The sequence below is a fragment of the Leptinotarsa decemlineata genome, unplaced genomic scaffold (assembly GCF_025532065.1).
Source record: "Leptinotarsa decemlineata unplaced genomic scaffold, Ldec_3_MD MMD2_tig00000232_RagTag_RagTag, whole genome shotgun sequence".
Taxonomy (NCBI): domain Eukaryota; kingdom Metazoa; phylum Arthropoda; class Insecta; order Coleoptera; family Chrysomelidae; genus Leptinotarsa; species Leptinotarsa decemlineata.
In genome coordinates, this window is record NW_027412546.1 from 398,525 (window position 1) to 614,951 (window position 216,427).

The following is a 216,427-nucleotide window of genomic DNA, read 5'->3' on the forward strand; positions in this document are numbered from 1 at the left end:
TCGTGCAATTCCTTTCACGACAGGTAAATGAAGGACGATGTTTTCAGATCTAGTTCTAACGTTTCTCCTGTTCGGAAACTTTGCCCATTTCGACTTGTTTTTATTCAAAAAATACCTGTTACCATCTCTATTTGAATCTGCACCATTTCGTGAATCATCTGTAGATGACTCCCTTTCTCTTTCTCCATATTCCGTATCCGAATCAGAAATAGCATTTTCCAATTCTTCTTCTGCATGTACTGTTCCTTCTTCAGCATATTCTGTTTCTTCTATTGGGTATTCTTCACCTCTTCCAGCGATTCCGACTTCTTCTTGCATTTCATCCTCACCTTCAAAATTACTGCCAATGAATAAATCATCATCATCATCAGAATTGGCGCCAAACTCTTCCATAAATGTTTGAGTCGTTTTTGTTCCTCTTCGTAAGACATTTTACAATAATTGATACTTCTGAAAAACTATTTACGAAAATTACCAATTATACTGTGCACACAACTATGGAATTTACTTCAAAGCCCGATGACACAAATAGTTACACCAAAAGTGTTCCGGGGTATAACGTACCCGAAATGCACTTGAAGAAGTCTCACGTATAACTGAGAATTCGGGGAGAGCTGGAAATGTGTCATTCCTGGAAGAATATGTTTCAACTACAGCTACTGAGGACTAGAGGTCTGTAGTTTGGTTAGTTTTTGCTGAGGAGCTATGATTTGTGGTTCTGGGGTATTACATACCCCTGAACACTAATGGAGGGTTAAAGTTGTTCTCTGGCTTGGGCACGTCCGCTGTGTATACGGAGAAGAGGAGTGACGAAAGTACTGCTCCTTGCGGGACTCCTGCTTCCAGTAGTCGAACTGTTGATAATTCGTCTCCTACTCTGCAACGGCATCGCCTGCCAGCTAGAAAAGACTGAATTAATCTTACCATTGATTTTGAGTATCCAAAATCGCTCATTTTGGCCAGTAGTCCGTCATGCCAAACTCTGTCGAACGCCTTGGAGACGTCTAAGCAGATAGCTCCGGTGTTGTGTCCTTTTCTGCCGAGGTTGAAGCCCTCGGTCGCAAAGTCTACTACCCTCAGGACTTGTAGCTCTGTCGAGTGTTCCGATCTAAAACCGAATTGCTCATCCGGGAGGATTCCTAGTTCTCTGGTTAGGTCTTCAAGTCTCAAGATGACACGCTCCGCCACTTTGCTTATGGAAGGAAGTAAGCTAACTGGCATGTGATTGTCTGGGAACAGGTGGTTCTTCTTGGGCTTCGGGATGTTGATAAGCGTTGCCTCTTTGAACGGGTACGGGAAGTGCTGCAATCCGAGTATATCATTTATGATGTTAGTTATGGCTGCTATACCCTTGCGCGGTAGTACTTTCAGTGCCCCGTTTGTTATGTTGTTCGGGCCTGGTACTTTCCGAGTGAATAGACGTCTTAGTATTTCTTTCACTTCCTCGGGAGATGTCAGGGCCAGGGGTTGCGCGTTGTCCGTTCGTGAACTCAGTCTTCGTACCGTTCTTTCCACCTGTCTCTCTATTTCGACTACCTCGTCCGTGAACGGCACTGCCTTTCGAAGTTGTCCGCAAATGCCTCCGCCTTCTCATGGTCAGTGTAGACCATTCCTTTTTCACCGTGTATTGGCGGGCATGACTGTCGAGGTCCGTTCCTGAGTACTGTCTGCATTCTCCATGCAGACTGGTCTTCAGTGTTTAGTTCTTCCAGATGGGTAGTCCATTGTCTTTCTCGGATAGCTTTCAATTCTTCTTTCAGTATCCTGTTGGCTCTCTGCATGCACCTTTTGTTCATAGGTGCACGTGTCCTTTCTGGCGTCTTCTTATTCTTATCAGTTCCATCGTTTCTGATGGAAGGTGCTCTTGGAAGTTATAGCGCAGGACTGGGACTTCTCGTGCGCTTCTTTCCATCGTTTGGGTGATCGCCTTTGTTATATCAAATCATACAACATTGAATATTTGAAATGAATACCACATTTTTCATCCGACTCATTCATGTATGCTAGTGAAACAGCAGCTTGAAAATGATTTATTATTCCGCTGCTCAACGAAGTAGACAATTGTGTTAAATAAAACACGTTTTGATTTCATATTATATTTACGGAATGTGCAAATATTTCCAATATATAGAAAGATTATAATAAATAGGCTTACAACAGCAATAATACTGATAATATATAAGTAGTCTGTGAGCGGAAATGATAATAAAAATCTATTTAATTTTCCTTCAAACTCACTAGTGTTGCGACCATAATTTTTCCAATGAAAAAAAACGTGGAATCTTTTATCTGCATGTGTTTCATATATCAATTTAAACTTCTTATTGCTTCGAATATTGAAGCCGTTGACTATGAAAAAAATTAATGAATTGGATTTCGCTCCCTCTTAGACGCAGAAAATGTTCAATTATGGGGCTTAAGCCGGTCCTACATTCAGCCCATTCACGAAATAAACAGAATATATTACGTTAAGTACAGTAGTTGGTTTCACTTGAAACCCTTACCAGGTTCATTGAACATCTTGATTTCTATTTATTTATAGTGAAAAATGTATCTCAAGTACGCCCCCTCCCTCAATAAATTTCTAGATCCGCTCCTGCCCAGGTCAAACTTTTCCTCCATCGAATCCATAACTAATTCCATTCACATCATCTGTACCTCCCATATTACCCGCCATTTCATCTTCCTCATTGGAATCATACCATCCACATTTTTCCACGTCATGATTTGCAAAAGTGGAATCATCGATATCATCAGAATTACATAATAAATATTCAACTTCCTCTTGTGTAAAAAAACGCTGAAATTTACGTTTCTCAACAGTCCCCGAGATGTTTTCCCTGGACCACCCTGGAATAGCGTTATCCGCTTTTCCAAAACAGCACTCGCCTGATAAATACAATTTACAATATTACACCAAGGTGCTCAGCGCTGTAGTAGTTGTATGATGCCTTCAGTCGTCATGAGCAGCGAATAGGGCGAGTATGCAGAGCAAGTTTTTTTCCCAGATACCAGAACTGCATTACTCGACGCCCGTTTCACCAACCAAGCTGGTATCTTCAGGAGATGAAGTAAGCCTGACTTCATCTACAGTTCATTTCAGTAAACAATAGAAAAATTTTAAGTTAGTCGGTAATTCGGCACATGCGCACATCGTCACACCGTTTCATGATTCATTTGGGACTTCCTTCGATCGCGACAGAAGACGGCTATGCCGATAACGACCGCCATCTTTGAGGGCGGTTCATCTTCAGTTCAATCAGTAAAGAATAGAAAAATTTTAGGTTAGTAGGTAATTCGGCACATGCGCGTATCGTCACACCATTTCATGGTTATTTTCGGACTTCCTTCGACCGCGACAGAAGACGGCTATGCCGATAACGACCGCCCTCAAAGATGGCACATGGAGATCGTGTTCTGAAGGGAGTCCAAAAGTGAGGCGTATATTAAATAAGTACCACTGAAAACATGTATTGATATGACTGACGGCCATTTACGCCGGTAACCAGGCTAGACGTCGACGGATTCGACGAGGTCGTTAGTCCTGTAATAGTTCTAAACAGGTAGAATGGCAGCCCCTTACGCCGGTAACCAGGCTGGATGTCGTCGGATTCGATGAGGTCGCCAGTTCGATAAAGATATGAACATGTGTATTTGTGCTATTTTTATCCAAAGACTTCCCGAATAGTGTTTTTTTTTAAGTAAATGAAAACACTTAGGGTGGCAGCATTGCCCCGAGTAAGACAGCTGCGCCCCCGGACAGAGCTTCTGTTGACTATGAACCGGATGAGCCTGGTCAATTGCCCTTGAATGAGAAGCAACAGCCGTAGAAATTAGAGAGGGAGAGAGACAGAGACATGATTCACTTGTTACAAAGTAGTTATCTTCAAGTTGGCAGAATTTTTGAGGTTTTTTTTTTTTGGAAAAATTATGGCAGCAAACTATCGACTTTTTTGAATGGCAGAGATTCTTCATCATTTCAAGGTTTAATTTCACAATGCAGTTATAGTAGTTTCAGACATAGAAAACTATTTGAAATGAGGATACCGAAGAAAAAGAAGAAGCTCTACATTTCATTCAAGACATGTTGCTCTGTGAGTTACTTTTTATCAAAGATACTAAAAGTTTCGTGGAAGTCCAATCTTTTCAATCTACAGACAACTGATTTCAGAACCTCCACCATTCAACGCAAGACATCATTAACAAGCTTCAAAAACACACAAACTTCCTAACCTAACATTTGAGTTTTTGCGAGAAAATCATCTCTGCAGCGAGATCAAACAATAAACAAAATGAGATTGCGTATATCAACAAACGAAGCCAAATCATAAACAACAATTATTATTACTTGGTCATGCAATCTAAATGTGTCTAGTTTATTTATCGAATTATTTGGCGCTTAGACCAATAACGAGCAAGTCATCTTCGAACTATCTTGCTCGCCATTGGGTTTGGTGGAGCGATAAGCGAAGGGAAGTTTTCAGCGATAGAATTTAACTTCCGTTTCTACACAATCTTTGAAGAGTTCATCCAGTTCGGAAAGATCTTGGTCGTCTTTTTCTATGACGGTTTCCAGTTCTTTGACGCACTCAGACTCCATGTTTCGCAGAAGTTCTTGGACATAGCTGCCCTTTTTCGATGCTTCTGCGTGCAGAGAGTATAGAGTGTGGGGATCCTGCAAATAAATTGTTGATGATACTTATGATGCACTATTTGGAACCTTTGGTGTAGTAATGAATATTACTGGAGTTTTTTCCCAACACCAAATCGTTATTTTTAACACCTCGACACGTGTTTCGATCACCAAGTGATCATCTTCAAAGAGGAAGATCAAACTAGAAACTAACGCGAAGCTAACGCTATTTATGCTATATAGATATACCATACAGGTAAACCATACAGGTGTACCACCCACACAGGTATACCAACCTAAATTCATTTTACAATTTTGCCAGCTATATAAAAATCAATTTCACAATATTGCCTATCCAAATTTATTTTTGCAATGTGTCCTTATGTAGTAATCAGTAAACCCAACAACATTATTTTATTTTAACAAGCTATACAGTATGCTCTTTGGTATAGGTCCGTCATCATTATTCATAATATTATTGTGTTTACTTATTTCTACACTCTCATAGGCATCTAGTTGCCTGTTGTTGTTAACTTGTCTAACTAATCTTGATGAACTGAAGTCTATGGAATTGTTTTGTTGCAAAATATGATGGGCGACTGCTGATTTTTCAGGTCTTTGTCTTTTTAGGGCATTGCTATGCCCTAAGAGTCATCCAAACAAACTGATAGCTGTAAACCTTTATTCATAGAAAAGAAAGTACTGACCCTATACAGTCAGTATATTCTTGACAGCATAATGTTTATTAAAAGCAATCCAAAGCTTTTTAACGACTTTGATAAAGCACACATCTACCCAACAAGAAATAAAGCAGATTTGGTTACTAATATTCCTAATTTTACTTATATTCAGAAAAATATACCGTATACTCTAATAAAAATCTATAACAAACTTCCAAATGCACTAAAAAGCCTCTCTAAAACAACACTCAAAAAAAACTTAAAAACTTTCTTCTAAATAAAGCATACCACTCAACTGATGAATATTTTAAAGATACCATCCCTTCAGATTTTACCTGCTAAAATGTCTCACATTTAATTGATTTCAATTTTTAAATGTTTTTAACTGTATATTTATTACACTGACATGTTCTACGCTCATCTGGGCATTTTACTTCATTGTAATTGAACAAATAATAAATAATAAATAAATAATAAATAAATTTTAAGTGTACTATGTGTTCCTTATATCTTACTTTAATAGATCTTTTTGTCTGTCCAAACATATACAGTGTGTAACAACGAAAACTTAACAGAGCCGTTTTTTAATATAAAAAGTAAGATTTTCAAAAAAGCTCGGACACGTCGATTTCTAATTAAAGGGGGACACCTTTCAGACTAATCAGATTTTTTGTAGTACGCACCCCCTCGGAGGGGTGCGTCCGACGACCCTTATTTAGATAAGGAAAGTAGGTCGAGTGGCACCTTATTTTAAAGGTCTTTCTAATACCTTTACAACTCTGTTAAAAGAAAATTTTTGTAAGGATTAGTTTTCGAGATAATTTGAAGTTAAAATCGCCATGTTAAGAATACATTAGACAGACCACTCGGTAACTTGTATGCCTAAATAAAAAAATTTTCAAGTAGTCTTCTCATCAATTTTTTGTTAAATAAAATCCCTTTTTTCAAATCAATACCCACTCCTCTTCTTCCACTTTTCATTAGTACATCGTTCGATTGTTTTGTTTAAACGGGTCGTGTATTGTTATTTGTTTAAAAATGCCTTACACTACCGCTGAAAGGGTTTCAGTTATTGCTTTATTTTTTGGCAACGACCGAAATGCTAATAGAACATCAATTTTATTTAACGAGCAAAACCCTGGTAAACACCTAAGCAGGAATCACGTTCTGGATTTGGTCACAAAATTCAGGGAGACAGGTTCGGTTTTAAATAAGAAAAGAAATGTTCAGAGAAGGGTAGTGAATGACGATAATGCGATTGGAGTGATTGGTCAAGTCATCGCCAATCCCAGGTTAAGTACCAGAGGTTTATCAGCAATGACCGGATTAAGCCATATGAGCGCATGGAGAATCCTTGAAAACCACAAATTCCAACCTTACAAAATTCAACTTGTTCATGAACTCAATGAGGATGATTTTGACCGAAGACAGGAGATTTGTGAGGGCATGAGTGAGAGATTAATGCAAAATCCCGAGCTGCTTTATAACATCTGTTTTTCGGACGAAAGCTCATTTTATTCAAATGGTTGCGTGAACCATCACAATTGCCGTTATTGGTCGGATGAAAACCCAAGACAGTACGCAGAAATAACCAACCGATGTTTCGCCTTAAGACACTTGCCACAAGGCTCTTCAGTACCAAATTGGATAACATTATAGAAAATATAATCGGTGTATACCAGTGAGGGTGACAGTGTTCCATGTAAGTGCAATTTGTTACCATTCATTTAAAGTAGAACTCATGTGAATGATATCTGATTTTTATTCCACAAGGAATGTTTGAAATACAAACTGAGTAGAGAAAAGTATCTTCTGTATTCTTTCGTGTAATTCAATGTTTATATGAAAGTAGCTGTTTCAGGAGGACTATCTTTCAGTTTGTGCCTGAAAGTTACTTCTTTGCATGATCTACACATCCATGTATAGAATTACTTATTTTCAAATTGATTACTTCCTTCCTTTCCTTGGAAGATTCTCTCATCCTTGTTTTTTGTATCAAGATGGAGTAGTAGAAAGCCAAAAACTTTCTTTCCCAAAAATATATTAGGATGTCCTGAAGAAATCAATAAATATTATTAATTAATATCACAACTGGGTATCGTCTGTATACAAATTTTATATTACAAAATTTTAAACATTTTGCAAGTTAAGATGTGTAGATAGCAAACAAAAGGGGTCCCAAAATAGAGCCCTGTGGCACTCCACATTTCAGCTTTAAATATTGTGAGCTGTTTCCTTTTGTTGACGGTGAGATACGATCTGATTAGTGATATGGCATTTTTAGAGAGTCTTATATAGTCCTCGGAAAGAACAGTATCACCTCAATTTAAAGACCCAAAAAGTGCCGCGTCTCTATAGCAGAATGTCCATGACTTTACAAACAGAAGGCCATGAACTTCCAAGTTTTAAGTGACTGTACAACAGACTGGTACAGGATGGAGCAGAAACCTGAGTGACTAATGGGCTCAGCTTGTTTTTTGGCACTTGATGGCACTTACCCATGGCCCAATAGATGTCAGCATGTTACACTTCTCTCAAACTTATAAGAAATTCAACTGTTAAACAAAATATAACCTTAAATCTTGAAGACTTCCTTCTATTACATTGTATTATTAGGCGGAGTTCTAACAAAGAGCCTCAAGGTATACCGACACATACATTTTTATCAAACACCAGCCAAGTTGCCAACTTCAGGCCTTGAAGAAGAATAATAATTCAACTGTGATTCATTCTAGACCAGAGATAACAGTTTTACATTTCATTATATCTCAACAGCAATGGACCCATGACTACCCTGTTATATCAGCTAATTTCACTGAATTCTCGCCTTTAACAATTAATGAACTAAGAAATATTATATTCTCGCTTGACAAAACTAACAAAGCAGAAATTTTAAATGATAATTTCTTAAAAAAAAGCTTTGATGTGGCTGGGTACGCAATATTAAATTTAATTAACACATCACTTAGAACCGGTGTGTTTCCAGATCAATTTAAGATTTCCACTGTTGTTCCTGTACCGAAAATTAACTCAATTAAAGCTGAACATTTTAGACCATTAAATATACTACCAACTCTTGAAAAAGTGTTAGAAATGTCTGTATATAACCAATTAATTCAGTACTTTAATACCAATAAATTGTTTATAGGCAACCAATCAGGTTTTAGAGCTAGACACTCATGTGAAACGTCTCTACAATTTTTAATAACTGAATGGAAAAATACAATTGATAGAAATCAGTACATTGTTGCGACATTTCTCGACCTTAAAAGGGCATTTGAAACAATTGATCGAAATATTCTACTTGAAAAATTAAAATATTATGGGATATCAGGGATTGTTTTCGATTGGATTCAAAGTTACTTATTCAACAGAAGACAAAAAACTAAATTTGGAAAAGAATTGTCAGATGAACTTATAATTGAGAGTGGCATACCCCAGGGTAGTGTGTTAGGTCCATTGCTTTTTATTATTTACCTAAATGATATTAATCACATATCTGGATCACACTGTATAAATCTTTTTGCAGATGATACATTGGTTTATTGTATACATGAAAATTTGGATCAGGCAATTGTTGAAATGAATAGGTCTTTAAATAGCATTGAAACATATTTATTTATTAATAAACTGAAACTAAATGTCAATAAAACAAAAAGTATGATTTTGACATCATCTTATAAGTATGATCAAATTGTTTGGGCAAATGCTGTTATAAATATTAATAATGTTAGCATTGAAATTGTGACTGAAATAAAATATTTGGGTTTCATAATTGATAAAATTTAAAAACTAAATAGTCATGCTGATTTTATTTGTAAAAAAATATCTAAGAAACTTTTTTTTCTCTCTCGTATATGTAAAAAAGTGTCTATGTATGCTAGGTTGACTATTTTTAAAAGCCTAATACAACCTCATTTTGATTATTGTACTACATTACTTTTTCTACTTGGTAAAAATAAAATAGCGCAATTGCAAAAGCTTCAAAATCGGGGCATGCGATTAATATTGGGATGTAGCCGTTACTCAGCAATTAAATCGATGTTACAGTGTCTAAACTGGTTTTCAGTTGAAGAACGTATATTATATATGACTATGATCTTTATATTTAAGCTGCATAAAGGATTGCTACCCAATTACTTTCAAAAATTCTTATTGAGAAATAATGAAGTTCATGATTACAATACGAGAAGAAATAACAATTTTTACATTAATAAAACTAACACTAAATTTGGAATGAATAGTATATTTCATAAAGGCTTAAACGAATTTAATAAACTACCACAATTTGTAAAAGAATCTAATTCAATAAACCAATTTAAGTCATCATTAAAGAAGTATATTAGTGACAGCTCATTATGATATTTGTAATTTTTTTTTTTTAATGTGAACTAACCTAATAACCTAATAATCTATAGATATGTATGTATATTTGGTTTTCCTTGAAAGGTACTTTAAAATGTTACTATATTTAAATAGTTAAGGTCGTGAGATATTTTTGAATTTGTAATTTTTCTTTTTTTTTTGTATATTAGGCTTGCCTACTTAATATAAAAAAAAAAAAAAAAAATAAATAAAAAATACTTACCTCAGAGCTAGAGCATTGCGTGTGCTTTGAAGGAACAACATTTTTAGTGAACACGAATGGTTTGAACACCGACTTGGATGGGTCAGGTGTAGCAGTGAACCAATGAATGCTGGGTTTCTTGCGGGATAGAACTGAAACCTGAAAATGTAAGCGTATTGTAGAATTCCTAGACATGTTGGGTTGGTAGGCTGTGGTATGTGCATTGACTTCGAGATGTAACCTTGGTGCTCACAGTAAACGCACATACCACTGAGGCTTTTTACTGCAATAGCAGACGAAAGGTTCGGTACTTCGGGTTCAATTTGATAAGTCTAGCAGCCTGGTTTTTGTTCTCTTCAATCAGGCTCTGGCCGTGAAAGCCTATGTTCTTATATTGATTCCTAATCATTCTAACCAAAAAAACTTCTGAAGGAATCTGAAATAATAAACTCCTAAAATTTTTGTGGAAAATGAATTCCTTTTACCCCTGCTAGAGAACAGAGAAACCTTTACATACAAGGGTGGTCTAAAACGTTTCCGACCGCAACATAAAGATAGCAGCACTCCTAAATAAAAGCTAGTGAATTTCGTTGTTCATCTGTTGAGAGTTACTCACCAAAGTTTCAGCCAGACGCGCAGATGTTATGATATATTATCCAAAAAACTGTCCACTCAGCTTTTTCTGTTGAGACGTCTTAAAAATTCTTTGAATTCTTCTACATCCTATCTCCATATCACGCTCTTTTCCACTCTTATTTCCACCAAAAACTTTTACCGAAATTGGTGTACCTCAAGGGTCCATTCTGGGCCCAATCCTTTTTATCCTATATGTTAACAATATAGACTCTGTTGTTTCTGAAGTTCCTGATACAGCTTATGATGACGACATTTCTATGATCATCTCAGCACCAGATGACGAAATATTGAAAGACAAATGTGATTCTGCAGTTGAACAGATATCAGATTTTTTCAAATATCATGATTTACTTTTTAATTCGGATAAAACAAATATTATTCGTTTTCATAATGAACAAAATAGGATAAAAGACTTCAGTTTCAGTGCTGATAATGCGACATACTCAAAATCGAATAAAAGTGTTAAATTCCTGGGTATTCTTCTTGACGAAAACTTGAACTGGAATGCTCATTGCCAACATCTAATTTCTAAGCTTAACTCAATAAAATTTCTATTCATGAATCTGAGGACTGTTTTAACTACCACTCAACTAATGAGCATCTATTATGCTCAAGTTGATTCAAGACTGCGGTATGGTGCCTGCTTCTGGGGTGTGTCATCCATGACTCATAATGTATTCATTGCTCAAAAACGGATTATACGGTGTATTGCAAATGTCTCAAGGAAAGAATCTTGCAGACAAATTTAGCTTTCAGAACGAATAATAATCTAAGTAAATTTATTGAAAACAATAAAGACAAAACTTCGTTGTTGGATTGATCAGGAGTATATAAGTTGACTTGTGGCTCTTGTCCAAAACTGTATATTGGCCAAACAGGAAGAATATTTTCCCAAAGAATTAAAGAGCATAGAAGTAGCTTTGTGAATAGAAAGACCAATTTTGTCAACAATTATTTTGCAGGGAAAACGCCGAGCACTATTTGGACGGAGAGATGGAAACATCGCTGGTTCAAGTGTGTCGAGTGAAATGAAGAGAAAAAATTAATTCTGAAAAAGGCTTGTATCTTTGTTAGGTCGGGAACTTTCCAGACAACCCTTGTAGTTACATAAATTTCGTAAATTCACATAATCATTTTCCAACAAAATTATAAACGCCAAACCTTTCACTCACCTGACTACCTTGAGTTACACTTCCTATGCCGTCGCAAGTCATACAAATACCGGACTCCTTATCTCGTAAAATAGCAAACATGTCCGTTTCCTTGAAACTTTTCGTGGAAGTGGATTTCTCCAGAAGTTTTTCCCCGGCCAAAAATCTGGATCCATATGGTTCTTTTTCACCACTGAACGCCTCTCGGAAATTGAACTCTCCCTAGGCATACAAATAACGTTCGCTGGTTAGGCATTCATTATCAGTATGAAGCATGGCGAGTTTCAAGAGCCCAAAAAAAATGTTCAATGAAGATATCTCACCTGGCCATCCCAAAGCCCTTTTGATTTTGCATATTCCAGTAACCCCTTGGAGTGTCTGTCGATTTTTGTGGTTATAGTCAACGCGTTGGATATATTTCTATATCCAGCTGAAATTTTTTCCAATATATTAGATTCATAATGTCTCTCTACAAACTGGTTATTCCCAAACAAATTAGAATTAACGACAGTAACACCTATATTTATTTATTTATTTCAAGGGACAAGCCAATTTTTACAAATATCTTTTTATAAATTGTACATGTGCTTACAAACTAAAGATACATCAGATGTTTTTAATCGATTTTTTCAAGGATACTAATGATGAATTAAACAATTCCAGGTTAAGATGGTAATGATTTGCTGATTTCAATATCCTACATATTGTTTCATTCTGACCATAATTGGTTCTACAAAAAGGAATTTTAAAAATATCACTATTTCTGGTTCTTCTATCATTCACAGAGAGAATAGTACAAAGCTCAACTATTTCTGGAGAATCAATATAGCCGTTTAATACTTTGTGGACAAACACAAGATCTGTTTCAAGTCTTCTATGAGTTAAGGTGTTCATGTTCAATATGTTCAATATCTGTGAATAGTTATACTCTCCTCTATTTAATCCTAACTGAAAAGCAACATATCTCAAGAATTTGTTTTGACACCCCTCTAACAACTCAACATCAACATTATAATAGGGCGACCATACAATGGAGTTATACTCAAGAATGGATCTCACTTGTGCACAATAAATCAGTTTTATAGATTCGACACTAAGGTCTCTAGCAGAACGAGGTGTAAAACCTAACATCTTACGGGCTCGAGATGAGGCTTCCGTTATTTGGTACTTAAATGACATTTTTGAGTCAAAAACGACACCTAAATCTTTTATTTTACCCGTTACTGCTAAATCATTCCCATTAATTTTATACGAGTACTCATATACATTACTGATCCTTGAGAAAGTAATTTTTTGACACTTATCTGGATTCAAATGCAAAAGGTTGACGTCACACCAGCTAGAAAACTGTACCAAATCACATTGAAGTGCCTGAGCATCTGATATATTTTGTATTGATTTGAACACCTTTAAATCATCTGCAAACATTAGAAATGAGCTGGAGGTAAAAACAGTGGAGACATCATTGATTAATAAATTGAACAGTAATGGGCCTATGTGGGATCCCTGAGGAACACCTGATGGAACATTTATCGGTTCAGATATAGAGTTGCCATATTTAACGTATTGAACTCTATTGTAAAGGTACCTATACCAAAAATTACGAGCACAATAGTAGCGATAAATTTTCGTCGTGTTAATAAATTGTCCGGGCTGGGAAAGCTTTTAGAAATAGCAGTGTATAGACAAGTATCCACTGGAACTTGAGGGTTTCTTGGATCAGGATATAAATTTGCTAATCTTGGAATGACATCATTTTGAAGTAGTGCCAAACAGTTGTCGCCATTCAAGTTACCCTCAATGAAAAAGGGACCAATGACCGTTGAGAGATAAAGTACACTCATCAGAAAACATAACGTCTTCTAATTGGATGATATTGTTATCCAACATGTCCATCATTTGCTTACAAAAAGAGTTCTATCAAAACCGTCTTCCATGAGCTCCTGAGTAGGTATCATTTTATAGGGATGCATTTTATTTTCTTTTAATATGTTTACTATCGATGTATGACTAACATTGAATGTAGTGGATGCTTGTCTACTCAAGCAGCTCAAACTCAAGCATCACATCTAGTTTGAGTTCATCACTCATTGCATTGGCAGCTGCTTTTTTTATCTGCCACACATGACCAAGCTCGCGAAACTGCTTCTCTATTTTGCTTATTGTTCCTTGAGATATGGGCGATAAATTAGGAAATGTTTCATGGAATAGGCGAGCTACTTCCTGTTGTGTTTGGGTTTTATCTCCGGAACCAATCATTTGTAAAACTGTTATTTTATGCATTTCCGTTGACATAACCATTTGTCAGACTTGAAGTTAATGAACCTTAAACTTGAATTGAAATACTGACAACTAATGTTGCAACATACAAAACAAGTTGACAAGGCGTTCTGAACTAACGTTGCCACGGAAATTATTTACAGTTTTTTAAAGGATACAGTGTCACAAGAAAGGTGATTCACAATGTTTCATGATGCATTTCACTAGTTCGGACTTCCATTGTCTACTATATAAAATGATTTGAAATCCGTGAAACAACTAAAAAAGAAGGAATGAAAATGAATAGCTGAAAAATAACAATTATATTAACCAAAATAACCCTGAAATGAAATAATAGTGAAATAAAATACAAGTATAAATAGAACAACTGGATAAATAAAAATGAAGAAATGAAAACAGAAAATAAAAATAAAAAGTGGAGAGATTCCAAGTCACGTTAGTTCACGACGTTTCGATTGTTAGTATCTACAATCGTCTCCGGGTGATGACTGGACTGATTCCTCCGAGAGATGACTATTTATAGGTAGTTCGAGCGCTTTCACTTAACCCCGCTTTCCATTTTCCGCTTCACTGTTTCTGTGGGAGATGACCGTTTTGCGGGAGTTGGCCATTTTTCGCTTGATGATGGGTTTCCATATGTTGCGTATTTCTACGCTGGCTTGGCTGAATACGTTGTTGGACAACATGTACGCGGCTTCCTTGAATTTTCTCCTAAACCAATGTTCCTCTCTGTGTAAGATCTCAGCTTGGGGCCACTCGATGTTGTATTGATGGGTCCAAACATGGTCTGCTATTCCTGATTTGCTGGATTCCCCTCGCTGTGTGTGTTTCTTGTGCTCGGCAATGCGAACATTCAATGGCCTCTTAGTTCACCAATATAGGATTTTCCGCACTCAGAGGGTATCCGGTGGATGCAATTCTTGGAATCGCAGTCCGCGTTTGGTGGCCTGGTTTTCGTGAGGCTGCTACGGATAGTGTTACCGGATCTGAAGCAGGTTCTGATGTTGTACTTGGAAAAAATTCTTCTTATCCTCTCCGATAATCCTCTGATGTAGGGAAGTGCAAGCACTGGTTGTGACGGCTTCTCTTCCTTGCGAGGCTCCTGCTGTCTTCTAGCCAAAGTCTTTTGTACCATCGCTTTGGAGTAGCCATTCCGTTGAAGATCATTTTCGATGATGTCTAGTTCCTTCTCGAGACCTTCCTTTGTATTAGAAAGCCCAAAAGCACGGTCTTATAGAGTCTTGATGATTCCTCTTTTACTCGATTGATGGTGGTTGGATTCGTGGTTCAGATGCTGTTCCGTATGAGTGGGTTTTCGGTATACAGATGTTTCCCACTTAGTGTCGGTCCTCTTCACCAAAACGTCTAAGAATGGCAATTCGTTGTGGATTTCCTTCTCCATTGTGAAATTGATGGAAGGTCTCACGCTGTTGATGTGTTTCAGGAAGGCGTCTAGTTCAGTATTCCCATGGTTCCATATTATGAAAGTGTCGTTAACATATCTCAACCAGACTCGAGGTTTCTTGTGGCCTTCTTTAATGGCTAGAGTATCAAACCACTCCATATATATGTTGGCTTTGACTGGTGAAAGTGGCGATCCCATTGGCAGTCCCTCATCTTGTCTAAAGAATTCGTCCTTCAGTTGGAAATAACAGTTTCATACATAGCATCCTAGTAATTCCATGATTATTTCTATAGGTAAATTCGTTCTCTCTTTCAGGTTCCCGTCTCCGGATAGCTTTCTCTGTATGATTTGGAGTGCTGATGGGTTTCCATATGGAAACCCATCATCAAGCGAAAAATGGCCAACTCCCGCATTTAACGTGTTTCGGGATTTTGTTAAAATATGTACAGTAACCGAAATAATGAATTTATTCCATTTGGCTTTTACACACTGTATAAATAAATAAAAATAAATAAGTAAAAATATATAAAAAAAAATTTCATCTTTCGATGAAATCACACATAAATATAGAATACAGATAATTTAATCTTATAGATAACATGCAAAAAGCTACAGCTAGCCCAAGATACTGTCGCTATAATACTCCTGCAGGCTGTAGTATCCTTTAGTTAAAAATATGCCTTTGACGGTTTTCCGAAAGATTCTCGGGCATGACATATTTTTTACTTGGCTTGGCAGATGATTGAAGAGTTTTTTACTCTCGAATATGAGAGAGTGTTTGGTTAATGTCGTTTTTGGTAGCGGTAGGGGTAAGTCGTCTTTTTGACGAGTATTATATGGTCTTACAATTGTCATATTGGATTTTTTCTTATGCATCAAGCACACTGTCTCAAGGATAAAAATAGTGTATAGGGTCAGAATTCCATGTTTTATAAAAAGTGGTTTACAGTGATCCCTGGACTTACCTTTTGATAAATATCTGAGAGCTCTTTTTTGTAAGACAAATACTGAGCTCATTAGCTGATAACAGCAAAAACCCCAGAACGAAATGCCATACATTAAATGTGATTCAATGAGAGAAAAGTAAGCCATTCTGCCTGCCTTTGTGAGTTCCGTAGTGATAACTCTGATTGCATAACAGCATAACATAACTGGTATTGTTTTTTATGATTTGTTCATTCAAGGTCAGATTTTCATAATTGAACTTGAAGGTCAGGATTTTGGTTTTATTTCCGTTGAAGCAAAGATAGTTTGAGTCACACCAGGTTTTAACTTTCTGTAAGTCTAGAAAGATACGCTCTTTCAGAATTTCTATATCACTTCCATGCCATAGTATGGTGGTATCGTCTGCAAACATGGTAAAGGTTCCATGTATATCAATCTTACTAAGATCATTAATGTAAATAAGGAAAATAATTGGACCAAGAACGGATCCTTGAGGAACTCCCCAGTTTATTTTTGAGATATCAGAAGAACAATTCGGCAATTTGACAATCTGATTTCGGTTCGAAAGATAGCTTGCAAACCAGTCGAGTGTCACGCCTCTGAATCCATAGCAATATAATTTTTTGAGTAGTACTCTGTGATTAACACAGTCGAATGCTTTTGAAAAATCGCAGAATACTGCTCCAATAGCTCTTCCATCTTTTAGGCCAACATACAGTTCATTTAAAAAGTTGAAAATTGCATCACTTGTGCGTTTAGAAGTTTGAAAACCGAATTGTACTGTGAATAATATGTTATGTTGGTTCAAGAATGCCAATAATCTCTCTTTTACAATTTTTTCTATAACTTTTAAAATGGTAGATAGCAAAGCTATTGCTCTGAAATTTGAAGGAGTCTCCAGCTCTCCTCCTTTATGGATTGGAACTATAACGGCTGTTTTCAAACATGACGGACAGTGAATCACAGTCAGAAAGGCAAAGGAAGGTTCGTCAACCAACAGACCAGTGCTTACACCCGGACCATCCAAGGCAGTGGGAAGTGGCTCAAACACAATTTGTGGTGATTATCTGACTATGCATATGTGCAAGTACCTTTGGCATTGAGAAGTCCGCCACAATAAGTTGGATCTGTTCTTAGAGCTAATCAAATGGAATAAAAGTCAATTCAAACCAAAGTATATGTAAGTCCTGCCCTATTTCTTTAACTGGTTCATTCAGTTGTCCACCTTTGACAATTTAGTTTAGCTATGAAAAGCTATATCAATTAGATTTTTTCTTCGACAATAAAGTATATTTTGAACGATTGGTTAATAGTTTCTATGACCCTCAGTATACAATTGTGTGTCAATTATATTCTGATCAACAACACTGATTTACTTCAATGTCAATTATGTCAGTTCAGTCAAGATATTTGATTGCAAAAATTTCTGTTTCAAATGTTGAAAAATTATCGTTGCTCTGGGGTGAGTTTGCTTAAAACTATAAGCCGATACACAATACATTCCCAAATTGATTAGGAAAACAATCAAACCGCAATTCATGACTGGTTTTTGATCTATTTAAATTTCGACATTACTTACCAGTGACTTGTTCTGCGGCCCAATGTTTTCCGCAGGTTTCCAACACCCAAGCTGTCTCCGAATCACAAATTATGAAGGAATTGTGGTATACCAAGCTCGAGTCAGACTCAGAGCAAGGTCCACCTTGTCCGTATTCTTCTAGCAATTGGATCATAACTTCTAAAGCTTTGGTTGCTGTGCAACCTATTTCCAGTCCAAGCCTGTCGAAGAGAATTGTTAGCCAGAGGAAAAAAGGTCATGAACTTCAAGTATTTATAATATATGCAATTTGAACAATGTTTGAACTGCTGCAGGTTTGCGCCCAGCTCAATACTTCTGAATATGTATTAACAAAATTTTATTACAGAAAAAATTGTTACTGTAACCCCCCTAAACTCCTTAAATCTTAGGATGCGACTGTCTATGATTTTAATTGAAACAAAATCTGACTTTGAGGTAGATACATTTCGGTAGCTGAGAAACTTTAAAATGCTCTCACATTTTTTACATGGACAGATCATATTATTTTCAGGTGTCTGTACTTGTGAATCTCTTCCGAAATTCTGATGTTTTCATATGAATATTTTTTGTAAAACTAATCTGAGATTGTAAATCCACCGATAGTTTCACAACGGTTTATAATGATTATTGTATATGATATATAGCATTAAGTAACCTGACTAAATCCATTCCAAGAAGTCTCTTCACACTCGGATCTTGATCTCCGTCATTGTCTTTTGTCCAGATAGCTTCGTTCCCTATCGCTACTCCCCACTCGTTCGCTCCCATCTCAGCCCCCCACATCCAAGAGGGTTTACTCAATATAACAGCGTTCTTGAATCCCGCAGATTTCACCGTTATGTAAGTACACTGAAAAATTGACAAAATTGCTTATAGATATATCATAAATCAGTAAAATGTTCAATCATCGCACCTTTACTGGTTTATAGGAAATGATTGAGGGAAAATAAACCACTTCTTGAACCTCATTTGAAGGTCTGTCTGAATTTTTTCCGAAGACTACCCCGTATTTCGTCAATGGGGGTAAAACCACAAATGTATCACAGGAGTTTGGTTCCATCTGGACAGTGAGAAATGGTGATATGCGCTGCAAAAAATAGTATAAATGAGGAAAATATCACGGAGATGTAAAACTAACCGAATAGAATTTTATAAAACTTACGAATGTAAAATTATCACGAATTTCCACCAATACACTTCAATTCTATGGACAATTTTTTATGTGGCTAATTGTATAGTTAAACGTGACTGTCAACCATTTTCTGTGTCTACTATATCGGTTCCGGAATTTTAATTTTGTCTGAAATGGCGACTTTTCTGTGATCAATAGTAAGAACTTGTAAGAATACAGTTTGATTCTGCATCTTTCTCATATGGAATTTTAATCATTAATTTTATCTATAACTAATATCTCAATTTTGTACAAAATGCAATTTAGTAGTGTGAATTTTGAAATATAATAAAAGTATGCATTAAAAACATCGTGCAACAGCCTACAAATAAATTTATATGTAATATTAGATACTAATGTAATATATAGAACGTTATTTGACGGATATTTCTTTATTAATTGTGTCATACAAAATACTAAACATTTGCTAGAAGCTACACGTTATATAATACGCCAAAAATATAAAGTAAAGCTATCAATACATATAATAAAATACAGTATATCTAATCGTTGTCGAAAGATATTTGAGAAAAATATTTTTGCGGATCTTTATCGATACAATAAAATCCAAAACAAATATATTCAGAACTTCTTTCTGTTTGTGAGGACATTTATGTGCGCTAATCTCAAACACAGTTTCAATGATTTAGGGGCGGTTCTGCTGTTTTCACTAATATCATGTCTTGTGGTGAAGCCTCAGAACAATAACATACAAATATATATTGTTGCTCTGAGGGTGAAGCTTTACTTTTGACTTTTGACATTTGACGCGATCGAAGTTATTTTTAATCATTTATGAAGAGTTTATTTTCTTATTGCAACTGTATAAGTTTATAATTTAATTTTTGTAGAAGTTTATATAAAATCCGAATGAACGTGCCTTCCTTAATTTATCGAAATAGTTTGCTCATTTGGATATATTTAAAGATATTTTATACGGGTGGAATTTGTGAGATTTAAGAATTCTTTGAATACCCGCACGACTTATGCCAAAAAATATAGACAATAGTCTGGGTACGTAACGTAAATTCATTGCTGAAGTAGCCCAACACAACAACCTCCACAACTTCGTTTTTCCATTATTTTATTTAGTGGGTTACGTCTTCGATTTGTCATCGATCCTGTCTCTAAATTTTGCTAGAGTTAAAATACGTACTCTCGGTTAAGATGCTCATTTGGATTTTGATCTTCGAACAACTGTGCTCTAGTATTACGGCACCTACTATTCATAATGAAGTTCAATTATCGACACCCTTTCTGCAGTGTAATAAAAATTTTGAGCAAACAAATAACCTGAATTAGTCACGGTCAAAATCTGTGAGATACCAAATCTAGATAAATGAAATTCAAAATATTTTCGAAGATTAACAAAAACTGCGTTTACAGTTTTTCATTGGGAACCATGCATTCCAGAATAGATAATAAAAAACTGTAACTAGGCCAGTATACTATTTCTTCAAATAAAATCTGGCTATGTGCTCGCAGAAAAATTAGTTTTAAAAATGAATGCGGATTTCGTTTTCATTGTCACATTTGTAGGTTGAATTTTCGAGATCAACTAATCTCTGAATGTTTTAAACTTCCTCAACTCCAAAACCTTTGAATTGGTTTTCAGGCACACGTACCGCTTACCGTTTTGGCGTCAACAGAAGATGATGATAATAATAATAATGGCCTTTGTTACCCAACAGTTAAAAACCATTTACAGGGTTAACTGAGTATGTTAAAAAAGTAGGTATATAGGTGCTTATAACTACAAATTTACAATTTGAGAAAATGAATAACAAATATATAGTATAATAAAATAAAATAAAACAAAAAAAAACTAAACCAGAAAATTGAAAATTCCTCATGAAAAACAGATTCAGTTCAAAGAAAATAATATTCTAGGGAATCAAAATTGTCATCACACAAATTTGAAATTGAATTGAAATTATTGCAAATGCTGAAAAAAGGTAATTCGAGGTACAAATTGGTTCTGGCCAGTCGGCTGTAAAAAGTTTTTGATAACATGATAACAACATAACATGATAACAACTTATGACTTTTTCCACATCTGGTCCAATGTTTGACGTTAAAAAGCATACCAAAGTTTTGGTGTAGAAAAAAGTAGTACTAAGTATAATTAATTCGAGTTTCTGTTGCAATCAAAAAGTATCTGGTTGGTTCAATTCAGCAAGTAAAAACTCAAAATCTGTATCAGTCAACAGCGCTAAACATTTGTTGAAAAAACATGAAAATCATGTATGGAACCGGCTTATCTATACCTGTTATTATAAATGTGAGAGTTTCTGAGGATGGATGTATGTATATTTGTGGCTCTTTAACGCCTAAACGACTGAACGGATTCAGATAAAACTTCACATAAATATAGTTTATACATCAGAATAACATATAGGCAACAATTTACAAAGGTTTTGTGTAATTTTGGTCCCTGAGAGCTATTTTGCATATGCATAGTTTGTAAAATTGATGATAGGCAAATACATGAGATCATTTTGCTGTTAGAGCAACTAAAGTCTAGGCGAAGGAAATCGCAGGAAACAGTTAGTATACAATGAAAGAACGATTTTTTTGCACAAGATCCTTGTGGCAGTGAAAGTGGAAGGGATCAGATAATTTAAATGAGTATTAGGGCAATGAAATGTTTTAAAATCCTTTGTCAGTTTCGAGTTCAATATTTGTCCATTAATTATCAAAAAAACCTAAAAAATTTGTAATTAGATTAAAACTCTAGGAATTATTATGAATCTTCTGTTAATAATTGTTCTTCACAGATAACAGGAACAATAATGCATTGGCCAGTATTGTGTTTGTATAACAATTATAAAACTTTGGCAAACTTTAAGTAGGGCTAAAATTTATTTACCTCTATTATATTAGCGATTGGTGGTGGTCTTATGTGACTCCATTGTCTCTGTGTTTATCTGGATTTGTTCAAGCAAAGTAGCAGTATTTGTAAGCTAATCTTCTATATTTTACTCAAATGTGTGTCTTGTCAACAATATGTGAATTTTTGTATTTGCGAGAGTTTTGTTATCATTTGATTTTTCGAAACGTAATGTAACTATCAGCATAACAGAGCATCAAACAGGATTATTAAAAAAACTAGGATTTAACTGATGAATTCCGAGGTCAACAGTAAAGTCAGCTGGAATATGAAAAATGCAGATCCGGTTGTTTAGAAATAAAAGATGTTTGTTTCGTGTCTTGTCATAGGGATGTACAAGGGTGTGCAAAAGTCCAGAATAAAATTAAAATCTTTTTAACCAGTATTTTAGGAAAAAAAACGCTGAAACACGTCAGTTGATTTCACGTTGTACGCATTTTTTGGCAATAAAATGAAATAATTTTTTTCAACCCCTTAGCTGTAACCCTCCTCAACTTTTTTTTTCAAATACAAACCTATGTCGTGCATGGGTTCATTGAAAAGCTCGTAAAAATGGAATCTGACCATACCCTTTATTCTTTTTTACTCATGCGGTTACCACAAAATGAGCAAAAACTCTTTTGAAACCAAAAATGTTAGAAATACCTACTTAGTGCTATCTACGGGTGAATTAACATTGCAAAAAACAAATAAGTGGTGATGATGTACATTGCTCAACAATTGCTTAGGATCGCCAGTACCTACTTTCTAAAAGTTTACAAATTTTAAGAACAGACCAACCGGGCCAGGCACCACAACAAATTTTATTGATTTATATGTAAAACTGATAACGTAATGTATCATCAACATTCTGTGGATTTTATTTTTTCACCAAAAACTTACACATAAAATTAGTTCCATCCCAAGCAATTGTTGACCAGTGTACCTCAAAAAGAAAGAAAGGTTGCTGCATCTTTTGTTCCAAAATGAATGCCCTGATAAGAACTATTGTCTTGACCCAGTTTTAAAATTGTGGCATTTCTGGGTGAATTTGAAATTGTATGTATATGTTTAGTTTATTAATTGGGTACCTTCAAAGTGTTGTTTTTTAATTTGCTAAACAAAAATGGTATTGTCAGAGAGGCAGTGTATCGAAAGTCTTGATACCTATTGTTGGAATGTGGGGATAGAATGCAGAGTCAAACTGAGGTGTGTACTTTATTTAATGCAAAATATCCGGAAAATAACATTTCCCAGGCTACTGTGAGTAAGATCTTACACAAATTTGAAGAACACGGTACAGTAAAGGACTTGCCCAGAAGTGGCCGGCCACATGTTTTAGACGAAGATCAAAAATTGGACATTGGCGTATCTCTGCAGGAAGATCCACATTTGTCAACGGTTTCATTAGCCCAAAAAAATTCTGCGTCTAGACGTACGATTGGGAGGTTTTTGAAAACAACAATGTCTCTATTATTAATCTCTGTAGCAAATAAAACCTCTTTCGAACATTTAAAGCCCCTTAATCCCATCAAGTGAGCGCCCATGTGTTTGGAATAAACCTACTGCGCATGCTACTACCACGCGTCTCACAATCACCGCTTTCTTTTTGCTGATCTATTCATTTCTTTTTCAGTTGTGATTCCACCGTAGTTGGTGGTGGGTTGTTTTGAGAGAGTGGTTCCAAATCGACTGTTTGCGAAAATGGCATTGTTTCGTCGCCTCACACCAACAAGACTAGCTGACACACAGGTAAAGTCCTACGGTAGTTATTAACCTCACTTTATGTTTACTGCATGTTTTATTTTTTCGAGTTTTGAAACCATCCCCTAATGGAATGGTTGGGGGTATGTAGGTACCTGATGCCTTGTTGGGAGTTTGCCCTTTTCCACGGGTTTTTAAGGTGGCAGAAGTGAATATTTATGTGCCAGGGTTGTAGAGTTACGATGGAATATTGTAGAGTATTATATTACGTAAGCGGCCAAGGTGTAAATAAGCCAGAATTCATGTAGACTGAAAGTATCCAGAAACCACAGAAATAGATTGATAAGTGGAGTGTATTACAATTATTTTGAAGGTTGAAACAACTTTGCATTATATAACTAAGTAGGTAAAAATATGGACCAAAAACTCAAAATTGTTACATTTTCACTAATTCCAAACCATTTGTAGAGATATAATCTTGTCAATATAATATTCTCTTCATATTCACTTGTATATTGCTAAATATAGAGCACTATGTGCTTTTGACATTGGCAAATGATAAATTCCCTCTACAATATCGCATGATTACATGAAAACAAAATTATTTAAAGGTCAAATAGTGGGAAAGGGAACCTTCCTGTCATTCAAAGCTGGTTACTTATATAATGAGTTGGTTTTGTGCGTCACTGTCATGTGAATAGAAAAACGCGATAAGATATGATACCTTGTCCTAGCCCACGATTATTGTTAACCTGAATGAAAATATCCAGATCTTGAGTAATTTATTGTTTGTAGGGGTAACTAACGGTTTCAGTTTTGGTTTTACAGCAACGTTTGAAACAACCGGCATAAAATCAATGACACAGACAAGGTCTTGAACATTATTTATCCCTCCGACATATTTAGGGAGGATCATAAATAAAACCTTCAGCTCTTTTTCCGCTTACCTACTCTTTTTATGGTTATCCTCACTTTGACATTAATATTAGGCGCTTTCAATGTTTTTACTAGGGCGAAACCCGACTGACACACAAATTTCCTGCAAAGAAGTAGGTTTTCTAAGAATCCCGTCGACAAAAGAGAATCTCACTGGCTTCTGACCAAAGGCGTAGTCAAAATGATTTATTGAGGGGTTTGGAATTCTATCAGATAAAACCAGACCCAAAGAAAATAGTCTTGCAGCGAGTTCCATTTAAACGATTTTCCGTTGACCCTCACCGAAAATTATAATTGAGATGTTATCTAGAAACTTTTTGAAAAATTTGAAGTTGCAAAATTTATGAACAAACGAGTAAAACACATAAAGCCGGGTTTCGCCTTTTTGCAAATATCTAGAGAAGTTCATTTTTTTTAAATGTACATAAATGAACACCAGAACAAAAAATGTTTTCAATAGATTTATTTCATGTCACAGGGCCCAATTTCACATTCTAAATAAGATAAAAACACGTTTTTCCCAATTTATTCATCAATTATGCTCTTATTCAGTAAGAAATGTAACGATTTGAAAATTTACATATAAACCGTGACTTTTTTTTTTAACTAAAGATCTCGAATTTTTTTCACGACTGAAGTCTATTGTCGAGAGGTTTTAGAACAGATCCCCCTTCGAAAAATCAGAATATATATGTAGCTTTCAAAAAATGTTCTTTCAATATTCTCCCTGAATATATATATATATATATATATATATATATATATATATATATATATATATATATATATATATATATATATATATAAATAGATAAGTACTTTTTAATCATTCCCATATTGATTTCAATTTAAGAGCCACCGGTAGACAGCTGTTTCAGCCTATTGGGCATCGTCAGTACCGGGCAGGCGGTCCTCGATTGAAAACAAAATGAGAAAAACCAAGAAAGTACTTGATAAAAATAGCTGCGTAAACGCAAGCGAAACATAAGTGAAACCACCTATTGGTGTGACACCCAAGTTAATTTGCCAAGTTTTTATGTACTTTCTTGGTTTTTCTCATTTTGTTTTCAATCGAGGACCGCCTGCCCGGTACTGACGATGCCCAATAGGCTGAAATAGCTGTCTACCGGTGGCTCTTAAATTGAAATCGATATGGGAATGATTGAAAAGTACTTATCTACTTATTTTTTGATTATCATGGAATTATTTTCTAGCAGATTGACTGCATTAACCGCGGACACGTGTTTCTGGCTATTGGCCTCATCAGCGCGGTGCAGCCAAGGTGGGCAACACTTGTTTGCCGAAAGCAGGAAACAACACGTATGCACGGAGTCAACAACAGTTCATTCATAAACTATTTAACAACTGATTTTTTCAATAGTAAAAAAATTTATAAAAACAACCATGTATATGTGTAATTTTTTTTTTATAAAAAGGGCCAACCACAGTTGACAACTAAGTTATCTATTTTGATAATATAATCTTATTTTTGTAGTTAGATTTCTCAATTTATTAAAATGAGTGGGGCTTTGATGAAGAACAAAACAACTCAAAATATATGACACTCATCAAACAATTTTTTCGTCTACTTTTTAACTAATTTGATGTCAACTTTTGACAACTGAAACATTAAGTAGAATTTAATGTGCCCCCTATTTGGTATGTTAATCCAAAGTTCTACTATCATCTAGTCTAGTCAAATAACGTTGTTATTAAAGACTAAATCATTGATTACAGAAAGAATACAGGAAGTCACTGATTCATGTGAAAATCAAGAAATGCATATTATTTCCTGCGTTAATTACATTTTCGTAATGATAAGTGCTTTTGGGGTGAAATCTGTTGAAACTTAGTCAATTTTGTTATTATTCTTTTGAATAGGACACTGAGTTAAGTATGTTTGGACCCCAAAGGTTCGTGACACCTGTAAAATGCAAATTTCTCACTCATCGAATCTCACCTTTAGCTTGTCTATGGGGTTGATAGAAAACTCAAATTTAGTTTTTGGAATCCCCATTTGGTGGTCGATGTTGAAGCTAAACAGACCGCATACCACCGCAACAGACAAAGAAACTACCAATGGGAGCAGTACTAATAGAATAGAATTAGGTGTAGAAGAAACGGCAAGCAGCCTCTACAAAGGAGGTTGTATCGCTCACAACTGCGGTGGCATTCCCACTGGCATTCCCAGTTACTCCAGACAAGTAAGACACCTATTTGGATACTACTTTTCCCGGTCGTTGGATTGGCCGGGTCCTACAGAATAGCCAGCACACTCACCAGATTTGATACCTTTGGACTTTTTTATGTTCGCCATCTTGAAAGTTTCATCTGTCAATTTAACTTCAAAGTAAAGTATTCATGCATTAATTTCATTATCCCAAATTTCAATTTTTTGAGTTTGACCCTTTCAAAAAATAAAAGGGGGGGTTGAAGAAATGCACTGTATAATGAATGAATCTTGTGTCAACCTCGACCAAGGGAACCGAGTCAGCGTTAAACAGTCACGGTCATTGATATACAAATAATCCAATACACTACATAGTCAATATCGTTATTTCTTTGTAATGTTCGTCACTAAATTGCTATGTTGTTTTTTAGAAACTCGCTCCCCAAATTTCGCTTGTCTTGAGACAACTTAGCGATGCATCCACAGATCTCAAAGCCGTTTTGGCAGCCAAAATTCCCAAGGAACAAGAACGCGTCAAGAATTTTCGAAAAAGTCATGGATCCACAAAGGTCGGAGAAATTACAGTTGACATGGTGAGTGGTTTTGAAATATTTTCCTTTTAGAATATTTTTTGTTATTTTTGAAATATAGGCAACTCTCAGATAATTTGCAGTCGTTTTCAATACAAGTTTGTAACTGAATGTATAGGATCTCATTTAAACCATGCGGTTAGAAAATTTAATAGCATCTTTTATGCACTATTGCAACTACGTCAGATTTTGGATGGTTCAATCTACACTCTCATACAATGTCATCTTGTGGGGAGATTGTAGAGGAGCGGATCGTGTTTTAATAGCGCAGAAAAGAATTCTTTACTTAATTTTCAATCTAAATAGAACCAAATCATGTAGGCCCTCATTTAAACAAAATAAAATTTTGATTTTCCCAGCAATTTATATCTATGGTTGTTTGGTCTATACTTGGAAAAATATGAATGACTACGAGTCCAATTCTCAGTGTCATCGATAATAATAATAATGATAATAATATATATATATATATATATATATATAAATATTTTAGTTACATCATTACATTAAGCAAGGATATGTCAACAATACAAATTTACATATACATGTATACACAGGGTGTTCCTTAAACACATGCTAATATTTAAGGAGGTAATTCTTAGACCCATTTTAAGAAAAAAACTTTCTATGGACGTATGTCCTAAACGTCTTAACTTTTGAGATACAGGGTGGGAAAGTTTTCAAAAATAATCAGTTTTTTAATAATAACTGAGATAATTTTGTAGACATCTTTGGTATATTTGGTACATATGTTCCATGCCTTTCTGATGTACACAAATTTGTATTTTTTCAAACAGTGGCATCCCTACGGGTTTCGCATTGAATATTTTTGGGGAAAAAGTACTACGCCAATGCTTTCTTTTCAAAATAAAATCATTTTTAAAATCCTCATTTATTTTTGAGAAAATTTGATCTCCTGGTATTTCTTTGTCCGACGTATGATTTTTCACTTAAAAAAATGAAAATCGACAGAAAGCAAATTAAGAAATTAGATCAATTCTAAAATGAATGAGAATCTGAAAATTGCTTCATAATGCATTACCAATTCCTTAATAATATTTGAAAACATAATCTGCAAAAAAATAGATTTTTCACAAAAACGAGTTTTATTTTATTTTGTGACAGTAAGTCTGAACGAATAGCACAAATTTGTTAATTAGTAATAATACCAAAACTGATTATAAAAATTGTTGGAAGTGGCCACCTGCACTCAGTATGCAAGCTTTCGCCCTTCTACGCATGGAATTACGCACCCGTTCAAATATTCCCGGCGTATTTCGTATAGTTTCACACGACGTAACTATTCGCTCTCTTAAATATTCTAAAGTATTAACGGGAGTTTTATACACAAGAGTTTTAAGGTGACCCCATAAAAAAATCTAAACTGTTGAGATCGGGGGATCTTGCTGGCCATTGCTGAGGTCCTCCGCGACCTATCCAACGATTAGGATAAACTGTATTTAAATGGTTTCGGACAATTACACTGAAATGAGCAGTGCAACATCGTGCATGTACCATATTCGATTCCTTAACGCAAGTGGCACATCTTCCAATAACCCAGGTAAGTCTTCTTCGAGAAAGTGTAAATAAGAACGACCATCAAGGCGTCCTGGTAGAAAAAATGGGCCTATTAGATGATCACCTAAAATTCCTGCCCATACATTAACCGAAACTTGGTGTTGGAAATGGGTTTCGGTTATTGCATGGGGATTTTCTTCAGCCCACACATGATTATGGAAATTTTGAATGGCATTCCGAGAAAAATTTGCTTCGTCTGTGAACAAAATTTGTGTCTCGAACTGCGGATTTAGTGCAATACATTGTAGATACCACTGACTGAAGTTCACACGCTGTGGAAAATCTCTGGGGAGTAATGCCTGCACTCTTGAAATATGGTATGGGTATAACAAAAAATCAACAAAAATACGCCAAACAATTTGATGACAAATATCCAGAGTTCTAGAATCTTCCTCGTACTCGTCTCAGGATGTTCCTCAATTTCTTGCAGCACCGCTTCCTCAATTTCAGGAGTTCTTACTACACGAGGTCTACCTTCCGGAGTCCCTTTCTTAAAACTACCAGTTTCCCCAAGTCGACGATGAATATTTGAAAAGGTTCGGCTATCTGGTAAGGCACGATTAGGATATCTTTCCTGATAAATGCGCCTGGCTTCTGTTGCATTACCATCGGCAAGGCCATATACGTAATGCATTTGCGCCATTTCCGCATTCGTATAATTTACCATATTTACTGATATTCAGAAAAACAGCGGACTACCAAAATAACTTCAATAACACTTCAAAATCAATCAAAACGCGCTGTGACAGTTTTTAACACCGACACCTTACTTTAAACCAACATCAATATTAGCTACTGACGTTTGTACATACAGAGAATTCGTTTTTTATTGCTATGGTGGATACGCTGTTTTTTCTGCTTTTAATCTTTGAAAGAAATCACATATCGACAAACTCCATATTTCCAAGAGGTGCAGTAAATAAATTCTGCTAAACGTCATTTATTGCAGGATAACTAAATTTATGTTTTCAAAAATTATTAAGCGGTGCTGCGTTATGACGTAATTTTAATTGAGAACAGTGCATCTGACAACAAACAAATACCTTTTAGATCCTCAATTATTTTGCAACAAATCTGATCTCTTAGTTTGCTTTCAGTCGATGCACGATACCGCATCAGATTTTTAAGGAATTTATCCTTAAGTAAAGCGACTTTTAATTTTTTGAGCGAAAACCATGCGTCGGACAAAGAAAACCCAACAAATCAAATTTGCTCAAAAATGTATGGAGATTTTAAAAATAATTTTTAATTCAAGATAAAGCAGTGGCGTAGTATTTTTTTCGGCAAAAATATACATTTCAAAACTCATACGTACGCCACTGGCAGAGAAAATTAAGAAAATTGTACATCAGAAAATGCGCCTTGAGGCATGGAACATATGTACCAAATATGCCAAATATGTCTACAAAATTATCTCAGTTATTATTAAAAAACTGATTATTTTTGAAAACTTTGCCACCCTGTATCTCAAAAGTTAAGGCGTTTAGGACATACGTACATAGGACGTTTTTTTCTTAAAAATGGGTCTAAGAATTACCTCCTTAAATATTAGCATGTGTTTAAGGGACACCCTGTATAAAAAAAATCAATTATATAGTTTGAAAATAAAAAATTATTATCATAAAAAGAAATCGTCTATGGAATAACAACACTTACTAAGTAGGATCTTTTTCAGTTTTGATTTAAAAATGTGAACATTGGGGGATGATTTTATATGATCATCAAAAATATTATAGAGCTTACAACCAATACAATAAAAATTTCTTTGATACAGAGATGTGCGATGAAAATCAGGCTGCAAGAGATTTCTATGACGGGTCATATTGCAATTATTGTTATCTATTGCAAACTTATTTTCATTCTTATACATATAAGTGCAAGCTTCCAGTATATATAAACTGTAACTCTAGGCCCTACTCTATCTGAACGTGTCATTCTGTTGTGTGTCCTTTTATACGGTCTTAATGACTCAAAACAGGTACTCCAGGTACTTGAGGTGAATTTGCCTATTCTTTGAATAGTACCCGTTGTAGTCCAAATACAGGCAGATTTACCTAAAATAACTGAAGTACCTGTATTGAGGCGTTCGGAACGTATAAAAGGACACATTTCCGAATTGGATCACAAATTTTTCCAGGTTTTGTGTGCAGCTGGAATCAATGAAGTCAATTAATTTTTATTGTTGTTTTTATTTTTATTGTTAAAAAAATAAAGTAAACAAAATTTATTATTCGCTTTATTCGTCCATGGGCCGGGCGGTTCGACGTGGGTGCTTTGTTCACGCAGTCAATGGGCCAATGTGTGAGGCGATGGTTCAAGCCGCAAGCGGAACGCTCGATTCTCACTTGCTATCGTCTAACACGTGTTAGGAATCACACGTTAAAAGGTTTCGACTTCTGAGGGTTGTCGTTCGTAGGAGTACGATAGCTGGTTAACTGAAAAAACATATTTTGAACACATTTTTGAAACAGACTCAATAAATGACAACTGATTTAACTGATGTAGCTTCAATTGTCAAAGTTCGGAAGTAACTGTTGAAAAACCCTATACAGTGTGTAACAACGAAAACTTAACAGAGCCGTTTTTGAATATAAAAAGTAAGATTTTTAAAAAAAGCTCGAACACGTCGATTTCTAATTAAAGAGGAACACCTTTCAGACTAATCAGATTTTTTGTAGTACGCACCCCCTCGGAGGGGTGCGTCCGACGACCCTTATTTAGATAGGGAAAGTAGGTCGAGTGGCACCTTGTTTTAAAGGTCTTTCAAATACCTTTACAACTCTGTTAAAATAAAATTTTTGTAATGATTAGTTTTCGAGATAATTTGAAGTTGAAATTGCCATGTTAATAATACATTAGACAGACCACTCGGTAACTTCTATGCCTAAATGAAAAAATTTGTTCGGATGAAAACCCAAGACAATACGCAGAAATACATAACCAACATTCCCAAAAGTTGAATGTCTGGGACGGAATATTAGGCAATCATATTATAGATCCATTTTTCATTGATGGAAATTTAACCGGTGATTCTTATATACAACTTCTTGAAGAGGCAATACAACCTCGTATAGTTGAAATAATTCAACAAGATCCAAGATGTCAAGATAAATTTATCCATTTTCAACAAGACGGTGCACCACCTCATTATGCCCAGCAGGTTCGAAATTTTTTGAATAATCATTTTGAAGGACAATGGATTGGCAGAAGAGGTCCAATTTAATGGCCAGCACGATCACCAGATTTAACACCACTACTACTTTTTGTGGGGATATTTAAAGTCTAAAAATTATGCTAAACAGCCAGCCAATTTGGATGAATTACGTCGTAGAATTATTGATGAATGACGAGCTATAACTCCTGAGATGTTGAATAATGTAAGAGCAAAATTCGAACAAAATCTTTATTGTTGCATGGAGCAAAATAACGCATATTTTGAACATTTACTCTGAATTTCCTATGTGATTTACCCTTATTAGGTGTTACTTTTTTTGTGTGTGCTTTAAAAACAATATTTGGGATTTATTAATTATTATTTACTATTATTATTAAACAGTTTTAGTATGATTGACTTTTTTATCAAAAGCATAAAATATCCAGGTCAAAAGGCAACCTTCATAAGGAGTTTCCACTCAATTTACCTAAAATGTAAGGGTGGTAACCAACCCCATCCCCCGAAAAAATATCCTCGTAATAAACAAATAATTTTAACTTTTTTATGAACTCAAATGGACACGTATTAGCAGGTTGTCATAAAAAGCAAACATTTATATTTTTTATGAAAGTTCTGAACGTAAATTGTACCTTAAAAACAATTTGATTCATTTTAAAAAGAGTTGAACTTAAATTATCTCGAAAACTAATCGTTACAAAAATCTTCTTTTAACAGAGTTGTAAAGGTATTCGAAAGACTTTTAAAACAAGGTGCCACTCGACCTACTTTCCCTATCTAAATAAGGGTCGTCGGACGGACCCCTCCGAGGGGGTGCGCACTACAAAAAATCTGATTAGTGTGAAAGGTGTCCCCCTTTAATTAGAAATCCACGTGTCCGAGCTTTTTAAAAAAATCTTACTTTTTATATTCAAAAACGGCTGTGTTAAGTTTTCGTTGTTACACACTGTATATTATGTAGAGTAGAGATAAAGAAATCTAGATGTTACTAGTTTTATTTTTGCAGACAAAAATATAGAAAAGTTTGTTCATATTGGTCTTCCATTAAATGTTTCCTTTTACACCGATGACAGACAGACAACATGATGGGCGTCAAATGCGTGACTTGCTTGAAGCGCCTGGATGGCTAAGGCCGGGCCTGTTCTTGAGTAGCCGTGCAGTGACATACAGGTTATAATAAAACAAAAATTGGATGTGATAACGATGACGTAGTAGTTTCCTGAACACTCTTAAATAATAATTTCGAAATTGGTCATCTACGCCCACGAATATTATTATGAAATTCCAGGAACACAGCTTGAATTTTCATTAAAAAGTGGGTCAATAAAATAGTTTACTTATTTATATCTAACAGATGGATGATTTATGCATTTTAACTATTACTATGGGATTTTATGCTAGCAAAATTATATATTTCTTGATTTTGAGGTTTGAGGTTATCCGCGTCTTTTCCAAGCAACCAGGGTTCTGAAATATGCGAGTTCTTGGGAAATTGAACTCGTGGACGATCGAAAGTATTCATTCAAAAATCCAGCACTCTCGATAAGGTAAATTTCAAACGAGTTCTATGACCTACAAATTCCTTTCCAATGTCGCTGACCTTGTAGGTTGTAGTAGAAATGTGACTTGTATACATATCCTTGTTTTACTCCATAATTGAGTAAATTATGGTACGTTTTCTTGAGCAAATATTCACAGTTGTTTACAATTAAGATATACTGGGTGCTCTAGTATTGTCAAATATGGAAATAGTCATGAAATAATTCAAATTCATTCATGCAAATATATGAATCAAAATTGATACTATTACAGGATATGTTAGTTCATTTCCGAGCGTATTTTTTTCATTTTTTTCATAATAAATATTTTATCAAGTTTTTAAATGAATTCTTTCATTATTTGGATGAATGCGGGTTGGGTGATACAGCGATAAATCCTCTCGTAATAAGCAAAGCGAGTTGCTACAGTATTTCGGTAAATAGTCGATTTATTTGTTATCAGAAGAAACCAAAATGTTGAACAGAAATGCTACATATTTTCCTCGGAGAAATGTCTTTTTACTTGCTTCTGTGTCAGTAAGAAGATCCTTTCAATGATACAAAAACCCAGCCATCAGTTTCCTCCAAAAAAAATGTCAGGACAGACAATTCCGCTTTCTGCTTCGATAAATTTGTTAAGAGTTCTTCTTCTTCTTCTTCTCTTTTTTATGGTCTTTGCTTTCCTTCGGGACAGTAGACCAGTCTCCTCCTATTGCATAACGAATGTTATGCAATAGTCGCTTCGTTCGGGGACGTGTGTCTTAACGCAAACTACGTCTACGTGAATAATTGAAGTTTTGTTGCGTAATTGGAACTTTTGGCTTGAGCATCTGCGTTCTATCTTCCTTGCTGGTAGTGGTAGGTATCTTATGGAGCTACGAACATATCTGATTTTTGTCGACTGGACAGGATTATAATACCAGGATGTAACAACTTGTTTTTCTTATTTTCTGGACCAGATTTCATGGTGCTTCAATGTCTCGTGTCCTATCAAAAATATAAAACCCAAAAAAAAATTCCAAGCCATGGATAACAAAAGATACGAGAAGGAAAATCGTTAAAAGACATGTTCTGGATTATTTCTTCTAGTAACACCGTAGACCCTGATATGATGCATAGTTATAGGGCAAAACTAAAACATCACAGATTCAAAATTAAACAAGGAAAGACCAACTATTATAATGCAAAAATATATAACTCCAACAATAAAACTAAACAAGTATGTACTATCATAAATAATGAACTTGGGGAAAAAAAACTAAAAGTAAAAATCCAGCATGTATAGATTTGAAATATAACAATCAAGAAATTGAAGATCAACATACTGTTGCAGATTTGTTTGCTAGGCATTTCTCTTCAGCGGCTGCAACAGCAATTTCGGATCATTTTGGATGTAAATTAATTCTACCAAGTACTTTTGCCAAGAATATTGTCGTTCAAAATGAATTTGATCTCTCAGAAATTTCACCGCTTGAAGTTTTGAAAACTTTAGATAATATGAGGAACAAAAATTCAGCTGGTATTGATGATATGTCTGTTGTTACTGTAAAGCAAACTATTGATATAATTATTGAACCATTAGTTTTTTTGCTTAACCAGTCCTTTTATGGGGGTTTCTTCCCAGATGAATTGAAGAGGGCTCTTGTTTTTGCACGTCACAGAAAAGGTCGGATAACAGAAATTGACAATTATAGGCAGATTTCGTTGATTTCCTCCTTTTCAAAACTCTTTGAGAAAATAATAGGTAATAGAATTTTGATGTATATTGAACAAAATGACCTATTCTGCAATAATCAACATGGTTTTAGGAAGAGTAAATCAATTGAATCTGCATCTTACCAACTATTGAAGTATATTTATGCATAAGTGGATAATAATAACCTGGTTTTTTCACTTTTTTTAGATCTATCAAAAGCATTCGATACTGTTTCTTCTAAATTTCTATTTAAAAATTACTAATAATGGGCTTTCCCAATAATTCGTTGTGTTGGATAGAATCGTACATGGAAAACCGTAGTTTGGTGGTTAAATGTAATGGAATTACATCAGTTCCTTATGATGTGAAACTAGGTGTTCCACAAGGATCTGTTCTGGGTCCATTGTTATTCTTGACTTTTATCAGTGACTTGCCAGATTGTAACATAACTATGAACGCTGACGATACTACTATCACTATTTCTGGAAAGAACGAGAATGAATTATCAATGAAAATTAATTTAGTTATTGACGAATTCAGTAGTTGGTGTCAACGTAACAAACTGATTTTAAATAGATCTAAGTCAGTGCTGATGTAAACATTTGTCAGGAGGGATTTCTGTTGTAATTTAGTCAAAGTGAATGACATAAAATTATCAAAAGAAGTTGATTTTCCTTCTTGAACAATATCGTTAGTTATCCATGAGTTTTTAGGCTTCTCCAGTGGTTGTGTTTTGTTCTTGAGAAAAAAGATAAGTTAGCATCAGGTCCAAATACAAGTTTTGGTCTCACCATTTAAAGTACAATTTCTACCATGGAGCTAAAGCAAATTCAAATCCAAGATAGAGTGGATGTAAACATTGACATGCCCTACGCACTTGATATTGAAAATCCCAAGAATTGGCCAGGGTTGTATTCAGAACCAACATCTTGACCGCAAATACTATATCATACTTAGGAAAACTTTTTTATAATAACGAGTGAAATGCACAAGTTTTGCAGTTTAACGGGAAAATGCAGATAATATATGTAATGTAAAAAGATTTCCATTGGATTTTTCATAGCGCGCTCAAGCATTATATGTTTTCATATGCGTAATTATTTCTTCATTGATAATTTTTATTTTATGTGAAATCAAAAGGAATATTAATCAAAATTATTCAACTGGATGAATTTGTCTCTTCATCAGTAGTGTCATCCTCACCAATCTGAATTATCATTGGCTCGATTTGTGCCTCTTTTATGTTATCAAGCTTCCACATCTTTGTCTCGACTTCCGATGTTACATGCCGAACGCACTTCTCCCATTTCTCCGCTGTGACTCTTTTCAAAGCCTCATCAAAAAGTACTTTGAGATCTGCAAATTTGAACGTGGTGTTATGCTGAGCTACAAAATTCTTCACATCCGCCCATATTAACTCGATGGGATTGAGCTCGCAGTGGTATGGGGGCAGGCGAAGGACAATTTTGTTTTGGCCTGCTGCCATCTCATCGACTATATATTTTTGGTATTCAAGCTTGTGCTCATTGACAATTTTTGGTAGCTGTACTCTTAGCATTGAGTCTTCAAAGCTAATATTCTTTCGATCGCAGCTAATTTTGGATTTCAACCTTCTTTGAAGACGTTGTCGGAATCTTCTCTAACCGTTGCGAATGATAAGGTGCATTGTCCATTACAGTCACAGCATTATCCTCCAGATGGGGTAGAACTTTGGAAAACCATTGTTCGAAAGATTCACCGTTCATTTCTCCGTGATAATCTCCAGTTTTCTTCGACTCGAAACACCACAGCCCTTCAGCAACAAACCCATTCTCATTGTCGATGTGACAAATAATAAGCCGTTTTCCTTTACCTGAAATTATGAAGAGGTATGTAAGGAAATAAAACAAATACGAGGATTACTTTTTATATATTGAGATTGAGGCAGGTCTTAATATAAATATAAGTTTACCTGATGGATTTGTTAATCCGGTGGATAGTCCATCTAGAAAGGCCCTCCTAGATGAGGTCACAGTTTCATCGACCCATACTTTAGGGGTAGTATGACCAGCATTAACCCAGGTTTCATCCATATAATAAATTGTTCTCTGTTGTTTCCTATAATATTAAATTTTGGTCAAATTCTCTCTTCTCCATAACACAATTTCCTCTCTATCCAATAATAAACTATTGCGCCCTCGTTTTTTCCATAAAAAATTCGAATGTTTCAATACTTTATGGAATGTTGACCGCTTAAAACTTGGCAATAAAACATCTTTATTTATTTCTGTGAGTACTTTGTCTATCGTGGGTATTTCATTTCTGAAAAAGTACTCATTCACTTTCCTCCTGGTTGTTTATCAGCATCGTCTATTGATTTTATAATGGTTTGACAATTCTGTCGGAAACTTTCGATACGACTTCGTCGACAGTCGATGTCTCAATTTCTTCCAACTCTTTCTTGAACACATTTAAAATCACTTCTTTCATCTCAACACTCGAATGTCTTTTTTTGTATCGTTTCCTGGCTGGACTCAGAGGATAGCTCACAGTGTCATCAGCAGTGTCTGTACTGGACATCTTTGAAAACAATTTTAAACAATATACTATAACGCACGCCACACAAACACGCAAACGACTGATTACAACCCTGTGCTGGTACCGAATTCACCAATGAACGCTGCCCTTTCCATCTGACACTGGGCGATCACGTGAACATCACGCTTCGGTTTTGTTTTGTTTTACTCTATCTTGGATTTGGATAGACTTTAGATATTGATGAGATCTTACCTTCTAACCTGTGATTCCCAGGAATCACTTGTCCTAACTTCCGTGGTGTATCTGTATATGCTACTGAAACCCATGTTACCTAAGAACTTGGTAAACTTGCCATTGCTACAATTCCAAATAAAATAATGACGCATGAAGTGAGCCAATTTAACAACGGGAAATTCCAACGAGACAGAAATTACCCACCTCGCCTCCTGTCACTTCATTATAACCCAAAGATGTTTTTCTCCATCGCCATTGATGGTTTAGTATCAGTAAAAACGCAGAAATAAGGTTTTAATAGCATATTGATTACACTAATCGTATTCCTCAGACATTATTATCGAGCGATAGTCCACATTTTGTTTGTTATTAAAACGTGTTTTCCTCGGTTACATTCTTTTCTGCATTTCTTGTATTACGTTTCGTTCGTATTTTGAATGTTAAGTTAGTAGTAGCAAAGGTCAACCTAATCAAAATTTCTGCCTGAGTTTATAGATCACTGATAGCGATCAATGACAAATAAGAAAGCACGTTTGTTGCATTCGTAGTTGGGAACGATTTGTGCAATAATTTTGCCAATATCGTTCGGTTGATAAGCGTGAGGGAGACAATTGAGAATTATGTCACTGATACACATATTTCACAGTGTGATTAATTAATTTGTGTCGTGTGTCGGATGAAAATATTCCGCAATTACAGAAAATGAACGGTTCAAAATGAAAGTGTATATTGAGCGACAATCAATCACACGCATTTTTTCTAAACTATGTATTCTCAACTTTGTTATAGTCCCTAGTTTATTGGCCATGGTTAAAAATATTTCAAATCAAGTTACTTCTCGACGTTTCGATTGTTGGTACCCACAATCGTCTTCGGGTGACGACTGGACTATTCCTCCGAGGGATGACTATTTATAGTCACCTATATCCTCTTTCCTTTCTCCACTTCACCGGTATAGCGGGGGTTGACTGTTTTTCTGCTTGAATCTAGGTTTCCATATGTTGCGTATCTCTACGCTAGCTTGTCTGAATGCGTCGTGGGACAATATTTATGCGGCTTCTTTGAACTTCCTCTTGAACCAGTGTTCCTCTCTGTGGTTGATCCTAGCTAGGGTCCACTTGATGTTTTGTTGATGAGTCCAAACATGTTCTTCTATTCTCGATTTGCTGGTTTCTCCTCGCTGTGTTTCTCTTGTGTTCGGCAATGTGGACTTTCAATGGCCTTTTAGTTTCACCGATACCGGATATACCGGACTTTCTTCTCAGTTGTGAGGGCGATTGAAGGTTTTAGGCTGTTGATGTTTTTCAGAAAGATGTCTAGTTCTGTATTCTCATCGCAATCCATACTATGAAGGTTTTGTCAACATAACTCAACTAGACTGTGGGCTTCTTGTGGACTTCTTCAATGGCCAGAGTTTCAAACTGCCCCATATACAGGGGTGCGCAAAAGTCCGGAATAAAATTAGTATCTTCTTAACCAGCATTTTAGGAAAAGAACGCTGAAACACGTCAGTTGATTTCACGTTGTACGCATTTTTTGGCAATAAAATGAAATTTTGAAAATGAGAAAAAAACTCTTTTGAAAAGTTACAAATACCTAACCCTAACGGGTGAATTAACGTAACAGATGCTGAAATTGGCCCCCACCCTCTACTTGGCAGGCTCCTAGGCGATGTAAAACCCGTCTACGGAATTCCAAATGGCCTCAGCCGGTATGTTATGTGATTCCACTCTAATTCTGCTTTTTAGATCTTCAATATTAGCCGGCCTATTTTGATAAACCTTGTCTTTCATATATCCCCAATAAAAATAATCTAATGACGTTAAGTCTGGGGATCTTGGCGGCCATTCAATTGTACCACGTCGTCCAATCCAGCGTCCTGCAAATATGTCATCGAGATATTCTCTGACATCAATACCAAAATGTGGGGGAGCGCCGTCCTGTTGGAACCAAACTGTTTCAGTGGGGATATCTGGATCTGCTTCATTGGGAAACATAACAGCTTAAGCAGGGACTAATTCAAAGTAGCGTGCAGCTGTAAGGTTTCCCTCAAAAAAGTATAACCCTAATATTCCGTTGTTGATGATGCCTGCCCATACATTTATTTTCTGAGGACGCTGCGTACGAGCTTCGCATATCCAGTGTGGGTTTTCCTGACTCCAGAATCGATAGTTTTGCCTGTTCACTACTCTATGTAAATAAAAAGTTGCTTTGTCCGAAAACAGTATGTTGAGTGGAAACCCATTATTCTTCGTCACATCGCCTCATTATTTCCTCACAAAATTGCAAACGCCTGTCATAGTCATCTTCCAAGAGCTCTTGGACATGACATACCTTATATGGGTGGTATTTTTCTGTTTTCAAAAACCTCCCAATCGTATGTCTAGACGCAGGATTGTTTTGGGCTAATGAAACCGTTGACAAATGTGGATCTTCCTGCAGAGATATGGCAATGTCCAATTTTTGATCTTCGTCTAAAACATGTGGCCGGCCACTTCTGGACAAGTCCTTCACTGTACCATGTTCTTCAAATTTGTGTAAGATCTTACACACAGTAGCCTGAGAAATGTGATTTTCCGGATATTTTGCATTGAATAAAGTACACACCTCACTTTGACTCCGCATTCTATCCTCACATTCCAACAATATCAAGACTTCGATACGCTGCCTCTCTGGCAATACCATTTTTGTTTAGCAAATTGAAAAAGAACACTTTGAAGGTACCCAATTAATAAACTAACCATACATATTTTCAATTTCACCCACAATTTTAAAACTTTTTGAGGTACACTGGTCAACAATTGCTTGGGATGGAACTAATTTTATGTGTGAATTTTTGTTGAGAAAACAAAATACACAGAATGTTGATGCTACATTACGTTATCAGTTTTACACATAAATCAATAAAATTTGTTGTGGTGCCTGGCCCGGTTAGTCTGTTCTTAAAATTCGTAAACTTTAGAAAGTAGGTACTGGTGATCCTTAGCAATTGTTGAGCAATGTACATCATCACCAATTTTTTGTTTTTTGCAACGTTAATTCACCCGTAGATAGCACTAAGTACGTATTTCTAACTTTTTTGGTTTTAAAACAGTTTTTTTCTCATTTCGTGGTGACCACATGAGTAAAAAAAATAGAGGGTATGATCAGATTCCATTTTTTACGAGCTTTTCAATGAACCCATACACGACATAGGTTTGCATTTGAAAAAAAAAAGTTGGGGAGGGTTGCAGCTAAGGGGTTGAAAAAAATATTTCATTTTATTGAAAAAAAATGCGTACAACGTAAAATCAACTGACGTGTTTCAGCGTTTTTTTTTCTAAAATACTGGTTGAAAAGATATTAATTTTATTCCGGACTTTTGCGCACCCCTGTATATGTTGGCTATAACTAATGAAAGTGGCGCTGCCATATCAAACAAGTGCTGATGTCTTTGGGAATCCCATAACTCGAGTACTTTCTGGCTGCTGATTTGTGGGTATGCCGAGGCGACAATTTTTCTTGTATGTCGAGAGCCAGGTTCTAACATTTCTTTTTGTGGTTCCAATGTAGATCGATGTTTGCCGATTATAATTTAATGTTCAGCAGTATTTTGGGACCTAAAAAAGGCTTTTGACTGTGTAGACCACAAAATACTTTTGCGGAAACTACATTGCTACGGCTGTGAGGGAGTTACTTTGGATTGGTTCGAATCCTACCTAACTGGGCGCAGTCAAGTCGTAAAAAGTGATATAACTTCAAAATATATTAATATAGATTATGGAGTGCCACAAGGATCGGTTTTGGGACCCACTCTTTTTATTGTATATATCAATGATTTACTGTGTATAAACACTCCTGGAAAAATTACCTTATTTGCAGACGACACCACCATTTTATGGCATAGTAAAACTGTTGGAAATCTGAATAATAAGATAATCAGAGATATTAATGAAATCAAGTCTTGTTGCGACTCGAATCTTCTCTCTTTTAATATAAAAAAAACAAATATAATGACTTTCAAATGTACTTTGGAAGATATGCCTCTAGAAAATGAGAAGATTGAAAATAAAGATTGCACAAAATTTTTGGGCCTTTATATTGACAGTAAATTGAAGTTTGAAGCACACGTCAACCAATTAAAGAATAAAATCCCCTCAGGGTGCTATGCAATGAGAATTATTTGAAGGAAACTTGGTACTGCCACGGCTATGAACGCATATTATGCATTAATTGAATCTCAACTGAGATATGCCATTCCTTTCTGGGGGGTATGTAACTCTAGTCTGCTAGACTTAGTACTTAGACTGCAAAAGAGAGCCATTAAATATGTGTTCAAACTAGGACCGCGCAATTCATGTAGGCAGTTATTGCAGAAAAAAAAATATTGACAGTTGTGGCTCTCTTTGTAATGGAAACTGCGTGTCTTATACACAAACATAGGTCAAAATTTGAATATATTTCTTCGTGTCATAGCACTCACCTAAAATCTAAAAATAATTTAAAATTAGCATCGTCTTCTTCATCCCTAGTAAAGGACTCCATTTTCTATAACGGTGTTAAAATGTATAAGCACTTACCGTCTCTTTTTAGAAATAGCCACGATAGTATTGACAGCTTTAGAAAATACACAAAAAAAATTATCGCGAGCGTACCCTATTATAGTTTGCAAGAATTTTACAATGACAACTTCCAGTGAAATTGTGAACTGTCATCTGTAATTTATTGTATATCATACTCGATTAGACTGTTGAATTATAAGTCGTAAAATTGACAAAATGTTCAAATAACATTTTATGATTGATATTTTATTTATTCATGTATATGTATATATATATATATATATATATATATATATATATATATATATATATATATATATATATATATATATATAATGTATATGTTTATATACTGCTTGTTATTAAAACAACGATAAAAATAAAATAAAAACAACAATAAAAATTAATTGGCGCTCCGGGGCGACTTCATTGATTCCAGTGGCGCGTTTGCTTTTTCAGCTGCAGGAAAACCCGGAAAAACCTGCAGCACCACATCATCTGAAGATCTTGACCTGCCAATGTCCTCTCTCTTATAAAACAAAATGTAGGGTGTCTCCAGAGGCTCCAATAAATTCAATGCATCACCAGAACACTTCGTGACACGACTATCGTCAAACTTAAACCAGTCCGTTTCTTCTTTGACCAAGGCGTAATAATGACCAAATTCAACGCCAGAACCACAGTGAACAATGACTGCATGGATATATAACAATATGCTTGTTTATATAACAATTCTATTTTTATATTTATTTTATTTTATTTATATTTTACATAATTGTGTGTATTTTGCCTAAATTTTATTTCTGTACGTGTATATTCTACTTTGTCAACAAAACAGAAGTTTTTTCGACAATAAAGTATATTTTGATTGATTGATTAGGCTTGGTATCAGCCGGGGAAGTAGTTGTTATTGACAGGCATTCACCAGAACTAACTGTATAAGTACATCGAGAGAGATGAATGCCTGATTCTCTTCTTGTGGTCCATTACTGCTATTCTGCTAGTTCTGTGACCTGTAAAACAAAGATTTGTTCCTATTTTATTATATTGTTTCCTTTCAATATAACTGTAGACACTTTTGTAGCTATTTCACATGATAACCCCTGTATAGTCGTTTTGGTGAAGGTCGGCTTTGAGATCGTATAGTTCCTTGGATCTGTTGTGGTTGTCAGTGAATCTTATAGATAGGCTTTTTTAAGAAAAACTATTCAACCTAGCCATAGGGAATACTTAATGAAATTTGTAGAGGTTTCGTTGGCGCTCCTTATGGATCAATAATTGACAGGGTGTTCCTTTTAAAATAAGGAAGATTCTGCAAATTTTTATTCACAATATGTGGCAAGCGGTTTTTCATACCCTGTATATCACAGGTCGACTTCAGATATATTGTTTGAGAGAGTTACCACTGTAGAATATTTGACAAAAAATAAATACAATTGGACTTGGCACAACTTTATAATTTCAAATATTCTGAGTGACGAATATTGTAAAAAAAACCTGTCATGCTAGATAACTCGAAAACCGTCAAAATTTTCGAAGTGAAGATATACATAAAGTGTCTTTTATTTTTTATGTAGAAACCGAAAAAGCGATAAAAAATTTAGGTTGCCATTTAAAAAAACACAGTTGGGATCCGCCCAGAAAAAATTGAACACCCTGTGGGACCGCCAATATTTTTATTTTGTCAGGCTCGTGCAATAAGGCAATATTATAGAAATTTAGATTCCTATCTGTTTCCTAAATTGAGATATGGCAACACCGCGCCACTGTAGCAGGACCCTGTATAATGATTATTCGAAATGAATAGTGAATAATTATTTTTTACATGAGAGTATGCCCAAGTTCTGCGCTCACACATGGTTAGTTTCAGAAATCTTGATTTATTTTCCGACTTCTCAACGCTAATAACCTAATCGTTTTCAGATATACGGTGGCATGCGCGGCATCAAAGGCCTCGTCTGCGAGACCTCCGTCCTGGACCCCGACGAAGGTATCCGCTTCCGCGGCCTCTCCATTCCGGAGTGCCAGAAGGTGCTGCCTAAGGCCGAAGGTGGCCAGGAGCCGCTCCCTGAAGGCCTCTTCTGGCTGCTCATCACCGGCGACGTGCCCACAGATGCGCAGGTCAAGGCCCTTTCGAAGGAGTGGGCGGAGCGAGCTGAGCTGCCGCCCCACGTGGTGCAGCTGCTGAACTGCCTGCCCTCGTCGGTGCACCCCATGACGCAGCTTTCGGCCGCCGTTACAGTGCTCAACAGCGAGAGCAAGTTTGCCAACGCCTACTCTTGCGGAGTGCACAAGTCCAAATATTGGGAGGTGAGTGTTTTTTTTATTCATTTTTTATTAATTCACTTTCAGGTAAATGATATCTAAAAAAGAGTTTGTGTGTACTTACAGCTTGTCATATCTAGAAGAGATTTGAGAATTCTCTCTCTCTCTCTCGCTCTCATAGTCTTCTAAGAATGGTTTATCATTCCCTTTTTAAACCACACCTCCGTTATGGTATTTGCTTTTGGGGTGTGTGTTCTACCACATGCCTTCAATCAGTATTACTAATACAAAAACGTGCAATACGATGCATATGCAAAGCCAAGCCTAGGGACTCTTGTCGACCTCTTTTTGCCTCTAACAAAATCCTAACTGTGGTCTCCCTATTTATATACGAGACAATCTGCCTTGTCTTCAAAAATAGGGTATTGTTTAACAACTTGGACGCGCCAATGTATCAAACCAGGCAAAGATTCAGCTTTAAATTACCGCTGCCTTCTTCGTCGCTAGTTAAAGATTCCATTATTTACAACGGTCTTAAAATGTTCAATCACCTTCCTCAAGCTATAAGAACCATAAATGACCTTAGAGCTCTTAAGAAAGAGTTGAGAGACTTGCTCTCTGGGAGACCTTATTATAGCTTAGCAGAATTCTATGATGATATTGATTTCATTTCATTCAATTTAGTTTAAATTGATTCATTTACATTTTGTTGACCATGTTCTTATATCCTGAACGTTTGTTATTATTTACATGTCTCTTTTCAGTTCATGTTATAACCTACTTTTAGTGATTTTACTTTGGTGATTTCATGTATATGTTATTTATATTTCGCACAAGGCTTTGTCAATAAGAATTTATTCTTCAGACAATAAAGTATATTAAATAAAAATAAAAATAACGAACGCACATCTAGTAGGCGAGACTATAACGGAATTCAGAAAGTTCTTCCTACATTTGACAAGCTGTGTGTACGCACGTAAGAAGTTATACTTTTTTGGCGTAACAAGAAATCTTTCTAAAAATTTTAACTTTCGTGTTATCCTACATTTGGGGGTACCAAAATAATTGGTACGAAACCAGATTAGGACATGGACCAATAAGAAGCATACAGAGTACTGCACAAAAGTACCTGGCAACAAACACAGTAGAACCTTCAATAGGGAACCGTCCGAGAAAAGAACTGAAGAACTACTTCAATATAAAGGGTTTTTCAATAAGGGCGGGTAGATGTTGAAATGGAATAAAACAAGCTGTGTGTGAGGTATTAACAAAATTATTTTTTTATTTGAAAGGCGCACGTATGCCATTAACTGTGGAATATGACATCATTCAAATGCCCGCCTCGGCTTCTTAGGGTGGCACGGATCCGAGTGGTCCAATTTTCAAGAAACCCCGCAGGAAAAAGTCTAGTGGGGTCAAATACCATGACCTTGGTGGCCAATTCACATCACCCCTGCGAGAAATAACCTTACCCTCAAATCGTTCATGCAAAATGTCAATCGTGGCGTTTGCTGTGTGGCACGTAGCGCCGTCCTGCTGGAACCACATGTCGTCTAGGTCTATATGGTTCAATTTGGGCCATAAGAAATTAGTTATCATCGTTCTGTAGCGGTCGCTGTTGACGGTGACCGCCTCATTAACGTCGTTTTCAAAAAAGTACGGACCAATTACGCCGCCGGCCCAAAATCCACACCAAACGGTAACTTTTTGAGGATGCATTATCACCTGGTGAACCTCGCGTGGGTTGGTGTCGGCCCATATACGGCAATTTTGCTTGTTAACACAGCCATTCATCCAAAAATGCGCCTCGTCACTAAAGATGATTTTTCGGGCAAAATTGGGGTCCTCTTCCAAACGATTCGAGTCAGCGAACAAACGGCGTTGTCCATGGTCACGAACTTTGAGCTCCTGGGTCAGTTGGATCTTGTACGGGTGTAGTCCCGACGCAAAATTCGCCAAGTTGAAGTCTGCGAAAGGCCGAGTTCTTGTGCACGGCTAGATAGACTGCCTCGGGTTCTGCTGTACACTTTCACGGACCGCGGCGATGTTCTCGGCCGATCTTGGGTTCCTTGAACGTACGGGTGTTGGCTGATTGTTTACTGAACAGGTCGTCTCAAATTTGGCCACCAAACGTTGAAGAGTCGACTGTGAAGGGCCACAACGTCTACCGTAAAATGGACGCAATGCGCGCACCGTTTGCGTTAACGAACACTCATTTTGATAATACAGTTTTATCATTTGAACGTGCTGTTCAATCGTGTAACTTGCCATGATGATTTGGCATAAGCAACTGAATAATAAACAAAAGATTTGACAGATGTCACCAAAACAAAATGGCCGCCACGGGGCGCCAAAATCTACCCGCGCCAATTGAAAAACCCTTTAGTAGGGATCGGCTCAGAATAATTACAGGGTTACTAACCGGTCAGTGTCCGCTTAGAGGACACCTGAATAAAATGGAGTCGTACAGCGGAGAGCTCAGCTGCAGATTATGCAACGACGGGATAGAAACAGCTATACACATCTTATGCGAATGTGAGGCACTGAATCACAGGAAGCAGGCAATATATGGACGTACAAAATTACGCCCAGAAGAATGTGACGAACATAACACGGAACCTGTACAAACTAGTACAGAGAACGAGACTTATGGAATGAGTGTCATGAGAAGATGGGAGAATAAACGCAATAAGCCCAAAAGGCTGCAGTGTTTGGACAAATCAGACAGCTCCCAAGGTACAAAAAAAACCTTTCCAGTTACGGTACATATTATAGCAACTCTGGGGACGTCTACCCAGGTCTACCCCTGATGAATTCTGCAACTCTTTAAAGTCGCCACATCGCAGGTGGAAGATTGTTGTTTCGGACAAGTACTAGTTGTCCTAACTGAATTTTGCCCTGGTCCCATTTCCATCGAGTTCTTTATGGAGTTCGCATACATACTCACTGCTCCAGCGGGTCCAAAACTGTTGGAGCAATCTTTGCATATGTTGGTACTGAGTGAGGCGGTTTTCGTTAACACGTTGGGTCAAGGGTGGTTCGGGTAACATCATTGTTCTTCCAATTAAAAAATGTGCCGGTGATAGACAGGTTAAGTCATCGGGAGAGGCACGCATAGGAAATAAAGGAGTGAAAAAGGGACAAACTCACCGGCAGGTACCACGATGTGAAAGTTCAGTCATCCAGCTTGCGGTTCTCGACTGGCACGTTTCTTCCGCCTCATAAGGTGTTTGGCCACTTGTAATTTTCAATTTTTAGTTGAATTTTCTTCTAATAATCCGGCTCGAAGGACCATATGTTCGTGTAGTGAAACTGTGATACTGGTTTTCTAACTTTATAATGATATAAAAATGTCGTATAGCAAAAATAATATTCATAATTGTGAAACAACGCCTGAGCTATTGCCTGCTAGAGAGTCGATTTTGAAGTGTTGATGGTCGATGATCTCGCAAGGGTTTCTGCAGCCCTCGCTGAACAGATGAGTTTGAACAGAATGCATTATCTAGTTAAATAAAGTTTATTCATCATAAAATTATAGCAACTGAACAATTTCGATTTTGTTTGAGACTCGTCCACTTGGGCTGGAGATATAGTGTTTTTGTAAAGACACTCCAAGTAAGGAATTCAATCAAGACCAATGGTGCACTTCGGAAAGTTTGAAGGTGTTTTTTGACGTGCTGACTTGACCTCGAGCCTAAATATATCAGAAGGCACGGCAACCCAACTCACCTACAGCTGTGTTCACTTGAGTACAGCTATAAAGCGGCGTTCCCACGAGGCGTTAATCACGACATTGAACCACGCTTTCGTGAAATACACTTCTGTGTGAACGCATAGTCGTTAAACTTGCTTTCGTGAGGAACGGCGCACGACTCAAGCGAGGATAGATCAAACCTGTTTGATTTTCAGTCGTGATATACCGTTCGTGAAGCCAAGATGTCGTCACAGCAACGTGGCATTATTAAGTTTAACGACAGTGAAACTACGCGTTTTTTGGAGTTATATTCGATGGAAAAGGTGTTATATGATCCAAGTTTGGAGGAATACCGTGATAGAGATTTACGAGCCGCCGCAGCTAAGAGAATAAGTCATGAATTAAATATTCCTGGATTTGGACCAAAAGAAGTTGTAGCAGAATTCAAAAATTTAAGAAGCTCTTTCTGTCAGGAGTTAAAAAAAATATCAGACAGTGCAAGGTCTGGAAAAGGTACAGATGACATATACAAGCCAAAAGTATTTTGGTTTGATCTGATGAACAGTTTCATTCGTCCGTTTTTTCAACAGCGACCCACACAATCTTTGTCTAACGTTTCTAATTTTAATGAAATTGGTTTTTCAAACAATCTAAATTTACTCGCGAGTATTCCAAAGGCATTTTCCACTACACGTCTTGCTCTTGACAATCGATAATTGTAAATCCTTCCTGCAGGGGTTAAATTGCGTCGACTGTAGGGTTTCATTATATACTTTTTTAACGGAAATGCATCATCAGCCAAAATAACGAAATTGTTTGGTATGGCTAGTGAGTTTGTTTCTAAAGCGTTGTACAAAGAGCTATTTTGAAAAATTCCTCCATCTGATCCTCTTCCTTTCGCTCCAACATCAACATATAAAAAACAATAATCAGAACGTGAACGGCACGAACCCCCCAACCGTGTGAACGTTTTATAAATTCACACTTTCGTGAGTGTCACGAACGAAAGTTGACTAGCGTGGTTAACTGTCGTGATTAACGCCTCGTGGGAACGCCGCTTAACAATAGTGGTTAGCGGCTACAAATGCCTGTGTGCCTCTGGATCACAGGACATCCCAGGAATATCCCTGGGATATTTATCATCGAAACACGATACATACCTGGGATATCCTCAGGATGTACTGATTCTGCTAAAAAAGACAACCCAGGAATTTCGGTACGTCCCAGGAGCGTACCATGTCATATGTGGTACATCCCAGGGATATCCCTAGTACCTACGTGTGTAGTACTTCTTTGGTCACCAAGAAAATTCACTTCTGTACCAAAATATTGTTTTTCCGTTTTTAGTCTCCTTTTGTCTTTCTAAATTATTTGGCAACCTAACTATGAATCCGTATATCTTATTACAAACAAAATATTCAGTTTCTATATTTAATTTTTATTAGTAACCAGATCTGCATGTTTCATGGCGACTTCATTATTGATCAGCTTACAGATTTCGGTATGTATCAGTTATACACGAGTTTTTTTACTCTTGATATCCTGTTGTGCTGATAGCGATATCATGGTTCGCAAAATCAGATAACAACTAGAATTTTGCAAAGAGATACAAAATTAAAATCTTGTTGACAGGACACATTTGATTAAAATATTGATACCGGAGATTAGTTCATGAATACGTGCTACTTTACTTGAACAAACAAAGATAAAGAGACACAATGGAGTCATAAGACATAATTGGTTTCACCGGTGATGGGTGGTATAATGGAGGTAAATAAGTCGTAGTCCCACTTGAAGATTGCAAAAGTTTGATAATTGCTATATAAATACTATATTGTCCTATCAAGTTTTGTTTCTCTTATCTGTGGGAAACAATTATAAACCGAGGATTTCCAATCATTCACAGACTTTTGATTCAATTCTAAATTTTTAGGCTTTGGGTTCAGACCGTATAGCCCTCAAAATGATCAATCTCTTTAACCCTTTTTTTGATAAATCATTTCACCTCGATCATAACAAACATTTTGGAAGGTTGGAATGGTTATCCTCTACCTAAGTGTAACTCGCCTGCAGTCCTTTCTGACCTTAGACCACTTACAATTCTCCCTTGTCTCTCTAAAGTAGTGGAATTGATACTGAAAGATCAGTCAATGAAAATCATATTTCTAATCTGTTCAGTAAGATTACACGGAACAGTTTACACGGAACAGTTCAGTTTGTCATTCCCAAACACAAATCTTCCTTCTGAATTCACTACAATGAACTACCCTGCAAGTTTCTATCTTATACAATGGAACGTTCGCTATTGATGGCTGTCAAACAAATACTAAACAATGCGGCGTCTTAAAACTTGAAACATGTTGCATTGATTGCGTAGTTTCTGATACAGTGATATTTTTCAAACAACTACCGCCATCTTTGGGTCAGGCCGGGTACTTCTGGGACCACCCACTGTTTACCGAAGTCGTAGACGAAACGTCAGACACAAAAACATGCGGACCACGACCAATAAACCCAGAAAATAGTTTTGATATTGTAAATTCTTGTTGATGACCACTATGTACTTCTTTGCAGTACGCCTACGAAGACGCCATGGACTTGATCGCCAAGCTGCCAGTGATAGCGGCCACCATTTACCGCAACTCGTTCAAAGACGGGTCGGGCATCGGAGCGATCGACACTTCCAAAGACTGGAGCTACAACTTCACCACCATGCTGGGCTACGACGACCCGCAGTTCATCGAACTGATGAGGATGTACTTGACCATCCACAGCGACCACGAGGGTGGTAACGTTTCGGCGCATACAGTGCACCTCGTCGGATCCGCTCTCAGCGATCCCTACTTGGCTTTCGCCGCTGGAATGAACGGGTTGGCCGGTCCTCTGCACGGACTCGCTAACCAAGAGGTAAGATGGTAGAAGGTATGAGGCCATCAAATTAGAGGTGGCAGGGTTGTTAAGAACAGAGTGCTAGGTGAGAAATAACACAAGTGAAGAGTGCAGACTTGAACAGTGTGAAGTTGGAGAGTACATTGATAGAGTGCAGAGTTAGAGATAATAGAGGTTAAAAATGTAGAGTTAGAGATAATAGAGGGTAAGAATGCAGAGGTAGAGATAATAGAGGGTAAGAATGCAGAGGTAGAGATAATAGAGGTTAGGAATACAGAGTTAGGGATAATAGAGATTAAGAATGCAGAGTTACAGATAATAGAGGTTAAGAATGCAGAGTTAGAGATAATAGAGGTTAGGAATGCAGAGTTACAGATAATAGAGGTTGAGAATGCAGAGTTAGAGACAATAGAGGTTAAGAATGCAGAGTTAGAGATAATAGAGGGTAAGAATGCAGAGGTAGAGATAATAGAGGTTAGGAATACAGAGTTAGGGATAATAGAGATCAAGAATGCAGAGTTAGAGATAATAGAGGTTAGGAATGCAGAGTTAGAGATAATAGATGGTAAGAATGCAGAGGTAGAGATAATAGAGGTTAGGAATACAGAGTTAGGGATAATAGAGATCAAGAATGCAGAGTTAGAGATAATAGAGGTTGGGAATGCAGAGTTAGAGATAATAGAGGTTAGGAATGCAGAGTTACAGATAATAGAGGTTGAGAATGCAGAGTTAGAGACAATAGAGGTTAAGAATGCAGAGTTAGAGATAATAGAGGGTAAGAATGCAGAGGTACAGATAATAGAGGTTAGGAATACAGAGTTAGGGATAATAGAGATTAAGAATGCAGAGTTAGAGATAATAGAGGTTTAGAATGCAGAGTTAGAGAGAACAATGTTGGAGAGTGCAAGGTTGAGGAGTGTGCAGCTAAAGGTTATAGAATAGAGTGCAGAATTAGTGAGGAGAGAGTTAGGAAATGTACAGTTGGGGACTACAGAGTTGAAGACTGTAGAGGTAGATAGTACAGCTTTATAGAGAGTAGAATTGAAGAACTTTAAAGAAATAACTGAGGAATGAAATGAATAGTTGAAGAATATTGTGTTAGAGAGGATAGTCATTAGTGAGGAGTGAGTTACAGTAAACAGTAAACATGCACAGTTGGAGAGGAAAGAGTTAAAGGTAGTACATGTAGAAAATGCAGAATTAGAGATAACAGAGATAGAGCATTTATAGTTGAAGAGTGAAGAACGTGAAGTTGGAGAGTGCAGAGAGGGAAAGTGTAGAGATAGATAGTTAGAGATGACGGTTAGAGATAACACAGATGTAAGGCATTGTTAATGAGGATAGCAATGCACATTTAGAGAAAACAGAGTAGAAATGAAGAACGTAGGGTACTGTAGAGTTGGAGAGTACAGAGTAAAAGCGGTTATAGAGATACTCCTTGAAAGATTGAGGGGAATACTTGAAAAGAAATGTGAAAACTTGAAAGTGAAAGAGTTGATGACAGAAAAAGGGACAAAGGGAATGAGAGGAATTAGAAATATAATGAAGTTAGGGAAAAAGACTTTAGATTAAATACCACAAGACTTTTATTGAATGCAAAAAAGGGCATTTTGAGATTTATGAAATTCAACTCGAAGGACCCAACCAAATGTGAATTTTGAGAGTCATTTCCACAATCACCTTTTCTATAGGTACTTGTATGGCTGCAAAAGCTTCGTCAACAAGTCGGCGACAAAGCCACCGAGGAGCAATTGAAAGACTTCATTTGGAAAACACTCAAATCTGGCCAAGTCGTACCCGGTTACGGTCACGCCGTCTTGAGGAAAACCGATCCCCGTTACACGTGCCAGCGAGAATTTGCTTTGAAACATTTGCCAGAAGACCCTGTCTTCCAGGTAATCGAGTTTTTTGTTTTATAAAATGAGGTTATGAAACTGAAGTTCTGTTCTTTGTTCTGCAGCTGGTATCCAAACTTTATAAGATTGTACCTCCAATTCTCACGGAGCTCGGCAAAGTGAAGAACCCCTGGCCAAATGTAGATGCCCACTCCGGCGTTCTGTTACAGGTAAGCAGTTAAGTTTGAACAATTTTAATTGGTGACGGAAAATATTATCTTGGAAAAACAATTGGTTTTTTGCCAACGTTTCGAGTTTAAAAATCATCAGACGTTTAAGGTGCATATTAAAAATAAAAAAACACTGCAGCAAACAAAGTAATCATAGCCAACACAATACAATGACATGAAACAAACAAGTGGTTTTGTCTATAACTTTAACCAGGTGGTACCTGGTTTTATTGGTGTAAAAAAATTGAACTTTTGAACAGAAAGAAGAAATTATTTTGGTATTTCACTGATTTGATTGAAATTGCAGTACTCAGTACTACATATATCTTTTCGACGTCCCTTCTAGTGTCTATACTGTTGTGTTTGAGGATATGAATTATTTCGCTCGAAAGTCTTTGAGATGAATCTGATCGGGCCTTTAGAATTGTGCATATGCTCTATTTCACGATCCAAAATGGCTGTGGAGTTCTTGATCATGTGTTCATGTGTTCTGAAATTCTTGTTTTGAGATGCGTCCGGTTTGGCCAACGTTTAGACATCTTTTTAATATATTTATTCTGTATCAGATTGTTTCACTGAGCTTTGCAATCTGTACATTTCAAGAAAAGTGAGTTTTGAATTTAAATAATTTTATGATACTTGTACATTCATAACTCCTTTTCCAGGAAAACAAATTAGGCAAGTTGAATGCTATCTAGTAAATGTACACATTGGCATAATGATTTGAGATGAATTTGCAAATATTCGTAGTCTTTGCAAATATTATTACAAAAACGTGTGTCGAATGATGAACAATGTGGCATAATGTAGACTTTTATCAGATTGTTCAAACATACCACTGTCAGCTTAATCAGTTTGACACACCTCAGTAATTCATGTTATCATATTAGGAGGAGTCAATTAATGATTTGCAACAAAAGCTTCATTTTAATCAAATAGTAAAATATTGTTGGAAGTGAGCGTTTGATCTTGCTAACAAATAAATCATAAATGAGATGAAAAAGTTGAATTTTGTAACACTTATGTGGTTTCTTCAACAAGTGGTTCACTTCACAACAGCTTTTACTACATATAAAAAACACTATTTCTTCATCATTTATTTTACTTGTTACTTACTGTTGCTTGCTAACGCTTGCTAAATGAGTTGTAAACTGAACTACCTGCAAGCTGGTGAACATTCTTCGAAATGTTCCTTTACTTTCAGGTTAACCGGTTGTTGACTTTTGCACATTTTCTCTTTCGAGAATTGGAATGAAATTTAGCACAATCTGTCGTTGAATATGCTAAAATGAAAATTTGAGGACAAATAGGTCGAATTGAATTGAAAAGTTATAAAAACTGTTTGTGGAAATTGCAAAAGAAACTACAAGTTTTGAATTGTTCTTTGATTCAGTGACAGCTTAGAAATTGGCAGCGTAATTTATTGACAGATAAAAATTTATAGAACCACTTAATACAACAATTTATGAACTGTTGTGACATGTAAACCAAAATGAAATTTAACGAAGGTCGTTCTACATATTAATTTTTACTTCTTGTTTATTACTGTCTCTGTATAGTATATAAGAAGTCGGTGGCATAAGAACTAAATAGTTACCGAACGTCGGCAGTTTTTTTGTATGGCATGGGTAGCGTGGTATAATTTTTTTTTGTCAAGTAAAGAGTAATGCATTTAGTCTTTTATTTAGCTGTTTGGATTGACTTCATATAAACTATATATTACAGACATTTCTGATAAACACTTCTTCCATTTGTTTTTCAATGAAACAATTATAATACATACACGTGGATGTGCGATAGCTTTCATTATACATGTCCCAAACATTAAAAAAAAAGGGCGAGAGCTACCATCTGATCTCCTTTTATGTATACTATAAATATTCCTCGTTATTTTCATAAATCTAAAGCTATCTGTACATTACTAGAAATTAAGGGGTTTCAAAATTATTCTAGTTTATTCTTAACAATGACAGCACGCATTTCATGCAAATCTAAATTTTATCAGGAGCGTATGTAGAAGAGGATCGAGGATAGATCCCTGAGGAACATCACATTTAACACACTCAAGATAACTAGTTATATCACCAATGCTAACATAGAATGTAAACTTTCACGGCCGTAGATAATTGCGTCAAATTCATTTCCCGGCTTTTTTGGCCGTGGTCTACAGATCTTATGCCTGAAGTTTCGTCTACTACTGCGGTATACATTATCAAAGGGAATGAGGTAACGATCGAAGAGTTCGGGTTGTTCCCATCGTAGAGTTTTTGGGTTTCCAACACAGAAACTCTGTGTTGAGAACAACTTGGACACTTCAACTGTTACCGCAGTAGTTGACGAAACGTCAGGCATAAAAACCTGCAGACCACGACAAAAATAGCTTTGACACAAAATCTCACATAGGTTTAAATTTGAAAATTAGAGCCCAAACACAACATATTTGTGATTCAACACCAGACAGTGCTGTTTCGGCACGTCATAGGTCTCGTCATAGGTCTGAACCACGAATGCATTGGTAAAGTCCTTAAAGAACAAGCCTTAGTAAATGAAGGCAAATCTCGCTCTAGGAAAACGCCATCTTTGGGACCGACAGAGAACTCGATCTCCGAATATCAAAAGAGAACTGCAGTATCGAATCACAAATTCGTTGGTTTAATGCTCTAATTTTCAACTTGTTGCTTCGCAGTGAAAGCTGCAGTGGAAGACAGAGGACTAATCTCATCAGCGGTCGATGTCGAAGCTGGCTTTGCTACTCGTTAATCTTTCATATTTCAGGATTGAATTCTTTGTCGGTCGTATAAATGGCGCCTTTGTAAGAAGAGAGTTTTCTATCTTACAAATAATGGGGAATGTTCCTCAAATTGGGTTATTACAGCAAATGCAAGTTTGAACAAAATAAAGTTGAGTTTAATTCATGAGTTTTTCAAATTCACTTCAAAAAGTATTCAAATGTTGGGTTCAGTTTTTAAAGGGATTTGTTTCTAATTCACATATTGGCAACAGCGCCTATATCAAGTTGAAATAATTTATACATACTTAGATATTCTACTTTAAAAAAAGAAAATTATCTTTATAAATCAACAATTAAGGCAAAATATAAGTAATAGTTCAAAACCACCTCCACAAGCCACATAAACAACAGTTGTTTTGTTATTTATTTATATAGAGGAAGATAGATTAGGTGTACAAAATGTCATATGTTACAGAATGTATCGGAACTCGGAACATAAGTAAACAGAACAGCATACCTCTGAAATATGTCATCTTTGTTTGTCTCATACAGGAAACAGATTCATTGTCCTTTATTAGCTATAACCGATGTTGCCAAATGGTGAAATAGAAACGAATCCCTTTAAATGTTGAATACATTATTCCATTCCTCTTTTTTAAGTATTTAAATAATTTTTCAAAGAAAAAGTTTGAAATGATAAGTTTGAAATGCGTTGTTTTAGAGCTCTTTTATGAAAACTACTCGATTTTCGTCAGAGGAACATTCCCCATTATGAAACCAAATGTTCCTAATTTCTATTTGATGTATTTCACTCGAAAAAAATTTGTGATTAACATGATCAAAATGCTTTTTTGTTTCAGTATTACGGACTAAAAGAAATGAACTACTACACCGTCCTCTTTGGCGTGTCGAGAGCCCTAGGAGTGTTGGCATCGCTAGTGTGGGACCGCGCCTTCGGCCTGCCCATCGAGAGACCCAAATCCATGTCGACTGACGGTCTGATGAAGGCGCTGAAGGCCAAGTAAATCCGTTGGCGAACCCTAGTTAAGTACCTTCTCCCGAGAGTTGGTTAGTTTGTAGAAACGGCTACTCGAGAGCTACGAACTACCTCGGTCTACAAAATTGCTCACATCGGTGTATGTCTATTGTTTTTTTTTAGTGTGGGGGTGGTTTTCCGTTTCAAAATTCAAACGCAACAATATCATTTCCGGGTTCGTTCCTCTTCTGTAGCTGTTTTTGTTTCTCTGAAGCAGAACCGACGGATTTATTTATTTTGTTTTGTACAAAGGCTATGAGGTGTACATTTTGTTTGAGAATATTTATTTAGCATTTTTTAACTTGTTACATTGTCACCGCCTATTCAGCAGTTTTTTTTCTCAGTCCACTCATACAAATACATTGTGCAGGTTAGTTGTACTTAGTTGCAAATAGTGGAAACGTCAACCCGATAGTGAGTTTTTCAAACTGGTCAATAATTAACTTAGACAATATACGTTTTTAATTTCACAATGTTTTTTTATTTGTTCCTCCACACTTTATCATGAGGGTGTACAAATTTATGCAATACAGCGGGAGATTATCCAAGAATTTTTTTGACATATCAGGGAAGGTGAATAAAAATGAAGGTGTTCAAGAAATATCAATAAAAATGTGGCAATACGTAGATTTTTGAATATGATGTGCTTGTCATGTTTATCATCTCATCCTAAAGGCACCAGATAACAACATAACATACAGAGAGTTCAATAATGATTAAGGAATCATTCAAAGCTTAGTAAACTAAAAAACATTTGTCATAAAGATACTGTAAATTTTATGGCACACCAGTATGTTTTTGTGACAACCTGTTGACTTGAATTCGACAGAGTACGTCACATTGGTGCAGTATTTTGAAGGTAGTACGTCAGTATGGTGCTGTGACAACCTGGTGACTTGAATTTGACATAGTAGGTCACATTGTGACATTGCTGCAATATTTTGTAGAACGACAGCATGCTGATGTGACAACCTGGTGACTTGCATTTGACAGAGTACGTCACATTGTGACATTGCTGCAGTATTTTGGAGGTAGTACGTCAGTATGCTGCTGTGACAACCTGGTGACTTGAATTTTACATAGTAGGTCACATTGTGACATTGTTGCAATATTCTGTAGAACGACAGCATGCTATTGTGACAACCTGGTGACTTGCATTTGACAGAGTACGTCACATTGTGACATTGGTGCAGTATTTTGGAGGTAGTACGTCAGTATGTTGCTGTGACAACCTGGTGACTTGAATTTGACATAGTAGGTCACATTGTGACATTGCTGCAATCTTTCGTAGAACGACAGCATGCTCCTGTGACAACCTGATGACTTGCATTTGACAGAGTACGTCACATTGTGACATTGGTGCAGTATTTTGAAGGTAGTACGTCAGTATGCTGCTGTGACAACCTGGTGTCTTGAGTTCCATGGTGGCCGTGGTAGTGGACGGACGTGCTGATAACGTCCGTCCACAAAGAAGGTACTCCGCGTACCTTGCCATGTGCTATCGTGGGGCTCCGTTTTGTGTTGTGTTGTATTAAAATTGAAATGTGGAGTGTCTGAAAAAGTGATGAATAAGTGGCCCCCCTTATTCACGCCGGTATCCAGGCCGGGGTGGTTCGGATAACCAGGTAAAGGGGGCTATATATGTGAAAAATTACCAAAAGGTCTCTCAAGTAGGAGGCGACTTCAAAAAATGAAATTGTTTTTATGTTAAAAAAAACTAGTGTTTTTTATATATAAAGTTAGAAAAAAATGGGTGGCAGCATTGCTTTGTGCAAGACCGCTGCGCCCCCCGACGAAGCTCCTGTTAACCAACAGGAGGAGCATTGGTCATATGCGCCTGAAGATAGGAAGCAACGACCATCTAAAATAGAGAGAGAGAGAGAGAACCTGGTGACTTGAATTTGACATAGTAGGTCACATTGTGACATTGCTGCAATATTTTGTAGAACGACAGCATGCTGCTGTGACAACCCGGTGACTTGAATTTGACATAGTGGGTCACATTGTGACATTGTTGCAATCTTTTGTAGAACGACAGCATGCTCCTGTGACAACCTGATGACTTGCATTTGACAGAGTACGTCACATTGTGACATTGGTGCAGTATTTTGGAGGTAGTGAAATCAAAAATTGTATCGCACGCCAGTATGCTATCCGAGAAGAGAAACGAAGAATTGCTTCAACAAAGTAGGGATCATTTGTTTGAAGGTGATTGACAATGTTTCGTGATGAATTTCACTAGTTCGGACTTCCATTGTCTATTATATAAAATGATTTGAAATCCCTGAAACAAGTAAAAAAGAATAATTAAAAAAAGAATAGTTGAAAATAACAATTATATTAAGCAACAATAAACCTGAAATGAAATGATAGTAAAATAACCTACAAGTAAAAATATAATAATTGAATAAATAAAAAATTAAAAAATTAAAGGAATGCAAAAAGAAAATAATAAAAAGTGTAGAGATTCCAAGTCACGTTAGTTCACGACGTTTCGATTGTTGGTATCTACAATCGTCTTCGGGTGATGACTGGACTGATTCCTCCGAGAGATGACTATTTTATAGGTCGTTGAAATACTTTCACTTTCTCTACTTTCCATTTTCCGCTTCACTGATTCCGTGAGAGATGACCGATTTGGCGGGAGTTGGTCATTTCTCGTTTGATGATGGGTTTCCATATGTTTCGTATATCTACGCTGGCCTGGCTGAATACGTTGTTGGACAACATGTATGCGGCTTCCTTGAATTTTCTCCTGAACCAATGTTCCTCTCTGTCCAAGATCTCAGCTTGGGACCACTCGATGTTGTGTTGATGGGTCCAAACATGGTCTGCTATTCCTGATTTGCTGGTTTCTCCTCGCTGTGTGTGCTTCTTGTGCTCGGCAATGCGAATATTCAATGGCCTCTTAGTTTCACCAATATAGGATTTTCCGCACTCACAGGGTATCCGGTAAATGCAATTCTTGGAATCGCAGTCCGCGTTTGGGGGCCTGGTTTTCGTGAGGCTGCTACGGATAGTGTTACCGGATCTAAAACAGGTTCTAATGTTGTACTTGGAACCAATTCTTCTTATCCTCTCCGATAATCCTCTGATGTAGGGAAGTGAAAGCACTGGTTGTGACGGCTTCTCTTCCTTGCGAGGCTCCTGCTGTCTTTTGGCCAAAGTCTTTTCTACCATCGCTTTGGAGTATCCATTCCGCTGAAGATCACTTTTGATGATGTCTAGTTCCTTCTCGAGACCTTCCTTTGTATTACAAAGCCCAAAAGCACGGTCTAATAGAGTCTTGATGATTCCTCTTTTTGTCGATTGATGGTGGTTGGATTCGTGGTTCAGATACTGTCCCGTATGAGTGGGTTTTCGGTATACAGATGTTTCCCACTTAGTGTCGGTCCTCTTCACCAAAACGTCTAAGAATGGCAATTCATTGTGGATTTCCTTCTCCATTGTGAAAGTGATGGAAGGTCTCACGCTGTTGATGTGTTTCAGAAAGGCGTCTAGTTCAGTATTCCCATGGTTCCATATTATGAAGGTGTCGTCAACATATCTCAACCAGACTCGAGGTTTCTTGTGGGCTTCTTCAATGGCCAGAGTTTCAAACCACTCCATATATATGTTGGCTATGACTGGTGAAAGTGGCGATCCCATTGGCAGTCCCTCATCTTGTGTAAAGAATTCGTCCTTCAGTTGGAAATAACAGTTTCGTACACAGCATCCTAGTAATTCCATAATTACTTCTATAGGTAGATTCGTTCTCTCTTTCAGGTTCCCGTCTTCGGATAGCTTTCTCTGTATGATTTGGAGTGCTTCTTCGACCGGAACGTTGGTGTAAAGGCTTTCCACGTCGAAACTAATTAGTTGATCTTCCTGTGTGACTTCAATTGACCCTAGTAGTTCGACAAAATGTCATGTTTGGACCCATCAACACAACATCGAGTGGTCCCAAGCTGAGATCTTGGACAGAGAGGAACATTGGTTCAGGAGAAAATTCAAGGAAGCCGCATACATGTTGTCCAACAACGTATTCAGCCAGGCCAGCGTAGATATACGAAACATATGGAAACCCATCATCAAACGAGAAATGACCAACTCCCGCCAAATCGGTCATCTCTCACGGAATCAGTGAAGCGGAAAATGGAAAGTAGAGAAAGTGAAAGTATTTCAACGACCTATAAAATAGTCATCTCTCGGAGGAATCAGTCCAGTCATCACCCGAAGACGATTGTAGATACCAACAATCGAAACGTCGTGAACTAACGTGACTTGGAATCTCTACACTTTTTATTATTTTCTTTTTGCATTCCTTTAATTTTTTAATTTTTTTTATTTATTCAATTATTATATTTTTACTTGTAGGTTATTTTACTATCATTTCATTTCAGGTTTATTGTTGCTTAATATAATTGTTATTTTCAACTATTCTTTTTTTAATTATTCTTTTTTACTTGTTTCAGGGATTTCAAATCATTTTATATAATAGACAATGGAAGTCCGAACTAGTGAAATTCAAAGTAGGGATCAGCTCAGAACAGTAACCGGGCTACTCATTGTTCACTCTTTTGAGAGGACATCTGACCAAAATAGGACTGCAGCCCATGATGTTGTAGTGTTTCCTGGAGACTTGAGAGAAATACATAAGTCAGACGGCTCCCAGACGAGAAAAAGGAGAAAGAAATGAGCAAGTCAGGTAGCTTCTTAGTAGTAAGAAAAAGAAAAAATAAAAAATTTTCATCACAGATATTCTAAATTATGTCGCACGTCTTTATGCTCCTGCGACTTAGATTTGACGTAGTAAGTCACATTGTGACACATTTTTCACATTGAAGTGTGAACTATTTTTCATGATTTTCTTGATATAAGATTGAAGTCTTCACTGCTTTAAAAAAATATTTATTTTAAATTTCGAACATAAGAATCAATTGAAAACAGAGGGACTCAAAGAAACGGTAGTCACAACCATTGAAAAGTTAGTCGTTCAAATTATTTAATGCTATAATCGTTTATATAAATGCGGAAGCCAGTTTTTCATAATGATGCCTGAGTTAATAGTGCACTGCTTATGACACGGAAATAAAGGATTAAATCGCTACACCGATAAACAAATTCATGTGTTTTTGTTGTGGACACTCCAACTGCGTAATTTTCAGTTGTAAGTACACAAAATATTTCAATTGATATAAGTGCATAGGTTTTTCCCAATCCTGATTTTCAAAAGCGCCATCTTGCGACAATAGTTCCTTGGACAAAGTAGAATTCTACCTAAGTTTTCTGGTGTTTCATCATTAAATCCTAGATGGCGCAATCTGTTACTACTTGTGAAATATAATAATAGAACAAATACAGGGAGGTGCAATAGGATGTTATATTTTCTTAAGAGGAATGTGAGTTTCTTACAATTTTTTCAAATATGATTAGCCTTTCAATTTTGCAAAAGTTTTGTCAGATTGCACTGAAATGGACACACGAACCATAGAAGCAAACATTTTCTTTAACTAAATATATTTTCGTCGATGGGTGGAACTGGGAATTGATGTAAATTGTAGAAATTGTAAAAGCACAATTTTCGATGCTTTTTCGCTGACTGACACTATCAATAAATGGTTGTACTGTTATTACTTCTCAAACATTCTTTGGCGGTGTCAATTTGTTGGTGAAAATTGCATTGGATGATTCTATTTTTTACAATTGTGGTGTGTGGATTTTTATAAGGTTTATTCTAACTTCCAGGACGCAGCAAAATACCCTTGAATAAAAAGAATAGTCGTTATTTATGAATTTCTCGCTGGACTCCCTGAATTTTCATTTTGAAAAAGAAAAAATTTGTGGGCCTTTAAAATCAGGAAGAGTAGCACTAGACACTAAATCTACCTATTTGATTGGCTGTTCCATTTTCAAAAGAATCAAAACTGCAACTTTAACGGTTCAATTTATCATCTGACAATGGCTCAAAATTTATCGTTCTTGCATACGAACTAAAATACACCTACGGGTTGGTTGAAAATTTTAAAAATTAAATATGAAAGCAGATCTGTAATGTCAAACTTTGCGCGGCTTGATTGTTCCCCAACATTTATCGGTAAGTCACTCAACTCTGAAATGAATTTGTGGTCAGAAGATCCCAATGGAAACATTAAGATGACTGTATATTTCTGGATCGGTTGTTAAGTATAGATCCAGAAAACAACCCTAGATCCGGTCCTGCTACTGGTACTTCCATTTTCAATCAGGCACCACCGTATTCCGATCTCATATTCAAAGTTTCTCTTTCAAGCGGTATCCAGAAAAGTTAATTTTTCAAGGTCTAGCACTGTTTCCATTCCTATATGTCTTCCTGACATTGACAGTAATCAAATTGTGTCACGAGTATTAGTTACACATTAGTTATATTTATTCGCATCGTCTAAAAGTTGCTGGTAAGAACGTTTCTGGATTGTCCACTGCATGCGAAATGCAGGAACAAGAACCTTTGGAGAAGAAACGTCCCAGATGTCCAAAGCCACTTCACCGTGACAATAGACACAGATATGTCAAAAATTGACCGGCAGCGATTAGTTTAAATCCAACAATAACCTTTCGGATGTTTACCGATCCCAAACAATAAAGCTGTTACGGCGGCACAATACGAGCAGAGTGTGTGGTGGAAATTAGGACCAGCGGAGCCCATGATTGACAGTGGCGGGGGTCGACGCAGTGAGAAGAAAAGTTTGGCGCGTTCACCATGGACTTCGAGACGCTGGCTGCAGGTAAATAGCCGCCCCTCGGGGCTTTCCACCCTTAGCGTGCGTGTGCATCCCTTGTCGGAAAAGGGACGGAATGTGCGAAGTTATAAGTATTCGCTGCGTGCGGCGGTAATTCGGATCTCGTTAAGTTCGCGTATTAAGTGAATGATTGTTCTCTATTCTGTAACAATAGTCTGCCATAAAAAATCTAGGTTTGATGGCTCGAATTCGTTCAAGTTGTACGGGAACGCACGTAAGATATGCCATTTCATTTAGGTTTAGATATCCAGGAACAGAATAAAATCAAGTCCAACTCTTTGGGGCTAGACTATCTTGGAGTACTTCTGGTGAATCTCTTGTTATTGACACCACTTATTTTGGATAGGGATTTCATGAAAAAATAGTCGTCCCCATTAACTAATACATGGTACATACTATTTGTGATTGTGAATAGGTTCTGTCTATTTATTTTATTTCTTGCAAGCATCCAAAGTACCCTCACTCCTATTAAATAATAATAATTTTATTCCAGTCAGATCAATGTCGCGTTACGTATATTTATTTTCGGGACCATACTATTGTTTTTCAAACAGTATTGCATGAGAATGGTTTTGTTGTGGTTGAGTATTAATCGATTAGAGACACACCAGTTACTGAATTTGTTATGAAGTTCATTAACTTCATCATCAAATTCACAATAATTTTCTCTGTGAAATGCAACAGATACATCATCGGCATATAATACTAAACAATCGGCATTTATATACTCTGGCAAATCATTGATGAACATAAGGAAAATCAATGTACCCAGTATAGATCCTTGTGGTACTCCCAGATTGATGTTATGCAATTCAGATCGTGCTCCATTGAGTTTCACAATAATTTTTCTGTGCCTCAAAAATGACATGAACCACTTCAGTATATTTCCACGAATTCCTAGTGAGTATAGTTTGGTTTCAGTATGATCCAGGTCTAGGCACTCAAAAGCTTTCGTGAGATCGAAGAAAAGGGCGCCTACAGGTTTTTTCCTGTCGAGTCTTTCATTCAGCGCTTCCTATCTTCAAATTTGAATAAAACAAACTGTGTGTGAGATATCATCAAAGTTTTTCATTCGTTTGAAAGACCTATTTTTGCCATTATGTTTGCGATACGCTCCTCAAATAGGTCGTGCAGAATATACAATTTGGCATGAGATGTAGTGCCGTCCTGTTGAAAGCACATGTCGTTGGTATCCAGATCATCCAATTCAGATCAAAAAAAGTTGATAAGCATCGACCTTTAGTGCTCGCCGTTGACTGCGATGGCCTGGCCAACGTCGTTCTGAAAGAAATATGGAAAGATGACGCCGCCAGTGACTTTTTCAGGATACATCGGACGCTCTTGGATCTCACCTGCATTCCAAATTCGACCATTTTTATTTGTTTACGTTCCCATTCATCCAGAAAAGGGACCTCATCGCTGAAGATGATTTTTAGATGGAAATTCGGATCAGTTGCTAACTGTTCCAGAGTCTATTCAGCGAACAAACGTCGTTTTCTATGGTCGTTTACTTTCAGTTTCTGGGTCAGCTGAATTTGTACGGGTCAGGCCCAAGTATGACCCATTTTGTAAAGATTGGTTCATCATGAGTTTTGGAATCAACTTCTCCTAAATCTTTTTTTGGAGAATGAATACCTCACTTGCATGTGAGGAAGCATCCCATATCAGTATTGCATAGTTTATGTAGCAGTGAGCCATACCAAAATATGCAATTATCAGCACATCATTCGAAAGTAAACTCCTTAGTCCTCTCAATGCGTAGCGACACCTTGAGAGCTTTTTACAGAACGCTGTCGCATGTCCATACCAATTTAATTTGTTGTCTAGGTGGAAACTTAGTAGACACACCTCTTGGTCATCCTCATTCATTTAGGATAGTTATTTCCTGAGTTTCATTTGCGTTCAAGCATGAAACGTTAGCGCTAAAGTATGTTTCGCTTTTTGTAAGTGTTTTTACATGACAACTGATCTAGCTCCTCCACTTGTGACAAAAGTTGCATCATCGGCTTTTAAAAAAACATCTGCTGTATCAATATATATAGGAAGATCATTTATATACATAATAAATGAAAGGGGACCAAGTACGGATCCTTGAGGTACTCAGTGCTTGACGATTTTGGTCTCGCTTGAATTTCCGTCAGCCAAGCCGTATGGAAAAACCATATCAACCATTTCAGAATTCATAAAGTCGGACATGGTACCAAAAAATCACTTTATAAACTCCGAATTGTGAATTTGTCAATTCATAGTTAAAAATGTGACAGCGAACTTCTATTTCTATGAACAAACTGTCACAGCCTACTCGATTTAATTAACTTAATTTGCAAGCGGAGAGTGACAAAAATAATTGAAATCAAATTTGGCTATAAAGTAATATGCATCGATATAGAAAATTGTAAATATCTCGAAAACGATCACCTCCAGCGTTGTTGAGGACGTGTACCTTTTTTACTTGGAAAAGGTGTGGGAATTAGGTTTTTTCATGAAAAGTATCAAAAGGTTACTGTCAAAAAAGTTAGGGCAATTTGAAATAAATAACAGCGTACGCAGCGCCGTCTAGATCTTACATGAAAATTATTACGAAATTATGATTTCCCACGTCAAAAAACCCCGGGTACCGAATTTCGAGCAAATAACTTATTTTTTGCAAGAGGTATTTTCAAAAAGCGAACAAACAAATTCAATTTCAACACCCCGTATCTCACAAACGAAGCATTTTCGGACACAAGTTCATATAGATTTTTTTTTTAATTGTCTCAGGAATACGTCACTTGAATATTTAACGTACTTATGTTACACCCTGTATATTGCAGCCTGTCTGTTAAAAAAACAATGTATTAGGTCATACTTTATGCTTCTAATACCATTTTTTTCGAATTTTCTCAATAAGATGTCATGTGAAACACTGTCAGATGCTTTAGATAGATCGCAAAGAAGTAAGCGAGTGGAGGGAGATACCCAAATTTTTATCATGGGCAACGGTGTGAACAATTTCCGTCATTGCTTGTGATGTAGACCTCATCGATCTGAAACCATATTGGGAAACGCCATTTTCAATGACAAATGACCGTGTTTTTATTAGCATATAAATATAAATAGTGCCCCTGCTAGTTAACGCAAAATTTCAGTCTTAAACGATCTTTTAAAAAATTGATATTTCATGCAGCACTATCACATGAAGAAAAAATCATTATATAATCTGCTACATGACTGTATCCATTATTCAAAAACGACTGTAAATCGTGAAATTTGTTGAAAAACCAATTCGAGTTGTTTACACTTAAAAATTGATTATTTTGTCGTTAATACAATATTACCCATAATTACCAGAAATGAAAGTGGTGGAATATCATATGAATCAGGATTTACAATCTTTCAATCCTCTTTTATCTGCCTCAAATTCCTATTTGATGTTGAAAAAAATCTTCCGAATCCAAAATGTTTACTGAAATATACAGTGATAGAAGCAGACATACGAGTCGATATAAAATGATGAAGTATTGACTCAAGAATCAATTCGTCTAGATTTGTTGTCGTTTTAGTTACTTAATTGTGGTCTGCGAAAGGCCGAGTTTTTGTGAGCGACGCGAAATCGATTGCCTCGGATTCTCTTGCACACTCTCACAGACAACGGTGATGTTCTCCGCAGGTCTTGCGTTTCCTCGACGTACAGGTGTTGGCTGGTTGATGAAAGACAACTGATTTGGCAGATGTAGTTTCAACAAGATGGGCGTTATCAATTGAGGAAGTTCTGAAGTCCCTGCTGGAAGACCCTATATTTCATCAGTTTTACCATCTGAGATGGTATTCCTCATTTCTTCCGTTCCCGAATCTTTTCTTTGCACCCATTTCTAACGAGCCCCAACACAATATTCGTTGTTTTTCTTCAAATTGTAATTTTGACCCCATTTGTAGGTTTTCTTGTATTTCAGGATTATTTATTTCGCCACTTTTTGTTACTCCTCTCACTTTTCGAATGCTCAATTTTTTAACTAACCTCATATATCAGAAACGCCAATTTTCATTCTATTGATAGTTTCTCTGGTAGAATTTCACGATTTTGTGGAAGAAATTGATTGCTCACGAAATTAGAATAGATTTTTCATCGAAACCTATTATTTTTCATATCTTAATCAATTTCTGAAATCAACCCTAACATATTTCAGGTGGTAGAACTCCGAGACGATGGCTGTATATATAGTCTTAATTCAAATGACAGAGAATGAACTGATAAAACTGTCTGATTGATTTGATTGACGAAAATAGAACTCAATTGGTTTCAAATATTGGACTGCATTATAGATATGTATTTTGAACGGTAGACAACAAAAAATCTGACGATTTTGAGTGCACTATTTTGACTTCATCATCTGATAGGATTAGATGTGCGAATTTAATCTAAGAGAGCATAATTGAATTAAAAAGATTTATTGTTGAGTTAATAATCCAAAGTTGGGCCATCGATTCTTGGATTAGTGCTAGCTTGAGTTTGTAAACATTCATTACTGATAATTGAAGTGATAAAGATGGGTAAGTAAACCTCAATCAGAATGGAAAAGTTAAGGTACTAGGCTGCTTCGGGGACAAATTCCTAGTGGAGGTTCATTCTGGTCAGTTTCTGACCTCCGAGCGTAACCTTGTGAAACACCCAACTCGTCAGCGAGTGGTGCCACCATATTACGTTTTTTCTTTGTCGATACAATATCCTTGCTTTTTTCATTTGATCTGCTTCACGTCACGATCCGATTCACAACACAACAAAGTTTTTGTTTCGGGGTTGAAATTAGATGATTTTAATGTATTTCCACGTGTTAAAACCGAAAGTGACCATAAAAATTATATATTAGCTCTTGTTTTCAAGATATAGTATCATTATATTATATATATGTATATTGAGTTTTCAACAAATGAAATATTTCATCACCAACAGTTGGTACACATGTTTGTTTACATAACACCCCTCTCATCAGCTGTTCTTAAGTAGTAAACATAATCTATGTGAGTTTGTCAATTGTACGCACGTGGTTGCTATTGAAATTATCGTGTGAAGTTGATTTTTAAATTAATTTAAGTGCTGATCTGAAATGCCTCGAAAGTGTGTGAATTCTGTCGATAGCTTTTGCTATATATGTGGTGAAATAACATTTAAGGCTCAGAAACGTAAAATGACACCTATCGTTAAGACAGCCTATGAACATTATTTTGGTGTGAAAGTTGGGGACCAAGATAAATCATGGGCTTCTCATATATGTTGTAATTCTTGTTCCGTCATATTGCGAGAGTGGCTGAAAAATAAAAACCGGGCAATGGCTTTTGCAGTACCTATGGTTTGGCGTGAGCCTACCAATCATACAGACGACTGTTATTTCTGCTTAACTCCTCCCATTAAGCAAGGTTTATCTATGAAGAAAAGAGGAACGGTTAAATACCCTAATCTCCCATCTGCTCTTCGGCCTGTACCACACTCAGACAATTTGCCAGTCCCTTCTCCACCTCAAAACTATGAAATTTTAAAGGAAGGTGATGAAGACTGTTTAGAAGGAGCAACCCATCCTTCTACATCCTATGACCCTGATTTTGAGGGAAGCGATAGGTCTAGTGATCCGCACAGAATTAGTCAAGCAGAGTTGAGTGACCTTATAAGAGATCTTCGCTTGTCTAAGGAAAAGGCTGAGCTGTTAGGGTCAAGACTACAACAGTGGAATCTTCTAAAACATGATGTGAAAATATCTCAGTACAGACAGCGTCAAAAAGATTTGCTTCCTTTTTTTGAGAAAAAAGAAAACCTCGTAGTTTGTTCTGATGTTAATGGTTTGAATTTGGATCACACTCCATCTGAATGGAGACTGTTTATAGACTCTTCAAAACTAAGCTTAAAAGCTGTACTTCTGCATAATGGAAATCAGCTACCCTCTATTCCTATAGGTCATGCAGTTCACATGAAGGAAACGTATATAAATATGAAAACACTTCTCCAATCAATCAAATATGAACAACACAAGTGGCACATCTGTGGTGATCTGAAAGTCATTGCTATACTCCTAGGAATGCAATTAGGGTTCACCAAGTACTGTTGTTTTTTGTGTCTGTGGGACAGTCGGGATAGAAAATCTCACTATAAAAAAATGAACTGGCCCACACGAGACCTAAACCCTAATGAGAAAAATGTAGTTTACGAGCCGCTTGTAGATCCTAAGGATGTTCTCCTTCCCCCATTACATATTAAGTTGGGACTAATGAAAAACTTTGTGAAGGCCATGGACCAGGAAGGACAAGCTTTTAAGTACTTGAGAGCAAAGTTTCCCAGGTTGAGTGATGCTAAAGTCAAGGAAGGCATCTTTATTGGGCCTCAAATTCGTGAAATCGTAAATGATCCTGCTTTTGACATGATTTTAACAGGAAATGAAAAAAGAGCCTGGGAAGCCTTTAAGGGGGTTGTACATGGGTTTTTAGGTAACAAAAGAGATGATAACTTCACAGCATTGGTTAAAGAGCTTCTTCAAGCTTACCACCAACTTGGATGCAACATGCCCTTAAAAATGGAACAGAGATATCAGGGCCGTTGGAATGAAGCAATGCTTGCAGACTACTGCTGGTCTGTGTGTAGGGATGCTCCAGAAGTGTTTTATAAAAGACAAGCTGAACGACAGCGATCTTACAATGAATCGGATGGACTTAATTGAAATTTGGTGGTATTAACGCTGATATGACTCAGTGCCCTTCTGGCATGCCACAATTTTTTTTCTCCTCCACACAGACGCCTTCTCCCTCATATACACATACATATTGCATCGTCTTACTCTTACACACGTCACACCTACCTCCAGTTGAGTGTTCCACGAGGTTCTGCTTGATGGTTCAAAAATGACTAGAATGAACCCCCATAAGAAAAAACAAGCGACCTAGGACGTTCACTTAGAAATCTCTATGATTATAATTTATTAATAAATTATTCTAGCCTCATTATGTACATCATTATGCAATGGTGTCTTCAAGATATATTTTTACAAAAGATTTTTATGTATCCAGTCTAAAAATAAGCAAACTCCAGTTTGATTTTTTTGAATGAAATAACGTTTCTACTTAGATACATATTTCAGTTGAATCGTGTTTTTTATTTTATATCGTATTAGCCGAATGTTTGTTTCTATCATATTATTACGCATTATTGCCTGTTTCTAAAATGAATTATTGAACAGAAGTCTGATAAATCATAAAAAAATATAATCATTTATCGCACAATATCGAGTGTTAGTTATTTGAGTCGATAATACTTTTGGTGATTTTGATTCAAATTTTTTCTCAAATAATTAGTTGAGGAATTATTCTTTTAAATAAAGCAAATAAATTTCAAACGTTCAAGCCAGTCTCGATATACCTACACAGTAGGTTTAATGGACTGACGCCTATCAGAAAACAACTACTCCCCTGGCTAATACCACGAAGGGCGTTGAATTATACCCGACAGGCGTCAGTGCAGGAATCTTCACAGAAAATTTCCTGCATATGCAATTGGCAATACAACTGAAAGAGTCGACCTTCAATTTTGGAACGGGCACACTTGCAGACCGGTTTCGGGCTTATTAGCCACTCATCAGCACTGATGCTGTGTATGTTGGAGTATAAAATAGTTGTAATTCAGAAGTTACTAATTATTAAAGATTTAGAAAGCTATTGTATAGCGGAACACGTGTCGCGGTTTTTGAAAACCCCTTTATAATGAAAATCGTACAATAAACTGTATTAATGAGTTTTAATTTTTTATTCATTTGGAAATCATGATTCGTATTCCTCCCTTGAACAACAAAAATTGATTGTGTGGGTTAAAATTTGGTAAAACAAAATTCTTACAGTCGTATAATATATTTTTCAAAAAAAATTCTCATTTTTCAAATGATCAGTTGAGGAATTATTTCACATTTGTGAAAAAAGTCATCATTTTATAAATTTTCAAATAATTTTCAACATTGAAACATTATAAGCCACTTTAATGCCACAATCTTCTCAATTATCCAAGAAGGAAAATTTTTTAGGCCATTTATTCAAACTTTCATGTCGAAATTTGTAAAAACAGAAGTCGGAAAATTTTCAGTGAATAGTGATATAACTTTTACAAAAATCAAAATAAAAAATTTCTCCAATTGACTGTATTCTTTGAAGAGTTCAAATAATACAGTAGTTGTTTTCATCGTAAAAATTGTCTATATTTCATATAATCTGATAATTATCAGGTCAAATTTTTGAGTTAATATTCAATATTATAGAAAATATTTTATGTGGGACACCCCCTATTTTTGACGGAAGATTAAAATTATGAATGATGATAATTTTCCTTTAATTATAAAATAAATACAACAATAAAAATTAATTGGCGCTCCGGGGCGACTTCATTGATTCCAGTGGCGCATTTGCTTTTTCAGCTGCAGGAAAACCCGGAAAAACCTGCAGCACCACATCATCTGAAGATCTTGATCCAACAATGTCCTCTCTCTCATAAAACAAAATGTAGGGTGTCTCCAGAGGCTCCAATAAATTCAATGCATCACCAGAACACTTCGTGACACGACTATCGTCAAACTTATACCAGGCCGTTTCTTCTTTGACCAAGGCGTAATAATGACCACATTCAACGCCAGAACCACAGTGAACAATGACTGCATGAATTTTTTTTTTCAAAATTCATCAAGTAATGATAGTTTTTGAGTTATTATCGAATAACAAAGTGCCTTCTTTTTAACACGCTTTTATTAGCTTCACCTCTATGTATGTATATTTGTTCGTGACTTTCCTTGCTTGATCTATTCGCGGGCAGATGGCTCTGTACGCAACTTCCTTGAAATATAGACATTATTGCTTGATCTATTCGCGAGAAGATGGCGCTGTACGCGACCTCCTTGATATAATTCAAATCATGTATTTCTTCATTTGAAAAAAGTATTTTTTTTAATAACACGCGCGCCTGCTGCCTTATTTGTAACTTTTTAGTTCGATGTTCTTTGAAACCGTGGTTTTTAGTTTTTTAAACTATATTTTATCTTAAAATGATTGTAACAACTTAAATTTTTTGTGTGCTGTAAAATCATTGAAATGCATTTTTCTACGATGAACAATCTCTCATATTTTAGGAACTTTGTCTATCGAACACGAGTTTTCACTTGTAAATTAGACTGTTAGCTATACATCCAAAGAATTGACGAATCCTCTAGAATTTAGAGTCTAGAACATACACATACCATCAGCTGTGGCACAAATCCGTACAACAACCCTCAGAAGTAGAAACTTTTGCGAGCTAAGGATTAACGAAGTCTCAACTCGCAACGTGCGATCCCCAGCACATTCATATCACCAAAAGACCTTGAATAATCAATGTGCCTCAATTTAAATGCCCGCCCGGTATCTGTGTCCGAGTAATTCGACCAAAGCTTCTCCTACAGTGGCAAGCACGTCTATTTACCTAGTCGAATTAGCTTTGGATCGTAATTGAATGAAAGAGGACAACGTTTCTTGGAGATTACTTTTGTGTTGGACGTTCCGCTTTGACCTCTCAATGGAGTTGAACTTGCACTCAATGAGGCAAACACAGCGACTCCAATTATGTCAGAGCGTTTGAGAAATTCCGCGGAACAAACTAGCTCGAGAGTTGATTTGGTATTAATCACCTCGTTAGTTATAAATTTGATTGGATTTAATAAGTGGTCTTTTGGAACGCAGAAGTTCATCGTTTTGAAATTCGAAATGTCAGTTTCAGTTTGAATGGGAAAGTTTTGGCCATTTTGAGTTGAGGTCTACCTGTGGAATGCCGTGGAATATTTGAATATACCGAATATTTGGCTGTATGTCATTTGATATTTCCTAGCCTAGATGTATAAAATGGGTTCCAGCCTTATGACGTCACGGCACGTAATTAGGTATCGTGCGTTTGAAAATTCTGTTTAAAATCTGTTTTTCCGTTGATCAGTTGTCGCCCTCATACGAACGAAAACTCTCAGAAGTTGAGAAACTTGTGCGAGCTAAGGACTAACGAGGTCTCATATGTATGTTTGATGATAGTAAACTATGATGGTTACTATAGTAAAAATAACAAAAAGATAAGGCAAAACTTGAGAGTACTTAATGGATTCAAGCTGCATTACGACTGAAACATTATAAAGTTTGTTTTTTTTATTTGTGATTTCGAAGACCTAAAACAGCTAAGGCGCCATCTATTGGATTAACAGAGAACCTACTCCTGAACTTCGGTTATCTTAAGCAGATCATGCATATTATAATTGCAATGTATACTATACATTTAAAATTAATATCTTAGGAGTTATTGAAAAATCAAAATGATCGCGTGAGAAAAAGAGTTCAAGCTGCCTGACAGACTGGTTGCAATTGCGTTGGTTTTATTGCATTGCCTTTAGGTAGGTAGGTGAAAAATGAGAACATACTTCTTATCCGTGTTGTGCTTTCACTTTATTTTGCACCTCGTTAATTTTTTTGACAAGTTCTCTTCTTCGTCTCTTTTTCAAATGTTGGCTCATTCTGAATCTTGTTGTTTTTGGAACTGGCCAATACTTGATGAAAATCCATGTAACACCAACTGGTACGATTCACTGAAAGGAAGAAAGAAATTTTATTGACCTCAAATTACAATTTCTGTTACATTAGAAAATATCTGCAATAACAAAATTTGCTTAGGTACGCCATACTGAAAATATAAAAAATATACATAGAGCACACAAAAAAATCTCACAATAGTTATGACTTACAATATAAATACACATATATACACACATACACACACATATAGGTACATATATTAGGTCCACTGACAATTGAATACGTCATCAATCTTATAGAAGTCTTGGTTGACAAGTGATTTTTTTACTTTGAACTTCAATTCTTTGATATGAAGGTCTTTCCACTCACTAGGCAAAGTGTTATATATTTTTATAGGAAGAAACTTCGTTTGTTTGGCTGTGTTTTGATAATGCATCTTTGGTAGCCTGATGATATCTTTGTGTTTTGTATCATAATTGTGAATGCTGGAGCCACTATTATATTTATTATTTTTATTTTTATGTACTTCTGTGCACAGCACAGAAGCAGTGTAAAATTAAAACACGAAACTGTTTTTGATCCATTGTTTTGAAAATAACAAAAGTAGTGCCACTCTTAGCACAATAACTCACAGTTTTCTTTTGAAGGTTAGTATTGACTAAAAAAGCGGTGAATGCAATTAGACTAGGGCCATCTATATGTTAGGCCCATGTAGTATCTTCCTGGGATCCCCCAATACCAACGTTTGGCCTCACGGATCGTCCAATTCTCGAAATAGGGCAAGGTCAGTGTTTTCTTGCGCTGTTATTCCTTTCGCGATCTTACTTTCATAACACCAAAAAACAACAAACACGGTTTCCTCCTACGTCAATTAGCCTGAAAGATCATCTAATGGCTCGAGACATGCCACCGAAATTAAAAGCGATGTGTATGTATGTTGAATGCCGCCGCATCTTCAAAGTTGAGATTCTCACTCGAATTATTTTAATTGGACATCCGCTATTGACTACTTAGATAACAGAGAAGTTAAGCTCAAAAGGAAATTCGACGTGAGCCTTCAAGCGAAGGCGAATTTGTACAAGGTGGACAAAATTGGAGATGCTCGAACTTGGTGGACATTGAACGTTGATGGTTGGAATCTTCACTTCTTATTTAATGATCAATCATTATACAAATGGCGCTTGAGGATGATTCACTAAATAGGTACCTACTTTGAGAATCATAATATCATCCGACGCCAGTTTTTCCTTGTATGTCACAGTTTCCGAACAGAAATCAGATAGAAATAACTGAAAAGTTCTTCGTAGCCTAACATAGAAAAAAATGGGTAAAATTTGGTTTTATTACTTGATACAGGGTGTAACTAAATAAGTGTAAAACATTTAAGGGGGTGATTCCTCATCGAAAAAAAGATAGGATCTTTCATATAAAAAAATTTCATTGGAGCATCTCTTGTTAAGATACAGCTCCTTAAAGGGGGTATATGAAATTTGTATAACAATTTTTTTTCACCAGCACTGAAAAAGTTACAATATTGAAATTAATCTGACGTTTTGTACTACCAAAAAGACACTTAGACAGAAATTTATTTGATTTATCCCATAGTTGTAAGAGGTGGAAAACGCAATTCCTAAAATTTATTTCCAATGTAACTTTTTATCTTATCATTTGTTTACCATTTAAAAATTTATTTCCGATAACCTGTTTCATTCTAAACAAAAAATGTCTCCTGGGTTTTTTGCCCAAAATAAACCAGTTCGCAGCAAAAAATTATTTTAGGAACAACTACAGAGAAACATCGTCATAAATGCGAAAATACGAAACTGATTTATCTAGTAGGTCGCTATTAGGGATAGTGACAATTGAATTTGTATGACGCTGTCACGTCTTCTTGATAATGCTGAAACCTTGATGACTAAAGCGGAAGCTTGGTTCTCTGCCAATAACCTTCGACTGAATAAAGGGAAGACACAAAAACTCATAATTTCCTGTAATAATCAGATCATGTTAGGTAAGCATTGTAAATTGCTTGGGGTTGTTTTAGATGATCGTTTGAACTGGACCCCTCATATAGATATATTGAGTAAGAGACTATCCAGTCTCTTATTTTTGCTTAGACAGCTCAGGTACTGCCTCAATTCGAACATGTTAAAAACTGTTTATTTTGGATTATTTCATTCTGTGATCAGCTATGGTGCGATTCTGTGGGGTAATGCTGTTGATTCCTCAAAAATATTCACGTTACAAAAACGCCCAATAAGACTATTAGCTGGGGCTAGGTATAGAGACCACTGTCAACCACTGTTCAAAACAATGAGGATTCTACCACTCCCTTGTGTGTATATATACCAAAATTTACTAGAAATCCATTCAGAAAGGCAGAATATACAAAAAGTTTCTGGCCAGCATCATTACACTACCCGGGCTGCTACGGCTGATGATTTAGTATTGCCACGTTACAGGTTGTCCAAATCTGAGAGAAATTCATTAGATTTTAAACTATATAATAAATTTCCCTGCGAATTTAGATCCATGAACGAGAAATTGTTCAAAATTAATGTAAAAAATTATCTTCTCGAACATTGTTTTTATTCTAGAGACGTATTCAGACAAAAATTCAATTTTGACGTGTATTACCCAATTTATGTGATTGTGATATATTTTATATTGTATATCTGAAGGCTTTCAGATGATGTTATTATATATTCATTCAATATGACATATTAATTGTGATTGACTTGCTATAAACCATATCATGTATGAGTTACAAAGTTAAATAAATATCTATCTATCTGTGAATTTTCGAAATTGAATTAATACTAATTGTGTGTTGTTGTTCTGTTCTTAATTAGTTACTTTAATAATACACTTGTTATTAAAATGGCATACACAAATGAGAAAATGGCTGATATGCATTACGTTTACGGTCTGTCGCTTCTAGAAGATATGCTGAAATGTATCCTCAACGACAGCATCCTTCACATAGAATATTTGCTCGACTTCATCAACAATTACGAGAATATGGTTCATTCGACAAAAGAACGCAGGATTGTGGTCGCCATCGAGAGGTACGAACACCACAGCTTGAGGAACCAGTACTTAATTTGATTGAAGAACAACCTACTACCAGTACTAGAAAGATTGCTTTCCAGCTAAATGTTGATCATATGACTGTATTTCGAATTTTAAAGGAACAACTCTTATACCCTTACCATCTGCAACGAGTACAGGCACTGTTACCGCGAGACTTTCCGAACCGTCTTGAATTTTGCAATTGAATGCTGGAAATGATTAGAAGAAATTGTGACTTTCTGAAGACGATAGACGATAGTTTTTCTCGGAACAAGATTATTAATTTTCATAATCACTATATATGGCCTGATGAAAACCCTCGCGCTATTGTCGAAACTAACCATCAAGAACAGTTTTCTCTTAACGTGTGGCTCGGAGTTATTGGGGATGATTTAATTGGGCCTCATTTTCTACCTCCTGGATTGAATGGTGAGGCATACGTTCAATTTTTAAGAGAAGTGCATCCAGTACTGCTGGAGGAAGTTTCTTTGGGCGTCAGAAGGGATATGTTTTTATGCATGATGGGGCTCTCGCCCATTTTAGTCAAGTGCACGTCAGCATTTAACTGAAACATATGCAAATCAGTGGATAGGTCGAGGCCGAAATTTTGATATGTTGTAGTTCTTGATGTGCTGATTGATAGTGTCCACAGCCAAATCTCAGAATTGTACAGTTTTCGAGATGTGAACCTTTGAATATAGATTTTTTCCATTTTTTGCAGTTTTTGCTCATCAATCGAGAGCTCTCACTTCCGGTTGGGATATAATTTGGATGTTCAGCAACCATAATTAGTTTTACGAATAATCTTCTTCAGTTATAATAGATGCCGCCATCGATAATTTTTCATACACTGCTTCACACTATCTCGATAATCTGAGAATGTGGTGCTGTGACATTTTCCTCAGATAGGCTCAAAATGGATGATAGCATCTCACAGCATCTGTATCTTTCATACCTGGGAGTACTCTACAGATAGAATGAAGGGGTTCAGTTATTGGAAGCGAACTACCCACATCGGAAAAGTCTAGGGATATTTTCATAACATATTAAAAATCATAAAAATAAATGCATGTGGTCGTTTAATTTCGATTAAATTGGTACACTCGACCACCCTGTAGATTTCTATGGGTTGAACAAAGCCTGCAAAAACGGTAAGTAACTAATTTTTTCAAGTTTTTTACAAACTGTAGGTTTTCGGCTAAAATGAGTAATCTGAAAGTGTCGAGTTTGTACATTCTATGCAGTTCTTGCTCAGCAATTAAACTGGAAATATTGTCCTTTTACATGGAACGCCATCACTTACCATTGGCTGAGATGAATAGAGCTGTAGGGCTTCTTCAAGGTGGCATGCGACAAAATGATGTAGCTCTTCATTTGGGGGTCTCTCAAAGTGTAATCAATCGATTGTGGCGGCGTTTCCTTGAAACTGGCAGTCCAGCCGAACAACATCCAGGGCGAGGACGCGCTACAACTGCAGTTCAAGACCGATTTTTGGTCTTAACCGCAAGAAGACAACCGACAATCACAGCACCTAAGTTGGTTAACGTGTTGCAGCAGACGCACCAGGTAACCATTGGTAGTGATACTGTCAGAAATCGAGTGCATGAAGCAGATCTCCACAACAGAAAGCCACTTAGATGTCCACCTTTGTCGAGAAGCAATCGCGGTAGAAGATTAGAGTGGTGTCAAGAACATCAAAACTGGGATGCAAATGATTGGGCCACAGTTTTGTTTACAGACGAATCCAGATTTGGATTTCATCCAGATTCTCGTCGAGTAAGACTGTGGAGACTACCTGGAAATAATGAACGTTTGAGACACGTCCAGGAAGTCCACACATACAGAGGTGGTACAGTAATGCTATGGGGCGGAATCATGATCGGCGGCAGAACCGATCTCGTTTTTCCAAATCGCTCCCTCACAGCTCGACAGTACCTCGACACCATTCTTCTACCTATCGTCCATCCGTTTGCTGGTGCTGTTGGTGAAAACTTCCACCTGATGCACGATAATGCTCGTTCACATATCGCGCGTCTAGTGACTGACTGGCTCACCAACGAAGGAGTTGATGTATTGCCATGACCAGCACAATCACCGGACTTGAATCTCATCGAGCATGTGTGGGACATGCTTCAACGAAGAATTACTCCGCATATGGGGAACATTCACACAACGTTTTAATTGAGAGAGCTTTTAATCGCTGAATGGCAAATGTACCTCAACAAGACATTGACAATCTCATGTTGTCGATGCACGATAGATGTAGGGCCGTGATAAACCAGCGTGGAGGCCATACTTTGTACTGATTCCAATTTTTTTTGTATTATGATTTTTTTTCGGGGTGCCAAAGAGCCATATTTTTTTTTAGTTTTGCTTATATGCGCACTCAGTATTTTTGACCATTCAATACATTTTGTTGTAAGTTCCATTCGTTTAATAATCACCCGTCAACTTTTTTTCCCTAAAGCGAACTGAAAAAAAATTATTGCCATTTTTAAAAATATCCCTAGACTTTTCCGATATGTGTATTTTGCCCCCTAATATGTTTTACCGTAAAAATAGGGTGTTCCATCTCGAGTGACGGGCAGTCTATATCACTTTGGCCAACCCCATCCAGGTGGTAGGTTCATTTTGAGCATTTCCATCAGTCCTGAGAGTTTCATCGTTCCACCTCGAATATTACGGAAGATACGGGGGTGTTTCCATAAGAAGTGAAACAAATTCGGATTTTTCAGGACTGAAATTTTTTCAGGAAAAAAGTGTATTCGTAGTAAGTTGGTAGTGCTGATCACGAATCTGAAGGAATTTTGAGCCTATTTTGCCCCCTAATATGTTTTACCGTAAAAATGGAAGTTCCATCGCGAGTGGCGGACAGTGTATATCACTTTGGCCAACCCCATTCGGGTGGTAGGTGCATTTTGAGCATTTCCCTCAGTCCTGAGAGTTTCATCGTTCCACCTCGAATATTACGGAAGATACGGGGGTGTTTCCATGAGAAGTGAGACACACTGTATTTCTTTACGAATGTTGTAGCATCAATAGCATGTACTCCACGTTCTCCAAAAAGGATTGAGTAACTGCTGTAGTGAAACCATTCATCATCTTGATTACTTTAGCTCGTGGACGCTGTATTCCGACAAAAGTTCGCCACAATGAAAAACATCGTAAATTTCAACGCACAACCCAACGTCTCTTAAACAAAAGAGCCCCGCCTAATTTTTGTCGACCTGCCTGGATGTTCATTACGTTTATTCATTGTTGTTGCGTGGCATATGACGTCGAGTTGATTGAGGCTATTCGTCGACAAAGTCGGCTCTAACTTTTTCAGAATGCGCAAGTTGTTTCGATGGTTTGGATTATACATTTTTTTTTAGAATTACTCCGGATTTATTCGAACTATTTTCGTAACATTTTCGCAGAAACACTTCGTCTACAATATTCAGCAACTTGAAAAATTCGTAGCAAAATTCGTGGCACTTCGATAACTTTCTTTCCACCAATCAGGGTGGGCAAAAACGACCTTCGTCGACTTCATCGAATCCCGAGCAAGAAATTTGTATGCTAAAGGAATTGATCGACTTGTGTTGTGCTGGCAGAAGTGCACTAATTCAAATGACAGTCATTTCAATCGAATTGAATGAATATTTACTGAACTATTAGAGTTTAAAGCAATGTAATGGTCGATCAGTGACCGGTATGGTTCGTTTTACTCATTCAAATCGACAGTTTCATGAAGGTTTATTCGAGTCCAACTGTAGGATTTTGGATTCCTACTGCTTACCATAGATCCGTGATGAAAATCACACGTCGAAACGTGAGACCCAGTTAATCCTCAACTCGCATAATTTGTCTTGCTGTGGGATATTCGAAGGGCGCGTCTCCTGGTCAACGGAAAACCATTCTCCGCACATATTTTCAATAGACTTATTTCCACAAGCAACGGAGTAATGAATAAGTTTCAAGTTGCTGTTCCATAGGCGTACATAATTGAGTCGATTGAAAAGTGAAAAAAAATATTTCAGTGTTGCTGTATGCATCAGTTATCACTGCTTCGAAGTTCAAGTCAACAACACTTTTAATAATAATAATAATGATAACTTGGAATGGAATGATGTCCTCTCTACTCTCGAATCTCAAAATCATACCGGCTTGCCGCACTAAGGCAGAAATCTTAGCCGCACAAAGGCAGAAGGCTGTCATTCTTGGCTCACTGCGCTTGCTCAGGGCACATGATTCTCGGACCCAATGATCACTCACCCCACGGTGTGGAGAGTGGTCACTGGTTGATAATGCTGGCGCGCCTTCCCGAATGTATCGGGACTTCGGGGGATAGGGCCTGACCAGCGCACACTACGGTGCAAAACAAAAAAATAACTTTATTCGTCTTTTCGATCATATGCATGATATAAGACATGTCATAAATAAAAATATGAACATTATATAAAACGATAATAACGGTCCACAGTATAACATAGATCGGACACTTGAAACAGGTACTTAACTATATACATATATTAAAAAAAACACAAACACACATACAACACATATATGTATACACATACATATATACACAGTGCTCGATTTCTAGAAATTGAGGTACCGGAACTACAACCTGCCGAGACTTACCACCCACCCCCTTCTATTATATATCATTCCATCACCACAAAACAGTGTTTGCCTGTGTAAAGAAAGGAAATAAGAAGACTTTATAGAACTCAAACTTCTTTTATTAACATAAATAGAAGTAGGGCAATACAGCGTTACTTTTTGTATTCGGATTCTTTTTAAAATACAGTCCAAAACTTTAACTTGTTTTCATCGTATTTCTTTTCTCTTGATCTCTCCTTACTTTTGACAGCTAGCGCTGAGTGGTGTCCAGAAACAAGCCAAGTGTCAACGTACGTTTCTGAAACAGCCGGAGAGGAGGTCTATTTATTTTTACAAACAACAGGCCAGACACCACCGTTGTAATTTTGAGTGACGATTTCAGAAGTGTTATTAAATTCATTTGAGAAAACCCTCTTTCACATTCACTTGATGAAATGGCAACCGAGTTGATCGCATTTTAAAAACTGTAGGCACTTCGAGATAGCTTCGTGATACATTTGAATTTGAATGTTTTATTATTTATTGCGAGGTTAACTATAGTAAATCATATATTTTAAGAATTTGATGTTCATAATAAATTTGGTAATTAACTCACCAACCAAAAATTTAGTTTTGGTTTCTGTGGCTTTTTGGTACAGATTATTATTATTATTTTTTTTGAAGGATAGAGGTCCCGGAACGCCGTTCCGCCGCGTTCCGTCTCAAATCGAGCCCTGTATATACATACATAAAGTAAATTCATCTTTAACTAGGATGAAAAAAATGCAGTGAAAGCAATAATCATGATAACAGTGTATCCCGTTCTAAGAATTCTTCTACGCTATAATATCCCTTATTAGTTAATAGCTCCTTTATTTGTTGGTATAATATGCAAATCTTTAATATTTCCAGGCAACGTATTGAATAATGTTATGCCATTATATGCAAGTGATTCCTTGAATGTCGATGTTTTATGTTTTGGGATAGTTAATAAATGTCTATTTCGTGTTGCATAGTTATGAACTATTGATTCATCTCTCAGATTGGGTACATTATTTTTCACATGGAGCAGAGCTTTATATATATAGATACGTTAACGTCAGCATCTTGCTCTTGGAAAAAGTAGGTCTACACCTATCCCTTGGTGCAATATTAAAGATAGTTCTAATTATTCTTTTTTAAACGATAAAAACACGTTTTGCCCCCACAGAAGAACCCCACATCAATACATTTTGAGCCATATGTGAGTACGCCAATGAATAGTAAACAGTCCTGATACCATCTAAACTAAGCACGTCTTTGATCTGTCGTATTGCAAATAACGCTTGATTCAATTTTTTGCAGACATAATCGATTTGGGGCTTCCAAGACAAGGTTTTATCTATAAACATACCAAGGAGTTTGGCTGTTTCCGAGAGTTGGATGCTCTTGAGTTTCACTGTTTTCCTTAACGCGAAGCTTAAATGTACTGTTTTACTTTCGTTCAGTTTTAGTTGATTTCTATCACACCAAGAAATCATGTCATCCATGACTGAATTAATGTTGTTTTCTAGCTCCTTCGCAGTATTTCCGGAAACTATTATGGTAGTGTCATCATAATATCTTGAATATCAGATACTGAATTAATCACAGTCACTACCATTTTCCTATCTTCCATAAAAGATTTTATCCATTCCAGAAGGAACCCTCTAATGCCAATGTTATATAACTTACTAACCATTATGTCACTATTTACTGAATCAAACGCCTTAGCCAAGTCAAATAGTATTGAAACTACGTACTACCCCTTATCGATTTTATTGTAAATAAACTCGAATGTTCTAGCAATAGCAGCCTCAACTGACCTAGCTTTCCTAAAACCATGTTGATGATCGGTTAGAATCTTGTATTTTTCGAGAAACGCAATAATTCTATTTGCTACTATTTTTTCAATAACTTTAGATGGAATACTCAGTAATGATATTTGGCGATAGTTATCTATATCTTCATGTGAACCCTTTTTATGAATAGGAATAACTTTGGTTGTTTTGAAGACACTCCGAAACACGCCTTCCATTATAGGGTGATTGATAAGATTCAATAGAATTTCAGATATAGATGGAATGACATATTTCAGAACTTTTATTGTTATATCGTCTAGGCCACTCGATTTTTTATTTTTTAGTTCGGTTATTGTTGAAACTAGTTCAGGTTCTAGTACTTCTTCAAAAAACATTGAGTTTTCGTTAAATTCCGAGACCGTATGTGGTCTCGGAGGAACTATCCCATTTAGAGAATGGCCCCTTCGTGGAATAAACTTTCCGACACGGATTTTCAACAGAAATTCAATTGCGATTCGAATCTAACGCTAGACTTCTGTTGAATCGACATGTTTTTTTCTTAAATTATGTATTTTGAAACGCCCTGTATACACATTAATATCATATTTCAAATCGACACGTTTTTTTCCTTAAATGATATATTTGTTTTTCAATGATGTATTTTGAGATACCTTGTAACATTGAGGGATCACATTTTGAAACGATACAGCCTCATTAATCTGTAATGTTTTTTCTGAAATCTGATTCATTATTATAAAATATATCACTTTCGCGCTTCCAATTTTCGTCGAGTAGTTCACGATTAATTCCAAAACCGGCAACGCTACATTACTCCATAAACAATGATTTATTGTACAACTGGCAACGCCGAACCTGCCATGCTGGCATGTATTGACATTTGACAGATGCAGTCTTATGAGTCTAGTGTTTACAGTCTAGTTTAGTAGAAGTACTAACTTCCCTATCCCCGAAGGTGAGAACGGCCTCCGGAGGCACATGGGCGGTTTTAAGCCCCCAGACAGCAGTGCAATGGAGCAACTCACGTGAGCTACTCCGTAGTTGTACTGGGTCGGCGTACCTCCAGATGTATTCGGGCCTGGGTAGGTCGAATACGTCGAAGGAGGCCGGCTAGTTGGTCCCTCGATGACGAAGCGTTGGAATCGAATTCGTTTTATCAAAAAGTCCTGAAAAGGACAGGTTTGAACTGAAAAGTTCAGGTTTTATTACTCTCTGCAACTCCTGGTATACTTTATCTCCTGAACGGGACGATCCACAGAACTCCGTCTTTCATTTACAGTACCACCGCAGTTTCCACGTAGAAATAGTATGTACACATCCAATAACTCGGAGATGTTCTCCTTTGTAATTTTTATTAATCGCCTTTGTCTTGAAAGAGACAATTTTTCTGGCTTTGATTGATAAGCGAATCCACTTAGGGAAGTATCTTGGGGATTTGTTTTGTACTTCCCTAATCTCTGACAAAGAAATTTGCAGCTGTAGACTTCTTTTACAATATTTCTACTATTTAACCAACTTCCAATATTATAGTCTTTTGCTAATAATATTCTCTCGCGAAGATCACTCTATTAAGTCAGAGCCCGAGTCTCAGACTGAAGCTCTCTAGCCTGCGAAACGCGCTATATTTATCTATCCGCGGAGCGCGCGCATAGGCTCCGCCCACCTATTGTTCATCATTCGTCCTAACCTGATTAGTCGATCGTTGTACTATATAGTGGAGTCGGTAACACTGTTCTCACATCCTGCATAGAGGTATATTCACTAGCCCCATATTATGGAGGTGTTTTCTTAGTTCACAGTGACCAGTCAGAAATCCTATTGTTGAGCGTAGATTTTTCCTGGTCATCGCCAGATATTTCTTCGGCGCCAGCTTCCCAGGGTCGCCCAAGGTGATCCTGGCAAGATTACATCCTTTGATTTCATCCCATCTCTTTAAAGATTGAGCATGGGTGTAACATTTGACTAGTTCCGCAATTGTCGAAGTCATCAGGCCGTGGGTGCCACTGGGTCCTAAAATTCTCAGTCCAGCCGCTTCCTTGGCGAAGAGTCGGCAATGCGATTACCTTCACTCCTGTCGTGCCCTTCAACCCACCTCAGGATAATGTTATTATCTACCGAGGCTTTGGCTCAATCTTGGTGGCACTCTATTACTAGCCCTGAGCATTCTAAATATTTTCCTGTAGAACTTCTGCATCTCAAAATGCCTTGCGATGAATCTTTAACGAAACTCGCTATTGGGACACATCAGAAGCAAATGTGAATGAGATCATACTAATTTCCATTCAATTTCTAGGACTTAACTGTACTCCACCAGCCATAGATGACTTCCCCAGAGATGTGTTCACCGAGAAACAACGTCAAGATGGCGCTGTCATCGTGCATATCGTCATAACTCTATACCTTTTCGTGGCTTTGGCCGTAGTCTGTGATAAATACTTTGTTCCAGCTGTCGAAAAAATATGTCACGGTGAGTAAATTAAAAAGGAAAGAAACAACTCATGATCAATTTGAATGATCACTTTGTGTGAAGAAGACAGAATGGATTGGAGTGTATTTTTTCAGCGCTGAACATGTCAGCAGACGTTGCAGGAGCTACTTTTATGGCAGCGGCCACATCAGCTCCTGAACTTTTTGTGAACGTCATCGGCACGTTCATTACTGAAGGAGATATTGGTGTGGGGACCATCGTCGGTTCAGCTGTCTTCAATATCTTGGCGGTGGCAGCTTTTTGTGGAATTGGAGCGGGAATGGTAAGTACACTTATCAAATGGAGCTCAGCTGATACCTATACTCCTTTTAGATATATCCAGTAGGTACTGAACCCCACTCCTCTACATCTATATCCATTCCACTTTCACAGCAGGCCTCAAAGTAACCACGTCCATATCGACGTTCAAAACACATACATTTTTCTCTTTGTCACTCCACAGTTGATCGGAACCACTGAAGTTGGTATTCTGACTCATGAGACAATGGATCTTAGTTCATAGCAGAAGCGGTTCAAAAATCCGCATCTACTTTCTTGAACCATGCACCCTGTAGCTATTTTCAGTAGGTAGTGGACCGAATCTGACATCCTCACTCTTCCACATCTGTATCCATTCCACTGTCACAGCAGGTCTCAAAGTAACCACTTCCATATTAACGGTCGAAACACATACATTTCTCTCTTTGTCACTCTACAGCAAATCAGAACCTGTGAAGTTGGTACTCTGACTCATGAGACAATGGATCTTAGTTCATAGCAGATGCGGTTCAAAAACCGCACCTGCTTTCTTCAACCATGCTATTTTCCATATACTTTACCATTTAATTTTTTCTTAAGCTTTTCTTTTCACAATCAAGGTACCTTTCCATTCGCAATCATCAATATTCAAAATTTTAGGTCTAGGTACTTTCCTGATACGCTGTGATATTTGTTCGTTATATTAATTGTTTCTTTGACAAAAAGTAATTGACATAATGTTTTTGTAGAATACAGAAGATTTCGGTTTTCATTATCTGAATGTTCTCGTATGTTTCAATTTTTGAAATAAAATATATCTTAGAAGAGTACCACAAACCTGTCTCACCAAAATCAACTGCAGGTGTTACAAGATCCACCAAAACGTAAATATGATACCCAATCAAAAGATTGGAGGGCTGAGACAAACAAATTCCTTCTTGAGAAGGGTCTGAACTTGATCACTGTGATGACGAATATGCCATAATATGAATTCTACCAGAACACACGCAGAAGCCTTCAAATGGAAAATCAGACGACAACTGGAACTTGAACTACTTGTAATATACAAATCAGCGGTAAAGAACGAAGGCAACGCCAGTGTTATTATGAACACAGATCTTTATATGTATACCAGAACATAATAGAAAAGCTTCGCTAAGAAAGGAAATACACTGAGTTAGGCTGCCTCGATAAAGAAGATGTACCACCACATCCAAATAAGGAGAGATGAACATACACCACAGCAAGCCATTTCATCTCTATGAACTATGGATGATTCAAAAGAAGGGTATTTCCAGAAATTTTGTTACCAACAATTCGAAAAGGCCTTTACACACCAATGTCTTGATCAAAAGAAACACTTTGGCTTATCGAAAAGGAGCGATTGGAGTACTCCAGGAAGGACCCCTACCAATGGTATAACTCCTGGAGTCCTACGTTTGGAACTGCTACTTTCAACTGAAACACTATCTCTATACACAGAACAATCATAATCAGAACTAACATCACCCTAACTACAACATGCAATAGTCCTCTGCTGATTGTTTACCCACTCTAGTAGTACGGTTCTTATTGTCACAAACCGTTTCGTGAATCACATTTTTCGTAATTCCACATGTTTATTTTTTTAAGGCTTTAATGATTTGGTAGTTATTACAAGCAAGGAGGACCCAGAGTAGAATCCAGTTCAGCTTCTACGTTGGTTGGGCTGAGGCATTTCAAGGCAAAGTATTGGCAGCCAAACAAATAGCGTAGCGTCTTCAAACTTGAAACATATGCTTTATAGGTTGTGTTCTTTTCAACACAAACAACTACTGCCATCTCTAGGCCAGGCTGGGTACTTCTGGGACCATCCTAGTATTGCGGTTTTGTAGTGTTTTATACTTTTATCATAGTTTTTCATCAAATACCACCGAATTTCATCACACATTTCTTCGTTGTTTTCCAGTGTGGGGTCAAAGTGATTCCGTTAGATTGGTGGCCACTAACAAGAGACTGCCTGGCTTATGGAATCACTGTATCAATACTCATCGGCATTATCCACGATGAGAGAGTCGAATGGTATGAAGCGTTGACTTTGGTGCTGTTGTACACTGTCTACATCCTGATTATGTATTTTGATAAAACCATTCAGAAGTTCATCAGAGGTAAAGTCTGAAACAATTCTTTATTGAAATTTAGCTACGCTTTTCAGGTGTGGGTGACAGATATTTGAAAAGAGAATTAATTTGATAATGCTGCTTCGATAGAATAGAATATAACTTTATTGGCTACGTTACATATCCATTCAATAGAAGTGTTCCACCTTTCAGAACAAGAATTGAAGTGATGTACAACTTTGAAAAAATACCGATGCTTCCACTGTAAATAGGAACATCACAGAATTTCACAAGTTCAGACTTCTATTGTCTACTATATGAAATGATTTGAAATCCCTGAAACAACTAAAGAAGAAGAATTAAAAATGAATAGATGAAAATAACTATTATATTAACCAAAATAAACCTGAAATGAAATAATAGTGAAAAAAAATACAAGTAAAGATGGAATAAATAAAAATAAAGTAATGAAAAAAGAAAATAAAAATAAAAAGTGGAGAGATTCCAAGTCACGTTAGTTCACGACGTTTCGATTGTTAGACTGGATGTTGACTACATATATATGGAGTGGCTTGAAACTCTGGCCATTGAAGAAGCCCACAAGAAATCTCGTGTCTGGTTGAGATATGTTGACGACACCTTCATAATATGGAACCATGGGAATACTGAACTAGACGCCTTCCTGAAACACATCAACAGCGTGAGACCTTCCATCAATTTCACAATGGAGAAGGAAATCCACAACGAATTGCCATTCTTAGACGTTTTGGTGAAGAGGACCGACACTAAGTGGGAAACATCTGTATACCGAAAACCCACTTATAAGGGACAGTATCTGAACCACGAATCCAACTACCATCAATCGACTAAAAGAGGAATCATCAAGACTCTATTAGACCGTGCTTTTGGGCTCTGTAATATGAAGGAAGGTCTCGAGAAGGAACTAGACATCATCAAAAATGATCTTCAACGGAATGGATACTCCAGAGCGATGGTAGAAAAGACTTTGGCTAGAAAACAGCAGGAGCCTCGCAAGAAAGAGAAGCCGTCACAACCAGTGCTTGCACTTCCCTACATCAGAGGATTATCGGAGAGGATAAGAAGAATTGGTTCCAAGTACAACATCAGAACCTGCTTCAGATCCGGTAACACTATCCGTAGCAGCCTCACGAAAACCAGGCCACCAAACGCGGACAGCCATTCCAAGAATTGCATTTACCGGATACCCTATGAGTGCGGAAAATCCTATATTGGTGAATTTAAGAGGCCATTGAATGTTCGCATTGCCGAGCACAAGAAACATACACAGCGAGGGGAAACCAGCAAATCAGGAATAGCAGACTATGTTTGGACCCATCAACACAACATCGAGTGGTCCCAAATTGAGATCTTGCACAGAGAGGAACATTGGTTCAGGAGAAAATTCAAGGAAGCCACATACATGTTGTCCAACAACGTATTCAGCCAGGCCAGCGTAGAAATACGCAACATATGGAAACCCATCATCAAGCAAAAAATGGCCAACTCCCACCAAAACGGTCATCTCCCACGGAACCAGTGAAGCGGAAAATGGAAAGCGGGGATGAGTGAAAGTACTCGAACGACCTATAAATAGTCATCTCTCGGAGGAATCAGTCCAGTCATCACCCGAAGACGATTGTAGATACTAACAATCGAAACGTCGTGAACTAACGTGACTTGGAATCTCTCCACTTTTCATTTTGATTTTCTTTTTTCTTTTTCTTTTCTTCATTTTTATTTACTCAATTGTTCTATTTTTACTTGTATTTTATTTCAGGTTTATTTTGCTCAATATAATTGTTATTTTTCAGCTATTCATTTTCAATCCTTCTTTTTTAGTTGTTTCATGGATTTCAAATCATTTTATATAGTAGATAATGGAAGTCTGAACTAGTGAAATTCATCATGAAACATTGTCAATCACCTTCAAACAAACGAGGAACATCACATATACACATGAATATACATATACCTCCATAGGCTCATCCTACATGACTAATAGTAAAAATACCTTCAATACAAGTATAAAAAAAGTATAAATTGTCTAAAATTGTCTAAGATCACACTGAACCTCAATATCATATGTAGTTGTCGGTCTGAGGAGCTTTGAGAGATCCATTGATGGAATAAAAACATAATTTTAATAATAGTACTTTGCATTTTCTCTTGAATAATCCTAGAGGAAGTTGTTGAAACTAGCTGGTAACTTGCTGTATATTTGCAGTTTAGGTGAGTTATTCCTGGACACTTCAAGTCGATAAAAAGGTATTTTAAACAGATTTACTGATCTAGTATTATGGTTATGAAATTCGGATACTTTCGAAGAACAATGTTTGTGTATAACGGCATAATAGACAAACAGGCAAGGCAGAGGCAAGATGCCATATTTTTCGTAAATTGACTTGCAGCGAGCATTGAGGTCCTCACCAATGATTATCCTCATTTTTTTCTATAGAGCGAATATTTTTAGAGCGTAGCGTGAGTTCCCCCACGGAAGAATCCCATACAGTAGTAAGCAGAGAGTAGAGTGTTAATGTTAACAACCTTTTTTAGTTGTCGCATTAACATAGCTCAATACTTTCTAAGTTGTTCGATGTGCCTGGACCAGTTTAGTTCATCATCCAAAACAACCCCAAGCAATGTGATCTCATTACCTGCCGCAATGTTATGATTTGTTGAAATAACAAAATTTTGAGTGTTTTCTCTATTCAATTTTAAATTATTGGCGTTATACCACACCTCCGCTTGATACAGCTGCCTGTTCAATAATAACCTTCAAGTTTAACGAATATTTATCCGGGTTTATGAGTGTTGCACCATTAGCAAACATAACTATATTATATGGAAATAAATGAAAGAACAGATCATTGATGTAGGTGATGAACAAAAGTTGTCCAATAACTGACCACCAAAGCTTCAGATTCTTTCGCGGAATTATTTTTTTTCTGACATTTTTTCCGATGACTCGGGATGGTAGCATTTTCTCTTCAGCTGTTGAACGATGTGCCATTTAAAGAGTGGCGCCTTGGATTAGGTTAGGTCAGGTTAGGCCTAAAGTGATTGGGTCTATTCGACCCTCCACAGCAACCCGCAAAGGTTTATTGTGACTCACAACTATTCAAACTCGACTAAATTAACTCGGCTTGTTAACGAAGCTGATTAGTTTGTATGGTGAGTAGTCTTTCAGGTCAGATGGTAAAAGTGTGGCTCTGCCAAACACTGAAAACCTGATTTGGTCCGCAGCGGGGCAGACACAAAGTATGTGCTCTGCTGTTCCATCATTTTCCAAACAGAGACGACACACACTGTCTTCCGACAGTCCAAGTCTCTGCAAATGATGATTCAGACGACAGTGACCACTGTAGGTAGGTAGATCTAAAGTGAGTGGGTCTATTCGACCCTCCACCGCAACCCATAAGGGTTTATTGTGGCACACACCTATTCACAGTCGGCCAAATAAACCCAGCTTCTCAACGGATCCGATTAGTTTGTATGGTGAGTGGTCTTTCAGGTCAGATGGTGAAAGTACGGATCTGCCGAACTCAAAGAACCTGATTCGGTCCCCAGCGGGGCAGGCACAAAGTATATGCTCTGCAGTTTCATCATTTTCCAAACAGAGAAGACATACACTGTCTTCCGACAGTCCAAGTCTCGGCATGTGATGATTCAAATGACAGTGACCTGTAAGAAGGCCTGTTAGACATCGTAGTTCATCCCTACTGTAGTCCAACTGTTTGGACTCAAGCTTCGAAGGGTGAAGAAACGCTTTGGAATGAGCCAATCCTGGAAGATTCTGCCGAAGTCCATAACTCTTCTTGCCATCCAGGTGTTCAGTGTTTGTTTGGCAAAGCCCAAAGCGATGCCAATGACAGGTTCTGGTCCAATGAAGCTGCTTGCAGCACCCTCCTTTGCAAGAGTCAGCAGCTTCATTGCCTCCCAGGCCAGTATGGCCAGGAATCCAGACCATAGACAATCTGTTTAGTCTTCCTATTGAGGAGAGTCTTTTTTGGCAGTTTGCTACCAATTTAGACGTTGCTTGGTGGGTGCCAAGAGCTTCCACACCGCATGACTGTCCGAGAATATTTTTATTGACTTGTGATTGAGGTTGTATTTATCCAATATCTCCGCACACAATTCAATAGCGTAAACTTCCGCTTGAAATGCAGTCGCATAAGTTCCTAGGCAGGTAGATAACTCTATCCTGGGTCTGCGACTGAAAACACCTACACCAGAAGCGGAAGGTGTTTTTGATCCATCTGTGAACCAACATCTATCTGCTTTTAATATTTCCTTCTCCCGCAGCATCCAGTCCTCTCTACTCGGGAATAGAACTTTATAAGGCAGATCGTAGTAGACAGTTGGAAGCATAAAGTCAGAGGTCATTTCCAGAATGCTGTGACTTCCAATGTCAACCAACAGTCTGTTGCACTCTGCATTGAATTGATTTGTGCAATTGGCAAAGTGCACAAGTCTGTATGCAGTCCATCTAGCTTCTCTTTCCAGAAAAATGTGGAGAGGAGGTAGATTTAGAAGGATCTCCATGGCCGCTGACGGTGTGGTATTGATGGCACCACTGATAGCCAGACAAGCCTGTCTCTGTAAGCCAGAGAGCTTCGCTTGGGCCGTTTTCTGTAAAGCCTTCGGCCACCAAGCAATTGCACCATACGTGATCACATAAATCCAATGGATTTGTTTGGGACCTAAACCCCAAGTTTTACCACAAATCCTTCGGCATGTCCATAGAGACAGTCTGGCTTTGTGTAAAACTTTTTCCAAGTGAGCGTTCCAGATGAGTCCTTTATCAAGGACAATGCCAAGATAGTTCACCTCCGTTCCAAATGGAATGACCACACCATTGAGGGAAAGTGACGTTAGATCGTCCAATTTCCTTCTCTTGGTGAAGGGGATTACCACAGTTTTGCTGGGGTTGACAGACATCTGCTCCCTTAGGCACCAACTGTCAACAACGTCCAACGCGCTTTGAAGGATATTACAAGCTACCCTTTCCGATGTGGACCTTGCCAGGATGACAAGGCCATCTGCATAAGCTTGCAGATCAACTTTTCTTCTGTCGAGGGCATCAAGCAGACTATTCACGAGGAGCAACCACAGAAGAGGAGATAGTACCCCACCTTGAGGGCAGCCCCTGGTGATCCTGAACCTGATGGCCTCGCCTTGAAGAGTCGTAGTTGCAGTTCTGTTTACTAGCATGGCATAGATTTAGCCAGTTATGGTCGATTCTATACCCTTTCTAGCCAGAGACACTCCTATAGCTTTAGGTAGTGCATTGTCAAATGCTCCTTCAATATCAAGAAGCGAGAAATACAGCAACCGCAATCTCCTTGTTGTCAAGGGGTTGAGAGATTTTCTCATCGAGGTTGTTCAATGCTGAATCAGTCGATTTGCCGGTTTGATAAGCATACTGGTGGTTATTCAGTAGGGATGCATACAATGCTACCCTCCTGATATGTCCGTCCAGTATTCTATCAAGTCCTTTTAGCAGGAAGGATGTAAGGCTGATTGGTCGTACGGATTTGGGGTGTGGGTCTCTCCGGCCCACTTTAGGTATATATACAACCCCTGCTGCCAACCAACTGTGTGGTATATAGTTCCACGCCAGACTAGCTCTATTCAATTTTGTGAGAATAGGTAAAATTATTTCCAGTCCGTTTTGAAGAAGAGCTGGAAATGTACCATCCTCTCCGGGAGATTTGAAGGGCTGAAAAGATTTGATAGCCCATTCAACTGCCGGTGCTGTGATAACCTTCCTTGCGACGTCCCAGTCGTTCTTTTTTGGGGTTTGGCGCCCTCGAAGATGGGCGGTCTTTTGTTATCAAGAGTCAGATTTCCAGGAAAGTGATTTTCTATCGAAAGCTCTGACGTTTCTTTACTAGAGGTCGTGAATGTTCCATCGGGTCGATTAAGCGACCACTGTAGTCCAACAACTGCTTGATTCCCAGCTTCGAAGGGTGAATGAACGCCTTGGATTGAGCCAATACTGGAAGATTTTAAGGGAGTCAGCAGCCTCATCGCCTTCCAGGAGTCCAGACCAGAGACAATTTGTTAAATCTACCTACTGAGGAGGGTCCTGTTTGGCGATTTGCTACCAATTCAGAGCCAAGAGCTTCCAACGCCGCTTTGGATAACTTCAATTGCTCTTTCCTATTTGAATGCTGTTTTTTCCAAATTAAATTTCAACAACTTTTCAGCTTGTTGAGTTGCATGATTCATGTTTTTTTTATAATCACGAGTAGTGTTATTGTTATTGAAACTTTCCCGAAATCACAATTATCTAGTTGCACTTTCACAGGTGGTTTGAGGCACGCACACAAAAGCAAAGCACGTAGTAGTGTCAAGTCCACGAATCAAGTCACAGGTATGTTAGACTAGGTTAAGTTAGGTTAGGTTTAAGTTTTTGTTTTTTCCATATCTAGATCATCTGATCATGCTCTTATTTTTTCCCCTCCTTATTATTACTTTTTGCTGTATTAGTTTCTACCAATCTTTTGTTGGTTGTTTGAAAAATTCTTTTGAAATAATTTGGGTCCTCTATAAATTGTTACCAGAATGTTTTGTGTTCTCTAAATGAACAGTTTCCAGTATTTTCTTGGTACCCTTTCCAAAATAAGTATTTTTCCAATCACCGGAACTGTAACAACTAAGCTGTCGTCTTCGGGTGATGAAGAAAACTTAGGACAATAATCTTTGAATATATGTCTTTGTGAAAAGTCGAAGATTCACGAAGATTCTCCATAAATTTGAGTTTCCTTGTCAACTTACGTACTATATTTGAGAGTTTTTGTTGAGAGTTGAAAGAAAGTCCTTTACCTTTAATTTATTTGTATCAAAAATGACAAACACATTTGCCTACGGATTGAATCCACGCACGTGGAAAGTAATCTACGTCATCTTTCTCTTGAAATTCTTTGGGGGAGGGCTATGAAGCGAGACAGTGGGTTTTCCAATGTCGCGCCTTCTTGTTAGTTGAGTGCTTCAGTAAGAGAAGGGGCCATGCCAAAAAATCAGCTTTTTCAGAAAATTAAGTTTTCATTATAATAAGTCAAACATAAAGTAAAATAACTTATTACTCACTTTGAAGATGAATATCGGGTTCGTATTTTGATTCACAGGTAGCAACACAATCCAGAACCAGTGAAATTACAAAAAAAAAAATGTATGGTAAAGCCCTTTCTCTTACTCTCACAATCGTTGATGTGGTATTCGATTACTTCTCTGCTGAAGACTCTCAGAAGATACCACAAGTATTCAATAGTTTTTGGTATAGGAACCTTTGGAGACAACAATGATGCTAAAATCTCTCTATCTCGCAACCTTACATATTCATTTTTATCCATGAAGTCAAATGAATGAACAACACTGTGATGTCTGTCATCCATCTAAATGAAACACCTTCAAGGTTCATTTAATAACTATACAGGGTGTTCCTTAAACATATGCTAATATTTAAGGAGGTAATTCTTAGACCCATTTTAAGAAAAAACTTCCTATGGACGTATGTCCTAAACGCCTTAACTTTTGAGATACAGGGTGGCAAAGTTTTCAAAAATAATCAGTTTTTTAATAATAACTGAGATAATTTTGTAGACATTTTCGGCATATTTGGTACATATGTTTCATGCCTCAAGGCGCATTTTCTGATGTACAATTTTCTTAATTTTCTCTGCCAGTGGCGTACGTACGAGTTTTGAAATGTATATTTTTGGAGAAAAAAATACTACGCCACTGCTTTATCTTGAATTAAAAATAATTTTTAAAATCTCCATACATTTTTGAGCACATTTGATTTGTTGATTTTTCTTTGTCCGACGCATGGTTTTCGCTCAAAAAATTAAAAATCGCTTTACTTAAGGATACATTCCTTAAAAATCTAATGCGGTATCGTGCATCGACTGAAAGCAACATATTTGTTGCAAAATAATTGAGGATCTAAAAGGTATTTGTTTGTTGTCAGATGCACTGTTCTCAATTAAAATTACGTCATAACGCAGCACCGCTTAATATTTTTTAAAAACATAAATTTAGTAATCCTGCAATAAATGACGTGTAGCAGAATTTATTTACTGCACCTCTTGGAAATATGGAGTTTGTCGATATGTGATTTTTTTTAAAGATTAAAAGCAGAAAAAACAGCGTACCCACCATAGCAATAAAAAACGAATTATCTGTATGTACAAACGTCAGCAGCTAATATTGATGTTGGTTTAAAGTAAGGTGTTGGTGTTAAAAACTGTCACAGCGCGTTTTGATTGATTTAGAAGTGTTATTGAAGTTATTTTGGTAGTCCGCTGTTCTTCTGAATATCAGTAAATATGGTAAATTATACGAATACGGAAATGGCGCAAATGCATTACGTATATGGCCTTGCCGATGGTAATGCAACAGAAGCCAGGCGCATTTATCAGGAAAGATATCCTAATCGTGCCTTACCAGATAGCCGAACCTTTTTAAATATTCATCGTCGACTTGGGGAAACTGGTAGTTTCAAGAAAGGGACTCCGGAAGGTAGACCTCGTGTAGTAAGAACTCCTGAAATTGAGGAAGCGGTGCTGCAAGAAATTGAGGAACATCCTGAGACGAGTACAAGGAAGATCGCTAGAACTCTGGATATTTGTCATCAAATTGTTTGGCGTATTTTGGTTGATTTTTTGTTATACCCATACCATATTTCAAGAGTGCAGGCATTACTCCCCAGAGATTTTCCACAGCGTGTGAAGTTCAGTCAGTGGTACTACAAAGTATTGCACTAAATCCGCAGTTTGAGACACAAATTTTGTTCACAGACGAAGCAAATTTTTCTCGGAATGCCATTCAAAATTTCCATAACAATCATGTGTGGGCTGAAGAAAATCCCCATGCAATAACCGAAACCCATTTCCAACACCAATTTTCGGTTAATGTATGGGCAGGAATTATAGGTGATCATCTAATAGGCCAATTTTTTCTACCAGGACGCCTTGATGGTCGTTCTTATTTACACTTTTTCGAAGAAGACTTACCTGGGTTATTGGAAGATGTGCCACTTGCGTTAAGGAATCGAATATGGTACATGCACGATGGCGCCCCTGCTCATTTCAGTGTAATTGTCCGAAATCATTTAAATACAGTTTATCCTAATCGTTGGATAGGTCACGGAGGACCTCAGCAATGGCCAGCAAGATCTCCCGATCTCAACAGTTTCTTTTTTTTTTTACGGGGTCACCTTAAAACTCTTGTGTATAAAACTCCTGTTAATACTTTAGAAGATTTAAGAGAGCGAATAGTTGCCTCGTGTGAAACTATACGAAATACGGCGGGAATATTTGAACGGGTGCGTAATTCCATGCGTAGAAGGGCGGAAGCATGCATACTAATTGCAGGTGGCCACTTCCAACAATTTTTAAAATCAGTTTTGGTATTATTACTAATTAACAAATTTGTGCTATTCGTTTAGACTTACTGTCACAAAATAAAATAAAACTCGTTTTTGTGAAAAATTTATTTTTTTGCAGATTATGTTTTCAAATATTATTAGGGAATTGGTAATGCGTTATGAAGCAATTTTCAGATTCTCATTCATTTTAGAATTGATCTAATTTATTAATTTGCTTTCTGTCGATTTTTATTTTTTAGAGTGAAAATCATGCGTCGGACAAAGAAATACCAAGAGATCAAATTTTCTCGAAAATAAATGAGGATTTTAAAAATGATTTTATTTTGAAAAGAAAGCATTGGCGTAGTACTTTTTCCCCAAAAATATTCAATGCCAAACCCGTAGGGATGCCACTGTTTGAAAAAATACAAATTTGTGTACATCAGAAAATGCGCCTTGAGGCATGGAACATATGTACCAAATATGCCAAAGATGTGTACAAAATTATCTCAGTTATTATTAAAAAACTGATTATTTTTGAAAACTTTGCCACCCTGTATCTCAAAAGTTAAGGCGTTTAGGACATACGTCCATAGGAAGTTGTTTTCTTAAAATGGGTCTAAGAATTACCTCCTTGAATATTAGCATGTGTTTAAGGAACACCCTGTATTTTTCAATTTTAAAATACCAAATCACAGAGCCCTGTCCAATGACGTCACAGATAACTTTTTATACAAGTATCATAGTCCAGGCACATTCCTACTGACATTACAAACACTTCAACGCAAATGTGAGATTTGGTTATAAGTAGGCTAACTTATGACGGAGACATTTGGTCACAGGCTTGTGTAGACTGTAGACTCGTGTTCAAAGCCGGTCTGATTGAATTTATAACTTTGTTGGATGTGTTTTTCATTTCTGAAGCCGTCTCAGGCATTTGGTTCCTTGGTAATTTGTAATAGGATCTATTCCTGATTGAATAACCACTCCTCTCGAAGCAATCTGACAAAATCAGTTCCTCATGTATGGTTTGGTTGTCTGTAGGAATATTGATCCGCGTATTCTGTTGGGGTTTCAATTTGATACTCCTTGCACACTATAATATCTTACAATGTTTTCCTGGTAAGCTGAATATATATATATATATATATATATATATATATATATATATATATATATATATATATATATAATCTTCTAATATAATCTTCTAATATAATCTTCTGCTTGTACAAGTTATTCCAGCTCCTGTCCCATGTACGGTTTATGACCCGTTTTTGTATTAATCTGTTGATGTGGGGCTCTTAATTTTCTTGAACACTCTACCTACAGATACTCTGGAAACACACCTCCATATCCAACTTCCCGACGACCAGGATGTCAAGACGGACCTGGATCAACAAAAACCCGAGAAGAACGATACCACCGACCACGAAAACAACCTGGCTGGTGTCGAACAACCTCCTCATATATCTGTCGCTCCTGCTCATGTGAACGGCTCGCTGAAGATTCCTTCGCCGCCTCCAGAGACACAATCCGGCGACGGTGACGGCAAGGGCGAGGAGGAGCCGCATTCTTTGTGGAAGTTTCCTTCTGACAGTGGGAAGTTTACCCAAGTGAGTGAATGCATTTTCCTTATGTGATGACGTGAAGTGTTTAGACTAGAAACATCCCCTGTTGGAATGTAAAAGTATTCTACCTTTCAGTTCTTCACAGATACTGGTTAGCTTTGGTGTATTTTTTTCAAATATTTAATTTTTTAAAGGTAACTAAAACCATTACTTTTAGGACTACTCAAAAATTTACCGTTTTAATCAAGTAAATACACAAATCACCAACACTCTTGAGCCCCCTCATGTTTGTCTAAATGAGACACTATTTAAAGGACAAAACGCTACAGGAGAATCCTTGAGGCGCTTTCAGAGCGGTGCCTGTGCTAAGGTAGCGATTCACAATGGATTTGAATCGCTGGTTCTGATATGTACCCTTCTTGGTGGAATCAAATGTCCAAGTCACTTGAACACTTTCCGTAAAAGTATCTATAGAAGAGTTGTTCTTGATGTTCGCATCTCCAATCAGGAGAATGGCTTTTTTCTGGATGGAATCCAGAAACTTCGGGGTATGTTTGGAGGCAAAGCTCCATACATGAGAACAATGCTCCAAAGAAAGTTTGATCTAAGTTTGATGAAGCATCAAAAGTTGCTAAGGTGGTTCGGAACAGTGTTCCAAGCTTCTGAGAAGCGGCTTTTGCAATCCCAGCGACATGATTGTGCCAAGACATATTGTTGTCCATTTTAACCCCCCTACAAACTTATCGAAGCAGAAAGCCGAATCGTCTAAACTGACATTATTATATCCGGAGAAATGTATCCTCTTGGAGAAAACCGAGGCCTGGGTTTTTATGGCATTGAATGGAACCTGGTTACTTTTACCCTAATTCAAAACCACTTCTAGATCCCCATTAAGATATGCAACCTCCTGCTGTCGATGAAGATGTGCCTCCGAAGCCGATGTCCTGGAATCCAAATGGAACGATGAGACAAGTGTGCTGTCGTCAGCAAAGCAATATATTGGATTCTTGGTTTTTTCCAATAAGTCGCTGATATACAATAAAAATAGGGTTGGAGACAATATGGATCCCTGGGGAACACCAGCGTTGATGTCGAAAGTATTCGAGAGATATCCATCGACGGCTACTTGCCGTCGTCATACATAAAAATGATCCGAGCCATAGCATTGGTATCCATTGGGATGTTCCATTCTTCTTGGAGCATCACTGTCAGTTCCTGAAGAGTGATAGGAGGGATGGTAGAAGGATTAATCCTAATTGAGATTACTCGTTTAACGAAACTTCACATGTGCCCATTGAGATTCATGTCTGGAGAATTTGCTGGCCACCGCAATCTTTGAATATTCTCATTCTCTAAAGCATTTTGAACACTCATGCAATGGGCCTAGCATTGTCATCCATGAATATGAAATTGGCTTCAATTTTCCAATTTCATTGGTCAATTGGCTCCTATTTCATTTCGAGGAGAATAAATAATGGGTTCAATAATGTTTCGAACATATCTATCCCCTGTCATAGTATCTGGGATGGGAATAAGCTTCGTACGACGATCACGCATTATGGCTCCCCTAAATAGTACTGATTCCCCGTGGTATGGAACGACTTCTCAGGCGAATGATAGTCTATCTTGTCGCCCTGCTTCTCTACAAAGTTTGTAACGCCGACTATCACTAACGAAACCCAAATCTGGTTTCGTCAGAAAAAAGAAAATTTCGCCACTGAGCTAAAACCAGTCTGTGTTCCTGTGCCCATTGTAGACGAGAGGCTCTGTCTGGGAAGTAACCTGGGTTCTTTTTATGGCTTCGTGGAAAGCAATCCTAGGACGCCCAGTTCAGGCTATCAACCAAGTATACCCTCACATAAAATATAATACTGGAACCTTCAAAACACTCTCATATCCGAAAAAATCAGATAAAATAAAAACACTACTGAATGAACAAGGTACTAACATAGTATATGGGACTGGAAGCTCCATAGGTAGACATATAAAGAACAAGTAGCACATAGGCAAGGATAACAGATCAGGTGTCTACAAACTAACATGCGTATCATGCCCAAAAGTGTATGTAGGAAAGACTTCCAAGAACTTTCAAAACGAGAATCTACGAACATAAAAGTAGTTCTGAACTGAAGCAGACCAATTCCACCTATGCTTGCTACCTTTTGGAGAATGATCACGATGTTAACATCATGTACGATATACTCCATGTAGAAGCCAAGGGACAGAAGTTGAACCTGCTGGAGTCGCTGGAAATAAATAAGGGTAAACGTTCGTATTCCCTGATGAATAACCAACAGGAGGTTGAGCACTCACCTTTGTGTTACACCTTTTTTTCATGATACCAAGAAGTTTATGCATATTCAAAAATTTACCTGATGTCCAAAAACTGAGAGTGTAATTGGTTTACAAATTCTACCTGTGATCGCTTTCACTATTAACCACTTATGTTAGGCACCTACTATTGTTGTATACAGGCTGATTCACGGTGGATGGCACATTAGACGTTTCTGGTGAACCAGACAACGGATCACTTTGAAAATTTAATGGAGGGCATATTCGGACATTCTCTAGCCAACTAAAATATTTTCGACAATGCGGTGTTGCCGCTTCTATTAGAAAGCAGTAGCAACTTTGATTTTTCAAATGGAACACTCTGTATATAATATTATTTTTGGAATCTCCAACAATTGCCCGACAACTTTTCTTGATATTTTCCTATACCTATCTGTTACCGTTTTCGAAATAAAAATTAATTTCAATTTTTTTCTTCGAAAATCATGACTTCTAAAAATGCCGATATCTTTTAGTTAAGAAGTACTATGATATCGAAATTTGGTTTGGAGTTAGGTGATACTTGGACACTTCCCACACGTCAGCCTAATCTCCGTTACTTCAATACAGGGTGGTAAAAAAATACAGTTTTTTCGTTTACTTGAAAAATTTGCTGAAATTTGATTATTTTAAATGGAACACCCTGTATATTATTGAAAATTCGGAAAGCTGCTGAAATTTGCTTGCTTTCTATGTATATCATACCTATACCTAACTAGTCAAGTTTCGGACTTATGAACATTTATTTGTGAAAATGTCCCTTCAGAATGGTATTTCCATTCGGTATTTGGTAAGCAGGCCATGATTACTATTTGACAGTAGCGTTGTGACATTCTCCTAATAATATCGACATTTTCGTCACTTCAGAAGTTGCAAATACCTTCAAAACGATGGAACAAAACTATTCAAACGAAGTTCTTATGAATTTGTTTATTATTTTTGGACAGTGTGACAAAATTATCAGCAGAACATGTAGAAAGTTCAATGAAATGTATCCGAATCTACCGCCAATGAACCTCAAGAAATTTATACGAATTCAGAACAATTTCAATGCATTTGGATCAACTTTAAAAGCACCAAGAAAATTGCCTCGACCCGTAACTTTCGAAGACAACCAGATTAATGTCTTAGCATATTTTCACGCATTTCCCGAGTCATCGATAAGAAGTACTGAAGAAGATTTGGGTATAAAATATTCATCGGTTCAAAGAATCTTGCGAAGACATAAAATGCATGATTATAAATTCACCAAAATTCGAACAATGAAGCCTCAAGATCCTCAACAGAGAGTAGAATTTTGTGAAATGTTGTTGACACTCATTCAAGAAGATCCACTTTTTTAAATAAAATTATTTGGACTGATGAATCGAAATTTTCGAGAGAAGGGATTTTCAATAGAAAAAATCGTCATTATTGGTCCAGTGAAAATCCTCACGTCACAAAAGAAGCCGGATTTCAAGAAAAATTTAGTTTTAATGTCTTCTGCATGTTGATCGACAACAAATTGAGGTACGTGATATACGAGGAGTCATTAACATCCAGAAGCTACCTGAATATTTTGGAGAATACTGTAGACAGTTTCGTGGATAATCTGCCACTCGAAGATTATCGAAACTGTTGGTACCAACTAGACGGAGCTCCTGCACATTGCACAAGAGAAGTGAGCGCAGAACTGGATAGACTATTTGACGATCGGTGGATGAGGCGCTTGGGACCATGGAATTGGCCAGCGAGATCACCCGATCTTAATCCATTAGATTTTTATTTGTGGGGAATGTTTAAAGAAAAAGTTTACAAAATACCCGTGCTTTCGAGAGATGAATTGTTAGAAAGGATTGCCCAAACATTTGAAGATTTGGATCCCAATGAAATCAGATCTGCCACCACGAAAGCAGTCAACACCCGCATTTTAAAGTGCTTGGAAGTGAACGGCCAGCGATTCGAACATATTTTGAAATATTCCACATGATTGTTTTACTTTTTTATAATTATTCATATCAATATTTCCAATTTCAAGTTTCTTGGTGCTTTTTTAAAGTTTATCCAAACATATTGAAATTGTTCTGAATTCGTATAAATTTCTTGAGGTTCATTGGCGGTAGATTCGGATACATTTCATTGAACTTTCTACATGTTCTGCTGATAATTTTGTCACACTGTCCAAAAATAATAAACAAATTCATAAGAACTTCGTTTGAATAGTTTTGTTCCATCGTTTTGAAGGTATTTGCAACTTCTGAAGTGACGAAAATGTCGATATTATTAGGAGAATGTCACAACGCTACTGTCAAATAGTAATCATGGCCTGCTTACCAAATACCGAATGGAAATACCATTCTGAAGGGACATTTTCACAAATAAATGTTCATAAGTCCGAAACTTGACTAGTTAGGTATAGGTATGATATACATAGAAAGAAAGCAAATTTCAGCAGCTTTCCGAATTTTCAATAATATACAGGAAGTTCCATTTAAAATAATCAAATTTCAGCAACTTTTTCAAGCAAACGAAAAAACTGTATTTTTTTACAACCCTGTATTGAAGTAACGGAGATTAGGCTGACGTGTGGGAAGTGTCCAAGTATCACCTAACTCCAAACCAAATTTCGATATCATAGTACTTCTTAACTAAAAGATATCGGCATTTTTAGAAGTCATGATTTTCGAAGAAAAAAATTGAAATTAATTTTTATTTCGAAAACGGTAACAGATAGGTATAGGGAAATATCAAGAAAAGTTGTCGGGCAATTGTTGGAGATTCCAAAAATAATATTATATACAGAGTATTCCATTTGAAAAATCAAAGTTGCTACTGCTTTCTAATAGAAGCGGCAATACCGCATTGTCGAAAATATTTTAGTTGGCTAGAGAATGTCCGAATATGCCCTCCATTAAATTTTCAAAGTGATCCGTTGTCTGGTTCACCAGAAACGTCTAATGTGCCATCCACCGTGAATCAGCCTGTATATAAGCCTGTCCTTTCCAAGAAGATGGGCAGGCCACTAGGAGACATCTCCTTTGAATCGGCAGGTGTAGGCCACCGAAAACACACTCTCTTATTGACGATAACTCCAGACCCTTGCAAATCTTGGTGGCATTCTAGTACTTGCCCTGAGGTAACACATTGTCTGTTCAAGGCTAATAAGGCTTGTCTACTACCAGTGCATATTGTTATGTTTTTGCCAGAAATTCCTTTCCTGGTTATTTCTGTCGTGGCGATTGGGATACCAGCCAGTTCTGTTTGAACCATTCCTCACTCAATCCTTAGACTTAGTGATTTGGAGTAAACTCCATATCCTGAGCCTTCTTTGGTTTTGGATAGTGTTATTAATTTCCATCAAGTAACAGATCAGTCCATTCATAATAATTTATGCATACATATTTTCAAGGCGACATGGATAATCACCTGGCCGATATACCTGATATTCCTGTTCACCATTCCTGATTGCGAGAGGCCCAAATTCAAGAAGTGGTTCCCTCTGACCTTCATCATGTGCATCATCTGGATCGGTTCCCTGTCTTACTTTGTTGCCTGGATCATAACCATTATAGGTGAGATATAGGATCTTTTGTTGTCCCGAAGAAAACGAGTCAAAATTTTCAGGTGACACGCTGAAAATACCTGATTCGGTGATGGGAATCACGTTCCTGGCTGCAGGCACTAGCGTTCCCGAAGCTGTTTCTAGTGTAATTGTAGCAAAACAAGGTGGGTACTTGGAATACAAGGTGTATGCACCGGTGTGATAACATTTTATGAGAAAGGAGTTGAATAACCTGATACCACATTAAATGCACTAGCGTTCGTTATACACTCATTTCCTTCTAGGTCATGGTTCTATGGGTATCAGTAACTCTATTGGGTCTAATACGTTCGATATCCTTCTCTGTTTGGGGCTACCATGGTTCATCAAAGCCACATTCATGCCCACAATTGCTGGTAAACATTGGGTGAGTTTTTATAGTATCATCACACACCAAACTTCAGTTTAAAAGATTTTTTTATTGCCATTTCATATATAGGTCGTTTTTTTAGCTGATCCCACTGTTGCTATCTCGAAAACGGTAAGACCTATAAGCTAGGTTGAATTGGAGAAAAGTTGGGGAACTAGAATAACCTCTTTTCAGATCGAGAACAGTAGCGAATAAAAAAAACTCAGCAATACAGTTTATTGTATGAATTTCACTATGAAGGGTTTATGAAGCGTTAACCGCGACACATGTTTCGCTATACTAAGCTTACTCAAGCGTTAATAGTGCTTGAGAAAGCTATCGTATAACGACACAAGTGTCGCGGTTTTTGTACAACCCTCCATGGTGAAAATCATACAATAAAATGTATTAATTAGTTCTAATATGGATTTAATAAAGTATCGGCCAGTTCTATTCAACATGCAAGAAAGTTTACGAATGAGTAACTTATTGCTGATCCTATCGAATGCTTTAGTAAAGTCTGTGTACACCACATCGACTTGCCCTCTTCGGTCTAACGATTCACACGAATATTGACCAACAAACAGCTAGATTCGTAGTTGTGGATCTAGAGTTCATAAAACCTTGTTGATGATCAGATATAATATGTTGAGAGGACCGATACATACGGCTAAACAAGATTGTTCCTAGAAGTTTGGCAAAGTTGTTGAGGATTGAGATAGGTTTGTGATTACTGATTTCATTTATTTCGATATTGAGCTATGTGTACTGGACAAACTTTAGTAGTTTTTCAGACTGCAGGAAAAACAAAAGTTCCTGAAATCAGCTTAAAACATTTTGTAGGGGATAAACTAATACTTTCAAGCAGTATTTCACTAGAAACGAATGAATTTCATGTGGTCCTGAGGTCATCTTGTTTTTTGACTTTTTTCCAGCTCGAAATTGAAAAGAACGTTAACTTCTTCGATACCAGGTAATAAATAAGCGTTTTAAAAAAAACCTACTAAGAGCTTTAACGATTAATGGTAGTTTGTTATAGGATTCCCCTCATAAACCGTTTTGCTCGGAATTCGAGTAGTATTATTCTCATTATGAACGAACGTCCAGAAATTTTTGGGATCAATTATCAATTCTTTCTCTATAACGTGTATATACAATAAATGAACAAAGAGACTTCTTGCGCAAAATCCTATGTGTCAAGGCTAAGGACAAAGCCTACCACGCCGACGTCTTGGGTTCGATTCTCATACCGATGAACTTTTTTCAATAAGGACCACGTGACTGGTACGTGACAAGGGGCCCGAGGGGTGAGGCGCAGTCCCAAGGGGGCCCACGCTCTTTGAATCTCTCGGATACTCATTCCAACTTTCGATTACGTCACACGTTTCTCTCCCCCCACTCTCGTTTGTCATAAAAATTGCAAAAAGTTTAGCTCCATTAGAAACTGCATGGAATTTTGCGCCAGAATCCTCTTTGTTCATCTACTATACACTTGTAGTTTTGTCATTATCTTTTACCAGGTAAATATATTGATTTTTGAGTCTCAGTAGCTTTCAGATTCATTCATTGAACTTTGCTAAAAATATCAAGTTACAGACTGTTCGTATTTATTGATTGTATTAATACATAATTTATTTGTAAAGAGAATGATATACATAGAAAACACGACAAAGTTTCGGGGTCACTTTCTAGATCCATCAAGTTTTCATAATCAATTTTCTCAAGGACTCTTTACACGAAATATAATACATATATATTTCTACAGGTGGGCATCAACTCTGCTGGGATCGAATACAGCGCCATCTCTCTACTTTCCACACTCCTACTGCTCTACGTGGCTTTCGCCTTCAACAAATTCCAATTGGACAAGAAAGTTGGAAGAGCGTGCTTGATGATGTATGCAGTTTTTCTAATTTTGGCCAGCCTGATCGAGATGAACGTCTTCTTCAGAGTGAATCTGCCGACATGCGGCCGGTGAAGGACTGAAAAAACTGCACGAGTGCCGGTGTGAAATTCTGATGTACAGGGCGTCCCAAAAGCGACACGTGAATTCAATAGCATTTTTTTATTCTTTTTTTCAGTCTGTTAGCGGAAGTTGTTCTCCTGAGAAACAATTTCGTTTCCAACTTCTGGGAACCCTTAGAAAAAGATATCATAAGGTTTTTAAAGAGACATTTTTTGATCGAACACAGATCCAAAACTACAGTAAACATTGTTCATCAAGCAAAACCTCATACTTTGAAATTTACTTTCAATATATATAACGATAATTTTTTTTTCTACTACTGGGGGATACATTATCAAAAGCGATGAGCACCAATTCAGTCAAAGTGCCCGATTCGGTGCTGAGTTGTTGTTCCCAATGCAGAAACTACGAATATGGTATTTGACTCCGGTTTTATATTATCATATGTGGCTTGGCTTCTCTTAATTGAACTCCTTGGCCTTGATTGTCCAAAATTGAGGACAAGTAGCCAGATTTTATTGCCTAATATTCATTGCCTCTTCTTATCTGTTGAAATTATCTGTGCAATTAAGAACAGGCAGCCATATGTTGATAATGTTCATTGCCTCTTCTCCTGTATTATCCCTGACTTGTTGGTTTGTCCAATGCGACAATTTCTCTTGTGTTCGTAGAGACGGTTACCTATATTTCTTTTCGTGGTTCCAATGTAGACCGACCCGCAGCTATGAGAAATCCGGTATTCCCGGGCGTTGATGAATGTTCTCTGGGGTCTTTAGTGGACCGCTGACTTAGTGATTCTCTGAGATTCTACCATTCTGGTCCCTATAGAAAATTGCTGTTGTAACATAGTCAAACGCCTACTGGAATTGTGGATAGAGCTTGACTCACTCAGACTCGTTTATTTCCTACACATAAGTGCATGAGTGACAAAAACTGTCGCCTATCTTTGTTTAGTTCGTTAACTAGGCCCCTGATGATGCATGCTGGCCATATATGAGTGCATATTTGGATTTTCAAAGTTTTAAATCGTGATAACTCGAAAACAGTGCTTCTAAGGAAAACAATTGTATTAATTCATTTCATTTCATTATCTAAAAGCTTTCGCTGGACCATTTTCTGGTAGCTCTCACCATTCAGAGGTTTGACCTGGAATAAAAAACAACTCACAAGCGGAAATGATAGGGACTTTTGACATTCCATTCATATGGAGATTTTGCGTTCAAAATTCTACGGGACGTTATCGGACTACCAAATAAACTGATTTCAAACCACTGTAAATTGAAAAAACGTGTACAAACTCATACTACATATTAACAATAACAGAATGGAAAAAGCCTACGAAAATATGCAATTGTATGTATTTTCAGATATATAACGATATCTGGTTTGGAATTCTACAAAGAACTCATCAGGGTTTCGGTTAGTTCTTATAGAACCTGCTAGAAATTTGAATTATTGAATAAAAATGTATGACGCGATTTTTTAAAATACTTCTAAAGAAATAAGGTAGACATTTTGAAATTGAGGTAAGAATCCAATGACTCGAAGAGGTGAAATTGTGATGAACTAGATTAGTAGCCAGGTGGAAATGAAATGAATTATGAGGCCAAGGAAGAAATATTTCTACATTGCTTCGATTTTGAAAATTTTCAAGCTCATTTTTGGGTTCTAAATGTGACTTTGCGAGGAATCATGAATGAACATCGTGCAAAATGAATATATAAATCAATGGTACACGATTCTCAGACCCAGTGATCACTCTTTCAGTTTTGGAAGGGATGCACATTTTACTCGAAATAAACTGAAAAAACTTCAACTGTCTGTGAATTCACTGTCATTTTTGGGACTACTAGTGTGTCTTAACGTGTCCATATGTCATTTCCATTTCGAAAATTACCCCACGTTCACTGTAGTTATAGTTATAGAAGTACAACCTGATAAACAATATGTTTATACAAAGTGAATATACGGAAGATTGTTTTTTTTATTATAATCAAATTGCGTTAGTATTAGAAAGTTTCTATGGACCCTCAAGTGTGTATTCGTGAGATAGAGCAATATTTGCTTGGTCAAATAATTAATATTAGTCATAATATCTCACCATTTCACTGTTTTATCTGTCAAACTAATACATTTGAGTCTGTTATGGTTCTGCACTTGCGGTTTCGTAGACACTCCTCCAGTTTCAAAAGATTATATATGTGTATGTTACAGTGTACATAAAATCGTTATTTAAGTAAACATATGTATCAGTAATGAATCTATTTAGGTTAGATCTGAATAGAAAATTTGAAACGGGTATGTATTTTTCAGTGTCTGTAAATGATGATGCATATCCTGCAGAATTATTATCATTATTACAAAAGTTATTGAGTAAATGTTGACTTTTCTTTCACACTGTGTCCAATTCCATGAAGTTATCACAAAATTTCAAAATGACTCAAGATCCTGGTTTTAATTATACCCCAGGAAGTTATTTATTGCGACAGGCCATAAAATTAGGTTAGATGATTATTTCTGTATTATTCCACAAGGATCTATTCTTGGGCCACTTTTTTTGTAATTTATCAGTTCAATAGCTGACCAGAATCTAGAACCAAAAAAATAACGTTTTTTTATTATATAAGGTTGTTTCAGAATTTGTTTGAAGGAGATTGACAATGTTTCATGATGAATTTCACCAGTTCGGACTTGTCTAATATATAAAATGATTTGAAATCCCTGAAACAACTAAAAAAGGAAGAATTGAAAATGAATAGCTGAAAATAACAATTATATTGAGCAAAATAAACCTGAAATGAAATAATAGTGAAATAAAATACAAGTGAAAATAGAACAATTGAATAAATAAAAATAAAGAAATGAAAAAATAAAATAAAAATAAAAAGTGGGAAAGATTCCAAGTCACGTTAGTTCACGACGTTTCGATTGTTAGTATCTACAATCGTCTTCGGGTGATGACTGGACTGATTCTTCCGAGAGATGACTATTTATAGGTCGTTCGAGTACTTTCACTTATCCCCGCTCTCCATTTTCCGCTTCACCGGTTCCGTGGGAGATGACCGTTTGGCGGGAGTTGGCTTTGCATTTTTCGCTTGATGATGGGTTTCCATATGTTGCGTATTTCTACGCTGGCTTGGCTGAATACGTTGTTGGACAACATGTATGCGACTTCCTTGAATTTTCTCCTGAACCAATGTTCCTCTCTGTGCAAGATCTCAGCTTGGGACCACTCGATGTTGTGTTGATGGGTTCAAACATGGTCTGCTATTCCTGATTTGCTGGTTTCCCCTCGCTGTGTGTGTTTCTTGTGCTCGGCAATGCGAACATTCAATGGCCTCTTAGTTTCATCAATATAGGATTTTCCGCACTCACAGGGTATCCGGTAAATGCAATTCTTGGAATCGCAGTCCGTGGTTGGTGGCCTGGTTTTCGTGAGGCTGCTACGGATAGTGTTACCGGATCTGAAGCAGGTTCTGATGTAGTACTTGGAACCAATTCTTCTTATCCTCTCCGATAATCCTCTGATGTAGGGAAGTGCAAGCACTGGTTGTGACGGCTTCTCTTCCTTGCGAGGCTCCTGCTGTCTTTTAGCCAAGGTCTTTTCTACCATCGCTTTGGAGTAGCCATTCCGTTGAATAATTTTTGATGATGTCTAGTTCCTTCTCGAGTCCTCCCTTCGTATTACAGAGCCCAAAAGCACGGTCTAATAGAGTCTTGATGATTCCTCTTTCAGTCGATTGATGGTGGTTGGATTTATGGTTCAGATACTGTCCCGTATGGGTGGGTTTTCGGTATACAGATGTTTCCCACTTAGTGTCGGTCCTCTTCACCAAAACGTCTAAGAATGACAATTCGTTGTGGATTTCCTTCTCCATTGTGAAATTGATGGAAGGTCTCACGCTGTTGATCTGTTTCAGGAAGGCGTCTAGTTCAGTATTCCCATGGTTCCATATTATGAAGGTGTCGTCAACATATCTCAACCAGACTCGAGGTTTCTTGTGGGCTTCTTCAATGGCCAGAGTTTCAAATCATTTTATATGGTAGACAATGGAAGTCCGAACTAGTGAAATTCATCACGAAACATTGTCAATCACCTTCAAACAAGCTCTACACATCTTATGCGAATGTGAGGCACTGAATCTCAACCAGACTCGAGGTTTCTTGTGGGCTTCTTCAATGACCAGAGTTTCAAACCACTCCATATATATGTTGGCTATGACTGGTGAAAGTGGCGATCCCATTGACAGTCCCTCATCTTGTGTAAAGAATTCGTCCTTCAGTTGGAAATAACAGTTTCGTACACAGCATCCTAGTAATTCCATGATTACTTCTATAGGTAGATTCGTTCTCTCTTTCAGGTTCTCGTCGTCGGATAGCTTTCTCTGTATGATTTGGAGTGCTTCTTCGACCGGAACGTTGGTTTAAAGGCTTTCCACGTCGAAACTAATTAGTTGATCTTCCTGTGTAACCTCAATTGACCCAAGTAGTTCGACAAAATGCCTTGAATTCTTCATAAAAGACGATGTTTTTCCTTGTTATGGTTGTATTAAGGAAAGTAAAAATCTAGACAAGTTTTGAGTAGCTGAATCTTTGGAGCTGATGATCGATCTAAGCGGAACGTCCTTCTTGTGGATTTTGGGTAGTCTATACAAGTGAGGGGTCTTACTGTGGTGCGGTGTTATCGATGATTTTTCCTTGTCCGAAAAATAGCCTTGGTTATTCAATTGTTCTATTTTTACTTGTATTTTATTTCACTATTATTTCATTTCAGGTTTATTTTGCTCAATATAATTGTTATTTTCAGCTATTCATTTTTAATACTTCTTTTTTAGTTGTTTCAAGCATTTCAAATCATTTTATATAGTAGACAATGGAAGTCTGAACTAGTGAAATTGTTTCAGAAGTTTTGTCCGTTTTCAGAAGTCTAATTAAAACTGGTTAGTGTCAATTCAATCAAAATAAGCATCATTTGAAAGTAGTTGTTTACAGCTGATTCTCGGCCTCCCCCCACCACTATGACGTATTAATTGCTTTTTTTATTGGTTGTTGTTTGGTGAAGTTTTTTTTGTTGTGCAGTGAAGTCAAGGCGTTGTGACCTTGAAGTGTCTGGTGCATGGATCGTTCAGATTTTTTTTTCATATGAGATTTTGTGTGTTTATGTGTGTGTGTAGGAGAATGCACGGTACAGGGTTTCATCATGTGCTTGTTTGTCTATGTACAAACATACGTCTGCATACTTCGAAGATCCTCCAAGTAATAAATGCTCCATCGGTGTTAGGGCACCAAGTTAGTAGTGGAGTGACGTCACAGCAATAACCGTTCAACGGCTAGAGAGCGACATGTTCACTCCACGACGTGTGGCAGAGTAATGCGTATTCATCGGTCTGCCCTCACCTCTCCTGAAGCGATGAAGGTTCGCTCTAGCCCCGCTATCGATGGTGACACAACGGCAGCCGAGGACTGTTTGCCTAGCGTCTACCCTCTCCGAGACCGCAACGACCACTGCTTGCTCGTACCGGCAACTGTTATCGCATCAAGTTGGGAGATGGGCTTGGCTGTGACGTCAGGCATCTCTAGTGGATAGCAACTAGCAATGTGAATCTTTCACGGTTTCATGGTGGGGGTGACTCACACTGTTTAATATAAAAGAAATGCCTGGCACACTATGAAATCAGTAGACGAATATATCTGCAGCAGTTAGCAATTGGTAGAGTGTTATTCAGTTCGTAATAGAAGGAAGACGGTGAGTGTATTTGTCTGTTGGAAATTGTTTATATTTTCATATATATTTTCATCATGTCCGTTTCAAAAGTAGACTTGAATAAAATTAATAATTTGATTGTACAGGAGGTTGAAATACTAGAGCAAAAGGCCTTATCATCATTGCCAATTGATGAAGTGTACATAATTAAAAATATGTCAACTTATTCTACACGATTTGGTAAATCAATTTTATTAACTTTGCAAGATGTGAGCAATGATAAATTATTTAAAACATGGCTACCAAAACGTATTTCGTTGCAATTCAGTGATGACGATATATCTTGTATCAACTCATCAGGTGGTAAATATACGATGATGTATTTAGGACAGAGCCAACAAAGTTTTGCTGGCATGAAAACGCGATCTCTAGTCAAATTCAATATGATTGAATAATAGTAATAATTTATAGTGAATTTCTTTAGGTCATAGCTTACAAAGTTTTTTTTGGTGTGAAAACGATAACTCTAGTCAAATTCAATATGATTGAATAATAATAGTAATTATAATGAATTTCTTATTGTTTTATTAATATTCATATATTAGATGATAATTATATGGAAATATAAACATTACTAACTTAGTTGAATACACTCACTTTGTAACTACAAGTAAAATGGGAATGTGAGTATTATATCACTGAAAAATTGGAGGTTGCTTATTGTTTTTTTTTTTGTTCGATTTCAGTTCCACCATTTAAAGATGTGGATGCAGTACGCAAGTCAAGATTGGGTCGATATTGTAGATCTCAAATCATCGGTTCAACATTTGTCGTCTAAATTGAAGGTGTTGGGTGATGGAGCCGAACATGCAAGCGTTTATGATATGAGTGTATGCTATGATGAAAAACAAATCGAATTATGCCTTCGTGATGCTGAGAACTATTGGAGTGGTGCAGAAGTTTGCAACAAATTTTTGGATAATGAATTGGAATTGTGGCAACTTTGTGAGGTTATGATTGAACTGAACCTAAGAAGATTCCTGTATAGCCTCCAACCATACTTGCCAGAATGGATTATTCATCACTTTGAATTGAATGATGAAAATCGAGAGGAAATTGAAGATGGTCGCGAAAATGATGATTATGAGGAAGAAGTTATTTTAGATAGTCTGTATGTTCCTGTGAATCATAAATAATGTCAAATAAAAAACTTTGTATTATTTTCATGTTTTATTTATTTAAATCTGATGAAATACAATAGAAAATGATTACAAAACAATAAATATGATATAAAATACAATACATGATATAAGTCAGTTACAAATAAAAAAAAAAAAAGATCATAAAACAGTACATGATAGAGTGAAAAAAAAGTGTCAATATCTGCTATGAACTGAACCATCCAATGCATTGTATGTTAAAACTGTATCATGCAAAATTAATGCATATACTTTAGTGTTGTCTGGAAACTTGGTCTTCCTCGTCTCAAACTCAATCTTTATATCAATAGTTGATGATTTTGTTGCATTCGGTTGATGGGAACAATCGATGACGAATAGTGGATTCTCTCTAAATTGTCCAATGTCCATCAGAGGTTCACTCATATCTTTATCATAATAACTTCGCTGGAAACTCTCAAAAGCATAATAAGCAGGAGCATCAAGTTTTTTATCGAAATTCAAATTCCAACGCTCATATGGATAAACTTCAGAATTCAAGTATACTCGAATACTATTGATATCAGCAGTTGTGAATTTTGTAATATCTTGTGTTCTATCTTCAGATGTGGTAGTACTTTGGAATGCGATGATGACAAAACGAGGAGTTTCCAATGCGTTAGTTGTTTTGATGGCCCATATGTCTGAAGAAGTCCCACGTAATGATGGTAGTTCATAGAGGTCCCACATACGATACGCCAACTTGATTTTGGCATTCAGACCGCTTTTGTTTATTCTACTCAAAAGTTTGAGCTTGTGTTTATCATCTGGTACAATATGCCTTATTTTCCATTCGATTTTATTTATTTCCAAATCAGCATCAACCTCACCTATATATGAGTTTTTGAATGATCGAGCGATAATCAAAATCAATTCCTGTTTGGCATTCAAGATACTTTTGTTGTAATCTTCAGCAAAACCCATCAAATATTTCAGTGGTAGTTTTCCACTAAAAACATGACTGTTTGTATCCAAGATATCTTGCTTCAATTGTGAAAGTCCCCAACCAGATGTCAATAATGTGTTAGCATGAGATTGTCCAAATGATATCATGGTTTTCATTGTAGATGTTATCCCAGGTTTTCTAACAACAGCCACTTGTTCACCTCCCATTTCATAACGAATTTCGTCAAAGAGAAATGCAATTGCATTATTCGAGAGATAGCATGTTTTCGCTACATCTTTGGGGGTGAATTTACCTTCTATGTAAATGAAGCTCTCGGCAATATCTAGTATAACATCTTGATTATTGATTGCAATTCTGATTTCATCCGAATTCCTGAATAGCGGTGATCCATAGGGCTTATATGTGTGCTCATGTAAACTTATGAGAGAATGATCGAGCACTGGTTCATTGAATATATTCAACTTTTCATTGTTTGTTTCGAGCACCATTGTTATTTTCTCACTTTCAATCCAATCGATTTCAAAAATTTAAGATCACTCACAGACAGAGCGTTATGTGCTAACTGTTTAGCATACACTTGTGGAATGAGCTTCTTTTTATGCACACCTTTCTTTTTGATAGTGCAACTCGTTTGGGATTGTTCAATGCGATTTTGTCTATTATAAATGAAACCCATAACAACAGTTATTCGATTTTCTTCAATTCCAAAATAATGAAAATCTCTTCTTCACTTCCAAAATCGATAAGGTTATTTTTTTCATCCAAAATACGCACTGTAATGTTGTGAATCAATTGACGACCTTCTGGACTGACAGGCATATATATAATACTGTGTGGTTCTTTAGTAAGATTGTAGCCAGGTTCAACATCAATATCGAATGAGAAAAGAATGTGGGATTCTTCACCATTTATATATGAACCAGATATTATATTGCAATCTAAGCGGATAAGTCTCACAGTTGTAATGTTTATTGGTAATGATGATTCATGTATTTGATTTGGTGGAAATATTTCATGAGCGAACCCCATCATTTCTGCTATTGAATTTGGATGTGTCAGATCAATTTCATATTTGGATCGCATTTCACATTTGAATGTATTATTATTGGCGTGTAGATAGAAAATATCATCTGCAACGACATCATTTGGTTTTTTATCATGAAACAATCTGAACATGATATGTTTCTGTATGACGGCATTGATCTCTTCTATTTCATAAGCACCACATGGAATTTCAATTGTCAACTTTTGGGGTATCGATGAGTTGTCATTACTGATTCTAAAACTAACTAAGTTATTAGCTTCAGTTATATTATTGATTGTATTGCATCCATAGAATCCCAAAAGTCCTAATCCATAACGACTGTTCCTATCCAATTCAATTGGTGGAAAAAAATCCGCACTCAAGACACTTGTCCCGACAGCTTGTAGCTCGAACTTTCGTGACATGACTGATGAATATTTTGAAACACATTTCAATTTATTATTGTACACAGCAACAGCACATTTGAGACAATTTACACTTTTTGGAAGGTGTTGTATTGTAATAAGTATCATTTTTATTGATACCAATATTCACATCCTCTATATTACAAATACAACACATAGATTTCCGAGGTATAGGACCGTCATTAACATCCGATTCTGAATTTTGATCGTGGTGGTGGTGCTCATAACAATATCTATGTTTCATTATATCGATGTCATCTTGCAGATGCTTAGGCAACTTTTCCCAAACATATGCAATCTCATGTGCAACACATGCAAGTATCACTTCCTTAGGCATATTTGCAAGCATCACTTTATCCATTTTTTTCAAGGTACCATATTTTGAAAACATTCTAAGTGAAAACCCCATTCCCTTGATAGCCTCCCGATCCAGTTTTGGTGTTGAATCCATTTTTATTTGGAAAATTATTTAGAGAGAAACTGCAAGCACAAGTGACCACAGAGAACTGTATTAAATTTCTGTTGTCGATCATAGTTATATTTGATTTTTACATTCGAACATTTTCGAAAGAATCGAGTCAATTCCAATGGTGGGGGTAGATCTCCAAAACTATCGAAATATGTGACTTCTTTCCCACATTTTTTATATGCCACCCAATGTGTTCCTGGTCCACTTATTCCATCTAAATTAACAATAGCTGTCTCGTTTTGTTTTGGACCTGAAGATGGTAATCTATCACGCATAAAAACACCACGAAAATGTGGAATTTTCATTTTTTGTGCATAATAACTGAGATCGAGATCAGTAAGAGGCCTCTGAGGTAGGGGTTCAATTAGTTTTTTGTTTTGTTTGTGGCTTTGTATGGTTTTAAATATAGTCCTAAACCTTTACGGTATGGTTTGAGATATATTCCACTTCCGCGTTTGCCTAATGCTACAGCCTCCATGGTTTTATTGTGACGATTGGCTTCCATTAAAGCCGCTCTGCTGGCTTTTGCCGAATTCACGGCCTTGGTAATACCAGCAGCAGCTCCCGCCAAACTTCCTAGTGCGGATAGTCCAGCAAAAATTGGTATCAATGGTAAAAGTCCACCGATCTTGGGAACAGGAATTATGCGTGGTGTGCGGATTTTCTTCTTTCCACCGGCAGCTTTAAGGTATTTACGTGCCGCCTGCAATGCCACAGTGATAGCTTTTTTGCTATTATTCGTCACAAATTGATTCCCACCAGCTTTCTTCAATACATTTCGCACTTTATGGACTATCCCAGCACCAAATGCAACTTTTTTAATTTTATTTTTCTTCGTTTGTTTCCTCTTACATTTTTTCTTATTGGTACTACAACCCATGCCCATATGTCTTTTCGCTTTCATAATGTTGGTGACAAGTAATGCAGCTGCTCTTTCCCCAATACTCGCGTCCTTCGATTTAACCCTATCCCAAGCGCTGTATTCAAGTTCTTTGTCGGCTAAATGTCTTGCTGCAAGATCGGATGGATGCTTAGAATATTGAATATCGTGTTTTTTGCATTCAATATCTAATTTATTGATTCCAGGGTCGTTACGAGCTAAACGTTGTTTCAATTTTGTACCCGGTCCACAGTATTGATAACCTCCGGTAGATGTAATTCGAAAGGAAGTTTGTTTATTAAATCATTAACAAAACCACAACCTCTTTTAATTTTACGATCACTTTCAATACGTCCGTATCGTTTGATGGTACACATTGAAATGAATAAGCTAATAACATTTATATAGTCTCCAACCACGGCACGATGCGCATTGTAAAACAGAAAGAAAAGTTTGCTGTAGATAATCTAGATGAGAAATTTGGTTGTGGATTGAATGGACAAAGGGTATTCAGACATGGTCCACTACTTCCATCATCAGTTCGAGGACTCATTATAGGACCTTCAAATTGTGGAAAGACGAATGCAATGATATCACTATTAACACATCCACAAGGACTGAGATTTAGAAATGTGTATCTCTATTCGAAATCACTCAATCAACCTAAATATCAGTACTTGCGAAGTGTTTTGGAACCTATAAAAGGATTAGGTTTTTATACATTCAGCAATAATGCAGAAATAGTGGAACCCTCCGACGCTAAGCCTAATTCTGTTTTCATTTTCGATGATGTAATATGTGAAAAGCAAGATATTATTAGATCATATTTCTGTATGGGACGTCATAAGGATGTTGATTGTTTTTATCTAGCACAGACATATTCACGGGTACCCAAACAGTTAGTGCGTGACAATACCAATTTCATTATAATGTTCAAACAAGATGAGACGAATTTACATCACATTTATTCAGATCATGTTTCACCCGATGTAACATTCAAACAATTCCAATTGATGTGTGTTAAATGCTGGGAGGACCAATATGGATTTCTAGTCATTGATAAGGATAGAAAAATAGATGAAGGTAGATATCGCAAAGGATTCGATAGTTTTATATACCCATGATCTTGTTTTTGGAACTTATTCGATCACTGAATATTGTAGTGGTCACTTCACCAACGAATTAAGCTTTAATTCAAAAAAAAGGGCATTATGAATACAAAAAAAGATCCTGAAAATAAAAACAATGAAATAAATTTGAAACGTCAACTAGTAGAGACAACAGAAGCTGTCAGGCAGAAATTCAACTCTATCAAGAATGATAATATTGAAAATCGTACGACACTTGAAAGATTGTATGAGCCCATAATGAAACCATTGAATGTTTTATCATCAAACGCTACTTCTAAATCACCAGTGTTATCACCAAATCATGGAACTGTTCAATCTACTTCAAATTATCCCATGAGTACTCCAATAGGAAGAAAACAATCTTTTGGTAGTGTATCATCTGTGAATAGTGACACGAGCACACTTCAAGACGATATGAGAACAACTCTATTCGAAACACCATCATCGTCCCACATCGATTCCTCGGATCCTGACATCTCACCTGTTATGAATGAAAGTGGTGAAGATGTTTTGATGAAACATTTGAATAATATAAAATCTAGAAATCCAGCATATGATGGAACATTTGGCGTACGTATGGATCCAATTACACAAAAGCTGAAAATGGGAAGTCTAGTGGTAAATTTCAAAGATGGAAACATTTCATTTTGGGATGCTAATAAAGTGAAAAAATATGAATGCGCAGGTAGTCCAGAATTGTATGATATGATTTTTTTGAAGAATCCACAAGATGTTGATAATGAAGAAACTCGTCAAGTATATTCCAAAATATTGAAAATAACGAATGCTCCATATAAACAATATCATCTGAAGAATGGTTTTAAAAATACAAATTCTAAAAAATTTCGTGAAGTTATCAAACCTCTATTAGACTCACGACAATATCCAATAAGAAGTAGAAGTAAAATTGGTGGAGCACTCAAACGAGTGAAAATGGAGAAAATATATAATTCTAAACCTGTGAATTATGTGTACTGGAATTCACCGAAAGAGTTAGTTGCTCGCCTACGACTATTGGTAGCTTCAAAGTCAGCCGGACATACCGGACATGATAATGAAATAATTTCAATAATTGAAGAATTACGTGAAGAAGGTATAATATATTAACATATTCACATGTAATGATCACTGTCACATCATCATTCAATGCAGTAACATTATCACCTTTTCTCTTTAATCATATTGAAATAGAATGACTAATGAAATAAGTGATGTCAAACGACAAGTTGTTAATGAATTACATAAACCTGCAAGACGTAATTTTCGTAGAAGAATAACCACCATCAAAGGTTTTGCAGATCTATGGCAAATAGATTTAGCTGAACTGCAACCTTATGCAAAAAGTAATGAAGGATACCGATATATACTTGTAGTGATAGATTGTTACTCCAAATATCTGTGGACTGTAGCAGTTAAAGATAAAACAGGTAGTACAGTAACTAATGCAATGAAACATGTACTGAAAGAAGCCAAATACTCCCCCAAACACATACAAAGCGATCAAGGGAAAGAATTTTTCAATAAAAGCTTCTCATCTCTCATGCGAGAATATAATATCAATCATTATTCAACATTTAGCACAAAGAAGGCAGCTATAGCAGAAAGAGTGATTCGTACAATAAAGGCATGGCTCTACAAGGAATTTTCGATGAGAGGTCACCACAAATGGCTTGATATTCTTCCAATTATAACTAGTAGATATAATAATAAAGTTCATCGTACAATAGGTATGGCACCCATCAATGTTGATTCAACAACAAAATTAAAATTCAAGGGTATCAATGGAATTGGAGGAAGACAAAGTAAACCCAAATTCCAATTAAATGATATTGTACGTATAAGTAAATACAAACATATTTTTGAAAAGTCTTACACTGCGAATTTTACCACGGAGCTATTCAAGATTGTTAAAATTAATAAAACCATCCCAACGACTTATAATCTTGAAGATATGAATGAACAGCCGATTAGAGGATGTTTTTACGAAGAAGAGTTATTACGAACCGAGAATCCTGACGTATATCTGATTGAGAAGGTGTTGAAGAGAAGAAAAAATAAAGTATATGTAAAGTGGTTAGGCCTTCCTAGCGAACAAAATTCTTGGATTGATGAATCAAATATGGTTTAAATGTATATAATAGTGACTTTTATGAATAAAGTAATATTAAAGTTCATTATTGTTTTCATTTCAATTATAAGTATGTGAACTGAAAAATATTGCAGCGGTAAACATTGCCCCAGCCATTCGCAATGTTCTGTGTATACCAAACCAAATTAATTGTATACTCCATTCCCGCTTATATTTTTCAACTCACGATATTGAAAACACATTATCATTCCCAAAACTAATCGCCGTCACTTTGAAATGCAGTATCCAACTCTTTTTGCCAATTATCTCTCACTGATAATGCTGTCTCATAAAGCTTAGTCGACTCCTCAAGCTCAGCCTGAGCTTGCATTCTCGAACGTTGATGGAATTGCTTATCTTTACCAATTTTTGAACGGAGTTCATCAGCATCTTTAGACATTCTAGCCAATTCAACCTTCGCTAATGCAATCTTGGCATCTAATGCTTCAAGAGTTTCATTATTAGCATTAATAGCTCGCTCACTCTTTTCAAGTTCAGCAATAGTCATCTGTGCCTTTACAAGACGGCATTTTGCTTTCCTTTTCATTTCCCCAAACCGATGGAGGGGGCTGAAAGAAGATAGCGGTTCAGCTTTCAAATCACTCTTCATTTCTTTAGGAGTACCTTTTGGCTTCCTCTTCGATCTGTCACTTTTCGTTGCGGGTTTTTTCTGTCGCACAACACTTTTGGATTCTTTCTTTTCTTTAAAGTCAGTGACAATCGATGAAGATGCCTTAGTAACCTTCCTCTTGATTGTTCTAGATTTCTTATCAACACCAAGAGGAAGGGTAGATGAAGAGTGTTTGAGTGATGATAATTGCGAAACGATCGGATTTTCAATAATAATTTGCTCATTTGGTTCTGGCACATCTGCAAAGTTAACGAAGTCGTTAATATCAAAATCATTTATCGAATCTTGACTCGATAAATGTAATACTGGAATATTTTCAAAATCAGTCTGATCGATATCAACAAGTGGTGAACCATCTTCAGCAATCAATAGCGGCATAGAGCTCATGATTATTAAGGTCTGAGGAATGATATGTGATAGCAATAGAATGTGGATAGGAAAGGTGATGATGTTACTGAGACCTCACCATTTATAGAAGAAAATAAACTAGCGCATGCGCTCTTTCATCAACTGGCACATGCGCTCTCTCACTAAACTATTCACGCATGTAACAATCTTTGTCATTTAAGAGGAAAACTTTGTGTTGCATGCATGTATTTTTAAATGTTAGAAAATAATACAAATAAATTCAAAATATATATATATTTATTAATAATAGAGGACAATAACGATAATAAAAAATGAAAAATGTTAATATGTCTCTGTGGATGTGGAACGTTCTTTGACTCTATTCCTCAATAGTTGTTGCTCGTGCGTCAAACACCAACATTGAAAAAAATGGATTCTCCTATTGGGGTAGAGTTGACCAACCTTCTCACACAGATCCCAAGTACTTCTACATGCATTGCATACATGATTCCAACAATTCATGGAATATGTATCACAACGCAAACAACGTTGCAGTGGAGTTGGAACGGCAGCACAGATACCACAAATATTTCTACAGATACCTATATTGTTAAATATTATAGGTTCGGAACACTTCAGACACTGTAACTGTTGTTGACGATAATCCGATTTTGTTCGCTTCGGTGGATGAGAAGGAGGCGATAGTTGAATCCGCAACACGCAATCACTACACATACCAGTACATGGATTGATTGAATCCTTAGGTCTACTTATTTGACAAAAGTAGCACACAATAGCCCCTGCAATCATCATTGGGTAGACACACACTTTTGGTTTTTCATTCCACTCTTTTGGAAACGGCATTTTACTAATTCGATTAGAAATATAAAGAGATGACTTACAGAAACTCTGAATGCTCTCTCCTATACCTACGATCTCTATTTATACAAATCAACATCATGTGGAAGTATAGTGGGATAACTTCTCCTACTATTCCACTCTAAACGAGTCAAGTGGGAGTCGCATCACCTCCTATATAAGTTGACTTGCAAACCTAGAGTTCATTCATTCACTCTCTACAACTGTGAGCAAACAACAACAAGATGAATTCTGCAAAAATAAATGCTGCATTAAATAGAATAGCTGCTGTTGATGAAAACAATTGGATAGACGAATCAGATGATGAGGATGTCAATGTTCCGCTAGAGGAAGTAATAGTTGAAGCAGAAGATGTTGGAGTCGATGAAGATGAGATAGACGAAGTTGAAAACGAGGCCAACCAAAGCGACGAAGATGATGACGTGATGGAGTTTGAGAGGGTCATGGATGAAGAAGGAGATGATGAAGGGATAGAAGCTGACACAACTGAAGGTGATGGTGCTATGAGGATCGGTATGCGAACACTCAATGTCAGTGAGACACTGGAAGATCCCTTGGATTTGTATTGTGCATTGGATGCATACGTATTGATCAGCACAATAGATGGAGAGAACAAAAAACTATGTTGGTGCTGCTTTCGGTTTTATTCGCATAGAAACAATAATGGAGGGTGGTATGCCCATGTCAACACCCACAACACTGTCTCAATTATGGAAATGGGACAGAATTGGTGTGAAGCTTGCGAGAGGCCACTAACAAACTTCACCCGAGTATCTACATGTATTATATGTAATAATGTCCAACCTGTGGCACAATAACCGTGGACCTACTGGTCAAAAAAAAAACAACAGCCCTTTTCAGGGCTACATTATTCACACAAACAGTAGTTAGTTGTATTAGTATTCATAGATTATGTGACAAATGAATACTTTGATTAATAAAAGTCTAAGTTGGAAATTTGTTAGTCTTTGAATATCTATACATTATATGACAAATAAATTACTACTTTGACTGAAAAGTCGAAATTTGGAATTTGATAGTCATTGAATATCTATGCATATGATGAGTACTACTTTAAATGAAAGTTGAAGTTGGCATTTGTCAATCATTCATATGCATATAATGATGAATACTTTCACATACATATATTTCGTTTGAGATTATAATGTTAACATAATGTTAACAATGGTATGAATCTGTTTCTGTTTGAAAGTATAATGGTAGCTCTGAAAAGAGCTATTTTTTTTATTGTTTCAGTCTTTAATTGTAGCCCTGAAAAGGGCTGTTATTTTTTTATTAATCCATGCAATGATATGGACTAACGCTCCTCATCATCAGAAACAATAATTATGGTATCGTCATCTGAATCAGATGATATACTAATGATATCATCCTCATAGTAGTCATCTGAATCAGATGATATACTCATGATGTCGTCGTCGTCATAATCAGCTGAATCAGATGATATACTAATCACATCATCCGCATTATTATCGTCAACAGCATCTATGTCGTCCTGAATACCTTGTTCCACTCGTTCTGCGAAATCATCAGGAAGATCATAGATTCGCTGCAGAAATTGAGCGAAGGTTGTACTCAAATGATCAGACGTTGAATCTATTTCATGTACTTGGATGGGTCCTGTACTCGACATTGTGGAAGAATGATATAGAACTGGGATTGTTGCTATATTTATATTGGAAGAAATGAAATGGAGGGGGTGAAATGTAGAACAGTGTTTGAGATTCGAAAACATCAAGAATGAAACTCTGAGCGATTATTAGGAGAAATTCTAGTGATTATGGAAAAAAAAACTAATAAGAGGGAGAGGAAGGGAGGAAGACACTGCCCCAGCCTCGCAGTGCCTCGTGTACACCAACCAAAAAGTGTGTACTCCGTGGAAGGAAAGGAAAGGAAATGATGGACGAGTAGATGATTATATGTCATCATCGGAATTGAGGACATCATCATCGATTAGGATTGGGGATGGCGGAGGACTATCCTCGATGAGGATAGGGGATGGTGGAGGACGTCTAACGTCAAGCTCGTCATCAGCATCATCACCAGAGTCGTCGTCGTCATCATCGTCGTCGTCGCTACTCATTGGGACAATGTCATCATAAGCAGGGTCCCACCATCCGTCAGGATCTGGATATTCCGAGTCATCCAAGTGTCCTTCGTCACTGCCAGTGACATGCTGAACTTGCATCCTGATGTCGTGATCCCGGTATTCGTATGGCGGACTGTGGGGTTCCGTGGTGGAAGAGACAACCTGTACCTGGCTGTTATCCCAGTAATTGAAGTTGTACCCCTGATCCGGGCAGCTATAGGGTTCGGAGGTTGAATCGGGTTCCATCTCGATGCTAGCTGATCAACTGAATGTTTCATCAGATGATTTCTACTTTTATACTTTCGAGAGGGAGTGGGAGAGGAGTGGAACATTGAGTAGGGGTAAATTGTAGTGTGACATAAGACATATTCAATGAGTAGGGGTAAATTGCAAAGTGACATAAGACATATTCAATGAAAGAGATACTTGAATGGATAAAATACAAATGAAATATACTTGTCGATTTCACTATGAAACATGTCTATTTTTTTATTTTTTAAATTTTCTTCACATGAAATTATTTACAAGTGATTAGAGAACACAAAAATTGATGTGAGGTATTTGTCTAGAAGAACTTGGAATTGAAATAAAAAAATAATAATGATAATAAGAGGAAGTGAAGAAAAATGCTCCAACCATCGCATTGTTCAATGTGTACCAAACCAAAAAACAGTGTACACCCTTTATTTCACTTCCTTTTCCTTTATTCAATATAAACTTAACAAATATAAACTTAAAACTACCATAATTAAATACTCCTAACTAACCTAAAACTAATCTTACATTTACACTTCATCTACAAAAAGAGTGTCCATAACTGTCACTACTTTTTTGTACAGCTCTATCGAAGAGGTCTTTGCTTTACACCTTTCCTGCAGAGATGCATAATTCCGATCTATTTCGGCCATTTCCTTTTGGAGTTCCCTCCGTCGGTTATCCATTTCAGCCATTTGTCGCTTCATGGTAACCAACTCGGCCTCGCTAGATCGGGCAGCTCGTTCTGCTTTCTTGCATCTCTGCAGAAAAACACTCATCTTTTCACTAACCTCTCCGATAGGCTGTGGCACCAACACCTCAGGATCCGCCGGTGTCGCTGGCAGCGGTGGTAGTCGCGTCACCAACGGCGACAATATCACCAACTCCGGAGAAGGACTCCTCGGAATTTCCACTGCTGCTGGTGCTGCTGCTGGTGTGGAGGCCCTCTTACGAGAGGTCGAAAAACTACCTGCATAAGGATTAGTCCTATTGCAAGTAGCTCGGTACTTTGAAATAGGACCAACCTTTGCTGCAGGTCGTTGGCAAACCTTCTTCACAGCCCTGACTTCCTCCTCCTCCTCGAATAAGTCAGGGCTAGAAGATCTGCACCTAACTCGCGAACGCGAAGTGGTTGGCTGGTCAACCGTCACCGCTCTCGAAGATGCTGCCTCCTCCTGGTCAGCGGACACCGGCAGAATAGACGCCACAGCATTATTCACCTCCTGTGTATTGGTTGCCATTCTGAAAAAGAAGAAATAATACAAAGTTAGTTGATATAAAAAATAACATTCCTAATTTACTTACTCAAATATCAAGTTGGTCGTTGGAACGTACTGCCTTGTTGTGGAGTGGACTGCTCTCGATGAGATGACTTCTCGAACTGAATGTTGTGGAGTGCTCTCCGGAGGGTATCGACTTCGATGCGTGAGCGGTGGGAAAATGGTGGGAGCGCACATGCGCGATGAGGGTAGGGGTGTACATGCGCAAATGTTGGGAGTCGGGGGGGGCGGGGCTTCGGGGAGGGGAGGGGCGGGGCTTCGGAAAGGGGGCGGGGCTTCGGAAAGGGGCGGGGTATCCGAAAAGTTGGTGGCGACGGGGGGGGGGGGGGGGGGGGGGGGCGTGGCCCTAACGGGCCCCGCCCACTGCCTGGGCTCCGCCCAGGTGGGTGGGGCCTCCGGCCCCAGGTAGGCGGGACATCTGGAGAGACATCTACGCCCTCTTCGCGCGCGCGTTCGTAACATAATATGCAACCGAACACCTAACCTAACGTATTAACGTATTAACGTAACCTAACCTAGTACGCTAACCTACCGCTATGCAACCGAACACCTAACCTAACCTAACCTAACCTAACCTAACCTAACCTAACCTAACCTAACCTACAGTAACTATTAACCTAACCTAACGAGGGAGTACTAACCTAACACCTAACCTAACGTAAGTATGCAGCTAACCTAACGTAGCTATTAACCTAACCTAACGAGGGAATACATTCACCATGTTGGTTCCATTAATACATCATCAGTTGGTTTTGGTTTTGGTTGTATTATTCTATGATTTGGATTAATGTTCAGTCCTGGATATCCCAGTCCACCTGATGATGATGGCCTGACTTTATAGTTTCTCTCCAAAACTTCTTTATGGTTTTTCTCCAATACTTCAACTCTCTGTTCCAGTACATCATACTTTTTCATTGTAGTCCCTGTTATGTTTGACATAGCATCAAATTTTTTATTTGTAGACGCTGTTATGTCAGACATTTTTATGTCTACATCACTTGTAAGTTTGTCAAATTTACGAGTGAAAGTTATCCGAGCCTCTGCAATTTTATCGTTAAATGCTTGCCGGGCGTCCCGAGCAATATTGCCTATTGTGGATTGTATTGCAGCTTGTAGGGCTAGAAGTATAACTTCCTTTGCTCCATTAATTTCCCCCTCAAGATATGATACAGTTACACAATCACTCTTGTCAATTGGTTCACTTGTATTTTTCAATATTTTCCTTTGCATGTCATAATGACCATCTTTTGTTAATTTAAAACCATTCCCAGGAGGACCTCGAATGACATTACCACCCCATTTTCTTTTTCTACCAAACTTATCGATTGTTTTAGACATTGTGCACTCTACGATGATTCTCTTCAAACTGATATTTCTGTCATTTACATTATACTATATATTGCAGTAATTGATTAGGGAAATAGAAATAATACAAATAAAATTTTAATCATTTTATATTCATTACAGTAATACATATACATACATACATAATACATTAATATCACATTACTTCTATCATATATTATTAATTATAAATGGCTACATAAATATCAATATTGAATTTTCCGGTTTTGAAGATATTGAATGATATTTCAATCATTGATCTCGGCAGATAATAAATTAATCAATTGATCCAATGGAGTCTCCTGAGATTGTGATTGTTGAATAATATTACTTATCCAACGAATGTTCTCATTTGGATCGTTTTCATAAAATTCAATATCATTATGACCCCAAGGAAGAGTGTGGGTAGTATTCGGAATGATAAATCGTTTATCATCGTGATATGATAATGCAACTTTATTTTTTAATTCAGTATACATATCATGTAACACGCTTCTAAATGAATTCATCTTTCTGAATATCATACCACCTTGTTCGACGATTTTTTGATAATCTTCGCATGTCAATTCATTCTTTATTACAGATCGTTTAACCCCTTTGGCTTTCTTAAATTCACCATCAACAGATTTCACATAATATGCTTTAGCACCTGTACCATAAAAACTCATGATTGGATCATTTGGAAATTCATCTTTGAAGTTACCCAAGACTGAACTTGTTACTGGAATATTGAATTGGTTAACTATACTGTAATTGGATGTATCAAATCTACTTATGTTAGTTTTTATGAATTCATAAAAATTTTCTGTGTTTACTTTAAGAATGAGCGAGTCGGTATCTGTGTAAAGTAAAGAGACATTTTCATCAAAGTGTTGTTTGATGCATCCATAGAAAAAGTCATACATGACTGTTTTAGATAATTCTAATATGGAAAATCCCAAATATAATGGTTTATCGTAATGAACCTTCACTCTACCCAATTGAATGGCAACGAAATTATCAGTGAAAATTGAACAATTTTTGAAATTTGGTTTGGCTATGAGAGTGCTGGCACCTATATTTTTCTTTATATTTTCCCAATGTGTAACGAGTCTAACATCAATTCGATTATCTACATTCTCCATTGTCTTTCCATACACCGCATTATTCATTAGTTTATAGAAATCTTTAACAGATTTGTTGTTAGACCTATTACGCATTTCAGTATTAAGATCTATATAGGGTTTCATCCAGCATGATTGTTTGAATTTCAATACTCTATGTGTATTCATTACAATCAATCCATTTTTGACAGCTTGCTGTAGATTCCTATAATGAACAATATATTTTCTTTTATCATTCAAATTTGGAATTAATTTGGGAATTTTCGATTGTGTACGAGGTGGTATTATTTTTTCGACTAAAAATGGAAGGTCAGAATGTTTATCATGCAACTCTTGTGGATAATGAATGTCCACTTCAAATACATACCCATACGGACTATCAGTACTCACATCCATCACATCGAGATTAAGAATTTCATTTGGTGTCAACCATGTAAATTCACTTGTTGGTAGAGGTTGTGACATACTGTGACCGTATAGATTTGTTGCATCTAAATATGTAATGAATGTGGAAGGTTCGTTGGGATTATAATTGGGTAAAAATCTATTATTTGCTATATGTTTCCTCTCGCTACATTGACTAATTCCACCTCGTATACCTTTTTGAAAAAAGTGAATCATATCAATGTCAGTTAGTAATTCCAATTCAACATTAGTGAACTTCAACATGGCATCCCATGATAATCCAGGTGCAGTGTAATATTGTGCCGGATCTAAGTTATATATCTCTAAACTTGTGGTGCGGAAGTTTTCAAAAATATCACATAGTAGCAATACATCCGACTTCAAATACAAATCAGAGTATTCCCCCAAATTCTGACACTCGAATAAATTCCAAACTTTTCTAGCCCTATCATAATCAGTTTCCGATATATGTTCACAATTGAGTGTGTCATAAAACTGATTTTTTGTCGGAAGTAATGGATAATTCAATTTGTCAATGTCATCAACAAAACTATATGGAAATACACCTTTCTGTCTCATCAAATTGAATTTCTCAATTTGTGGGAAATGTTTGTGCATCTCCAAACATTGATCGGAGGTCAAGTTTGCACCCAACTTCTCCAACGAATTAGTCATAAATTTATAACTATCGATAAATCTCATTTTGAGATAATTCTTCCTAACCACACCATCTTTATCGGTATAGCTGTGTGTAAAGAGATGCTTCGTGAAAGATATATATTTCTCTTTAGTTTGCGGGATAACATCAACTTTCTCTTTATTCCTATACAATTCTTTTATGAATAAATGACAATCATAACCACTTAAATTATGAAAAATGATAGGTATGAAGTTTGGTATTTTGAAATTTAAATTACATTTCGAGTGAGCGGCATGTGATCTTTTCTTTCCTGTGACATGACAATGATCTCTTACTTTGACGTCACCATCAGTAAATGCTTTATTACATATACCACAAGTTCTGGCTGCAACAAACTGTTCTTCTTCTTCGACAGTTTGTGTATCCATTGGTTTAGGGTTTCTGAGATGATTTTCATGTATCTCTTTCAAATCATCTTCAATGCTACTCACAAATTTCTGAGCTGCATCTACACCCCTATATGTAACAAATTTTGTCAAATCATCATTATATGAACACTTTATCAAATAAGCAAATGAATATGGGGCATGTTTGAATGTTTTAATCGTGTATGAACTTCCAGGATTTGGCTCATTCACATGAATCGGTTTAAGCACTGATTCAAAATCAGCATACACTACAAATGGCACCCTCATTTGCCTCTCAAAGTTTTCAAACATTAGTTTATTTTCCGCAACCATTCTACCATATTTATTGATCTTTAAATTAGTAGTTGGTGTTGTGGTACTAATGTGATTACAATCATACATATTATGACGTAAAAGCAATCTCTCATCAGAAAAATATATCAAACATCCGTCACAAAAATATTTTTTCTGTCTATGAGCTGATAGTTGATTAGAAACTAATCTTGAAAGATCTTTGATCCAACAATAGTGACCATTACCGGAGTCATCAGTTATAAACAACAAATTGACATGTCTCCGGAGTCTTCTCTGTGAGTATCGCAATGGACCAATCACTTCATACTTCATTTTACCCTTCTCAAATGTACTCTCTAAACCGTAAACATTAATTGAAATATCATTCCTATCTTCGAATATTTCGATACTCTTATTATTAACTTTAACCGGAAAATCCATACCTGTGACATCTAAAACAGTGGAAAAATGTGGATATGACGTAAGTTCGGACACTCGACTATCTGCAGGATATAATGCTGATGTTATAGCCCAAGCAAAACAATATTGATCTTCATTACGAACATTCACAACAGCTTTCTTCCATTGAATACATTGAGGCAGCTTCACATATGAACGTCCTTCCAGTGGACTGTATTTATTAATGTTGACCTCGAGAAACAATATTTTTTCACAAGTCCAACCTGAATTATAAAAAAAAAAAAATATTACTATTCAATCTTATTGAAATTTTTAAAAAATAAATACCTGAGTCACGATCCTGGAACTCAGTCGTTTGTGCCACAATTACATCACGGAATCCATCAAAAACAGCATTCAAATCTGAAGATTGGTCCACTATTTTATTTTGGGAATTAAATGACTTCGTGTCCCTCGAATCATCAGTCTGAAGAATATAATTCCCAAAAACTTCCATATTCACCTTGATGCTTTTATGGATCCTGATGGCTGATTCCAGTAATTCAATGACCTTCTGCCTAATCTTATTGAAAAATGAAATGTAGTCACTGGTTACAATCGAACTCTCCACCCTGTATGTAGCAATGCGGCAATTGAATGCATTCGTTATAATTTGAACACCGTCAGACAATTGAACACATGCATTATTTTTATGACTCATGGTTCTTCGGTGAGAATTCACTTGGCTCATAGGAATTGTCACATTACAACAATTGCACGTATACATAGGTGTTGCATTATCCACTCTCACCCGTTTCACTGCAGGCCCTCCTTGGCAACTCTGGAGCTGATGCCGACGAAGATTATCACTACGAGTGAAAGATTTACCACAGTCACAGGAATACATTTTATATAATAGTTCTCACTAACTCACTTGATGTAAACTGACATAGCCAACACTCGTACGCTTCTTAAATACACTCTGATAGGACCCGTCAAGACGTCATAGCCAACCCCACTTCTCAACTACATGCGCCAAGATTACCTCCCAACTGAATGCGATAACAGATGTCGATATACGAGCAAGCAGTGGTCGTTGCGGTCTCGGAGAGGGTAGACGCTAGGCAAACAGTCCTCGGCTGCCGTTGTGTCACCATCGATAGCGGGGCTAGAGCGAACCTTCATCGCTTCAGGAGAGGTGAGGGCAGACCGATGAATACGCATTACTCTGCCACACGTCGTGGAGTGAACATGTCGCTCTCTAGCCGTTGAACGGTTATTGCTGTGACGTCACTCCACTACTAACTTGGTGCCCTAACACCGATGGAGCATTTATTACTTGGAGGATCTTCGAAGTATGCAGACGTATGTTTGTACATAGACAAACAAGCACATGATGAAACCCTGTACCGTGCATTCTCCTACACACACACATAAACACACAAAATCTCATATGAAAAAAAAATCTGAACGATCCATGCACCAGACACTTCAAGGTCACAACGCCTTGACTTCACTGCACAACAAAAAAAACTTCACCAAACAACAACCAATAAAAAAAGCAATTAATACGTCATAGTGGTGGGGGGAGGCCGAGAATCAGCTGTAAACAACTACTTTTGAATTAGTGCTTTTTGGTCAACGTAACATCCGCTTGAAAATTGTGTGCTCAGGATTCGATGTAGTCGACGAAGGCCGTTTTTGCCGTCGATTTATTCACAATAGGACTCTGCTGTTATTTTGACTAATTATGTTATCAGATTAATTATAAACAACTGATTTCGTAATCTTTTTTTGTGATTTGGAACAACCGAAAAAATTATTAATTTTAAATTATTTATTTTAATCATTTTACCGAATAGAAAAAGTAATACTCTCCCCTACCAGATATAACGACATCAATTTCAAGTTTTTCAGTATCTCAAGAAAACTAAAAAAAAAGTTAAACTGCACCTCCTACTGGAAGAACTCTCATTTATGAAATTTTTTCGACTTCAACTTGAGCTCAAAAAGCACTTTTGAGAATCCTAAAGCAGCTGCTTTAGTATTAAGAACATTTCTTTGACAAGCAATGGGACAAGTCTCGTTTCGAAGAAATAATTATTTCATTCCTTCAAACATTCCTTCACGGTAGGATCTCAGAAATGCCTATCGGAAAATAACTACTCTCCAGAATAACAACACGACGGATATTGGTTTACATCCGATAATCAATTGTTCAAGTTCGTACTGCAGTAGGACATTCGAGTGTCATCCAGTTTCCGTCGTGGTGTTAACCAGGGAAGTAGTTATTTTCCGGCAGACTTTTTCCAAATTCTGATGAGTAGGAAAGCTAGGAGAGGTGAACCTTGATACTGTTCAAATTCCGGAGTGATAAACAATGACAGCGACGAATTCACTCATACTATTTGTGGGATAATTGTTATATCTCAAATAACTCCAATAATGGAACAAATCAACAACAAATTTGTTGCAATTGAACATCTCAATTCAAAACCGTGACTGATTGCCCTGTTATTACAGAGTAAATAAATTTAGTGTAGGAAGAAACGTGATAAATCCCTGGTACTTTTCCAATTTTTTATTTATACGCTGATTTCAAGTGATCCGTAAGGCAATGTCTCGATAAGCACTAAGACCATGAATTGTTGACATATTCGTAATAAGTTTGTTATATTAATAGATTATTGAAATGTGAACTGTAGTTTGATCGATAAGAAGTCAATAAATACTCTTCAAGATGAGTACACAGAAAATTTTCCATTCTTTCCGTTCCAATTTGGAGGCACTATGGAAAAATTTAAAGGTTCATAGTGAAAAACTAGGAATCAGGTAATGAGTAATAACTTAATATACACAATTTCTGTTTAAACTGAAATAGGTGACAGAAAAGGCCAATTATGATAAAAAAGTTTATGTATTATAACTGACCGATTCCTCGCCGTTTCAAAGCAATTTTCAAACTTCAACCCAATAAAATGTTGTAAGAAACATAAGGAACTTTTTTATTTCACTTCTTTGAGAAATAATACTACTTCACCATTAATAAAAATAAAATTTCACTTTATGCAAAACATTTTGAGTTTTTTAATGAAATTTCTTTCTGTCGATAATGTTTTTATTTCTAAACTGGAATGTTCAACCAGGTTGAAACAATAAAAAATGTTGGTTTATAGAAAATGTAAAGCATTCCATATGAGCTGGAAGAAGAGAAATATACAGGGTGTAACAAAAAGGTAGGTTATGAGTTGAACCAAAAATTCTGGGATTAAAAATAATTCGATTGGATATAGTTCAGTTTATTAAAATGTGCACACAAAAACAGTTACGGCCAGAATTATTTTTTTCCGATATCTCATGGACTGTTGAACATTTTATGATGAAAATCGATTCATGACATTTTATCGTAAGAGCATATAAAACCACGAAATCTGTTAGTCAGCTCATAAAAATTTTAGGGGGGTATTGAACCCCAAAACCTCCCAAACTTTTGTATGAGTTACGATTCAATTTGTATTGTGACACCATTGGTTAATTACATCATTGTTGAAATTTTTCTGCTACTTAGCACTTTTTAGAAAAGCCAGTTTTTATCGAGATGCGGGCTCCTCTCTGAAATCTTTCAGTTGGCTGTTCAACATTGGTAGTTTCTAGGACTGAACAGCTAACTAAATAATTTTTAGAGTATAACAAAAAAATCGCATCTCGATAAAAAATGGCTTTTCGAAAAAGGGCTAGGTCGAAAAAATTTCAAAAATGATGTATTAAACTGATGGTGGGGTTCAATGCCCTCCTAAAAATTTTAAGATCTAATAAGATTTCATGGTTTTATATGAAAAAGATGATTTCACCATAAAAAAGCCATGGATTTATTTTTAGTTCATGAAATATCGAAAAGAATCAATTGTCATTTTATACTTTCCAAGGACTTTATTTGTGTCCACATTTGCTTTGAGAGAAGTAACATTCAGTCGGGTTATTTTTGACACCAGAGCATGTGGTTCAGTTTATGACCTACCTTTTAGTTGCACCCTGTATAATACAAGTCAAGTAACATATTTACAATAACGAATTCTTAGATAACTTCTTAGATAAATTCTTCTGAACGAATTCTTCTAATTCTAGTGCATAGTCTGCATCAAATTTCTATAGAGATTTTTAATGTTGGCAAACCATTCTTCAATTCAGAAATTCAAAAAAATAACTGCTCTCAGATTTTCTGAATACGGTATAATTAAAGACCAACAATCTTGCTCTTACTCAAAAAAAACATTGAAATGTCCTTAGGCTTTCAGCAATGTTTTCTGTACAGAAAAACAATATTTTTTGTTCAAATTACAGGAATTAGAAAACGATTAGAAATCGGAGACCAAGTTATATGACAACCTGCATTACATTCTTTGATTTGGATCATGACTCATGGAATACCTGCATAATTGCAAGAATACTGTAGAAAAATCTTCAAGATACCGTCAGAACGGAGTCTGACACAGGAACGTCATTCTTCAAAAGGCGTAGTTCAAGGTGTATCGTGTTAAACTTATATATGAATGTGGTACTTAGATCCAATTCTTCCTTGGATTTTTGTGAAATTATGAGTAAACGAGCAATGAGAAACGATAATTTTACATTTGAACTTTGTTTTCAATATGAATTCCAGCGTTATTTACGTGATATACACACAAAATCTTCAACAGTTGAAAGAGTTGGTATTTTTGGTAATTTCCTTCTGCGTCTATTTTTCTCCTTTTTCCTCGTGTATATACTCCAAAAGGCTGTCGCTTCTGGAGTATGATCCCTAGAGCTTTCTTTTTGACGCTATATTTGCAATCTTACCCCGACGTGTATATAGGGTCCGCTCCGGCCTCTGACCGGCGTGAATGGGGGTGAGTGTTATGTGATTCCACATTAGCACTCACAAGTGAACATCAAGTTCACTTCGGCCTCTAACCGGCGTGAATTATGGTGCTAGTTCTATTGAAGTACTTGTTGCCGGTGCCTTATATGCAACGTAATGCTTGCACGTTCAAAAACGACGGACAGCCACAACACAAATTGTGTTCCTACTTCAACAATGGTGTCCGTGGACGGTCGTTATCGGCATGTCTGTCCACCACCTGATGCTACATATTATGCGATGGTTATTTTATAGAATTTATCACTACAATCTCTTATGATTTATGTAAACATTTCAGGCGTCGCAAAAAGTTTATCGTATCCCCCTATCAAGATCTATCATCAAGATAACCTTCCTATTTTATCTTAAAGCAATGTGAGACGTTTTTGTGATTATTTTTCGCTGAATGTTTAAATAAACGATTCCATATCATGAAAGTTATCTAATAGGTCATAGATTTATAATTTTTTATCATTAATGGCTAATGGCAATTAATTAAAATTAGGAGAACACACACTTTTCAATGTGGTATTCCATCACTTCGATTTCAAATGTTTGGTGAACCAAACACTATAAGGTACATTATAACGGCGGCAAAGTTATTTTGCATCCAATAAATCCACAATAATTGAGGAATTAGGTTATTCACATCCTTTTATTGTTTCTTAGGAGCTAATTGTGTTGGTGTTATAAATACCATTCAGGAAAAACAGGGAAGATAACGAAAGCTGCGCAATATTTGCTATCTCCATAATGATGACGGAAGAGAGCTGTTGTAATCATTCCAAAGTCTTTCACAAATAATTGCACAAGTTAAATTATGATATTTTTACAAATCATGTGTTGGAGGATTTAAATATTCACTTTATTATAATTGCTATATTATACCAATACTGAAGAAAAGAGAATTGAAACTTTTAAGAGGAAGATTAGTTTGATCTTCCTCACTTGGTGATCGAAACACGTCTCGAAATGGTAAAATAACGGTTTGGTGTTGATAAAAAACTCCAGTAATATACATTTGAGGATGTCAAATTTTTTTTTCTATAAAAACGGACCGGCAACTATCTCGGAAATCCATATTGAAGATTTGCCTTATGACGCGTTTCTGTGCTATAAATTCTCTAGAAAAATGTCTTGCCCTGCCCCAAACCACCAAGCTATATTATTTAAACTCATATGAGGATAGCAAAATATGCTCTATTTAGCTTGACCCATTGTTAATGGAAACACACCCCTAAAATTTGAAGTTGTTAATCGATTTTAATAATTTTTTTTCAAATGTCAAGTACTAAAAGTTTTACCTTGGGACAAAATTTGAAATGTTTATTAAAGTTTCAGGGCATACTACGATATTTTTTCTTAGTCGAAAATCGAGATTTTTTATTAGCGATTTTTCAATTGAAAAAAATCACTACCCCACTGGATTCAGAGTGCCTCTAAACAGGTATGACCAAAATTTCATGAAAAAATATGCATTATTGACAAAGTTATGACAACTCAAAAATTCGAAAACTCACACAACTAACAGTCACAATATATCATTTTTTTTTATGATTTCAATAATAAAGTGCCACCAGATGAAAAAAAAACAAATAGCGTAAATATTTTTAATGAAAATAACGGAATTACATTCACACAATTCAACTAACAATGAAGCAAAAAAATGTAATAAACGTAACTAATAACTAATTATTGAAATGTTTCGATTCAGTGCAACAATTAATTCTAACTCTACTCTACTAATCCACCACGTATTTCGATACATGTGTCGTAGCGCTTACGAATGTTTCTGATTACGTTCCTTAGTTCTTGAGGGCTAATATCTGCACATACCTGTCGAATTCTTGCACAAAGTTCATTTCTATCTCTTGAGCGGTTTTTGTAAACCTTTTGTGTGAGAAGTCGCCAGAGAAAAAAGTCCAAAACTGTGAGGTCTGGAGATCTGGGTGGCCACTCTATAAACGGACTACCACGGCCTATCCATCGGTTTGGAAAATGTTCGTTATGCCATTGCCTCACAGCTCTGGCATAATGAACTGAACACCCATCTAACTGGACAATTAAATTTGATCGTTCATTGATTGGCAGCTCGTGAATAGCATCCCAAAACTCTGTGTTTGAAAATTCTAGAAACCTCTGCGCATTAATGTTTTCCTCAAAAAAGATAGGACCAATAATTCGTTCGTTCAATATCCCACACCAGACGTTGATTTTTTGGGAATACTGGCTTTTACAATTTATTACCCAGTTAGGAATATCCGCTGCCCAATAGCGATAATTCTGTGATGACACTACTCCATTTGTAGTGAAAGTGGCTTGGTCGATATATAAAATATTTTTTAGGAAATTTCTATTGTTTAAATATTCCCCTTGGGCCCATAAACAATATTCCAGGCGTCTTGCTTCGTCGCCTTCTTGAAGTGTGTGTGAAAATTTTGGCTTGAAAGGTTTAATATTCTTCGCCTTGAGACATCTCCGAATAGTTTCTCGTGGAATATTCAATTCTAAAGTGGCATTCCTTATACTGGCATTAAGATTATTTCCGAAATAATCTAAAATGATTTGATCATTCCTGTCATTTCTATTTCGTCTTTGTACAGGATTACTTTTTAACATCATTTTTGATACTGCACCAGTTTCATTGAATATTTTATTTATTTTATTTACCGTACCGCAGCTAATACGAGGACGATCTGGATGCCTCTCATTAAATACTCTACAAACCTCTCTAGCACTTCTAACGTCAACTCCCGAAAGGCGTACAATTTCAATTTTCTCTCTTACGCTCAATCTTGCAGCCATGACACAAAATAATTCGAAGAACTGTAAGGTGAATATTGTTGACAATAGTACACCTAAATCATCCCCAAGTGTCAAACTGTGATATCATTTCCATGGCAACTAAGATTTAAATTGAAATATTAGGTCTTAGTTTTAGTTAATTTACGTGAAAACTTGAATGTAATTCCGTTATTTTCATTAAAAATATTTACACTATTTGTTTTTTTTTATCTGGCGGCACTTTATTGTTGAAATCATAAAAAAATATTATCATGGCTATATCTATTGATATAGGGTGTTTTTTGTTACTGTTAGCTGTGTGAGTTTTCGAATTTTTGAGTTGTCATAACTTTGTTAATAATGAATATTTTTTCATGAAATTTTGGTCACACCTGTTTAGAGGCACTCTGAATCCAGTGGCGTGGATTCAAGTGGATTTCAATTTTCGACTAATAAAAAATATTGTAGTATGCCCTGAAACTTTGATAAACAATTCAAATGTTGTCCCAAGGTAGACCTTTTAGTACTTGACATTTAAAAAAAATATTGAAATCGATTTACAACTTCAAATTTTGGGGGGGTGTTTCCATTAAAAATGGAATAGTCCACTTGCTTATCCCAATTCAGATTGGCGTTTTGGAATGGACGACACTGTTAGTTTTTTCTGACTGATAGTTTTTGTTGAATCTAGTTGTCGCAGAACAAAAAGTAGATAGTTGACCACTGTCACTTCTTCACGAATTATTCTTCAGTTCACTGTTTTCCAACATGGTGTATTCTACTGAAGAAAGAATAGAAATTGTTGCAACCTATTATCGAAATAATGAATTTGCTGAAGCTGCTGCTAGAATTAATAATAAGAATCCAGACCGCAACGTGAGCCATCAATACGTTAAACAAAAGATCTGCGACAGAGAATTGTTCGAGAATGCCGATTTCTGACTCGGGACATCTTCAGTAATGTGACCGCTTTCGAAAGTAGACTGTATTATTGTATGGAACTAGATCGAGGTCATTTTGAACACTTTATCCGTAAATTGTGTTGACATTCATATTACTTTTGTTGATTCCCTCAATAAAATGAGCGACAGCGAATTTTCTGTTTTTTCGTAAATAAAACGTTCAACAATAACGAATGAACCAATTTCGAAAAAAAATACAGAAGTAATAGAGGGACAAAAGACCTTTCAAATGATCTATCACTCGACCCCTCATGCCATTGAAAAAATAGGGGGGCAGTTGCTGATCGCAGGGGAATGAAGTTACAGGTATGATTCTCACATCAGAATTAGTCCCCCTAAAAATAAAAATCGACGTGTTCTTCGAAATTTTCGATTACACGTCCGTTTCTGATTTACAGGACGGGTCAAGTTTTTGTTGGATGGCCCTGTATAATTAGATCAACGACCATTTGGAATATTTCATCTGAAATGGAAGTTAACACTGATCGATTTTGAAGTATTTAGGATAAGCTTATTTCTTTGACACCAGGTACTGAACTGATCAATAATGTGTTCAGATTTGCTGATGAGTTGCTCATCATTATTGCCTGCTGTAGCTGTCGAGTTATCATCAGCAAACATTGTCACGTAGCATCCCTGTATACGTTGAGGAAGATCGTTGACACAGAGAGAAACAGTAGAGGTCCTAGAACAGAGTCCTGTGGCATCCATTGCAGATTAAAACCATTTTCCTGTTTGACATATAGGATTGTATCCAATTTACCATATTTCGTGGAAACCAAACCATTGACAGTTTGTTGATGAGAAATTTCGTGCACACTGTATCAAACCCTTTTGATAAGTCGAAGAATAGTGAGATCACTTAATTTTTGTCATCAATCTCTGTGTGTGTATATAATTCAGAAGGTAGTATTTTTCCTCAAAGGACAACTCAATAGGCCCACAATACTCGTCAGTGTCTCAAGCAGAAAACAACCAGGTTATGTGGACCTTGAGGCGATTTAAATATCAAACGATCTGTAGCAATCACTAAAGATAAAACTCCAAGACTCAGGATTGATTCGAACGCGGTTTGTTTCAATTCAATAACATTGAATCGTTATCGTTAACATTCATGTGAACTCTTCCTTCTTACAGATAACCGCCGATCGAGAGGTTATGTTTTGAATAAAATAATTTTCCACTGCTGATAGGTAGGTAACGGAGGGTTAACAGAGTATTAACTTGAGAAGCACGCGTTGAGCCGGTTTATTCGAATTTTGGAAGGTTCCTTCGCCGGTTCGTTCTCCGCCAATTGCCTATCAAAAGTCGGTGTCAAAGGTTAGCAATAAAGTTTGACGCAGTAGGATCTTCTATGAATAAGTTGTGTTACGCATTAGTTTTGAAGGTTTTCATGTGAATTTTATTGCCGGGCTTGATTTCTTCATATTATGGCAATGCTCTTGAGGACTAGAAGTAGAAAGGTTGCCCTAGGGCTTAGAGTAGTTTGTATAGTTTCCGTGACTCTAACTTATGTGCTAATTGGTGTTTTATCTAGAGGAAGACTTAATATTGGAACAGGTGAGATATTTTCAGTTTTGGGAATGCTACAATTCCGTTCAGTTCAATTTTTAATGTAATGCGGCATTTATTTTCCTGGAATTTTTATTAAATGATAATAACTTTTATTCTCCAGAAGGACAATACAAGCATTGTATAGAAGTGGTATATCTAAAATTAACATTAAGATTGAGGGAAGCAGTAAACATAACGTGACGACAATCATGCATATACAGGGTGTCCCATATAAAACTCCGCGAGCAAATATCTGAAAAACAAAAAAGAATATCAATATTTCGTGAAAGCAGATGATTTTGGTGTCAAAGGGTCCTCTTATTTACGTAGAGATCCAGCACTAGGCGTCATCCGTTAGGGCGTCGCGACACCGACGCCAATTTTTCTTGAAGGTAACCCAGTATTTTCAATTGATTTTTGAATTCTGCATTAAATTCTGAATTCAGCCATAGAGCACACTTGTAATTTTCCTTGAATACTGATGAAAAAAGGCAATTTCATTGCGTATTATAAAGAGGAGGAGTAAAAGCAGCAGCAGCAGCAGCAGTGTTTAAAACGCATAGTTTCGATAAAACTGATAACAATTTATACTATATCGAGTGGTCCAACGAAAAGTATGTACCTTGCTCTTCTTCTTTTTTTTTAACTTAACGCAAAAATGCTCGGACAGGTCAATTTTGCTTTTGAGGGGGACACATTTTAGATGTATTTTTCTACCTGTGCCTTCAACCCCCTAGCTAGGGTGAGTAACAACCCTAAAATTTTAAATGGAAAGTGGGGTCGAGTGATATATCATTTGAACAGGCATAAAATTCTTTTTCCAATGATACCTAATTTTTTGTATTTACTTGAATAGTTATAAAAAAAGCAAGAACATTTACTCGGTGTTAATGAAAATGCGAAAAAAACGGAATTTTTATTACTACTACATTCCTCAATTTCTCTCGAGCATTTTTTGGTTCAAATAACAACAGCAGATAAGTGTACAAAAATAATTTAGGCAAACATTCATTAATTCAGTTCGGTTGCTTTTGAAATTATTTCAACTTTACTGTAAAAATGGTTTATATTCCATTCCTTAATGAGTTGAAATTGTTAAACTTCATTATCAACATAATAGTAGTGCTAGACTTACTGCTCGCCTCTTTAATAACAGTCATCCCAGGAAAAATGTGAATAATTCGTACATTGCCAAGTTAGTCCAAAAGTTTGTCGATACCGGATCTGTCTGTAATGTGAAACACCAGCCACGGAAACCGATCAGAAATGAAGCAGTGGAAGTCGCTGTTTTGGGACATGTTGAATTGGATCACACTCAAAGTACCCGTCAGAACGGGAGACACCTGAGGTGTCTCCCGTTCGTCCATAATACGGATTTTGAAAGCCTATAAATTTCATCCGTACAAAATTAAATTAGTACACGAACTCAATGAAGATGATCCTGATAGAAGGCTGCAATTTTGTAAACAACTGAGCCAGCTACTAATTGATGATCCGCACCTATCATTCATCACGTGCTTTTCTGATGAGAGTACATTTTTTTTAATGGAGCTGTGAATAGGCATAATTGCCGTTGCTGGGATGACAGTAACCCACACTTATTCCGAGAGGTCCATACGCAGTACCCTCAAAAAATCAATGTCTGGTGTTGCATATTAGGTAGTCATATCGTAGGGCCACTTTTTATTCCTGGGAATTCAACTGGTGAGGTCTACCTGAACATGCTTGAAGATACAATTGATCCTCTCATAACAGAAATAATTGAAAATGACCAAAATCATAATGATGATCGGCTTCATTTCTAGCAAGATGGAGCACCTCCTCACTATGTTGCTCCGGTAAGAGAGTTTTTAGATGACCGGTGTCCTGGACGGTGGATTGGAAGGAGAGGCCCCATCGAATGGCCTGCCAGGTCACCTGATTTATCGCCTTTAGACTTTTTCCTTTGGGGACACTTGAAAAATAAATGTTTTGCTACGCAGCCCGAGTCCATAGAAGATCTTCGCCTACTTGCTGAAGTAGGATTTTACTAAGTCAATTACACATTTCAAAGTACTGGGTTGTAGTTGTTTTTCTACATAATACCTACATGTTTGAGTGAAATACAACAAATTAGGTATCATTGGAAAGATAATTTTGTGCCCTTTCAAATGATATATCACTCGACCCCACTTTCCGTTTAAAATTTTAGGGTTGTTACTCACCCTCGCTAGGGGGTGAGTAACAAAAAAAGGAGAAAAGCAAGGTGCATACTTTTCGTTGGACCACTCTGTATGTACCACTAATGCTATCGTTTTGGTTGCGCAAAAGTAAAGAAGAACAGACCTCGAAAGGTGATAATTTCTGTCGATCGTTCAAATCGAGGAGCACCCAATTTTTGATATTTGAATTTGCTTGAATCATGATTTGTCCGATCAGTTTATGCGAAATGGAAATTGATGAATTGGTTGACGTAAATCATCTAGAGATACTGGTTGAGTTTCATACTCTTCCGATGACCCACAAAAAGTTTGGACTTAAATCGGGTGACCTAGAGGACCATTCCATGGATTTTTTTCTACTGATCCATCTCCCATGAATGGTTTTATTGAAATTCTGTGCAAAAGATAATGAACAAGAGCCCATCTTGTTGAAATGACAACTTTTCTCACTGTTATATGTTCAATAGTTTCAACTATATATTTTAGTGAGGAAATAGTAGTCTCTTGTAACAATTGGAGGTACATTTCGGTAGAAGAAAGGACAATACAGTTGCCCCTATTCCAGACTACACCTTTAGCTTGTCTTTTGAACTTTTTTTATCTTCATTGAATCCTTCTGTCTGTAAATATGGACGATTCAAGAATGCAAAGTATCAATTTTAAATCCTGATGTACTATTTCTTTGTATCAGTTTTAATAATGATATGCATACCGACGATAATGTGCTACAAAAATTTGTGATATACAGGGGGTATCATAAGTACGTTGAAATATTCAAATGCCGTATCCCTGAGACAATTTTGAGAAAAATGTTTTGTCCGGAAATATTTGTTTGGAATACAGGGTGTTCAAATTGAATTTTATTTTGGTTTTCTTTTGAATAACTTCTGCAAAAAATAGGTTATTCCCATGAAATTTGGTACCTGGAATTTTTTTGACGCGGGAAATCACAATTTCGTATTCATTTTCATGTAACATCTAGAGGGCGCAGCGTACGCTGTCATTATTTATTTCAAGTTATCCTAACTTTTTTGATAGTGAACCTTTGGTACTTTCCATGAAAAAACCTAATTTCCACACCTTTTCTGAGTAAAAAAGGAACACTTAGTCAACAACGCTGAAAGTGATTGTTTTCGAGATATTTACAATTTTCTAAACCGATGCATATCACATAGCTTCTAGGGTGCTACGTGAAATTGCTGAGAAAATTACAAAAACTAATTATGTGGTGGATCTCGAAAAAATAAATTTTATTTTCCTATAAAGTGTTTGATGAAAATAACTAAAATGGCAAAAAACCTATGACAAAAACCAACAATGTTTTGAAAAATTTCAACAATTCGTATCTCAAAAACGAATGATTTTTCGATAAATATTTTATAGAAATAAGTTGTTTATTTTGACGAGATCCACCACATACTTAGTTTTTGTAATGTCCTCAGCAACTTCACTTAGCGCCCTTGGAGCTAAGTAATATGCATCGATATAGAAAATTGTAAATATCTCGAAAACGAGAAAGTGTACCTTTTTTACTTGGAAAAGGTGTGAGAATTAGGTTTTTTCATGAAAAGTACCAAAAGTTTACTGTCAGAAAAGTTAGGGCAATTTGAATTGAATAATGGCAGAGTAGCAGGACCCTCTAAAATCTATCCATATCCAAGATAGAGTAAAACAAAACAAAACCGAAGCGTGATGTTCGCGTGCTCGCCCAGTGTCAGATGGGAAGGGCAGCGTTCATAGGTGAATTCGTCTTCTTGGTAAGAGTTTGGCATCAGCACAGGGTTGTAATCAGTCGTTTGCGTGTTTGTGTGGCGTGCGTTATAGTATATTGTTTAAAATTGTTTTCCAAGATGTCCAGTACAGACACTGCTGATGACACTGTGAGCTATCCTCTGAGTCCAGCCAGGAAACGATCCAAAAAAAGCCATTTGATTGTTGAGATGAAAGAAGTGATTTTAAATGTGTTCAAGAAAGAGATGGAAGAAATTGAGACATCGACTGTCGACGAAGTCGTATCGAAAGTTTCCGATAAAATCGGAGTGTGTTGCGTTTCGATTTACAATGTTTTACGGAAATATAAACAAAATCATACATTTTCCAAACCGAATACAAATCAGAATCGTCAAACCATTATAAAATCAATAGATGATGGTGATAAACACGCAATCAGGAGGAAAGTGCATGATATATTATATTACACATATTATCTGCATTTTTCCCGTTAAACTGCAAAACTTGTGCATTTCACTCGTTATTATAAAAAAGTTTTCCTAAGTATGATATAGCATTTGCGATCAACAAGATGTTGATTCTGAATACGACCCTGGCCAATTCTTGGGATTTTCAATATCACGTGCCTAGGGCATGTCAATGTTTACATCCACTCTATCTTGGATTTGAATTTGCTTTAGATGTTACATGAAAATTTATACGAAATTATAATTTCATACATCAAAAAACCCCGGGTATTGAATTTTGTGCAAATTCTTGATTTTTTGCAAAATTTATTTGAAAAAAACGAACAAAAAATTCAATTTCAACACCCTGTACGAAGCATATTTTCGGACGCAAGTTTATACAGACTTTTTTTCTTTAAATTCTCTCAGGAACACGTCATTTGACGTGTTCCTGAGAACAGACTGTACACCCTGTATAGTCTGTTCTACTAAAAACGTCTGTATTGCAACTTTCGAACAGTTCCAGACCTTTTCAAATTAATTTTCCTCGCGTTAATTTCTCATTTCGGCTTATTCTTGTCTCTTCTAACAAATGGTACATCCTAACAAAATGTGGGACGATGTGTTTGCTACTAGGAATGCAAATACATTTCGTTTCATCTTGCTCTCTTCAAAGAATATATATTGTAAACCATATTTTTTGTTTATTTGTACAGCGCGTCGCTAGAACAAATATTGAACTGCCACCTATTCGTTTATCTGTAATAGCAGGGGAGCCCACGATGCAAAATGGAGATTTACTCGAGCGTCATTAAGACATATTAGGTTGCAAAGCTTAGATGATAAGAAGAATGAAATGTTATATAATATATACCTTTTCATCGTTGGGGAAAGCGGCTATAGATTTTTGAATATGTAAAGAAATACTGTTGCATGGACATACTCGAGCGCGTCAGATATTGATAGCATCAATGTCCTACGTATTTTTAATAATGTTGAAATGTTAATCTGATCGTTTGTTTGATGTGCGTGAATGTACGTAAGGGTTAAAAGTGAAAAGAAAAAAATTTAATCGAGCGCGTCAGATTTTCTAAGAGGGTGTTAAGTTCAACAAAAAAAGCTCTCATTCAATAATCTGACGATTTCGATCTGACGCAAACTCGCGGCCATTATTATAATGTGCAAAAAAATTCGCCATTTTGAAATACTCAAGCGCGTCAGATTAAGATATACATGCTTCATCTTTATGTTTTAGACGTGCTGTTTCATAATCTGACGATTATCTAGAGGGATTCGCCTAATCTGACAAAAGAAAATTTAATTTCTCTATTCTTCATTATGATTTCCTATCACGTAGTAACGGATACATCCATCAATTAATTGATTAATTGATCATCATCTTCACCTTTTTAACGAACGAGTCTCTGTGATCAGCTGTGATAGCGTCATGGCAACAGAATTCAGAGTGGGGACGGAGTGAGAGAGTAATAGATAGAGAAAAAGTGAAAGAGGAATAGAAACTCGGAGAGGGAAATATAGGTATCACACAGCTTTATTGACGAATTTTTGTTATTTCGGCTTGCGGAAATCGTCAGATTATATATGTTTCGTTATCCTTGAATTATTTCCTTCAAAATAAAAATAAAATTAGCTATGCTCGAGAATTTCGAAATGACGTTATTTTTTTACAACTTTGCTGCCCTCCCATTTCTCTACGTCACTCTCAAATTGTCAGATTACTGGAATATACACTTTTTAGCAGGTAATTAACTCACCCTACCTTAATTTGACGCGCTCGGGAATTTCTGATGATCAATTTTTTTTTTTACTAATCTGGTCCTTTATCCTTCACAGACGGCCTTATATATGGGGCTCATATTTGGTGGAGGTACTTAACCGAGTACAAGGTATCCCCCTGTATATTAATCTGCCGCGCTTTAGTAAATCCCGAAATCCCCGCTTGGGCTTCCCTATTATAACACGTATCGGGATGTTGGAGAAACTTCACGAATTGTTGTCAAACAAATTGAATTTTGTCGGGTTGCATATCTATTTTATAATGATGTATAATCGACTATCTATTGAGGTTGAGGACTAAAACTGGGGAGTTTGGGTGATACTAGAAGTCAAGATAGACGATAATATTACACAAATACCCGACTTTATTGTTCTTCAAGTTTACTCAGGAGAAATTGATACTTTGTCTGAAATTCAGCCTTGAACTATATATGAAAAAAATTAACTACAAAGAGGTTTTTTTCTTGATAACAATCTAATAATTAAGGTAATACTTCTGGGTCCAATTCACTATAATAAATTTCGGACTACAAAGTTCTAGAACTCAACCTAGTCTGGAATCTGTGAAATTTTGTGAACTTTACTTTTTCGGACTTCCATTGTCTAATACGATATAAACGGATTTGAAGTCTCTAAAAGAATAAAATCAAAAATTGAAATGAGTATATTGAGCAATAAACCGTGAAATGGAATCACAATGAAATAAAAATCAGCAGTAAATAAAAAATTTGAAAATGAAACAATTGAAAATGAAATGAAATTGAAAAGATTTCAAATTAAGTTACTTCACGACGTTGGTATTTACAATCCTTTTCGGGTGATGACTGGACTATTTCTCCGAGAGATGACTATTTATAGGTCGTTCGAGTGCTTTCACTTATCCCCGCCTTCCATTTTCCGCTTCGCCGGTTTAGTGGAAGATGACTGCTTTTCCGCTTGATTGAAGCGTATCTCAACGATAACTTGGCTGAATGCGTGGTTGGACAACATATATGCAGCTTCTTTGAACTTCTTCTTAAACCAGTGTTCCTCTCTGTAGATGATCTCAGCTTGGTACCACTTGATGTTATGTTGATGAGGCCAAACATGATCTGCTTTTCCCTATTTGCTGGTTACTCCTCGCTGTGTGTTTCTCATGTGCTTTCAATGGCCTCTTAGTTTCACCGACATAGGATTCGCCGCACGCACAGGGTATCTGATAGATTCAATTCTTGGAATCGCAGTCCTCGTTTTGTGGCCTGGTTTTCGTGAGGCAGCTACAAATAGTGTTTACAGATCTAAAGCAGGTTCTGATGTTGTACTTGGACCCAATTCTTCTTATCCTCTCCGATAATCCTCTGATGTACGGAAGTGCAAGCACTGGTTATGATGGCTTCCTCTCCTTGCGAGGCTAATAGAGTCGGTCTAATAGAGTCTTGATGACTCCTCTTTTAGTAGATTAATGGTGGTTGGATTTCTGGTTCAGATACTGTCCCGTGTGAGTGGGTAAATCTACTGATGTTTCCCACTTAGTCGGTCCTCTTCACCAATACGTCTGAGTATGGCAATTCGTTGTGGATTTCCTCATTCATTGTGAAGGTGATGGCTTCAGGCTGATAATGTGCTTCAGAGTCCAGTTTTGTATTCCTATGGTTCCATACTATGAAGATGTCGTCACACAAAATCATTTTTCATCCATTCTCTTCAAACTAACAGAAATTGCTACACTTAATATGTTGTATCTCACAAACAAATAGTCCTACAGCTGTAAAATGTATACACATGTCTTTTGAAGGTTAGGGCTAGTTAATAGAGTCAAGACTAGTATTTGTTGGACTACACGAACATTTCAGCCCACCTAATATTATTTCTGAATTGAAATTTCTCCCATAATGTTATTTTCATTTTGTAGATGATAGTCATCATGCGTTCTCAACTGGTCGTCATCTTTTGGCGGTGAAAAACTTCACGAACACTACGAGAACCTGCAATCCACCAGCAATAAACGAATTTCCTCCTGATGGTTTCACGAGGGAAGATCGTCAAAACGGATGGGCCGTCATACACGCCTTATTGGCTTGCTATTGTTTTGTCCTGCTGGCAATAGTGTGCGATGACTACTTCGTTCCAGCAATAAAGAAAATCTGTGATAGTGAGTATCATTAACCGAACTATTTTTTCTGTAATTTTCAACTACCGAGGTCAACTATGGATTTTTATTGGTAGCTTTGATTCTGATAAATAGATTTGGGAAGTTGAATACACTTATTGAATGAATTTATCGAAGAGGTTTTTGTATGAGAGTGTATAATTATAAAATTATTGCAAAGCGCTTTCGACTTTCGTAATTATCAGTACTCACCTGTAGGTAAGTGATCTGATTGAAAAGAAAGTTCTGTGAAAATTAAAATTTGAAAAAAATTTTGAGGTTATGAAATTTAGGAAAATTGTTTATCATTACTTACTTGTCAGGCAACAGGAAGTATCAAAACGAGTACATGGCACATTTGTAAAATTTGATTTATACAGGGTGTCTGGACTTCCTCTTTTCCTCTCGGGAATGTATAGATGGGGTCAAAATATCACCAGTACTTCATATAACTTTTTTTCCTAAAATCCTTCGTTACCAAGTAACGGGCCCTCGAAGTTACAAAATGAAAAATGTTTTTCTTTGATAACTTTTCAAGTGAATATTCAAAATCATCCAAATTTTGGTAATTGACTAAACAAATGAATTCCGTCGATGAGCTTTCATGCAGGAGTCAGTTGTTTTGCTACAAAGTCAGGAACGGACTACCCCCGATGGTCCACACCCCAAAACTTTGAAATGACAGATATTTTTCAATATTTTTCAACAAAATAAGGTTACTTGGACAATTTTATGAATAAAAGTACTCGTGTGGAAAGTCGATCGGAGCAACGAGTCTTGATAAAAATGTAGTTTCACTCGACGACATCAAACCCGCTCGTCCACCATTATTTGAAATGAATAATTATCAAAGCAGAAATAATAATGATAACGTTGATTCAACAACATTTATCCTGAGATGTCTAATGGAAATGATAGATAAAATGTTCATAACGAATTTTTATAATGCAAACACGTTTAACTAACGAAACTCAAGAGCCTCAAGAGCAAACAGAAATGAAAAATCCGCTACAGAAACTGCTCGATATGACCACCTTCTCTCTCTATACATTTTCTTAGTCTGCGAAGACACCCTCTCTGTACTTGAAATAGCATTCCAGGGTCGTTTCGTATGGCTTCACAATGTAATGTTATTCTATTCAACAATGCATCTCTTGTGTGAATAGGTGTAGCGTAAACAAGGCTTTTTAGATGCCCCCACAGAAAGAAATCCAATGGATTTAAATCCGGAGACCGCGATGGCCATGAATATGGTCCACCTCTACCAATCCATCTATTGTGGAAAATATGGTTCAGATGGTCACGCACAATCAAACTAAAATGAGGAGGAGCGCCATCATGCATAAACCACATATCTCTTCGGGTTTGCAATGGAACATGTTCCAAAAGTCCATTCAAATCGTTCTGAATAAACTCCAAATAACGTTCTTCATTCAATCGGTCCTGTAGAACGAATGGTCCTATAAGATGGTTTCCTATGATACCAGCCCAAACATTCACGTTGAATTTCCGTTGGTGTTTGGTTTGCAATATCCCATGGGGATTTTCTTCGGCTCATATATGGAGATTATGAGAGTTGATAACTCCATCTCTACTGAAACCTGCTTCATCAGTGAATAAAACTCGATTAATAAAAGTCATATCCTCTCTTTGCCTATCCATGAACCAATTGGCATATTCCAGTCGTGCTGGAAAATCTTGAGGTGTAATTGCATGTACCTTCTGGATGTGAAATGGGTGAAGCAGTTGTTCCCTAATTATTCTATGAATAGTGGACTTGGATGTATGGAACTGTTCTGATAGATTTCTGATGCTCATTGAAGGATCATCAGCGACGGCTTCCAAAATATTTTCCTCCAATACAACGGTACGTACAGTCCTAGGAGCGCCCTCACCACCTCGTTTTGGCAAAACTGTACCTACAATAATATCGAAATAAAACAACGTGCTCAAATTAATTATCAATTATTACATACCTGCCTCCCTCAAGCTGCGATCGACACGCTCGAATGTTTCTCTTGACGGTACCGTTCGATTGGGAAAATGCTCGGAATACAGACGACGAGCTTCTGCAGCATTACAAAATGCTCGTCCATAAAATACATACATATCTGCATATTCATTGAATGTAAACTGTTCGGCCATATCAAAAAAATTCAAAATATCCTATAGAATATTGACAATACAATGATAGTCATATGACAACGCACCACTCAACAAAACAAAATCGCATTCCAGTTTCTCATTTTTTATCAAAACTTTCTAAAAGGTTTTTTTGTCAACATCTGTGAAAGAAATGGAACATAATTATTCCCTGGATATTTTTCACCTGATCATGTGCAGCCGTTTTTGTAGTTCATTCGTTTGCTTTTTATTAGTATAGTAAATATTTTTTCCGATGTGCGTTTTTTCAGCTAAATTTAGATTCGTGTTAAAGAATTTCTCCCATAAAATTATAATTATCAGTGAAACTCCTCAACAGTTTAGCTGTGAAGAAGAATTTGAAACATTCGAATGTTGAGTTTCATGAGATTCAGATAACTGATCAACACGAAACGTGATTATTCCACACGTATTATGTACATACAAAATATGGAATGAATTCGATATTTCATAGTAGAGTAGCTTGTTAGTTTAAAAACACCATGAATCTACAGAACTTGATATTTCTTTTGAAAAAATATCTGCTATCACAATTGTGACTTAAACTTCCATATAGGTACTGTATTTTTTGTTTACGACTTCATTTTAGCATACTTTGTATTATTCCTGTTATAAATGTTGTTGAATTAACGTTATCATTATTATTTCTGCTTTGATAATTATTCATTTCAAATAATGGTGGACGAGCGGGTTTGATGTCGTCGAGTAGAACTACATTTTTATCAAGACTCGTTGCTCCGATCGACTTTCCACACGAGTACTTTTATTCATAAAATTGTCCAAGTAACCTTATTTTGTTGAAAAATATTGAAAAATATCTGTCATTTCAAAGTTTTGGCGTGTGGACCATCGGGGGTAGTCCGTTCCTGACTTTGTAGCAAAACAGACTCCTGCATGAAAGCTCATCGACGGAATTCATTTGTTTGGTCAATTACCAAAATTTGGATGATTTTGAATATTCACTTGAAAAGTTATCAAAGAAAAACATTTTTCATTTTGTAACTTCGAGGGCCCGTAACTTGGTTACGAAGACTTTTAGGAAAAAAGTTATATGAAGTACTGGTGATATTTTGACCCCATCTATACATTCCCGAGAGGAAAAGAGGAAGTCCAGGGACACCCTGTATAAAACAAAACAGGCTGATGGCAAAGAAAATACAATACATGGTTCAGTCAAAGTATGAAAGAAGGGCAACTTGAGATAGGATGGGTCAAGTGTCATGTTGAAAACAATGGTACCAACTTGAGGAGTGATCCATTTATAGATATGATTTTTTAATCAACAATTAATTTACCATTGTACCACTGTTGAGTCAGCATTTTTGTTACAGGTTTAAATATGAAGCCAGACATAGCCGGTGCCACTTTTATGGCCACTGCAAGTTCTAGCCCAGAGTTGTTCATCAATTGCGTTGGTACTTTCGTTACGGAGGGGGACTTGGGGGTTGGTACCGTTGTCGGATCAGCAGTATTCAATATTCTAGCAGTACCTGCGTGTTGTGGCCTTTTTGCAAATATGGTAAGCACTAATTTCATACCATACTAATGTTTGCGAATTACAGGCAATAATCGCTTCATTTAAAAATAAATCGGCATTTGGTAACAACGAATTATCCATGAAAATCTTTGATAATTTTCCTGCTATTGCTCTAAACGCTTTTGCGAAGGCAATCAATCATTCATTACTAACGGGTTCATTTCCCTCGTTCTTAAAAACTTCGATCGTAATCCCTCTTTACAAAGGTGGTGATCTAGAGAATCCTCGGAACTATCGCCCAATTTCTCTTATTCCGTCGTTAGCAAAAATCATTGAAAAACTTGTAAAAATACGTTTAACAGAACATTTGAACTTCGGTGATATAATAAGCTCCAAGCAATTTGGATTCCAGTCAAACAAAAATTCTCATGATGCCATATTTTCATTTTTATATGAAGTGTATAGTAACATTAATAGACGGGAGATTACAGCAGCAGTCTTTTGCGACTTTTCTAAAGCAGTTGACTGTGTTATTCACGAAATTCTGCTCAGGAAATTTTATCTCTATGGTATTGAAGGTATTATTCATAAATGGTTTGCTTCTTATCTATCGGATAGAAGTCAAACGATTAAATATACAACAGTATCTGATGTCTCTAACATATCTAACGGAGTACCACAAGGATCAGTACTGGGACCTACCCTATTTCTACTCAATATTAATGACTTGACTATTGAGGATAAATTTACTTCATTCGCCGACGATACTACAATATTATGGCGCAATGCCAACACAAATGATCTATATAATGCCATTTGCTCTGATATTTCCAAACTTTCAGATTGGTGTAAGGCAAATTTATTAGCTTTCAATGTCTCAAAAACTAAAGTTTTGGCCTTTAATTTCATTCTCGATAATATTCCTCCAGCTTCGAATTCGAATGTGATTGAGAACACGTCATGCAACAAATTTCTTTGGTTATTAATTGATAACAAATTGAAATTTGAGGACCACATAATATCTCTCAATAAAAAAATTTAATCTGGATGTTATGCTGTGAAAATAACTTTAACGAACTAGGACTAACTGCAGATAAAACTGTCTATTATTCATTACTAGAATCACATCTAAGATATGGGATACCTTTCTGGGGGGTAAGTAATCAAATTCGACTCGAGTCGATTTTTATGCTGCAGAAAAGGTCATTAGGATTTCTCTGTAGAGCCAGGCGGCGAGATTCTTGTAGGCCTTTGTTTGTAGCAAACAAAATTTTATCACTGTATGCTCTATTCATTTTAGAAACAGTTTGTTTAGTGCATAAACATAGTACAGAACTTCCCTCTATTGTCTCTCATTACACCACACGCCAGATTCTAAATTTAAGTCTTCCCATACCTAACACTACTTTAATTAAAAATTGTATATTGTATAATGGTCTCAAGATGTATAATTATCTTCCAAACTACCTAAAATGCGTAGTAATCTGTACTGAATTTTGAAAATCTACAAAGAATTTTCTTAGCGAGAGGCCCTATTATAGTTTGTAAGAATTTTATGACGATGCCTTTTAATCATATTTTATACACATTTCTCTCAATACATAATTTTTTTTCAATTATTTTCCTCCTTCTTCTCTACTCAGTTTGTATTTCAAACATTCGTTGTGGAATAAAATTCAGATATCATTCACATGAGTTCTACTTTAAATGAATGGTAACAAATTGCACTTACATGGAACACTGTCATCCTCACTGGTAGACATCGATGTTTTGCCCTAAGACACTTGCCCTAAGGCTCTTCAGTACCAAATTGGATAACATTATAGAAAATACACACACTTCATTCATGAATTACGATTTTTAATGTCACGGAATAAGCTTGAGCTGCTTATATCATCGATGACATCGTAATGACAATCATTCACCTATTTGATTTAATCCCAGCCAAGAGGAATCTTATTTGAAATTAAGGGGTTATATTTTTAGGAGTGATTAATTTTTGGGAAAGAAAGTTTTCTACTACTCCATCTTGATACAAAAAAAAGGATGAGGGAATCTTCCAAAGAAAGGAAGGAAGTAAATATCTTACAATAAAGTATTAGTAGGAAACGATATTAACTGCTGTCAACGTTACTTTTTTTCCATAGGGTTTTTTATGTTCGAAACTATGTCATACGGAATTATATCACTACAACAACAATCTGTCGGAAATTGTTTATGGGGAAAACAGAATGAGCGAAGCTGATTTTCGTCATGGTTTATACTTCTCTGAAAATGCAATTCGTCGCCTATCTGATCAATTTGGAAACGCGTTCATGATATTTTCGCAGTTTTTCGCTGCGCTCTGACACAATATCGAGTTTTTCACGACGCCAATCGGTGAACATTTGCCTCGTGGAATGGAAATACCGTTAAACTGAATATTTGACTAATGTACGATCTGCCTCTCTACATATTTACATGCAGGGATCGTAAATATCTTGCGGAATATTCACACATGTATCCAATTTATTTTCTGCTGATGCTGATTTCCAAAACAATTCTGGTAATGTAGACTGAATCCCGAAATTTGAGAGAGTTTTTTTTATATCTTTGTGGAGACATACCTTCATACTACAAAATTTTATCAGGGCACTTTGATTGTCCTGAAATCAATTCTCACACTTATATCATTGTACTCGTATGTTCCAAATAGAGCGACAATGTACAAACAGTTATTGTATCCCATTCAACAAAATATGGTCACTATTCATTAATTCCATGTAGTTTATAAAATTGTTTTTTCACAAAGAATCTGAATTGATTCAAAACCACTCAACCCAGTCATTTAATTATTGTATAAATTATGCTTTGTGATATCGGTTTTAATGCATCGCAAACTGAATTGGGGTTTTCTCGTTTGTAAATAAATAGTATAGTGACATCAAGCAGTCATAATTCTTCCATTTTAATAAGTTAAAAACGCCAGTCTGTGATTTTAATTTGATAAAATGATTTTACGGCTTTCATAAATGAAATTCTTTCGCAGGTCTTGGAAGTAGATTGGTGGCCAATTAGTCGTGATAGCTTGATGTATGGAATCTCAGTGATTTCCTTGATTGCAGTATTACAAGACGGGAGGATTTACTTCCACGAAGCTTTAACATTAGTTCTACTTTACTCGTTATATATATTCTGTAAGTATCTATCATTAGAACATATCTACTTTGAAAATTTCGAAGAATATGGCACACAGCTTTCTTATGTCCGAATTTTCGGATAATATACGATGTACCGCACTTTTTGAAATGCCTACTGAGTCTGCTCTGCAGTTGATTATCATTCAATACCACTTTTTAGATTTTCTTTACCGTTTCCCGAGTCGTCGCCTCATTTGGTTGACCACTGCGATGTTCATCTTAGCAGCTCGTACTGCCTACTAAGTCTGCTAGCTACAAGTCTACTAGCTTGCTAGCTAACCAGCCTACTAGCCTACTATATTTGCTAGTTCGCGCACTTTCAGTCGATGATCATTCAGTACCGCTTTGTGGATGTTTTTCACTGCTTCTGAAGTCGTCACCTCATTTAGTCGACCATTGCGATGCTCGTCTTAGCAGCTCGTACGGCCTACTGAGTCTGCTAGCTGCTAGCCTAGTATCCTGCTAACATACCAGCCTGCTAGCCCACTAGCTTACTAAGTCTACTAGCTCGCGTACTTTCAATCAGTGATCATTCAGTACCGCTTTGTGGATTTCCTTCACCGTTTCTGAAGTCGTCACCTCATTTAGTCGATCACTGCAATGCTCGTCTTAGCAGCACGTACGGTTTACTTAGTCTGCTAGCTTCTAGCCTACTATCCTGCTAGCCTGCTAACCTACCAGCCTGCCACCCCACTAGCTCACTAAGTCTGCTAGCTTCCAGCCTACTATCCTGCTAACCTACAAGCCTACTAGCCCACTAGCTTACTGAGTCTGCTAGATCGCGTACTTTCAGTCAGTGATTATTCAGTACCGATTTGTGTATTCCCTTCACCGTTTCTAGTCACCCCATTCAGTCGACCACTGCGATTCTCGTCTTAGTAGTTCGTACGGCCTACTAAGTCTGCTAGCTTCTAGCCTACTATCCCGCTAGTCTGCTAACCTACTAGCCTGCCATCACACTAGCTTCTAGCCTACTATCCTGCTAACCTACTAGCCCACTAGCTTACTAAGTCTGCTAGATCGCGTACTTTCAGTCAGTGATAATTCAGTACCGATTTGTGTATTCCCTTCACCGTTTCTAGTCACCCCATTCAGTCGACCACTGCGATTCTCGTCTTAGTAGTTCGTACGGCCTACTGAGTCTGCTAGCTTCTATGCTACTATCCCGCTAGTCTGCTAACCTACTAGCCTGCTAGCCCTCTATCCTTCTAGCCTACTAAGTCTGCTAGCGACTAGCCTAGTAACCTGCTAGCCCGCTAACCTACTAGCCTACTGAGTCTGTTAGCTGCTAGAATACTAACCTGCTAGCCCGCTAAGCTACTAGCCTACTAAGTCTGCCAGCTCGCGCACTTTCAGTCAGTGATCATTCAGTACCATTTTGTGGATTTTCTCCACCGTTTCTGAAGTCGTCACCTCATTAATTCGGCCACTGCGATGCTCGTCTTAGCAGCTCGTACGGCCTACTAAGTCTGCTAGCTGCTATCCTACTAGCCTGCTAGCCCGCTAACCTACTAAGTCTGTTAGCTGCTAGCCTACTAACCTGCTAGCCCGCTAACCTACTAGCCTACTAAGTCTGCTAGCTCGCGCACTTTCAGTCAGTGATCATTCAGTACCATTTTGTGGATTTTCTTCACCGGTTCTGGAGTCGTCATCTCATTTGGTCATTTGGTATTATAACGTCACATAACATGATGTTCACATAACGTAGTTTAATCAGAAAGGGATGGTAGGCTGTGAGAGTTGGGCTGCCAAATACTGAGGAATAATCAAAAATTTGAATGAGCCAAAACGTTAAATCAGAGTCAATCCGAATACTATGGAAATATCAAGCGTCGCAGATGTGCTGAATAATGCTCTCGTAATCTTTAAAAGATGGTCGCTCAAGATGTTCAGTCATTGGATATGCTCAGTTCTATTTCATTTCACACTCCTCCCATAACTATCCATATCAATGATCAATGGAAGTGACAGATTTTGATTATTCCTTATATTTTGTCTGAGTTTTTTTCATTTGAAACGCTCACTATGAAAATGAACACGCCATAGAGATACTAATGACTGCACATAGCAACTGATGATTGATTAAATAAGCCCAATATAAAACCTAAAAACTAGGTATTGTCTCTCTTTGCTTCAAACTGCGAATTGTCTGCTTTTTATTCCAGTGCGACTTACATTCTTTGACGAAAAAGTTCCCTAGGAGTTCATCAATATCTGTCTGTTTTTTGCTACAGTTTCATTAGGTTTCGAGTAAACGACACACAAGAATTCAAGAAGTCGCTGCATGATACAGGAGTAGAAAATTAGTTCGAGTGACCTAGGAATTCGATGGAATAGATTTTTTATAAAAAGTTCGAGAAGTTGAGAAAATTCAAGATCTTGAGTAAATTGATGCACAGATCTTGTTCTAGGATTGGTAATTTGCAAATTGAGAGGTCTTATGATTTTTCGTATCTGAGTCGTATTTTTTTGTGTGAACTTTATGAATTTTTTCGGGAAAGAAAGGATTTGGTTTTCTACTTTTCCATTACACAATTTTGTAAAGGATTCCAATTAAAGTTTTTTCGTTCTCCGGAATTGAATTCAGTGACATTCATTCTCATGTTACTTTTCAACTTCTTCAAATATTAATTGAGTTCATGGAATTTGAAAAACATTTTCATGAAATACGCGGAGCTTGTGTCATGGCCAATTGAGATAACATTTGATTGATGACCATTTGTGAATATATTATTGTCGTTCTATACTTTTTGTCGTCATCATCGAATTTCAATGAATATTTACAGTTCATTTCGGAAATTGCCGTAATACTGGATGATAAATATATCCATCGATTCAAATTGTCATGAGCCACTGTCACAATTTTAATGGAAATTTTGTGAAATATGTAATACTATCGCATAGAAGAATAAACCTAAAACTTTTCCCAACCACCAGAACTTCAATACTTACTCCTCTCTACGAGCGTTTCACAAACTAAGTTGGCATCTTCAGGAGTTTTCTGGTATTTGGAAAAAGTGCTCGGTCTGGAACCCAATTTCAATTTTGAAGAAAAATTGGTTCCAAGTACAACATCAGAACCTGCTTCAGATCTGGTAACACTATCCGTAGCAGCCTCACGAAAACCAGGCCACCAAACGCGGACTGCGATTCCAAGAATTGCATTTACCGGATACCCTGTGAGTGCGGAAAATCCTATATTGGTGAAACTAAGAGGCCATTGAATGTTCGCATTGCCGAGCACAAGAAACACACACAGCGAGGGGAAACCAGCAAATCAGGAATAGCAGACCATGTTTGAACCCATCAACACAACATCGAGTGGTCCCAAGCTGAGATCTTGCACAGAGAGGAACATTGGTTTAGGAGAAAATTCAAGGAAGCCGCGTACATGTTCTCCAACAACGTATTCAGCCAAGCTAGCGTAAAGATACGCAACATATGGAAAAACATCATCAAGCGAAAAATGGCCAACTCCCGCCAAACGGTCATCTCCCACGGAACCAGTGAGGCGGAAAATGGAAAGCGGGGATAAGTGAAAGTACTCGAACGACATATTAAAAAAAAAAAAATCTGTTTAAAATCTGTTTTTCCGTTAACCAGCTGTCGCACCCCTACGAACGACAACCCTCAGAAGTAGAAACTTGTGCGAGCTAAGGATTAACGAGGTCTTACCTTTTAACGTGTGATTCCTAACACGGGTTGGACGGTAGCAAGTGAAGATCGATCGTTCAGACTAGGGCTTGAACCACCGACCAACACGGCAGTCAATTCGAGTGAGTGAACAAAGCACCCACGCCGAACCGCTTGGCTACCGACTGACCAGTCCAGTCATCACCCGAAGACGACTGTAGATACTAATAGTCGAAACGTCGGGAGCTAACATGGCTTAGAATCTCTTAACTTTTTATTTTCATTTTTATTTCTTTATTTTTTGATCAATCGTTCTATTTTTACTTGTATTTTATTTCACTATCATTTCATTTTTAGGTAATTTCTGCTTGAAATAATTGTTATTTTCAGCTATTCATTTTTAATTCTTTTTTTAGTTGTTTCAGGGATTTCAAATCATTTTATATATTAGACAATGGAAGTCCGAACTGGTGAAATCCTTCAATTTTGAACCTTACTAATTTTTTCATTTCATTTCAGTGATGTGTTTCAACAATAAACTGAATCGAACCGCCAGTAAATGCGTTGCTAAATTCAAAAAGAGGAATTACTACGTTGAAGTCTTGAGTGAAACTCATCCTTTATTGTTTCATAAGAATGGGAAATACGAGGCAGTTCAAGAAATTCTGGAAAATGATCTCACACTAGAGGATTGCGAAAAATTAGGTAATATGCTTGGATATTTCGCTTGTATAGACATATCTGAATTGACGAATATATACAGGAAAAAAATGTATATACCCATACATATAAACGTATATAGTATACATATATACACATATTGGGTAATATGCTCATACATTTCGTTTGTATATATATCTGAATATACCCAAACATATAAACGTATATAGTGTACATATATACACATATACAGGGTACAGCGCGATAAATGTTGCTTAGCCGCATTTTGGAAAATAATAGGATTCATATTCTGAAAATTGGCAAATGAAGGTTATTCAATATGCTTCACTGACTAAAAATAATGACTATTTTTCAAAATTTCCGGTTATAGCGAAATACCGAATACCTAGTTTATTTTTTCCAATTTTTACTATGAATCTATTATTTCCCAAAATACGGCTAAACGACGTACATCGAGCTGTACCCTGTAAACATATAATACACACATATAAGCATGCCTATGTAATATTTTCTGAAGGTAGAGAAAAATACATTCCAAAACATCAACAATTTTGAATAAAAAAAATACTCATACGATATGACGTAATATATATCAGAATCTCATATTTTCTCTCGAAAAATCATATTTATATTTAGTATGTTGTCTTCCCAAGGAATGCTTTCAAATGTCCTGGTAGATGGCACAGCAAGTTTCAAAGATGAATAGGATTAGGTTAGGTTAGGAGGTTCAAAGTGAGTGAGTCTATTCGGCCCTCCACCGCAACCCGCAAGGATTTGTTGTGGCTCACACATATTCGAACTCGACCAAATAAACCCAGCTACTTAACGAAGCCGATTTGTTTGTATGGTGAGTGGTCTATCAGGTCAGGTGGCTCTTCTTCATTAGGCGCTGCCAAACTTCAAAACCTGATACGGTCCCCAGCGGGGCAGGCACAAAGTATGTGCTCTGCTGTTTCATCATCATTTTGAAACTGCTTCCAGCACAAGATAAATAGGAAAACAACAGTTGAAATTTCATATTTGATACGAGTATATGGTGCCTATCAGCTCTTTTTGCAATACAAATTCGAACCATATTTTCATTCCATTCAGATCTCTGCAGTTAGAGGTCTGTCTCTTTCTCATTCGTACTGTGTGAGAAAGTTTGGAAAAAAAAGGCAAAAACTGTAAAGTTTTATTTCGATCACCAACTTTTTTTTTTAAATCGTGACTTACGTCAATCAGAGTCCTGATAATGACTTATTTTACATTTAATAATTGATAAATTTGAATTTATCGATGGAAACAATCTTTTTTATCGAGTTATCACACGACTTCATCTGACATGATCGATTTACTTAATTTTCTAAGGTAGATTTTCAAAAACACATATTTCCTCACCAAACACGATTTTGTTTTATTTAACCAATATATTAATATTCTCATCGCAATTTCCAGAAGAGTCAACCAAAATCTGGGAATGGCCAAAGGAGCAGACAACAAAAGGGAAATTCTGGTGGGTAATTACCTGGCCGATATCCTTTATCCTTTATTTGTCCATACCGGATTGTCGAAAATTCCCGAAATTATTCATTGCGACCTTCATGATGTGCATTTTCTGGATAGGATCTACTTCCTACATGGTAGCTTGGTTGATAACAGTCATAGGTGAGTTGACCCCAAATATTTTGGAAGTTGAGGTTGAGTGGAAGAACAACTCAGTAGCACTTGTGCTAAAGTGAGTTGAACTTCGCCTTTTGATATGTCAGCAACTAGCTCTCTAATTTTTTAAAATATTTGTATGTAACTACAGCTGGGTAACAATAAAGACGATTATTATTATTATTATTATATAATAATAATGATTCTCTTCATTCTTGTCAACAAAAAAGGCGTATGTAATGAGATGGATCGGAATAGAGACACTGATAATTTTTGTCAATAATCACAAATTGGAATATAGCGAAAAAATGAAATGTTTGGGGTTGACAATAGATTGAAAATTGAGGTTCATTAGCCATATCAATTATTTTATTCCGAAGTCATATGGTTCACTATAGCCTCACAGTCATTACCCGACTAAATATCTGATGATTCAACTTTGTGATGCACCAATTTTATCAATTTTCGTATTCTAAAAACAATTAATTGTGAGATTTTCACTAGATAGTTTTACAAAAACGCAATATGTGTTTCCCCATACAATGGCAATGGCAATGAGTTCTACTTTAAATTAATGGTAACAAATTGCACTTACATGGAACACTGTCATCCTCACTGGTATACATCGATGTTTCGCCTTAAGACACTTGCCCTAAGGCTTTTCAGTACCAAATTGGATAACATTATAGAAAATACACACACTTCATTCATGAATTACGATTTTGAATGTCACGGAATAAGCTTGATCTGCTTATGTCATCGATGACATCGTAATGACATTCATTCACCTATTTGATTTAATCCCAGCCAAGAGGAATCTTATTTGAAATGAAGGGGTTATATTTTTAGGAGTGATTAATTTTTGGGAAAGAAAGTTTTTGGCTTTCTACTACTCCATCTTGATACAAAAAAAGGATGAGGGAATCTTTCCAAAAAAAAAGGAAGGAAGTAATCAATTTGAAAATAAGTAACTCCATACATGGATGTGTAGATCATGAAAAGAAGTAACTTTCAGACACAAACTGAAAGAAAGTCGTCCTGAAACAGATACTTTCATATAAACATTGAATAACATGAAAGAAAAAAAATTCTTTCGAAACAAATACTTCTATATAAACACTGAATTGTACAGAAGATACTTTTCTCTACTCAGTTTGTATTTCAAACATTCGTTGTGGAATAAAAATCAGATATCATTCACATGAGTTTCACTTTAAATGAATGGTAACAAATTGCACTTACATGGAACACTGTCATCCTCACTGGTATACACCGATGTTTCACCTTGAGACACTTGACCTAAGGCTCTTCAGTACCAAATTGGATAACATTATAGAAAATACACACACTTCTTTCATGAATTACGATTTTGAATGTCACGGAATAAGCTCGATCTGCTTATGTCATCGATGATATCGTAATGACATTCATTCACCTATTTGATTTAATACCAGCCAAGAGGAATTTTATTTGAAATGAAGGGGTTATATTTTTAGGAGTGATTAATTTTTGGGAAATGAAGTTTTTGGCTTTCTACTACTCCATCTTGATACAAAAAAAAGGATGAGGGAATTTTTCCAAAAAAAAGGAAGGAAGTAATCAATTTGAAAATAAGTACCTAACTCTATACATGGATGTGTAGATCATGCAAAGAAGTAACTTTCAGACACAAACTGAAAGAAAGTCGTCCTGAAACAGCTACTTTCATATAAACATTGAATTACATGAAAGAAAAAACATCTTTCAAAACAAATACTTCTATATGAAGTATACTTTTCTCTACTCAGTTTGTATTTCAAACATTCGTTGTGGAATAAAAATCAGATATCATTCACATGAGTTCTACTTTAAATGAACGGTAAAAAATTGCACTTACATGGAACACTGTCATCCTCACTGGTATACATCGATGTTTTCGCCTCAAGACACTTGCCCTAAGGCTCTTCAGTACCAAATTGGGTAACATTATAGAAAATACTTATAGCGCTGTAACCGAGTACACCTCTCATCCTTTCTTATTAGTCAGTGGGCTACGCTTGAAGACTGGCAGTAAACAAATCTAAAGCAAATGAACTTCAAAACGTTCAAGCCAGTCTGAGATATACCTACACGGTAGGTTGAATGGACTGACGCCTATCAAAAACCAACTACTCCCCTGGCTAATACCACGAAGGCCGTTGGATTATATCCGACAGGCGTCAGTGCAGGAATCTTCACAGAAAATTTCCTGCATATGCAATTGGCAATACAACTGAAAGAGTCGACCTTCAAGTTATGGAACAGGCACACTTGCAGACCGGTTTCGGGCTAATTAGCCACTCATCAGGGCAAGATATTGACCATCATCAACCTAAAGTCAATGATATTCCACAATTGAAAATCGGAATTCTTCCAGAGTATTTCATTCCTCTTCCGAAGTTGGAACGAACATCACAAAATGTCACTCCATCTAGTGGACGAGGTACTAACCAACTGCATATCCGTAATTTGCCCGATTCCTCTGAATAAGGAAGAAAAACTTTCTTATTAGTCAGTGGGCTGCGCTTGAAAACTGGCAGTAAACAAATCTAAAGCAAATGAACTTCGAAACGTTCAAGCCAGTCTCAGATATACCTACACGGTAGGTTGAATGGACTGACGCCTATCAGAAAACAACTACTCCCCTGGCTAATACCACGAAGGCCGTTGGATTATATCCGACAGGCGTCAGTGCAGGAATCTTCACAGAAAATTTCCTGCATATGCAATTGGCAATACAACTGAAAGAGTCGACCTTCAAGTTATGGAACAGGCACACTTGCAGACCGGTTTCGGGCTAATTAGCCACTCGTCAGTGCAAGATAGTGACCATCATCAACCTAAAGTCAATGATATTCCACAATTGAAAATCGGAATTCTTCCAGAGTATTTCATTCCTCTTCCGAAGTTGGAACGAACATCACAAAATGTTACTCCATCTAGTGGACGAGGTACTAACCAACTGCATATCCGTAATTTGCTCGATTCCTCTGAATAAGGAAGAAAAACTTTCTTATTAGTCAGTGGGCTACGCTTGAAAACTGGCAGTAAACAAATCTAAAGCAAATGAACTTCAAAACATTCAAGCCAGTCTCTATATACCTACACAGTAGGTTTAATGGACTGACCCCTATCAAAAAACAACTACTCCCCTGGCTAATACCACGAAGGGCGTTGGATTATATTCCTCTTATCCTGACGAACTGAATTTGCTGCGTTTCAAATTATAACCAAAACCATCTTGAAACAGACTCAAAAGCATATATTCTTCAACATAGCCACCTTTGAAACAATTTTTTCTAGGTAACACTGCTTGAGACTATTTCTTCCCTTCTCCATTCACTCAATAAACGTTCATATCTCTGTTCACACTATTATAAATGGTTTAGGCAGAAACACCAGCACAAATCATCTCATTTTATATCTATATGTTTGTATAATTGAATTGAAGTGAAAAAAAATTGTAATTTATTTTTCAAAACCTACCTGTTTTGTCAAAGTCAATCAATTATCGTATCACCTTTTGTATTTACCTAAAGCTATATACCCGTATGAGACATTGTAGAATAATTTAATGAACCTTCACCTGATGGAGCTACAGTATAGCGAAACGAGTCTTGAATAAATTCCGTAATTATTATTGTGGACTGTGTTATTGCTGTTCATCGAATAACGGCCAGTGTATTCATAATACATTTCATTAGTTATCAAAGGGTTCACATTTTAATTTGCTTTTAGGTGATACTCTTGATATTCCTGATTCAGTTATGGGGCTGACATTCCTTGCGGCTGGAACTAGCGTTCCTGAAGCTGTCTCCAGTGTCATAGTTGCGAAACAAGGTGAGAGTTGTAAGAAAATGAGATTGAATTACAAAGTTCGCCTGTGAATGATTTGAAATCTGAAATATAAACATAGTTGAAGTAAAGCGAATAGGAAAGCAAGCAATAAAGCCGATGCTTGGGATAGTTAATTGCTGAAACTGAATGATTTTCATTTATTCTATAGGCGACTTTCACAAATCGTGGATTGCTTGCTGAAACTTACTGCAAAACATTTGAAAATATCACTAGCCAACAAATAAGAAAAAAAATTGCGACTAATATTGTAATGGCTATACATGAGAGTTTAAAGCTTCCTGACTGCGACTTAAACATCAAAAATTCTCCATCACGTAAAGATTTTGGGTTATAGTTATTTTTATTTTATACAAGAATTTTCACATATTATACGGAAATATAACATCAAAACAAGAAAAAAAAAACAAAATACTTTGAAGATAACAGACATTATTTACAATACACATGAAAAACATTCAAATGAAGTATTTTGTGCATAACCTTTTTGAAAATGTTGACTTTCGTTTATATGTTTCATCTTTTTCCCTCATGAGGAACCAACAATAATCCCTCATCATTGCTGCATCCCATCTGCCTTGGTAACTTTGCTTCATTATCAGTATGTTTTGGTGGAACCTTTCCCCTTGTTCGTCACTGACATCACCCAAACTTTCTGGGAAAAAATTCAAATGGGAGTGCAAGAAATGGATTTTGAGAGACATGCGACATCCCATTCTGCACTAGTTTTCAAGTAGTTCTTCTACAATAAGTGTTTCGTAATTTTCTACTTTCTTGTTCCCTAAAAACTCCGAAACAATTCTTTTGAGAGAACTCCACGCAGCTTATTCAACATTAGGTACTCAATCTTTGATCAAACTGTTGATTACTTAGCAGTTTTCTAATTTTTGGTCAACAAATATGCCTACCTTGAGCTTTGCATCACTTAATTTTGGAAAATCGTGTTCAAGATCCATCACCTTCTTTGGCTAATGCTTTTACAAATTTTTTAATGTGTAATGGAGGTAACAAAACGTTTTTGGGATTAACAAGAGGTATATTCTTCAGTTGACTTGACTATGACTTTTAGGTCACCACATATTTGCCACTTAAACGTATTATAACTTATTGAATTTTCAATAAGTGACATACTTTCGTGTGTTTCCTTCATGGCAACTGCATGTGTAAGAGGAATAGAGGGTCTTTTGTCACCATTATGGAGCAGAACGGCATTAAAACTCATTTTAGAAGCTGTATTGCCAGATTTTAAACAATTCCTCAATTTAGGGAAAAAGCAAATTTGAAATTTCGTAAATTTTTATAAAAAAATTCATAACTCAAAAATCTCACGTGTTGGGAAATTTTTACTATCATTTTCGCATTTAGGGACCAACAATTAACAAAATACTGCCTTTGGCATTACAGTCGTAAATTTGCTGTAAACTAGTGATTCAACAGATCAAAGCACATGTGCTCAGTTACCATAGAACACTGAAATTGGATTATGACATATGAAGTTTGTCACAGAATTGAAAATATCATTTCTGTCAAAGGACAAACCATGGAACAATAAAAATTCAAGAAAAGGTGCAAGTTTGATGAAAGACATCTACTGTCATTGACGTAAAACATTGAAATATAACTAAATTTGTAAGATAGTTATTCAAATATTCATTATTTCTAAATATTTGTTATACAAAAATAATATGTAATTTGTATCTTCAGTTTTGCGAAACAATTATGATTTGATTATTCAGAAGTAAGGAAATTACTTTAGTGAAATTTCGGAAATGTCGATATTATTCTTTTGAAGATGATACAAAGAGATGTATCTGTGGGTGAAGATAATAATTTTTTTCTTATTCCCATCAAATTCAATCGATTATATCGTGTAAAATGTCATTTATACCTGTAGCATAGAACTATCGAAAATCGCAGGGGAATTTGAGAAGTTTTCATCCAAATAGGAAAATACAGGATGTTCCATTTGAAAGTTCTATCCTTTGAACAGGTTACATATTTCGAAATGACATAACCGACTAATCGAAAATGAAACTCTCTGATATATCTAGTGCGTGCAGGTTTACGTTTGACGTAGGTACTCTAACCTGACAGTGATGAATGGCCCATACCCATTGATTATTTCAATAGTGCTTCATTAAATCATAAATAGATCTCAACAACCGTCTCCTGATAACAAGCTTTGCAGAAGTATGAATTGGATTGAAAAAATAAATGTTTGTTTGAAGGTGGTTGACGATATTTCGTGCTGTATTTCATCAGTTCGAACTTCCATTGTCTAATATAATATAAATTGATTTGAAATTCCTGAAAAAATATTAAAAAAGATCAACCGAAAATAACAATTTTATTGAACAAAATACTGAAATTACAAAGAAATAATACACAAATACAAAGAAATACAACAACAACCAAACAAATAAAAATTGAAATTTTAATAAAAGCTGAAAAAATTGGAAAAATTAAAAATATTATTAACAAAAAATGAAAAAATTAAAATCAAAAGATTTCAAACCAAGTTATGTCACAATCGTCTTCGGGTGATAACTGGACTTATTCCTCCGAGATCCGACTATTTATACGACATTCGAGTGCTTTCACCTATCCCCTCTTTCCTCTTTCCGCTTCATTGGTTTTGGCGGGAGATGACCGTTTGGCGGGAGTTGATCGTTACTCGCTTGATTAGAGGTTTCTATAATATGTTACGTATCTCTACGCTAGCTTGGCTAAATGCGCTGTTGAACAACATATATGCGGCTTCTTTGAATTTTCTCCTCAACCAGTGTTCCTCTTTGTGGATGATTTCAGCTCGAGCCCACTTGATGTTGTGTTGATGAGTCCAAACATGCTCTGCTATTTGGGATTTGCTGGTTTCTCCTCGCTGTGTGTGTGTTTCTTGTTCTCAGCAATGCGAACTTTCAATGGCCTCTTAGTTTCACCGATGTATAATTCTCCGCACTCGCAGGGTACCGGGTAAATGCAATTCTTGGAATCGCAGTCCGCGTTTGGTGGCCTGGTTTTCGTGAGGCTGCTACGGTTAGTGTTCCCAGATCTGAAGTAATTCCTGATGTTATACTTGGACCTAATCCTTTTTATCCTTACCGATAATCCTCTGATGTAGGGAATTACAAGTACTGGTTGTGGCGGCTTCTCTTCCTTATGGAGTTAATAATAATAATAATAATAATATTTATTCACCATTTTTGATACACTTGGGTATATATGGTAAGTCAGTTGTACTACAGGCTAGTAAAGATAAAAAGAGTTGGAGATTGAACACAGAATCACCTCTAAATATACACATATACACATATATACACATACATATATACACACATATACAAGTGAGCATAGATGCCCTCAAATTAACTAAACATTTTACATCATTCACATAATTTAATCTAAATAAAATTTCGTCCACTGTGAATTTGATTGTTTGTGAGATTGTCAATTAAAAAATTTTGGTAACTGTAATAGCCTCTTTCTAAAAGCATAGTTTTAACATAATCATGGAATACCTTGTCACTTGTGATTTTTTTAACTTCATTTGGCAGCTTATTGAAGCACGTAATGGCATTATACTGAGGGGATTTTTTATAGCTTGTCATGAGATGCTGAGGGATTTTTTGGAGATCACCGTTTCTTGTATTATGACTGTGATCTGAAGCAGTCTTATCATATAATTTATTGTTCTGCCTAACAAATGAAATACATTTAAAAATGAAGATGGAAAGGGGCTGTCAATATTTTTTTGTCTATAAAGACTGGCCGGTAGCTATCCCGGAAATCCATATTGAAGATTAGCCTTATGATGCGCTTTTGTGCTATGAAAACTCTGGAAAAATCCCTTGCTCTGCCCCAAGCCATAATATTAAGACTTATATGAGGGTAGGCCATGGCATAATATATGCTGAGTAAGGCAGTTTCATCCAAACAGAATTTCAGCTGTTTTAAGGCATAATATGCTCTATTTAACTTAGCACATATATAGTCCACCTGCCTTTCCCAATTTAGATTGGCGTCTAGGAACGTCCCTAAAAATTTCATTTCTTCAGAAGTTTTAATGTCATAACTAGAGTGTCGACCAATTGGAATATTTCTTCTGAAGTGAAAGTTAACACTGATCGATTTAGAAGTATTTAGAATGAGCTTATTTCTTTGGCACCAGGTACTGAACTGATCAATAATATGTTCAGATTTGCTGATGAGTTGCTCAGCATTATTGCCTGCTATGGTTATCGTTGTATCATCAGCAAACATTGTGACGTAGCCTCCCTTTATATGTTGAGGAAGATCATTAACATAGAGAAGAAACAGTAGAGGTCCTAGAACAGAGCCCTGTAGCACCCCGAGTTTTACCGTCTTTGACTCAGATGTAACTCCATTGCAGATCACAACCATTTCTCTGTTTGTCATATAGGATTGTATCCAATTTATTATATTTCGTGGAAACCCGAACAATGACAGTTTTTTTATGAGAAATTCCGCGCATACTGTATCAAACGCTTTTGATAGATCGAAAAATAGTGAGATCACATAATTTATTTGCTAAGGTCTGTTCTACCATCACTTTGGAGTAACCATCCCATTGAAGGTCATTTTTGATGATGCCTAGACCTTCCTTTGTATCACAAAGCCCAAAAGCATGGTCCAGTAGAGTCTTGATGATTCCTCTCTTAGTCGATTGATGGTGGTTGGATTTCTGGTTCAGATACTGTCCTGTGTGAGTGGGTTTTCCCACTCCCACTTAGTGTCGGCCCTCTTCACCAAAACGTCTAAGAATGGCAATTCGTTGTGGATTTCCTTTTTCATTGTGAAATTGATGGAAGGTCTCATGATGTTGATGTGTTTCAGGAAGGTGTCTAGTTCAGTATTCCCATGGTTCCATATTATGAAGGTGTCGTCTACGTATCTCAACCAGACTCGGGGCTTCTTCTGAGCTTCTTCAATGGCCAAAATTTCAAACCACTCCATATATATGTTGGCTATGTCTGGTGAAAGTGGCGATCCCATTGGCAGTCCCTCATCTTGCGTAAAGAATTCGTCCTTCAGTTGGAAGTAGCAGTTTCGTACACATCATCCTAGTAATTCCATGATTACTTGTATCGGTAATGAATGATAAATAATAAATGATAAAAAAATAAATATTTCGAAAGATTCATCTCCCTCAATGTTTTAACTCAGGACAATCTGGTAAATGTGTACCGAAAAACAACTACTTCTTCTGCTTATACCACAACATTAAAAGTAGTTATTAACAAAAAACATTATACATTTAGCAATCATGTAGCTGATCTCCCTTAATATTTTCCACTACATACATACATGGTTAAAAAATAAGGTTTATGTTCAAATTTCCCGAGCTACCTACATTCAATTAGCGATTAGCGACTTATTCATGAAATAAAAAAATTAATGTATATAAAATGTATGAGTTTTTGGTATTGCAATTCTCATTAACTTTTCTCAATCGTTGTAGGTCACGGTACAATGGGCCTGAGCAGTTCAATAGGCTCTAATACCTTCGATATTTTGCTGTGCCTTGGTATACCGTGGATGATCAAAACTTTCTACCCGAAAATCCCGGGAAACAACTGGATACAGATCAACTCGTCGGGGATAAATTTCAGTGCATTTGCATTGTTTTCCACGCTTATTTTGCTGTATTTGAGCATCGCACTGAACAAATTCAAGTAAGTTTAGAAATTAATCTCTGTTTTAAATTGGAATGAGGTTAGGGGATTCGCCCACAAAAATCCGCGAGAGAATGAAAACATATGCAACAGATATGAACATCCAAAATGAGTTCTGAATGTTTCATTAGGATACGAGTTGAAATATTTAGTGGCTGCATGTAAAGAACTCTTTACACAACGTTCAAGTGGAAAAACAGTAAAATACTTCACCAAGAATCCAATATATTGCTTTGCAGACGACAGCATAATTGTCTCGTTATTCCATTTGGATTCCAGGATATCAGCTGTGGATGCTCATCTTCACCGCAGCAGGAGGTTGCATCTCAATGAGGATTTTGAAGTGATTTAGAATTGGGGTGAAACGTAAAAAGGAAAGGGAAAATATAAATGTCTCTGAATTGGATATTATAAAGTCAGGATAAACAATTCCACTTTTTGCTTTGATAAGTTTGTTGGGAGTTGAAATGGGCATCAATATGTCTTGGCACAATCATATCGCTCGAATTGCAAGAGCCGCTTCTCAAAAGTTTGTAACACTTTTTTGGGAAAGAAAGTTTTTGGCTTTCTACTACTTCATCTGATACAAAAAAAAGGGGATGAGAGAATCTTCCAAAGAAAGGAAGGAAGTAATCAATTTGAAACTCTATACATGAATGTGTAGATCATGCAAAGAAGTAACTTTCAGACACAAACTGAACGAAAGTCCTCCTGAAACAGCTACTTTCATATAAACATTGAATTACACGAAAGAAAAAATTCTTTCGAAACAAATACTTCTATATGAACACTGAATTATACAGAAGATACTTTTCTCTACTCAGTTTGTATTTCAAACATTTGTTGTGGAATAAGAATCAGATATCATTCACATGAGTTCTACTTTGGAAGATTCTATCATCCCTTTTTTTTTGTATCAGATGGAGTAGTAGAAAGCCAAAAACTTTCTTTCCCAAAAAATTAATCACTTCTAAAAATATGACTCTTTCAATTTGTAACACTGTTCCGAACTAGGAAACTGTACACCCCTCAGCAACCTTTGTTGCTTTATAAAGCTCAGAACAGACCTTCTTTGGAGTATTGTAGAACAGACCTTCTTTGGAGTATTGTTCTTATGGATGGAGCTCCGCCCCCAAACATACCCTGGAGCTGCTGGATTCAATCCAGAAAAGAGCCAACCGCCTGATTGAAGACACGAACATCACTTGAAATCTTGATGGTCTGGAACATCGAAGAAAGGTTGGAGTTGGTTCAACTCAGTCCACCACGAACTTGACTGCGGCTCAAGGACTTTTCTGTAGTGCTTGTGCTTTGTCTTAAAATGATTATCTCTCTAGACTCATTTAATTATTTCCCTACCTCAGTTGCTCCTCTCTCTCAGTTGCTCATTTCATCAACAAATAGTCACCAAAGAAGTTCAAAGAGCTCTTTTAGCTTCTAAGAACTCTGCTGCTCTGACTTGAGTTAGACTAAACTCTAATTTGTGGTGGTAGTACCCTCCACCAAGCGGTAATGAAAATAGGTATGTAGGTCCAAAGTGCAAAGGCTCCTGAATGGTGGTGGTTTGGGAATACGATCTCCTCTGATTTGGAAGTAGGCCTCCTATGACTTACCAGCCAGGAAACGTTCTTCTCATCTTCTCAAGTTACTTATAATCATCCGGGTTGGATGGTGCAGTTCTGAAATCATACCTGTGAGCTTTTTCTGCAATAAAGCAGCAATAAAGACATACTGATGAAATCCCAGTCGATTTGTCGTTGGATGTTTGAAGTTCAAGATTTCAACCTTGATGACTGCAGCAACCTTCCCAAATAAGGGCATATATAAGTCAACTATACTTGTCGATACATTAGATTTACCCACTATTCAGGGCTATTTTGCCTGTGGTTTGGGTGGATCATCGTTCTTGCTGCTCTGCTTTTGCTGTTCAAGGCAGATACATGAGGTATTCTGCTACTGAGGAGGCGACTGAGGTGCTTCCTGGTTGAACCACCTAGCCTCCGAGATTCTTGCCTCATGAATGATCACACAAACAGCTAAGGAAAGGAGATCCATCAAGGTAGAGCCACGCATTACCGGGACAAGACTATCTACGACAAAAGGTCGCCCAGTATCTCTGAGGGGACATTAGTGCTCAGTGACAGTAAAATAACTTTTTCCAAGGCAAGTATCAGCAAGAACTCTGACAGATATCATCATCGAAACTATCAGGGTGACCATGAAAAAGCAGGAATCAGAAAAATCCTTTGGCTAATTAAATGTGAACAAAACTCTGTCCCAGAGATTGAAACTACAGAGATCAATTTGATTCGGCGACCTCATTGGTGATGGTCGTTGCAAGGGGTCTTCTTTTAAAACATTGATGAGTCCAATAACCTGAAATTTGCCTTCCTCCATTTAAGTGAGCTGGATTCTGAGTGGATTTATCATGGTAGGATGGTGTCTTAACACCTTGGTCTAGTGTAGTGGAATTATGGGTATAGAGGTTCCTGACACTAGATGCAGGGTCTGTCACAGGGTGTATTTTATGTAGTTAATGTTAGCAAGTCTAACATATAAAGTGATTGTCATCCTATAATTGAGGTAAAGTGTAAAAAGAGTGAATATAGAGTTCAAATAAATATCGATGAGTCCTTGCGTTTTACAAAAATGTTGCTGCAGTTCCTGATTACAGCTGTGATACGCTTCATTTGGCCACTTCTCTGAATGACTCAAGAGCAGTTTTAGGGAGTAAACTTTAATATGGGGAGACAAGTTTAGCAGTTCAATGAATTGATCATATTTGTATATTTTATTTTTCGACTTGTTTCTTATATATATTTTTTATGTTTCAGATTAGACTGGAAAGTTGGTCTCACGTGTCTGCTGATGTACATAGGGTTCTTGATATTCGCCTCGCTCTTGGAGATGAACGTATTCTTCCCAGTGAATTTACCAACCTGCAATCGGTGATAGGACCATTTATTCATTTTATCTGATGACGGGCGTGCGAAACACCGTTCCCAGTTTTCAGAGCTCTCCATTTCCCAGAAGCCAGCAATGTGAATTGCCATCAAATTTACTCTTGTTTCCATAAATGATGTAAGAGGAGAACATTGTTGACGCGTAAAGAAAGTGTTTGAAAATTGCAATTTTCCATAGCGAAAATCAAAAGAACGTTTGAACAGGTTGGTTTGGTTTTGACAAAAGACATATCTGGTTATTCACAGTGAGAATGATAGGAGGGGTTTGGAATTGATTCCATTAGCGAGATGGATTTACCGATTTCATCGTGAGATTTTCACTAATTTTGCATTAGCTACTTCAGGCCAGCTTAATACCACTATTTATTAGTTGTAGTCTTTAGAAGTATATTGTACAAATCCTCCAGGTTCACATTTTATTGTGTTTCAAATCTGCATATTATTCACCATTGGAAACAATGTTCATGACTATTTTTCATGAGTTACATTTTCAATGTTGCTTATAATGCTGCAGTAGATTCTGGATTGGATCCTTCGAGAGGAAGAAATGCTAACAGCAAATAGCTGTTGGATCAACGATTGATTGAAAACATCTCCACAAGCTCTTGTTGAATTTCAATCTCACATGAATGAAATCAGTTTCATCCCAGAAATCACATGGATTGATAGAAGTCTATGGATTAGTCCCCTCGGTCACCCGACCTAATTCTTTTTTGATTCTTTGTATGGCAATTCAAAATCCGAGCCACTCAACTAATATTGCCTGCGTTATTCATACTATATTGAAGCATCTCTCAAATTTTTCACTGGATCACCTTGAATACTCCCAATCGCAATGAAAAAATAATTGAAATAATAATAACATTGATGAACGGTCTTCATTTTACTTGGCGGAATCACCAGTTCTGGCTAATCTTTCTAGTAAACCAAGTTTCGATAAAATGAATACAATAATGATTTTCAGGTATTTGCGAAAAAACTCAACCAAACGAACACCACTCTAATATTCTTCTTTTTGTTTTTTTTTTAATTTATATCTGGAAGATAATGAACAAAAATGTTTTTATATGTTTTACCAATAATTGTTTTTTCATACACCACAAAAATATCTCTCCCAAAATGTTATTGATATATAAGCGAATGGCAATGATAATACAGAACTGATTTGTAGATATTTTGTTAACGTTCTAAAATATTTTTCTTATCTGTGTTTATTGAAATGATAAACAAATAATGTACTTATGTAAGAATTTTAATTTGCAATAAAATATTACTGTGACTCTGACTTTAATTTCATATACCAATAATAAATTATAGTAATACTGTGGACCATTATATGATACCAGGCTGGAAATAAAAAATGTAGCCCACATATTATTAGAAGGAGTAAATTTAGCTAAAACCTGCAAATAGTTGGTTTCATCATTTAAGATCGGATTAGAATATTACTGGAGTGTTATCCCAGCACCAAACAATTATTTTTAACACGTGTTTCGATCACCAAGTGATCATCTTTAAGAGGAACATTGAAATTAACTGAGTTTGTTTTTTTTTGGTTCATATGAATTCTTGTATAATGGGTTGCAATTTTTATGAAGATATAGTTTGTCAAATTCAAGCTGGAGTATTCAATAAATGCATTCATCCATAATTTAGGTTTTTTTCCCTAAGAATTATCTTGGCGGAAAATACAATTTGAGGTTTCAGCTTGTGATATATTAAGGAATCAATATACACAGTTTTCTGGCAAAAATGAAAACCGATAAAGAAAAATGCTGTCTAATAAATCTATTTTTTTCTTGATGGAAGTACTGCAACCTGGAAAATCCTGAGCTTGAGAAGCTATTGTGAAATGAAAACATTCAGTGTCACATTTTTGGGGTTAGAAGGCTGTCGATTTTTGAAATTTATTCCTGACGTTTCGCTGCCGCGAGTGGCTAGCTTCTTCAGAGGTTTATACATCCTGAGTAATCTCTGATGACTGCATATTATGACTGCGTAGTACTTATATTGACTCAGGTAGTATGGTTTGGTGATACCTGTACCTCAATCAAATAAAAATTCGTGAAGCGTATTTATGCTGACTTGTGTAGTCTGGTGTGTACCTGTACCTGGATTAGGTAAATAGCGCAAAGCGTGTTCATGTTGACCCAGGTAGTCTAGTGTGAAATACCTGTACCTTAATTAGGTAAATTCAGAAAAGCGTATCCGTGTTGGCTCATGTAGTATGGTTTGGTGATACCTGTACCTGGATCATGTGAAATGAGTGAAGCGTGTTTATGCTGACTTGCATAGTCTGGTGTGATAATTCCTGTACCTGGATTAGGTGAATAGCGTAAAGCGTGTTCATGTTGACCCAGGTAGTCTGGTGTGAAATACCTGTACTTGGATTAGATGAATTTCGAAAAGGGTATCCGTGTTGAGTCAGGTAGTCTGGTTTGGTGATACCTGTACCTGAATCAGATAAAATGCGTGACGCGTGTTTATGTCGACTTGTGTAGTCTGGTGTGAAATACCTGTACCTGGATTAGGTAAATTTCGTAAAACGTATTCGTGTTGACTCAGGTAGTATAGTTTGGTGATACCTGTACCTGGATCAGATAAAATGCGTGAAGCGTGTTTTGGTGTAGTCTGGTGTGATAATAACTGTACCTGGATTAGGTAAAGCGTGTTCTTGTTGACCCAGGTAGTCCGGTGTGAAATACTACCTGTACCTGGATTAGGTAAATTTCCTAAAACGTATTCGTGTTGACTCAGGTAGTATGATTTGGTGATACCTGTACCTGGATTAGATAAAATGCGTGAAGCGTGTTTATGTTGACAGGTATAGTCCTGGTATGATGATACCTGTACCTGGATAAGGTTAATTGCGTGAAGCAATAGCGTAAAGCCTGTACCCGGATTAGGTAAATTGCGTAAAGCGTGTTCATGTTGACCCAAGTAGTCTAGTGTGAAATACCTGTACCTGGATTAGGTAAATTTCGTAAAACGTATTCGTGTTGACTCAGGTAGTATAGTTTGGTGATACCTGTACCTGGATCAGATAAAATGCGTGAAGCGTGTTTTGGTTGACTTGTGTAGTCTGGTGTGATAATAACTGTACCTGGATTAGGAAAAGCGTGTTCTTGTTGACCCAGGTAGTCTGGTGTGAAATACTACCTGTACCTGGATTAGGTAAATTTCCTAAAACGTATTCGTGTTGACTCAGGTAGTATGATTTGGTTATACCTGTACCTGGATTAGATAAAATGCGTGAAGCGTGTTTATGTTGACAGGTGTAGTCCTGGTATGATGATACCTGTACCTGGATAAGGTTAATTGCGTGAAGCAATAGCGTAAAGCCTGTACCCGGATTAGGTAAATTGCGTAAAGCGTGTTCATGTTGACCCAAGTAGTCTAGTGTGAAATACCTGTACCTGGATTAGGTAAATTTCGTAAAACGTATTCGTGTTGACTCAGGTAGTATAGTTTGGTGATACCTGTACCTGGATCAGATAAAATGCGTGAAGCGTGTTTTGGTTGACTTGTGTAGTCTGGTGTGATAATAACTGTACCTGGATTAGGAAAAGCGTGTTCTTGTTGACCCAGGTAGTCTGGTGTGAAATACTACCTGTACCTGGATTAGGTAAATTTCCTAAAACGTATTCGTGTTGACTCAGGTAGTATGATTTGGTGATACCTGTACCTGGATTAGATAAAATGCGTGAAGCGTGTTTATGTTGACAGGTCTAGTCCTGGTATGATGATACCTGTACCTGGATAAGGTTAATTGCGTGAAGCAATAGCGTAAAGCCTGTACCCGGATTAGGTAAATTGCATAAAGCGTGTTCATGTTGACCCAAGTAGTCTAGTGTGAAATACCTGTACCTGGATTAGGTAAATTTTGAAAAGCGTATCCGTGTTGACTCAGGTAGTATGGTTTTGTGATACCTGTACCTGGATCAGATGAAATACGTGAAGCGTGTTTATGTTGACTTGTGTAGTCTGGTGTGATAATACCTGTACCTAGATTAGGTAAATAGCGTGAAGCGTGTTTATGTTGACCCAGGTAGTCTTGTGTGAAATACCTGCACCTGGATTAGGTAAATTTTGAAAAGCGTACCCGTGTTGGTAGTATGGTTTGGTGATACCTGTACCTAGATCAGATGAAATGCGTGAAGCGTGTTTATGCTAACTTGTGTAGTCTGGTGTGATAATACCTGTACCTGGATAAGGTAAATTGCGTGAAGCCTGTACTCGGATTAGGTATATTTCGTAAAGCGTGTTTATGTTGACTCAGGTAGTTTTGTGTGGTGATACCTGTGATAATTCATTTAATTCAGGTACAGGTATTAGCACACAAGACTAACTGAGTCAACATAAACACGCTTTACGCATTATACCTAATCCAGGTACGGGGATTAGCACACCAAACTACTGGAGTCAACATAAGTACGCTTTACGTGGCCGTAATACCCAGGATGTACTCCTATAAACATCTGAAGAAGCAAACCTTATTCAAGCAAGCGAAAATTCAGGAAGGAATTCCAAAAATCAAACCTGATTCTTAACCATTTTGTTTGAAAATCATAAAAAAGAGCAGTATATTTCATTCCACAATACGAATAACCTATTTATATACAATGGACCTGACAGGAAAACTATCGACATAGCCCAAGTATCATAATTTCATGATTTGTATTACTTTCTTCTTTTATATATTGTCCTTGTCCATTTGAAATAATAGATAATTATTGAATCTTCGATTGACAAACTTGCGAATGAGCAATAACATGACGTAGGTATTCAATCAAATCAATAAGAAAACAACCTTTCTCTGATTGAAACGTTTTTTTCAAAAATTTCGCACGTCACATCGGCTGTTTTGCGTCAAACATAGCTACGTTATCTTTCCATCTTGAGTAGCACTCTTGACATACCTTGAATTGATTCTGGGGAATTCTTTATAACATCTGAAGATTTTGTATTTTCAATAGTTTTCAGAATCTATTGAATTTTCTATTCAATTGTCTCAGATTCTAATGAAACCTTCTCATACGGATATTACTATTCATTGCGGTTCTACCCATCCGTATCAGCACAAAATATAATGAACATGATTCATAGATTAGTCAATATTTCTCTTTCGATGATAATTTCAATCAATAACTCAATAAGGATAAGCAAATTGTAGTAAATAACGGCTTCAGAGCTGAATTAAGAGACAAAATAATTTCCAAAAAAGTATACGCAAAAGCGAGACGTTTAAGCTTCACCATATTTTTGACAAACTGCAGAAAAAGTGGCTCCATTCTGGAATAAATAAGATATTAAAATTGCATATAGAACAGGTAATACGTTGATAAAGTTAGTCAAAAATAATAGACACGAATTCGAGAAATGAGGAGTATATAAATCAAATTATAGAGTTTGTCCCAAGGTATACTCGTATATTGGTCAATCCGGAAGAGCATTTAGGAATCGCATCCAGGAACATCTTATTAGCTATGTAATTGAGAAAACAAGTTCAACAGAGTCAAATAATCTTTTAGAACAAAATCATTTATGCAACGGAGATTTAGAAATTTTGCAGATAGAAAATAAAGGTTTGAAGCTAAATCATTCGGAAAAATTGAGAATCAATAAAATCAAAAATTCAAACATTTCACTGAATGTCCAATTGGATTTGAAATAGAACAGCATTACTGAACTTGTAAGCAATTCATAATGTTTGTAATTAAATAAAAGTGCCGTGAAACATAGCAAACATAGGATTTATCGGGTTGGAAATTTATTGCAGTACCTAGTTGATCTGTCAGAATGTTTCTTGATTTAAATTTCATCTGACTGAATATGCAGAGGCATCGCGACAAGCTTTTATTATAATTTAAATTCTGTAAAATCATAAATGAATGTGGTAAATGTGATTTGAAATTTTATTTTGATCTCTTTAGGGCACTTGAATAAAAGCTTGTTTTAAAAGTTTTTTATCATTATTTTATTTTATATTTTTTAATTTCAATCGATAGTTATCGATCAATACGAAAGTCCATCTATAAAACGGAGAGTCTTTCAACAGAAAAACTCAAGGAACCAATGCTAATGACGCCCACCAAATTACACAAGTCATGGTATGCCTCTTATGCCTGTTGTTCACATTACGTGATAGACCCTGTTACTCTGGGAACTTAGAGGGTGATGCAAATAAATATGGGTTCATACAACCTACTACACCATTTATTGTCTTCTTTTAGTGGGTAAAAGCTTGATTTAATTTTTTTTCTAAAAATATTTTTTTTTATTGAAGCCAACCCTGGATGTGGCATCTACTTCATGGTGGGCCCACCAACTGCCTATCATAAACGAATGCGTATACAGAATTTCGTGTCTCTGCTATTTACCGCTGAGAAGATCTCTCGTACGGAGCCGATCCTGACAGCAGCATGCACTGTCATCGGTTCCGGACCAGCATGCAAAATGTCAGGTCAATCGGATACCGGGAAGTGGGTCAAATTAAACTTGCAAGATTTGTTAACATACATACAAGTCAAGTTAAATAAAAGCTTTTAAAAAATTTGAGCAAAGAATCAACTTTTAGTATGTTTTTTACGGTGAAAAAGTTACGATAGCGAAACATGAGATATTTTTGAAAGTAAAGTTTGTGATGATCTAATCATTTCCGGTGTAGTTTGTGAAATTAATATGGATCTTCATTAAGTAACGGCCGAATCAATAAAAAAAATCAAAATTGTTAATTTCCCTTCTTCACTAATGAAGGCGGTTAGTTCCTTATGGATATGCATAAAAACAGCAGGGCGAAGCAACCCGCAAGGCGCTTCAAGGGAGGTCTCTGTGGGAAAATAGCAATATATTTTGGGTATAAATTGCTGTGGGTTATTTTCATTGGGTCTCTAGACGGTTATAACGCTATGTTTCCGAAATGAAAGTGAAATACAGGATGTAATATGTTGAATATTGGATGTTAGTGAGTTGATTTCCATTATCATAACAACGTTTTGGAATATAGAAGAAGATGAATGAATAACTCTATACTAAAATGAAAAGAAAACTGAAATAATCAAGATGGAGGATGATGGAAAAATGCAAGGAACAGGAAACATATTTCTAACAAAGTTACTCTACGACGTTTCGACTGTTGATATCCACAACCGTCTTCGGGTGATGAGTGCTGAAATAAGTACCATACATTTCTTAGGGACGTAGTGTGCATTTGGTGGCTTGGTTTTTGTAAGGCTTCTACAGATGATGTTTCCGGATCCGAAGCAGGTTATACCGCAGAAGAAAGGATTCGATTAGACCAGAAAGCGTAGTCGGCGACAAAAATAGACTCCCAAACGGAGCTAAATGCTCATCATTGAACAAATTTCAATTCTATGTCAAGTACTTCTACAGCGATTTCCATTAGTGAAACGGATTCACACTCGGTATATTTATTTTCTTTGTTGACCCGTTTTTGTATGAGGAATCGCTACTGATTTCCTACAAATATAAGAACACATTTATTGTTGTACATATACATGTACATATACATATACGTACATATAGTACAAGCTTTTCACAGAAAGTTGAGAAGAGCGTTCAATTTTCCAAAGAAAACTTTTTTATTGCGTCATGGCTGTGACGAAACAAAAATATGTTGTGCAAAGTGATGGGCTGACGTAAGCGCGTCACGTGACTGGGTGGTCTGTCTCGTAAAGGGATACGTCTGATCCTGATTGCCTGAATGGTCTGTCTGCTTGAATTATTTATGTCCACGGAAAATTCAAATCTCCCGCCACGATGTTCTGAGATGAAGAAGCGTGCGCTTTCATTGGTTGGCGAGCTAAGTGACAGTTTGAAGACGCTACGTGACAAATTGGAACGCTCTGATTGGCTGTCTCACCACCCAGCTAACTGGGTGACAGTTTGAGGAAACCACGTGACAATTTGGTGCACTCTGGTTGGCTGGATGGTCTGTCTGTCTGTCTTGTCTGGCGAGCTGAGCGGCAACCTGACTGGTGTGATGACGTCACTGTCTTTCTGAAGTGAGGCCTACGCTGATGTGAGGACGATGCTTGTTCTAGCACATCAATAACCGATCAGTTTATTTCCAGAGACTCTACAGCATGGAAAAAGTCAATTAAACTAAAATATAGAAATTCACAATGGAAGTATTCATTGAGGGAATAAAATGTATCGACATGTAACAGTTTTTTAACATCATTTTTTAAGGAATGCAGGTTTGATAGCTGTTCAAGAGAGATAGGTAGTTTGTTGTATAACTTGATGGACATAATTAGAGGGCCGTTTGCTGCTTTCGTCAATTTATGGTGGGGAACAATAAAATTATAGTTAGATCTTAACGTATATCCTGTGGCGAGCCGATTTTGTCGAGATGAGTTTTGACATAAACAACACAGTTGAATATATATATATATATATATATATATATATATATATATATATATATATATATATATATATATATATATATACATATATATGGAACAAAAATTACGGAGATTACGAATTACAAAACAATGTTTCGACATTTTACTCAAAATATAATCAATGTGTATTGACTTGCATTAGGGAATTGGTAATGCGTTATGAAGCAATTTTCAGATTCTCATTCATTTCAGAATTGATCTAATTTCTTAATTTGCTTTCTGTCGATTTTCATTTTTTTGAGTGAAAATCATGCGTCGGACAAAGAAATATCAGGAGATCAAATTTTCTCAAAAATTAATGAGGATTTTAAAAATGATTTTATTTTGAAAAGAATGCATTGGCGTAGTACTTTTTCCCAAAAAATATTCAATGCGAAACCCGTAGGGATGCCACTGTTTGAAAAAATACAAATTTGTGTACATCAGAAAATGCGCCTTGAGGCATGGAACATATGTACCAAATATGCCAAAGATGTCTACAAAATTATCTCAGTTATTATTAAAAAACTGATTATTTTTGAAAACTTTGCCACCCAGTATCTCAAAAGTTAAGGCGTTTAGGACATACGTCCATAGGACGTTTTTTCCTTAAAATGGGTCTAAGAATTACCTCCTTGAATATTAGCATGTGTTTAAGGAACACCCTGTATATTTTTTGACAAACATTTTCATTTCTATTTCGGAAAAGGTACGAACTCAAATCAATCGCTGTGTTGGTCGCTGGTTCAAGCCCCAGGCTGAACGATCGATTTTCTCTTGCTATCGTCCAACCCGTGTTGAGAATCACACGTTGAAAGGTAAGACCTCTTTAGTCCTTAGCTCGCACAAGTTTCAACTTCTGAGGGTTGTCGTAGGCGTGCGACAGCTGGTTAACGGAAAAACAGATTTTTTAAAACGTACATATTATGAATCGCAGAACATCACTATTGTTGCCTCCACCGAATTCATATTGCTGTAGGTTTGCTACAGAAATAAAAATGTTGCATCAGAAGTGTTTTCTTCTTCCTTTTTTATAATCAAGTTTTTTTATTCCTATTTGCACAAATTTCTTGATCATTCTCATTTTGGTACCTTGAAATTACCTTAATTGTACCTTAAGATTACATAAGACAAAAATACGACTTTATAATCTTCAAATCTATTCCAAACCAACACAACTGCAACCTTTCTTCATATCGGTGTGTACAGTAAAAAGGACAGCTATGATGCTTACATACAAAAGAGATACAGAATCAGTTTTCTTGGTGAATACGCCATAAATGCGTTTTCACTAGTGTTGACGAAGACGAAATGAACAATTCGAAGATATGAATGTATGTCTAGCAATGAATATTTATTTACTAGAAACCGTGCTGGGAATTTTGCATTACAAATCTTGATGCTTGCATTATTAGATTAGTACACAATGTCTCATACTCAGCGTCTGGAGATTCCACATGAACCGACTTAGGCAGAAAATAACAATTGTCAATAGTGAGGATTTTATCTACGTATCGTATATTTGGTTACCGATTATTAGGTATGTTGAAATATGGGTGTAAAGTTTTGAAAACACAGTCGAATGATACCGCGAACAACTGATAGTTTGGAGAAAACTTCTCCATTATCGACAGGTGATTGTTTAGATTATTTATTATGTGAAGGTGAGGAAGTTTAGTATATCCCTTCTAAGAATCTTGATTTATAACTTCGAAGGTACGTCACTTTTTACTTTTGATACTGTGGATCATTTTATGAAGTAACTATAGAAACGAGCTGAGACTATAATCTTCTATAGTCCGTTCATAATTTGTTGATAGCTCACTGCAAGTTTGACCCTCATTAGAGAACTGAAATACAGAGAGGACAGCTAATATGTTATAATAACAAAAACCAAACTAAAACTGGCAGTTTAAGATGTTTTCGACTAACCCACCTTGTATCTGAAGAAATACAATACAGCTATAAAGCTTTTAATCCGATTATGTAGGTATTTTGAGTGGAAATGAGTGACCAGTGTCGTAGAGTATATGATTAAAACATTAGTTACTTTAAATAAATAAATATATTAATATTCTTAAACTGTAGGTACTGTAAACTGTATTTTTATTTTAAAAAAATTTCTTTATTTTATTCAAAAATAATAAGTTACTTGCAATTTGTAAAAGATACATTTATTTAATTGATACCTATTTTTAAATGATATAAACTACGATTACTTACAAAACTATTCAAATTCAAAATAAACAGGATCATCTTCGGAATCCGAGTCGTCTTGCAGGTTAATAATTAGCGGTTGTGTCTCTACAGTCGCATCAATTATATTGTCAAGATCCCACATTTTTTGTTCTTCTTCTATTGCATGTCTTACTGCATCTCGCCAATTTTGTCCTGTAATATGTTTTAAAGACTCATATAACAATTCATGTACAGCTTGTATTTTATATGACGTATTTTTTCTAGCCACATAGCTTTTCATTTGTGCCCAAATGAGTTCAATTGGATTTAATTTGCAGTGGTAGGGTGGAAGTCTAAGGACTGTGATGTTTCGTCTTTCCGCCATTTTGTCAACTACGTATTTCTTGAACTTAGATTTGTGTTGCCGGGCAATTTTTAAAAGTTCTGCTTTAACCATTCCATCTTCGTAAGGCAGGGACTTATTCCGCATCCAGTCAATGATATCCTGTTTCTTCCACGCAGTCGTTGGAAGTCTTTCAACTAGTCGTGAATGATAAGGTGCATTATCTAATACTATAATTGAGTTTGGTGGTATATGTTCAATCATCTGCTCAAAATACTCTTCGAAAACATCAGCTGTCATCTCCTCGTGATAGTCTTTTGTGCTTTTGGATTCAAATTCCAACAAACCATGCTTAGCAAATCCTTTTTCACTGCCAATGTGAGAAACTATTAATCTACTGCCTTTACCAGAAGGTGGGGAAATACCAGTAGACCAACCTTCCATAAAGGCTTGCCTGGAGCTTGATATATTTTTATCTGTCCAAATTTTTGTGAGAGTATGACCTGCGTTTACCCACGTTTCGTCCTGATAGTAAATTGGCCTTCCTTCAACCCGAAATTTTCGTATAGATCTTAGATACTTTCTTCTCCAACATATTTCTCTTCCCGGTCAATCAAAAGTGATTTTCGGTCTGATTTCTCCCACCGGAAATTTAATTCTTTTAAAACTTGCCACACTTTGGTTCGTCCGACATGAGGCAAATCCGGGTCGTCTCTAACTTCTTGTAAAATTTTGTTTAAGTTGGGTATTTCTTTTTTGTAAAAAAATTCGTGAATTTTCCTTCGAATACCATTTTTGGCAAATTCATCAATTTCAATAGGTTTTCTCCCCCTCTTTAAGTATTCGTTTGTATTTGGGTTAGCTATACCTTTTTTTTTTTTCTTTCTGATAGTAACCTATATATTGTTGACTCCCCTATGCCCGTCATGTTGGCACAACTCTTGATTATGTTCTGAACAGTGTTTGTGGGATTCTGAGAAACCAGAGCATCGTGAACGTTCAAAACAATAATCTTCTCTCTTGGTGAATAGACAGACTTACTGACTGTACGCAACAGTACCGGTGTAAAACTTGATGATGTTGATGATGATGACGAAGCCATCGCAAGCAATCAAACAAAACAAGCAGGAACGAAAGGTACGTATATGTTTGTAGGAATATGAAAAAAAGTTACTCACGCACTGCACAAAATTCGCAAAATAAATATTAGAGACGTTAATTACTGCCGTAGACGCCGAAACACCAACGAGCCGTAAATTAAATGCGATTAAAAAATGTACTAAACCAAAAATTATTTTCGTTCGTAACAACTTCACCCTTTTAAGGCAAGTTTCGAATATAAACTGAAGCTTTATATTTAATGAATAAACACCTCAGGAACCTCCGCCTATGATTTTACGAGTTTTACGACCGTTGGGCCCTCATTTTGTGCTATCGACAAATTATGAACGGACTATAGATGCCAAAGTTTCAATTCATGGTATAAATAATTTAAACTACTCTTCAGGAAATATTATAATTCTCAGCCCTCTACGCTAATTGTTTTCAAGTGATTTCTGATCACCCAGTACATATTTTCAATTATATTGTCTTCTTGAATGAACAATCTAGGAGAATCATTTGTTTCTTGAAAAAGAGAGATACATTAAATGAGTAAGCAGGTTCAACTTTGAGGATGAACAATATTTTGCAAATTCTAGGGCTTTTTGAGAATATCGATTATGAAAGATTTGGTTAGGAAAGATAGGTTTTGGCTTTCTACTAATATACCCCGTCCAATTTGAGCAAATAGTTATTATTATTACATATTATGGCTGTAACTTGCCCCAAACTTGGAAATTCTTATCGTTGTTGAGAAAATATTCAATCCTGATGTTGAAAATGATTATATCTCAAAACATCTACAATCTTTCGGAATCCAATCATCAAATGTGTGACAACTATCGTTCAATATGCCTCTAATGAAAATTATTTCTGTTATGAAGGAAGAGACACGACATTTATCTGAGAGTTATATTTTTTTACTGTTATTCCTACATGATATCAATACATAAACATTTTTTTCAATTTTCTCAATACAATCATTTATTTCATCCCGATAAGATTAAGACTGTCGAAACAATGTAGGCCTTTGTTTTCGAATCAATAAGGATTATGTGATTATAATTACATTAAAGTAAAACAGGTGTCAAGAACATCTATAACGATTTGTTATTGGGTGTCATTTTATGATTCCACGTAATCACTATTTTCTTTAACAATTCAGCCTGGTATATACCTTCGCATGAAAACATATTCAAGTGTTAGCGATAACCTCAAAACATCTCACCAATATACAGGCTGATTCACGGTGGATGGCACATCTTTTGGCAATTTCTTGAGGTTCATTGGCGGTAGATTCGGATACATTTCATTGAACTTTCTACATGTTCTGCTGATAATTTTGTCACACTGTCCAAAAATAATAAACAAATTCATAAGAACTTCGTTTGAATAGTTTTGTTCCATCGTTTTGAAGGTATTTGCAACTTCTGAAGTGACGAAAATGTCGATATTATTAGGAGAATGTCACAACGCTACTGTCAAATAGTAATCATGGCCTGCTTACCAAATACCGAATGGAAATACCATTCTGAAGGGACATTTTCACAAATAAATGTTCATAAGTCCGAAACTTGACTAGTTAGGTATAGGTATGATATACATAGAAAGAAAGCAAATTTCAGCAGCTTTCCGAATTTTCAATAATATACAGGGTGTTCCATTCAAAATAATCAAATTTCAGCAACTTTTTCAAGCAAACGAAAAAACTGTATTTTTTTACTATCCTGTATTGAAGTAACGGATATTAGGCTGACTTGTGGGAAGTGTCCAAGTATCACCTAACTCCAAACCAAATTTCGATATCATAGTACTCCTTAGCTAAAAGATATCGGCATTTTTAGAAGTCATGATTTTCGAAGAAAAAAATTGAAATTAATTTTTATTTCGAAAACGGTAACAGATAGGTATAGGGAAATATCAAGAAAAGTTGTCGGGCAATTGTTGGAGATTCCAAAAATAATATTATATACAGAGTGTTCCATTTGAAAAATCAAAGTTGCTACTGCTTTCTAATAGAAGCGGCAACACCGCATTGCCGAAAATATTTTAGTTGGCTAGAGAATGTCCGAATATGCCCTCCATTAAATTTTCAAAGTGATCCGTTGTCTGGTTCACCAGAAACGTCTAATGTGCCATCCACCGTGAATCAGCCTGTATAGTATGCTCTTTGGTATAGGTCCATCATCGTTATTCATAATATTATAATGTTTACTTATTTGTGCACTCTCATAGGCATCTAGTTGCCTGTTGTTGTAAACTTGTCTAACTAATCTAAATGAACTGAAGTCTATGGAATGGTTTTGTTGCAAAATATGATGGGCGACTGCTGATTTTTCAGGTCTTCCATATTTTAAGTGTGCTATGTGTTCCTTATATCTTACTTTAATATATCTTTTTGTCTGTCCATAATATTTTGCATCGCAGTCCTCACATTCAATTTCGTAAATTCCAGACTTTTCCGAATTTTTCCAAAGTTCAGAGCACTTAAATAATTAACCACACTTTGAACATTGTAGGGTTTTCCACTAATAGCTATCTTGTTAATCTCACTTAGTCGAGAAACCGCACATAATAACTTCAGGATAAGTGAATAAAATCAACATTTATCCCTACGGACAGGATTATATTTTGTAGGGTTCTTGTTTATTTCTTGTAGTTTCTTTATTCTTTGTAAATTTCCAATGTAACCATTGCTTTTCATGAAATAAGTTGATTGATTGATTGATAGGCGTCACCTTTTGTTGCATCTTTGTCATCCAGATCTGATAGAATGACTTCAACAATATTATGGATTGTTTCAAAAGTTTCGTCTGTTTTTATGAGCTGAACCTGAGGATCATCTTATTCCCCATTCCAGATAGGGATTCGGGTAAACCCTTTCAAATTTGAGTGAGCCGTTACTTGGAAAAATGATATTGTAATCAGCAAAACGGAAGCCATGACATTTCCTAGAATGCGATGGTAGCTCTACTGTTGATGGAAGTTCGGAATGTTCAGAAACATAGATCAGCCTGACCTCTCTGATACTTATGTGAGTCTCAAACATCTGAACCGTTCTCCTTACAGGCATCGTCAGTTGTTGGGAATCCATTTTTGTTGTTTGTTCACAGAAACTCAGACGCAGAATAATTTCCATCGGGTTTTTTGAATGACAGAGATTTCATTATCTGCCATGAATATGAGATGAATCTCACGTAGAAAGTACATTTATTGATAGTCGATGTTTTCGCAAATTGATTATTCGCATTGTGAATTTTATCCTTCGCTTTCTTTCAGATAATGATTCTTGAGTGGAGGAACAATCATCTATAGATAAGCGTATATATTCCTGATCTATTCTACGCAAGATCATCTTCTGAAAGGACTTGATTTGTGCACGGAAAGATGAGAACTTGCTGCTTTGTGATTTTCTGTACGAGTCTTCTTTTTTGTGTTAGTTCGTTGACAGCAGGTGAGTGGAAAGATCATCTCAAACTGTCATTAAACTTATATTTTTCACTATTGTTGAGTGACGAGCGTGTGGTCAATGCTAGTTTGCACTTTTCATTGTCTGAAGATATCAATAGATTCGTGACCTTGAGACTGAATGAAATATGAAATCGTAGGATTGAAATCAAAATGAAAAGGTTTTAGAATATGAATTATCGAAAGAAAACATCATGATGAGGGATTAATATTGGTATCGGTGTATTTTACTTGTGATGTACTGTTTGGTGTAGTATTCAATATTATTGAAGTTTTTTCCCAATATCAATCTGTTATTTTGACATCTCGACACGTGTTTCGATCATCAAGCGATCATCTTCAAGAGGAAGATCAAATCACGAAACACGTGTCGAAGTGTTGAATAAAATATATATTCCTAATATGCTGCTTTGTCAGGTAGTTTTCCGAACCTTCTCTATACAAATAACGTGAGTCTGACTGGTCTCAAGATCTGCTGTGATTCTTGCCCAATTATTCCATGCAGTCTCATTGGCTATTGTACTCAGAAAATATATGAATATATAATTCGAAAGAATATACTTAATTCAAGTGCAGATAATAATAGAAACAATTATCGGTACATTACTTTTATTTTAAGAAAGTTACATCATGATCTCAAAGTATGGACGAGCTATCAGGAGTATAAGTGAACGTACTGATAATTATAACAATAATGATAATAATGTATTTCATTGCAATTGTGTGGTTACATATATGCTTTCATAGTTCAGCAGAGCCGTACTCTGCTGAACTATGAAACCTGAAAGATTACTCACCATACAAACTAATCGGCTTCGTTAAGAAGCTGGGTTTATTTGGTCGAGTGTGAATAAGTGTGAGCCACAATAAACCCTTGCGGGTTGCGGTGGAGGGTCGAATAGATCCACTCACTTTGGACCTAACATAATCTATCCGGTCTAAGTAGTTGGGTTTATTCTGAAAAATTGAGGTTCACACTTTCCCCTTCTAAATGTAACACAAAAAAGTCATGACTGAACTCATGTTTTTCCGCTGAAGATGTTTACGAATGTGAAATTGGTTTTTCTATTTACAAAACCACTTCTATGCTTCTTTTCGGAAAAAATCTCCACGTTTGGCCAATATGAAGTTTCGGCAAGAACTACAAGTCAACTCATATACTCCTGATCTATCCGATACTCAAGTTTTGCCTTTATCGTATTCGAAAAATGATAAATATCTTCATTATATTGCAAGCAATTGTTGAAATTCCATAGCACATGTAACTAACTTTATCTAAAGGGGAATGTTCCTCCTGACGAAAATCAAGTAGTTTTCATAAAAGAGCTCTAAAACAACGTATTTTAAACTTATCATTTCAACCTTTTTCTTTAAAAAAATATTTAAATACTTAAATAAGAGGAATGAAATAATGCTTTAAACATTTAAAGGGATTCGTTTCCATTTCACCATTTGGCAACATCGGTTATAGCTAAACAATGAATCTGTTACCTGTATGAGACAAACAAAGATGACATATTTCAGAGGCGTGCTGTTCTGCTTACTTATGTTCCGAGTTGCCAAACATTCTGTGACATATGACATTTTGTGCACCTAACCTATCTTCCTCTATATAAATAATAACGAAACAACTGTTGTTTATGTGGCTTGCGGAGGTGGTATTGAACTATAATTTATATTTTGCCTTAATTGTTGATTTATAAAGATAATTTTCCTTTTTTGAAGTAGAATATCTAGGTAACCTGAACTCCGATCTAACATTCTAGGCGCTGTTGCCAAGATGTGAATTAGAAACAAATCCCTTTAAAAATTAAAACCCAATATTTGAAACATCAATTCGAATACTCTTCGAAGTGAATTTGAAAAACTCATGAATTAAACTCAACTTTATTTTGTTCAAACTTGCATTTGCTGTAATAACCCAAATTGAGGAACATTCACCATTGTACGTTGTAGGTTAGCATCAATTCGTGTCATAACATATTTTAAAAATATCACATAAATTCGTTTTCTTTTTTTTATGTCTCCCTCAAAGACGATGGAAACCACGGAGAGAATAAATTGCAAGCATCGACTTTCGAATAAAAGGAGAAAATGACATCAAACCGTTTTGTTTCAGATCACAGCGCTGTCAACGACGTGGACTCGGATGTTCCGCAGAGACATAGAATATTTATTCCGTTTGCTAGGCCACTCAGAACGTGAGTTGTGTTTTTCAATACATTCTTTCCATTGAAGAAATGTTTTCGATGTGGCGTTGGGTTTTCAGAGATCAACTACTTCATTCTTTCATTAACAATTCGAATACAGGGTTTTTCTTGATAATCTTTACTTATGAATACGAATTGCACTTGGTGCAATTGCCTGGTGGTCGAATGCTTTACAGAAAACGGCTCAGGCTAAGCTCTCTGGCTAATAGAGGCAGGCTCGTCTGGCCATCAGTACCATACCGATCATGCCGACGAAGATTATCACTACGAGTGAAAGATTGACCACAATCACAGGAATACATTTTCTATGATACGTTGTCACTAACTCACTTGATGTAAACTAACATAACCTACACTGGTCCGCTTCTTAAATACACTCTGATCGTATCCGTCAAGACGACATAGCTATCCCCACCTCTCAGTTACATGCACCAACCACATTAACGGATGCCGATACAAACAGACAGCGTTGCGCGTTGCGTACAGGACAGATGTCGACATAGTCCTCACCGCCTGCATGTCAACATCGACAGCGAGGGTAGAGCGATTACGTAACAGCCATCGCCGCATCGAGAGAGGTCAGGATACGAACAAGCAGTGGTCGTTGCGCTCTCGAAGAGGGCAGACACATTCCTCGCCGTCTGCGTGTCACCATCGACTGTGAGGGTAGAGCGATGCATTACGTCACAGCCTTCACCGTATCGAGACAGAGGTGAGAACATACCGATGAATACGCATTACTCAGCCATACGCCGTGGAGTGCACGTCTCGCTCTCCTACTGCTGAACGGTTGCAGCTGTCACACCACTAACTTGGTGGGCTCACACCGATGGAACATTCATTACTTGGAGGATCTTTGAAGTATGCAGACGTATGTTTGTATACAGACATGCACATGATAAACCCTGTACCTTGCCTGCTGTGACGTCACACCGCTTGGTGGACTCACACCGATGGAACATTCATTACTTGGATGATCTTTGAAATATGCTCCAACAACCAAATGCAATTACGTCATTACGTCACACACACACACACACACAAAATCTCGAAAAAATTCTGAATGGTCCATGCACCAGACACTTCAAGATAACATCATCTTGATTTCACTAAACCAACAAAAATAAGCTATTAATACGTCATAGTGGTGGGGGGAGGCCGAGAATCAGCTGTAAACATCTTCTAGATGTACCTTCTCTGCACATTTTTTCATAGAGAGAGGCTAGATGGACTGAATATAGATTCGTGAATATTACCAATTACACAAGTCATTTTAATGAAAAGTACAACAGACTGCTGGCTGACACTGGAAGTCACAGACTCATGGTAACTTCAGACTACAGAGCGGTTGAATTTGAAGAAACACTTCTTTTTTATAATTTTGATTCGACTTGTAATGCGCATCTACTACGCATAGAAAGGAATTTTCAGCTGGACACATAATTTTTCATGTGATACTAGTACTATGTTGCTGTATCGCTGCTGTTTCAATGTTTTGATAGAATCAGAATCAACGAACAGTGCTTTCAAAAAAGTGTTCTACAACGCCATCTAGTGGCGAGTTACAGAAAAATTGATAGCCTAAAAACCTTCTCTATGAAAAATTACTTATACATGTCAAGTTTCACCACGATCGGTTGAGCGTTGTAGAAGTTTATCACTTACCAACCAACCAACCAACAAACATCCATTTTTATATATTAGATTCGTGTGGGATTTTCTCTGAAGCACTCTGAAAGCAAAAGTGATATACCACTCAATTTACAGCATGATATTCATATCAAAAACGTTCTGTGGAGTTGTGAATCCTTCAGTCTGGGATACGCACCAAAGATACTTTGATTTGAGTGTGATATTGAATATTTCCTTAAAAATTGCGTAAATAGAAGATCAGGAACTATTAATATATTACAATTTATGTAGAGTATCAGCAATGGAGGATAAAAATATGGATAATGATATTTATAATGAAAAATACAAGTCCACTCTTTGCAAAAGTGAATCGAATAATCTTATTAAAAGGCATTCATGATCATTGACCGAGTCCGCGATTAGTCAAATGAATTAATACATGAGAAATTACTGTACATACTAATTCATGATTTTTGAATATTAGATACTGAAGTATCTTTGGGATAACTTAGAACGAGGTGTAGGAATCTATTTTGAGGAATTGTATGTAACAAATCACCGATGAAGCCTATACCAGGTCGAAACAGCGCTGTCTGGTATTGGACTATGAATGGAACGCTTTTAATCTCTGGTATCTGCACGCAGTCTCTTCAATGTTAAAAAAACATTATTCATTTTCCAGGGAAAACGCCACTAACCAGAATAAATCTTGCTCAGATGACGACTTTCCCGATTTTCTTTCGGAAGACCAAGTCAAGCAAGGTGGATTCGTCCTGGTCATTCTTATAGGAGTATATGGGTTCACTCTACTTGCTGTAGTATGCGACAAATACTTCTTGCCATGCGTGGAGACAATTTGCGAAGTGTTGAATTTATCCCCGGTTAGTATCACCTTTTTTCGAATCATTTTATCCTGTGATAATAATGAAGTGAATGATATAGCAGAAAGTTGCTTCACAAGAAATTAATTTTGAATAATACAAAAGCACAGAACTTACATTATATAAATGGAGACGTCCAGAATTGTAAATTATTAGGTATAACTGTCACACTGATCATTTGATAGATGAATCATGTTCCACCATTTTTATTTTATGTCAGATACAGTGGTTTTTTACGCGAGATGAGGGACTGCCAATGGGATCGCCACTTAGTTACAGCCAGCATATACAGGGCTATTCAAGTTCGTTTCTGTACATGGGGATCTCGTAAACGATGAGAGATAGAGTATCGGTTAAATTATGGCAAAGTTGCGTATTTTAGAGACCTATTCAATGATGTGAAAAAATAAAATGTTAAATACAGGAAAAACAAAAAAATCCCAAATAATATTTTTGCCTATATCTTCTTCATTCGCAGACATATTGAAAATCTGTCCACATTTTGCTATTGACACTTGATGTGGCCTCTCAGAATATATCCACGAATCTTTTATACAGGGTGTCATCTGACTTGGGCCACCATTATCTGTGAATTTTTAAATACGGACCTGTATTTTTTGTTGTAGTTTTTGAATCTTAGACGTTACGTTCACTTCATACTGAGAAATTAAATTCAATTTTATATTTCGGGATTTTTCGGGAATATTCGATTATAATTTTGTGAATTATTCCCTTTTAAATTACGGCCCTGGAAATTGGTTGACTGAGTTGAATAAAAACACAATAGCAACTTTCACGTCTTCTTATGTGCCGTAGAGTTTTTCGAGAGTTTTTTTTTCATTTTTAGGTACCTATTCATATTCTTTCCATTGCTCTGAGCATTTTCTACAATGAACTTCGAGTAAGAAAACCTTTTATGATTATCTGAAACATATCTACAACAAAAATATATTTTATGTGTTTTAATAAGCAGAAAAAAAATGGTAGCAATAATAACATCCGAAACGAACACTATAATTATAATGAAAATTGAAATGAACCTACACAAAAAAATTAATTGTGCAATAAATGTTCAAATTGGAGTCCTTCCATTTCGAGACAAATGATGAGACAATAAGATGGTCTGCAAGATCACCAGATCTTACTATTTTGGACTTTTCTCTATGGGGGACATTGAAAAATGGGATTTACGCTGGCAGAGAAATAGAAAATGTTGAAGACTCGAGATTGAGGATTTTGAATGATTTTGCAACAATGCAACAAATAAGGGTATTAAGGGCAATAAATAATATGAAAAACCGAGTTTAAAAATGTCTCGAAATGGAAGGACTCCAATTCAAATATTTATCGCGCCAATAATTTTTTGTGTAAATAAATTACTTCATTTTAATTTTTATTACAATTATAGTGTTCGTTTCGGATGTTATTATTGCTCAGAGCAATGGAAAAAAAATGAATAGGTACCTAAAAATGAAAAAAAAACTTTAGAAAACCTCTACGATACATAGGGAGATGTAAAAGTTGCTATTATGTTTTCATTCAACTCAGTCAACCAATTTCCAGGGCCGTAATTTGAAAGGGAATAAATCACACAATTATAATCGAATATTATCGAAACATCCCGAAATATAAAATCAAATTTAATTTCTCGGTATGAAGTAAACGTCTACGATTCAAAAACTACAACAAAAAATACAGGTCCATATTTGAAAATTCAAAGATGTGGGTGGCCCAAGTCAGATGACACCCTGTATAAGAGATTAATGGATATATTCTGAGAGCCCACATCAAGTGCCAATAGCAAAATCTGGATAGGTTTTCAATATGTCTGCGAATAAAGAAGATATATGCAAAAAAATAATTTTGGATTTTTTTGTTTTTCCTGTATATCTCCAGAACCAAAAGAGCTATATTCGATCTCTTCACATCATTGAATAGGTCTCTAAAATACACAACTTTGCCACAATTTAACCGACACTCTATCTCTTATCGTTTACGAGATCCCCATGTACAGAAACGAATTTGAATAGCCCTGTATAAACTCTGACCATTGAAGAAACTCACATGAAGTCTCAAGTCTGGTTGAGATACGTTGACGACACCTTCATAGTATGGAACCCATGAGAATACACAGCTAGACACCTTTCTGAAGCACATCAACAGTATAAAATCTTCCGCCACCTCCACAATGAAGAAGGGAGTCCACAACGAATTGATGAAGAGGAACGACACTGAGTGGGAAATTTCTTTATAACGAACACCCATTTACAAGAATCCAACCACCATCAATCTACCAATGGAGGAATCATCAAGACTCTAGTAGGTCGTGCTTTCGGGCTCCGTAATACGAAAGAAGGAAGAGAAGCCGCCATAATCAGTGATTGTCCTTTCTTACATCAGAGGATTATCGGAAAGGATAAGAAGAATTGGGTCCAAGTACAATATCAAAACCTGCTTAATAACCGGTTCAAGAGGAAGTTCAGAGAATCTTTTTAATTGTTTTCCAAAAACACATTCAGTCAAGCCAGCGTAGAGATACACAGCATATGAAAACCTGTAATTAAGCGAAAAAAACGGTCAAATCCTGCTAAACCAGAGAAACGGAGCTTTTAGGCTTGTCTAATACTGAACTCTGCGGAATCAGAGGGTTTTTATTTATATGAAACTAGTACTATGTTGCTGTATCGCTGATGTTCCAATGTTTCGACAGAATCAGAATCAACGAACTTAGGCGTGCGCGGCTATAGAACAGTGCTTTCAAAAAATTGTTCTACAGCGCCATCTAGTGGCGAGTTACAGAAAAGTTGATGGCCTAAAAACCTTCTCTATGAAAAATTACTTATACATGTCAAGTTGCATCATTATCGGTTGAGCAATGTAGAAGTTTATCACTTACCAACCAACCAACCAATCAACCAATCAACCAACCAACAAACATCCATTTTTATATATTAGATACTTTCTGAAAAAAATGTTCTGAGCAATTATTTATAACAACGGTACACCCAGTTCCAATGATATTAAATTTGGTGTAAAACAGGGCTCTATTTTGGGGCCACTGTGATTCCGAATTTATATAAATGACTTTACCCATCGTTTAAGATGTCGAAATGAAGATATTATAGTTATCCTGATCCATGCTCGTGAAATTCATGTTTCCCCTTAATTCATTGCAGTAGAAACTGCAAATAAATCTAGGTAAATAATGTTTCGTTATGAACAGACTAGAAACCGATGTTGTGTTTCAATGAAATTAATGAATACCTCTCAGTTGAAAATTTATTTTAATCATTTGAGGAATATAAACAGTGTGTGAAACAAGGAGATGTGACTAGGATGAACACTTATATCTTAACATTGATAATGTTATTGTTTCATTGATTACTTGCTATGAATGTGCAATTATGTATAATGTAGTCAAATAAACTATTATATCTCATTCCTAACTGACCTTCACTTGAGGAGTTGTAAATCATTAAATGGCAACATAAGGACTTACCCTTTATTATTTATTCATCAATGATTTTAACAATTGCAATTTATGTAATTGTTACCACTTCGATTCTCATAGCAACTTTTTTTGAAATCTTGCGATTCTTTCCAAATGTCGACACGAGAAAACTAATTCAACAGTGTAGAACTAACTTATTTCAACTGATAGATGAGCAATCGAGTTTCACATATTGAGTTTCATAATGAAGTCTATTGACACATGTGAAATTAGTCTTTTCGTTCTATGTTCTTTCATTCTTTGTGGAAGTATTCTTACCGTTTGACCAATATAACAATTTCAAAGTTGAGGTCCAAACCGCACGTTACTTCATATAGGTATAATGCGTAGTTGAATAGTTCCTTTTTACTTCTATTACTTATGTAATCCAACTTATATAAGTTAATTACTTCAGGATGTAGCAGCAGCAACGTTCATGTCGATTGCAACCTCAACCCCAGAGCTGTTCACAAATATTATCGGAACTTTTATAACTGAATCAGATATTGGAATTGGTACGATTGTAGGATCCTCGATGTTTAATGGACTGGGTGTAGCAGCTATTGGGAGTTTGGCAGCACCATTTGTGAGTGATTCTATTTAAAAAATGATGTTATCAACAAATATTTTTTGAGGAGAGTTTTCATAACTTATATCCGTAGTTCATTGTTCAGAAATCGATATCACACATTGGAACAACCTATTTTTCTAGATAGGTAAAAAGTCTTGGTCATCTCCTGATGACCCTGTATTATAAATAGTAAGCTAGGGTGGTTGTCATGACGTCAGATAACAAGAATAGAGGTACAACTATGAGGTACAAAAACTGCTAGAAGAACTGAAAAAAAATAAAGTTTGTTCCCGTTCATTGATGTTTCAAAAGGCTTATAACATGGCGTCAGAAGTGGGATATGTTCATAAAGACACTTTCTACACCTGAACTTTTGAATTTTCGTCACAACTTCAGATTTCAGTGTTTTTAGATGATCTTCACTGAGTTTGATAGATTTACAATACTCTATAATCTTCAATACAGTTATATCCGAATCCCTCATTAGACTGGATTGAATATGTCTTGTCTTGTATGTCAACAATCAGACGATCTCTAATCATTTTCTCTTCATATCTTGTATTGCACTGAGGATTTCGGCATATAAAATCATATAATCTAGCTTGCTTCTTCAGCTCAGTGAGATACTGCTCAAAGAATCCATATGCTTTTTCTTGGTAGAAAATAGTCATCAAAGGTAATTGAGAAGAATGGCTATCATCAAATCCTCTTGAATTTCAGATATATCAGATGGTTTCAGATATATTTCGAATTTTTGTTTCCGAATTGACCAACTTTTAAAGACGTAAACAGTAAACGCCTCGGGGTTGTATAGAGACGTCATTTTGACTGTCAAATGATGTCAAATGATTTTTTTAATACTTTTCTTGAATTATGGGCTGGAAGTCTCACAGATGAGTAGCAGTATGAAGTGAACGTCTACGTTTCAAAAACTACAACAAAAAAAACAGGCCCGTATTTAAAAATTCAAAGATGGGGGTGGCCCAAGTCAGATGACACCCTGTATAAAAGATTCATCGATATATTCTGAGAGCCCACATCAAGTGCCAATAGCAAAATGTGGACAGATTGTCAATATAATAATAATAAAGAAGATATAGGCAAAAAAATAATTTGGGATTTTTTGGTTTTTCCTGTATATCTCCAGAACCAAAAGAGCTATATTCGATTTCTTTACGTCATTGAATAGGTCTCTGAAATAAACAACTTTGCCACAATTTAACCGACACCCTATCTCTTATCGTTTACGAGATCCCCATGTACAGAAACGAATTTGAATAGCCCCGTATATCGCCAAATATTGAAAAAACTTTTACACGCGCGGTTCAGTAACTAAGTTAGCATCATCAAGTTGTTGGAACAAAGACTAGGTGGAATATCCATCGTTGAAGAAGTGAAACAGTTGGTCGAACTATGAATTCGGAAAGTGAAAATATCCCGTTTCATACGCCACTTCATAGGAAGTATTTCAAATAATAGTTTTCCCGGAAAATATTTCAATTTTGTTGAAACAAAACATTTTGGATGTTGCCTTTGAAATATCACATGTGCCGTACTTGTCCACACATATGTTTTAATGAAAAAACAATGCCTCAACATTTCTGAATTACAATCTGAGTATATGAATTTATACAACGAAACTGAAAAGAAAGCTGAATGGGGTAAGTTAATTTCTGATCCCGAAAAAGTAAAATTATATCTGAAAAAACAATTCGTTCCAGCCAGTCTAAACTCAGCTAGACTGTAAGTTGATGGATTGAAACCTATCAGAAAACAACTACTCCCCTGGCTAATACCACGAAGGGTGTTGGATTATATCCGACAGTTATAAGTGCAGAAAATGGGGCAATGGGAAGTATTCAGCAATGACATTTCAAAATACGTCAGATACGTTTTTTCGTGTTGGTTGGGAAATGGAGGAGTGGGGATGAAGGAAACACGCGGGAGGATAATATTTGTTAACGCAATAGAAAAAACATTGCTGCCGTACAGGATGTCTCATCTTTTGAGAAAAAAACATGTACAGAGTGTCTCAAAATACGTCGGCATGAAAAATAATGGTATGATAATAATTATGAACGAAAAATTGGATTGAAGAAGAAAACATGACCACGGGCGTTGAAGAAAAAAACATGATTGCCATCGAAATATACAGGGTGTCTCATTTAAGAAAAAGCATGACAGTTCAAAAGGGGGCTCTATCGTTTTGACGTGTGATTCTTCAATGTGTACAGGGTGTCTCAAATTAAGTCATTCAAGAAAAAAAATGTCAGTTCAACAGGGCCCTATTGTTTTACCGTGTGATTCTTCAGTGTGTACAAGGTGCCTCATTCAAGAAAACAAACAAGACAGGGGCCTATCGTTTTAACGCGCGATTTGTATAGGGTGTCTCAAAATACGCCATTCAATGGAGCTTAAGTTTAGTCATTTTCAGGCCTCGTAGTGGAACCTTGTGGAATACCCAACTCGAGGTAGATGTGACGTGTGTAAGAGTTATACGATGTAATATATATGTTATATGGGGAAGAAGTGTATATGAAGTCATCGTGGAGTAGAGACAAATAAAATATGGTGGCAGATCAACTTTTCTTCTGTCGCGGGCATCAAGCAGACTATCCACGAGGAGCGATCACAGAAGGGGAGATAGTACCCCACCTTGAGGGCAGCCCCTGGTGACCCTGAACCTGATAGCCTCGCCTTGAAGCATGGCATAGATCCATCCAGTTATGGTCGATCCTATACCCTTTCTAGCCAGAGACACTCCTATAGATTTAGGTAGTGCATTGTCAAATGCTCCTTCAACATCAAGAAATACAGCAACCGCAATCTCCTTGTTGTCAAGGGGTTGGGAGCTTTTCTCAACGAGGTTGTTTATTGCTGAATCTGTCGATTTGCCGGTTTGATAAGCATACTGGTGGTTATTCAGTGGGGATGCCTATGATGCTACCCTCCTGATATGTCCGTCCAGTATCCTCTCAAGTCCTTTCAGCAGGAAGGATGTAAGGCTGATTAGTCGTACCGATTTGGGGTGTGGGTCTCTCCGGCCCACAATAGGTGTATATACCACCTTGCTGCCAACCAACTGGGTGGTATATAGTTTCACGCCCGACTAGCTCTATACAATTTTGTGAGAATAGGTAAAGTTATTTCCAGTCCGTTTTGAAGAAGAGCTGGAAATATACCATCTTCTCAAGTGTTAGATTTTCAGGAAAGTGGTTTTCTATCAAAAGCTCTAATGTTTCTTTACTAGAGGTCGCAAATGTTCCATCGGGTCGTTTAAGCGACCCAATTTCAGTCGGCTCTCTAGAGAGGATCTTGTGAATTCTTGCGCTGCGATGTAAATCAGAGAAAGAGATTTGTAAGTTTACATTCATAATAGCATTCTTATGTGTTGTGAATGAGTAGTGTTTGATTTGATGTATGTATTAATACCACTTTATAATGAATATGTGACTTCTCTTTGTGCTCTATTTCAATTGACATCTATTTGACAACTGGATAATAATTTACACTAATGATATCACGGGTGTCCCAAATATATAAATATATGTAATAGACAACACCATGCCAGTCAGCGATTAACTCACACACCGACTTTTTTACAGCCTCTTCAACTTGACTGGTGGCCCATCACAAGAGATGTTTGCCTCTACTCTGTTTCGGTGTCAGCTCTAGTGATCATCACTTGGGATGAAAATATATTCTGGTACGAGGCATTGGTTCTGATGATAATCTACGTCATATATTTCACGATAATGTCCCAGAATCGTAGAATCTCGAAATTCATAAGATCCAAATTAAACGTAAACAAAGAAGAAGCCGTTCAGACCGTGGAAGAGAATCCGACCATGGTTCCAGATGGGAGACTTTCTATAATATCGGCTTACGGATCGTACCTCGATGATGTTAACAAACCAGGATATGTGGCGGAACATATCAAGACGCTGGAGAAACTTCAAGAGGAAGAAAAAGCAGGTGATGGATTTTTTTTATATTCGAAGAACGTTTCCTCAAGAGGGACAAAAACAGTTGTTAGGCGATTGATCAGAAAAATACAGCTAATAAATAAAACATTTCTTTCTTTATTACTTTTCCGAAAGTTTTAGGTCTTCTAGAATGCCTTTTATTCATTAATTTTCCAAAAGAACGTATGATAATTAGTTTCCGGTACAGATTGATGACTTTTTTCTTTTCAATACGACCGAGTCAATGGGATTCCTTTTGAGGTGGGATTTCTGTGTTTGTTAAACCCTGAAAGTCAGGAATGAGGTGTTGCTTCTCTTAGGTCTTCCATACATTTCGATTTGCCGGAAGCCTAACGAAAAACAACTACTTTTTTGACTAAAACAATGATAGAATTTGGATTACAAAGTCGTTTTATAGATTAAGAGACTCGAATCAACCATCAACCAGTAGTATCAAACATTTTACCGATGTAGAATAAATCTTTCTTGATTCTTTCGACTATTTTTACTATTCAGCAACCCAAACCGTATATTTCGGTCGAATTCAGTTTACTCATTTCCATTTCAAACGTTTTTTTCCATTTTTCAGAGGCATCCAAATCGCTTCTCAGAAAGCCCGAAGGAAGCTTATTCCACAAAATTATTTTTTACTACACCTGGCCAATACAAGTAGTTCTTAGATATACCGTACCAAATCCAAAGATCTATCCCAAACTATTTCCCATCACTTTCGTCATGTGTATCGTTTGGATTGGACTGAACTCTTACGTTGTGGCTTGGATGATATCGATTATTGGTGAGTAAACTTTTGAACAAAAATATAGTTTGAAATAAAAAATAAAAAACACGTTTTTGAAGAACATCGAACTGAAAAGTTAAAAATAAATACAGGGTGTAACTGAATAAGTGGAATAATCTGGAATCGTCTGCTCTCCGTCCAGCCATGAGTCGAAAACTCTGGCCAGATGACGGTGGGTTCTTGTTACCTTTTTTCACCAATAAGTGTTTAGCCCATCTGGGCCTTGAGCAGCAAAGTTCTTGAAATTCACAAGGGCTCTTCGAACGTCATCTGGAGTTATCGGGTTGCGTAGTTCATCGGGCTCAGGCTGTCGAAGCTCTCTGTTGAAAGCTTCGAGCTGTGGTAGGGCTGAAGTGTCTTAGTTGAGTGGCTGCAGGTGTTCATGGATATCCTTCCAGAATATCCAGAATAAGCGACAAGGTTTTTCGCGGAACCTAAGGTTTTCCGTGATACTTCTCGCTCGCGTCAAGGCAGTGCTGTTTGGAGCAGGACGCGTGTTGTCTCGTCGACGTGATCTTAGCCTCCATCTTATGCATAAATATCCATATTCTATATCCATATATATCCATATTCTATATCCATATAGAAAAAATTTAATTTTCCTTTGAACTAAAAAGAAAGCAATGGCATGTGATACATCGTTGAATTTGTAATAAAAAATGGAATCAGATACAGGGTGTACTTTTGTTTCGGGTCATATAAAAAAATAAAGTTGATGATGGTTTCTTGAAAACGAAACGTCGGATATAAAATCTAAAAATACCATCGTATAGTACCTTAAAAGTGCCAATGAAAAAGTGTTATTCGTTTTTTGATATCTTTTCAAATAAAGTCAGAAAAAAATAAAATTGATATTGTCAAATTTTCGTTTTTCCCAAATATCTCAGCAGGCCATGAAAATTCTTCAAGTTTCTAAACGGCATGTAAATAAGCTTTAAAGAACACAACTTTTTCCTAATTTAACCTAAGCTGTATCTCCAACAGGTACTGAGATTCCCATGCTTAGGATCCTTATCTTGGACACACTGTATACCAATTTAATTATCACTATCGCTAATAGCGACCTACTAGATAGGTATTTTCGCATTTATGACGATGTATCTCTGTAGTTGTTCCTAAAATAATTTTTTGCTGCGAACAGGTTCATTTTGGGCAAAAAACCCAAGAGACATTTTTTATTTAGAATGAAACAGGCTATCGGAAATAAATTTTTAAATAGTAGACAAATGATAAGACAAAAAGTTAAAGTGGAAATAAATTTCAGGGGTTGAGTTTTCCACCCCTTACAGCCGTGGGGTAAACCAAATAAATTTCTGGCTAAGTGTCTTTTTGGTAGTACAAAACGTCAGGTTCATTTCAGTATTGTAACTTTTTTAGTGCTTGTGAAAAAAATTGTTATACAAATTTTATGTATCTCCTTTAAGAGGGTGTATCTTTACAAGGGATGCTCCAATGAAATTTCTTTATATGAAAGATCCTATGTTTTTTTCGATGAGGAAACACCTCCTTGAATTTTTTACACTTATTCAGTTACACCCTGTATAGTTAAAAAAAAACTAAAATACACGCTTTTAAAGAACGTCGAACTAAAAAGTTAAAAATGGATATAGTTTGAAAAACTAAAAAAACACGCTTTCAAAGGACATCGAACTAAAAAGTTTAAAAAAAAATTAATAAGCTTAAAACATTAACGATCGAAAAATACTAATATTATTGTGAAAAAAAGCGATGGGCGCTTGATATACAAAAAATATGGCACAAAGCACCCACGCTTTTTTCAAAATAATACTAGTGTTTTTCGATCGTTATTGTTTTGAGCTTATTAAAAAAAAAAAATAACTTTTTAGTTCGATATTCTTTGAAAACGTGTTTTTTAGTTTTTTTAAACTATATTTATTTTCAACTTCTCAGTTCGATGTTCTTCAAAGCATGTTCTTTAGTTTTTTCAAACTGCATTTATTTATTCTGATTTTCTTTTGAACAACCCATCAACGAGGTTACGTACAGCGCCATCTGCCCGCGAATAGATCAAGCAATAATGTTGAAAGTCACGTACAGCGCCATCTGCCCGCGAATAGATCAAGAAATATCGAGGAGATTACGTACAGCGCCATCTGCCCGAGAATGGATCAAGTGATAATGCCGATAATACTGTCAATACAGATCCCAAGCTTTAAAGTTGCAAACAAACAAACATACATACTAACAAATACATACAAATTAGTACACATGTCTTTGAAGGTATCGCCATCTGTGTCTCAGTCCACGAAATTTTCGGCTCATCTGGAAGAAAGCCGAAACCTTTTTTTCCGAAATGAATCTCTCCTTGGAATGTATCCCTTTCAATCTGAATAGCTATTGTATTGCTAATAGAACATACCGAAAGACGTCGAAGAGATGAACTCAACTCTCTTCCTCCTCTTTCTTTCAAGGACATTGGAGACTTCTTGAGTTCTGTTCGAGCTGGATAGTTTCTTGAAATAATGAAATGCTGCTTCGTTCTAAAGATGAAGTTGACATTATTTTATCGTCGAAGCTTATTGGGTTAGTCAATGTCCATTTCATCTTGGTTGATATTTATATCCAACTCATCATTGTTTGGTCCTGAAGAAGAGCTACTTTGTGTTCTCGAGGGAAATCGATAACATTGGAATAAAATAAGTGGCCACTTAATTTTATCGCGTTCATTTTTTCAGGTGATCTGGTTGGACTCTCAGATGCCGTTATGGGTATGACCTTATTAGCTGCAGGAAGTTCTTTACCAGAATCAATTTCTATGGCTATAATAGCGAGACGAGGTTAGTATTTTTTCACTAGAAACACGAGTTCAATAAATATTATTAGAGTTTTTTCCCAACACCAAACCGTTATTTCAATACCTCGACATGTGTTTCGATCACCACGTGATCAAACAGTTTGATCTTCCTCTTCCTTCCTGGAGTTCCGCAGAGTAGTTTATTGGGTCCAATTCTATTCATAATTTATATCAAAGATTGTCCTCACTTTTTGTCCCCCAATAAACTGATTTATTCTACCGATAGTAAAAGCAGTAAAATGAAGACTTACTTTTTCCCAGGTGAAGGAGCATTTGGAGTATCGAATTCCTTAGGAGCCAACACCATGAACATCCTTTACTCGCTTGGAATGCCATGGTTCATCAAGAACTTAGTCGATGGGGCCAGCACGGCGCGACCAGTTAAAATCCATTCCGGTTCCATAGAGTATACAATTCTCTCTTTGATTTTCGTCTCCTTCTGCTTGTTCACGACGTTGGCCTGCAATAAGTTCAGACTATCTAAATGTACGGGAGTGGTGTTGATTACCATATACGTGACCATGGTTGTGCTAGCCATATTATCCGAGACGGTTTTCTTCGACAACGACGGCTGTTGAGAGAAGGAGGGATGGAAACTTTGAGATTTTTTGACGCTTATTAGTACTGCAGGATCGGGGGGAAGCAGTCAATCGTCGGGTTGGCAAACGGAAGACATATTAGTATTATGGTACCTCGTCGAATATGTTTATTGTGTATGTTTCGGGTGTGAAATCCCAAGAGGGATTTAAACTCAAATGTTGAAGTGGATCATTTATAAATAAGCACACTTCCTGAATCATAACGTGTATGTATCACGAACTTCATTGGAAGGTTCTTTTTTTAAATTATTCATCAATATACAGTGCCAAAGAGAAAGGTATTTGGAAATGACCAACTTTTATTAGGAAGTACAGTCGAGGAAAAATGGGTTTGTTTCATGCTATAGTTTGCTTATAGACTGATCAAGTTAGAGCCTAATCGGCCCCAAGATCTCTTTATATTTGCCAAAAAAAACCAAATCGAGAAGCAAGAGTTTAAATTGGCCGCGTGTCTGTTGACCAATAGAATTGATCGTGTCTACAGCGATGTTGCCAGCGATGTATTTTACTTTGAATCACGAATGAATCAGAAACTGTTTACACGCTCCGTGAATTTGACAATGTAGATTATTTGTATTGTTTCTATTGGTCAATCGAACAAGAAGCGAGACTAGGCCCGTGACGCCCGTTATTATCAAATGAAACTGTAAAGTAAAAATCATGGAAGAAGCCTATTTTGGCCTAAATACATTCGGCGAGTGTTGACAACTACATGTTAACCAGTAGGGAACAAGAACCCCAATCTTTCCTTTTTTTTTAGGTGGAAAATAAGGTAATGAGTGATATATAATTGCAAATGATAGATAGGTACGTACATTTTCATTGGAGATATGCGAGTTAAGAACATATGGATGAAATTACAATCGATAATTGGTAGATAATTGATTGCATAGTTACTAAAAATGAGTATGAAACGTAGCAGGTAGATAATCAACTAAACATTGCTTGCAATATTGATAATATTTCAAGGACAGAACACAAGCGCCATAGGAAAATCTTCAAGGCCTGTGCAAAAGTTGCGATTCACGTTGGATTTGAATCGCTGGAGATTGAATTAATTTGAAAAAAACGTTCTCAGAAAGTTTATTCCACATATACGCAGTTCTTGAACTGGAAGAGTTCTTGAGCAGTGAAGGTCGAGGTGTACTGAGTTGAATCTCAAAATGATGAGCAGCCACATTCCGTCGCGTGTTTCTTGGTGGAATCAAATGTGCCAAGTCACTTGAACAACTCCTGTGAAAGTATCTATAGGAGAGAGACAAATTTCCAACCTTTCTTCGATGTTCCAGACCAGGGGTCTCCAAACTACGGCCTGCCAGTGTCATCAATCCGGCCCGCGACAGCCAATGATTTACTGTCATCAATCTGGCCCGCGACAGCCAATGATTACCTAATTGTTGTTACTATTGCTGTGATAAGTTGAAGAAGAAAACACAGAATGATAATTACCCGGTATTATTTACTTGCAAGGTAAAACTTAACGACAGAAATGATGACAAAGAAAACTTAACTTGAGTATCTAAGTTTAGGCATATTAATAACTAACAAATAATTTAAATGAATCACAGTAAAACAAAAACACTAATGAGATTTATGTAATTGTGATTTCCTACCGACAATACTTTGTAGTTGTAGATCAATTTTACTTGTACCAATTATCATAAAAGATTTAAGATGCTCATCGGTTAATTGAGATCTGTAAACATTCTTTGTATACTTCATCTTGAAAACGTTTTCTCACACAAGTAAGTAGTACCAAAAATAGAAAACAACCCACGAGCAAATTTATGCAAATTATCGAATTGTTTCAGTGGAAGACTCTTATAAAATTCCAACATAAGCATATCACTGCGCCGTAAATCAATAATTTCCATTTGGACTTCCGGAGCCAGGGTTTCAATGTCAGAATCGAAAGGATTTCGAAAAAGCTTAATTTCATTCGCAATTACATCAAAATCTGAAAAACGAGTATCAAAATTTATCTTCCAAGCACTTAAAGTTTCGATTGTAAAATTGACGGAAAATTCAGTCTCTGTAGTGTGGCTAAATATTTCACATGTTTCAAAATGTGTGAAACATTTTTTACGTAATTGCGATTGAAATAGTATTATTTTCTGCCTGAAGAATTTGATATTGGTGTATAAATCAGGGAGAAGCTGATTTTCTCCTTGCAATCTCAAATTCAGTTCGTTCATATGATTTGTCAAATCGATATAGAAGGCTAACTTCCACATCCATTCACTATTTTCTAAATCGGCAAAAGGGCGCTGCTTCTCATTAAAAAAAATTTCGATCTCTGTTCGAAGTTCAAAAAAGCGCTTAAGGACTTTTCCGCAACTAAGCCAGCGTACGGCAGTATGATATGGTAAATCATTTTCTTCAATCTGTTGAATGAACTCGCGGAATTGTCGGTGATTCAGCCCAGTGGATCTGATGAAGTTAACAACTGATATGAGTGGTTTTAGAACTTCAGACATATCCAAACATTTCCCGCACAAGGACTGTTGATGAATGATACAATGTAAGACTGATGGTTTTGAACCACCATCATATTCTACAGCCTTTGACACAAGTGCAACCACTCCTTTATTTTTACCATACATATTTTTGCCTCCATCAGTTGTTATAGATTTCAAATTTCTCCATCGAAGGTTCTTTTTATTAATGGCATTTTCAAATCCCTGAAAAATATCTGCCCCAGTTGTCGTGCCGTGAATACTATCAATATCAAGAAGTTCTTCATACACTTCATAGCTTTTATCACATCCGTTGACTCATCCAATGCTAGAGAAAACCATTCATGATGTCCATTTTTGTCAGACAGTTGACATGATATATTTTCTGCGATGTCTTGCACCCTCCGAGCCACGGTGTTTCCTGACAAACTGACACTTTTGAATAAATTTACCTTTTCGGGACATATTTCTTCGGCTACTACGATCAAGCATTCTTTTATCATTTCTCCATCAGTGAATGGTTTGCCACGTTTTCCGATTTCAAGAACCACACGAAAGCTGGCGCGAGTTGCAGACTCTTGTTCAGTATTCGCTTTGGTAAACAAAGATTGCTGCGATTTGAGTCCGCGTTTCAAAGCTTCAAATTTTTCCTTCCGCAAACTTCCTGTATACTTGGAGTAACTTTGAAGATGTTTCGATTCATAGTGTCGTTTAATGTTATAGTCTTTGAGAACAGCTATGGTTTCATTACAAATTAAACATAGCGCCTTATTACTGGACTCAATCACAAAATACTGAAAGTTCCATTTTTCTTGGAACGTTCTGCATTCACTGTCGATTTTCCGCTTCTTTTCCATACTAACAAATCACACATAAAAACAATAAGTCAAATCAAAATACTTTTATTGACGGGTGTTACTTTATTTCACAATAGACAGTTTCGCTTCCTTCGCCTTTCCTACGCAGACTAACTCGCAGTTGCGCCGCTAGCCTTTTTATATGCAATTATTACTGCCATGTCGAGGTGATCGGAATACACTAGCTAGAACTAGAACTTTCTCGAACCAACGCGGTAAGTGTCACAGTACACAATAATAATTGAAATGCAAAAAAAGCGTAGGTTTGCTTAGGTCACGCACTTTGCGACTATCCTAGTCTAGAAGACTAGGATAGCAGCCTTTGCAATAACAGCGACATGATTGTGCCAACACATATTGGTGTCCATTTTAACCCCCAAGAAAGCGGAAGTGTCTGTCCTAACATTATTATCTCATCCCAATTCGCCCTTCTTTGGAGTATTGTTCTAATGTATGGAGCTCCGCTACCAAGCATACAAAAACAACTCACAGTTCACCACACAGAATAATTTCTCCACTCACTGCAATAACACGATGTGCACTACACGAGTTCCTCGATGATAATGAGCTCTCGTCTCACTCCGCTGGCTCATTTAATGTGCATCGAATATTCAGATGCACCGCTAGATTTGCCAAGCTGTAATAGGGTAGATATACGAGTATTCTTAGCGGGTCAAAATTCATACCGAAAGTAATGTCGAAATGTTCCTGTGGGATGGGGTACCTATCGGGTGCGTCCCCAGGTGGCGGATAGGGGAACGGCCAGGGGACTGGGGGTCCTAACTGGGAAGCCAATGTGGCCTTACGGACGCGGTCGCCGGACTCCAGGTCAGTGGCAGTAAAAAGGAATCGTGCCGACAGCTGAATGGCCGCAGCGCAGGGTGATATGGGGTCACGAACGATCCTCTTGGGGAACTGGGCGATACCTCATTATAATCAGCCTGCCTGTGGTAATACGGGGCTCTGCTAGAGGTGAACAACTCTTCCCTTGCTCCTGGTGGGAACGCACATGAATGAAACGACAGAAACAACAAAAACAAAAACCAATCCAGAGGCTGGACAGAAGTGGTCACCTCAATCTAAGGCGGTGGTTGGGGATGACCAGAAATCTACCGCTTGGGATGAGGCTGGACATAGCAGATCACCTCCAACAGCAAGAGCACTTCCTGCGGCGGAAGCCAAGAGCTCCACCTTGAATAAAGGCAAGGAACCGGCTGCCCTTGCAAGAAAGCTCCCTCACTTGTGCACCTCCACGGAGGGAACCCCAAGAAGGTTGAAAACCTTCGCGCAACGACAGTAACATCACTGCACCTTCCAAAACCTTCGCGGAGGCCAACGTGAGACACCTCAAGGTTATCAAAGTGTGTGTTTGGCGAGTCATGGCCTACACCTGCCAATATGAAGAAGATGTCTCCTACTGACCTGTCCACAACTTTTCGGGAGGATGTACAATGGGTCACATGTCACCCTCCCTGCTTTACAGATACTAGATGCCAGATGTCGAAAAGTTGACCTATTGGAACGTCTACACAATCAATATAATTTGACAGGGCTCTCGTCAACTCGGTACCCTTGATGTACAAGTTCGGGCGATGAAACTATCGTGTAGTCAATCGCCTCTTGAATAAAATTTATAGTTTGAACATTGTTGGATCATTTATTTTATCTATTCTTCTGTTCTCTTCTTCAAATGCATCACCCCCAAAATGAAAAGTCAAATTGATATAACCCTACGTAGAGAAGGCAAACTCTAAGTTTGATACTCCACCTCCGCTTTAATAATGAACGGCTGCATAACAACCCTCACTCCATGTCAGAACTCCCTCAAGGTTCACTAACTCCATCATCAAACCCCGAGGCCTTCAGTCGGCTTCCAAAGTGTTTCCCAGATTAGGAAAATTCCCATTCCAAATATGCGAAAACTTTTCAATCTCGACAAGCTGAAATTGTAATATTCTAATCATTCCAGTCTAGAGGAATTGTCAGATACACGATTTTCCCCGCAAAGGCAGAATTGCACCAAAAGCGGTGGGTGGAGCGAACTGGAAATTATTGTACATTGTACGACATAACGATGGGTTTGGGCGTCGCGTATTGAATTTCGATGCGGTGGATCGGAAAATATATGGAACATCAGGTATTTACCCCTACGGCTAGGAAGAGCTTCGACTCACCTGTGGAATATTTATCTTGCATCGGTATTCAGCCGCGCTTCTCGGAGGTACTTGAAGGGATTCTGAACGAACAAATCATCAGTTTTAAGGACTCGTTCTCTTTTATATCTGTATATGATTCATATTCTCTCATCGGAATTCAATACTTCTTATAAGTGCGTCCATGAAGAAACGAGTTCTTTGTAATCCGGCTCGAAGGACCAAAATAGTTGTTTTTTTTCGAAATAACATGTAGACTTTGAGAAAAAATGATGATGGAAAAAAATTAACAACATCAATGTATGGGGTAAAAAAAAATACTATCGATCAATATATGCCACAACACAGTGAGTAAATATTTGTTTAAATATGTAGCTACAGAAACACATGAAAGTAAAACATGGCATGAATCAAATTGATGGAATTCATGTTACACGATTTTCCTAGATTTGCGTTTTGTATAAATATCAAAATGAATCTGTTCCACGTTCAATTCACAACTGAAAACACTTTGTCAAAGGTTTATTCTGTTTCTTGTTTGCTTGAGCAGTTTTCAGATACCTCGTACATATCCGATGAGTTAATTAGATGAAAAGAGTCGGATATTATTATTCTTCAGTATGAACCAATTTATACTCATGATGAGGAAATTATAAAATGAACTGTGACGACTGTGATACAAAGTATGTTGGTCAAACTAGACGAATATATTGTCTCATTTCAAAGAACACGCATCCAATATGAGTTTCATACAATGGTTTCATTATGTTTGGTGTGAATTCAAGTTGTTAAAACTTGTACTTTCCAGGAAAATCTTCCGCTAGTTTACATTGACTAACTTAAATCAAAAATAAGAGTTCCTCCTGTTAGATATCAAAAGGCAAAATTGTAGTTGAGGAATAAGTGTAGTCCTGCCTCACTCAAGACGTTTTGCAAAAAAATACTCGAACAGAAACCTTAAACCTTACCTTAAAATATACGAGGGGCCTTCAAATATTTGATTTTGATACAAAAGTAAAGTACTCTGTTTTGAAAAAATTCGGAAAGTGTTATTTAGAAAAGTTGTTCATCATTGAAAAATAAATCTAGATTAGAAGTATCGAACATCTAAGTGAAGTTAAATTTTTTAACCATTTACCTATTTTATTTTGATGTTTTGTGATTTGATATCATTGAATATAGGGTTCTTGTTACAATACTGTATAATTTTGAGTAATTTTCGGTGTTAACAAAAAATAAAAATAACTTTGCACCAAAAACTTTGAAAATTATTTTACTCTTCAAGAAAATTGATCGCGGTTAACACCATAGTGGTGTAAATTGTAATATTGCAGGCTTTTGAAATGAAACGTCGTATACAGAATGCTGTCTATTTATCGTTTTAGCAAAATTTTTCTTTTCGTAGTCCCCATTCAAAAAAATGGGTGAAAAAAATAAAACTCCACTTAAATGGCCATGACTCCAAATCTAGAATATTTCTCAATGCTGAACAACTGACAAAAAAGAGTACTTTACTCTTGTCTCAAAATTAAATATTTGAAGGCTCCTCTTATATTACGTGTGTTGTACTGTATTTTGTTGGTGCATATTTAGTTTTATAATAGGGAAGCCCAAGCGGGGAATTCGGGATTTACTAAAGCGCGGCAGATTAATATACAGGGGGATACTTTGTACCCGGTTAAGTACCTCCACCAAATATGAGCTCCATATATAAGGCCGCCTGTGAGGAATAAAGGATCAGATTAGTAAAAAAAAATTGACCAGCAGAAATTCTCATGCGTGTCAGATTAAGATAGGGTGAGTTAATTACCTGCTAAAAAGTTTATACTCCAGTAATCTGACAATTTGAGAGTGACGTAAAGAAAGGGGGGGCAGCAAAGTTGAAAAAAATAACGTCATTTCGACATTCTCGACCGCAGCTGTTTTTTTTTTGAAGGAAATAATTCAAGGATAACGAAAAATATATAATCTGACGATTTCCGCAAGCCGAAATAGCAAAAATTTGGCGAGAAATTTTAATGCGTGCAGCTGTGTGATACCTATATTTTCTTCTCCGAGTTTCTATTCCTTTTTTCTCCATTCACTTTTTCTCTATCTATTACTCTCTCACTCCGTTCCCACTCTGAATTCTATTACCACGACGCCATCACAGCTGATCACAAAGACTCGTTCGTGATGAAGATGATGATTAATTAATCAATTAATTATTGGATCTAGCCGTTACTACGTGGTAGTAAATCATAATGAAGAAAAGAAAAATTAAACTTCCGCAATATAACACTTATACAATAACTTATACAATTATATAAGTTTGAAAATGTCCTTATAGGACGAAACTAGTAACGTTAGTTACAAATAGAAGTGGTAAAAAACATAGAAAGTTTAATTTCTCTTTTCTTCATTAATTGATCAATTAATTATAGAAAATTAATTTTTTTTGAGCATTTTTTAAAAATTATTTTTTATAAATACAAGTATTCTACTTAAAAAACATACATTTATTTATTTGCATGCTATTTCCTGAGCTTTTCAATTATTTAAGTTCAATCATTAAAAAAAAAAATTGAAAAAAATATTGTTTCTGGCAGATTGAGCGAATCCCTCTAGATAATCGTCAGATTATGAGACAGCACGTCTA

General features: G+C 36.6%; 7 protein-coding genes across 15 annotated transcripts; 4 read left to right on the forward strand and 3 right to left on the reverse strand.

Annotated features, from left to right (window-relative positions):
* Window positions 1–2,080: 2,080 nt before the first annotated feature.
* LOC111504031 (secernin-3) lies at window positions 2,081–19,193 on the reverse strand. 2 transcript variants are annotated; one of them, XM_074173367.1, is made up of 8 exons: window positions 19,039–19,193; window positions 18,790–18,963; window positions 18,532–18,725; window positions 17,877–18,076; window positions 11,991–12,097; window positions 11,689–11,889; window positions 9,902–10,039; window positions 2,081–4,675 (listed from the first exon to the last, which is right to left on the reverse strand). In XM_074173367.1, the coding sequence occupies exons 2-8, from the start codon at window positions 18,934–18,936 to the stop codon at window positions 4,481–4,483; spliced, it is 1,182 nt and encodes a 393-aa protein (XP_074029468.1). In that variant the 5' UTR covers window positions 18,937–18,963; window positions 19,039–19,193; the 3' UTR covers window positions 2,081–4,480. The 2 variants fall into 2 exon arrangements, with proteins under 2 accessions (XP_074029468.1, XP_074029469.1); XM_074173368.1 differs by lacking the exon at window positions 19,039–19,193 and adding an exon at window positions 19,015–19,032.
* On the forward strand, window positions 17,686–57,745 carry LOC111504030 (citrate synthase). The gene is made up of 8 exons (XM_023158504.2): window positions 17,686–17,759; window positions 23,553–23,668; window positions 27,158–27,319; window positions 44,516–44,902; window positions 51,126–51,458; window positions 53,132–53,335; window positions 53,401–53,505; window positions 57,097–57,745. Exons 2-8 carry the CDS (start codon window positions 23,621–23,623, stop codon window positions 57,259–57,261), a joined length of 1,404 nt encoding a protein of 467 aa, XP_023014272.1. The 5' UTR covers window positions 17,686–17,759; window positions 23,553–23,620; the 3' UTR covers window positions 57,262–57,745.
* LOC141481601 (uncharacterized) lies at window positions 36,881–37,629 on the reverse strand. Its single transcript, XM_074173366.1, has 2 exons — window positions 37,252–37,629; window positions 36,881–37,152 (listed from the first exon to the last, which is right to left on the reverse strand). The coding sequence occupies exons 1-2, from the start codon at window positions 37,370–37,372 to the stop codon at window positions 36,893–36,895; spliced, it is 381 nt and encodes a 126-aa protein (XP_074029467.1). The 5' UTR covers window positions 37,373–37,629; the 3' UTR covers window positions 36,881–36,892.
* A 4,057-nt stretch (window positions 57,746–61,802) lies between the features above and the next one.
* Window positions 61,803–110,459, forward strand: zyd (sodium/potassium/calcium exchanger zydeco). 4 transcript variants are annotated; one of them, XM_074173372.1, is made up of 10 exons: window positions 61,803–61,959; window positions 86,363–86,536; window positions 86,632–86,819; window positions 88,743–88,941; window positions 95,225–95,290; window positions 99,617–99,900; window positions 105,575–105,737; window positions 105,790–105,891; window positions 106,012–106,133; window positions 107,881–110,459. In XM_074173372.1, the coding sequence occupies exons 1-10, from the start codon at window positions 61,947–61,949 to the stop codon at window positions 108,091–108,093; spliced, it is 1,524 nt and encodes a 507-aa protein (XP_074029473.1). In that variant the 5' UTR covers window positions 61,803–61,946; the 3' UTR covers window positions 108,094–110,459. The 4 variants fall into 4 exon arrangements, with proteins under 4 accessions (XP_074029473.1, XP_023014271.2, XP_074029471.1 ...); XM_023158503.2 differs by lacking the exon at window positions 61,803–61,959 and adding an exon at window positions 63,610–64,015; XM_074173370.1 differs by lacking the exon at window positions 61,803–61,959 and adding an exon at window positions 64,226–64,244.
* Window positions 110,460–126,707: 16,248 nt separating this feature from the next.
* Window positions 126,708–133,675, reverse strand: LOC141481603 (uncharacterized). The gene is made up of 2 exons (XM_074173369.1): window positions 127,494–133,675; window positions 126,708–127,430 (listed from the first exon to the last, which is right to left on the reverse strand). The coding sequence occupies exons 1-2, from the start codon at window positions 127,928–127,930 to the stop codon at window positions 126,719–126,721; spliced, it is 1,149 nt and encodes a 382-aa protein (XP_074029470.1). The 5' UTR covers window positions 127,931–133,675; the 3' UTR covers window positions 126,708–126,718.
* Window positions 133,676–141,912: 8,237 nt separating this feature from the next.
* LOC111504028 (sodium/potassium/calcium exchanger 5) lies at window positions 141,913–177,142 on the forward strand. Its single transcript, XM_023158502.2, has 9 exons — window positions 141,913–142,263; window positions 150,324–150,563; window positions 154,055–154,242; window positions 157,229–157,376; window positions 161,532–161,717; window positions 163,131–163,340; window positions 167,091–167,192; window positions 172,687–172,900; window positions 175,735–177,142. The coding sequence occupies exons 1-9, from the start codon at window positions 142,134–142,136 to the stop codon at window positions 175,850–175,852; spliced, it is 1,536 nt and encodes a 511-aa protein (XP_023014270.2). The 5' UTR covers window positions 141,913–142,133; the 3' UTR covers window positions 175,853–177,142.
* Window positions 177,143–185,797: 8,655 nt separating this feature from the next.
* On the forward strand, window positions 185,798–208,600 carry LOC111504027 (sodium/potassium/calcium exchanger 5). Of its 5 annotated transcripts, none has more exons than XM_023158500.2 (9): window positions 185,798–185,935; window positions 191,173–191,347; window positions 193,481–193,562; window positions 195,886–196,084; window positions 199,990–200,160; window positions 203,751–204,120; window positions 204,700–204,906; window positions 207,606–207,707; window positions 207,986–208,600. In XM_023158500.2, exons 2-9 carry the CDS (start codon window positions 191,281–191,283, stop codon window positions 208,300–208,302), a joined length of 1,515 nt encoding a protein of 504 aa, XP_023014268.2. In that variant the 5' UTR covers window positions 185,798–185,935; window positions 191,173–191,280; the 3' UTR covers window positions 208,303–208,600. The 5 variants fall into 5 exon arrangements, with proteins under 5 accessions (XP_023014268.2, XP_074029477.1, XP_023014269.2 ...); XM_023158501.2 differs by having other exon boundaries at window positions 185,841–185,987; XM_074173374.1 differs by lacking the exon at window positions 185,798–185,935 and adding an exon at window positions 190,785–190,927.
* The last annotated feature ends 7,827 nt before the right edge of the window (window positions 208,601–216,427 follow it).

Coding starts and splice junctions, on each gene's coding strand:
- LOC111504031 (XM_074173367.1), bottom strand. CDS start 18,936: ATGGAACCAAACTCCTGTGATACATTTGTGGTTTTACCCCCATTGACG. Junction 18,726..18,789: donor TTTCCTATAAACCAGTAAAG/GTGCGATGATTG, acceptor TCAATTTTTCAG/TGTACTTACATAACGGTGAA. Junction 4,676..9,901: donor CGCAATGCTCTAGCTCTGAG/GTAAGTATTTTT, acceptor ATTTATTTGCAG/GATCCCCACACTCTATACTC.
- LOC111504030 (XM_023158504.2), top strand. CDS start 23,621: ATGGCATTGTTTCGTCGCCTCACACCAACAAGACTAGCTGACACACAG. Junction 27,320..44,515: donor GAGAAATTACAGTTGACATG/GTGAGTGGTTTT, acceptor AATCGTTTTCAG/ATATACGGTGGCATGCGCGG. Junction 51,459..53,131: donor ACGGACTCGCTAACCAAGAG/GTAAGATGGTAG, acceptor CCTTTTCTATAG/GTACTTGTATGGCTGCAAAA.
- LOC141481601 (XM_074173366.1), bottom strand. CDS start 37,372: ATGGATGAAACCTGGGTTAATGCTGGTCATACTACCCCTAAAGTATGG. Junction 37,153..37,251: donor CGGATTAACAAATCCATCAG/GTAAACTTATAT, acceptor TCATAATTTCAG/GTAAAGGAAAACGGCTTATT.
- zyd (XM_023158503.2), top strand. CDS start 63,991: ATGGACTTCGAGACGCTGGCTGCAG. Junction 88,942..95,224: donor CATTCAGAAGTTCATCAGAG/GTAAAGTCTGAA, acceptor GCACTTTCACAG/GTGGTTTGAGGCACGCACAC. Junction 106,134..107,880: donor CAATTGCTGGTAAACATTGG/GTGAGTTTTTAT, acceptor ATATTTCTACAG/GTGGGCATCAACTCTGCTGG.
- LOC141481603 (XM_074173369.1), bottom strand. CDS start 127,930: ATGTTACGAACGCGCGCGCGAAGAGGGCGTAGATGTCTCTCCAGATGT. Junction 127,431..127,493: donor ACGACCAACTTGATATTTGA/GTAAGTAAATTA, acceptor CTTCTTTTTCAG/AATGGCAACCAATACACAGG.
- LOC111504028 (XM_023158502.2), top strand. CDS start 142,134: ATGGCAATGCTCTTGAGGACTAGAAGTAGAAAGGTTGCCCTAGGGCTT. Junction 150,564..154,054: donor AATAAAGAAAATCTGTGATA/GTGAGTATCATT, acceptor TTTTTGTTACAG/GTTTAAATATGAAGCCAGAC. Junction 161,718..163,130: donor AGAGGATTGCGAAAAATTAG/GTAATATGCTTG, acceptor CGCAATTTCCAG/AAGAGTCAACCAAAATCTGG.
- LOC111504027 (XM_023158500.2), top strand. CDS start 191,281: ATGAGAACTTGCTGCTTTGTGATTTTCTGTACGAGTCTTCTTTTTTGT. Junction 193,563..195,885: donor TTTGCTAGGCCACTCAGAAC/GTGAGTTGTGTT, acceptor TTCATTTTCCAG/GGAAAACGCCACTAACCAGA. Junction 204,907..207,605: donor TTGGATGATATCGATTATTG/GTGAGTAAACTT, acceptor TCATTTTTTCAG/GTGATCTGGTTGGACTCTCA.